Genomic DNA, 202,768 nt, shown 5'->3' on the forward strand with positions numbered 1-202,768 from the left:
AGGCAGAAAATAGGAAAGAGTGGAGAATGCTGTGTTTGCAGTGAAAGACCTGCCATTGGGCAGTACACTGTGACTGAATAAATACTGAAATTGGCACATGTCTACAAGTTTTCAGAATAACTGATTTAATATGCTCATTAAGGATCATTTCGTTAACATAAATTTCCAATTTTTAAGCATATTCTTTTTGACTATTAGTTCCATTTACTCTTTTGTATTCAAATTTTGGTTCTTAGAAATATTATCTGATCTTCCTATTGAGATAATAGTGAACAGTTACTATTGTTCTTTGCTCCCAGTAAATTCGATGCTAGCCCATAAAATATCAATCTGGAACTTCCAGGTAGAAAGGTGAAGGAATGAAAATCCGAATAACGGATTAATTCAAGAGAAGAAAACATACAATGTGAGCTTCTAAGTAATGCTTTATTGCGTGCAGAATGAAGCATAATGCTTCTTTTGCAGTTTAAAGTATTACATGGTTTTTAAATTTAACAAAAATAACAAGATATAAAGATATACAACAAATCCATATTCTTCTACTTTTCACTCATGACTGGTTTGCAACACTTACAAAAAACACTTTAAATGAATGCTTTTCAGCCTTACTATTCCATATAACCCTGTCTACGATAACACTTCTACATATACAGTAATATAATAAAATAACAATAGTTTCCTAGTTTAAGAAACTTAATAACAATTGTAAACTATGTAGCTATTTCCAAATGAATTAAATATTATGGTATTAGATAACATTCTTTGCTGCCGATGGTACAGCCCTAGACTCAAAAAATGACAAATCTCCTGTAGTGTGAATCTAAGTCCACTTCAGGCAACGCCTGGTTCATGCAACTAGGGAAAGATGTTTATTTTGCATATATTTTGAATATGTCCTTGTTATAGATTACTTGTATTACTTGATCTATAAACAGACAGAAAAAACAACAAACAAATAAAACAAAGAGAAAACAGACTGGAGCATAAAAAATTTGTTCAGTTGTAAACCTAAGCTCTCACGAAATCAACCGAAGTTTCCTGAAGGAGACTTAGTGTCATTCAGTCATTTTTTGTCTAAGATGGTACATCAATTGCGCTGTTTCGAACTATAGGAGTGAAAAGGTATCTAAATTGAAAATTGAAGCATTTGGTGGGGGGAAACCATAGTAACCAGCTGCATCGTTAAGAGCAGATCAAAAATGCGTATCTTCCATTATTTTCAGCAAAAATGTGACTATAAAATGAATCTCCGTGATTCAAGTCTGTATAAAGTGAGCATTTAGTATCCTTTCAACAAAATTCAGGATTCTTCCAGCATCTCAATGAATACTGAAGGTACTCTACATACAGACAGACCCCAGCTTACATAGATGCTACATACATACATACACTCTGGACTCAATGTAGTAAAATTTCTGACATACGAAAGAAATGTATGGAATGCTATGGGACAGAGTGGAAACAGAATAACGTAGACTGCGAGAAACATGCGAAATTGTGGTATGCGGAAACTCTAGCCAGCCCACTTTGTCTCTGTTGTCATTGTCATTATTATTATTATTATTATTATTATTATTATTATTATTATTATTATTATTATTATTATTATTATTATTATTATTACAGTGAAACCTGTTCAAATAGGAACCTGAATAATCTGGAATCCTGTCTATTTCGGAACAATTTATTGGTCCCAGCGAAATTTGTATTATGTGTAATTTTTCCTGAATAAAACGAAAACTGTCTGCTACTGTTCAAGACGGAAACAATATTTTGGACATACTATATTTTGTAACTATATTTTGAAACAGCATGTAATTTCAAGGAATATACGAAATATGTAGGTCACTAAGATAAAAACAAGCTTTCTTTGCAAAATTCTAGAGGGTACGAAGGTGTGTTGGCCTGTTGGTCATAAATTTTATTACCCTGTTGACTAGGCAGACGAGTCCCTTCAAAGATTTTCAATGCTTCATACCCGTATACTGTCGTAGCTAAACAGAGCGCAAGCGTAGTGATTTCCAGGTAAAAAAAAAAGTTGCATAAAATGTGGCATTAACATTAAGTGATGAAGTAAAAGTTATCGAGATAAAGGAAAATTAGAAACAAAGTCTATGTGAAATAATATAGAAGTACAGTTGTGGAAAACTCAGGTGTGACACTTTAAAAAATAAAGATCATAATGTGTTAGTGGTGTGCGGCCAATACTGGTGACACAAAAGGAACCAGAAAGCAATTGTTTATGTGAAAATAAATGAACTGTTGTGGGAGTGGTTTCTTCATGACCTTTCAAAGAACAAGCCAATTTCTGGATCTATTCTGCAAAGCAAGCCATTGAACTGGCAAAGAAATTAAATAAACCAGAATTCAAGGCTTCTAATAGATGGCTCCTAGTCCAATTAATTAATAATGTGCAGTGATATGCAGTACAGTATTAGAGTATAGTGTTAGATATTAAATAGAATGAGATTAGTAAACTTTAGTAATGTTTAATGACTAATGAGTTAGTTATGATAATATTTATACAGAAAATGAGATTTTAATCAAGGTGATTCACCAACGTAATGAGCGACAGAAAGCTGATTTAATGTGATGAGTGTTAAATGGAATATTTTGTATTTCTTGCAGTTTGCGGCATGCCATTTTGTTTTTCATGTATATGAATGACAAAATATTCCATTTTAATGTCACACCTGAATAATACGGAAACCTGTCCACAATGGAAAAAAAAATTAGGACCATGTCACTTCCGTCTTGAACAGGTTTCACTGTATTTATACAGTACTGTACATTATAAATATAGCATTAGATATGTATTACAGAAATGCTTGTTCTTTATTCTACCTTGCTTTCTTATTAAGTGTGCCACATGCATAGGTTTTGACGTGAGTAGCATTCTACAGAACTGTCCATCTATTTAAGTTGGGAACTGTCTGTATTTAAAATTTCCCTTGGACGGGACAATATCCTGCACTTGGTGTGTTAGTATGACTTGCAGTTCCTGCAATGTTACGTTATGTGGGGACATTCTGTCATAGTAAGTGATCTGGAAATACCATCCAATATCTTCTTTAAGAGGAGAAACAGAGAGGGCAAATGAGACCGTAGCAATATTTTAAGTGACAGTAGCATATCGGTAAGTTTAAGAATTTGTCCCACAATAACATTTTGGGGCCCTTTGACTCATTAACCAAGTTGACATATCCAAATTTCTCCTTCTTATATCAAGCAGAGTAATATCAGTTTTATAACACAAGAATGTATTCGTTGGAAGTATCTTTGTCAACTAGTCAACGTGGTTTATATATATTTTTATCATATTACAAAAGGCTAGATTGTAAAAAAATTAATTTCAAGCTCAGTAGTTATATACAATAGAAGTAATTTAATACAGTTATATGAACACTTTTTAATGATTGAATAAAATTAATAAAATCGGTTAAAAACCAGACATGTTTCGGAGGAGCATTCTTCTGAAACATGTCTGGTTTTTAACCGATTTTATTAATTTTATTCAATCATTAAAAAGTGTTCATATAACTGTATTAAATCACTTCTATTGTATATAACTATCCCACTCATGAACACTGTTGTATCTGACCTAACTTATGTAATTTATTCAAGCTCAGTGCATATATTGGTGATTTCCCGAATGTAAGAAACTTATACAGGGTGTTTGAAAAATACTCTCCAAGGAGCACAAGATACAGTATGATACAAGGAAAAGAGACATCTAAAATCAGGATAAGAACTTACCTCCTAGTTCACACTTTTACTCAGAAGTCAAATGGTGCAAGTTCTTTTAAGGACATTATCATAGTGATGCAATTAGGCTACAATGTAGGGGAGTACTATAGTATACTTCCCAGAATCGTTGTGAGGTTTTAAGAAGGGAAATATCCTTATGCTATAATAGGCAAGTGATTACATGCATTATAACTGATTGAGGGTTGTTGGTTCTTATTTCTAAATGAATCTGTTCTTGCACAGCATTTTCCGAACACTCTGTATATGGTAAGTACTCATTTTATGGCATTATTTCTTGTAATACAGTGGGCATGCATACATTGGCCTAAATACAATGAAGAATTTGGGCGGCATATTGCCCTTGCCTTTGTTTATGGCAGAAATAGACATGTAAACTCGATATAAATGATGTCTGAAGGAAACATAATGCTTGATTCAAAGAGTCTGTAGTGAATTCTGTGAAGTCAGAATTTGCCCTTCTCTTTTCATATAAAAAAATCATGGTGACTAGTACATAGAACTGTCACTGTCTTGTAATAGGTACTTGGGTAATGATACATTGAATTCATAGCATTGTAGATATTATCACATGGAGTGATTTTGATTTGACTGACTCCTCAGTCTTGAGATAAAAAAAAATGAAGTGATATGTCATCAGATTCATAGACATTCAATAACTAAATGCACATAATACGTGATTTCACACATAACATATTAAACAGTGAACAAATATACTACATAACAAATACTGGAGATAAAGCGGGAGTACATTGGTAAAGCACAGAGTTGCATGGGTATTTCAAATAGTTGACATCTAAATTAAGAGAGAAAACTTATACTACACACTTTTTCAGTTTATAAAAATGATATTAATTAGATTAATAAATTGTCTGACAGGGAAAGATCGTAAATGGGGAATGTAATATTATTCCAAAGTCCTAAGTTATATGCATACACAATCAGAGATTTCAAAAAGTAGCCTACAACATACACATACTCTTATATTCATTCTAGGAGATTCGATCTTAGAACCCTTTGTGTACTAGTCTCTGATGATGGCTACTTGTACGAATAGAAACTGTAGTTAATGCGTAGTCAATAAACTAAATGTTCACATTATTCTTAAAAGTTGATGATGTGTGGTCACATCTAAATGATTGCACTGTTTTATGAAGTTATTTTTTCTTAAAATGTCAGATTGTGTATATCTACAACCTAGGTATGTACGAAAGAAGTCTTTAAACCCTCCAGTTTTGTATGGACTCCATTAAAATATTTGATTTACTGTTTACAAATCCCCTAATCTACAGTACAGTCCAAGCAGGTCAGTTTTTGTCAGCTGCATTTCGAAATGTTCAATGAATCAGGATTTGGAACTGATTTAATAACATCTACTACTTCTCCATGCTAAAGATAATGTAGTGAACGATAATATTTTGAACATCAAGAATTTAAATTATATTAAAAGGAATTTAAGAAAATTAGTTACTGAAAAGACAAACTGTATAACTATCTCGTGAACAAGATTCAGTAATCTGAACATACAAATCACAGATTTACCCTTTGAAGGGCCACGAAATTCAAATAAGTCGAAGTAACAGTAGAAGATATACTCGACATTCTGGAGGAACTAAGCCTAGGGAATGCGTACAAATTCCGTATTATGTGATGCCCCAAAGCAAATTAAGGTTAGAATTTATTATCTTATAATTATAATAGTACAAAAAATCTTACTCTAAGAGGAACTTACGTTGCTGGTGCTTAGGAAGACACGTTGAGAAAACAAAGAGGGTTATACAAGACTGTAATTAATATTTTATATTTTTGGCCAATTGTAATTAATACTACCAAAATCAGGCAACTGAGAAAGGCAAGATATGTGGCATGAATAAAAAATATGTAAAGAGGGAGAAGAAACATGACTAAGGGCGAAACAGAGATGGCAAGATGTATGCTGGATAGATTGGACACAATAAAAAATGTATATGGCAAGAAAAAAATCTTTGGCTTCTGTAAAGAAGCTCGACAAATCGTTAATTTCAGTCTACCCAGTTCAATATGTATAAAAATTTGTGAATAACATTTTTAGTAACCAGGACTCAGATTTTTTTGATCTTACACACACATACACACGCACGCACGCACGCACAGAGAGAGAAAATTTTGCGAACATGAACTGCTTCAATGGTGAAAATCAAGACATTTTTATAAATTTCAAATTTTGCGTATATCCCTCGGAAATATGGATTAAAATGGAAGATATGACAACAATGTAAATATCCTTTACTGATGCTCTTTCCAGGGGTGTAATGCTCTAGCGATGCTGTTATCAGAATTTTGGTCTTTGAGAACAAAATCTCAGAACCAATCACCCCAATTTTTATTTATTTAACAGATCACATATTGCATAAAATTAAAAACGTTCTGAACTAAAAATGTATTATACTTCTCTTGGTTTAATAATAATAATAATAATAATAATAATAATAATAATAATAATAATAATAATAATAATAATAATAATAATAAAATTACATCATGCTTTTCAAAACAGTAATCTTTCATCCAAAGAGCATTACTAGATTATTTTACTTCTTAAAGAAGCATTATAATGAATATTTACAGTGTTACCATATTTCGAATTTTAATCTACCAATATATTTTACAAAGATCTGTAAGATTGGGAATTTACGTAAATAGAAATGCTATTTGGACCCACAAGGATTCGAACCCGGGTTACGAACATGAAAAGCCGAAACTCTAAGATGTTTAAATAAAACATCAATATACTGAAACAGTTGAGCACATCAGGAACGGTCACCACTGAATTTATTTTTATTAAATAATTCTTGTAGTGATGTCTAGTGGTGCAGCACAGGATTGGAAAGTGGTTAGGAAAGTATATACTGCGTTACATATCCCTTCTAGTAAACATGCTGAACATTACAGGCTAACAAAAATTACAAATAAACCATACGTTTTTAAAAATAATTAGTTGTGTATGCTGGTGGGGAATATTATACATTATGCTAGACATCCAAAATGGCAAAAGATATCTGTTAATTACACATTCTTTGCGACCATGAGATATTGAACAGGTAAAAACAACTCGTCTGTAAATCAATAAAAGATGATAATGTCATTCAAATGTGGGCCCTGGTCATAATAATGATTTTAATTATTCGTGTATTCCAAGCATTATCAAACACACATAAACACACATAGAAACGAACATGATGATTGCTTTAAGCAAACTATGATTGTATTCATGCAATTATTGACTATATATATATATATATATATATATATATATATATATATATATATTTATTTATTTATTGCTGAAGGTAATTATCAATCATCATCCTACTGTTACACACATGAGGAATTTTTCTAATATATAATGTCTTTGTCCTGAGTTTGAACCCATGTTTGTGCTTCAAACACTACATTCTGCAACATTCCAGCTATTACAATTTTTCCTGCAACATCCATAATTGAATTTTCAGGAGAAAATTGTAACACACTCGACTCTACATGTAAAGTTAATTTCCTATAAAACATCATGGAACTCTCTAGATTTTATAAAATCACACTACTCTTGTCTCTTGGCACATGGAACATATTTTCTAAACTTTATATTTTTTTCAATATACGACTGCCATCTATGTACTGGCGTTGGTTACAGCAATGTCTCAATTATGTGGCCTAAACTGGATTCAAATATGAGCTGCATAAATTGACACTATTTGATTATTAAAGCTGGCTGTACACAGTACCACAATAATATATGTAATTTGATTGGGGAGAGGGGTAAGAATTTTATCATGTGTAGGGCTATCACATCCTGAAATATGAAAATACTGATACATTTATCTCACCAACGAACTTTTTGTACCAACTTCGTCATTTATATCACTTTTGCAGCTTCTGCATACTTATCACTACACCTAATTTCTTAAAAAAAATCCTTGTTATTATACAAATAGTCATACATACATTTATGAGTAAAATGTCTGAAATTAAATTTCACTAAAACAAGTTTTTCACAGAATCGATTGCGAGTCTAATTCATGGAATTTAATAACTTTTTTTGATAAATCCACTGCTATTTACAGTTAACAAAATGGAGGATGTATCTGGATACACAGCATTTACACATTTAACAATCACATATACGGCAATACACTTTTCACAGCAACACGAGACTAAACGAAACAAAAAGGAATAAATAAGACTTCAGTATGAAAGATGTGGACAAATTAGAGGATTTCCAAAAATGTATGCGGACGGCTATTTCTATTATCGAAAAGCAGACATGTCCACATAAATAGTAATTCTAGTCGTGTGCAGTTTTCATGACAACTTTGTATATGCAGTAACAAACAAGATTTCATTTATGTCGATAATTATCGACTATCGATTGTTACCTAGCCCAGGCAAGTCCATCTGTACCATGAAATGTGCGCAAGCTTATGGAACACAGAAATTATTGTCACTGTATCTTTATTTTATCACATGAAATCAATCAATCTTCTTAATGTATCCAGCTGTTTGCTGACACATAAGGTCCACTATAATCCACTGTAGTCATTTCACGAGAAATGAGGGGTATTTTGATCGGTGTTCATTATAGATGCCTGTTGCTAGTATCCAGAGTTGGGGTTTAGTCAATATATACTGCAGAGCTGTGTCTTCTGCAACTGGTACTGATGATTTTAATTTACTTCTTTTGTGGTATATGGATGGACAGTATAGAAGAATGTGTTCCAGATCTTCATCATGATTATTACACCACAGACAATTACGAGTATCAGAAAGGTGAAATCGGTGTAGGTACGATAATTGTACACAACTATTGTGTGACAATGTAATCTGTTCTGGCTCTTGTTAAAAATGTTTGAACATATTTGGGCAAGTTTTTGTACATTTCCAGGTCATTTGGTTTTTTTTTTTTTGTACAGACTGTAAAATTTTTTCTTTGATCACCATGAAATGTGACAATTGGAAAGTGATTCTGTTATTGTAGTCATATCCAAATTACCCTGCCTTATGGGTATGTGGTTATTACAACGGTCTGAAACAGCAGGAAAGATTACTTATATGCAGGCCTGTATTTATGCATGGGTTACATGGATCCAGACCTAAGGCGGAAAAATTTTGAGAAAAGAAAAAAATCGAGCTGAAACAAAAATTGTTGAGAAATGTACGAATCAGCAGTTATTAGATGTCCCCAAAGTTACAACCAATTTATCTCTAACTGAAATAACTTTACAATAGCTTTTATATATTTTTTCACTTGCCTTACATATATTTTTTATTTTAGATCGAATTCAGCTTATTAAAAATAGAAAACCAGCAGGAGAAATTAGTCTAAAAATTGAGGAAGTCTAGCTCGGTCATAGAAGACTGTTTCAAATACAGTTCTGTTCATCTTTGAAGACAGTACTTCCTTTGTGACACATTACTGTTATCCATTGTGTTGCAGAGAATAATAAATGCTGTACTTGATACTGTTTCCTTCTTTAGATCAATATTATAAATTTCCCTAATATTTGATTTTAGTGTGGATAGGAAGAAGTAAACAAAGAAATAATTTCTACAAAAGTATCTCATGAGTAGACAAAGCAAAAATATGAAATTACATATTCTAAAATTAGAATTTTCACGATTCACAATGTGTAGAATGTAATTAACACCCAAAATATTTTCATATTTCATATTATTTTTGGTAAATCTTTCATATTTCATAAAAATCTCCGTATTTTTTTTTTTTTTTCATTGCACGATTTTTCCCTCTCGATTAATATATAACCACCACGGTCTTTCGAGACATTGTAAGGAGATAATAGAGATATTTTCCAGGGAAAATTTAAAATACCTAGCTACCCATTCCACCAACATTCCTGGATTCTCAAGGACAAATGAAATCTTGAAATTCTCCTTTAGAGTCATTGAACTCGTATTGTCAATGAATTTGAGAAGCCAAAACAAAATAACTAGTTCCTATTCCACCTTTGCTCATTACTTCGAAACCATTGAAAGTCTACAGTGTTGCTATATCTACTTATACTATTGTACCTGTAAATTAATGTTTCAAACTGGTTTCAGCCATCAGTTTTTCTGTCTACTTAATCTCCCCCCCCCCCCCCATCATATGTTGTTGTTGTTATCTACTGCCGGGCTTTGGCAACAAAGCCATTAGCATTCTTGCTCTCCAATATTTCTCTGTGGTGGATCCATCAGGTAGAACTTCACAGGTTATGAGATGATCTTCAGTCATTTCTTCTTCTTCCCCCCCCCCCCCCCATCATATGAAACAATATCAACTAACAGAAGCTGTAATCTTTTACCAGAAAATATAGAGAAGTTACTTATGTTATACTGTAACCAGTGTTGAGTCCAGCTATGTAAGAACTGTATAACCTAGTAGTTGCTATAGCATTGTTAAATAATAAAGTTAAAAAGATAAAAATCTATACTTTTTTTTTGTAGTTACCTGGTTCTTGCATTCAGGTATCGATTTGATGTTGCTGGCAGACTGTTTATTGATGCAGATGTATTGTATTTTATTTGGTAGCATATTGAACATGTAAACAAAACTATTAATCTCTAATGGATTATTTTGCAAATGATGATGTAAACCTCCAAGTGGTTTAGAAACGAAGATATTTAAAGACTGGACATAAAAAAGGCTGTAAGTGCCAATATCTTCAATTTTTTTTTCAAAAAAGAGTATGTCTCTGGCTCAATCCAGTAAGAAAAGAGGATAAGTCCTACTGTAATTTTATTTAGAACCTAGCTTTACCTTCACCTAGCTGAACCTAAATCCTCATAATGTATGATATTACATTACTAGCTGCACAAGAAAGTCCTGTTCTCTAGGGTTTTCTCTTTGGCACTTACAGTCTTTTGTTCTGTCCAGTCTTCTTTTTAGTACTGAAATATTTATTTCATATTTTCATATTCTGCCAAAATAAATGTCATATTTTGGTAAAAATTTTGTTTATATTGTGCCGATTTCTACTCATGAGTTACATACTTAGGAATATTAAAAGCAAGATATTATGCTCTACGTTCATGGATATAATAATAATAATAATAATAATAATAATAATAATGATAATAATAGTAATAGTAATATACTCGGGCTTGTTTGGGCCAGATAATTGAGACTACTGTATACAGGTACTGGCCATGTCAACTCTAATTCTTGCGTATAATATATCTTCCTCTCATTTGAATGAGACTACGTCTGCTTCCACAAAGTGGTTCAAAATGAAATTGCTCTGAAGTCTACTACATGACACGACATACAAGAATGTGTAGACGTGTGCAATAGGGAGCCTAATGCAATGCTTACTCTGTTATAAAATATGGAGGAAGTGCAGTGTTGGACACAGATACATTTTGAGTGGGCTCTTCCTCCCATTGTGAATGCCATATCTTACCCATCTGCCTATCTTCCTGCCTTATATATTAGTATAGTTTGCAATGACTGCCAGTGCTGCCCCCATTGCAGCATCACCTGCTGAGACGAAGTCAGTCGGAAGCTTGTACCAGTCTTGTGTTTCCTTCTGCAGAACTTTATTGCGTGTAAGAGCAGAACCAATACCAATTATCCTGCTGATATTGGAAGCCACAAGCATTTCTCGAGGCATCATGCTGAAAAATAAATTACGGATTATATATATATATATATATATATATATATATATTTTTTTAGTGGGTTATTTTACGACGCTTTATCAACAGCTTAGGTTATTTAGCGTCTGAATGAGATGAAGGTGATAATCCCAGTGAAATGAGTCTGGGGTCCAACACCGAAAGTTACCCAGCATTTGCTCATATTGGATTGAGGGAAAACCCCGGAAAAAACCTCAATCAGGTAACTTGCCCCGATCGGGAATCGAACCCTGGCCACTTGGTTTTGCAGCCAGATGCACTAGCCGTCGGATTATATTAGCTGCTCCATTTTAATGAAGATAGAAACTATATTCTATGGCAAATCTCTTGCATATGAGCGAGAACCAATAGCATATCAGAAATAAATAATTGAAGGAGTAAGAATGATTTGTTGAATACTTTTTATATTATTTTACTAGCAGCTTCCTCATACATGTAAGAATTGAACTCGCACCAAAAATAAAAATATTTTTGTTAAAAATGTGACACTTTGGACTATCTCATTCTCACCCCTTCAATTAATAAAGCTACAAATTGACTAGGAACTAACCTGTGTAAATTTTGTATGATGCCGCGGCATATTGCTCGGAACACTTGACCCAAACCCAGGGTACCCGGATCAATGTTTAATACAGAGGCATTCTGTTCAGGTACTTGGCGCTCTCCCAGCATCGTCGGTATAACCCTGAGGGCCGACACTGCAGATTCCTGCACGCCCAGGTTCATCACTATGTCCCATATCTTAGCTGTAATATAAACTCATGTAAATAAGCAGCAAAAATACGTAAGATGTCATGTTTTATAATCACATGTATTAGGTTGGAAGGAGACTGTTGCTTACAGCTAGGGTTGTCATGTGTCCTGTATTTGACGCCGGAAAATTGGTTTTATGTGGAATCCATATAGGGCACAAGAACTTTCGTATTTACTGACGTGTTATAGATGGCCAACATTTTTTTTATTTTCATTTTATTCTTTTTTTCCCTAATATTTGTACGGATACTATGCAGAAATATCATAGCAAACAGTCACATTTTCATTAACAACAGTGTATTTTGAAGCATGACAACGAAGCATCATCATCATCATCATCATCAAATAGTGAAGGATCTAGACCTAGTGACCTCTTCCTGTGTCATTGTCCATCCAGTGTTCTTCTAATATGGTGACCTTGGCTCAGTTTTTCTCTCGAAAATTAAGTTTGGCAACCTCTCTTTAGACAGTCTTCTTTATTTCTTCATTTATTCCTGTAATGGTGGATTTTGTTAAGAACTGGTTCAACTTTAAGTTCCAATAATTTTTCTATGTTTGTTTGTGATCGTGCCATGTCTTTTGCTGTTTGCCTCATGAATTTCATTTCTGTTGCAGTGATGCGAGTTCATTTTTTTCATAGCCCAGGTTTCATATCCATAAAATAGTGTAGATATTGCCAGAGTATTATATATTTTTAATCTTGTTTGTTTGTGGACTTGGAAGGTTTTAAGATGGGCTATACAGCCTTGATCTTTCATATCAATACTGCCTATTTGTAGCATTTAAATTATTTTAAATAAAATAAATGTCGAAACTTCGGATCTCAACTCATAGTTATTTATAGCTTTGATAATTGTGAACTAAAAGAAAAGGCTCTGTTTCGTATTATTTTGAAAAGAATACTCACACTGAGGCACGTTGAAGCCTAGTTCAAGTGTCCATTGCTGTACCATGCGAACAAATGAAGCCAGGGCATTCCCTCCATTGAGTGAAGCTGCAACTGCCAGATATCTGCCTCCAAAGTAAGGGAAGTGCTCCACGGGTGCCACACCTTGAAAAAAAAAAAATGTAGATTTTACATGCATGCTCGCTGTCTTTCTCACATAGTTGAAGTTTATACTATTTAATTATTGTTTCAATTATAAACCGATTTGCTTGATATGTGTTGGACCTGACTAAACTGACATTACCAAATGTATTTGGACTAAGTTTGCCAATTCTCCCATTTTTTCCGAGATTTCTCGTATTTCATCATATTTTATTATATATTCTCGTATTTCCTGTGTTTCTCCTGTATTCTTTGCACCATGTGAAATCATAATAATTATTAGGTATTATACACACACACAACGCAGAACTGCACACATTGTATTCTTCACCTGACATAATTAGGAACATTAAATCCAGACGTTTGAGATGGGCAGGGCATGTAGCACGTATGGGTGAATCCAGAAATGCATATAGAGTGTTAGTTGGGAGACCGGAGGGAAAAAGACCTTTAGGGAGGCCGAGACGTAGATGGGAGGATAATATTAAAATGGATTTGAGGGAAGTGGGATATGATGGTAGAGACTGGATTAATCTTGCTCAGGATAGGGACCGATGGCGGGCTTATGGGAGGGCGGCAATGAACCTTCGGGTTCCTTAAAAGCCATTTGTAAGTAAGTAAGTAATACACACACACACCTGTTTTAAATGTAAATACAACTCCCTGTGCCCAATTTTTATACAATTGAAATTTTCTTCCTCTTTTCATTTAGTTACTGAATTGTGAAAAATATAGACCGTACATATTTATATCAGAAATTTAGTATCGAAAAAAATCATTATTATTATTATTATTATTATTATTATTATTATTATTATTATTATTATTATTATATGACTGATTAGAATTTACTATTATTTTATTTATGTATCAATCATTGTAAACATTATTTTGTATCTATATTATTGTATTTATTGCATTAGTCTGTTATTGGCCAATCACTGTTGGCTTGCACATTAATATTAATAATAAATTTATTATTATTATTATTATTATTATTATTATTATTATTATGTTACGGTATATTTATTATTATTATTCTTTTATGTTCTAATAGAACATATTCATTACTATCCTTGTAAAATCTTTGAAACGTAATTTTTTCACAGCCATCCAATTTTTAACAAATTTTAACTTATGTTTAATTTGTATAATAAAAAATGTTTGTGTCATTATTACACTTACACAATATATATTTAGTCAACAGTTATTTGTATATGATAAGTAAGAAAGACACTTTACTTTACATAACAGGAAAATCCATGGAAACTATGAAATATATTGAAACTTATGTAATTTTTTTTAAACTTCAAGGGAGGAGGCTCAAACCCGGTAACCTTCCCTTGTGTACACCCCTGAGTTTAACGATTTTCGCAATTATTTAATTTAAATTCATGACTAAACGGTTTAATTTGCAAAAAAAATTTCAAGACACTAACTGTTCAGATTATTTTTACCTATCTGCTTGTATAGCAATCAGCCATTTCTCTCGCAATACAGCGCTGCAAACATTGGACAAAGACCAATTTTTTCCTGCTTAATGGTGCTTCATCGAAGGAAAAGGGTAATAAAAGTGTTTGTTATATTTAACATGTAGAATCACCTCTTAAATTTTGGCGCATCGGTCCCCTTCCACTCTGTATGTGTAATTTTGCCTTTTTTTTTTATAATTAATATATTATTTAATATATCGGATAAAGCATAATAACATTTATTTGTTTTCTGTATATGGGCATTACGGTAATTTTTCGTTTTACATTGCAGACACACACACACACACACACACTACCTACTTGGTTCCTGTGCAGGGCTATATTGTGGAGGCATGACAAATGCAAGCTGTGCTGATGTTGAGAGATTCAAGACAGCATCGTCTGGCTTCTCCAGTGTTGCTAAGACTGAACACTGCAAGTCACCTAATGCTGCTCCTGTGTAACACATGATTATGTTATGTTGGTACTGAACAGAATCCACAAGCAAAATAAATACATTTTGATGTCAGTTTGACATTAGACTTTAGTAATTCAATGAAACAAATATTTTAATAAAAGCAAATATGCTGTACTGGTACCTATTTTCTGGTGCCAACTTATAAAACCTTATTTAAATCTGAAATTTAGTATTCGAGTTTAACCAGAAACATCAATGTCCTCCTTTTGCACATGGTGTTTCCGATATTCTTTAAACAATTATGATGCCACTTGCTACATACTCAATTCAAATTTAAGTTATTCATAATGTTGTTTTGTGATTTTTCTGATTTGCATATTCTATCACATCCAGAAATAAAACACAGAAGACAATAAATATCAAGATACTTTCATTTGCTGGTGGCCAGATCTTACTGTACAAAACAGAATTTGAAGTCCAGACTTAGGAGCAGAGATGATCACAATTTCAAAATATCAAAATAAAATACATGTATATATATATATATATCCGGAAAAATACATCATAGAAGCAAAACTTCGATCTACAACAAATAATACACAAAGTGATGCCATGTGATATAAATATAGATACAAAAGACAAAATCATTAAGCTTAATCATATATGTGACAAAGTAGCAACAGTAATGAAAGACGAGACCAGAAATAGACAAACTCGGATGAAGTCATACCAGTACTGAGTAATGGCCTACCTTCGTATATGACATTGAAATTTCAGTGATTAATAAATGTATAACAACTGCAACAGAAACTGCAGTTTATAATAACTATTACAGGTGGCTTTGGAAATTATAGATTTCATAATAAGGATATAAGACATTAACTAAAAGTTATTGAGATAAGCCAATCATATAGAGAAATGAGTTAGCCACTTACAGAGAATGAAAAATAATAGATTTACAATATCAGTGTATAAATACAAACCTAATAATTGCAAGAGAGATATGGATCCTTCTGGAACATAATGGACTGAAGCTGGAGTAGACTACTGATACATGTGGCTAACGAAAAAAACCGTTAGCCACAACTAATGACGTAATTAGTCAAGACAGTAACAGTTCGTCAGTATACCAAATGCTACATAAGAAGCATTATACATTGGCTCATAGAAGAGAATAACATGCATTATATTAATTTTCAAATAAATATTGATTGTGTTGTATTGAAAAAAGTAATTGTGGGGAAATATTTGAAGGAATAATTTTGTGTAAATGTATATTATTAAATGTATATTATATAAAACAAAAGTCTAAATTTAATTTCTCATATTCCTCAATAAAACGCTTGATCACTACAAAATTTTCTCATTCATACCTACAAGAAATAGAATCAAATGCTAAAGACAAAAAATGGATTAGACTACTTTCCAACCCAGATATAATGCCCCAGAGACCAAGGAAAACAGCAGTTGCAGCCTTCAGACTATTGACAAATCATGACTGTCTAGCAAGTCATCTCTATAGAATAGGTATCTCAGCTTCACCAATATGTGTCCTGTGTAACGATCCAGCAGAAATGAATGAAGACCACTTGCAGACCTGTGAAGCATTAAGATCAGAAGAAACTACAGTTCAAAAGTATTGGAAAGCACGACTGCTAATGGCTTCATTGCCAGATGCAAGGCACTAGACAACAACAACAACATATTATTAACGTTGATAATTCGATAAATAAACAGCTAAATGAAGTAATCCACCACTGCCACACTTTATGATCAGTATCGGCTACCTCTCCACCCCCACTCCTCAAACCTAGACTCAAGTATTGTGGACTGCATTCAACAGTGATTTGGCACTACCTATTACTTTGGACACGCCTGTCCTAGCTTTATACCTTCGCCGTTCTATAGTGATCACAGCAAACTTACCTAGCTCATTCTTCTTGTATGCTATAATGAAGGGAAAATGTTGAAGTTGTATTTTAGTACCTCACAATATGTCAAGTCCACTATAGATGTCAACCAACCCTGCCAGTACAAGTGAATTAGAGGGTGGGGATTAAGAAGTCGAGTTCTACAAGTACAAAATGTACTACATTTGCCGACTGCTGTCCTAGGGTTTAAAATACGATCATATAGTGAAATAAACGAAAAACATATAACTGAAATAAAGTAACATGCAAAATAAAGGAATTTTGCTGGGACTTGAGAAAAAAATGAATAAGTGTGAAACATATAAAAGAAGTTTTACTTACTAATACCACAATACTATCAACACTAGCACCATAGCCTTACCTACTGGAGTGCCACTAGGGATTCCATACCATGGAAGATGCAGAGTTCCAGCAATTGAGCCTGACTTCACAACCTGAGGTAGTAAATGTGTTGGGAATCCAGCTGCTTGCAAGATGTCCACGTTCCATTTCTCTGCACAGGTATCGAAGTAGCCCCAGCTAGCTGCATTCTGAATTGACATGATGGGATTGTCCAAGTTGCAGAGCATTGCCACTGTGAAGTCTTGCACTGTCCCTGCTCGATTGTAGTGGTCCAGTTTATCAGGTCTATGCATGGTAAAATAAAGGATCGTCATATATAATGGTAATGAAATTTTCTTTGTACACAAATTATTTCTATCTAGGTATTTTCACATATCGATGGCAAAGAAGTGGTACCTCGTATCTACAAAAATGGTCATTTAGTTTATTATTACGTCCACAAAATTGGACACTTCACTAATATTTTGTCCTCGAGTAGAAGATCTTGCAAAGCAGAAACATATATAAAACGTCCGTCTATTTTGAGAGAAATTAATTTTTAAAACAGTTTTCTGATTCACCTGCAAATTCACAGATACGATGTATCTCTTCTTAGCCATTGATATGACACATTTCTGTTTATTAAAATTAAAATCTAAAATACTGTTTACAAATTATTTTGTACATATTTATTTTATTTTGCTCCCATCCTTTGTTATTTTTACCAATAATAGTTGGAAGTTGAAATAAGCTTTCTTGTAATTAATTTATAATTACTGTAATTTCATTATATCATCTCGACGGGGCAGTTGAAAAGGAAAATAACTCAAAATGCAAAGTTTTAAGATAACTGCATTTTAAAGTTTCATATTGCAGTGAAAAAATTCAGTTAACAACATTCTAATTGGAACTCATAGTATATATAGGGTTCCATATTTAAAAGGGAAAGTCCGGGACATTTTACTTTTATTTTTAAAACGTGCAAAATGAAGAAGGGGCAAAATACATTAATTTCCTTGCTTTAGATGTTGTAGTAAATATACTGTCAATAACTTAAACTTTGAATAATGGCCTCATGTAGGCTACACTGTTATAAACAAAGAAAAATATATTAAAATTAATTATTAATATACAAATTTAATCGTAGCATATATATTTCTACCTCATAATTTTATATTTTATCAATCAGTATTTCAATTGTTGTTGTTGGTAATCCAATAACAGGACTTGCCAACAAAAATCGTAATAATTTTCTTGACATTGTTATGGACAGCAGTTGTAAAATTAGCAAGAAATTTAGTGAAAGGCAATATTGTTACATACATAGAAGGAACTTCAAATATCAAACTCTGAAGCAAGAAGGAGATAGAACAAAAAGTAATAGTGATTTGTTTCATTTAGTATGAACCTCGTTGAATCATGAACTTAAATCCAAATTTGTGTGTATTCAGGTTCTTAATTTTTTTAGCTGTCATACCCATAAGTTGAAGAGAATAAAATCGTGTGAAAAAGAAAGGGAAAATCAGGACATTTATGCGCCCCAAGAATTATTTTCGGGATGCTGGGGCAAAGATATCCATTCTGATATAGTCCTGGAAAATTTGGGCATATGGCAACCCTAAGTATCTAACAGAAGTATTAACAGAATTTGGGGTAATTTCAATGATCCTTGCATTGTTCACAGCAACATGAAACTTTAAAATGCAGTTATCTCAAAATTTTGCATTTTGAGTTGTTTCCCTTTTGAACTGCCCCATCGATATATCAGTACTGTTAAGTGTGTAAATAAAATTCTAAGTTTCATAAGATAATAAAGCAAAAGATCATATAATTCATCTTCTTCTTTTTTTTTTTTTTTTCTTCTCTCGCTGTTATTTATACTCGCTTTAACATCTCTGGTCATATCACGAGTTAATCTTCTGTGTGAAATCCGAAGGCCTGTGTACTATTGTTGAGACTTGTTCTATTGTTGTGAACTAGATGGCGACTGTGTATGTATTAATGATTTGTTATGAATATGATTTCGGTGATGAATGAGGCCGGTGATATTAAGGGATGTTGTGGCCTGAATTTCCTGCCATTTGTCTTATGGTTGAGGGAAATATAATTAATCTTATCATGCAACAAAACATTTTTATATAATATTATACTCGCCTGTTTTTTGCTATCCAAAATAGAGTTGCACATCCGTAACCTGAACAAGCTGCAAGGTGACAACGAGGAACAGGGAGTTTGTCTAAGAATGAGCGGTCACATCTGGAGTCTTGCCAGGTGTACAGTGCGGACACATTTTCTTTAGGAACTTCGAATCTGCATCCCATATATGTCTCTGTGCAGTCCCAAGCTTTCTTGTCGTTCTTATTGCACCACAACATAATGCCATGCATCTGTCCACAAATGCCTATTTTTCCCACCTGTGACAAAACAAAACGTAAATATAACTAATGTTTAATTTGACGTACATTTCTTGCATTATTCGAGCATTTTTGTCAGTAATTACTAATATAAAAGTCCGTATATTGCTCATAGTTAACTTTTAATCATAGTTTGATTTCTCATCAGAATCAACAAACTTGGGCATACAGTAGCAAGAAATTCCTTATTTCCAATTGTAAGGCTGTTTTCATTCTTGTGTTACAAAACGAGCCGTAGACTGAATCTAATGAAGATTTTAACATTTTATAGTTAAGGGGACTTAATCCTAAAATGTGAAAATCCTAAAATCTGAACCCATCTTTCTGGAAATTTTACCAGATATTAGTAATGGAATTAATACGAGTATATTAATACCAAATTTCAGCTTTCTACCATAAGTATTACCTGTGTTACTGAAATTTTAGTATTCTTTAACATTAGCAGATTAAAATGCTCCAACCATCACAAATTTTGGTTTTGAACGTTCAAATTGTTATAGATGTCATCAAAATATGTATATTACAACTTTTAATATTTGTTTCATTTTACAGAAAATTTCTCAGAAAAAAAAAGTTTACACATTTTACGTGTAAATTATTTATTATTTTTCCATATTTAAATTAACTTAATTTAATTTAATTACAGTCATAAACATAAAACTAGTGCTATGGGCATAGTCAGTATATACAAAAAAACAAAAACACAAGTACAGATTAAGAATCAAATTGAAATTAAAATTTGAAGTGAAGGGTTACTGCTTGTTTAAAATATTCACTCACATTATAAAAAGGATTATCAGAAAGCCATTTCCGTAAAACTTTCAGAATATGGTAGAATAATGACATCCTTCTACGAATGTAATGATAGAGATGGTTGTAGTATATTGTTTGATAAAAGCAGCTTCGATTGAAACAGCTTTATATTCATTGCTCATGAGTTCAGAAAAATGTCATAATACAGTTATTTCAGTATCATAATTTTTTCAGCACTCCTGCAACGATGAAGTATTCATGTAAATATATTAATTTACGTAGATAAATGATTTTACCCAGAAATGAATTTAAAATTTGTGATTCCACTATTAAAGCGATATTTCGGTATGTATTTCTCGAATTTTGTTGAAAATGTCTTGTTTCATACCAAAGGCCTCATTTTATAATACTTTATGGTTTTAATATGCTAATAAATTACGTATCTGAAATACTAATACTCCGAAAAATATTTTGTACATATCGTTAATGCAGAAAAAAAATAGGGCCCCTAATTATTAATACAGTGATCACCATTTGTTCTCGTTACAATTGATAGATAAAGTGATTTTGAATAGGTACGGTAATTTATTTTTCTTTATAACCAAGAGATTTAGAATACTAGATCTGTACAATGGTTCTTTTTCCCTACCTTCTGTTTCTTAATTTATTGTTGTGTTTCTTTTTTTCTTTCTTTCTTAGTAACCTATCAAATGTTTCATATTTCTGTAAGTACTGACAAAATTTTAATATATTGATACAAAAAAAGTTAATTGTTGCCAAAATTATTAAGTTTCATGTGTAAAATTTACCAAGTAATATAGCATCAAAGTATAAAATACGATACATTGCACTAATTTCCATTAGCTCTATATACATGGAAAACGTGTATGGTTGTAATGATACCTCTCCCATTTTTTCTTCTTAAATTGATGTCGTGCACTAAAGATTTCTGAGGAATATTCCCTTTTGTTTCCATAGAGTTCGCTTAGATTTTACATTATACACCCAAAACAAAAAGTTACAGGAAACGAAATTTATGTACCACTGCATGTTGTTGTGCATAACTAGTGTTCAACAGGGTTAGTTTCTTTTGTAACGTACCAAAATTCTGTCCTCAGCCTGCAAATTTTCTAGCTTGACATAAAATTTCAAATCTTTAATAAGTTTAAGTACTGATAACTCAGGAGAGATTCCAGAGGTTAAGAAACAAGAGGATGACACATATTAATTTAATAATTAAAAATTAATAACTTGCTATTTACAGTTCATATCATAAATTCTGTTCACTAACAATTTTATTCTAAATAAGTTTTCTCATAAGATTTTATTTAACTTTACCAGACATGCAGCTGACTGTAAATGATACAGAAGAATACAAATTAAATGACCTTTTGACAGTCTGGAAACAAAACTGTTGAGTAGAGCTTTTACTTTCAGAACAAATTTCCTTACAAGCTATAACTTTTAATAATTGCTATACTCACTTGTACTGTAAGGTAAAGAAGTAATCTCTCACCTGTTTTAAATGATCTTTTGGCAGTCTGGAAACACAACTGTTGAGAGCAGATATGATCTTGGGAACATCTTGTTTGTTGCCTTCAGAACCCATTTCGCTTGGGACATTGGCTTGTGTATCTTTCGCCTGCTTACATATCACTTGCTTGTTGTTTGGATCCACAATGCAGACTTTTACTGATGTTGTTCCAATATCAATACCCAAAACAAAATTTCCTTCGGTAGCAGACATAGTTACGTAAAACAGTTTCCTGCAAGGAGATATAAATAGGTTTTTAAATCTAGCATATCCATGAAATAATTTATCAATGAAAGCTTTATTGGTACTTCACCATTATCATTTTCCTTCGGGGATTCATGGTTGCTAGACTTTTACGACAAAATAGCTAAAAGAAGTTGAAAAATAGCCAGATGTTATAGAAAGTAGAAAGTGTGTGTTTATGAGCACTTTTAGCCTGTATTATATGGGTTAAACATATGGGGTGCTATTCATAGACATTTCGCAGCACGTGCTACGAGCATACTAAGCTAGCCCCGGCTATCCACTGGTTACTTATACAGAATTCAAATCATATGCTTTTAGCCTGTATTATATGGGTTAAACATATGGGTTGCTATTCATAGACATTTCGCAGCACGTGCTACAAGCATACTAAGCTAGCCCCGGCTATCCACTGGTTACTTATACAGAATTCAAATCATATCCTATCGCTAACACTGGTTTGTGAATACGAAAAACGCTGATCATCCACTGAAAGCCCGCGCTAAAAAGTCTATGAATACGGCCTATGGTGTCTACATTAAAACGGTTATTCTTACATAACTCTCCTATATTGGGCACCAAGAGAGTTAATGACTTGATTGCCAAGAACACAAAATTGTATATTATAATTAACAACATATTAAAGGAGTTATTCTCAGAAAACATGACAATTCTTATTCATTATTTTTTAGCATATGAGAAATTATTTATTTTTGTATTAAGAATTACCTACGCATATTTAATTACAAGTTGCCTACACATTTGAAATGTTTGCAATAAATTATTTTAAAGTCTGTGAAAATCATTTTTCTGGCATATCCCAAACCATGTTTTCAAAAACTGTCCCATACCTTACAGTTACATGGGACAGGGAATTAGCTTCTACTGGATGTGTTTAAAATACTAAGTAAGTTTCTAAAAAACTTATTTGTTATGAATAATCGAATTTGATTGTTCCACACTTCATTTAAGTAATGATTTGTGTTTGTTAAATGCATCATTTTTCTCGGCATACTTGACTTAGTCCTCCAAGACTCAAAGGTGACAGATGAGGTCAGTTAACTATCCCATCGGGAAAAGCAGTATTAAAAGTTGTGAAAACATGTTATGAACATAGTCTGTGATTCTTGAATCTCCTATTTCCTTCATCAATTGAAACAATTTGCTGAGTATGTTTTTAAATGTTACTGTAGTTATGCAGTGATATGAAATACTGATTTAAATATGATAAGTTTAAAAGATAAATTTTAGGTTATGTAAAAGTCTTAATAAAAAACTTTAAATGGGAAGATATACCAACTGAACTAATGAATTGTCATCTTCCTGGCATATTGCATAATAATATGTTGATATTCGAGATATATTACCTTATCATACCATCTATATGTCTGTTATCTATAATTAGGTAATACAAAGGTTAATCTGTTTCTCATCTCTCTACTCATATGTCTGAACTGCATTCCATTTTGTAAGGAAAAAGAACAAAGAAAAAAACTGTTAGCCTCTATGACATAATGTTTGCTAAATATGGGATTTTTGGTGTCGTATGAATTTCATGTAAGACAAGATTTTCAGACCTCAAGTACGAGAAATCCTGTACAATATAGGACACCTGGCAACCCTATAAAGGACCATACTTAGAGCAATGGGAAAAGTCTATAATGATAGTAATGGTATAGTACATGGTGGCTCGATATGATTGCCCTAAAGAAGTGGTGTGTACTGACAGCATCCTATGTTCAGGTCCAAGGGCAATTACAGATACTATGTACTCCATGTAAGGGGCACTCAAAAAAAATGTGGGCAACGTTATATTGTCACTGTGATGTACCTATAAATTTAATGATAGATGACAGTGTTCGTACATGGAAACAAATTCATAACAAATAGCACAAATGCAAAGAGAAAAAAAGATAACGTTACTTTGATGTTTCTTGACTTCCCAGTATCATTCATGTGGCGAAGGGTTTTAGAAATAAATGGTTGAATAAGTAAATAATCCTTATTGCCCCAGGAAGGGGACAAATAGGGACATGGAAATACAGAAGAAGGAAGTAGGGAAGAATGAGAATGTTCATTTTCAGTGAAAAGTGACATAAATAAGGTTAGTCTTTCTTTTCTTCTTCTTTAAGTGCCTGACTGGAATAGTTTGTTGGTGATTTGATAGTTACCAGATTGTGGCTTACTGTAACAATTTTATTGCGTTGGATATTGGCGATCAAACAGTGATCAGAGTGTACTAGGAAAATGGATGATAGGCACAGTGGTTTACAGTCTTTTGTTGTAAACTACTAATTATCGTACTTTTGTTGTTAGGCTGATTTAGATTAGGCACGAATTTTGCATTTCTGCTGTATTCTTTCTATTCTTGTAATCCATTTATTTAATTTGAAAAAAAAAATATATATTCTTCATTTATTTAGTAAAGAAATTGTAAAGTTAATCAGTGAAAACCATTTATTTTATTGAAAAACTGTAGGGGGTAAATCACGCCTTGTTAGTTTCTCTAATGATAAGAATAAAAATCAGAATCGTACAGACAGTAACTTATCAAGTAAAACAGTTAATATTTGAGCAGAAAAATTCGCTCCAGCACCGGGGATTGAACCCGGGTCCTTGGTTCTACGTACCAAGCACTCTGACCACTGAACTACGCCGAATTCAATCCACAGCACCGGATTGTTATAAAACTTCTCTCACCAAGAAATAAATTGTTAAAAATCTCTCTTCCATTCTGTATAATACATACCGCGTATTTTTAACTATGACTGTCAACGTAAAAAAATCAATGAAAAAATTTTTACAGCACTAATATAAATTAACTGTATATAATAATCTAATATCTAATGATATTTTAACCTGAATTATATTTCCGATAAAACACTATTATTAAATTATGAAGCAGCCTTTAACAAATGTATTTACTTATAGACTGAGCACTTTCTAATAATTATACATTTTAGTAAGATAAATTAAAATATGTTTTCATAAAACAGTATCAGTATGAAATCTGTATCTTTGTGGTACTGCAATGGAGGGTGGTATAGAAAACAAACGAGATGCAATTTCTTTTCAGTTGTGGCACAAAGTTCGTTAAAAAAGTTAAACCTACTTTTTATCAGTTCGCAAATTTGGAAAATTTGTCAAATTTAAATAATTTTTAAACGAAAGTATTCAAATATAAAATGTATATTCACATTAATTATTTTAAATAATAAAACAGTTTTTGAAAAACTATATAATATACTACATTCTGACTAAAAGTACAGATAACCTATTGAACTCATTCTCTGTCACCTAAAATCATGTTTTTAAGTAATCTATAGTCTTTCGAGAAAAATATATTAGCTTTCTCGTAATTAGAACTAAACCCAGCCAATGTCAGTCATAAATTAGTCTAATATCAAAGCAATATGCGGGAAATTTAATGACAAAAGTAGAACAAGTTCTGCCAAATTGGGGCATTTGACAATCCTATTTTAATCTGGATTCAAATTGCATTCATTTACCACAACACATCATAGAGATGATAAAGTTTGATGATATTTGTCATTAAAAGAGTGTCAGTCTTCTGATTCAGAAGTAGGGATACATTACAGTGCCCTCAATTCTGCAGCTACGAGGTTCAACCAAAGTGTGCATATTTGTATTACGATCAAAGGGGTCTGCAGTAATGTACTTTGTACTCTTACCTTTCTCAGCTTGTCAATAAATCGTCGTTCTGAATGATACGTAATTCATAAATGTCCTTGCAATATAACGTTCTTTGTAGCATTCCAGATATAAAGATGAGGGACACGCTGAACATCTTTATTGCCCTCTGCATAATTCTTTGATCGCCTTCCTTCATTTGGTACTAATATTGTATTAGAATTTTTTGTTATAAACCTTCTCTATCCAAGCCAGCCAGCATGGTATGATTTGATTTTTTTTTTCCTCTAATTAATGCATATGTTTCATTTTTGTATATAGAGGTATTACTGCTGCAACTACTTAAATTCGAGATTAGTTTTTGAAAAAAAATACTTGAGGTTCAAATTTTGAAGGAAAAGAATACTGTAATCCACTAAAATGGATATATCTCAGCCATTTTTAAAGATAATTCAAAATTTCTTTGACTTTTATTCCTAAAAGTACATTATTTAAAATGTCTGTATCATAATTTTGATGTTAGTCTTCAAAATTTTAAGATAAACGATTACATTCTAAGAATGAATTTTAGAGGTACTTTTATAGAAATATGGAGGGATATTTTTTAAACGCAACAAGAAAAGTTTCCTAACAGCCTTATAAAAGTGTGTTTCAAATATCATGCATGTAGCATTAATAGTTTCGAAAATACAGGGTATAACTTTCTGTATAAGATAAAGCAAGAAATTAAAGTTACCGGTACAGGAAATTTCAATCAGAGTCTAGTGTCATTTAAAACGCTTCTGCAGCAGAGCTTCAAAATTGGCGTCACAGCAGCTAAGAAAGCTACAAATGCGCATTAAATTTTATGAAATATATTTTTCATATATCGAAGATCATTTTGAAGCAAAAAAAATTAATTTGGTTTTCCACCTTATTTAACTATAATTTCTCATCGAAACACCTGTGCATCACAGCTTTAAAAATAGCTCAGCAGCAGCTGACAAGGGCATAAATGCTCATTAAATGATATATAATATATTTTTCACTTATCAAAGTGTATTTGAATTTTTTTTTAATTCACTGGTTTTCCACCATATTAAAACCATCCTTGCTCTTAAATAAGAGGCAGAGATAGCATCAATAAGGGATTAGTGCCCACCCTATTTGTCCCCTATTCCACTAAAATATTGAAAGTGCAGCGAAAGTGTTTCAAAACACTTCCAAACAAATATACTGGTACTGATTACTTTCATTATTATTATATAATTAATTCATGATTTTCCCTTAGCAATTACTTCATATCTGTTCATATCGCTGTGCACGAGCTGACAATGTTGATATTTTAATGTGTTAATAAAATTATTCTTTAAATTTTAGCTTCAACTTGTTTATTTTACACAATACTTAATTCAACAAAAGATATGTTTTTCATGTGCTGAAAGGGATACAGGAAGATAAAAAAAACGCATCTTTCTACAATGTAGTGTCTTTATTGTCAGAAATACTTTCTCAGTATGGTCTAATAATCCTTGTAGTCAGTGATGGCTGCAGGAAAGGGGTTCTGGGATGCTGTCCTCCTCATGCAAAAAGTTAAGTAGTTCTCTTGTTTTCACTTGCTGGATGAATTTTATTTCATTACTTGAGTTTTAATATACTAGAATCTTCCAGAAAGCAATATCCATTTGAGTTTTAAAATATTTTGAAAGCAAAAAGTTATCACAATTTTTAATTATAACACACCTTAAGTTACTTTTCTGCATAGTTCTCAGGCTGTGAAGGCTGAGTACTGCATAATATATATAATATAACATAGTATGTAAGTTTTAACCCAGCGAACTGCAGTGAGTTCGCAGATGCAAGTAGTGATGGTAGTTGGAGGGGGAGGAGGGATAGGACCTGCCACTGGATGGACAACAGAAACACTGGGATGTACGGCTTTCGACAAAACCGAAGGGGTAACTAAGGTTCAAGACCTTAGTTTTGTGTTAATCACGGATCTTTATAAGCAATGTTTATAAATGGGGGTTACTTTCTGGATGATTCTCATATATCCAAAATATTTTCATGTGTAGAATATCAATGTCTGCTTGAATGCATCAGACAACATGCAATATGATACCTTTATTTATTCTGAAAGATTCATGGTGACTGTCGAAGTGTTACAGAATAAGCCAGTCTTTCACAAGCATGAGCTAGATATCGATGAAAATGGTGCATTCGATTCTCCAGTGACTGAATCTGAGGCTGGCAGAAAAAATAAAGGAAAATACTTTGTTTCAAGTTGAAAAAAAAAAACTAACAAAAACCGTCTAAATTAAATATAGTCATGGATCTCAAGACTGTTTATTAATCTCAAAAAAGGATGGAGAATAAAGAATACAGTGTCCAAGGAGAAGAAAGATGTTGAGAAATGTATGCAGTTTTTTTAAATGCCAGAAGAAGCAAAAGGATTTTATGAGATGCCCCCAGAGACTGTTAAGATGTTAAAATAGGTGTATACTTGTTAACAACTTAAAAAAAAAAAAACACTTCAGTCACCTTGTATTGTATGAATTTTGGTGTCGATTTATTCACTTTGTATTTATATATATGTTTATTATTTCATTAATGTAATAACATAAAGTTAACTCATAATAAAATATGCTGTCAGAAAGTGATCAGATATCAAATTAAGTGTATATATTTTGTTACTACTTTAATCATTTTGTATTTTTATTCATTAGTTAACTCATAATAAATAGCTGCTGCACTATGGCTCAAAAGAAAGAAAAAATGTTTAAAAAAAGTAAACTCAAAACAATAAATGGAAACGAAACTAATTAATGTAGTGGAAAATTAACATTCATTGACAAAAGTCTATCTTGTAGTCCACATTCTCTATCGACTTTTGAAAAATCTGCAGTTTTTAACTGTGTTAACTGCGCAATATTAAAAAAAAAAAAACTCCCAGATATTTTAATACTGCCTGAAATTGACTTGTGGCAAAGATTTGTATTGCCAAAAAATATAGTTTGTGTAATAAAAGGTTGTGTATTATAATTAAAAAAATCTGTAAAATTGTTTTTTTATCGTCTATCAAGTTTTGAAAAAATGCTCCTCAATTGAGAAGTTTCTTCCAACAAAAATTGTAGTGCATAAAAATTCTAAAAAAAATTCATGCAGCACATCAATGTCTAGTACTGTCTGCGCGCCAGCTCTTAAACTGTGGCAGGAATGCAGCGTGGAAGCGATAAGCGGGTGATGACGTAAGACTGTACTATACTAGGCTAAATATATATAACGCGGCAGGAATGCGGCGCGGCGTGAAACCGATAAGCGAGAGAGTTAATGTTTCTACTACGGAGGGAACATTCATGCACACTCCTTAGCTGGCCTGGCTGAGTCATATGCCCCCTTTCCCCACTTCCTCATACCTCACGGTTTACGAGCTGGCGCGCACACAGTAAGCTATTTATGCATTACAATAAGAGGGAAATGGAGGCTGCTGCTGATCTTTGCTGGTGTAGTTTTGGAAAATTCTGTTTGTGATTTTCCAGCATTCTTTCATGGGGCAAAAGAAAGAAACACCTGTTGCAGGTACTATGACATGCACTACAGTTGGCAATTGTCAGGTGCCTGTTCTCCCTCAGCCCTTCTCTCTACCACATTCAACATTGATCTACAATAAAGAGAAACGGCTAAACTTTAAGATTAGGAAAAAAAAAAAAAAAAAAAAAAAATGTATTAGTAAAATGAAAGATTTATTCATTTATGGTCCCGATACGTCTTCATTCTATAGTACTAAGTGCATAATAACTAAAACCCTTCTCAAAGGGAAATGATGTTTTATTCAGTGATCATTTAAGACACATATCTGTAAAATAGTATGTCCAAGAGCAGCTCTCTTAGCTGATGAATTATAACCAAAAAAAAAAAAATAATAATAATAATAATAATTTGATTCTGTTGATTCTGAGAGGTCTGTGGTAGACAAAGTAGCTGTGGGATAGATGCTCTTTGAGTACTTCGGTCTCTCAATCTCCGAATCGAAACAAGCTTTTAAAACCTACCTTATGGAAGAAGTAGAAGATTTCCTCCTATTCTGATTTTCTCCCCATCATAACACTGTATCATAATATAAACTTTGAATAACCTATGCAAAACTGCCATTAAAGTAAACTGCAAAATAGCCATTTTGTACAATTTTACAAAGTGCTCTGTAAAATTAACACTCTTTGATGCAACGATCAAATACTTTTTGCATGCCCGAATTTTTTTATTTCCAACGTAGTTATGAAAGAGTGTGTGATTGATAAATTCATTAAATGCCATGTTTTCTGTGAATTACAATATATATGAAAAGCACAGAGGAAAAACAATCAAATTCTCAATGCTCATAAGGGTGAGGCCATCATCTCATTCAGTAATTACAGAAAAATGTATGTGTTTTTCTTATCAAAACTGGTAAAGGAGAATTATCACCATGGATACTGTCTTCCTTTCCTACTTTTCATTAGAAACAGCAATATACTGAATTAGATGGTATCATCCTTCAGAGAACTGTGACGTTGTTTTTCCCCTGTACTCTTCATATACAGTATATGTAGTCACTATTTTGTGTCGCCATTATGGTAGACTAAGCCTTTTTATGGTCTCATGTCTCAAGCTTTTTCAGATTCAATATTTAGAAGTGTCACCAGCATAGCTCAGGGTTGAGGAATTGGTTTCCTGATCCAAATCTGCGTTCGGGTGTGGATTCGAATCCCGACTGGGCTGATTACCTGGTTTATTTTTTTCAAGGTTTTCCCCAAATGTAAGACAAATGTCAGGTAATCTAAGACGAATTCTTGACTTCATTTGTGTGATCTGTGGTAACACTGATTGCTACTGATGCTGTTCAAAGAACCATATTGTTGAAGTCCCTCCCTCCCTCCCTTTTTGCAACACATTGCGCTAAATAGGTTATTACTGATTATTAATCATTTTCAATAATCAGATTTATTATAGCTGTTCGATTAATGCATAATATGAAATGACTTATTAATACATTAAACATATTATGTACCAAATGAGTAATTATTTTGAATAATATTCTACTAGGAATCATTACTGACAATTATATATCTCCTTTCAGTTTTCTCAAGTAGGACAAACAGGGTCGTGGCCAAGTCTCTTTGGGTAACCAGATGGAGGACTATAACATCTGAAGCAATTCTGTTTTTCCTGCAGGTCTGGCAGTTCTATCAATGACATTTGTATTTCATAAATTAGCAGTGCAATTGGAACAGATGGATAATGTTCATGACATTCACTTGTGTCTTTTGTCTGAATCACTTGCCACTAATCTATACTTACCAAACCCTATCTAACCTACCACTGATAGAGGGACTATTGTTACGTATTACTCTCATCAAACCCTACCTAACCATATCACTAACAGTGGGACTACTATTTCTTCAAATCCTACCCGAGTCTTATGACTGACCTAGTGAGCCTACTTGTCACTAATCTCTCATCAAATCCTACCTAACCTTGGCACTGATAGGGGGACTACTTGTCAAATGTCACTACGGTTGAGGAGAAGGAAGAGATAGAGAAGGGAATCAAATTTTTCCTGGTAAAAAGGATACAAATGAACGTCAGACCCCATCATCTTTCTGTTCTGTAACATAAAATTCAATTTTCCTCATGCAATAATGAATATCAGTGGAAAAAGTGGATAACTACTGGAACCGCGAAAGTTTACAATTGCCAGATGTTTGTTACATAGACCCTACTGTAAATGTATGATTGCACCCGAAATCTAACCAATTATGCAAGTCTATTATTTATTTTAAATTGTCTACCATAACAAGTGAACATTGAATTTTAGAAAATAGCCTAAAAATAAATTTAATTTAAGTTGGGATTAAAGGAGGGGAATTTAAGATGAGGTAGGGGTATTTGGTAGGGGCACGAATAATGTTTAGGTTACTAGAAGTAGGTACATAGAATGAAGGCGTCTGTAAGAAGTAACATCAAAATGGACGGCAGTTTAACTTAAATTTTAGTATCTTGTACCTGCAGTTAGTACTATATTTAAAAGATAAAGTTGTCTCTAACCCTTCCAACAGCAAATATATATATATATATTAATATGCAGATTATTAGAACTAAACAGTAAAATCCAAATCAGTTACGCAATAAGTTTACGTTTCTATTTTGTTCAAAGTAGCCAACTCGTCAAATCAAATGTCACCAAATAAGTTCAAAAATCACCAGAAAATCACCAAGATATGAATTTTATTAATTTTGCTTATGTGCAGTGGTGATATTCAAGAAGTTTAACCATTTCTCTCATGTGTACCTATGTTAAACATATATGGTATATGTCCATGGTAATTGCAAATATTATCTAGAAATAATTTAACAAACGGTTCGTCTGAACGGTGTGAACCGACCAAATATCACCATTGCTTATGTGGGAACATTTGTATTAAAATATAAATAAAATATACGTACCATTATTCTTGCTTACTTACAAATAGCTTTTAGAGAACCCAAATATTTATTGCCGGCCTCACATAAGCCCGCCATCGATCCCTCTGAGCAAGATTAATCCAGTCCCTAGCATAATATCCCATCTCCCACAAATCCATTTGAATATTATTCTCCCATCTCCCATCTACGTTTCGGCCTCACCAAAGGTCATTTTTCCTCAGGTCCTCCAACTAACACTATATGCATTTCTGGATTCACTTAGATGTGCTACATGCTCTGCTTATCTCAAATGTCTGGATTATTGTTATTCAGGCAACTGCTCGAAGACAGGTTTGAACATCACATGTGATACCAAGAAGACATCACTTATGAGGCAACTAGGCCAGAAGACAATGGGGTAGGGTGGCCAGTTCCTTTCTCCCTCCGTTGCATACATCACCGATTAGCTACATGTTACACTAATCACACTTCAGATGCATACAAACAATTGTTCTTCTTCTAACACATATTGTCAAGTGAGATGTACTGCCTGATATTAGATGTAAAAATCAGCTAGAACCGCAAACAGAGGACGTCTGGATTTAATGTTCCATGGTCCTAATTATGTTAAGTGAAGAATACAGTGTGTGCAGTTTTGTGTTGTGTAACTTTCTCCATTATCCTGCAACTTCATTCTTTTAACCCCAAATATTTTCCTAAGCACCTTATTCTCAAACATCCAAAACCTGTGCTCTGTTCCTCTCTCAAAGTAAGAATTCACAACTATACTTACTTATTTACTAGCTTTTAAGGAACCCGGAGGTTCATTGCCGCCCTCACATAAGCCCGCCATTGGTCCCTATCCTGAGCAAGATTAATTCAGTTTCCATCATCATATCCCACCTCCCTCAAATCTATTTTAATATTATCTTCCCATCTACGTCTCGGCCTCCCCAAAGGTCTTTTTCCCTCCGGCCTCCCAACTAACACTCTATATGCATTTCTGGATTCGCTCATATGTGCTACATGCCCTGCCCATCTCAAACGTCTGGATTTAATGTTCCTAATTATGTCAGGTGAAGAATACAATGTGTGCAGTTCTGTGTTGTGTAACTTTCTCCATTCTCCTGTAACTTCATCTCTCTTAGCCCCAAAAATATTTTCCTAAGCACCTTGTTTCACAACTATACAGAACAATAATTGGTAATATAACTGTTTTATAAATTCTAACTTTCAGTTTTTTTGAAAGCAGACTGGATGACAAAAGCTTCTCAACCGAATAATAGCAGGCATTTTCCGTATTTATTTTGCGTTAGTTTCCTCTCGAGTGTTATTTATATTTGTTACTGTTGTTCCAAGGTATTTTAATTTTTCAATCTTTTCAAAGGATAAATTTTCATTTTTTATATTTTCATTTAATATTATGTTCTAGTCACGACAGACAATCATACTCTTTGTTTTTTTCTGGATTTGTTTCCAAACCTAACTCCTTACGTCTCATTATTCAGAAATTATAGTACTACCTTAAGGCTTAGAGCATTTCCTTTTCTTCCGCCTCTTCAAAGACAACATCCTCGTCTAGAGAAATTGAATCAGTCGAAGCTGAAAGGCATCAAGTCAAATTTTTCTCTTTTTTTTTTAGCATTATGAACTATTTAAGCAAGACCTATTGATCGGTGCAAAGAAGAGTTAAGTCAGCCTTCTCCTTGTATAAGAAATTGTTGCTAATGGTAACGTGAACAGATGAGGAAAGCATTAAGTCATTGACTTCTTGCCTTTCAGCACTGCACCGCACCATGCGAGGTTGACCAAGCAGCCGAGCTGCTGCTTTCCGATTACCGCCAATCCCACGGCCTTGATTTTTTTTACTGGATTATTTTATGACACTGTATCAACATTTCAGGTTATTTAGCATCTGAATGAAATGGTGATAATGCCGGTGAAATGAGTCTGGGGTTCAACACTGATAGTTGCCCAGCATTTGCTCATAATGGGTTCAGGAAAAACCCCGGAAAAAATCTCAACCAGGTAAGTTGCCCTGATCAGAATTCGAACCTGGGCCACCTGATTTCATGGTCAGACGCGCTAACTGTTACTCCACAAGTGTGGATCCACGGTCTTGTGATATCACTGTTTCAGTTTAATACGATTCATAAGTGACTGTGTTTTTTACCCTACTTTAGTCTACTTAGCTTTTATTTTGCTATATCATAAGAAAAGTTATAATTTATAACAATCTCTTCATTGAATGTAGGTGGTATATATGTTACATATAAATATAACTCAAATATCATGTAATTAAATCAATTTTTCTAAATAATTTTTTAATTGTGTATGAAACATTGAATTTATATTTCTATTGTGACACACATAGGCTAGGGAATTATTCTACAGCTTAATATAAACATTCAATAAATTTACTTTGTTTTCTCCATGATATGTTTTTTTTTTCTTTTCCTGAAGTTTTGAATAAAGAAGTGTATATATACCTAGAAAAGGCATTTGTCAGAATGGATTGGAACAAACTGATAGACATTCTGAAGAAAATAAGTGTGGTTTGGAAAGACAGGAGGCTGTTCAGTAACCTATATATGAAACAACGAGTGACAGTCAGGATAGGAGAAGAAATGTCTGAAGGACGTGAAATAGGGAGAGGAGTATGACAAGGATGCCCTTTATCACCTACCCTGTTCAATTCAACATGTACTTAGAGAATTTAGTGAAGAACTGTTTTCAAAACATGGGAGGGGTAAAAGTTGGAGGAAGAAGAATAAAGTGCATAAGATTTGCTGATGATATGGTGTTGTTAGCAGAAGAGGAGCTGATACTAAGGGATATGCTATTAGAGCTAAATGACAACTGTGAGCAGCATGGAATTAAGATAAATGCAAACAAGACGAAGATCGTGGTAATGGAAAGAAAAGTAAAGAAGGTAAACATGCGAATTATAAATAAGGCAGTAGAGCAAAGGAACAGCTTCAAATACTTGGGATATGCTATAAGCAATAACTTGAGCTGCAGCCAGGAAGTCAACGCCAAAGAAAGCTTTTAATAGAGAAAGGAGAACCTTCTGCGACCTCTGGAAAAAGAACTAAGGAAGAGACTAGTGAAGTGCTTTGTGTGGAGTATGGCATTGTATAGGGCAGAAACATGGACATTACAACGAAGGGAAGAGAAACAGAAGCATTTGAAATGTGGATATGGAGAAGAATGGAGTGTGTGTGAAGTGGACAGACAGAATAAGAAATGAAGTTATGTTGGAAAGAGTGGATGAAGAAAGGATGATGCTGAAACTGATCAGAAAGAGAAAAAAGGAATTGGTTGGTTCACTGGCTGAGAAGAAACTGCCTACTGAAGGATACACTGGAAGGAATGGTGAATAGGAGAAGAGTCTGGGGCAGAAGAAGATATCAGATGATAGACGACATTAAGATATGTGGATCATATGAGGAGACTAAGAGGAAGGCAGGAAGTAGGGAAGATTGGAGAATGCTGGGTTTGCAGTGAAAGACCTGTCCATGGACAGAACATTTATTTGTGTTTGTATGTACAGTAAGTATGTAACAGCATGAAGTGTTTCAATTTTCATTCTATTCTCAATGTAGATTTGGTTAAATTCACTACACTGATCATCCATTCAACATCGGTATTTGAGTATAGAAGAGTTAGAAATGATAAAACAAGTGTAGCAAGCTCAATAAATGGATTTTCGCAAATATTAACATTGAACTCCACATTGTACTTCGCTTATGAAATAACCGTAAAAGTATAAAAGGCCGTTGTGTAGAGAAAAGTTCCGGCAATTGATTAACAAAGTGAACTGCTAATGAAACTGAATAACGATGCACTGACTTCTGAACCTCTTCGTTTCTACTTTCTGTCTTTCCTATGCTCATGACCTCGTAACTCCTATTCTGAGAATTGATAGAATCCTAGAATAGAATGTTGGTAGGGAGGGGACTCCCCACGTGGAGATGTTTTACACATTATTTTGAAATGCTAGTGATGCCAACCTTTTTCCAATCAAAATTTGAGATTGTTGCTGTCCGAAGACAGGTCTGAACCTCACAATTGATACCAATATGTTACCACTTAAAAGGCAACTAAACCAGATGATGGAGTAGGGTGGCCAGTTCCTTCCCCCCCCCCCTCCCCCAATTGCATACATCGCCGATTTGCAACATGTTACACTAATCAGACGACTTCAATATTAAATGAAAACCAGAATAAATCAAGTATTAATTTTGTGCGTCCAATACCGCAGAGTTATCACTAGGCTCATTTTTAAAACACCAGAATAAAATTTCGACATGTCGCTGAATTAGATTTTTTGACACCAAATGACTTCCCAAAAACACCAGATCTGATGAGAAAATCACCATATTGGTAACACTGATTTCGTTTCGTTCCCAGCATTCCTTAGATGGCAAGCGGGCTACCGCCATTTGTTGGAACGGAGAACGAAAATACTGGGGTGGTTTCACTGGGATTTATGTTTTGAACATTAGTTGATTTCGCACCATTTGTCTGTGTTCATTATTCATCTTAAAATGGTGGACAAAATTGAAATGAGTCTTGATGATATAATAAAATCAACAAAACAAACTACAGGACGGGCCGGTCGAAGAGGAAGAGGCGGACAAAGAGGCACTGGAATATCACGCAGAGGTGGTAGAGGTGGTCCTCGAGGAAGTTCTGGTGCTCTTAGAAGTCCTCGCCGAGGCAGTATTTCACGTTCTACACCTTATTCGAGGGTAAGTTTTGCTTTTCGAAGGTTGATGTTGATACACTAAATTGTACACTTAGGCTACAGTAGTAGGTTATGTGCCCAGTTAAGATAATAATTAGGCCTAGGCTAATTTGTGCTGTTGATGGTTTCACACGTTTTAGAAAGTTTTTATTGAAGTTTGTTTGGATTGAATTTAGACAGCCATAAGATACTGAAACTTTTTTAACATTTTTACAACATAGTAATGAATACCATTTCACTTACTCCGTATGTAGCATAAAGCTACAGTGCTCAGTGATAATATTCGATGACCTAATGACTAAATTTTGTACAGAAGAATGTTGTAGCACCAATGTGAGACAGGTAAACGCGTCTAGATGATTTGTACATAGACCTATATTCGAATTAGGCCTACTTAAGATCTATCCATGACCATCTTTTGAATTAATTGTAACTAGATATTTATTGCTCCGATGCCTAACGAAAAGTTACCACTCAAAACTTTTTGCTTAAGAGGAAAAGATTTGTTGAGAATTCACACTCGAGACCTACTTGGGCATGCCCCTACTTGAAATTTAAGACTCTAAGTTAAATGCACTAAAAAGGCATAAGAGTTTTAACTGATAATTGGATTTGGGTAGGCCTAATCTTCGTCACAACGGTTACAAATTATGACTACTGCGAAATCGACAATATTAGTTACTATGTATGGTACCTGTTTCTCATTACCGGTACGTTCTTTTTACATTCCAATATGATGTAAATATTGTAGGCTGTATGAACTTACAGATAGGCTATTGAATTATTACAATACATTGTTTTGCATAAGGTGAATCGGGATAAGTGTGATAACTTATGTGAAAAATGTTTAATCTTAAAAGATCTAGAATATTCTATCCAGTGGTGTGTTTTATTTCATATAGGCCTATAGGTATGTTGTGATATTGCAAGTTCTAATTTAATTGATTGGAAAGTTGATATGAAACACTGAATTTTGTGTGTAAGGCCTAATCAAAATAGGTTTAATACGTAGGTAGTCTACAATAAATTGTAAGTTAGTCATTATGGACACCGAAGAAGATAGTTATAGAATTTAGTATTCTATATTTTTAGTAGTGTTTTGGTAAAATGGGGCGTCTGGATAGCTTGGTAGAAGAACTGGCTACGAACTGGAAAGTCCCGAGTTCAGTCGTAGGTGGTAACGGGACGGTCAAGAGATTCACTCAGTCTTCTGTCAAATGGGTATAGATTTTTCTGTGGAATGAAAGGCAGTCAGAGCATGGTGCCAACCACTCCACTTCATTCTAGTGCTGAGGTGAAAAAAGCATGGAGCTCTGCCGCTATGTCCCCAAGGACCTTCATGGCCTGTAAAGGGAATGCCTTTATATTTTACTTTGGTAAAATAAGATGCTTCGAATATGCCAGTTTCGATTGGCTTTTTGTTTATACCAAGTGCTTCATTTTGTAATTTTTTTTTACAACTTTATTTTTTGTGTGTATTATACCAAGATAAGCCTTATATATTGTCCCAAAAAAATTACTGTGCACTGGAATGTAGCGTGAATTTGTCTAAGTCCACTTTGGGCAGCGCCTGGTTCACACTACTAGGGAAGGGATGTTTATTTTGCTCCTAATTTATCCTTTGAATATGTCGTCGGTTTACAAGCAAAAGTCCACACCTGTGGAGTAACGGTCAGCGCGTCTGGCCGCGAAACCAGGTGGCCTCGGTTCGAATCCCGGTCGGGGCAAGTTACCTGGTTGAGGTTTTTTCTGGGGTTTTCCCTCAACCCAATACGAGCAAATGCTGGGTAACTTTCGGTGATGGATCTCATTCAGACGCTAAATAACCTGAAATGTTGATACAGCGTCGTAAAATAACCTAATAAAATAATACAAGCAAAACAGATTAAGTTAAAAGTATTTATTCTGAAAAAAGGTGTAGGCCTACCGGTATATATGTAGGCTATATGTATAAATTTAGAAAGTAGACCTCTCCATTTCGCCTGTGCGTTTTCAGAATGAAACATATACTGACACATAGGCTAGTATGCATTAGTAGAATTTACACTTAGTATGCATTAGTAGAGTTTATTGATATAACTTTTAGCTGCTAATGGTCATGGGAAATGGAGGTACAAATTCGAAGTGTGAACTTCAAAGACTTAAATATATATGAACTTATTTGCTGATTTAGCAGTCTTAATGAACAAAAATGGTGCAGTGGGCAAAGTGGAAGTCACCAGCATTCATAAGGTGATCAAAACAGAACTTTACAGTACACCATGAGCATCTGATGTAGAAATAACCTCCACAAATGTCGCAAAAGTTAACTTCTGGTATGTGAAAAGCGTACTGCTTCACACTTCAAACCATTCAATGGGATCAATGTATCCTGATTTATAAACTGCATATCGAATCATTCTTTGAATTGCGGTGACTTTGATTGTAGAGAAATGAATGCAGAGTGATAATTTGGTATCTCTGTCATGAAGTTTTGGATGAAAATGATCGTCCTTGATTGCATAATTCGAAATAGTTCTCCAGTATGTTTTGTATTGTCTGAAAAAGAATACGTCCAATGGTTGAATCATACCGGTAGTTCCTTTTGGAATTTATTGGACTTCTACTGACTTCCCAGTCGGAGTTGTTGTTTGCACTAGTTCATTATTAAACGATGCCCAGCTATCCACCATAAGTACATTCCTGCTACCTGCATTTGGTCAATAGCAATTAAGGTACCATTCCCGCAACTGTTGTAATCAGTAATCACATTTTACCAGAAGTTGATGCGTTAGTACATGAACATTTGATTTTGCCGTGAATAATGATGATTCATATGATGAATTTTGTTGTTCAAGAGATGCATTAAAATGTGCAGTGTTTATAGGAAGTAATGCTTGCCAGAAATGAGTTTTATTGCTCACACGTTTAAAATCAAACAGTGTTAATGTTATAAATTTGGAAAAAACTGACTAGTTTTGTTCTAGCTGCAGTGTAAGCCTTCGAGTCCCTCCTCCGTACAAGAGAGAGAGAGAGAAAAAAAATGCTCATGCAATAATTGTACAGATGTTCGTAAGATGTGCAAGACACATTTAACCAGATCAAAGCTGAAAACTGCAGTCGACTTCACTTATTAGGCGAGACAAAATCTGTCTCACAATACTCTTAATTTAAGCCTAATTGCCGAAGTGTAGAATAAAGTTGGGTTTTCGTAACAACTAAATAATGTGTCTATTTTCTATGTGAAATTTTGTCGATTCCTTAGTCTCCCGTATTTTCATAAAAAAAGTTGGCAACCCTAAATGTACTGTATGTGATTAGTATAGTAAGTTCCATTTGTGCTGCTTACAGATAACATTTTTTTTTTCTGTGAATATCAATTTCAACCATCAAATAAAAATTCCTTTCCCATAGTAGTAACTGTCAAGAAAAAATCTCCGCAATATTTTGTGCTTAGCTGTTCCGCATAATTACTCAGTTATAATATTTAAATAGAATGTTATAATTATGTTAACTTTTTTTAACTTGACTTCTTTCGAAAATAAAAATGTATAATAGTATGTGATCTCACTATTATGTAGCATAGCATGTCACAAATGTTTCTCCCGACTACATATCGCCTACAAATTTGTCACAAACATCTTCAAAATCCAACTTTTCAACACGATTCTTAAATGGTATGAATTAGTGGCAGGAGAGACAAATGATGTGCACACCAACAATGCATCCTTACTCATTTTAAAAGATCTGTTATTTATTGATTTCAATAACCAACTCACCACGTATCATAACAGATGGTGCTAATAATAATAATAATAATAATAATAATAATAATAATAATAATAATATTTTTGGGTGGGCTCGGGCCCATATAAGTTAGCGCCTCTATGGGAATTAACGTGAAAATATTAGAGTTGTATGCAGATGACATGTGACATAATTATGGTACATTTTACTATGCTTTTCGAATAAATAATTTATTCGTGTGCTATCCTGTAACACACAACAGTTTTTAAGAATGGGAAAATAATGGACGGCATCAAGCAAGCTCATATATATATATATTGTGTGTGTGTGTTTTTTTTTTTTTTTACAACTTACCTCAATGGTACAGTAATACTACTGCAGTAGTAAGATTACTTCAACATACTGTTGTGTGCTTAAGCATCCTCTTGATACAAACACAAACAAAGGTATGCCGTGCAATACATAGTGACAAATGACTGCATTCTGTGTCCTCATTTGTTTCTTGCCAAAGAATTTACAGTGAAAGATATGCTGCTCCTACAGTGAGGGTAAACATTTTGTTCATTTCTCAGAAGGTAATAATTTATAACTCATGCTTGTAGAACTTTTATTTCTTGTTTTGGTGCATACTGCCTACTCTCAACTTTTTACAGAACACTTCGTATATTGATTACACGTATTACAGAAGTTCTGGGTAGAATTTAAGAGTAATAGCAATAAAAACTAAGATAAATTGGTTGCTAGTGCACAAAGCAATATAACTCATGCAGTTCAACATAAGTTTTGCTATATTGTATCTATGACCATGTTGTCAATTTATCACTAGCAGAAGACATTTTGCATGAGGAATCGCAGTGAATTGCTCTGTTCTCCCATATTGTGTTAGCACTGTATTTGCTACCTCTCTGGTCTACAGTCTCATCTCACTCATGTCAGTGTTTCAAAAACCGAATGTTAATAATAAATCCAAGAGAATATCATTTCAGAAGATGAATATAAAGCATTAACTCTGAACTTAGTGCCCATAGTCATTAAAAGTGTCTGAAATTACAGCTTAACTATTTTATGCACTATAGTCCTTGTCAATAAGGAAATGTCTGCCATTCAGTCTTCAGATAATTTTACCTGTAACAGAACTTTGCTAATACAGTAGAACCTCTATTATCCGTGGTAATGAAGGGGGTGGGTTGAACGGTTAATCGAAAATCGGATAATCCGTACCATAAAATATTTCCGTAAATTTATTTAATAATAATCTTACATTCTTGTAATTCTCTTCGTGGTGTTGTGTTTAACATGCTAGATAGTGGATCAGAAGTTGACTAATTTAAGTCTGGTTATCAACGACGGGTTTTTAAGGGGCAAGGGAACTCCTTGTAATGACTGTCTGTGGAAAGATATACTTAGTGGAGGTCTCGTGTTGTAGATATATGTACTTTATACATTCCAATCATATGAGCAAATGCTGGGTAACTTTCGGTGCTGGACCCCGGACTCATTTCACCGGCATTATCACCTTCATCTCATTCAGGCGCTAAATAACCTAAGATGTTGATTAAGCGTCGTAAAATAACCTACTAAAATAAAAATAAATACACTCCAATCTCGTATTATGATCCGAGATGAGCCGCAGCTTCTCTTTCCCCAAACCATTCAATTATTTACAGTTTTTTTCATTCTTAGCACAATGACATTTCTTTTGACACCCGTACAAAACATTAAATTAAATGAAATGTTCATATAGAAGTTATATAGAACGACAATTCGAACAGTAGACCATACTGTGTAAAGGAAAAGGCTTGTAATAACCCTGTCTATAAAAAATAACGTGCTAATTCAATGTGCAGCACAATATTTCTGCAGCAAAAAAAAAACGAGAGAAAGACAGACGGTTAATCCGCCAATCGGTTAATAGGGTGACGGATAATCGGGATTCTACTGTATATTGTTGTAGAATTTGATACATGTTATTATTTTAATGTCACTGTTTCTTATGCACATCAAATTGTGTTTATTTCAGGGTGACATCAACAGCAAGTGGCAACATGACATGTTTGATGGTTCTGGAACAAAGAAAATGGGTCGGATGGGTGGATTTGGAATTGGAGGCTCTCCCAGTGGTCCTGCCAAACTTCTTGTTTCGAACTTGGATTTTGGTGTTTCTGACTCAGACATTCAGGTGAGTATTTGTATTGAAGGCCAATATTACTGGTTATCGTGGTTTCTAAAACTTTCCTCACCACAATATATACTACCATTGTGCCATTAACCTGCTGCCAGGAAGTGAAAAGGAGGATAGCAATGGCAAAAGAAGCTTTTAATAGAAAACAGAGCATCTTCTGCGGATCTCTGAAAGAGAAGTAAGGAAGAGACTAGTGAAGTGCTTTATGTGGACGATGAAGTGAAGAGAAACAACTAGAAGTATTTGAAATGTGGATATGGAGAAGAATGGAGCATGTGAAATGGACAGACAGAATAAGAAATGAAGCTGTGTTGGAAAGAGTGGGTGAAGAAAGAATGATGCTGAAACTGATCAGGAACATTGGGTCACTGACTGAGAAGAAACTGCTTACTGAAGAATGCATTGGAAGGAATGGTGAGTGGGAGAAGTGTTCGAGGCAGAAGAAGATATCAGATCATAGATGACATTAACCTTTATCAATCAGCATCGCCGATGTGCTGGAATTTTGTCCCACAGGAGTCTTTTACATGTCGTAAATCTAGTGACATGAGCCTGTTGCATTTAAGCACATTTAAATGTCATCGACCTGGGCCTGGATCGAACCCGCAACCTCGGCCTTCTTATTGGTGCATCATAAATGATTTCACTTTTGTGCATCTTTTTAGTGATAGTTCAAGAAAATAAATTATAAGTGGGTATGCTGATTGTGTTTCAAATTTAGACATTGGCTTGTGGGTCTTATGCACCAAGTCAAAATAATGTATAGTATATTGCAGAGTTATGTATAAGTATGTGGAACGATTGAAGGAATAAATACATGTAGAGATATAGGCCTATTAAATACCTGTGCTGTGTATTAATAAGAATATTCTTCCCTACAGGAATTATTTGCAGAATTCGGACCACTGAAATCTGCAGCTGTCCACTATGACAGATCAGGTCGTTCATTGGGATCAGCTGATGTTATATTTGAAAGAAAATCTGATGCCATTAAAGCAATGAAACAGTACAATGGAGTGCCTCTTGATGGTATGTACAGTCTTACAACAAGTAGTAGTATGTGGAGTTCTGGTTTCTAGTAGTAGTTGTAGATATTTATAAGTTTTATCAGTCTTTTGTGTTACCAGTTAGTCTCTGCAATGTGGTGGATGTATTGTTGCATTTAATATCTTATTGAAGAAACTACAATGGCCAGTACAAAAAAGCGAAACACTTCAATTCTCTTATTTTTTATGCTATTGGTAACCATACCTACCGAAAACATTTTAGTTACCACAGTAATATACTGACATTCGTTTAGTTAACAATTCAAATGTTTCTACTCACAAACATACAGCCATTTGTTTTATGAATACTTTGAAAAAAAAATTGTGAAGTTTTTCACTTTTGTGCCAGTGAGTGTATCCTCTTCGAATAGTATATTAATGTACAAGGTTGGGAAGTGCTTTCTACAAAATAGAGATTTCGTAATGCATTTCACAAACGTATATTGCATAACATTTTTTGCACGATCATATTTTGCATTGAAAATTTAGAGCAATATTATTCAAAAGCCTTCGCAAAACTAATGATAAAGAATAAGTGCACTGTAATGGGTCTATTTCAGTATAGTTTTATGTATGAAGAATAGTTTCCTTAGCAACAAGTTTGTGTGGGAATTCTAACTTCAAGGCCTAAGCTGTAAATACACAAAAAACGCGATCGTACAAAAAAAGTTGTATATGTTGTCCTTTTATGTAGAATCTAATCTTCCAATTGCACAGCAACCTAAATGCTGTATAGCGGTATATTGCTTATTTTGAACTGCTGTCGTATTTTCTTAATATGAAAACCCTACCTTGATATACATTAAATTTTAGTAATATCTCAAAGACACCATTCTAAATGTACTACACAGACAATATATGTGCTGATGATACAATTCATTTTTTTTTTCTTCCGTACCATAGTTTCAAGCAGTGGGATTGCAGACATTATTTACGAGAATAGTTCTGTTGATTACCATTGAAATTTATAGGCGTTTTTCTAACAACTTAGTACCGGTAATAAAAATAATGTAAATTTTTTTAATGTTAGTTAGGGTAGAAAAATAAGTATTAGACCTACTTGAACCAATGGAGTGCTTGTGAAATTTGCAAATACCGATTGCCACAACAAAAAATAAAAGAAGGCAATAAACAACACAAGTCTCACTTTCATATATTAATTATGGTGGACTTTGGGTACAGGGACAACCAACCTTCATGCGGCAGAGTTTCAGAATATTATTTTTGTTTTGTTCATAGGAAGGGCGATGAACATTCAAATGGCCACATCAGAGATTCCAGCAGTCCTGAGAGGAGGAAGAATTGGGTCTGGTGGTTACTCACAAGGCAGGACGCAAAATAGAGTTGGAGGTGGCAGAGGAAGAGGTGATTATCCACTCCTTTTTACTGTCTTAACACAATACATAACGTGGTTAATTGCTTTGTATTTATTTGTACATGAATGTGGCTAAAACATCCAGAAATATCGTCAGGAATTAAACTTCGTAAACATTCTTTAATAATTCTGTTCTGAATACAGTACAGTGTGCTTTAAAGAATGAAGAATGCTGTGTAAAATGCACATAGCTTCTCATTACACACTTGGAATCAAGCTATGTCAGATATATCTTTCAAATATCAGTTACTTTCTGTGCTCATCACTAGACATGGGATTTATACGCAAATACATGTTTTGTTTGCTCTCATACATAATATGCAATGTGGGACCAAAATATGTTTCACATTCTTCTTAATCTGTATGTGAACTTTTATATTGCATATTGTCAGTTTACAAGCAAGTCAAAAAATATTATCTCTGAGAAAAAAGGCATTTGGAAAGCTCTTGACAAAACTCAATTCTCAAAATATTATTTTTAATTAGTTATTTCTCTTTGTGTATTTCATTTTCCAATTCTAAGTTTATACACCTCTGTTACGTACATTATAAATACCTTTTTCATGCATGTGATGACATTGGCTACAAGCAACCTTTTGTCACAGCAACTCAAGTACAGCCACAGGATGTACTGATGTGGCGAGCCAAAATGTCATTGTATTTTTTTTACCATTATAACCAGCATTGTTTTGTATTGTCGTTGATTTTATGAAACCTCCTATATGACAGTACAGAATAGTAATATGCGTTACAAGAGCGTTATGTTGATGTTTTCATGTTCGAGGAAAAGATTGAAAAAGCGAAACGTAGTTGAGCTTTTTTAATTTCCGAGAACATGAAAACAAACATACCGTTCGTGTATCGTACATTATTTTGTGCGAAGATTATTTATTACATACCTGAAAGAGGAATTTCTAATTAGTTGCAATGAAATCTCCATCTTGGTTTCTGTTCAATGACGGCAACTTTTAAAAACTAAAATATCTATCTTCAACATTGTTGCTATAAAATGTTTTCTGTGTTTACTATATTCCAGCAGGCCGTGATATACGTCTGTCTTTTTTTCCCCCCCCAGTCTATAAATGCGAACTTAAAACAAATGGTAAGGTTATGTAATGATTTATTTTTCATTTTAATATTTTAACAATATTATTTATATAACATATTGCAGTAATAACATCGGCATCTGGAATCTTGTTGATATTTTCACGGCTTCCTTAATGTTACTTGCATTACAAATGCAGTAACTTTTGTGGTGTTGTAGAGTTTACTTAATTTTTGCAAATATTTAAAAACAATAATTAACAGTGCAATTTAGGTGAAATTGCAGTGGTAAGTTTCCAATTTATAATTATTACTATGTTAAACATCTCTAAAAATAATATGTTAAAAGCCTAAAGCAGTAAAATGAATATGGCGCTTAAGCGGTAAGAAGAGAGAAATTGTTATGTATGTTACGTTGGGAATACTGAATGTGGTATTTCACACTTACCGCGTATTGGTTTTGTGCGGAAACCAAGCAAATACGCACGATCTCGCACAAAATAATTTTTCAGAAGCAAGAAAAGATTAATTAAATATCAATAAGCCTACACTGATCCTCGATGTTGTTCGTCATATTCGCCAACGTTTTCTACCGAATTACTTCATATTGTTATGTAGGTGCATTGATTTTTAATTATTTTTTTCTTCCTCCTGAAAAATTATGTTGTGTACCATTACTGTCACATAGGTGGTTTCGTGAAATCAACAACGATATGCCATGACATGGAGCTCCCAGTTTTAATCTTTTTTACAAAGAAAGTCGTGCAAATAGTTCTTATTGTTCCTTGATGGTACTGTAGTTGGTCTGAAAAGTATTTAAGAAATGTTTACCATAATTATTCTTGCAGTTTGACGGAGTAGCTAATTTGTTTTTGAAGGTATGCGTCGAGGAGGCAGGGGAGGTCCCAGGGGACAGCCGAGGAGTGTCCCAACTGCTGAAGAACTGGACGCAGAACTTGACGCATATGTTAACAAAGTAAAGTAAAACAAAATGAAATTTTATTATCGCGATGATGAGAGAACTAATCCAGAGATTGTGAGAATTGGATTGTGTTTTAAAGTCGTGTGTTGTGTGACTGCTAGGATGGACGTGTGAAGTTCAACTGTTTTTACAGACTGCCTGAGTTCAGAACTGCCAACTTTGTTATTTGGTTTTACATCCATTTGGAGTGAAATCAAGACTTACCAAGAACATGTCAACTGTCCAGTTCACCAGTTCAGTTAAAATTCACTAGCTGTTGAGTTTGTAAAAAAGAAAAGAAAAAAATCCTGTAGTCACTAATAAATACTTGTATTTTGTGCAATTTTATTTTGTTTCATAGCTGTTATTTTTTAACTTACTCATACGAAGAAACAGTAGACTGTCTATAGTTCATTGGTTTGAATATTTTTCCAGTTTGTCAGTAAATGATTTAGCACTCTCTTGATGCCTGAAGTATTTGAGTCAGAATCACAAGATAAAGAATTTAATATTTTGGCTGGCATATTATTGTAAAAAGAGCAGCATATGCAATATTCCTTCTTTTTTTTTAAATATTCTCTGCTCTATTTACTTTTAGAATTCTGCAGAATACAGTAATAAGTGTTTTAATTAATTTACTTGTAAGAATTATTGTAATGATTATAAATAAATTATGTAAACATTAGTTCATACAGTTATTCTCAGAGCACCCTGAATAGAGTACTTACCCATAAACATAAATATATAGAAATTATTCCGTAATCTTACTACTGTTAATCACAAATACATGGAATAAATACATAAATTGTAGTGTATTCAACAATTTTAATATAATTACTCACCTTACGTTAAAAAATGCACATGTTACAAAAAATTCAGTATATACCTGCTTGGGTTTCAAAATTGAGCACACGTGGAAAGTTAAAATCATGTCATTGTTGAGTTGGGAATTCCAGCTGTAATCTTGTGTGTAAAGAGCTTAGCTAACTTCACAAGAGCTGAATGAAAAACAGTGTAGAGTGCTCAATCATTTCTTGACGACTGTGCATAGTTTTGTCTAATTTAATTCATGTTGACTGTGGATATTTACAGCGGATGCAAGATATCTCCAAGTCTACCCTACATCACAGAGAAAGAAGGAACAAAGTAATACTGTAGCACAGATTGTTATGCATGTATGTTAAAACAGTAAACGTAGACTACACATTACTCTCTATGTTGCTACTCTAGTCCAGAATCTGACAGTTGTTATTTTTAATTTCAGCAGTGAAGGATTTTTCATGTTGATGTCACCACACTTGACCCTTCCTCCCACAAGTCTACTTCCAAGAATTGAAATCTGTATTGTAATGGCCGTCAGACTTGGAGATATTCTGTGACCACTGTACCCAAATATAAAATGAGTTTTTCTCCTTCCATTTTTTCAGTTTGAAAAATGGGGTTTGTCTTAAATTCGCGTAGCAAAAATAATACACAAGCTGTGTCATTTTTTTATGTTGTACATTACATAAAATAATGCCACAGTTTTAGTCTTTTAACCCACAGTCTGCTTGTTTAAAATAATATCGAATTGTGTGGTATATGACAAATTTCCAAATGTTTACCATACTTCAGCTTCAGCCCTAGAAATTAGTTCTGTACATAGTTCTTTGTAAATACAATATAATATAATATTTAGACTGTTATGGCCTACAGGGATACAAATTTAATTTCACCAAGAGGATCAGTCTATTTTGCAGAAGTAAGTACACTTGAAATTGTATGTATTCTAGAACCATAGTTAATCATGTATTGTCTGTGAATTCATCAACAAAGTACATTTAAAAATTAAGTCCAGCAGAAGCCATTGGGAAACTAGGGATCATTTATATTAGAGTACATTTGGTATTCCCGTATGCAGTGTTGCAAGTTTTATGAGTGATGGATGGTTGTGTGGAGAAGACACTTCAAGTTGTCAACCAGGCTGAGGATGCATCCAAAAATACATTGCATACAAAATGGGCAGTTAGGGGACTGATATATTCCACCTGCATAGAATTGGAATGTATCAGTTCTCTAACTACCCATTGTGCAACTCAAACCAAGAAATGGATTCGGAACACCTCAAAATCTGTGCTTCAGTGGCTGTCCATGATAATAATATCTTTGAAAAATATTGGAGTGGAAGAGGTCAAATGACTTTATTGTCAAACGCTTGGCATTAGAAAACAACAACACATTGCATCCCTTACATAATAATTATTATTTCAGTCTGATAGTGACAGCTGGAATGGTGAAACTTATCTTATTAATCAGTGCTAGATCATGAAGTTAAGTCAAGTAGGGATTTGGTTGGACACAAAATCAAAATGTAATTTTGTTAAATTGGTTTATTTTACAATGCTTTATAAACTAGAATGGCTATGTAGTGTCTGAGTGAAATGAAGGTGATAATGCCAGTGAAATAAATCCAAGGTCCAGTACCAAAAGTTACCCAACATTTGCTCTTAGTGGGTTGGAGGGAAATACCGAAAAAACTCAACCAGAATTTGGACCTTGGCCTACTCATTTCATGGTCCACAAAGAACTCCATCAATTTTAATACTATTTATAGTATGTATTGAAACCATTAGAAACAAGAATCGATTAATATGTTTATTGAAAATTATTGCATTTATTGCTGGGGCTGGAATATATTCCAAATTATTCAGTTTTTATTTGTCTACAGGGAGTCGTCCTCATTTTGATGGAGAAATTGCAGCAATCAACAAGGCATTAACACAAAAATGCTGTTATATTTAGCAACTCAATTTCTGCAATCCAACGTATAGCTTCAATCAATATTCCTACAAATTCTAAAATCGCAGAAATTCAATCATCCGTACACATACTGGCAAAACAAAATAAAAATTTGTATCTTCAATGTATCCCTGCCCATTGTGATATTATGGGCAATGAGATTGCACAGTGTTTGTCAAAGAAAGGAACTAAAATGTTACAAGTACTCTTGAAAAAGATATCTTATCACAGTGCCGAATTGTTCATACAAACACAATTTCAAATCAAAATTTTAAGGAAATTTCAAGAAAACTGTAATAATAAATCTTGGTCAGTATTGCTTACTGAAAAAGAACATAAACCTGATTCTCTTTGACATAATGCAATAGCAAAATTTCGGATGCTAACTGGCCATGACTTTTGCAGCACACCTGTTTAAAATTGGAATTTTTGGTTCACCAAAATGCATCCTGTCTAACCTAGAAGACTCTTTGATGAATCAAGAACATTTACGAAAATGTCTAGCTTTGGCATCAAATCTTTTGGATTCGGACTCTAAATTATACTGGGAAGCTAGAAGGCAAATGAAGAACTTCCAAGAGCCTGAGCAATAGATACTACTACTATATAAGATACTTTTATTAGAATTATAATAATTATAAGGGCATGATCATGAAAAGAAATTGTTCTCAGACGTGCTGTTACTCCACAGTTGTGGGTAAAATGTCATGCAAAAACAGTGGAATTTTAGAATGGCAAATTATGCATAGAGAAAACGTGTAGTTACCATACTTATTCGCGTAATTTTCCCCTTTTTCCTCAAAATTCGAAGGTAAGTTGAAGAGGGGAAAATTAAGCAATGAAAACAAAATATAAAAAATAAAATGGTCATAAATACAGTAGCGTGCAAATTAATCTGCACACGACATATTTTTATATTTTCTGTCATTGTTGGCCTCACAGCTGCTCATACCGCTTTAATTGACATCTGCAGTATGTGTAATTCCATTGTTGAAGGTCTTGTCATTTTTTTTATAATATGCGACATTTTGCCTGTCGTTTTGTACTTATAAGCATTTCACTTGTGTTGAAGACTTAATACTGCAATCCTGTGTACATTCTGTCATCTTCACAAATGGATACAACTCCACGAAAACGGTCTAAAATTATAACATTAGCAGAGCATTCTTCTATGACACAGAGGCAAATTGCTGCAGAATGTCACATCTGTTTGGCTACTGTTAATTCGATCATAAAACGATACAGGGAGACTGGATCCATCACACCCCAGAAAAAAGGAAACTGTGGCCGGAAGAGGAAGACTTCACATGCAGATGATCGTTTAATTGTCAGGAAAAGTAAATTAAATCCTAGACTAACTGCTGTCGACTTAACCTGCGAGTTAATGGCGGCTACCACTGGGGCGAATATTCACGTCACAACAGTGTGGCGTAGGCTTTTGGAAGCTGGATGAAGGGCTCGTAAGCCTATTAAGAAGCAACTGCTAACCCCTGTTATGTGCAAAAAAACGCTTAATGTGGGCAAAATTACATCAACTGGAAGAATGTATGACTGGTGAATGACTGGAAGAATGTACTTTTTTCCGATGAGTCTCATTTCGAGGTCCACGGCCACCGTGTTTCTTACGTACGGAAAGGATCCGAAAAAGTAACAGCAGCTCATCTCCAACAAGCACCCAAATACCCCCCTAAAGTAATGTTTTGGGGTTGTTTTACACATGAAGGGCCTGGAGCATTAATACCTATCAAGGGAATGATGAATTCTGACAAATATATTCACTTATTGGAAACCAGAATCGTACCCCAACTGCAAAAATCATTTCCGGATGGCAGAGGTGTGTTCCAACAAGACCTGGCACCATGCCATACGTCTCGAAAAACTACAGAATTCTTCAACAAGAAGAATATTCAGGTATTCCCCTGGCCAGGCAACTCACTCTACATCAACCCCATTGAGAACGTGTGGTCAATTTGCAAAAGAAGAATGCAAAAAATGGATTGTTCTACAAAGGAGAAGATGATTTCTGCCCTCATTGGTGTATGGTTTCGCGATGAAGAAATGAATATTTGTGGGAAATTAGTGGAAACCATGCCAAATCGTCTCAGAGCTGTTATTAGGAACAAGGGAGGCCACATAGATTACTGAGGTATGTCTTAGATCCTTTTTTTTTATCCCGTTTGAGTGTTTTTGCATAAGTAATTACGTTCGGATTAATTTGCACGCTACTGTAACATGAAACAATTCATGTAACAATCAAAGTAATGATTATTAGAGGAGAAAAATTTGCTCCAGTGCCAGGTATCGAACCTGGGTCCTTGATTCTATGTACCAAGTGCTCTTAACCACTGAGCTACACCAAAGTTCAATCCAGAGCACCGGATCGAATCTCTCTCTAACCCTTTGTGGCCTGACTCCAAGTTCGACATATATGTTGGTATATATTAAGTTGACTGCCATTATATAAGGAGCGCACTCAACTGAGTGACTTGGTGGCCGGGATTCCACAGTAATATGCACTGTTAGGTGAAGAGTCTACGAATTTTTCTCCTCTAATTATTGTTACCATAACATATATTCTGTAAGACCAAAAATTAATCTTTACGTAGAATCAAAGTAATGTTTAATACTAAGTAACTGAAAATGTATGTATGCATACATTATGAATAATTGTGGGTAATTTTGAGGCTTTTTCTTTTTTTATATTGTGTACAGATTATGATGCCGATAGCCGGACCTTGGATCATGGTATTAACTTTCACGCATAAAATGTTTTGTATCAAAATTAACGTATTAATTACGCGAAGAAAATAAACATAGATATACTTCACACTCTTCTGTTTCCATCAGAAAACAAATATAGATCATCGAGAAACACTGTTTCACTCAAAGGCATATTTTTTTTTTTATTAGATTATTTTACGACGCTGTCAAAGGCATATTGCAGTTAAATATTTACAATCATACAAAATTGAATTTAAATTAGAAGATGAACGTACTTCGTCATAGAATAATAATGAATTAATTAACGTTAATACTCCTTTGCAGAACTAAAAGTTACATTTTTTTTTATCAAATTTCTGCACATTTAAAGGATGAAACTAAAATTCTTTCAATAATTTATTATCGTAATACATTGTCCTGTTAAATTGACTGAGCGTACTGTAAATTCAGTCAGTAGCTTTCCCAAAACACACTATGAAATGTTTCATATAAAACCGTTTTTATTACGAAAAGGAAGCAAAAACGAGCAAAATTGAAGTAAACATTTTTGTTTAAAATATCTCAAAGAATAACCCCTTGAAATTAATGGCATTACTTACAGTTCACTTTGTATATCTGAGGCATGTTTTGAGAACTAGTAGGCCTAACTAATCACTGTGTATGACGACATTTGATCATATGGCATCATCCTCAGAAAACCAACTCACGTATTAAATTATTAATATGAAAATGTTTTGTATTCAAATCAATACATCTTTGCAACTTTGAATAAATTATTTCACAATTACAGACAGGTTCTCGTGATGGAAAATAGACATTTTGTAGTCATTTTTCCACACTTCTGTTTTTGATACATTTACTTACATTTAAATACTGTACTATAGGCTCCAATTGAAATTTTTACTGGATACTATAAAAAGTATGGTTAACAAAACTAGAGGCTTTTTTTATTCAGACACTAAATAAATTATTTTCATTTTTTTTACCGACATTCAAGTCGCACATTCAAAATTAAATTATGGCTCTATTGTTAAATTATACGCATGTCAAATATGCTGTACAATTTGTCTTCAGATCTGTAACTTATATTTTGAAATGTACGAAATGGAACTATAAAAATTGGAGATTATCCTTCGAAGAGATGGAAAAATTTTAATATCTTGGAGCAACAGTAACAAATATAAATGACACTCGGGAGGAAATTAAACGCAGAATAAATATGGGAAATGCCTGTTATTATTCGGTTGAGAAGCTTTTGTCATCTAGTCTGCTGTCAAAAAATGTGAAAGAATTTATAAAACAGTTATATTACTGGCTGTTCTATATGGTTGTGAAACTTGGACTTTCACTTTGAGAGAGGAACAGAGATTAAGGGTCTTTGAGAATAAGGTCTTAGGAAAATATTTGGGCCTAAGAGGGATGAAGTTACAGGAGAATGGAGAAAATTACACAATGCAGAACTGCATGCATTGTATTCTTCACCTGACATAATTAGGAACATTAAATCCAGATGTTTGAGATGGGCAGGGCATGTAGCACATATGGGTGAATCCAGAAATGCATATAGAGTGTTAGTTGGGAGGCCGGAGGGAAAAAGACCTTTGGGTAGGCCGGGATGTAGATGGGAGGATAATATTAAAATGGATTTGAGGGAGGTGGGATATGATGGTAGAGACTGGATTAATCTTGCTCAGGATAGGGACTGATGGCGGGCTTATGTGAGGGCGGCAATGAACCTCGGGGTTCCTTGAAAGCCATAAGTAAGTAAATAAGATATATTTTGAAAAAGAAAAATATATAAATAATAACGCAAAAGGTATTAAATTGATACATACTAAGCAGTCATTCACAGAATAGAAGTGGTAAGCACAATAAGCCTCAGGCTACAGTGCAAGCCGTCAGGTCCCCTCTGTTACAAGAGAGAGAAAAAAAATAAAGCTTGGTGACATTAATGCTAATAACCAGGGAACGGATTTATATGGACTAAAAATATATGAAATATGTAAATATATATGTAGTTATTTTTACCAAAATATGGAATTAAATATGGATTTTTACCAAAATATGGAATTAAATATGGACTTAAAATTATAAAAAAATGACTATGTACGTTAAATATTGGTACATTTTAATCAAACTAAACAAAAAATATAATGGACGTACCTTATCTTCCAATGTAGTTTCAACAAAACACAATTTTTATTGTCTGTTACCATAACAATAGGTTACAAACATTTCTTTCAAGTGCTGAAAAGTGAATCTTCTTCTATTGTCTCTGAGGATAGATTTATACTGACTAAAAGAGCGTTCGACGTCACAAGAAGTAACTGGTACATAATTCAATTTCACAATGTCTGCTGGGGATAAGTCCAAGTTAATCTTCACTGTTGATTCACCACTCATCACAGCAACAACCTTTTGTAGTTCTTCATATCCAGGGTTTTTTGAAAGTACAGTGTCCACCTTAGCTCTTACTGCATCTGCAACTTTACCTCTACCACGATTCAGTTGTTCCACAGTACTATTTATAATTTCAAAACTTTCAGATAGTGAAAGGTGCCTATTTTGGAGACTTTTGAGCGTTTTTATGATGCATGAAAATGTATGCTGAATGTGAGCTAAGTCATTCTTCACACTTATGTCACAGGTAACTGTTTTCGCAGTATCAATTGAGACTGCATCTTCAGAGTCCAATGCAAGGAGAACATTGTTAATAGAGTCTATATGTTCGGCATAATATTCAACTGCTTCTAGCCATGTACCCCATCTAGTTAAAATTGGCTTTGGTGGCAATGGAATTTCAGGGTACATTTCTTTCAACACGTTAACTCTACTGGGAGCTTTGAGAAATATTTTTTTCACTGATGAAATCAACAAATCTACTTTAGGGAAATTGTCTCTGACCACTTCTGCCACACGATGAAATGCATGCGCCACACAAGTAAAATGAGTCAATTTAGGATATACAACAGATAATGCTTGTCCAGCTTTGACCATATAAGGGGCAGCATCGCTAATAAAGAATAACACATTATCGTACATAATACCCTTTGGCCACAGGATACCCATAGCTTCGTTGAACAGTTTAACTATAGTTTTGTTATTGCACTTTTCTAGAACATCACAATGTAAAAGAATTCGTTCAGAATATTGTTCACTTAACAAACCGATAACTACATTACCAACAAGTCTACCTTCTTTGTCGGGAGTCTCATCAATGGAAACCCAAATTGAACTATCTTTAATTTCATCTCTTATCTTCTGTATTGTCTCATCGTAGATGGATGGAGCATACGTCTTCCTAAGTGTTGACTCATCCGGGATTGTATGTTGAGTATATTTTTCAAGGAATTCCCTGAAGACCTTATTCTTTAGTTTGTAGAGAGGAATATCAGCAGAGATGAGAGAACGGCACAGGTCGATGTTAAACTCAGATCTTACATTCGATGTTGTTGGTTGTGTTAAAAACAACTGTCTCTGCTTGGAATTTAGTTGTTTGTTGGCCTGATGTTTACTAGTTGTAATGTGTTGTTGCACCAGGAACTTTTGTGTAGATGATACTGCACACTGACACAAATTACAAAATAATATTTTATTGTCAGTTGATAAACCATCTTCTTTAAATTCTGAAATGTAACTTGTTAGTTTTGATTTTAAATTGACTGAATGACGTACTTTTGGCATATTTACCGTCTTTATAGTATGATTTACAAAACTGAACCTATGTGTACTCTGACTGGCATTTAACTGTTGAGCTGCACAACTGAAGTCTGTTAAAAATTTTAAATTAAATTAATACAGTTTTGTAACTTACTTTCCCATTGTTGATAGGACTGCTAATTTTCAAATAACTCTGATGTTAAAGGGATTACTGAACATGTGTTTAAATCTCTATTGTTGAAATGTATTTTTAAAAGTTAATGGAATTTTGTTTTGTTTTATTGTTAAACCTAATATAATATGGACTGTTTTATATGAAATATGGAAAATATATGGAAATTAACGAAAATATGTACTAAACTCTAAAATATGGAAAAATATGGAAAATAAAAGTAGGATTTTTCAACTCTACACATTGTGAAACATAAAGATAATGCAAAATATAAATTATATTAGATTTATAAGTAAATATGTATTTACATATAAATCCTTTCCCTGCTAATAACAAAAAGTTGCTATATTAAAAGATTAACTCTCTAGCTTGAAAAATGTAGGAAATAGAAATTTCACATATTTCATCCCTTAACTACTCTTTGACCCCCAGAAGGGCCGTGGTCCCCTGGTTAAGAATAACTGTTCTACTGTACATCATAGGCCAAAGGGTCGCACTATAGTAAGGCGAGAGAAAGAGGGCGTCATCGTCAAGAGAGTTGAGAAACTCTGTATTAGCGAAAATGGGAATAACTACCAGCATCTACTGTGAAAAAAGCGAGTAGGCTACCAAATTCTATTGTGCAAATCAAGATTTCAGGTATAACTCCCTGTAAAGTTGATTTGAATAATTTCGAGGGAAAAATTGTTCCGGGGCCGGGCATCGAACCTAGGACCTTTGGTTCAACGTACCAACTCTCTACCAACTGAGCTACCCGTTAATAATTATTGAAATTATTCAAATTCTATTGTGTTACATATAGCTAAGTTTTATTTCAGTGAAATGCTGAGAGATCACAACAGCATGCAATAATTTAGTTGTTAACAACGATAAGTCATAATAGCAATTTCGTGCACACCTGTGGAGTAACGGTTAGCGCGTCTGGCCACGAAACCACGTCGCCCGGGTTCGATTTCCGGCCGGGGCAAGTTACCTGGGTGAGGTTTTTTCCGGGGTTTTCCTTCAACTCAATATATGAGCAAATGCTGGGTAACTTTCGGTTCTGGACCCCTACTCATTTCACCGGCATTATCACCTTCATATCATTTAGACCCTAAATAACCTAAGATGTTGATAAAGCGTCGTAAAATAACCCACTAAAATAAAAATAGTAATTTTTATATGTATGTATGATCAGGGTCATTATTCAATTTTGAGTTGATTTGAAGGGAAATTTTACTTCAGTAGGGAAGTTTTGACAAGGAGTACGTAAAATTTCTCGACATAATGTAGCATCGATAAATCATAACCGTGATTAATCAAATGCGAAAGCCATATGCAGAGGACTACATAATTTTAATATTATTATCAAAACAGAATTACCACTACGAGATAAACAACTGTGTATATAATCGATAATTTGTCTTGTTTCTAAATTACTGAACCCAGATTTCAATTTCCCGCGGTGTAGAATATGACGTTTTATAGATGTGCATGATCCAGAAATGTTATGCATTCCACAGGTGGTTGGTGAAGGGTCGGAGAAAGTGTTGGATAGAAATGTAATATGTACGCAGTTTACTTTGATATTCTAGTATGTACAGTATTAGCCCATGAAATAGTGTAAGTATATTTAGCCAACATTTATATTTCATATAATTACTTCGAGAACGTTACGTTATTATATAATTAAATATATGTTTCTAGCTGGTCAGCAGTTACGATACTTCAATATTTAAACCACCCAATATTTTATATCGTACCAGAATATACATTTTTGGATATCATCTTACGGTATGAACTGTAGGAAATTACAATATCCGTACGTATTTAATAATGATACTACTATTTAGGCTAAGTGAGAATATTATTATAGGTACAGAAATATATGATAATGTTAACGAAAGATTGTGACATTACAAATTTGTTTGCAAATTGTTGTGTCAAATTGTCCTTGTTTTCTTAATGTAATTGTAATGTGTATCCTGATTGTAAATCCCTTTAGTTTAAAATGACATTATTTTAAATTGTTATTTATAATCAGGTTAGGTTTAGTACAATACTCGAAATTTGATTTGCTCTCGATAGGCTACTTAACTCTTTCAGATGGTGTCATAGTGGTTATTTTATTGTAGATTTTTGGGTATATACACAAATTTTGGATCTTATATTAGATATTTTAGTTATATGTTTTTTTTATTAAAATCGCAGTAAAAAAGGGATAAATTAACCTATGTTTGTGAAATATAATAATTTTACCAGATTGGGGTCTAAAATCTCCATTGAGTAGTTTTATATAGAAGTATGTGACACGTTTTATATCAGCACTAATATGTCGCATGCTAATGAAATTCACAAGAAATGTAAGTAAACTAACCTTACCGTATCTAACTCCCCCACATTGATCTAATCTACCCTTGTGATCCTTTGCCCTATCTTGCAAAATCTGTTATTCTTTCCAATCTGTGGATATAGCCTTGACCATTAATGTCTGTTATTTTCATCTCTGGGTCATGTTTTTGCATTAAAATGATCTCTTTTCCCGAATATGCCTATGTCTCTCACTACACACAGGCCCGCAATTTATATTATTTATATTCTAATGAAGTGTTCGTTAAATACTTGTGATTAGTAAAGTTGTAAGTTTAGAGTAAAGTAGTTAATTTCCTATGTAGATATATATTCGTTCAGACATGGCTTCTTGTAAATAGTTTTCTCATTCTAACACAAAATATTTCAATATCCGATAATTTCATCACTATAATTTTATTGTCCTAGGTTTAATTTATACTCCAATAAAAAATGTTTCTTTGTCCTTAACTTCTATAATAAATTGTTTGGCGTTTATTAACCAGGTAATGTTTTCGTACTTTGATTTTATTGTAATGTAAATGTAATATTAATTGTAATTATATTCTTAATATTGCAGTTGTAATCCCCTGGTAGAGGGGAAGAGAAGGCCTTATGGCCTTATCTCTATCAGGTTAAATAAATATATATAGTATTATAAAAAAGGTAAAGGTATCCCCGTAACATGCCATGAAGGCACTTGGGGGGCATGGAGGTAGAGCCCCATGCTTTCCATGACCTTGGCACTAGAATGAGGTGGTGTGGTCGGCACCACGCCCTGACTGCCTTTTACCCCCAGGAAAGACCCGGTACTCAATTTTATAGGAGGCTGAGTGAACCTCCGGGCCGTTCTGAAAGTTTGGCAACGAGAAATATATAGTATTATACTACTATAAAATGTATATATATTTTTTTGCATTGGACTATGTTGTATGTTTACGTCTATTTTTCCAGATATTCATTTTCATTATATTTTTGGGTGTTTATTTTTTTCTTTGAGATTTGTTCATTCCCTGTCAATTGTTGTCTGTTGTTTTGGTTTCTTTACAACTTCAATTTCTTTTTTGGGCTAGTAGATGAGTCAGTTTATTTTGAAATAGACCAATATGTAAGGAAATTCATTAATGTTAGGCCTATATTTCTTCCCTGAGATGTGATTTGAAAATGTCTTAGATAAACTTTTACTCGTATAGGCCTGTATGTTCTAAATTTACTTTAGTTATGTTTCCTATTGCTGATTTGGGATCATTTAGTCATACCAGGACCATACCAGTATTTAAAATTCTTGCCGCTCTGAACCATGTCTAAAATTGCCATTGTATCAAATAACGTAATGATTAGAAATTAGGCCTACTACATTTTGAATAATAAACATTTTTCAAAGCTTGATGAGCTGTCAACTATCCCAGTCCGTAGTTTGATTCAGTTCATTAACAAAATCAAACTATTGGACTGATAGGATATTATGACGGGGATGCGTAATAGATCTTTTAGATCACAGTGCTAGAGGTTATAACTCTCCCCCTCTTAAATTCAATTCAATTCAAAGATTCGCTAATACCTTGCAATATTTGTGTTTCATTTTAATACTGAAATTCACAAATAGCAAAGTATTATTAGAATACATTATAATATACTAACAGCTATTTTGTGAGAATTCATGCAGAATAAATTGCACACTTAATTAACTATAAGAACAGACTTAACTTGGAAAATTTATAAATTAAATCTTACTTTTTGGCATTATAAAAATGTCATTCATGTGGACTGTAGAAAGCAAAACTTTATCAAGAAGCATTGCAAATCGATGGCTAAGAAGTGATACCTCATATCTACAAAAATGGTAATTTAGTTTAACTACATTATTTACATTATGATTATCAGGTTTCGACACTTCGGACCCAATAGAGCAGTTCAGTGGGAAATCAGCATAACAGCGTACTGAGTATAGTGGTAAAGCGTACAGTGGGTGGGGTACTGTAGAATGAATGCCAACAAATAGCCTGGTTCTGAAGGTTCTGACGAATAATTTGGTTTTCATACAAACCTATTTTCAAACTGTGTCTGAAACTATTACATGGTTAGAAAAGTCAGCAAGCGATGCCGTTAGCCCTCAAATTAACTGAGGAAATGACACAGAGAATTAATGAGACACCAAGTACACCAGTTACTGAACGTGTAAAACAGAAGTGGAAATCAATTTTATGTAAAAATAACGGATATGGAACATTATGTAACATAAACAGCAAATTAGTGGACATAGAGTTATCCGAGAATAAAGGACTGTCTCTTAGAGACTGCAATGATAAGTTTTTTCGTTTTGCTCCTACCACGTCATGCGACGTAGAGCGCAGCTTTTCACAGTAAAACTTTGTTTGCCAGATAACCGAAAAAGATTTACATTTGAGACACTGAAAATGCATCTTATAGTACAATTCAATTCGGTACTGTAACTGCACTTCCTAAAGACGACCAATAGGATAAATGAAACAATTAAAATTGCTAAATGTTCATTTCCTCCATTAACACTGTGTATAATTAAACACAAATGCTTATAAAAGACAGGAGAATATATGTTTTTCACATTCTTTTGACATTGTCATTGTGTAATGTATATTTACTTTCAGAATGTACATATGTGTGTGTTCCCCCATACTACTGTACTCCATTCTAAATAGCAATGTTGTTACATGAACACTTCTCTACCTTTCACTACTTGCAGCGAGTCAACCTATAGTACATGCACAGTAAACTTATTGTATTGGGTCCCAAGTCTCGAAGCCTGATGATTATGTTCACAGTTTTAAACCAATAATTTGTCGTCAAGTAGAAGATCTTGCAAAGCAACAACATAGCTATATAAAAAGTTTGTCTAGCCTATTTTGAGAAAAATTAACGTTTAAAACATTTTTTTATTCACCTGCAAATTTACAGATATGAGGTACCGGTATCATTTCTAAGCCATTGAAATTATATAACTTAATTCATGTCCTTCTTTTGAATAAGATATATCAAGAAAATAAACAGTAAACGAAAATTTCACTACCAACATGATAAAAAACTGAATAATTGTGAAATCCGTAAAACTTGGACACCAATTTTAGTATTGTGTTTATGTAAAGTGAGGATGCGAGAAATATCATGTGGGAACCCAGACGTGTATAATCGTAATGAAGTGTTGTGCAAAGGATTTCAGTGTCTCCTATGGTGGCTGACAAGTGAGTGGTCAGACCTCCAGCCAGTCAAGCAGTCTGTTTGGGTTCAAGTCCCGGTCAGGCCTGGGATTTTTCATTAAAAATTAACTTAGCATAGTCAGCTGGTGTGGATTTGGGAATGCGCCTAACTTGAGGATTAGCGCAATAGATCGTGAAAGGTCGCAGTGCTGGGTCATAGTGCTACCCTTCGCGATATTCCATTCCATTCCAAGGATTTCAGGACACTTCGTCCAGCACCATATTGGTCCACATAAGCATATGAAGGATACTGCATACTGAAACACTGGAAGTCCATTTCTATTATCATTTTGCAATGTTTGGAATCAAAGCAGTTCACTCATGTGGTACAACAATATATGCAATACAAAGAATAAGAATGTCTCAATACATACCTGCAAGCAATAGCATACAGACTGGAGGTGAATCCTGCTGAAATCAAACCAGCATATGACTATAATGAAGCAAATTACCAGTGAAATGACATTGATATCCATAAATATTCAATAAATCGCCATGCAGTGAATATTGTTCTCTTGTGTTTTATACACAAATTTCCTCCTGGACCAAATGTTATTGGATGATTATGGTTTGGGCATTTTTCTTCTGGACCAAATGTTGGATGATACTATACATAGTCTGAACGAAAATAGTTACGGACGAAAATAACAAGTGGACGAGTGGCCCATGGACCAAAAATGTTGGACAAATTGTACGAAGCACACACTTAACAAAGCTGATCGCAACTAAAGGTAAAGGTATCCCCGTAACATGCCATGAAGGCACTTGGGGGACATGGAGGTAGAGCCCCATGCTTTCCATGACCTCGGCACTAGAATGAGGTGGTGTGGTTGGCACCACGCTCTGACCGCCTCATACCCCCGGAAAAGACCCGGTACTCAATTTTATAGGAGGCTGAGTGAACCTCGGGGCCGTTCTGAAAGTTTGGCAACGAGAAAAAATCCTGTCACCACCTGGAACCGAACCCCGGACCTTCCAGTCCGTAGCCAGCTGCTCTACCAACTGACCTACGGCCTTAGAAATAAGCATTTCTCTTTTGTCGAATGAGTGAATGTACGAATATTTGCTGCAATCACGTTTTGAAATTAAACATACTGTGTTTACATTAGTATTGTATAATGTTTTCCAACTGTTACTAATCTGCTTCCAGTCTGATATTACAGACCAAGCAGTATCTTCCCTCTCCTACATGACGTTATTAATGTCATACCTGCAGCTGTGTCATCAGAAGAAACACTGGTGGTAGTAATTATTAGTCCATAAAAATTGATATCTCATAGTGCACAATGAGAAATGTGAGCTTGCCATTAGTTAGTTCAATGTGTGTGCCTGATAAGTTAGCAACAGAAGTAATTGAAAGGTAACTTAGAGAAACTGTGTGGACTAAGATAAATTCCATGCCTAACTCTAGGTAAGGAGACTACAATTTATTATTTCTTTACCATGTGTGGAAGTGTGGCAGTTTATGTTGTTCTGATGTCTTTGTTAGTACTGAAGAATTAGCCTATAATCCTTAAAATTTCATTCTCAAAATTTAAGGTCTGAATGCTTCTTGTACTTAATGTTGAAGTCTCTCATTCTTGAACTAATACAGGCAAATTATTTCATCCCATCCTTCTGCCTTTATAAAAATACTTCTAGTATTTGATTTAAGACTGACCAAAAGTCAATTTAAACACGTAATAATTTCAGTCATCCAAGATCTATTGTAATTTTATTAATGACATCACTGCGTTAACAGAAAGTGAGATCAGCTTTCTCGAATATAAGCACATAAATGTTTCAGTTGAAAGACTAATAATGGAAACAATTGAAATGCGATTTTTAAGACCAATAGCAGGATATAAAAGAATTGGAAAGCACTAAGTCATGTTGTATATAAAAGATTACCTAATTACAAATTAATATCACACATTCTAACAACAGTAAAGAAATACCAAAATACGTATAAATGGAATGAATACATCAGTAGGCTACAATGGATGACAATATGATACCTAATCAAATGCTTTTCTCCACTCTATGCATTTTTTAAATTGTTTTCCGGACCTATATGGTCACCTGTTATGACAGGCAGATTTTATTATTATTATTATTATTATTTGTTTTGAAATGGAGCCAGAACTAGTCAGTAGGTCCAACCTATAAAGATAAAGATCTCTTCATTTAATCAAAGTACCATTTCTTGTCAAGTCCGCTCATTTTTCAGCTAATAGTTTTGCTCATGAATGAGAACTGCCTGTTACAAGACTTTGTTTCAGGCAACGTGGTATTACAACCAATTTTCAGAGGCCCACTTTATAATTGATTGCTATGTGAAGTCTTAATTTGAAAACATGAATGTATGATGGGTGTTTACTTTGCTTAAAATAGTCCAGCTGGAGCTGTGTTTTATATAATGTAGCACAGTAGTACCTATGTTATTTATTATTTTTTTACTTTGTTATTTAACGATGCTGTATCAACAACTCAGTCATTTAGCATTGGAATTGGTGATAGTGGCATGGTATTTGGCAATATGAGGCCGAGGATTCATCATCGATTACCTGACATTTGCCTTATGGTTGGGGAAAACTTCGGAAAAAACCCAACAAGGTAATCAGACCAAGCAGGAATTGAACCTGCGCCCAAGCACAACTCTGGATCGACAGGAAAGTGCCTTGGCACATATTCAAAGATAAACCACACATGTTGGGCCAATTATACAGTGTTCATAGATTTGATAAGAAACGTAAAAAATTATATATTACAGTTATAGGAACACTATAAATATAATATAATTATTAAAAAATTAGTAAAAGTCAGACATGTTTCAGAGATGCTTCTCCATCCTCAGTGACTTTACCACGATGGCTGGTTCAGGTGATCGAACCGTGTTGTTGCTTGGCGTAAAGGAGACTGACAGTCAGTTATGTAAAGCAATTGGGGGGGGGGGGGGTTGTGTGTGTGTGCGTGCGTGTCCCCCCCCCCCCCAACATGCCCCATTACAAAAGTAATATTACATGTTTTAGTTTTCTTTTAGCTGTATGTTCTATCTTAGCAGAGGTGGTTAAAGTTTATTCACTTTCGAAGTTGGAGGTGATTGTTTTATTTAATGTTGGTAGTGTTTTTTTTTTAATCCTTCTCTAATTTATGGATGTATATTGTTACTTATATATATATATATATATATATATATATATATATATATATATATATATATATATATATGTCTATACTAAAAGCCAGGTTATGAACCGACTAAACCGGAAGCAACGTTCTGTTCTCTTTCTGAGCTCTGTTGCCACATAGTGGTGCGAGATTCAAAGCGTGTTCAGCGTTTGTCACCGATATGTTTAAAATAACTACTGTATATAGTTCTCGATAACACTATCAACAATATTAGTAATTAAAATTACTGTTTTTAAGAAAGCACGAGCTAATGATGCTGGTACGAAATGTGACTCGTAATGCACGTGGTACTGCAAATGAACTGGCTACACTGTCTCCGTGATTCCGTTGCCAGATTTTCGTTAGCAGACGACATTTTCACGCGAGGTCCAATGAAAAGCTCCGTTCTCATTCTCCCCTCCATCCCCCACACTCAACGTGTCATCGCTGTACAGGCTACCCCTCTAACCCGCACTTTCCTCTTGCCCATCCAACTACTTCCTGTTTCGTCGGTTCATAACCTGGCTTTTAGTATAATCTCAAAAAGAAAATAAAAGTAAAATAAAATAAAGTAAATAAAAATAAAAGTAAAACTAAAACATATTTACATCAGTTATCATTTGATATATATACACTGTATAATACTTATATACAAGTGTGATATTGAATTTTTCTTTTATATTGAAATTCTAATTCTGCAGACTTAAAAATATATATGATACATTTGCATCTCATCTGACTTGCGGTATTACTGCAATTTGTCGAAGTCAATCGATTTAATGAATCTTGAGAATGCATTTGTATATCTTGCTGTGAGGTTACTGTAAGTGGTTGGCCAATTCCCTCCACTAGATACAATCTGGTTCTTCAGAATTTTCCTTTGTCTTTCCAATATTTTGCATTCATGGATGAGATGGTGTGTAGTTTGCTCTCCAAGGCTGCAGGGGCACGTGAGTGTGTTCCCCCCCCCCCCCCCCACCATAATCTAGAGCGAACATGGAGCACAAAGCAAATTCTCATCAAAGAAGTATGATGCAGATTGTACAGTTCATCTTCATGGAGAATGTTAAAATAGTTAAAAGGTAATATAAGGCAAAAAATTTTATTATGAAACAAGTTCAGATTACAGTGACATGGATATGGTGTAAGGTCAAATTAACCTGAAGCATTTTTAAACATAAGTTAACCTAATTAATCCAGACTAGTTGCAATGCAGTATAAAAACGTTAATAATGAATTAAGCCAAGTATCCCTACTACTATATTATGTATAATTATTTATTAGGCCTATAGCCCAGTTATTGTAAACATTGTAGTATTTATTACTTTAAAATAAATAAAACTGGACCTAATTGCTCACTGACATATAAACACAAGTAATAATGAATGTTTAGATATGTTGATTCATGTCAACTGTAATAAGTGTACCATTTTTTTATTTTGGGAATCTGGTCACCCTAGCCTACTGTATATCTTAAGTCAAAATTAATTGATTGATTGATAGATTTTGTGAGTGAAATATTCCTGCATTGTCAATAACTGGCGACTCTTCACGACGCTTTTCAGTGTCCTCAGATCAGTAGACAATGAATTTTTGCAAGCCAGTGAAACTTAAAAATATGGCATCATTGAACCGTGGAGAATGGAGTCCTGCCAGAACTTAGGAATGTGGAAGGTGGGGCTACACCGGAAATAATGTTGCTACATAACAATTGATGATGTTTTACCTTTGTGTAGCAAGAAATGAGGATTCATTGTTGTTTCAGGTGGTGCAATGAGTAGTGATAGTAGCAAGATGATATAAATTGTACCTAGAGGACAGGATGTCAGAAGACTTCCAAGGTATACATTTGCGAGTTTTGTACGACTTCGAATATATATCAAAGGATGAAAGGAAAATAAAGATTCAAGAAGGTGAAAGGCTGTTTTTAATTAAGAAAACTAATTCAGATTGGTGGCAAGTGATACGAAGCTCTTCAGAGAGACCGTTCTTCGTTCCAGCTGCTTATGTAGAGGAGTACACATGTGACCAGGATGCTTCAGAGGTATGAATCATTCATTATAATTGTCTGTTATTGTGTGCATAGCTACAAGGATGCCGACAGCTGTTTGTTTATACAGGCTCAGCACAATTTTAACTTTGTGTAGGACAGGGTTCTATAACAAACTTGTTTCATACATTACAATATGTTAGATGGCATTGCAGTAACGATTAACACAGCGTGTAACCAGTTGTGATATTTAAATTTTTTTAACAAGTTCTCTCTGGTACTGACTGCAAATTTTATAATTTTAATATGAAATGCATTAAATAAGGTAATATAGCTCTTACAGATAAAGGAAAACTGCAGTGCAACATGTTACTTGAGAATTATGTCTAGAGTAATTTAAAAACAAATGCTTGCTTACGTCACAGAATAGTCACAGCAGTGAATATCTGACCCAGCTTTGTTGTTAACTATGTGCTTCGTATAATTTGGTGACACTTTGTCCAACATTTTTGGTCCATGGGCCAATTCGTAACGATAGGCAAACTTACTTAGTTTTGTTTTTGTGATAATGTATCAATAATATACAGGGTGAACAATAAATATGGAATATTGCTAATAATTTCTTAAATTTTAGTTTTATAAAAAAAAAATTATACAAAAGTTGTTGCAGATAAACCATACAATATGATACCAGTGTTCCAAAAAAAGTTATTCAGGTATACAGGGTGTGAGAGTAAACTTGATTTTTTTAAATGGCATCCTATATGAAAATTTACATATTCTGAATCTCCATTAAATTGTGTGTATGAATATGTAGAAATTAAATCCATTCACCTGTTTCATGTCTTTTAACTATTTATTAAACTCGTTTCGTGGACTTTAAACTTGAGACAAATAAGTATGTAATAGTACATTATGCAACGAGCCTATAATGATAGTAATTAAGACGTGAGTATGTTTGTTTATGAAACGAGCACAAGCGAGTTTCATAATTTTCATACAAGCGTCTTAATTACCATTATAGGAAAGTTTCATACGACTTTTTATGCTCGACCATATTTCTAACTTGAAATTATTCAGAAGTATTCATTTTATTCGCATCTGACTGAAGAGAGGAAGTGACCTTGTGCATAGCTCGTAAATTGTGAGATGTGCGCAGACGCGAAAGTATTGATTTTTTCAGAGGAACAATAATGTCATTGACCTTGTTATAATCTAGAGAATAACATGAACTAATTTTGATATAACCTGGAAATTGATTTAGAATTGAAAAACGAGATAAACTGAATTTATTTGAATATTATTTACAATTAACGCTAATTATTATAGTAACAGAACATAACCTTCTGCGACAGTATTGGATTTCCAGCCTCAGTGACGTTTCCCTCATTGTCTTTCGATTGCATATCCGAGAATAATCGAAAACCTGAACTTTAATGAATAGGTGTACTTTAATGACATGCATTAAAGGACTGCTACCAGGTGTATAATTACTACATTTCGGCATGGTCGAGCATAAAATCATATTACATATTATTAATTATTATTATAACACCAATTTGATCGTTTACTATAAGAGAAAACAAAAATTCCACTATGTAATTTAGATATTGTAGAAGCAAATTGTATTTGATGATGCCGTAAAAGGCGAAAACGTTTATAATTATATTTAACATGTATTAACAAATGTTAATATTAAATTGATAAGTCATGAGATTGAACATTTTAACATTATTTTTTGTAACATCACGGAAACTGTCTTTCTCACAGTTACATTCGACTGATCTGTTCTATCTCATATTTACAGTAGACTAATTAAATAAACATAAACGAATCACCTCTCACAGGAAGAAACTAATAATAATAATATAATTGTCTCTCCACAAAAGACATGTTCAAAACTAATATATATATATATTTTTTCCCCTCGCTGTTATTTATACTCGCTTTAACATCTTTAGTCATATCGCGAGTTAATCTTTTGGTTGAAATCTGAAGTCCTGTGTTCTATTGTTGTGAACTAGATGGCGACTGTATTTATGTTACTGATTTGTTATGAATATGATTTCGATGATGAATGAGGCCGGTGATTTTCAGGGCTGTTGTGGCCCGAATTTCCAGGCATTTGCCTTACAATTGAGGAAAAACCCTAAAAAACCTCAACCAGGAAATTCAACCCGACCGGGAATCGACCCCGCACCCTCTGCGTAAGAGACCAGCATGCTGACCCCTACACCACAGAGGTGGTCAATAATTATTTTTATTAAAAAATTAATTGTTTATCGATGTGGATAAAATGTGGCTTCATTTGACAACTTTTCAATCTCGTATTGTAATATGAAACGTTAGGACACTAATATCGTAAATAACTATTACTTATTTAATTCAGTTGACCCATTGTCTATTAACGACGTATTTCTGCAAAAATTAAATGTGGTTATACTTTTTTCTCGTGTGTGCTGGAATTTTTTGTAGTTTAGTAATAACGGATATTTTCTTTCTTTCATAGGGTCTTCCACATTGTACCAAAAATAATCTGAAAGAAGATAAGGAGACTGATGCTTTAAATAATAGTAGTGAGCACCCATTGCGCAGGGAACATGCAACTTCCAAGACTCAGACTGAACGTAGAAGTGATCAGGAGATCTTGATGGACAAACGGAAGTCATGGGTTGTGGACGAGTTGGTTACTCAACTAGCAAAGATCAAGTCAGAGAGTAACATTGTTGCCTCGCAAGATGACTGTGCACGTGCAGAGGAGAGGCATGAAAAGAAGGTGGAGGAAAGATACGTCACTTCAAGTACGAAAATTAATTTGGTTAATGCACCTGAAGATGGTGTTACATGCTCAAGCAAACATTCCATAACTGTAGACGAAGATAAAGAAGACAGCTGTGTTGATAAAGTTTCAGGGAGAAAAAATACTAGCGAGGATAATGTACATTCCATAGTTAGCACTCGTCCGCTTGAAGGATTGAAAAACGAATTTACTATTACTGAATCTGTAGATGAAGATCCGCTTGGGGTGCAGCTGGAAGACATGAAGACAGCTGGTTTGCCAAGCAAGCCTTTAGGCGATACTCCTGAAACCAGCAGTATTAAAGCAGAAGACAATAAGAAATTAGATTCCGTGGTTAGTGGTGCAAACAGTAAACTAAATTATTCCAGGAGTTTCAAAACAAAGAAAGAACTGCAAGTTTTGAAACTTAGGCATGGAAATTCGGTATTGTCAACATCGTGGGAAAACGAATTATCAAATCCGGAGCACAAAAAGTCGAGGCACACAGTTCAGTATAAGAGTGCTTTCAGAAATTCGGGGAATTTTTTCAATAGCGTAGGAGCACAGGTGGAATTAAAACACAATCTGCTGAAAGCAAGTCATAGTGGTAGCGAATTGGATGCCTTGGAATTAAGAGATGTCTCTACTGAAAAGTCCATTCAAACCCAGCTCTTACTGCCTCATAAGCCGAAGAATGCTGCACTTCCTTCTGGTAGTGAATCTGAAGAAAATCTGGATGAAAGTGTGGGCCCAGACGAAGGCAGTGTTAGTGGATTATCTGATGATTTGTTCTTTCAAAGTGGCACAAGTAAAGAATCTTGCAGTGACATTAGTGATAGTGCAATTTCTGATGATTTGTTCATAGCTTCATTAGGAGATGAGAGAAAGAAAGGCTTCTGGAATGTACAAAAAAGAAGACAGTTAACCAGTAAGAAAAATAAGGTAAGTGGTTCTGTTACGTATGCTCATATATGTGAAAATCATTGAATCTTTGTTCCCTACACTATTTCTTCTATCTTTTTCCTTCATAACCATTGTCACTTGGGCTAGGATTTTGATGATTCTGCATCTTCTCTTTGGTGAGACATCGATATTGCTCAGTTGGATATGCTTAAGGCGGGAGATGGGTGAAATTTCGATCATTTTTTATCAAAAATCACTTCCGTTTTACTGCAAAAATAAATCTACAGACCCTAATCTATAATTATGTCACCAAAGATCCAGGACTCACACTTGGAACTGTTAGTAATGACATTATATTTAAATGGTTGTGCTCTTTAAACACTCATACTTTGAAATTGATTTTTGACACTTCGATTTTTAGCACATTACTACATAGCCTTATTCAAAATGTAAAGGATTCTACAATTTTTAAGCTACCAAACTGGATTATTTTTTTACATGCTGTATGAAGTATGGTTAATTAAATACGGTATTGGATTTTTTTATATTTTAGTAACTTTTTGAAATAAAAAATTATATACTATACAATAGGCACTAAAAACTCCGAAAATTATGTTTTGAGCAAGTAAATATTTTCTTTCTTTTTCTCAGAACACATTTTTAAAATATGGACACTCAGTGTTATGTTTTATTTAACGACGCTCGCAACTGCAGAGGTTATATCAGCGTCGCCGGATGTGCCGGAATTTTGTCCTGCAGGAGTTCTTTTACATGCCAGTAAATCAACTGACATGAGCCTGTCGCATTTAAGCACACTTAAATACCATCGACCTGGCCTGGGATCGAACCCGCAACCTTGGGCATAGTTCAGTGTTATTCTAAATATGTATATCAGAGGTACTATACACAAATTTGTGAGAAAAAAAAAGTAGTGAGATGACCTAACCTGACCTAACGTAACTTAATCTAACTTAAATTTCGACTTAGGCATCAAAGGACCAAACTATTAAGGTACCGTAAAAGAGATTGATGTGTTTGTCAGATTGATGCCCAAGTCAGAATTTAGGTTAGGTCAGGTTAGATCATCTCGTTGCTTTTTTTTTTATAAGTTCTTTTGAAAAAGGGGGTAAAAATTGAGGGTTCTCAGAAAAAAATTCGATAATCAATTGTGGAGTTGATCTCCACAATTGCCTAAATATCTAACGTTTTGGTGTAACATGAAATTCAGTGAATGTTCATTAGATGCTGCATAATTATTGTCAAAGTGTATGTATATGTGCTGTTATCTGTTGATTGTTACATAATCTACTTGCAAGTAACTAGATGTTATTTAATAAGTAACAGGTGTCATCTGTATATAGGTGGATTTAAGTTATTAATGATTAAAAATAAAATGCAATAAAAATATTAAATAGTGATATAATAAAATACAAAACAATAGACTAAAATTGTGTTCACGTAATCATTGGGTTCTGTTATTTTTTTTATTTGGAATTACAGGTTTCAGTTTCGTTTCTTTTATCAACTAAGCAAATATAGGCCTAAGTTTATACTGATGGATATATTTATTCGCAGTTATTTGTTCAGTATATCATACATAGTTAATATTACTGTAAACAGTATACAGGTACTTAAGGTTAATGTCACTTATCAAGACATATTTAATTCATCAAAATTTAAGTTACTAATTTTTCAAGTCAAATCAAATCACTTAAAAGATTCAGCCTACTTGTAAATCCAGAGGATCATGTAACAATCAACAGATCAAAAATAATAATTGAATAAAATAAAGTAAAATATTATACAAGGTCATTGATAAATCCGTGAAACAGTAAAAAAATCCATTACAAATAAATTACGCAACTTATGATGGTAATGGCATAGTTGCCATAGATTTCTGCTAGGAGATAGTAGGGCAAATATGACTTTCAGTAAAGATGAGCAGTTATTTTGTGAACCTTGTCCTTTATGACTGCAGCAACAATTTCAGGCAGAATTTCAGAAGGCAGCACATACTTTCACCAGTACCAGGGAATTATATGGGTAATTCCGGATTTACTTGAACATGATGGAAAACTGGTCGATTCTACAGCTGAAGGAAGAGAGGAGTAATGATTACATTTTTCAACAAGACGGCTACCTGTCTTATCATCAGAAAGACATGCGAGGGTATCTCAATCAAACCTTGCCACAAAAGTGGAAATGGTAACAGGACAAGAAGATGACGCATTAATGCGGTAGCTACCCCGATCCCCGGATTTATCTCCATGTGACTTTCTGTGGCAGTTTATGAAGGATACTGTCTTTGAGCCTCCACTCCACTCCACTCCACTCTAGTCTCTAGGATCTTCTGCACTGCTGTGACTTCGGTTGATTGTAATATGTTGACATGTACATAGAATGAAAGCCACTACTGTCTCCTAGTGGTAAACTATGGAAACTATACTTGCGGGATTTAAAAAAAAAAAAAACTTAGAGTTTCTCCCTCTATCATCGTAAGAATTACTATCATCTGTTGCGTAGTTTATTTATTGTGAACTTTTAAAATCTTTCACGGACTTATGAATATCCGTATATACAGTATGTATAATTAATAATTGCAAAACATTATAATGAACATCTGTTGCATCAATGGACAGCTACCTTCATGTTATGATTAGTTTTTATTAAAGAAGAGCGAAATACATAAGTTATTATTGTACAAATGATTGTGTAAAATGCCCAAGGAGTCTTTAAGAACTTGTAAGGCCATTTGTAAATGATTGATGTTATACAAACACATGATCTTCGGGACACTACGCAATTTTTACATCTATGTATGTCCTATGTTCCTGCTGTAGGAGGTGAAACATTTCCCGAAATCATAGTTGGCGAGTTGGTCGGAAAACATGCAACATGCATCCTGTAGTTCTTGCAAACTTCATTTCTGCTGCTCTCACTTATTCTCATATGCTTTTTATATTGTCCTTACTTCTCCGCTATCATACCATACGAAACTTGTTGAGGAATTTGTATAGGCCTACTCTTTGTGCGCTTTTGCATGGGAAATAGTTCGAGATCTTTGTGAATTATACTTGTTACTTCAATGAATTGGAGATTTTAATCACCATATATTTTTCTTGAAAGTCTGACATGTTGAAACCCAAATAATTCGGTGTATTTATTTCTTCAATTATTATAGTAATATTAATTCAGGTTTTGATCTAGTTAGTTGACATTTCTTTAAACTAATAACACAATTTTTTCTTGTTATTCTATTCTTTTTTTCAAGTTGGATTTGAAGTCGGGTATTATAATAAGCTTAATTAAGTTTCAAACAAATTTCTGACTTTGTTATTTCAAAACCTTTACCTTCTTTTTAGGTGGAATCGGAGAGAATGGCTAGATACAGTTTACCACCCTCTCCATCACCTGATCATCAACCGGTGAAAATCTTGAAGGAAGACTGGCAGGAGTACCAAACTTCTGCAGGAAGAACATACTACTACAACCTAAAATCCCACGAGAAAAGTTGGAAACCTCCTCGCAGGCAGCAGAAACTTGTAAGTATTATGCCCACTACCATCCCCTCTCATACTACCATCATCGTCATTGTGACTATTTTTGTTAATTATGTGAACTTTATTGTACAGCTATCAAAAGAAAAAGTGACCGCTCTCTAGAAGCAAAGTTCCCTTTGGGTATCTTCACTACAATTTGGAGACAGGCGATGTTACATTTGCTGGACCACGTTGCCTGATATCTACCGTTAGAATTAAAATGTTCTGCATGTTACTGTTGTAGCATAATGGTAGCATTCTAAGTTGATATTCATGAGGTCATGCGTTTGATTACAACCTAGTGCTTTTTATGTTTTTTTTTGTTTTGTTTTTAAGAGAGATAGAAAATATAATTGCTCCTGTCTCTTTTATGATTGTTTTAGTAATTAACATCAGGTTCATGAATGTATTACCATGACTTTATCATTATTTATTATGACATTATGGCTGCAAATGGAAAGAAAGAAAGAAAGATTTTATTCTTAACAAAAAATATCTTTCGTGGCATAAACAAAACAAACTTACTGGTGTCTGCCTTAGAAAATTCAAACAAAAGTTAAAAAAATGAAACAAAAAGCCACTATTCAATATTTAGTCCATCTTCCTCCCATCTCGAACACATCTTGCAGTCGAGTGAGCATGGAATCGACTAGTCTTTTCAAATAGTGACTTTTCTCAGCCATGGCATCCTGGACGAGCTTCCACAAATCATCAGGACGTCTTGGAGGGGATTGGTTCAATTTTTCCGCATATGCTTCTTCACTTGTGCCCCCATAGCTCAGTCAGAAATACGTCGGAATTTAGATGTCAATGTTTGAGGTTCAAATCCTCGTCACTCCTTATCATTTTATTGTGTTTGAGGATAGTATAATGTAATAATATAAGAAGAAACAACTAACATTAGTATTATGCAAATCTAACATTAAATTTATATTATTTATATCACTAAAGAACTATAACTAGTTAAGTGGAAGAGAAGGCCGAATGGCCTTAACTCTGCCAGTTAAAAGAAACTATTACTATTATTATTATTATTATTATTATTATTATTATTATTATTATAACAGAATATAAATGATAACTTGGCTGTTATTTTATATTGCTAAAGAACGATAACAATATAAATGATAACAGAATGTAAATGATGACTTGAATATTATATATATCGATAAAGAATGCTAACTTGAATATTATTTATATTGCTAAAGAACGATAACAAAATAAAATGATAACTTGAACAAGGCTCGAACTCACAACCTTCGAATCATTAAGCAAGCACTCTACTGTTACTCTACGGGATGCAGATATCTAATGCGTCCATAGCTCCGAAACTGCTTCTACAAGCATGAACATTGTGTAACATCAACGTGATGAAGTGGACTTAGAAAATATTCGCTGTTTACAAGTGTGGCCACTTTTTTTGACAGCTGTACAACTAATGTTGTACTAATGTTAGAGCCAAAATATTGTTGCTAGTCAAAGGAACAGATTTTGGAAGACAATGCTAGTGTCCAGTCCAATGGGGATTCACAATAAGCCTTTTAGGCTGAGTTGTAGGAGGCCTTTAAAACTCCTTAAAGACCCACCTAACCTAACAATAGCTGATATGTTTTTATGCCAAGTAAGTTTGCTATCTAAGACTAATCCAAGATAACTGACAGATTCAAATGTTGGTACCATTGGGCCACGTAATGTTACTGGATAATTTACTATGTTTCTCTTATAAGTACGTAAATCTGACTAAATGTGATTTTTGATAATTCATAATTACTCGTCATTGCTTACACCATGTGGAAATTTTTTCATAAAAAATATTCAATTCTGCTCCTGATTCACAAGTAGGCCTACCTTTACTAAGGATAGCAACATCATCAGCAAAATGGGCTATTATTATATTATTATTATTATTATTATTATTATTATTATTATTATTATTATTATTATTATTATTGTCATAATTTCTAACAATGTTTAGAATATCTGACATTCAAATATTTGAGATAAGAAACAAAACATTGTGCAAACAGTGGGGTTTGGTTTGTCTTTGCATAGTATAGTATTAGAAAAAATAAGCAACTTTTAAACGAATATCATCATGGGAATAATTCTTCATTGCAGGAGAGCATAGATTCTCTTGGTTCGAATACGTGTCCTCAAGAAGCAGTTGAGCAGAAGGGAGTCGAATACGTACCGGTACCTGAAGGCTGGCATGAGGCTTACGATGAAGTTTCAGGCCAACTTTGTTACATCAATGATGCTTCTGGTGCAAAGGTAAGTGTTATTTATTTTATTTTAGAATTTGTATGTTGGTTTGTTCAGAGCTGAATACTATTAGCTCTTCTCAACTATTCTCAACTTAATTCCTGCCTTGTAGATGTACAGTGACAAGTATTGTTACACAAACAGATTTTGAATTTATAGCATAAAAATATTTTCTCACACTCTTACCAGGAGTCTCCACAGTTGTTGCCATAGTAATGACATCTGTTACCACGATTTAGAATTTTGACTTTATTCATCTTTGTTAATGAACAAAGCTATCTTTTATAATGTAGTGAATCTACTACTTGGACCTTACTTCCTCATTTGTTGGTTGGAATAATTGTATTGTCATTGGTCAGATGTGATTTTGTTTCATTTAGGTATATAAAGAATCATGATAACTACTAGAACATCTAGGAATAAAAAAAGCTGTAAATACAGCATTGACTAATCTTTTGAATAGATCTCATAATTTAAAAAAAAAACAGTTAAATTCTTATTGACTAGAGCACCTATAGAAGGATTCATATCAAATAATACTGGGAGATTCAATAAAAGCATGCAAAAAATTAAACAGGAAATAGGGTATACTCTACTGAATATTTTGAGTAATTCTTTTAATGTTATGGTGTCATTAGGACTCTCTGAATTCCATATTTCTTCTTCACAGTTTCCATTTATTATGTTCCATAGTTTTGTGTATTCATCTATTTTTTCCTTGAATTTTTAGTTTTTTTTACGTATTTATTTGGCTGCAAAAGGGTATCTGTCGGATATAGGGAGGAGAGCCATTAATCCTTCCCATTGAAGGCTTCAAGGAACCAACCTGGACAAATACCCAATGTCCCATCCCTACCTTCCCGTGGTGCAGCTGTTAGTAAGCATAATTTTACGAGCTGAACTAAAGGGAGGGGCTACTCATCAATTAGCACTGGTCAGCTTGATGAGTTAATGACTGATTTTGGTATAATTTTCCTCTATCCAATACCTAATTCCCTCTTTACCCTTTCCTATCCAGTCCTCTGACTGAACTCTTACTTTCTTCGACCCCGACAGTATTAGAGCATTCGAGGCCTAGGGGTTCATTTCACTTTCCTTCCTACCCTGCCTACTTTTCTGTTCCTAGTGCTGACCTGCTATGGCACTAAAATCGTCCTCCAGTGGCTTAAGGAGGGAAAGCTGGTGATCAACAAGATCTCCCAGCTAGGTCCAATGGACCCGTCGACAACAGCAGGTGTGGTCCTCTAGACATTCTGGGGGTTGTGTGTGAATGAAGTAGCCACCAAAACGTTAAAATATGGTGTTCACTTAAATCGGCTACAACTTGCCAGTTTAATATTTTTGAAAAATATTGGAGTGCAAGAGGTCAAATGACTTTATTGTCATACGCCTGGCATTAGAAAACAACAACAACGTATTTATTTTCAACTTAATATTTTGTAAACTTATGGTTCAGTTTTGTATGCCATGTTCTAAATTTGTAACATATAGTATTTGTCATGGCAACGTTGCCAACTTGCTGCTACTTCTAGGAGCTGATCAATTAGTGAAGTATGATATGTTCGATAATGTGGCAGCATTGCCTGCAAGCTGAGGTGAAGAGAACAGGGAATGTCAAATGGTGATTGATTACATCCAAGGTTAACCATGGTTGCCATGATAACAACCCATAACCCACGTGGTTAGCGACCATAAGACATGCGGCTGATGAGCTGTCAGAAGTCTAAAGTAAAGTTAATTCTGTTGTAGATACCTACGTATGTAAATGAAAGTGTTCCATTAGAGAACTTCGAAACAAAAACAATTTTACAAAATAAGGAGTCATACTTAATAAAATTAATATATTAGCTTTTGATCTAAGAATCTGAATTCATATGTTATGGTATAGATGATGATGATGCTGATTATTATTATTATTATTATTATTATTATTATTATTATTATTATTATGGAGAGATTAAAAGACCAGGAGATTAACATGGTTTTTAAACTGACGTTATAACGGTAATATTATCTATCTACTTCGTTCCAATAGGTGACGCAATAGTAAGCACATTCCTTTCACAGTTGATCTCATGGTTGGAGAACAGTATATGAACATATCTATACATCCGTACATACATTCATCGTCTCTATATACATGCGTACATACATACATAGGCTACAGTCGGCCTCGGTTGCGCAGTTGGTATAGCGCTGGCCTTTGTGCTCGAGGTTGCGGGTTCGATCCCGGCCCAGGCCGATGGTATTTAAGTGTGCTTAAATGCGACAGACTCTTGTCAGTAGATTTACTGGCATGTAAAAGAACTCCTGCGGGAGAAAAATTCCGGCATATCGGCGACGCTGATATAACCTCGGCAGTTGCGAGCGTCGTTAAGTGAAGTATAATTTAAATTTTACATACATACACGTTCGATCCCAGGGGTGACAGAATTTTTTCTCGTTGCCAAACTTTCAGAACGGCCCCGAGGTTCACTCAGCCTTCTATAAAATTGAGTACCGGGTCTTTCCTGGGGGTAAAAGGCGGTCAGAGCGTGGTGCCGACCACACCACCTCATTCTAGTGCCGAGGTCATAGAAAGCATGGGGCTCTACCTCCATGCTCCCCAAGTGCCTTCATGGCATGTTACGGGGATACCTTTAGGCCTTTATTACTATTATTATTATTATTATTATTATTATTATGATAGTGTAGATAGCACGTTCTTGAAGTATATTGTCAGGCTTACATCAAAGTCTGGTATGTTAGAATTAAGTAATAAAAGAATTATTTTTTTTCTGATGAGTTTTTCTTTTTTTTGATCCCAAAGTATGTTGCAAAATCTCGGAAGTGAACGACCAATCAAAACAAGTGTTTGAAGACAATTCAGAAACCTCGCATTTCATTGACTGCATTTTGTGACCATCAAATCTTCGTTTTGAAGTGTGTGTTGATTGCAGTTATTTTTCTGTACCTCACTTTGAGTGTTTAAAACAGCTACATATATTAACACCAGGTAAGAAGCCATGTTTTTTTGTGATAATCACATACGAATATATGTAATAGATGCATATGCTATCTGTAAATTATGAGTTACAATCTGTATTATTGTCAACTGTTACTGGCGTTAACAATGTGATATTGTTAAATGTTATAAAGGTATGCACTCACTAACTGGGACAGATTCATTTAGCTTATTTGATTTTTATTATATAGTTCCGATGCTGTTATTTCCAGCTTGACTCCGCCCCTTTGCTTACGTCTTAGAAAGTAAAGTCTCTATGAAGTCTAAGTAGGTAGTATCGTTCGCCATTTTTGTTCTCACATTGCTGAGGTACCATACGAGGAATCTATTTGCCGCACTGTTAAACAATATCATGTCGTAGCTCCTATGATAATAAATCAAACGCAATGTAATTTAGCAAATAATTGAGCGTCGTGTGTTTTCTGCGAACGCCAAAAAAAGAGCTAAAATGGTGGGCAATTATATTAAGTATTTATCGAGCCTTAAGAAATGAATCAGCGAATCACAAGACGCACACGTTTAAATGTAGGCGACCTGCAACGCGATTGGCTGCCGGAAATTAGAGCAATGGGACTATAGTATCGCTCACTTGTCTGCCTTTTCGAATTGACCATTTAATAGTGTTTCTATTTACTGCTAGATGAACATTTCTTTCTTGTAATGTTCTGGACTAAACATTTGCTACAGTGCCCAGCAATAAAGAAAATAGGTGCTGATTTACCATTGCAGCTCACCAAATACTACTGGGATGCCTGCAGGAGAATGGAAGAAATCCAAGATCCGTAGCATTAGTCAACAACAGCAACAAACCTGGAAATAAAAGGAGTAGCTCTGAAGAGGATGTATTTTTAGTTGTGTTAGCTTTGAAAGTAAAAGAAAGAAAAACAAGGTAAACTTAGTCTCAACCATTTCATTTGTGCCTTCAATATTACTACAATTGGAGGCCTTGCAATTGTAAATTGTCAGACTTTCTTTATTTTGATCTTGACCCATATGGAAATTCATCTAGAATCCTCTGGACAGCATCCAGTCATCAGACAGAGGCGATACATACGACCAAGTGAGCACTGCTCAACTTAAAATAGTACAAAGAATAAAAATCCAAACACACTGAATGAATTTGTTCTGGTTAGTGAGTGTATGCCTTAAGAATGTACATATTTAACTGTAAGAACTGAAGTTAAATGTTTATCATTAATATCTACATTATTCTGATAATATAAACGTTAATTTTGAATTCATGTAGGCTATCTTACTCTCCATCAAAATACGACATTTTAAATCATTGTTCATATTTTCAGGTCAGGGGCAAGATGGCAGTGGAAATGGTGCTTGGTTGGAAAGAAAGAAGTACTGTGAATCCTATGAATGCAACGAAATTTGCCAGTCATGCAGGAGTAGTTGAAAGGAACTAGTTGTGAAGATAATGCAATAGTTCCAGATTTTTTATTATTTTGAGACCCATCTGAATAATTCTCTAGATTGCTCTGGCTTCAGCTACTCAAGTAATGTACAAGGAAGGAAACCAAAATGGATGAAAAGCAGTCAGATGTATTTCTACATCACTACAACCCTCAACAACAGCAGCAGCAGAAACAACAACATAAACAGATTGTACTGTACTCTTAATCTTGTAATACAAGGAGAACGTATTAGCAAAATAGACAACAAAAGAAGGAAAGATAGCGTGAAAGTCTTGCAGATTCTGAATCCTGACAAAAAAGTAAATAAAAGAATGCCTGCAGGCTTGAGGAAAGCTAATTTTAGGAATAGAAGAGATTTTGCAGTCAGGAAAATATTCTCAAAATGTAAGAATGGAAAAAAAAAAAAAAAAAAAAAAAAAAAAAGTGGCAGATGAAACTGTAAGTGCATTGAAAAAAACAAGAAATTTTATTGCCACAAATTCTCTCTTGAAGAGAGACTTACTATTCGATGATTTTTTTTTTTTTAATATGGATTGGATTGGAACCGGCAAGAAGTTTAAGTAACTTCACTTATCAAGAGCAATGCCCATGGGACTAGAAGAAAAGATTGTCGTCACAAGAGTATTCTCATCATGAAGAATAATTTCCAACTGTTACAAATTTGTAAGCTAATATTCCTGAGTAATAATAATAATAATAATATTATTATTAATAATAATAATAATAATAATAATAATAATAATAATGATAATGATAATTTATTTATTCTGGTGATGAGTACTGTAGGAGGAAGCTGAAAACAATTTGTATGAATCAAATCACACAATCCAGTATAAAGATCTGATGAATGCTGAATGATTTCATTTTCTAGAAGAGCAAAGTAGGGTTGCCAACTTTTTTTGAAGAAAATACGGGAGACTAAGGAGTCGACAAAATTTCACATAGAATATAAACGAATTATTCGGTTCAGTTACTAAAAACAACTTCATTCTACACTTCGGCAGCTAGGCTTAAATTAAGAGTATTTTGAAACAGATTTCGTCTTGCTTAATAGTTGAAGTCGACTGCAGGTTTCAGCTCTGATGTGTCATGCTCATGTTTCGAACATCTGTCCAATTATTATTCATGAGATGAAACACCCTCTTTGTAAGAGCATTACTATTTGGTATGCTTACAACAAAAGTGGTCGGTTTTTCCAAATTTATAGCATTAACATGATTTGATTTTAAACTTGTGAGCACTAAAACCCATTTCTGACAAGCATCACTTTCTGTAAACACTGCACATTTTAATGCATCTCTTGAACAACAAAATTCATCATATGAATCATCAATCACGGCAAAATTCATCATATGAATCATCAATCACGGCAAAATTAAATGTTTAGAATAAAAAATTTTACATTATGCAAAAATAAGAGAGAGAAATGCTTGAAGAGAAGAATAATACGGGAGTCCGGAGACTGTTAAAAATTAGGGGCAAATATGGAAGATCCTGGGAAATACAGAAGAGTTGGCAACCCTATCTGTAAGCCTTCTTTTCATACAAAACTTCATTATTACTCAGGAATTACATTCCCTTGGGAAAGTTTGAACATTTGCATATACAGTATATATATATATATCTGAATTTGTCTAAATGTGTACAGAACTATTAATTTAATAATATATACTGATGTATGTTGTGACTTTCATGTAACTGTTTTCTTAATGGGCACCAGTTGTTACAATGTGGCAGTTATATCACCCGACGTAAACTCCCATTATGCAAGGGGGACCGCACCTGTCGTTGGTCAATGGGTCCTTCAGACCTAGCCAGGAGGACTAAATAGATGTTATTTAGATCCACCGACCTTTCCCTCATGTGCCGCTTAGGGACCACAGAAAACCTTACTGGAGCTGGAGTTACATGTACACATTTTTCCTTTTATCATTCTGTTGGCAGAGGCACAACAAATTATGATAGTGAAATAGAGGCTATACACATTGCTCTCCGACAATTATTAAATCTTCCCTTAAATAAATATAACAAGACAGTAATTCTCTCAGATTCTAAAGCTGCAATTCAGGGAATATGTTCAAATGCTACAAAGAAGTCAACAAAAATAAGAGAATGCTACAAAATGTTAACACAACTCCAAAAAGTTAATAAGATTGTCTGTCTCCAATGGATTCCAGCACACTGTGGAGTCATGGGGAATGAAACCGCAGACACACTTGCCAAGAAAGGCACAACAATAAAATAAAAGTCTAAATTTAATTTTTCATATTCCTCAATAAAACGCTTGATCACTACAAAATTTTCTCATTCATACCTACAAGAAATAGAATCAAATGCTAAAGACAAAAAATGGATTAGACTACTTTCCAACCCAGATATAATCCCCCAGAGACCAAGGAAAACAGCAGTTGCAGCCTTCAGACTATTGACAAATCATGACTGTCTAGCAAGTCATCTCTGCAGAATAGGTATCTCAGCTTCACCCATATGTGTCCTGTGTAACGATCCAGCAGAAATGAATGAAGACCACTTGCAGACCTGTGAAGCATTAAGATCAGAAGAAACTACAGTTCAAAAGTATTGGAAAGCACGACTGCTAATGGCTTCATTGCCAAATGCAAGGCACTAGATAACAACAACAATATAATATGTACTGAATTGAATCTGAATTACATACTAACAACACACAATACTATAATCTGTCCTTAAAGTCCCAACATTAGCCGTCATTATAATGTTTTTTTTTAAACATGTGACCATTGTTCCAAGGATAGTCTAAGTTTTCCATTAAAATAAACATTTCCACTTTGTTGAGATGCAGACTATTTCACTTTTCATTGATTAAGTTTTCAGTTTTGGATAACAGTCTTTCCAAGGGAACTGAAGATCCCAGTGAATACAGATACTTTCTTATCAAATTACTTAGTTGTGGGTGAATAGTATATGATAAAAGGAACAGATAAGTGAAAACAAAATAGGTACTGGATTTGCTTAGTTAAATATGAAAAAAAAATGCATGCTTTCCTGAAATTTGCATAACAGTTAAATATGGATTTAATGTAAAAATTGTACTTGATAGTAAGTTTGAATTTATAAATTATAATTGAGAATAACTATCTTCCATAATTTTGTACATTAATAGCGGTCATGAAAACTGGTTCCAGCAATCAGAGACCATCCAATGTCTCAACTCTCATTATGAAGGGACTGTATCCTTCCTGGACCTACTCTGCCATCCATGCAAGATATGTAGAACACTTTTATTCTACACAGGAGTGCAAAATGAAGAATCGTCGTTCGTTTACGATTCAAAAGAATACTTGGAATCATAGACTGGGTTGAGTTCTGAACAAACTGTGAATGAATCATTACAAACAATTCATAAAAGAATCGTGTTGCCCAGCTGCAGTTTGAAACCCTTATAATATTATGAATGATCTTCCCAATTTTCGATACTATCGATAGTCACCAGTACAATCGACTATTGTCCATCACTACTAGGAAGAAAGTAGCAAGTTTTAGGCTAAAGATGGGCTATGATTGTCTTGCACAGCTAACGCTGATAGATGTCTACCAGTCCAGTGGATGCACCATCTGCCACAAAGCAAATTTAATCATGGATGGAAATCATTTGCTCCAATGCATTGGCATGGGCCGACATCATCAACAAAGCTGCATTGGGACACCAGAGAGAAAATGGGTTAATTGCTGAAATTTCCATAGAAACAATAATAACTAGTTTCGTGCATATCAAAAACAAAATGGAATGCAACATAATGGATCGTTGACATGTTCGTTGATTAAATGCAACCTCCTCTTTATTGTAGTTGTAAATAAACAAACAAACCAACCAACTCCTTTTTGAGGTTGTAATATGGGTATCATTACTTTTTAAGTAATGTGTAATTTCAAGCGCTGTGATATTTGATACTGTTACAACCTAGAAATATAGAAATTTGAAATTCAGTGTAAAAGTATATACATCTGAGACTGGAAAATATTGAGAAGCCAGGGTCAAGGTGTTGAATCAGATGGACAATTGATGTTTTATTTATTTATTTTTTTGGTTAATGCTCCATGCCATTAGAGAACTAAATATAAAGGTGTAATTTATAGTACGTAATTAAATCTCCGTAAATGAGAAGAATTTTGTACTATTTAGGTTAATTGTTTAATTTATCTGTAATGATATTTATAGTACTGGTATTTAATAAAAACCTTATGAAAAAATTACTTGAACTTTTCTAAGTAATAAACAGCTTTTTTTGTACTCCAGAAAACTAACCATTTTCACCATATGAAGTTTTAATAGAATGTCAATAGTACCTTATATTAAATTAACATTTAAAGATTTTTTTTATTGTGTAAAAATTGTGAAAAGTGGGTTTAATTTTGTTAGTTTACTATAGAGTCATCGAAAAGAATGTCCTGATTTAAACAAAAATTATAACTTCCAGAACTAATGAATGTATAGAAATGGTATTAGTGTGAAAATATTCAGGAAAATTGTATTTTTTTTTTCATACAGTACCTTAATTTGTTCTCTATTTGTGATTTTGCAGATATTAAAAAAATATTCAGTCTTCACCATATCTAGACAGCCAAAAGATAGGTATAAAAATTGAAACTAAATATCCCTTCCTTTTGTCAACTATCAACCTATTCTTCCATCCACATAGGCTAGTTTGAATGAGAATACCTGAACTTTAGAGGTATCCAATGGTGGAATTACACTAACATTGTTTCTTTTCATTTTTTGTAAGTGTAAAATGAGCTTAAAGGTCTCTTTGGAGACTAGAACTCTATAAATAAACTGTATCACCCGAAATTGCACATCGTTTTCATTATAATATTTTCACAGTCGATTCACCATTAATTAAATATTTAGAACATCAATTTAAGATGCTATAGACCTGGCTTAAAATCTCAGCAAGTCCAAATAAATTTGTGATTATGAAGAACTACCGGTATATTCCATGGCATGCATTTGTGGGATAGTCTCATTTCTTATGTCGACCTTCTATCATTGTTTCGTTAATAATAATAATAATAATAATAATAATAATAATAATAATAATTTCTTATTGTGCCATTTATAAAATCATATTTATGCATTGAAGTCATGGCATTTTCGGGAGAGAATCCAATTCCAAGGAAGATCATGATAAATAATACTTTAATTGAACGTGTTAATTAATTTAACTATTTAGGTTATAACCTCTCTTACATCACTGATGAAGATATGTCAAACAAAATATCTAAATTTATAAAAATCACTGGTGTAATTAACACCGTCTTCAAATCATCCCATGTTCAGAAACATACAAGGCTAAAGGTATATAAGACACTAGCTCGACCGGTCCTCACTTACGGTAGCGAGGCATGGACAATCAGAAAAGTTGATGAGCAAAGGCTGACGACAGCGGAAATGAGGTTCATGAGACGAACAGCGGGATGCTCTTTGCTGGAACACCGTAAAAATGTGGACATATTGCAGGAACTAAAAATGGATCCTATAGTTAATTTTGTTCAACAATATCGACTTCAGTGGAAAAAACATGTCGACAGGATGGATCGCACTAGATGGCCTAAACAGATTCTTACTTATGTACCACGAGGAAAGAGGGAATTGGGAAGACCACGAAAGTGCTGGCATGAGACCGTAACAGATCCTGTAGGGTTTAATACGTAACGGATATGATGATGATGATGATGATGATGATGATGATGATATTTATGCATCGGGTTGGTGCACAGTGAACTGCCACCATTTTAAATTTTGAAAAAAAATATATATATAGATCATCATATCCCTCACGTATTAGACCCTACATGCCAGCGCTTTCGTGGTCTTCCCAATTCCCTCTTTCCTCGTGGTACATAAGTAAGAATCTGTTTAGGCCATCTAGTGCGATCCATCCTTTCGACATGTTTTTTCCACTGAAGTCGATATTGTTGAACAAAATTAACTATAGGATCCATTTTTAGTTCCTGCAATATGTCCACATTTTTACGGTGTTCCAGCAAAGAGCATCCCGCTGTTCATCGCATGAACCTCATTTCAGCTGTCGTCAGCCTTTGCTCATCAACTTTTCTGATTGTCCATGCCTTGCTACCGTAAGTGAGGACCGGTCGAGCTAGTGTTTTATATACCTTTAGCCTTGTATGTTTCTGAACATGGGATGATTTGAAGACGGTGTTAATTACACCAGTGATTTTTATAAATTTAGATATTTTGTTTGACATATCTTCATCAGTGATGTAAGAGAGGTTATAACCTAAATAGTTAAATGAATTAACACGTTCAATTAAAGTATTATTTATCATGATCTTACTTGGAATTGGGTTCTCTCCCGAAAATGCCATGACTTTTGTTTTCTCTTTTGAGATTTCCATATTGAAATCTGAGGCGATTATTTGCAAATTATAAGTGGCTCTTTGTAAAGCATCCTCTGTTTTAGCGATAATAATCTGATCGTCGGCAAACATTAGTGTATCGAGAACTGTGTTTCGATTAATTTGAATTCCAGCATGATGACTTTGCCTCCAAAGGTATAAAATATGGTTCATATATATAATAAACAACAGAGGGGAAAGACCGCACCCTTGTCTAACACCTTGGTTGATGGAAGTCCAGCTAGTAGTTCCGCGTTCAGAACTGGATTACCACTGGACTACTGTGCGACAGCCTTGTAACCTATCCACAGGAACTCTATATTACATTCAAGTCTCATATATATATATTTTTTTTAAATCATAAAATTTTTTTTTTCATATAGCAGAAGGACATTTAAATCACACATGTAATGTCAGTCTCCTTTAAGCCACGCTACATCGCGGTCGAACACCTGAACCAGCCGTTGTGGTAATGTTACTGAGGATGGAGGGGGCAGCCTCCGAAACATGTCTGAATTTTATCAGTTTTAATAATCATCATTTTTAAAGTGTTCATACAACTGTGATATATTGTATGTTTCTTATCAGAAGGACATTGTTTTACACATACCAATTTTCATTATTGTATAAGGTACAGTAATGGAGGAAAAAATGTTCAATATTTCCAAAATTTTACTTCTGTAAGCTGTACCTGACGCCTTAATTCCAATTCAACCAGACCAATGGTTAGCTCCAAAAGCTGCCATTTCTAAATTTTCAATTTAAATAACTGAAGAAGGATTCAAATACTATTATTAACAGTAATACCCATAAGAAAGATTTTTTTTTGCCGTAATTCATATGAAAAGGCAGAATATTTTGCCTCTACTGAAAAATATTCAAACAAGGAGGTGGCCGGTTTCGGAACTTTGACATGCAAATAGATAGACCAACAAATAATTAATTGTGATAATAGCCACAGAATAAAGAAATGTGTCAGTGAAAATCCCACAGTCTAATTTTAATATTCTTCAAGTTATTATTCTGTGAATTTGTTAAAGACCTAGCCCAAGTAATGAAAGTTAGACAACCTCTGAAAGGATATGTGTTATTTGCAGGAAAGACATTTCCGATGTTTTACTTCTTTCCGCTCAAATGGTTTCCACTTTTTAGTAAGTAACCTATCTCAAAGTGACTAGGCAGTGTACGGAGAGCTGTTCTCGGATTCCTGGGCAAGGTATTTAACAGCTCGATGCCAAGTAGTACACAAATATATGATGTACACCAACACACTGCCTAATCACAAATCATGTTTGATACCTTAAGAACTGTTTGAGTTAAAGATTGAAAACTTTCACTTTTGTGTTCTTCTAAATTAAAGAATATTCCAGAAAATTTTGTCGGTTTATTTTTGAGACGCCCTGTATTATAATCGAATATTTCCTACAGTTTTCTCGATTTGTGTTATATACGTTTTCATAGTCTCTCGTCAATAATTCTCATTCTTCAATTATAGCTAAAGAAAAATAAATTATAAACAGTACATATTTTTATTGGCAACTTGATAAAAGAACTGAATTTTTACGAAATGTATAAAACTTACGAGAAAGTATGTTCCATCTTCTTGACGTTTTTCTTTCCTGTGTTCCTAAATTCGTATTAGGCAGTAGGTTATAAGAGAGAGGCGACTTGAATGTGCGTATTTGTAATCAAGGATCTTCAGTAATTATGACACTGGTTGATGAGAATACGTGAATAGCTGTTAGCCGAGAAAAAGTAATAATTCTTCTGGGATTCGAAATTAGAAACTTCTCACGCAGGATAGCGCATGCGTTGATTGAGAAAAGTACACGCGTACTCGTGTTTGATATAATGTTGTTTCAGAATATGTGTATGGAGCATTTTTTTTTTTCAGAGAATTGTTTTTAATGTAGCGAAACGTCATGTTTGAAGTTGACTGCCCTGACCTTGTGGTAATTGGCTTCATTACTACCAATGAGCCGAACGAGCTCCTCACATTCCCGCGCCACCAAACGCAATTACTCTAAAACGTGCCAGCTGGCCTGCCACCCATGCGACCGAGCAATTGTGAGGACTTCGTGAAGCAATCGTCGGCTCACGGATTTGAGTTACGAGAATTTTATATTGTTCAGGCTTCCGGAAGAAAGAACTGTAGATAGAGTGAAAGAATAAAGATATAAGAATATGTGAAAAATGGAACAAAAAGTAAACTAAAACGAAAAGAAGGGAGACGAAAGTAAGAGCGGCAAACTTTTCAGCAGAAGTGAAATTCTTAAGTACAAAGATTTAATCTGTATAAACTATTCTGGAAGAAAGACGAGATAAGGCGGAAGATAAAAGAACAACGTTCAAGAAAAAAAGCGAATATTGAACGGAAGGTAAAAGAACAGGAGACGAAAAATGAAGTACATAGTAGAAGTGCGGTACCCTAACGAAAATTGAACGGAAGGTAGAATAGAAGAAAGAGTGAAAGAAATAAACTTAGGCTGTAGTAGAAGGTAGAAAATAAAAAAAGAACGAGAGAAAGAATCTAAGATAGAATAGAAGGCAGAAAGGAAACAAGATCGAAGGTTGGTCAAAAAGGAATATACAGTATGTAGAAGAAAAAAGAAATGGAAGATAATAGAAAGACATAAGAAGATAAAGAACGGAGATAAGTTAAGGAAATAATGGAAGCTAATACAAATGAGAAAAATACGAAAGATAATATAAAGAAGGAACGACTGGAAGATAACATAGAGAAGGAAAGGGCGGAAGTAAATGTAAATAAGAAAAAACTGAATACAGTAGAAGTAAGGAAAAACGGAGGTTAATATAAACAAGAGAAGAACGAAAGGTAATAGAAAGAAAGAAACGGCGGAAGATAGAGAGAGACGGAAAGAACGAAAGACAGAAGGAAAAAGGAGAGATCAAAGGTACTGAAGAGGAAGAAAGAAACGCATATAGGACGGATGGAAAAAGAAAATTGCAAGACGTAGTTGAATAACTGCTCAAATTAAAAGAGAAAGAAAAAAGTATATAAAAATAATAATACGTGGCGCTACAGCCCACGAAGGGCCAAGACCAACCAGCCGACTGCTGGCCTCACGGTCACATGCCGAAGCAGAGGTGGACGATCATCCAACCAGAATGGAGGTATCGTATGGTTAGCACGATGAGCCCCCAGCCGTTATAGCAGGTTTGCGTACGTAACCGGATTTCGCTACCTATCGTAGTCCCCAAGTGCATTACACTGACCGAAATTTCATGAGAAAATTTCTTCTCCCGTGAGGATTCGAACCAGCGCGCATCCCGTGACGCGAGTTCCAGGCAGGATGCCTTAGACCAGTAGTGTCAGAGTTGTAAGCTTCAAAACCTGTTGTGGAGCTAGAGACGTCTAATCGGAGCGTGAACTTGCTTATATCTGTGGAAGCACCGGAGCACGCAACGAGTTATAGTGGAGCGCTCCGCTCCGTTCAGGCTGTGTCTGACAACGCTGCCTTAGACCATTACGCCACGGCGCGGGACAAAAAAAAATATATATATACAGGTTGGAAGTGAAATAACGTTTTAGTTTTAGCAGTCCGGAAACATCGTCGCTAACGCATACTACTCGTTATTCAGATGTGAGAGGTCAACGAACTCGGTGTGTCTAGGTAGGTGAGCTGCTCTGTGCCAGGACGTTGCCACTTGGTCGCATTGTGCAGTGGCTTGAATTTAGAGGTTTTTAGAATTAAATTTACACGGAAACTGTGCACGCTATTGGAATACGCCAGAGGAATAAATGATTCTTTATTAGATTTCCTGTCGATATGGACAAAAATCACGATCCTACTTGCAATAGTTACCGAGTAAGAGATTGTTAAACATTTGGGATTTTTTTTTTCTGAAAAAAAAAACTGAACTTTCCACCAATATGATGATATAGTTTTTTGTTACATACAACATGAGCTATTCGTTCTGGAAATCTAAGGTTATTTCTCTTCCACCCTGTATATATGTAAAAAGAAAAAAAAAACTTGTTCAAATTTGTCTTCTGATGGAATGTTGAGACTATACATTTTTTTTTTTTTTTTCGTAGAGTATAGTTCAGTTTTGTATCAAAAGAATGCTTCGAGCTTATAAAATATGATCTTAATTTTTTATAACATTTGCAGCCTCGTATTAATGCAAAGTAAGTTTCTCGTTTGTGATCGCCATGAAAACAAATGCGGCAAATCTCATTGAACTTCAAACTGATATTACTGTGTATGTGTGGAACACAGAGTTCAGATCTGAGAAGCTACTTTCTGAAAAACGGGCACATTTATCACATTAATTATTATTTTTTTACTTTATAGCGACTGAATATTTCTTTTATCATGTTCAATGTTGTTTCTAAATACAAAATAAATGTTGTTTAACAAAGCTTTTTTTTTCTTTTGTAAATCATCTCGCGATCCTCTCAATTTTTTCAGAGAGTCGCGACCCACACTTCGAGAACCATTGATTTAGTGTATATTTGCGACTTTATAGCGACTGAATATTTCTTTTATCATGTTCAATGTTGTTTCTAAATACAAAATAAATGTTGTTTAACAAAGCTTTTTTTTCTTTTGTAAATCATCTCGCGACCCTCTCAATTTTTTCAGAGAGTCGCGATCCACACTTCGAGAACCATTGATTTAGTGCATATTTGCGACTTTATAGCGACTGAATATTTCTTTTATCATGTTCAATGTTGTTTCTAAATACAAAATAAATGTTGTTTAACAAAGCTTTTTTTTTTCTTTTGTAAATCATCTCGCGACCCTCTCAATTTTTTCAGAGTCGCGACCCACACTTAGAGAACCATTGATTTAGTGCATATTTGCGACTTTATAGCGACTGAATATTTCTTTTATCATGTTCAATGTTGTTTCTAAATACAAAATAAATGTTGTTTAACAAAGCTTTTTTTTTTCTTTTGTAAATCATCTCGCGACCCTCTCAATTTTTTCAGAGAGTCGCGACCCACACTTCGAGAACCATTGATTTAGTGCATATTTGCGGCATGTTAAATCTATACTAATAATAAATCTGTAGCCGAATTTTTTCTGGTAATTTTCGATTTTCCAAAAATAATTGGTCCTAACATATATAGTTAACCACCCTGAAACCGAAAATCGCTTTTTTGAAATTTTTGTCTGTCTGTCTGTATGTTTGTTACCTTTTCACGCGATAATGGCTGAACGGATTTCGATGAAAATTGGAATATAAATTAAGTTCGTTGTAACTTAGATTTTAGGCTATATGGCATTCAAAATACATTTAAAAGGGGGGGTTATAACGGGGCCTGAATTAAATAAATCGAAATATCTCGCTTATTATAGATTTTTGTGAAAAATGTTACATAACAAAAGTTTCTTTAAAAATAATTTGCGATAAGTTTTATTCCTTGAAAAATTTTGACAGGACTGATATTTAATGAGATAAATGAGTTTTAAAACTAAAATAACTGTCATCTAAGGACGTGTAATGAATTAAAAAACAAATGCCTTCGTCTATAAGGGGCCTTGGACAGCAACAATCGAAAGCTATGAAAGATAGCCTACAGAGAATGTTTCTGTGTTTGTATGAAGTAATATCGGAAGCTAAATTAACCGATTTGTATAATTAATTATTTCACCATTGGAAAGTTAGTTTCTCTAGATGGACATAATGCTATAATGTTATTACAGTAACTTTTGATATAATATAATATAATATAATATAATATAATATAATATAATATAATATAATATAATTTAAGTTATTTGAAGGGTTCAGAACCATAGTGGGCCAAGCGCCATTTACTGAATACGTAGAAAACAAGGGTTAAAATTAAGTTATTACCATAATTCAATGGAAACCTATAACAAGTAAAATAAAATATACACATTAAATCTAAATGATGTCAATCTTCATTAAACTATGGTTGCATGTAATAAAAATTAAGAAACATGTTAAAGGAATTGTCATTGCACCAAATGAGTGTCTCTGGACCAAAATGATCGCATTTTAATTATTTGGATGCAATTTAAATTAAGTAACATATTAAACGATTTATCCTTCTATCAAACACGAATGTTCCCTGGATCAAATGTCCTATTTTAATTATGTAATTACTTTATATTTATTTATAACGGGTGCAGCGGAACGCACGGGTACGGCTAGTAGCAGTAGCTACATTAGCAGTAATTCTGTCTGTCTCAGAATGAACATGTTGCAGACAGAATTACTGCTAATGTCTCGTCCACGTCGAAATCCGACCTCTCATCCCATTATCAGAGTAAACTGATTCAGTTTGGCACGTACTCGCACCCTAGAATGTACCTTGTGAGCCTTGTCTTCATTTGGAAGTAACCTACAGACATTGCCCTTCATTACTGCTCTTCAAGCACGTGACGTGGCGAGTGCTTGCACTATATACCCATTCAAAAAAATGAACTGCATGTACAGAACACTCTCATATACTGCACTATATTACACAACGCATACGTTTATACAACATATAAATCTTCACACACTCGGTACGTCATAAATGTAAACATTACATCACAGCTGCTCGTGGGCTTTATTCGGTTCCCAGCTATAATGTTGAGGCCGCATGTACTCGTAGTTTATTATTTTTAAATAAACAATTTAAATTACAAACTTACAAATACAGTCGTACGAATATTACATATCTTTCTCAAGCCTTTCATAGATTACGCAACATTTGAGTTAGCCTATTCATCATGTTACCAGTATTATTCCAGTTTGTAGTTTATTTTCTTGACATATGTGCATACAGACATTAAATAATATTATGCACTTAAATTTGGGAATGATACGTCTTTTTCTTTTTTTTTTTCATTGTATACAAAAGACATTTTTAGGCAGCAGTTTCTAAAATTTGTGTACCATTTTTCTCGAACAAAAATAGTAATTTTTAAAAGTTGCCTGTCATTGTTTCAATCGCTTTATTGATTGGTTGCAATTGCTGCCTTGTCACTTCTGGTGGGAAACAATTGACAATGAACGCAAACAGTTGAATGTCAGTGGTTTTTTATTGGTTTATTTTACGACGCTTTATCAAGTGTTATGGTTACATCTAGCGTCGGAATGAGATGGTGATAATGTCGGCGAAATAAGTCGAGAGTCCAGCGCCGAAAGTTACCTAGCATTTTGCTCCTAATAGATCGAGGGAAAACCCAAGAGAAAAATTGGACCTGAACTCGATTGTTTCACGGTTAAACATCCTAACCGTTACTCCACTCAGAGAAATTCAGAGTTAAAAATGTTTTTTTTTTTTTTTGCACTCCCACTTGTAGAATTTAACTTGTGTATTCCCCAGGAGAACAAAACTCCATTTGCACAAAAAAGCGACTTATACCCCTTTACCCGAACACCACAAAATTAACAGTTAGTAACGGTTTTGTCTGTTTAGACAGCTTTACCATGAAAATAATTGTGCGAAAACCTTCGCGTAGTGGCGAGGATTACTTAGCAGTAATCAGTGGAAAGTTAGTAATATCCGACAAATGATTAACGTTGAAATAGTATCGCTCAAGTAAGGCATTGCATTAAGAAAAGCATTTGCAGCTTTCTACGTTATTTTAAACATAAGAGAAATACGTCCATAACCGAATAGCTTCCATAATTCGAAATGTGTGGTTAAAACTAATACTGTAACTAATGTTGATAATTACTCGTACATGGATTAAAAAGAACTGAAATACTCATACAAGTACGCACTTACTTTATGCATTAGAAATTAAAGATCCGAAATATTCTGGTATAGATAGTAGCATAAACAGAGCACTGTCCGTATAATGGAAAATGTTCGAATTATATAATATAGGATTTCGAAAAGAAAGAGAATTGAACCCGGGCCACCTGGTTTCGCGGCCAGGCGCGCTAACCGTTACTCCACAGGTGTGAACCCAGTTCCTTTCTCCCTCCCTGACTAGTAACATATTATATTAATCAGACTTCAGTTATATACAAACAATTGTTCTTCCTCTGACACATATCGTCAGGTGAGATGTACTGCCTGATAATACTGTAGATGTACATACGTATCAGCCAAATACTGTGACATAATAGTAATAAGTAGTGGGCAGTGGCATACGCAGAATTTGTTCGAGAGGGGTGTTATTAAAATTGTTTACAATTTACGTTATTGATATTTTAAATGTTGTGTGTTATTATTATTATTATTATTATTATTATTATTATTATTATCATTATCATTATCATTATGGGCGGCCGGGTAGCTCAGTTGGTAGAGCAGCTGGCTACGGACTGGAAGGTCCGGTGTTCGATCCCAGGTGGTGACAGGATTTTTTCTCGTTGCCAAACTTTCAGAACGGTCCCGAGGTTCCCTCAGCCTCCTATAAAATTGAGTACCGGGTATTTCCCTGGGGTAAAAGGCGGTCAGAGCGTGGTGCCGAGGTCATGGGAAGCATGAGGCTCTACCTCGATGCCCCCCAAGTGCCTTCATGGCATGTTACGGGGATACCTTTTCCTTTTTATTATTATTATTATTATTATTATTATTATTATTATTATTATTATGTTACAGTATATTTATTAAATTCATGTAAAATCTTTGAAACTTAATTTTTCACAATGATCCAATTTTTAACAAACAAGTTAGATTTCATATTGTGTCGACTTCATTTTATTACAAGGTAGATCTATCTAATAAAGATAGCATTGTTATAATTTGAACGTACCACAGCACCAAGCACTGGGATAATATTGAAGGAGGGGTAGAAGGACTGTGTCTTATATCGATGTAGATATTGTTACTCTCACAATGAAGAATTAGAGAAGGGAAAACGATTATGGATTAAAAAATACTCAAATCTATGTTCAAGGGGAAGGGTTCAAACCCGGTATCCCCTTGTGTACGCCCCTGGTAGTGATAGTTTTAATAATAGTAATAGTAATAATAATAGTAAATAAGTAAATATTGGATTGGTGCATAAGTTCGTAGCGTTTTTCTGTACTTTCATTCATCTGCTGTCCATGTTTCCATAGCAACCAAGTATTTATTTACGCTACGATAGAGAGATACGACATCCACTAATTTTCTGTGTCTGTCTCATCTAATATTGATTCGCATTCCTCAAAAGCGAGGGCATTCGGTTTAATTTTTGGGCGGCAGTTAATTTCTGGACATTACTTCACAGATAGCCTACGCATTGTTGCACGTTTAGTTGTTGGTAGTACTAGCAAATCAAGTTGCATCTCGAAGGTTTAGTACCTCGGTACGATTTGTGACATTTCCAACATAACGACATTTTGTGCCGTCCTCAGCTTGATGCTATGAATGCAGCGCTCTGTGTACCGAATGACAAAGAAGTGCTTGATTAACGTGACGATGACCTCAGAGTGACTGAGTAATGGTATCAGAAATGCCATCACTACGATATGGCGTCTGGCAGCGACTCCCACTTAAAGGACGGCCAGTTGCAACGCAGATGTAATTAATAATGGTGCACAGAGAGGAAATACACATGAGGTCAGACCGGCAGTCAGGAACGGGCAGACCCGCTGTAAAGGAGCGCTAGCCAAACCACAAACAACACAAATTATTATTAGTACTGTTGTTGTCATTCATGTTGTCATCAATAGTGTAAGAGTTTTTATACCCCTGTGGGGTTTACGTGGAACCCACTTTTTGCTCCTACAATAGATGGAAATACTGTACAGGCTTCCGGAACGTGGGGTCATCTTGACACTAGTTAAGCGTGTTTTATCTAATTAAATATTAAGTTATATTAGTTCTAAGGCATTACAAAATATACACTTAATACTCGTAACGCTGTTGAGCAAGCAGATACGTCAACGATGCTGTCGTAAGTGGCGGGCATTTAATTGAAACGACATTCACGAAAATGTAGAACTCTCAGGTTTCAAGAATTCGAAACGGACCGCCTTATCGTGTTTGTGGTGTGCCGTAACTGATACCAGATGCTTTAAACAGTGATTCATTCAAGAGGAAGAGCTCATTTCCGGTTTATTTACTCTTTCTTTCCTCGTTCAGAAACTCCATGATTCGGTCTTGTAAGTGTATTAGTGTTTGAGCTTGATGCCGGGTAACTCCTTCCACGTCTCTGTTTGTCGTGTTTTAAAATAGATTATCGTTGTTTACAAGTTTCAAGGTTTACATTCACATTGAAGTGTAATGTAATTCAACCTCCGGCCTAACGCACGAACAGTTTTACATCTGAAGTTCCAGCGAAAGTGAACGGGACTTCCCGCAAGATGCAAAGTCCACAGCAAAGGCTGACCGTGCACGAAGTTGCGTTTCGCGAACATCTGCAAGAACGCCACTGCCTATGGCTTCCAGTGACGGTTCCCGTCGAAAGCGTTCCCATTCCTATGGACGTGGCTTTGTGGTTGTTCGAACTGCGACATTCCAGTGATTGTAGCGATATTCCGAACGGTTTGACACGCGCGGAGTACAGTCAATTGTCTGCTGACGTCATGCTTCTCGCAGACGGCGAGACATTTGCCAACAATGAAGACTTCGAGGAATCGATTTGCGAAGTAAAAGGCAATGCTTGTTCTCCTTGTTTAGACGATTACATCGAAACAGCGTTGATTCCTAGTAAAGAAGACAATTCACAGAGCAATATTAAAGAATCTCCAGTGAATGTTTGTGATAATGTATCGCCTATAAGTGAAACAAGAAGCAAAGATGATTGCAGTGCAAATGTTGTTTGTGAAAGAGTAACATGCGTATGTGAACCCGTTCGCAATCAGCCGCAGAAATCTTCTAACATCCTGTGGGAGACCAATCCCCTCTATTGCAGAGTGGGAGATGAGACGGTAAAGAGTAGGGGGGAATTCAGGAAATTGTGTCATACCACTATAATGGAGTTAGGCAACAGTGCGTCTACAGGCGGGATACCCCAGACACATGAAACCATTTATGCAAATGACATTGAAGAAGTGCATCAATCTGAAGTAGCGTTGCCACGTCTACAAACTCCTCACACTTGCGGATTAAGCGAAGATAAGCAGCCATTGAGAATAAATAGTAAGTTTGAAGATAATCAGAATGTAGCGAATACAGAAATAATAAACAGAGCTTCTAGTCTTCCAAATATACATAAATTAGATTCTGGAGTTTTAAGTCAGACTTCTATAGGAAGCCTACAGTGTTGTCACGGAGTGGAAACAGAGTTTCAAAAAAATGTTCATAGATTATCTGATATCGATGGGATTCGGCATGGATATTCTTCCTCGTTGCTTCTTCAAGACCACCAATCACAATATTTGGAAGAAAAAGTCGGATTAACTGATGATTTCGGATCAACTGTTTCTTTCAGCAAACAATGTGATGAAGTTTTGCAAAACTTGGAAACTGTTATCCACAGTCTCGAAAGTGCAAATAACATTGTGCCAGCTGCTTATGAGATGGAACCTGATAGTGAGTTCTTAAAATTGTGTCTGGAGGCAGATAGTTACGCGAATGAAGCCCTGGAGCAATGTCCGTGTTCATCTTCTAGTCCGAAGAAATCCCGAAATTTTACTGAGAGTTCAGATGCCTCAGATGATGTGTTCGTCAATTCCCCGTCGGCAGAAGAATGTGTAGCACCGTTTCCGGTGCAGTTACAAGTCCATGCTCACAATTCGGATATTAATGCCATATTTGATAACGGCAAGAACCCCCCTGTACCTCCAGCTCGGAAAAAAAGGAGCAAGGACAGATACAAGACCACGTGCCACATTGAGTGTGTAAATATGAGTGAAAGTAAAGCTTCCACCTCTGTAGAATCTGTAAAATCAGACTGTATTATGGATGAAAGTGTTGCAGTTAAGTCAAATGAAATGACCGATGCAGAATACAAAAATAATCCTCTTGAAGTTGAAAAGATGAGCAGTGAATCAGAATCTAAGGACAGTGCTAAACAGGAAACTGAAACGATATGTAATGGATCAGAAAAGGACAGTACTAAAGAGCAAGCAGAAAAGAGAAGTAGTGAATCAGAACTGAAGAAAACAGAAATTATAGGCGATAAATCAGAACCGAGGGACAGTATTAAACAGCAAACCGAAAAGATATGTAGTGAATCAAAACCGAACAGTAATAACCAGCAAACAAAAAATACAGGCAATGAATCAGAACCGAAGGACAGTGCTAAACCGCAAACAGAAAATACAAGCAGTGTATCAGAACCGAAGGACAGTGCTAAACCGCAAACAGAAAATACAGGCAGTGTATCAGAACCGAAGGACAGTGCTAAACCGCAAACAGAAAATACAGGCAGTGTATCAGAACCGAAGGACAGTGCTAAACCGCAAACAGAAAATACAGGCAGTGTATCAGAACCGAAGGACAGTGCTAAACCGCAAACAAAAAATACAGGCAATGAATCAGAACCGAAGGACAGTGCTAAACCGCAAACAGAAAATACAAGCAGTGTATCAGAACCGAAGGACAGTGCTAAACCGCAAACAGAAAATACAGGCAGTGTATCAGAACCGAAGGACAGTGCTAAACCGCAAACAGAAAATACAGGCAGTGTATCAGAACCGAAGGACAGTGCTAAACCGCAAACAGAAAATACAGGCAGTGTATCAGAACCGAAGGACAGTGCTAAGCCGCAAGCAAAAAATACAGGCAGTGTATCAGAACCGAAGGACAGTGCTAAACCGCAAACAGAAAATACAGGCAATGAATCAGTACCGAAGGACAGTGCTAAACCTCAAACAGAAAATACAGACAATGAATCAGAACTGAAGGACAGTGCTAAACCGCAAGCAAAAAATACAGACAGTGTATCAGAACCGAAGGACAAAATCAATCAGAAAACTGAAACTGTAACATTATCGCGTAATAGTTGTTTTCCAGATTTGTGTAGTGAATCGCATAAGAGTATAACTTCTGTTGAACATAGTGACATCAATGCAGGTGACCGTGTGGATGATAGTGTTCAGAAATCATCCAGTGAAGAGTTCGGTGATTGCGTGAACGTTGTTTTGACCCCGGCTCGACCTATATTCTCGACAGAATTTCCTCCCTCGGAAAACAGAGTGCAAGATATTTGTGAAAGCGGACAACTTGGTGTATCGAATAATACCTTATCAGAGGACGAGAGTGACTCTTCGTTTATTTGTGAGAGTGTAGTGCGAAGACGCAAGGGAAGTACGTCCAGCGATATCACTGCCTGGAAGCAGGAACTCCAGCAGTCCGGACTTGGCTACCTGGATGATGAGTGGGAGGCAGACTGCATGTTGCAGCCAGATGAGGTACTGTACATGATTTAGACCGAGGATTTGCATGAAAATACATATCTTTATTGTACGTCATATTTAACAAGTACAGATGAGGAGGCTAGACCTGGCATGTGAGCTGTGCGAGAGGGAAAGAGTGAGCTAACAAAGAGAGAGTTTGTTTTATAGTACCGGTATTTAATATTATACGAATCTACCGACATGTTAGGGTACGTACACGTTGGAGCGAGACGATAAACGATAAAAGAAGCAGCGATGCTATATCAGAGAGAATTGAAGCATGCATTGTTATTGAGGTGTGCATATTGGAGTAACGATAAAAGCGACGAAAAAGCAAAGTTCCATTTTCTTCGCTCTTGTCGTTCATATGATCTCTGATTAAGATAATATTAATATGTATAAATACCGGTGATTATCAATATATCCGAATATTAATCGATTTATTATTATTTTGGCTTATTAAATTATTTATTGTAGATATTGACAAATTGATCAGTTGTGTATTTATTCGTCCTATGTGATCACAAGAACCAATCACAACACAACGAATTTATACTATATTTGGGATGAGAAACGGGTTTAATTTTGTACGTACAAGTTATATTAACCTTGAACTTGGCATTGATACTTTCTATATATCTTCTCTCATTAAGTGGATGCATAGAATATCTTCTACTGATAAATCAAAATGTTCGCTTCCCGCGTTCTCGTTGCTCCGATATGAACACTTGATTCTTTGATAATACCAAAGCGTCGCTAGATCATTTCTCTTATCGTTTATCGTTGCTCCAACGTGTACGTACCTTTAGACTAAAATCGATCTTCCCCTTTTGGTGATATAGCTACGGTACATGATAAGGTCACAGGACAGGTCTTGACTTCTGTACTGTACTAATATAATCGAATAGGACCATTCTTTTTATTTATATTCAGAGTGCGAATTAAAGGGGGAGAGGGGATGAGGGGGTTAGCAGAATGTTAGTCCATTACGTTTTCGTCCACTCGTAATTTGGTCCTAATTTTACGTTTGTCTAGTTATATGTTTGCCCTGCATCAAATTTTGTCCACAAATCTTTCGTCCATGTCATTTTAATATTATGTGAAATTTCGTTCTATATATATATATATATATATATATATATATATATATATATATAATATCCTTACCTGATTTAATCCAAATTTATTTACTTGAAATTATCGTAGCTGTGTTTATTACAAAAAAGAATCACTGAAATAAAACAGATTTATTTTCAGTTATTTCAAAGAACAAAGATCATGCATTCATTGCAGCTATTTCTTAGAAAGTGTAATTACCTTCTTCAATTTTCATCTTCGGGGTTCTGCGGGTTGCTGTGTAATTTCATTACAAGTTCTCACATCGCCATATATCCTGGTTCGATCCTTATTATAGACTAAGAGTAGTGTTGATAACAGTAGCCGTCTTTTATGAGCAGTGGTTTGGTCCTTTTTGAAGTAATTACTTTGGGATCCATACCTGATAATTTTAAGTAAAACTAATGTATGCATATCCCTAGCAACACCTGTCCATTTTTGAGTTCTCCATTATTTGGTATTATATTGTTGACATCTGTTTAAAATGTGCTTCTAGTATCTGAATATCCAAAATCAATCACGATTGGACAATATGTATATTGGACTAAATTTTTGTGGACTAAAAAATTTCTGGACGAAATTTAGTCTTGGACGAAAATGCTATGGACTTATTCCACTGGACTTAAATGTGTTGGTCATAGAAATTTGGACGAAATGTGTTGGACGAAAATGTTTGGACAAATATTCCTAAAAGCGATGAGGGAGATTTCCTCCCTTTTGGAAGGTTATTCCCCTTTCATAAATTCATATTAACAACTCTGCCAGGGATAACTTCTGCCCCCCTCACAAAAAATAAGTCTCCATTTACGCAGCAGTTGAATAGTACAAATCCGCTTTTGATGGCGAAGTTGAAGCAAAAAGAATATGACTACAAGGAAGTTACTTCCACAAACATTGAAAACACAGTCTTATTTATAGACTCATAATCTGCCATCCAAACAATAGCAAATGTAGATCTCTTCACTACAGTAGAAATCGACGAATCGTAATACTTCGTAGTAGTTAACACCAAAAAAATAAATTAATTTAATTAATTGAAGTTTAGTTGATATTACACCGTATTATGAAGATACTGTGCTATTACTGTGTGTACTAGAAGAAAATCTGTTGTTTGCCTGACTTGACTGGAGTTTCCGCTGTTGCGAAATTGTCGGACTTTTTTTTAGTTTTTTTTTTATAGACTCTTTAACATCTTAGGGTCGACCGCTGTAGAATAACGGTTAGCATGTCTGACTGTGAAATGAGTGGACCTGGATTCAGATCCCAGTTGGGACAAGCTACTTGATTGAGGCTTTTTCCTTGGTTTTCCCCAACCTATTAAGAGGAAATTCTGAATAACTTTTGGCGCCGGACATTGGGCTTAATTTCGCTAGCATTATCAGCTTCATCTCATTGAGACTATACTTAGCCATCGCAGTTAATAAAACGTCGTAAAATAGACCAATTAAAACATTGTATGTCATATCGCGTGTATAGAATTTCGGATAGGCCTTGATTCTGTGATTCTGTTTCTCTTGTTATTTTTTTTATAAATGGCTTATACTAATTTTTACACCTGTAATCATAGTTATATTACCGGTTGTTCTTTATGGTTGTGAAACTTGGACTCTCACTTTGAGAGAGGAACATAGGTTAAGGGTGTTTGAGAATAAGGTGCTTAGGAAAATATTTGGGGCTAAGAGGGATGAAGTTACAGGAGAATGGAGAAAGTTACACAACACAGAACTGCACGCATTGTATTCTTCACCTGACATAATTAGGAACATTAAATCCAGACGTATGAGATGGGCAGGGCATGTAGCACGTATGGGCGAATCCAGAAATGCATATAGAGTGTTAGTTGGGAGGCCGGAGGGAAAAAGACCTTTACGGAGACCGAGACGTAGGTGGGAAGGTAATATTAAAATGGATTTGAGGGAGGTGGGATATGATGATAGAGACTGGATTAATCTTGCTCAGGATAGGGACCAATGGCGGGTTTATGTGAGGGCGGCAATGAATCTCCGGGTTCCTTAAAAGCCAGTAAGTATGTAAGTAATCATATTATTGTTATTCATTAAATTGTTTCTGGCTTTTTCTCAGAAACGGGCTGATTTTTTTTAGTAGACAGGTAAGAATTTGCCATCCCCTTTAAAATGATGTGTCTGAAGATAGGGGTGCAGTTTGATATTCAAAAGCGGGGGTGGGTGGGAATGAAAGGGTGGAACAGAAAACTCATTCAGCAGTGGTTTTGAACTTCCCCCTTGAAAACTAACTCGCCGTGTTTCTCCAGAAAATCGTGTCCTCTGCACGTCTAAAACTATTCAAGGTGGGAAGTTTTGAAATGAATAAACACGGTAGGTATATAATTAGTAATTTGAATGGTGTGGTATGTTGCCGTTGTGTATGAATGAAATAACATACTTATAGATATGATATTCGAATGCAGGCTTATGACTAACTTATTTCTTGAATTATGTACCATTTCGAAGTAGTGTTAGTAAGGAAACATCCTGGAAACTTCTGCGGATCTCAAGAAGCAGATTCATGAACAGATAAGAATAATAAATAAGCACATCTTATCGCTATGTAAATATCACAAACAACGAACAACCTGTAGGCTCCGTTGTATTTCACTCAAACACGGAAGAATTTCGCACTTCGGACATACACAGGCTTGTCTACCAAGAACAGGCAGTCTCTACAAACACTTGCTAATCTGTGTAAATATCGAACAATTGAATTTTTTAGTTGGTTATTGAACGACGCTGTATCAACTACGATGGAATTATGATAGTGGTACGGTATTTCGTGAGATGAGGGCTACGTTTTTCCATAGATAACCGTCGACCTGGTTGGCGAGTTGGTATAGCGCTGGCCTTCTATGCCTAAGTTTGCGGGTTCGATCCCGGGCCAGGTCGATGGGATTTAAGTGTGCTTAAATGCGACAGGCTCATGTCAGTAGATTTACTGGCATGTAAAAGAACGCGTGCGGGACCAAATTCCGGCACATCCGGCGACGCTGATATAACCTCTGCAGTTGCGAGCGTCGTTAAATAAAACATAACATTTTAACATAGATAACCTGACATTCGCTTTACAGTTGAGGAAAACGTCGGGAAAAGGAATTACCTCAAGCTGTTAATACATTTAGGCCTACTCAACCAACTGAAGAAACATGCTGAAACTGCTCGCTCTGTTATAAACATTCGTCACATATAGGAGGCATACTGTATACACCTTCAGAATTCGAAAAAGTTTTTTTATTTTTTTTTTTTATTTTTGTTGAATGAACTTTCCGCAATAGTGTGTTAAAAAAATCTCTAATACTTTTAGAGTTACGACCTAAAACGTGAGATTGTCAATCGACTTGGTCATTTAAATATGGACAGAACTGCTCATCGTCAGTATGTTTGTTGCTCATTTCCCGTAAATTTTCCAACTCAAGTTTCCCACACATTTTTCAGATTAATTCATGAAATTTTGGATGCAAGTTATTTTATACTGAAGAACAAACCCTGTCCTTTGCACTGTTTCATCATTTCAAGTTTTTTTTTTCATTAATATTTTTTACGCAAAAGAATTAAATTTTACATTTCGCAGGAGAAAAAATTCACAAAAAAATATTTGTATATTGAATTGATAAAGACAGGATTTGTTAACACACACATACAATTAATACAACAGAGAAGAAAGCATTAAATAATTCTAAAAATGGTTTATTAATCTGGAAGTATTTTCTAATGACTATACTAAATTCTAGCAGAAAATTAATTCAGGATATGCAGAAATTAAGTTTTGAATTTTACTAAATTTATACCAGCGAAAAATGCGAGTCAAAGAAAGAAAATCTGCGACAACACATACAGTGGAATGTTCTATGGACGAACTTTATACAATATCCAAAGATAGAATAATCAGTAAAAATATATGGCCCTTTCGATTCTCCGATCTAACCCGTGTGACTTTTAAGTTACATAGTAACACACTGTATAATAATTCAACGTGCCCTTTATGCCTTATATGGCTACGTTTTCAAGTTCTTAGCGAATACAATCTCATAAATGATTGAGAGAAACATTTTCAAGTAAAATTGAAATTGCCGTTATGTGTGGAGAAGGAATCATTTTATTCTGAAATTTATTCTGACTGGTTCAACATACAGTTGCCATGGGAACTAGACCCCTCTTTCCTTTTACCCGTCATCTGATGAATATAATGAGAGCTCTATCTATAGATCTCGTGGAATGCAGCCTTCATAATATAACTAAGACCTTGTTCGTCCACAACTATGCGATATTTAACGTTTCAGGCTCTTTTTGCCCAGCTAACATGCTACTGTTGCTATTACTACAGTAGAATAACAATGTTTCTCAACCTTTGCTTAACGTATCTCCTAAGGCTTCCAATATTAGTTGAATACACCCCCATGTAAGTATCATATAATAAAAAAGGTTAATTTTAATATGTTACCTAAAACCATTATGAAAATTAGTTATAAACTTATTACACAATCATTAATGTACTCGTGTTATTATTATTATTATTATTATTATTATTATTATTATTATTATTATTATTATTATTATTATTATTCAGGGATCAACACAATGAATACTATTATGTTGAAATGTGAAATTGGCCAAGTAATTTTAGGCTATTTATAAAAATATAGGGAAAACGATGTAGTAGTTATTATTTTTATTTAAAAATTACGTAAAATTAAATTTTGATCCTTGCTGATACACAGTACAGTGTTAAAAATTAATCGAGGCATTAAGAAAATGTAGGCATGGTTATGAAATAAGTTTAGGCCTACTTAATGTAAAATCGGAGACGTTTTCGTGAAATGATGTGAGCTATTCATAGCTTAACTGTACTTATGGCTATATTAGGCCCTAATTAAATCACTTACAGGCTTAAACATTTTCGTACGTCACTTTTAATTTCAGTTAATGTGAAAAACTAGACTCATATATAGAGGCAAAAGCAAAAGTTCCGTCTAAACGACGCAATGGCAACACAAAGTATTATTCCCTAATAAGTAGACCTATATTAGCCAACGGCGTAGCTCAGTCGGCTAATACGCTTGCCTGCCAATTCGGAATTGCTCTCTGGCGCGGGTTCGGTCCCCGCTTGGACTGTTTACCTGGCTGGGTTTTTTTTCGAGGTTTTTCACAGCCGTAAGACGATTGTCAGGTAATCTGTGGCGAATGCTCGGCCTAATCTCACCAAATATCTCGCTATCACTACTTATATCGATGCTAAATACCTAGTAGTTGATGTAGCGTCGTTAAATAACCAAGTAAAAAAATAAGTACGTACCGGTATATTATAATATCATAGGAAAAAATATTGCGCCCCATCAGCCAGTGCATAAACATATGACATCATGCATCTTGTCTAGCAATTTTGAAATAATCTCAGCGGTGTTTTTTTAATTGGTAGGCTATTTTACGACGCTTTAACAACTGCAATTGTTATCTGGCGTCTGTGTAAGATGAAGGTGATAATGCCAGCGAAATGAGTACAGGGTCCAGCGGTGAAAGTTACCCAGCATTTGCTCTTGAAAGGTTGAGGAAAAACTCATTAAATACCTCAACCAAGATTTGAACCCAGGCCTTCTTGTTTCACAATCAGGAATGCCAACCTGTAGTCCACAGCGGTGGACTAAGATGTATCTTTTTTCCATAGTTATCTTCTTCTTCTTTTTCTTCTTCTTCTATCCCTTGTGCCTTGCAGCGTCGGGCCATAGTTATCAGCAGTATATAACAAAATAAAGAGAATGGGAAAGGTAAAGTTTATGAGAGAAGTTCATTACTTCCAATTACTAGGCTTGCGTCAAACTTCTTTATTTCCTTGCATGGTGTATTCACACTAATTTAGCATAGTCAAACAGACCTTAAGTCTCGATAATAATAATCATATTAAATATGTAAATGCGCAAACCTTTTCATTGTTAATTTCTCAGTATTATAAGACTAATTTTCTGTTTTCTCAACGTGTTCTCAACACAATATTAACCTTCTCGCAGTTTGCTTCCATGCATTCTTATAAAAGTAAAAATCACCACACGTCACGTACCTACCTTAATATTGACTTCGATAACTTAAGATGATGGTAATTATCTCTTCTTTAAGAAACGTTATAAAATGTTTATAAAACAACTCTCACACACTATTTATTAGTACAGAGTGATTTATATAGAACTGACACAATTTCTTTCATTAATTGTTTCAAAACGAATTGTGCTAGCGACAACTTATTATACCTAAAATATAGAGGAATTTTGGGAGATTATTTACCTCTATAGCAAATGTCGAAAATGTCCTCCATCCTGCATAAGGCACAACTCAACATGTCGTTCCATGTTACTGGCCACTCGTTGGAGGACTCTGTTGTCAATAGCTTGAATCTCCTGTGTGATGTTGTGCTTCAGATCGTCCAATGTCTGGGGACGTGTGGCGTAAACCCTGTCTTTTAAGTAACCCCATAGAAAGAAGTCCGGCGTTGTCAAATCCGGAGATCTCGGTGGCCACAGGTTCCTGGAAATTATTCGGTCGTCAAAGAAACTTGCAATTAGTTCCACGGATTCATTTGATGTATGGCATGTAGCGCCATCTTGCTGAAAATATCCTTGACTCAGCTCTACATCGTCCAGTTGCTCAACAAACTCCATGAAAATCAGTCGGTACTCTGCAGTGTTCACAGTCTGGTTAAACAAATTGGCCCCACTATTCTCTGTGCGGATATTGCGCACCAAACTCCAATTTTAACCGGGTGCATAGGTGCTTCATGGATGACATGTGGAACACCAAATTCTCTCTGGTATGACCTTAGAGTAGCTGTAATTGAATTCGTAATCCAGCATTGCTTCACAAGGAAGAGTCGTTGATTTAATGTGTACTGCATTTTCACGTTGACACAAAATGTCGAAAACAGCTGCCAACAATAGGAATAAAACATAAACATCTGCGCATCTAGTGCTGCCAACAATAGGAATAAAACATAAACGTCTGCGCATCTAGTGACAAGGAATCGAAACTCCAGAACATTCTGCTTAATTTGGTGCTAAAATTGGGTCAGTGCTGCCAACAATAGGAATAAAACATAAACATCTGCGCATCTAGTGACAAGGAATCGAAACTCCAGAACATACTGCTTAATTTGGTGCTAAAATTGGGTCATTGAATGAATTTCCAACGGAATAATTGAAGAAAGAAATGCTGCAGTTCTATATAAATCACTCTGTAGAATAAATGCGACTTCCACAATTTTATTTCCATTCATATTTCAATAGCCCAAGAGTTATGATGTCATTCATTGTAGCGAAGATTCTCTCTGGCTTTATGTTCTAGGGGACATTGTTCAGCCCATTCCAAGTAACTTGCCTCTAGATGTATGAAAAAAGGGCTTCAATTATCGTTAATTTCGTCCACAAAACTGTTACGGTTATCGGAACGACAATAATCTAATCATAAACGCATGTTTTAAGAACAATTTGACAGCAGAAAGTCACACCTTCCATTTAGCTTATGTCTTTGAACAATACCACGTATAATGTATTACAAGAAATACCATCCTTCAACTCAATCTCATCGATTTTATTGAACAAGAAAATATTAAATCTGTTAAGGTGCATCTACACGGTTCAACTTTTCTTTCAACTTTACATGTTCAAGCAATGCATGCAAGATTTATATTTAATATTATTAATAATTACTGTATGTACATAGTGAAGATGACGTTAAAACGACACACCATGTACTGTAGGTACAAAATCTTCATGCATCTTAATTGAACGCGCGCTTTAAACTTGATTCTTTCATATTTTTCTCAGATTGCATGCCTACGCGCATGGAAAATTGTACCGTGTAGGTGTAGATGCAGCTTTACGTTTTTATAGGATTGAAACAGAAGATCTTTTTTGATGGGATATCTTGTTTATCGACCTTGACACCGAAAACTGACAGCTGACAGCTGACACGCTCTTAGACGCACGCTACATTAGGTTTGCAGAATATTACCGTCACGTATTCAAGCAAAACTCGTAAAACTCGCATCCTAAAATAAACATTAGCAATAAAACTAATGTACAGACCCAGAAAAAAATGGGCTGCCTAATTTTACTATGTTCCAGGTACAACGCATGGCGTATGTGCAGTAAACAAGAGCGCCTAAATATATGCTACATGTGGATAGTGTTGCGAAGCTTGTTGCCTACATTCAGGAAGACTCCTACCAAGATTCGGTCCATATATTTTTATTTCCGTATCTGTACAACAATCATGGTTGTAAACTGTCACATCAACTGATGGACGTCTTAAAATGTTTCTTTGACGCATTCTTTCTTTAGTTGAAATATTCAAAACAAAAACTTTTATACTGTCCATTATTTATTTTAAATATCGACAATGCAATTATTGAAGTTAGAAGTTTGAAAATTTGGAGGTGTAACATGCCATTTTTCTTCTTGGCGGACTTCAGTATGAGCGGCAGCTGAAGGAAATTCTTGAATTGCTTGTTGATTATTTCTCTTTCTCGACTGAATGTTCTATCTTGCCTAGAATCAGATTTGCAATCGGGTTCGAAGCATCGAATAGGTACTCCATAAAATTGAAGGCTCACACTTGTAAGATATCTCTGAGAAATATCTCAAAGCAACTTTTTCTGTAGGCTAATAGTAGATATATTCTTTTTCTCATACCAACTTCCAAACTTTTCGCAAGTTTTCTTGTACCCATTTTCTCTATCGGATTTTCAGGTTCCTTCATTTTAAACCGATTTCTTGATAACTTTTCTTGCAACAACCTTCGTTTTGGATAAGGTGTGTGGTGTGTAATACGTGGCTAAAGAGAAAGACAGGCTTCGACACGAATTGGAGTCACGTGATTATCATGGTCTAGTCATGGCCATCTTGACATTCGCCTATGTTCAGAGTTCTAAAAAACAAAGGAATAGCTATATTAAACTCATGTTAAATGTGCATTTATATATAAATTTGTTCAATGTTGGCCATGTTATGACTAAGAATGTGACGTCGCGCCCTGGCCTGCCAATAGGCTACTAATGACGTTCAACATAACAGTGGAGTTGTAAACAACTGCATAGTAACCAGTATTCATTTGAAACATTACTTTTTCTACGACGTCTGAACAATAAAATCAATTAATTTTTCCTTCGCTGAAATAATCATTTTCACGCGGCTGACCAAAAAATCTTATATGCAATGCGTGCGAAAAGTGCCTTAAGCACTCGACATATCTACCGACGTCTCGTGCGTAAATTATTCCCTTTTCGCTAATTATTACTTGAATAGCTATTTTGCGTTTATAGCTAATTTATTACCAAAAAACACGGCTTGCAGATAAGATAATAAAAATAGCCCCTGCCCCTCATATGTTGTAAGCTCTAAACTACATAATATTTAATTTGTGTATGGTTGTGTTATTGCAACTGATCGCGTCATGAATGTTGTAGTCCGGAAAAGGGATATAACGGGTGAAACTGTTCTTTGCGCTACTGCAACTCGTATTCTGTGTCTAGCTGTCTTTTTAAAAGTGCCTTAGAAGGGCTGCATCCGAAACAACTTTCAGCCTTCACACTGTTGTAATCGTACTGCGCACCAAAAATAACCTCAGAAGATTCTTATAAACTCAGAATGACATGTTGAAAAGAAATAAATAAAGACGAACCAGACTGGTCTAAAACTCGAGATTTCTTCATTAAAATTCCATAGTTACTATTCGGGCTACTACAGCTCTTGCCACCAGCTTAGTCTCAGGCAGCGAGTTGGATTCCTTATCCAGGCTGCGCAGGGCGTGGGTTCGAATCCGTCTTGGGCCGATTACTGCTTGCTTTCAGACATTTTCCTCGACTGTAAGGAAAATGTCAGGTAATTTCATGGATTGACCTCGGACTCATTTTGTCAAAACATAATTTATGTGTTATTCCATCGACGCTGGAAACCAAGCAGTTGGTGCAGCTTCATTAAATGAACGATTAAAAAACTGGAGCTCGTTGATAGTAGTAGAAAGAAGATGGACAACTAAAAGTTGGCAGTCCTCAACTTTCGCTATACTCAGCAATCCTTAATAGTTAATTAATTTGATTTCGTTATATCTCGTTTTACATGATCAACTATCCCTTTCCAGTCTTGAGTTCTTGGCTGTATTGTGTTTTATGGTGGAATGTTGTGCGAGACATTCATTTGCTTGTGTGAAGTCATCTCACCAAGCACACTTCTGAATCATTAATAAACAGTAATATGTTCAATTGCTTTCTTATTGTGCGAAATACAAAGGAGAATTGTTATGATACCGGTACCACAAAATATCGATTTAGAGATTTTGGCGGGAATATATGTTTTCTATATCTCTGATATCGGCAAAGTGATTTTGGGCATGTTAACTCTTCACACAGATTTCTTGTAAACTGTTAGTAATAATTAATAATATTTTATCCATAGCTGGTATCTAAACCGGTCTTAATTTTACGTCCTTATAACGTATCTCATATGCCTAAATGTGTTGACATTTTTCTTGTTTTTATGTAAAAGAAATTGGTTGTGTATAATGTATGTATATTGTAACATTTTTCTGACAGGAATTTCTTCTCGGTTATTTAAATTTCTGTGGCAAAGGATTTGTTTCGTGTCAGCAATTTCCTTATCTTCATGCTTTTTCTCTTTCTTTTTTCGCTGTAAGAAATTGTATTAGTTAATGGAAATTTGATTATTTGATTTGGAAGTTTTGATTTATTATTGATAAATGTGCCAGCATCCATGGTTTCTAGTTCCCTGTCAGCTTTTTAATTGCTATTCATTGAATTTGAATATATGTATCTTTGTGTAGATATGTATAAATAAATAATGACATTTTAGTGACGTGCTTTCTGTGATAAGAGATCGCTAATCCAAGATTACAGATATTCTTTCTTCTGACATGTCTGTCCGTGTAAGAGGTATTTTGTTGTACTGAATTTTGAACGAACTTGCATCTGAAAATTTAAAACATACTTGTATGTGTGCATAGCAGTTGCATTGTTCGAATGTAATGTCAATATGTTAATTTTTTTCAGTGGTTCTCATCAAATGATTCAGAGGGCCGTGTTTACTTTTTTGAAGAAAATAGTCATGAGTCAACATGGGCCTTACCGGAACTCACCATTACTGTGTGTGATGTAAGTATTACATGTGTCTTAAATCCTGTTCTTTAAGTTCTCTTATGTTCACATTTATGTTGACCTTCATGGTATGATGCACTATATTATTGCTTTTGCTCTTTTTAATTAAATACATTTTATTGTACAGGAATACGTACTTGATAGTTGTGATTGCTTTTTGTGTGTAGTTTTATTTAAATTTATTCACATACCTAGGTTTTTTTTATAAGTTACTGGGTATCAAATACGTATACATATTCTACTAGTATATTTTTGTTAAGACTTAGATGTTATTGTGTTAATGTACAAAGAACTTTATATACATACTGAAATGAAGAAGTGTCAAGATATTAAAAAATAGGCTGAAAACTATTACTGTAGGCAGTAGTGTACATTAAGAAATGACACAAATACGGATAGTGACTTGAGCTATTGTGACAGCAAAGTGTGTTGTGGCAGTCAAATTGTAATGTTATAGTGGCAATGAAAAGTTTTTGATGTGACAGTGAAAAGAGTTATAGTGACACTGAAAAGTGTCAGTGCAGTGAGGTGAGGGTAAAATGAGTGTGATGAATGATTATCTGTTCTAAAATATACGTGTGCATGTATGGCTATGTATATTATGTACTAAAATCAACCAAGTGTGATAGCCCTGGAGACCAAGTGCCTTGATATCAGGAGGTCAGGCGTTCGATCTCCCAAGACCGGCAATCCTAACAGAAATTTTTCGTTGTCTTCCTCAGTCACACCAGACAAATGCTGGAATTGTTCCTTAAAATATGGGCCACGACAGGAAAGTTTTCTATTTAGATTTCCTGAGTATTTACATTTGTACACACAAGTATTTATATATTTACCGATAAGTCTTCAGATTTATACCCTATTTTTATTCTTACATTAATTAATTTGTTTTGTTATCTGTTATACAAAGTGGGTCAAAAGTCACTTTCCCCAATATTCGTTCTTAGGTTTCATACTTGTACACATATACAGATGTCATAACTTGAACAAATGAATAGCTGATGTAATAAGTGGTGGGTTGACAACCATATTCGTGCATCAACTGTTTTTCCAATGTCATGTCTTGTTATTGTTTTGTTTTGTGTTTATTGTGTTCGGTTGCATCTGTACGCAATAACTGCTAGTTTCTTGCATTCTACATGAAACCAATCCTGACTTTTGGAAAACAATTCTATGGATTGATGAAGCCACATTTAAACTAAATGGCAAAGTGAACCGGGGCAATTGTGTTTGCTGGGCCAGTGAAAATCCACTTGAAATTATCTCAAAAGAATTAAACACTCCAGTGTGACTGTTTGGGGTGGCATTTAAAGTGAGTTATGTTCTGCCATCTGTAAATCAGTGTCTAAACATTGTGAATTGTGTATCGAGAAACAGGGCCTCCATTTTGAACAAAATCTGTAAAGGAATGTGTAGTCAAATGTAAATTAAATGTAAGGAAGTGTTTGGGGAAAGCGACTTTTGACCCACCCTGTATATATCTGGTGAAAACTCATTCGTAGTTAATAAATATTAATTCGTTCATAGGATAACTCTGTGATAAATTTCCCCCTGGAAATCAAATTTCTCCCTTCCTGAGATTTCAGTTTTAATGTGTGAGAGTAGTGGCAAATACATTTTTGCTGATCTTTCTCTCTCTCTCTCTCTCTGATTCAGCTTTATGTAGAATTATTTACTTGCTATGAATCTACAGTACCAGACCTCTGCTTTACTTCACTTACAGAGAAAGTCAGCTACCCTTCTTCTTCTTCATCACAATATATAGATTTGTGCTTGCAGATGTGGGGTTTCGTAACAGTCATGGCAACTATTCGATCACCAAGAATAATGTGTGTTTATTTTAAGAATGAAGCTATGTGGAAGCAATGTTCCTAATTGTTAGATATTCTTAAACATTTTGGAACGTAATGGGAATTTAACATGCCTTCAGCATATGTAATAATTTTCTTTTCATTGCTTGTTGAAGAGTCCATCTACTGCTAAACCACCACCTATTGAACCACCCACAAGCAAGAAGAAACCAGAACCAAATGAAAAGCAGCTCGAATCGGTACAATTACGCGCAGAGCATCTGGCTGCTGAGCTTGAAAACAAGACTCAGTTCCGCATGGCCAAGGCTCATTCCATGGTCCTGGTCGATTCCAGGTAAATTACAAGTTTTAAAGTCTTCATTTGTTTATGTATGTCTCATATTCAATATTTTCATGTACTTTGCTTTACTCGATTTGGAACTTTCAATATAATTTTTTCGTTACAACGTTAGTTTACTCGTATAATGTATTTTGATCAAATTTATCATTCAATAGAATATGTATTACTTTATGTTTATCCATTATTCCAGTGAGATTTTAAATATAAATGCTTTGTATACTATATGATTTTAAGGAAAATCTGTATGTGAATCTGAATAAATAAATAGTAATAATTTAGTTGATGAAAGAGTAATGGAACGGAGAAAAATTCTCTCCGGCGCCGGGATTTGAACCCGGGTTTTCAGCTCTACGTGCTGACGCTTTATCCACTAAGCCACACCGGATACCACCCCAGCGTCGGACAGAATCGTCTCAGATTCAGCTCCAACTCTTGGGTTCCCTCTAGTGGCCGCCCTCTGCACTACGCCATAGATGTCTATGAACGTAGGACTGAAGTCCACACATGTGCTGAGGTGCATTCGTTATGAGTGACTAGTTGGCCGGGATCCGACGGAATAAGCGCCGTCTTAAATCACGAAGTGATTTACGCATATCATATATATTATTTTAATGTACCGAAGTACATATGATATTTCCATGCAGATATTCTGCGTCATCATACGATGAAAGAGTAATGGAATGGTACATTAAAATAATATATATGATAAGCGTAAATCACTTCGTGATTTAAGACGGCGCTTATTCCGTCGGATCTCGGCCAACTAGTCACTCATAATGAGTGCACCTCAGCACATGTGTGGACTTTAGTCCTACATTCATAGACATCTATGACGTAGTGCAGAGAGCGGCCACTAGAGGGAACCCAAGAGTTGGAACTTAAATTGAGATGATTCTGTCCGACGCCGGGGTGGGTATCTGGTGTGGCTTAGTGGATAAAGCGTCAGCACGTAGAGCTGAAAACCCGGGTTCAAATCCCGGCGCCGGAGAGAATTTTTCTCCGTTCCATTACTCTTTCATCGTATGATGACTCAGAATATCTGCATGGAAATATCATATGTACTTCGGTACATTAAAATAATATATATAAATAATTTAGTTGTCAACTGACTTTTGGGATACTCTGTATTAGTTAAATAAAGTAGGAGATTGTGGACATCCCTGTCTAGCATCTTGAATAATCCTTCTTGTTTTTCTTAATTAAATATTAGTATCTTTATTTCAATAAACTTGCAGTGTGCAATTTAATATTTAAGTAAACACTGGTCTCATCTTATAATTGACAGGGGATCGCAGGCTTCAAGCAAATCATCTTCAATTCCTAGAAATTGGCCACAATTATGGGATGGAGATCTGGTAAGCAATTTGAAATATCTCTTTAGACATCCATATACATCCATATTTGTATGCTAAAAGTTAGTTGTGAGATTTCTTGACTGTTAATGTCCATAAAACCGGACATATCAAAAAAATTTCACTGACATGTTTAAAGATTTCATAATCAAATCGATGTGGCATAAAATAGATCTGTTATTTCAGAAACTTGGCAATAGAACTTGTTAACGTTTAACTTTGATTATCATCATCTTAGTGATGTGTTTTGATCCATTTTGTAACACGTTTTTATCCAATCATATCTCTTTATTAATTTTTTTGACAGTGGATGTAATTTCTACTGTGTGTTTTTCTGGCGTCGAACATGGGAATGTAACATTGCCATAGGAAACCTGTGTATAAAAACAATGAAGACATAACTTAATAAGTGGGGCCATATTTAGAAATATAATCGCACTAGTGATGCTCAGCTAGCATGTTGTCATAGCCCTATTAACATACAGTTTTCTTACTGTATGACTATCTGTACTGTGCTTTGACTAATCAATCATAAAGTATGTTCTCTTGTTTTAGAAATTGTCAAAGTCTGCTAATTTCTAACCACGGCCCACTATTTAAGTTACTTCAGCATTGTTTTGTGGCAATGTTAAACCTTTATGTCCTATATAGTCCTATACCAAGAAAAACACACAGTATAATAATTTCTGTAGAATTTAATTTATTTTGTGATCTAGCAAAGTATTCTTCTGTTCTTTTTTTTTTTTACTTGGTTGTTTAATGATGCTGTATAAAAAACTCGGTTATTTAGTGGCATTGGGATTGGTGATAGCGAGATGGTATTTGACGAGATGAGGCCGAGGATTCGCCATAGATTATCTGACATTTGCCTTACGATTGGGAAAAACCTCGGAAAAAACTCAACCAGGTAATCAGCTTAAGCGGGGATCGAACCCGTGCCAGAGCGCAACTTCGGATCGGCAGGCAAGCACCTTAGCCGACTGAGCTACACCAGTGGTTTTCATCTGTTCTTAGATATTTCTGTGTATTTAAATGAAATGCAGGGTTAGTAGTAGCACTAATTATTTTTGTGGAAATGTCAAGAATTCCAATAAAAGGAAGGTAAAATAGCAGAGAAGACAATGCAGCACGAGACGGAAGGATGTAATGAAAGGATGTCAGTGAGGAAGTGGAGGGAAGGAAATGGTCTTTTGGTTCCTGGGACGTAATCACGTAGATTGTCGCACTTGTGATATCACTCGTTGACTGAATAGAGATTGTAAATAAAAATGTGATTTTAAGGTCAATATTCTTAGTAGTAACAAAATGCAGCTTTTGAACAGTGGCCCAGAAGTGGCTTCACCCAGCTGTAGTACATCCATATCAGAAATTACAGCTAGTACTTTTACGAGTTGTGAAGGGAAACAAGGCCATTATACCAGTGATAATGTACAAACAGGAATTTTTCTTCTGAAAAGTATTTTGGAATTATGTGTGAATTTTTTTTTCAAAAAATCTAAAAATAATGGCCCTAGGGAGCTGTTAAAAATAGCAGTAATGTTAAATAAAACATCGCAACAAATTAGAAGTATATATGATCTAGAATATCAGTTTAAATAATCGTGTGAATGTAGGAACGTACTGGTATTTTCAGACGAGTAAGTAAATTTCAACAAGTATCATGAACGTTAAATCAAATATTCAAGCCTCAGAAACTTAGGAAAGCTTCAAAATGTAATATACTAGGGCATTCGATAAGTAATGTAAATCAGTGTTCCTAGTGGTAACCATTGAAATCTTGTACTGTGTAATAGAGCAGCAATTGTTTCATAAATTTACAATATTGAAAGTCTCGAAATAGCCATATTTTGTAAATACAGTGGCTGTTTCTGATTTATAGTAAACAATACAGCCCTAAAGATACGAACAAAGGTGGAAGAGAAAAACGTGCAACTAATTGCTTTAGGGCATTACAAGAAGCCTGTGGGAGCGGGGTCCTACCATACTGAACTATTGCAAGTTGGGTGGAAGCAAGGCATTTGCTTTCAATCAAGAGTTGATATCTGAAGAGCTTTAGATTGACAAGTGAGAGAGATATCCAGAAATGCTGCTGCAGATGGAGTCCGCCATCTTCCAAGAATTTGGCAACGTGTTGTTGACATGGCAGGAGACTATTATGTAATGTCAAAAGTAACCTAAATAAATTTAGTGTGAAATTTATGTTGCCATTACCCTAGTATATAACAGTTTACAATTCTAACATTAACTTATGGTAGTTAAGTTAGACTACTTCAGAAAGAAGACTTATCAAGATTAAATTTCTTTCAAGAACAGCTAAGGTAGTTACGTTTTGATAGATAAAAAAAGAGAAAACTCTAAAGGAACTAGATCATGCCCCTTCCCGATAAAATAAATAAGTGGGTATTGGATGTAACATATTACAAGAATAAACTAATACAGATAATAATACTGCTGATCCAGAGAGAGAATGTTTTAGTCAGCGATGAGGATAAAATTATACTTGTCACTGTTTCTGGAAAAGGCGATATTTCTAGGAAATGATAAGAATGTTTTCAGCAGAAGTTACGTTTAGTAGTTTTTCAGAATATACATTTAATTATTTAGGAATATAAGTATAACAGCTATCATGTGTTAAACCTAGTTTTCATTTTAACACATGAAGGTTGTTGTTACAAATGTATCCCTAAGTAATACAAAGTGTTACAAGTGTGTATAGTGGAACACAGACTTCTGAAGTGTTCAAGGTCGTACGTAGTTTCGGTCGCTTACCCACCCTCCTCACGAACTTTTCCCTTTGCAAGTTACACTGCAAAAAATAATCTCGTCAGTCTCCTTGTGTTCATCTCGTCCATTCATTCTTGATCATCTCAGTTCCTTTTAGGCCTATAGGTCGTTTATAATTTACTAGTGAGCGTCTCGTCAATTGTGAAAGAAGGCTTATGAAATAGTGTTGTAGTAACACGAGATAATCAGGAGAAAGTAACTGATAAGACGATCAGGAGTGATTAAATGATTGGGGCGAAAGTGACAAGAGATGATAAAAAAAGATTTAAGACAATGGGAAGGAAAATAAAATCCGGAACTATTAGGGTAGAACGACTGACGAGACGGCGTGAAATAACAGATTGCTGAGAACGTTTTAATAGGGACATAGCTGAAAGGACAATCAGAACTGAATTAATTTGATCAGAAAAAAATTACTGAAGAAACAACTGTAAGTGAAATGAAGGGAAGAAAAAAAAGATTGACGAGATTAATAATAGGCCTAGTAAACTGATTGAAGGAACGATCAAGAGGAAAATTAGATGATGGACGAGACTATGAAACGGAAAATGAATCATGAGATGGTTAGGAGAACGGAAAGGTGGGCATGGATCATTTTGTAGGGACTCAATCGCGTCAATACAAACATTTCTTAAAATGTTTAAACTAACACCAAAAGCTGTTGCCATAACTCTGAGTTTTATTGGAAGAAATAGCTGATGACTCACTGCTAGAAAGATATTAAAAATATTTGTAAACATAAAAAATGATCTATTTAGTCTGGCTACGCATATTTAGACTGTGAAGCATACTCGAACAATAATAGTATTTATTAAACACAAGTTATACAACTTTCAGACTTTTTTTTATTTGTTCTGGACACCTGGCTTAGGATCTCACAGAGTGACTGTGATTATGGAACATTGGTGGAATGACAATGATGAGGGGAAATGGGAGAACTCCGATAAAAAACCCTCGCGCCCACTTTGTTCACCATCCAGACAGGGATCGAACTCGGGTCGCCACGGTGCAAGGCAGAGAGACTAATCACTCGGCCACAAGTTATTGAATGCTTGAAAAAGTGTCTACATATATAAAATAGAATAACACAGCTATACGAGTACACATAACACAGAAGAGCACAGCACAAGCTTAGACAGGATACTGAATTTCGGTTTTGTCTTTGCAGTGTAGGAAGTTCAGATTTTTACAGTAGATCCGGTCCACAACCCATTAGGGTGGTAGGAGGGTGAGTAAGTTTGCAGTAAGAAGAAGGGAAAATGTGTGACCTTGGCAACCATAAATGCTTGTGGACGACTATAATCAAGATGTATGTATAAAATTATTATTTTCATGTGCTTCAATTACAGTGCGTGTTAAAAGAGGGGACACTGAACAGGACGAAAATAACGGAAAATGGCAAGAAATTGCGCAAGAACTGGGCTCCAGCGCATGTTGTACTCACAGAACTCTTTCTGCTCTTCTTCAAGGATGCTAAAACGTTTGCCTCCATGGTAAGTTAGTAAAATTAGCTTTTATTTTATCATTATATGTAATGAAGTGTAGTGGCAATATCGTGCTGTACCAGTGGTCTATGTATAACAATTCTTCAATCGCAAATTTGGTAATTAAATGAAGACTAAAGAAAATGTATACAATCTGTTCATAATACTTCTTGTAATAAGAGAATTAAAGTGCTAAGTTGAAACACAGGAGTAGCACTGTATTTACTGCTATTCCGTAGTATTTGGTCAAGATTAGACATAAGAGAGGAACTGACCGTGTATGGCACTGCTTATTGATAACAGATTTTAATAATTTGAAGGAAAAATTGTTCCAGGGCCGGGAATCGAACCCAGGACCTTTGGCTGAGCACCCCAATGCTCTACTGACTGAGCTACCCAGGAACTATACCAGACACTGGCTCATTTTTCCCCTTTATATCCACATACCTTAAGTGGGCTGACAAGACGTCAAAGACCCAACATTGAGTGCACACAAACTCTGTGCGACTTGAATTGTGGTTTTCTGTTAATGAACATTGACGTATATTATATAAATCTGGCTTTCAGGTATAGCTCCCTGTGAAGTTGACTTCAATAATTTCAAGGGAAAAATTGTTCTGGGGCCGGGTATCTAACCCGGGACCTTTGGCTGAGTGTGCCAACACTCTACTGACTGAGCTACCCAGGAACTGTTTTTCCTTTCATATCCACATACCTCAAGGGGGCTAACAAGATGTCAAAGACTCAACATTGAGTGCACACAAACTGTGTGACTTGAATTGTGGCTTTATGTTTAAGCCTCCCCCCCCCCCATTTTTATTAATCAAGTTAACCCCAGAAGTGAATTATACCCCAGTTTACACTATGGAAAATAGTTCATTTCAGAGGATATAAGGAAGGAATATGCCACGTGATATACTCTATAAGGTTCTTTTAAAGAATCTTACCCACCTCTCCTCGAGAAAAAAAAACTGAAATGACGCCCCTGGTTATGCAAATTGGTGATCCTGAAAGCTATCACTGCTGCTTGTCAGGTTGTTACTTGATATGTGCACAAATATATTGTAGCTTGTTGGATTTTCACAGAAAAACAGTCAAGGGAAGAGTGCGTCGAGTGCAGCCCATCCTGAGTTTTCTGTAGACTTGAATGGTGCATTGTTGGAGCATGGTGAGAAGGCGTCAAGTCGTCGCAACGTGTTTCTGGTGTCAACAGTCCTCGGTTTGCAAGTACTTCTTCAGTGTGAGAATGCTCAGCAGGAAGAAGAATGGTATCAGTCTATCAAGAAAGCCATAGAGAATCTGGTGAGTGAAACCTTACAGTAAGACATCTCCATATAGAAAGTTGGCATTTAGTCTGAAATCAAATTGCTTTATGTACATTGAGTGTTGAGAAATACTACCAGTTCTACTATAATGACTACCAGTACCACTGTTGATACTACTACTGGCAGTAGCTTGTATGCAGGAGGAAGTATAACGGTAATACTTACACATGTGCCACTTATCATGTCAGCAGATGTAGATGCCACAGGATGTTGCACCAGCACACTTTACTCTTACTGTATGGCACTTCCTACATCTTGCATATCCCAGGTGATGGATCGGAAGAGGATGTCTGGTTGAATGACCAGCCTGCTCCCCAGATTTGATACCTCTTGATTACATTTTTGGAGACATATCAAAAGCCTCTTTTACGAGACACCAGCAAAATAACTATAAACACTTTTAGCCATGTTATTTGCATCACTTGATTGATCTAAATATGGTGGTCGCCAGTTCGAGTAACTTTTGATGCGATACAAAATTACTTGTTAAGTTCATGTAAACTTTTCCTACTTAAATTTTGAGACAAATTGCTATTACTTCATTAGTATATCACTGTTGTTGAATAGTAATCTCGTATGTCAAAATACACAATTCTATTTTATTGGGGAGAAAAAAAAAATTAATATCTTGATAACGAACAAATATCTGACATAAGAGGGTATTTAAATATCTTCTTATAAAGTATTTATCCATGCCTGAACATAAGATAATATTAGGTACCCTCCACAAAACTGGCTTCATTTATACACCGACGGATCCTTGATCTCCAGAGAACAAGGTGCCGGTGCAGGTGTTACGTGCTTTCTCTTCTCACTTTATAGATCTCTTGGATATGGAACAACAAGTTTTGATGGTGAAATCATTGCAATAAGTGAATGTCTCAGGAATCTTCTATGCCACATCAATAAATTTAGGAATGCAGTTATATTGTCAGACTCCAAAGCTGCTATTCTATCAATCGTCTCTAAACACACACCTTCATCTCAAACAGCAGAAATAACTAAAATGCTCTCTCAATTAATATCACTCAATAAAAGAATTGTATTCCAATGGATTCCATCCCATTGTGGAATCCTGGGAAACGAGAATGTGGATGCTTTAGCAAAGAAGGGCAGCACTGCTACTTACAGACCTGTTACTAAATCTACGTATTACTCTGTGAAGAGATTTATTAAGTCTACATACTTAGACTTCAACAAACAAAATTTGATAACACAATCCCAAGGGAAAAAATTGAACTCTGTGCATCAAAATCCACAGTTAATTCCCGATTTACCACGAAAATCGTGTGTAGCTGCATTTAGATTGGCAACAGGCCATGACTGTTTGGCCAAACACCTGCATAGAATTGGAATTTATCAGTCCCCTAACTGCCCATTGTGCAACTGAAACCAAGAAATGGATTCGGAACACCTCAAAATCTGTGCTTCAGTGGCTGACCATGACAATATCTTTGAAAAATATTGGAGTGCAAGAGGTCAAATGACTTTATTGTCAAACGCTTGGTATTAGAAAACAACAACAACATAAGATGTGTTTGCAGAAAATTCGAAAAGACTTCTTTTATAGAGATAATCTCGCTTTTTTTTTTTTTTTTTTTTTTTTTTTTTACACACGAGTTGTTGCTGTTGAACACCATCGATATTGCCTATCATGTAGTTCCTGACATTCAGAAGCTTATACTGACCAGATTTTGTTATAAAATTGTTACATTCCAACCCCTCTGTAAGCTCATTTAGTTTAAAGACGACCTTTTGAGTCATCCTATATATTGTTCGCTTTGTTATATGCATTCTGCAGAGATTTGTGGTTAAAAGTAGAGTACAAATGTTGAATTAGAAAGCTATACTGAGAAGCATCACCAAAACAAACGGTGGAATCGACTGGTATGAGAATAAACTGAAGTTTATGTACATTGTTCTGAAATTATTATATCATAAAAAACTTTGTTAAAATTCTAGGTTTTTTCCTCTCATTTTCAGACCATCAAAATCCATTCCAGATATCTACAGTAGTTGTGGATGTATTCGTTGTCATTGTTTTAGAACTTTGTAGCTCCCCATCTGCCTTTTAACTTCTATTGTCATGAAACATTATATTTTTATGTGATGACCTGTAGTATTACAAGATGAAATACTTAGTGTGATGTTTGTATTGCAGCCATCTCCTTATGTGAGCACCCCAAGAAGCAAGGCCGTGAAGATGACTCCCCAGCACTTGAGCTGCAGCTCTCCTGAGGAAACTAAAAGGTCTTCACGTATAGGACGCTCAAGATCTGTCAAAGGTATTATTGTATAATTCATTTTCAACTGGTTTAAGTTGAAATACTACGCATATTTGGTTAGCATTTCTGTAAATGCTTGTTCCACACTGATTATCGTCCAGATTCAATAATAATAATAATAATAATAATAATAATAATAATAATAATAATAATCATGATGATGATGATGATGATGATGATAATTTATTTATTTATTTATTTAGAATATTAACGTGCAAAACAACAGCACAAGGCCAATTAAAGTTTAGCACGATACAAAAACAGAACAAAACAACAAATGATGATGAGAATGAATGATAGAAAATGGCAATGAGATGAAATACAAACAATATAATAGTCTACATCAATCATAGATCAAATAAAAATTATAAAATCATAAATTAGTACAATAAGATAATTGACCAAATGCAAGAGAAAAAAAAAATGGACAAATAATTATTAAAATTAGATCAGTGAGAAAAAAAAACTCAAATATACTACACATTAAATGGATCCAAGTTGAATCCATGCAAATTAGCATATTTAATGCATCTGCAGACCGGAGAGAGAGATTTAGGATTTTTATTATAAAACAATTTATGAAATCTTAGACCATTAGCTGGAATACGAAGACTGATATTGCTTATGAAAGATTCACAATCAATATCACCCTTAATGACTTTACAAAAAAATAAATAATCAAGATCCTGACGTCTGGTGAACAAACTACCGCAATTGAAATATTTGCATTTAATCTCATAGTTATAATCGGAATTTGGTAAAAATCTATAAGAACACAAGGAAATAAATTTTCTTTGAATATTCTCCAATTTAGCCGAGTCAGTGGAAGTAATGGAGTTCCATACAACAGATGCATATTCAAGCTTGGATCTAACCAATGTATAGTATAAAATTAATAAACACATAGGAGTGGAAAAAGAATAAGTTATAGACCTAATTAGACCAAGCATTCTTAACGAATGGGTATAAATATATTGCACATGATCATGGAAATATAATTTTGAATCAAGTAGGACACCAAGATCTCTAATACAATCTTTCCTAGTAATTACGACATTACTGAGAGAATAGTTAAATTTTAGGGAGATAGTTTTCCGTGAAAAGGAAATAACAAAAGTTTTGGATTGATTAATTTTCATTCCATTTTCAACAGACCATTGTGAAATTGAATTAATGTCATTTTGAAGAATTTGACAATCAACCAAACTATTAATTTTGCGAAAGATTTTGAGATCATCCGCAAATAAAAGGCAGCTAGAACTTATTCTTTTACTTATATTATTTATAAATAATAAAAATAAGAGAGGTCCCAATGTAGACCCTTGAGGAACACTGCATAAACTATTAAATGGAACCGAGAGAGAATTACCTAGTCGAACACAAGACTGTCTATCTGTTAAATAATTTTCAAACCAATTAACGTAGTTAGTGGAGAGACCAAAATTACTTAATTTATTTAATAACATTTTGTGAGGAACAACATCAAATGCTTTGCTAAAATCAAAATAAATTGAGTCAATTTGACCTTGATTTTCAACTATAGGCATTATGAGATTAAGATAGGAAACTAAATTAAGATAGGAAATAATAATAATAATAATAATAATAATAATAATCTTTATGTTGTTGTTGTTGAATAGAAAAAAATATATGTTGATAAAATATTATTGAATATGAATGATATCTAATAAATTACGCCAAATACATTACCTGTTATGATGTTCTTCTTCTGACACATAATATCAAGTGAGATGTACTGCCTGATAATAGATGTACATATCAGCCAGAACCTCAATCAGAGGTACATAGACATTTCATTCATTCATTGTTCTGCCCAAGGGCAGGTCTTTCACTGCAAATCCAGCTTTCTCCAATCTTTCCCATTTTCTGTCTTCCTCTTTGTCTCCTCATATGATCTGTTTATCTTAATGTCGTCTATCATCTAATATCTTCTTCTGCCCCGAACTCTTCTCCCGATCAACATTCCTTCCAGTATATCCTTCAGTTTCAGTAGCAGGTTTCTTCTCAGCCAGTGATACAATCAATTCCTTTTCCTCTTCCTGATCAGTTTCAGCATCATTCTTTCTTCACCCACTCTTTCCAACACAGCTTCATTTCTTACTCTGTCTGGCCACTTCACACACTCCATTCTTCTCCGTATCCACATTACAAATGCTTCTATTCGCTTCTCTTCACTTCATCGCAATGTCCATGTTTCTGCCTCACATAATGCTACACTTCATACAAAACATTTCACTAGTCCCTTCCTTAGTTCCTTTTCCAGAGGTCTGCGGAAGATGGCCTTTTTTATACTAAAAGCTTTCTTGGTCATTGCTGTTCTCCTTTTGACTTCTTGGGAACAGCTCATGTTACTGCTTATAGTACACCCCAAGTATTTGAAGCTGTCCACTTGCTCTACCACCTCATTTAGAATTCGCACAGCTGTCATTTAGCTCCAGTAGCATATCCCTTAGTATCGTCTCCTCTTTTGCTAACAACGCCATATCATCAGCAGATCTTATGCACTTTATTCTTCTTTCTCCAACTGTCACTCCTCACATGTTCTGAAAACAGTTTTTCACTAAATCCTCCAAGTAGATGTTGAACAGGGTACGTGATAAAGGGCATCCTTGACGTACTCCTCTTCCAGTTTTACTTTCTTCTGACATTTCTTCTCTAATCCACACCTATTTTCATAGACATTTATGATGTCGAAATGTATTATTTATCTCTTAGACTTGAAATAAAATAATTTGCAAGAAAATTATTAATATACATACGAAAGCAAAATGAGTAAAAAGAGGAAAAATCGAATTCTACAGATGACACAGAATATGGAATGTTGTTGTTGTTGTTGTTGTTTTCTAATGCCAGGCGTTTGACAATAAAGTCATTTGACCTCTTGCACTCCAGTGTTTTTCAAAGATATCATCATGGCCAGCTACTGAAGCACAGATTTTGAGGTGTTCCGAATCCATATCTTGGTTTGAGTTGCATAATGGGCAGTTAGGGGACTGATATATTCCAATTCTATGCAGGTGTTTGGCCAAACAATCATGGCCTGTTGCCAATCTAAATACAGCTACAGACGATTTTCGTGGGAAATCGGGAATTAACTGTGGATTTTGATGCAGGGAGTTCCACTTTCTCCCTTGGGATTGAGTTATCAAATTTTGTTTGTTGAAGTCTAAGTATGTAGATTTAATAAATCTTTTCACAGAATAATACGTAGATTTAGTAACAGGTTTGTAAGTAGCAGTGCTGCCCTTCTTTGCTACAGCATCCGCATTCTCGTTTCCCAGAATTCCACAATGGGATGGTATCCATTGGAATACAATTCTTTTATTGAGTGATATTAATTGAGAGAGCATTTTATTTATTTCTGCTGTTTGAGATGAAGGTGTGTGTTTAGAGACTATTGATAGAATAGCTGCTTTGGAGTCTGACAATATAACTGCATTCCTGGATTCCTAAATTTATTGATGTGGCATAGAAGATTCCTGAGACATTCACTTATTGCAATGATTTCACCATCAAAACTTGTTGTTCCATATCCAAGAGATCTATAAAGTGAGAAGAGACAGCACGTAACACCTGTACCGGCACCTTGTTCTCTGGAGATCAAGGATCCGTTGGTGTATAAATGAAGCCAGTTTTGTGGAGGGTATCTAATATTAATTGTCTCTAAAGACAATTGTTTTAGTATTTCAGTGTTTACTTCTGATTTCAGTATTTCTTCTTTTAAATTTAGATTATATTCCATATTTAATAGAGTTAAAGGGTTTGGTTTAATTTGTAGGTTTTCTTTTAAATTCGGGATATTGATTTTGTGTTTTAATTCTTGAACAATGGATATGAAACTTTTTTGAGTTTTCAATCTACAGAGAGGACTGTATGAATGCCAATTGTTTCCTGGTAATCTAATAAGTTTTTCATATTGAATCGGTGCTTTTTCTTCAATTGTCATTTTGATGCTGTTAATATTAGTGAGGAATCTCATAGAATCTATTGGAGTTGTTTTGATTCCACCAGTAATGAGTCTGAGAGCTTGGTTTTGAACATATTCTATGTCGTTTATGAAAGGTGAAGTAATTAAAATTTCTCCGCAGTATGTCAGCACTGGCTGTATAAACATTTTGTATGTAGTGTTCAAAATATTCCTAGAGCATCCCCATTTCTTTCCTGCTAGTCTTTTTAGAAGGGAGAATCTTTTACGAGCTTTTTCAGAAATGTATTTCAAATGGTTGCTTCATGTTAACTTACTATCGAAAATAACTCCAAGATATTTGGATTCATAAGTCCTAGGAAGGTGTTGGCCATTGTATTGGATATTGAATTCTCTTTCTTTTTTACCGAGTGAATGGAATATGGAATGTAGGTTCATGTAAATGCATGATAATGAATACAGAACAAAGGAAAGGATTATGTTTAATTGTCATGTTAAACTAAATCTCTATTTACTGTTGATATAAAATGTTAAACTCAAATCAGTTGCATTAGTTACTGAATATCAGTGTAATTGGTGTGATTATCTTTTAAGCAGTGAAACCAAGCACGAGCCAGGAGGATTTGACTGCTAGTCCTGATGAGAACCAAACGAAGATACGCAACCGCCTCAAGAAGTTCTTCCACCGTAGACCACCAAAAGAAGTTCTAGTTAAAAAAGGAATCTACAAAGGTAGTTATATTTCTTATAAATTTTGTTCATTGAAAGTAACTTCTTCAATGTATACAGTTTTTACAGCTATGTTGAAACATTGTAAATAAATTATGAAAAGAAATACAGTAAAACATCATTTATATGTTTTATGGAGGTCTGAAGAAAAACGCATAAGTAATAAAAACGTTTAACTGAAATAGTATTTTAATAACATGCGATTATTTTACAAAAAATGTAGTCTATTTTGGACTTCTTGCTTTTGTTTGCTCCTAAGAAATAAACCATACCATCAAATTTTGATAACTCTTCCATAATTTTTTCAGGTACATCAAAATATTTTCTATTTGGAGGGGTATTAGGATAGTTGTATTCAGTGTGGTCATGCCTTTGACGCTGGATCCTCGTTTAAAATATTCCACTCTTTCCCTCTGCGCAACGAGTCATGAAGTGAGAGTTCACTAACATACTTCTCTCCCCTCTCTGAACGGATTCTCCCAATCATGCATAACTGGTTTATTGAAACTAGCACATGCCAGGACAAGCATGAGAAGCTTCAAATTTCCACGAATTTCGAAGTGGGCTGCATCTTGACAATGAACATATACTTTATTTTCGCATTTTTACAGAAAACCTAATTTCAAGCAAAATTGATTTTGGACTTACAAATGAAGTTTTATCTCTCCAAGGGTTTAAAATACGATTATATAAGTATAAAAAACGAAGAAACAAAAAACGTACGTTTTTATGGTCAGTCCAACAGTCCAAAACTGTTGAAACATAAGTGACACCAATAAGGCATCACTCATGAGACAATTAAGTCAGAAGATAATGGGGTAAGGTGGTCAGTTCCTTTGCATACATTGCTGACTAGTAAAATAGAAAAATGTATATCAGAAACAAATGAACAAGAAAAGTGTAGGAATTTTGCTCGGACATGGGAGAGGGGAAAGAGTAAGTGTGAAAAAACACGTAAGTGCAAAACTTACAAAAGAAGTTTTACTTCAGTAATTTTTTTTTTATTTGCAACAGTATCTGTCCATAGCTAAGTGTCAATGGTTCTTTTCCTATCTCTGTTATTTTAACTATACAAGAAACACATAAACCAAACTTTGTCCATCACATCACCCTGTAGGGAAAAAAAACGCAGGGTGTGATGTCCGGTGACCTTGGGGACCACCACAGAAGTTGTTGATCACAGCTGCACATTCTATCCATGAATGTGTTGGTGGTTCTTTATGAAATCGTGTACGAATTGATGTTGCACACTCACCACTGACCTAGTCACATGAAATTGTAAGACACAAAATTATTTCTTCTCACCATTGGTAACCATTCTCACAACTATTCCGCTTGCCACCTGGTAGTAGAATTTTGAACTACTGGACCTGTTTAGGAATAAACTTTAGAATGTTTTGCATTGTTTTTGACCGGAAAACTGATCACTGGTAATTTTGTATTCCAGATGAATGTTTTTTATTGTTATGATTGTTTTGAAATGCCCTGTACAATTTGTGAGTGTTTACCCAACCACAGTATGAAATGTGTTGCACTCGTGAGCTAATGAACTGCGAACATGTGAAGAAATTCTGTGCTCAGTATGAATAGCAAGAAAAAGGAAAGCTGAAGAATAATGCTAGCAGGCCAAAAGCAATGTGTCGTGTAAATAACCCACGAGTTTGTACATGTGTTGCAGATGAACCAGTCTTTGGCTGCCATCTGCCAGACGTTTGCAAGGGAGAATCTCCTCGTGTCCCTGCGTTTGTTCAGCGCTGCGTTGCTGCCATCGAGAGTAAGGAGGAGAACATGAAGACTGATGGTCTGTACCGTGCTTCTGGGAACCTGTCCCAAGTTCAGAAGATCAGATTGCAGGTGCTGCACATGCGAATTATGTATTGTACCCATAGTCAGTGTACGGACTGATATATTCTTTCATTTGTGTGAAACCACAAAACACACCAGACGATGTTCGGAAAATTTATTGTCCCAACAGTAGTCTTTGTTGAACTCTTTTGTTCAACACTCAACCTTCACTGCAATAAAGAAGAACTGATTTTGATATGATATGGATTATGAAGACGTAATACGTTTCGGTTAGCATTTCTTTACCAGTATGTTGCTTAATCATTTCGGTTATTTTGTTTTATTTCTGTAATTTTATGGTTTTGTCTCTTTCGTCATTTGATATTAGTTACCTTAGTTTCTCTCACTTTGAGAGAGGAACAGAGATTAAGGGTGTTTGAGAATAAGGTTCTTAGGAAAATATTTGGGGCTAAAAGGGATGAAGTTACAGGAGAATGGAGAAAGTTACACAACGCAGAGTTGCACGCATTGTATACTTCACCTGACATAATTAGGAACATAAAATCCAGACGTTTGAGATGGGCAGGACATGTAGCACGTATGGGCGAATCCAGAAATGCATATAGAGTGTTAGTTGGGAGGCCGGAGGGAAAAAGACCTTTGGGGAGGCCGAGACGTAGATGGGAAGATAATATTAAAATGGATTTGAGGGAGGTGGGATATGATGGTAGAAACTGGATTAATCTTGCTCAGGATAGGGACCAATGGCGGGCTTATGTGAGGGCGGCAATGAACCTACGGGTTCCTTAAAAGCCAGTAAGTAAGTAAGGGATATGATGGTAGAGACTGGATTAATCTTGCTCAGGATAGGGATAATTGGCGGGCTTATGTGAGGGCGGCAATGAACCTCCGGGTTCCTTAAAAGCCAATAAGTAAGTAAGTAAGTTTCTCGGAATAATTTTCGCAAATATTTTTGACTGGAATGGAATTCTTATATCACAAGACTTTTGAACATTTTGATGTTACTTTTATATTCTTAAACATAGTTATTTTCTTTGTAGGTAGATCAGAATAATCTAGATACCTTGGAACAGGAAGAAGACGTGCATGTACTGACAGGAGCACTGAAGCTCTTCTTTCGAGAACTTCAGAAACCACTCATTCCATTTGAACATTTTCATAAAGCATTGCGAGCGAGTAGTAAGTATGGATTTCATTGTATTCCCATGTTTGTTGCTTACTGTAGTAGTCCTTCAGTTGCAAATATAATAATATTAATTCTTTATCATCATTTTTGTAACCTTTATTCCTTGAATTAAAGGGTTTCAACCAGACATGACTAACCCACTTGAAATAGTTTAAGTTCAACTGCAAATGCTTAAATCCATGAGCTGCCAAACTTCATTTCACAATTTGCAGCATTCAGGAGTTAAGAAAACAGTTATCCCTGCATACCACGAAGTAGATTATGATAAGTAGTTGTAATTAAGATGAGGAACTTAGGGCGGAATTCATATTCGCCACTTATAAATGAGTGAACCCTTAAGTGGTTACTTATACTCATTTCTAATTCATAGTTATCCCTCATTCACATAATGAGTGATTACTTAAGTGAGCTGATCTGTACCCTTAAGTGACCACTCATTTTCAAAATGGATACTGAGAATGATTTTGAGGATTTTGTTGAATGAAATGAGGAAAATATACGTGTCCCAAAAAGGTATATTAGAGACATGGAGAATCCTCTGGAAATGTATAGTGAACTGGAATTTAAGAAGCGATATCGTTTTCAGATCAATTCGAAGTTATTGCTCTAGCCAAATTGATCGTTATTTATTTACTTACTTACCGGTATTTATTTATTTATTTATTCATTCATTCATTCATTTCTATAACAGGGAAAAGCCCCAATTACAATAGACAGTGCAGATATTTGTTAAAGAAACATAGAATTGCATATAACATGAAAAAAGAGATAAAAAGATACAAGTGTAATTACAAATTACAAATTTAAAATAAAAAAAAAACAAACAGATACTATCTAAATAAAAAACACAGATCTAGATATAAATGAAAAATACCAAATAAAAATATTTTAAAAAGAGTTAAGTATAGATATCATAGCCAAAAATGTAAAATGTAGCTATAATTGGCAAATTACAGAGTAAATATAACATTATGTTAATAAATTCAATATACAGTGTTATATAGTAGGCCTAATAGGCTTAATTTATTTATTTAAGAAATTAACTACTACAGAACACGTGTTCCAATTAGTAGGATATCTGATTATAACTATAACTAACATGCAACTAGAATTTAAAATATCATGAAACTATTGCTGTATATAACTTATTCAGTACAATAATATTGATAACTCGTTGTTATAGCAACTCCACATGTAGAGCTGCTTTCGATTAGTTCAATGAGAGTCAGCTTTTGTTATGACGTCATGTCCGGCAGCTGTAAGTGAGCACTCATTACGTGAAAATAAGTGTTGTCTATGAATTCGGAATTGACTTAAGGGTTCCCTTATTATAAGCAAACACTTATTACTTAAGGGTTCACTCATTTTATAAGTGACGACTATGAATTCCACCCTTAATTTGTGTAATACTGTGGGATAGTCATGTCTAGTTTAAGACCCTTCTATTATAGTTGTGTTGCTCGTATTTCTGGCAGCCAATAACATTGCAGGTCGGCTACATTTAAACGTCTGTGTCTTGTCATTCGCTGCTGATGACGTTATGCTTTTCCTAAGGCTCTATAAGTACTAGGTATAATCGTCCGCCATTTTGGTTCTTTTGTTGTCATTTGCAGCAAGCAGATGAAAACTATCTTAGGAGAAAGGATGGACGGTTGCTTATTATAGAAATTCTCGCGCTGCTTTCAGTGTTTACAAAATCGTGGACTGAGAGAGTCAAGATTCTATTGGACATTTTTAGTGAAAATGAGTTTGTTTTATCGAAATGAATTATACTTTTCATGTACCTTTAACAAACAGAATATTTGTTATTTTTGTTCCTTTTAATATTTTGCCAGAATTTTCACGTTATTTGAGAAATACAAGGTTCCATTTTATTCTTTCTTTCCTTAGACATTTATCTATAAATCCTAAAAATTATAGTGCGATTGATTGACTATCATAGAAACTACGATGTGATAATGTTTAACAGTGCTGCAAATAGCGTCGTCTGCTAACAGCAACTGGCAACAAAAGAACTAAAATGGCGAACTGTTATACCTACCTAGTCTTTATAGAGCCTACACTTCCTAGGATGTAAGCAACGAGGAGGAGCCATGTCGGAAATAACAGCAACAGAAATTGTTGATATTTTGTGTCATCTCGATATTGTAAACCATAGTAAGCATTCATGTGTTCCTTTAGGTCAGTTTGTAATAGACTTTTAAATTGTTTGCAACGATTTATTTCTTACAGTGAATCCCAACAAAAAAGAGAAGCTGCAGCAATTCAGAGACATTGTGAAGGCCCTACCTTTGCCAAATAGAGACACCCTAGAATTCTTGCTCAGACATTTACTCAGGTCAGTTTCTGTAAATGGTACTTAAGTTTACATTATCTTCACTCACGTAATTTATCTCGAGTTTTCTGTCTTGTTCATTGTCTCTTCCTCTTCCCCATCCTTCGCTCTTCTGTGCTCTTTCTCCATCTTTCCTCTTTATTTTCTGTACATACTTGATTTATGAATTCGAAAAATTCAATAATTACTGTTATTTTGGGGCAAACAATTTTCAACTCAAAATTTAAAAATTACCTGTGTGTGTGTGTGTGTGTTATTAAACTTTTTTGTTTGAAATATCTCAAAGAATAACCCCCTGAAATTAATGACTTTAAATAGCCTGTTCACAATAGTAAAGCTCTTAACTAACTTCAAATATTACTTTACTATGCAGATTTCATTAACAATGACATTTTGTCGAGTCAGAGACTGAAAATGGATGTAGTGAGGAAATAATAAGTAAATTTTGGGGTGCAAGATGACAAATGTGATTTGCAAGCTGTCTTCTGATGTCCCTTGATAGTCTGCTCTGTTTTAAATAACTTATTTACGTTTCTCTGTTCATAGAGTGACGGAGCATAAAGAGTCAAATCGCATGCATATCCCAAACCTCGCCATAGTGTTTGGTCCAACACTGATGTGGTCAGAGGGTGAATCTCTAAACATGGCATTGGACCTGATGCAGCAGAACCTGGTGATCGAGTGCTTCCTGCAGGAGTTCAGCAACATCTTCAAGTGCTGAGGAGCCGGTAGATTTCAAGAAATCCTCATTACATTGTAGTATCCACTAGACTCATTTGTTAAGTGAGATCTTCCTCCTCATTATCAGTGCTGGATTTTGATGACGTGTAAAGTATTTGGTATTTCACAAACATTGCTGAGTTACATCTGATCATGGCAGTGTGATTGAAAAAATGTGTAATGATTGCAAAAACATATAATTCTTTTTTTAGACATTGCTAAGTTACATCTTTTGATCATGGCAGTGTGATAGCAAAAATGTATAATGATTGCAAAAACATATAATTCTTTTTTTTAGACATTGCTAAGTTACATCTTTTGATCATGGCAGTGTGATAAGAAAAATGTATGATTGCAAAAATGTATAATTCTTTTTGTTAGACATTGCTAAGTTACACCTGATTGTGGCAGTGTGTGATCACAAAAATGTATAATTTTTTTTTTTAGACATTACTAACTTACACCTTCTGATTGTGGCAGTGTGATTGCAAAATTTTTTTTTTTTTTTTTTTTTTTTTTTTTTTGGCGTTATTAGTAGTTTGGTCCAATTTTGTATAACTATTTGCACTTTATGTATAATTCGGAGTTCACTTTGAAGTCTTGTTGAGTTACAGTTTACAGCATATCGATGGCCCAGTTCAAAATGGGAAACAACTTAGAATTTGAAGTTTTAAGAAACCTGAATTTTAAAGCTTCATGTTGCTGTGAAAAATCCAATTAACAAAACTATAATTTGAAACATATATATAATGAAACTGTGTTGGAAAGAATGGGTGAAGAAAGAATGATGTTAAAACTGATCAGGAAGAGGAAAAGGAATTGGTTGGGTCACTGGCTGAGAAGAAACTTGCTCCTGAAACTGAAGGATGTACTGGAAGGAATAGTGAACGGGAGAAGAGTTTGGGTTAGAAGAAATCAGATGATAGATGACATTAAGATATATGGATCATATGAGGAGACAAAGAGGAAGGCAGGAAATAGGAAAGATTGGAGAAAGCTGGGTTTGCGGTGAAAGACCTGTCCTTGGGCAGAACACTAAATGAATGAATTATAAAACATCATTAACAGAATTTGGAGTAATTTCAATGATCCTTGGATTTTTCACAGCAACATAAAGCTTTAAAATGCAGTTTTATCAAAACTTTAAATTTTGAGTTGTTTCTCTTTTGAAGGACGACGACGACCCGGACGTCCACAGAAACGTCTATTGGATCCTGTATAGCTGGAACCGAAACAGGCCAACAATGGCCTAATTTCGTGTCTGGAATATGATGATGATGATTCTCTTTTGAACTGAGCGATCGATATGTTTATTAAGCTTAGTACGCACTTGGAAACACTGTTTAGAAACTTTGTGTTGTAGCTGCTTATAAACTGTTGTGTTACATAATACGATTTCAAATTGTGTTATTATATGATGGGGGGGGGGGGAGAATATCATGGATAAGCATCGAGTTTAAGGTGCATTTCCACCATCAGTTAGATTAGCTATGTCCGTTTTCTTGTCACTGGGAGTTCTTATATGCAATCTTGATCTATGCATTCAAGATATCTGAAATGTCTACATCTAAAATCATCGCAAAAGTGTGTCAAACCATCGTAGTAAATGTATTTACAGGATATGTGAAACTAGCACATCACACTTCCCTAGTTCTTCAAGCATCTTGACAAGTACATACTTGCAATTGTTTCATTGTGTTTCACATGAGAGTGGAGAGAAGAAACGCCTATTTTTGTAGTGAAACATTTGAGATACTGCTGCAAAACAGATCAGAAACATTGTATCACAACTGCATTGGAACAGTTTATGAATAATTTTGCTACAGTGTTTATATACATGTTTTCTAAGTACGTACTAAGCTTTGTAAGAAAAGTGTAACAAAACATGTACTACAATAGAAGAGATTTAACTTTGTCTTTTTCCATTGTTGGTGAAGTATGCAGAGACTTTCAGCATTTCGAATGTTGGATCACCTTCGTCTTAAGATGAGAAGGGTATCCTACTAGTAGGGGTGACCACAAATGGCTAGACCCAAGACTGATTACAATGAGTAGGATATTATTTTGTCCACCTGTAGACGAATGTGAGTCCAATCTTCAAAACCTTATGAACTTCATGTTGTCTTTATATTTTTTTCACTAGCAGTGGAAAAAGTACAATCTAAACCTCTTCTGAAGAATCTGAAATGTGGCAGGAAGTCCGAGATCAATGACAGGTACAATATCACATATACTCCTTATAAATTCCCTTGTCTCTCTTTGAAAGAATTCCTATCAAAGATTCAAAAAGTGAGATCAATTGTTATAAAAGTAACTTGCTGTGTATCATGTTTTGAAATGAATGAGAAGGGATTTTTTTTATTTTTCTAAAGATAATTTTTTTTAGTTATTTGTGACTCATCAAAATCCAAGCCCTGATCATGATAATAATCATCATCATCATCATCATTATCATCCAAGTATTGGGCCTTTTGTGGGTTTTTCCAGTCTTGTGTTGTCCCTCCATCTCGTCATTGGACGTCCCACCAGATCTTCCTTGAAATAAAATAATAGTCTTAATTGTTAGTAGCTTTTCTCCAGATGTAACATAAGGAGTAAGTTTGTATGGTGATTTTTTTTTAGGATTGATGGATAACTTGGACAATGTTAAACCATATCTATATCTGCTATTCGTTTCATTTTGCAATGTTACAGTTGTATAACTTCATGTCAAGAAGTAAGTCTGGATTGAAACATTCCACCCGATAACCTTGCATATACTCAAACTACAGAGAGAGCTGCATAAAGAGATGTATCTTATACAAACAGAGAAAGAGGAAGAGAAATGACAGTGATATATGATGTTTGTAACTTATACGGGTGGCAGACATTGCAGTGACAGGCCTTAGGAATGCGTCCCAAAAGTTAAATACCCTTGCTCGAAACGAAGAGATTAAAAAAGTATTACTGTTAAAAATGGAAGCATTTGAGGATGTACAAATATGGCATAGGTTGAAAGGTATGATAAAATTTAAATATTTCTTGTTAAGAAAAGGGCATATAAAAGTCCTACTGGATATGAAAGCTTGTGTGTATGTGCATAAGAGAGAGAGAGAGAGAGTAAATTAAGAAATTGACAGTATCTGTTGCTGTAATAAATCCTTTTTCTGTTACATTTCAGTTCATTTTTTTAATTAACATCAGCATCTTTTTCTGATGAACTTTTATACAGGATGTTTTAAGTAATTTTTGCAAATTAATACAAGTAGTAATGTGTTCCAAAAAGAGGATATTGAGATAGAAATCCAACATTACACTATTACGTAAAGCCAGCAAGTAAGTATAGTTGCCTTGGTGAATTAATATCCAACCACTGACATAGCAGATGCCTTCTTTAAAGAGATATGAATTTGTTTATTGATCAGGCCTTTTCAGATATCGCTATCACAAGAAGCAGTAAAACATGTCTACCAGTGATGCATTTATATTTTCAAATAACTTATGCATGTCAACTCTACGTGGAGTATAAAACAACATTGTGATAACTCTAGTTGATTGATGACAGTTAAAACAGTTAGTAATTTTAATTTCAGTTTTAATTAAAAATCCTGTTACAGCTTAAAATTTATTCACTGTGGATGTGGTGGTGGTAGAAATTACGGTATTGTTATTGGTAATTGTAACTAGGGATAATCTTTACAACGAAAACGTGGCAACACTGCTTCACATAACAAGTATTGATGCGTGTAAAGGAGTTATGTCCAACACAAAGCTTGCTTCTAGGGAACTTGTTCACCATGGCGACTGTACCTTTTCTTACACTTTTTTGAGACATTTCCGTGCATGATGTGATGTCCATGTCAGATTTTATGCAGTGAAATCTTAATTATTGTTATTAATTTGTCCACAAAATTGCAACTGTTATTGAAACAACTATAATCAAATCATTTAAACTCATATCATCGTTATGAAATACGCTGCAGATTAGACCATTAGGTCTCTTCGATCCCACGTAATGACTTACAATGAAGCTTTGATTATCATCGTCTTCGATTATTGTCGTTTCTGCGAACAGTGTTTGTTATTTAATGCCATTAAATTCGATTATCGTCAAAATTCTAATAATCTTGTTTTTTCCCATATCAGTGTAATGAGTATGTTATAGGAAAATCGTACGAAATCAGCAAAGTTTGTAGCAAAAGAGAGAGCACATTTCCAAATTGTGCGAGTGTAGAAAGGAGCATTGTCTTTTTAGGCACTTTTTTATGGTACACCATACCAAATGCACATTTCCGGCCATGGGTTCCTTACCTGAAGGTTCTCTCTTCAGCATCCACAACCACCTGTACAGTTCATGCCAGCTACATTGAATGATCCTAACTGTTATTGTAAATGGTAACAGAGTTCCTGATTCTTTATCTCTGCACACATTGTAACTGATTCTGAAATCTTATATTTTTCGTATAGACAACAATAGTACATTATGGATGGAATAATAATGTGGTATGGAAGAAGTCAGGGTATGTACTGGAATTATCTTTAATTTATGTTAGTATCAGATATGGGGTCTAAATTGAAGAAGTTAATGAAAATACAGTAAAATCCCTCATAATCGACACCCAATTAACCAGCAATATGGCACTTTTGGCTGGGCCAAAAAAAAAAGTTTAAATCTTATGTGTCACCACAGTCTGAGTCATCAGTGTTTCCACATTAGGAACTTCACAAGAATTTCGTGTTCATTGAATATTCGAACCTAAAATTAGTGTATTATTTGTGTTGTGTTTTAATAAAGAAAATCCACACAGTTTTTATGTTATTTAGTTATGCTCAAGTGACTGAGAAATAAATTTCATATGGCTGCAGTTTCAACAGTTGGCATCATGAAATACGAACAGATAATTTTTTTTATATTCAATCTTGTATACGGAACTAGCCTGCTCCCTTTAGTGCTGGTTAAGAGGAATTCTACTGTATACTGTGCTTTAAGATACAAGATCATTTCTGGATTTGTTGTACATGACTTTCCAAGCTACATCGACAATTCAGAGTCATACCTGATCTCATTTTTGAATTAAAATACATCATGATGTGAACCAGATGTGACAAGCAAACATTCTCATGGGGGCAGATAAAAATGTTCCCCCCCCCCCCCAAATCATGTTTATAATGTTGAAACAAGTGCTTATATAAATTTTGGACACTCGAGCACAACTAGAAGGCCATAAAAAATCATTTTTCCAGGAACTGTTTAAAGAAATAAAACATAATTTCATTGGAAAAAATTATTGGAACAGATACAGCAATTGCTGAGCTTTTTTCAACATATTCTCCACCGAAATTGAGACATTTGTAAGTTTTGAGGTCACTGATAAATTTACGAGCAATGTTGGTTGTGAGTGAATTTGTCTAGGGGAACTCAAAACTTCGAGTGGAATTTATTTACATTATTTGACGGATAAAATAAAATTAAAATAAAAACCATAAAATGCGCTAATAATACATAAATATTAATTAATTACAGCCTGCCAGTAACTCTAATCTTTGGGCGTTGTATAATTTGGAATCAGTGATCCTAAAAATGTATTCTGTCTTCGTAAGTTGGAGGAGGGAGGGTGGGAGAGGGAAAAGAATATAATGGTTAGATATGATTTTTCTATTGTGACATACTGCAGTTGTAAAAAATAATGGTTCAGTATTGTGGATATGTTGGGCTAAACAGTTCTGTCTAATGTATAATCTACATTGTATCACAGTTGCTTTTTAAGAAAGCTGTGAAATTAGATTTAATTTGTGTTTACTCTTTCCAACCACATTGTCTTTTGGGTCTATGATTATTGTTTTTTCATGGTTATGTTTTATTTCTCAACTCTTAATAATTGTAGCCAAGTTCATAGGCACTGACTTTTTTTAAATATTGAAAGGGAAGAACTCTGCGCAAAAGTCGAAGAAAACTTTAATTGATTTTCTAAAAAAATGTCTTAAATATTTTACAGAAAATTATATCAGTCTGATTTTTCAAATAATACCCGTGGAAACTGCTTAACCAAAGATGATTGAAAACTACTGCTCTTCATCTTTTCCCTTTCACTGCCACTACTACAACTCGTTTTATCATTCTGTTCCTGTTCACTGCAATTTTATTTTGGGCAGTTTTCGTTATTAACAATTTATCCATCCCAATCGCTGATCATTTAACAAGCACACATCACAAGAAACTATTACTACAATTGAACGTTGATAATTGTTACTTTTAAATTTCGAAACAAATTTAATTGTGTATGAAAAAATGTTCAACATTATTAATAATTTGTTAACTGATAATAGGCAAAAATACAGTCCAATAACTGTTAAATATTAATTCCATTTATTATTTCTACTTGGTAATATTTATGACTGTTACTGTTCGATCACACTAGTTGATAGATTTGAACTGAACAGAAAAAATGTGGATCATAGACAAAGAAGTGGAGTCACTGTTGCCCCCCCCCCCCCTAAATCTCCTCTGAAAAAAGGCTTAGAAAGAAAACATTTTTCTCTGTGTAGAAACTCGAAGAAGTCAGAAAGGGGATCCAGGGGAGGGGGAAAGGAAGGCTTGAAAGCTATTGAACAGGACTTTTTTTTAGAGGAAAGCATCATGTGTGGAGATCCACTGATCTCAAATGTTGGAGGAAAGAAAGGGAGGAACATTGTGAGTTGGGTCACTAACATGATGATTGCGACAGCTAATTCTGTCTATGAATTTGAAATAACTATTTTTGGCATATGTCCTAGTTCATCTTTCAAACAATTTTTTTTTAACATGAGTTCTTTTTTCGAGTTATTTGGAGAGGGTCTATTTTATTGGGTGGGTAACGCCCCTGGCTTTATAAGTTTGAGGGTCAGAAAGTCCTTTGCTGCCCAAAGATCGTGCCTATGGCCACGATAACGATTATGAAGACATTCGGTGAATTCAAAATCTCACTAGTCCACAGTCTTCTTTGAGTAATGGTACCTGCGGACATACCACTATGGTGTGCTCAAATTGAAAATGGATATTGAACGAAACAGAAACCTGTGAAAAGAACTAGTAACTTTATGAAGTGTTCGGATTGGAAACTAACGAACCATCAGCCATATTGCTTTAATTTTGTTGTGATGAACCTTTGCACATACTCAGATGGTAGAGCCTGGTTCTGGTTTTACAGAGAGGAAGGGGATGGGACTTTGGGGACAAGGAGAGAGAGAGGACTGTTCATATTGCATCTTGTCCCCCAGTTTTTTAACTCAACGCACAAATGTTAATTCAGGCACTTTAGTACACAGGTTTTGTGAGAAAAAGTAGGGAGAATGCAGCATTGTAATGGAATTATCTAAGACTGAGTCGATTGTGTTGGTGATATACACAGAAGTTTGATGCTCAGATTTGAAGAAAACTGATATGCTTAGATGAACAACTAATGAAAACTTCAAAACTTTCTTCTATTTAATATCATTTGACACTATCTGTAGAAATAGCATTTAATCATAGTTAATGAATATAGAGGATTTCTACCTGAAAATTTTAATGACTTTTATGGTAAAGGTTGGTCACTTAAAAGCAGAATAGTACATTATGCAACGAGCCTATAATGATAATAATTAAGATGCGAGGATGTTTGTTTATGAAACAAGCGCGAGTTTCATAATTTTCATACAAGCGTCTTAATTACCATTATAAGCAAGTTTCATACGACTTTTTATGCTCGACCATATTTCTAACTTGAAATTATTCAGAAGTATTCATTTTATTTGTATCTGACAGAAGATCGGAAGTGACCTTGTGCAATACCTCGTAAATTGTGAGATGTGCGCAGACGCGAAAGTATTGATTTTTTCCGAGGAACAATAATGTCATTGACCTTGATGTAATGTAACATGAACTAATTTTGATATAACCTGGAAATTGATTTAGAATTGAAAAACGAGATGACAAATTGAATTTATTTGAATATTATTTACAATTAACGCTAATTATTATAGTAACAGAACATAACCTTCTGCGACAGTATTGGATTTCCAGCCTCCGTGACGTTTCCCTCGTCTTTCGATTGCATATCCGAGAATATTCGAAAACCTGAACTTTAATGAATAGGTGTACTTTAATGACATGCATTAAAGGACTGCTACCAGGTGTATAATTACTACATTTCGGCATGGTCGAGCATAAACAATATTAAAACATATAAATGATATGATTCTTAAAAATAATTGATTAAGAATTATTTCTGATTGTGATGATAAATGTTACAATTATTTAACTTTCCTCTGAACGATCAGTTAATAAATCTGATTAGGAACGACTCTAGAATACAGATAAGTAGTTAAAAACCATGCCATAATATTGCGAGAACTTTACAGAGAAATTTGTGAAGTAATCATTCCAGGGAAAATAACTGACCTTTCACTTGCTGATATCCTCCCCTTTTATTTTTTTTGCAAGGAAAAGTACAAAATAATCGTCTTTATTCGTTCATCAAACACATTACTCATTGTAACTTGATATTTTGCAATACAATAACTAAGCTAGCCAAAATCTTTGGTCCAGGGATAATTATTCGGTATACATTGCATAGCCATCTTTACTGATCTTCAATTATTTTTCCTCTCGTTTGGGTTGATGCTCGACACAGCATAATCAGTAATGCTGGAACAGTTTGCTTAGCTGTATTCTAGAGTTTAGCATTTGATTAAGCTTGCCCTCATTACAGAAATGAGCATTTTTATATAAGATAAATGGAAACAGTTTACACACATTCATTCATTCAGAAATCTAATTCACACCTAGATAATTTTACTTAAAATAATAAATTAAAATAATGTTATCGTATAACCTTATCTCAGATTTCAGGGATTCTTTCAGGCTTTATATGAATTGAAATAAAATTTACAACCCTTAAAATAGAGGATACTCTTGCTAGGTGTAGTGGAGAGATAGCTAAATCTACAGAACTTATGTAAATACATATATTCATATTGTAACATGTAAATATACTAGAAAAAGGTGCATCTAGGCCTACGCCTTTTTGTTGTTGATTTTATTTCTTTCTGTTGTAATGGATGAAGACTGTAGGAGAAATGTTTCGTTATAGTTGCCAAACATTACCTAAAAGTGGTCGGGGACTGTAAATAGAACTCCGCATCCAGGCCCTCCATGCCTTTATATGGTCCTGATCAAGAACAAACGAATGCACATTGTCCTTTTAGAGCCATAAAAATAATGTTATGAACGTTGATGTTGAAGGTTCGCATTATTTATTTCAGTTGAATCATTTCTCAAAGCTGATGATATTTGTATATGTTGTGTACATGCTGCAGGACTCAACAGTATTTTGCAAAGTACAGTATATTGTATATTCATAGTTTGTTATGTTTATGGAAAGCCTTTAAAATGTATGAAATGAAATGGACAGTATTTTATTATATATATATAATTGAGGACAGATTGTCAATGTGTTATTTATTTATGTTACTATTTGGCAGATGTACCCAGCTACTCATACGTTGCAATAAAAATATATTTAAAAATGTGCGTTTTATTCACACTAATACAAATTTATAAAATTACAATCAATCAATCTTCCTAATGTATCCAGCTGTTTGCTGACAACATAAAGTCCACTATAGTCTATTCAGTTGTTTTTCACGAGAAGTGAGGGGTATTTTGCGATCGGTGTTCATTATAGATGCCTGTTGCTAGTAGCCAGAGTTGGGGTGTAGTCAGTATATACTGCAGGGCTGTGTCTTCTGCAACTGGTACTGATGATTTAAATTTACTTTTGTCGTTTATGGATGGACAGTATAGAAGAATGTGTTCCAGATCTTCGTCATGCCACAGACAAGTAGGATTATCAGAAATGTTGTTGTTGTTTTCCAATGCCAGGCGTTTGACAATAAAGTCATTTGACCTCTTGCACTCCAATATTTTTCAAAGATATTATCATGACTAGCCACTGAAGCACAGATTTTGAGGTGTTCCGAATCCATTTCTTGGTTTGAGTTGCACAATGGGCAGTTAGGGGACTGATATATTCCAATTATCAGAAATGTGAAATAGGTGTAGGTACAATTGAGTGACAATGTGACCTGTTCTGGCTCTTGTTAAAAATGTTTGAAAGTTTTTGTACATTTCGAGGTCATTTGGTTTCTTTTGTACAGACTAAAATTTTTCCTTCGTCAGAAGAGAGCCAATTGTTGATCTATAGGTTTATAAAATGAGACTTTACTGAAGCAAAAGCACTGGATAGAGATATCACTTGAAGAGGTCTTGGTTGCAAATATGTTGCCTGTTTTGCAATATTATCGACTTTCTCATTTACAGGTATACCACAATGACTAGGTATCCATTGAAATGTTATTTTCTTTTGGAGTTTTTTTAGTTTACTTAGTTATTTTGAATTGGAGAAATTCTATGTGCTTATAGATTTGGTACATATTTAATTATATTAAATATAGCCCCCTTGGAGTCGGTAATTGTGCAAATAGATTTTTCAGAAATTTGAGTAACACACTGAAGAGCAGCTCAACAGCTAGCAATTCAGTGTCAAGACCGGAGGATAAAATTTAAAACTGATAAAATTATTATTATTACCACCATCATCATCATCATTGTAAGTATTTTAGCCTTTTTTGCCTGTTATTGGATGGAAAAGTGTGGAAACATTTCACGGATCATATGTGTAATCATTAGGAAGTTCATGCATTTGCAGATTTTTCTCAAAGAGTCTTATTGATATGCTGATTATTTGTGCGAATCACACATTTTAGTGTTTTAGATCATTTTATTTTGCATATAAATGCATATTTTTGCACTTTCAAATAACTAAATCATATTTTTATGAATGTATTCTAATATAATAAGATATTTTAACATTGCCCTCACAAAAATAATTAAAGCATTTTTAAAATAGTTGAAAATTAACTATTTTTGTTAAATTGCATTCCTAATGCATTTCTGGTACAATTTTACCAATAGCATTCATTTAATGTAGCTTCTTGCTTTCCATTGCTTTTGGGAAACAATAGTTTTCCTACAGTAGATGAATTAATATCCAAGGTAAATGAAATCTTTATGGATTTTGCATGTAGGATTCAGTTGTTTAAAACTGTGATACCTAATACTTCACTACCTCCTGAACCTACAGTATTTTAACTCATTGGAAGTCATGCTTAATAGTTACTTTTTATTATGCTAAAAAAAAAACCTACAATCAGTCTGAGATGTAATGCATTCATTGGACTCAAGGAATGCTGTTTCAATTGAAATATTGTCAAAATGAAGAACTTGAAGGAAATTTTAGCATTATATTGGCATATGTCCTCTTTGCCTGCAGGCCTTACCTTGTGTCATTCATTAAATGTTTTTGATGCTATTGATCACTTTCACGTCCATTATGGATAGTTGTTGTACCTGGAGTATTGCTTCTTTCTGTGGAGCAATATTGTCTTTTAACTACATACCAATAAAATGCTGCGACATCGAGAAGGGTTTTTCTCCTTACACAAGTATCTTGAGACAGCAAGCATGTTTACCTGGAGAGTATCCAAAACACAGCAGTTATGAACTGCAATTCACTTCACATTTTCGATGCGGAGAACAGCATATGAACTTTTTAATACATTTTTCAGTAGAGTCAATGCTACATTTTAAGAATTTCTAGAGCATGTTTTTGTGCATATATTTCATATGTAAGGACATAGTTATATTCATATTAGAGGTAGTTTTCACAGCAAGAACTAGGCAACCTAACCCCAGCAATGCTCATCCCAATGTACCAATACAAAGTGTGTTAATTAGAGGTTAGTATGTTCCTATAGTCTACTGTTAGCTTATTTTTAACTTCATTAATTAGTTCCTTTCTGCATATTTAAAATGTTTTTCGAAACTATTACTGCAGATTATTCAAATCTCCATTTAATACAAAGAAAAGCAATTTATTATGCAATTTAAATTCGAAAATAAGGAAACTTATAACAAAGGACAAAGTAACTTAATTTGGTAATTATGTAGTAAGCACTGGCCAACTATCTTCCAGAAATAGAGATCCAAGGCACATATACTATTACAAATATATCGTATTGTGTGATTAGCGCAATGAGCTCCGCAGCCATTACAGCTGGCTTTCGTAACCAGATTTTGCTAACTATTGTAGCTCCCCAAGTGCATCACGATGCTGGGTGGGCACCAGTCCCATACACTGGCAGAAATTTCATGAGGAAAAATTCTTCCCCCATCAGGACTCAAACCAGCGCTCATTCTATAATGGGAGTCTTAGTGAGGATGTTTTAGACCATGGCACGGGACACTATTATAGGCCTATTATATTTAATTTTCAACATTTTCTTATGATTGACATATTGTCAGTCTCTTCACACTCAAATGAGAAAGTCTCTATCACGGAAAGATGGCAGCCTAGCAGATACTATAATTACTCTTCATTTTATAATTATTACTTTTAATGAAATAAACGGACTTATACAGTGAATACCAAAAGCATTTTATTTTGAACAATGAGATTAATCTCCAATTTTAACTGCAAGAATAAACAGAGTGTAGTCTACAGAGAGAATAAATTCCCTTACATCTCAAAACTACAAATTAAGTGTAGCATTTATTTCAATTTCTTGCAGCACATGTTATAAAATTTCTGGTTTGCAATTTAAATGCAAAAAATTAATTTGGTTGAATTATGCAACTCAGTTGTTGAAATGTTACAATGGTTTTGATTGCTTGGCTAACAAATTACAATAAAAAAACAAATTAGCTAATAATTAATACAAATAGTAACAAATATTACTGGTGATTAACGAATTAGTTAAATAGACCTGAATAAAGCTTTCAGTGAGCAGTGAAAAAAGTCATTAGACCAGTCCATTATGGTATGATTACAAAAACACGAGCAACTGAATTCAAATTATTCTTTCATAGACTCTTCCGTTGGGGCTGCAGGTTTGGCCTCTCCTTCCTTGTCCTTCTTCTTGGAGCCAGACACGATGTCGTCGATTCTCAGCAGTAGAATGGCCGTTTCAACAGCTGTCTTATAGGTCTGAAGTTTGACAGACAGTGGCTCCCAAATGCCGAGGACTCTCATATCTGCCAGCTCGCCGGTCTCCCCGTTGATGCCCCAGGTGTTTCCTCCAGTTGCGTGTTTCGCACGCAATGCAGTCAGGGTACGAATCGTATTTGCGCCGCAGTTCTGAGCAAGGGTACGAGGAATGATCTCCAAGGCTTCTGCGACGGCACGATACGGCCACTGTCCAACTCCTTGCACACTCTTCCCCTTCTCGGCCAACATTTGAGACACAGCCATCTCGACAGCACCCCCGCCAGGCACGAGTTTGGGTTCGACCAGAATGTTACGGGCAACATGCAGGGCATCCTGAAGATTTCTTTCGGTTTCGTTCAACACATCCTTGCTGGCTCCGCGCAGTAGTATCGTACAGGCTTTCGGATCCTTGCACTCCGTGATGAAGCAAAAGTAGTCGTCACCAAGCTTCTTTATTTCGAACAGTCCGGCCCCAGTCCCCACATCTTCCTCCTTCAGCTCCTCGGTACGGTTCACGATTATGGCGCCACAGGCACGAGCAATGCGATTGTTGTCCGATTTACGTACCCGTCGAACAGCAGTAATCCCAGCTTTCAAGAGAAAATGTTGTGCTAGATCTGAAATGCCTTTCTCCGTGAAGACTACGTCGGGTTTTACTGCAATTATATCTTCACAAATTTTCATAACATGCTCTTCTTCTAATTGCAAAATGCGAGTGAAGTCAGACTCTTTCATTATTTCCACATTTGTCTGACTTTCTCCTTTCTTATATTCCAACGTACAATCTAGAAGTACAATTCGTGGATTTTCAATGTATCTTCTCATCTTCGGATGCGTTACATCCTTATTCACCATCACACCACGAAGCACACATGATTCTTCAATACTGCCACCTGGAATCTTCTCTATTTTCGCGTACCTTTTAATGTCTATTTCACGCCTACCATTTTCCTCCAACATTACTGTCTGCACAGCATCCAGGGCAATGGAACAAGCCAAATCAGACCATCTTCCAATAAACTTTGTTCCAACGCAAGATTTGATTACTTCCAGTAACTTATTTCGGTCATTACGATCCAATGAAATACTGATATGGTCTTGTAATAAACCAACTGCGTCTTCTAATGCTTGACGGTAGGCTCTGATGATAACAGTAGGATGCATTTGTTGAGCCAAAAATTGCTCTGCTACGCCCAACATTTCACCAGCCAACACTATTACCGATGTTGTTCCATCTCCAACTTCTTCGTCCTGTGTGCGAGCTATTTCGATCATTGACTTACCCGCTGGATGCTGCACAGTAATTTCACGCAGGATTGCGTTTCCATCATTTGTCATCACAATACCACCCATAGGATCCATCAACATCTTCAACATTGCTTGTGGACCAAGGCACGTTCTTATTACATCGGCGATAGCTTTACCAGCGCCAATATTCTCCAGCTGAACTTTTTTACCTGCATCTCGCTTAGTATTTTGACTAAGAACTAATATAGGTGCTGCACCACCACCAAACATTGTTAAATACTGCTGTTATACTTTGTGAAAAGACAAGATAGCACGTTGTTTCACGCCTTCTGAAAACACGATCCTAGTCACTCTTTCAAAGTAGCCAACATTAACATTCAAATTACTGTTCAAAGGAAACGCAATATGAAATTTATCTTTAAAATGTTATTTTTTAATAAAATGTTTTCAAATATTGATTGGTTCTATAACTTAATTATTACCAGAAAGTTTATTTTAATAACAATATTACAAGTAATCATATCTATTTAAAATACTTCAAGGCACATTTCTATTATAATCTTTGAAGGCAGCATGGGTGTGAATTGTAAAGATAACTTATAAGAAAACAATGGCACAGGAAATCATTATGAGTTTGTCAATTTCCAGTTTTGTAAAGAAAAATAAGTTATATAGTCCTCTTTACACAATATGTATACTTTTTATTCGAAAAATAGAATACAGATGTCTTGTTAGATGTTCTTTGGTTTCATGTGTTCTAAAAGCCCAAAAGAGAAATTCTGTTTCTCGTGATTCTTGATTTGTAACGATTAGCAGCACTGTATCGTTGTGGAATATGGCAGAAATGTGTTTTAGGGATAAAACTAAGTGAACGTTTTGTATTATATGTATACTTGTTGACATTTTTATGCATAAACGATAAAAGACAATAATGCCCAATTTTTACAAAATTGAAATCAACAGAACGGAATGGGAAGTTCCAGAACGATATCAGATGCTAACTCCAGTTGGGTCTGGAGCGTACGGGCAAGTGTGGTGAGTGGTTTCCCATAATCTTAACCTTTAAACTTTGTTATTGAAATATACAGTGTAGTTGCACTATATATGTGATATTTTAGCTCTAATTTTTTTCTTGTTTCTCATAATGAATTTTGAAACAAGGAATGTCGCGTTTTAAAAAGCATTTAAGTACGTATTTGGGCCCGCATATTTATTTGGAACCACATTTATATTTTGATCTTCTAATCAATTTTATGCAATGGCTGGTGAGGAGTAGAGGTTATGTAAAGTTGGATTAATTCTAGAGGAAAACCTCTCCATGGATTTTAGAAGTTCTGAACATGTATAATTATTCTATATTAAATTTTCATCATTTGGGTAGATTGTTTGGGACGAACTATGGTTTTACATGTTTTATATTTTTAAGTTTACATAGTTTGGGGGTTAGGTTAGCTTAGTTTTGCGTGGGTTACTTTAGGTTATGTTAGGTTACAGTCGAATTTTACGTGTTTCCGAAATACCATTTTTTTTATATTACCTTTCGAAAATCGACCACAAAATCTTCGCTAGTGAAAAAAAAGTTGGAAAATCGTGGAGTGGTCGTCGTCCAGAATTACCAAAATTGAGAAGATTGATGGGGTTTTCGTCACGTCGAACGTGTTTGGGGGATTGTGAAGGACGTGCCATCCAAATACTTGCTGCTTACTAGGGTTAGGTTAGTTATGTTAGCATAAGTAGCTTACACTCTAAAATACTATTCAAACCTCCAACTCACCTGTTTCACGGGTTTTTATGGTATTTGCATCACCAGGTTTCATGCAATATTTCAACATTTTCCGGTAAGTTTGTCAATATCATTTCATTATTTTTATAATCATTTCTCATATGTAGGCCTACTTCTATTCATAAAAAACATCATTTTTTTGACAATTTTTCTCTCTTTTAAAATCGAGAGTTACGCATCGTTCACAATTCCTCCTACCCCGTATTTGTTTATGTAGTTGCATGTCAAGATCATCAGAGAATGTTTTTCACATGGGACGGATTTCCAGAAAATGACGATTACGAAATTGTAATACGTTGGGTATTGTATGAGGAAATGTAGAATGAGATGTTAACATAAGACTATAAGAAGTAAATTATTCGGAAAATCATAATGCCTTGGGTATCCATTGTGCAGCTTTTGACACCTTGCAGGTGGCCTATAGTAGCATAGCAGGTTTTGTTTCACTTGAATGAAGCAGTTTATGGGTTTGCTGTGAGGAGAATTATTTACCAGTACTTTGAATATTAAAATGACAATATGAGAGCATTTGAGACGGTCAGAAGCGAAGGGGTGTAAGTGCACTTAATTTACTTTCGAGAAAATGTGATTAAAAGTTACGGGCGCGCTTCCGTACAGGGACAGTGGCATTTCCTCTAAGGTTAGAGCCCAGTTTAGGTGTGTGTGTGTATGAATCGAAAATTAGGGACTAGAAAATATTGAGAATAAGACTCATGTTTATATGACATTTTTTTCGATTAATACACACACCTAAACTGGGCTCTAACCTTAGAAGAAATTCCACTGCCCCTATATGGAAGCGCGCCCGTCACTTACACTTCTTTGCTTCTAAGAGCCTCATTTATTGTATAATTATTACGAAACCTATAGTCTAATTTAAATGTACGTACATAAGCCTAATGATTTCTTAATTAAGTTATGTATCTTCTAAATTGTGAATAAGTTGCAGTAAATTTTAAGTAGGTAGGCCCTACTGATAAATAATGGATTAGAAACAGAATATAATAACGCGACTAGTTGTGCACGGCTTCCACTATACCTGGTGTAAAACTAAAAAGTTCGACTGTCCAGATGATTTGTGTGTATGTGAACTTCGCGAAAATAAATGTGAACAGTATTATATTGAACACCGTAAGAGGAGAACCAAGTCTATCTCCCAGTACACAAGCAAAGAATAAGATAGTCAAAATAGTTACTCCATACATATACGTGCGCATTTCAGTGTTCATCATCAAATAATTTTTTTTTTTTGTTGATAACTCTATCTTCTTCTTCTTCTTATTTGGTATTACAGCCCAGGTGGGCCTTAACCTCCTCTATGGCTCTCTTCCATCCTTCTCTATCCATCGCCAACTCCCTCCAATTCCTTATTCCTAATCTATTCACATCCACTCGTACACAGTTCCACCATCTTGTTCTCGGTCTTCCTCTTAATCTGGTTCCATCTGGGTTGTTATTGAAGACAATCTTCACTTTCCTTGTTGTTTCCATCCTTGTGACGTGTCCCAACCATCTCAGTCTTTGACATCTTATGTGCGCCTCCAAATCCGATTCCTTGTACAGTTCGTATATCTCATTATTATATCTGGCTCTCCATCCATCCACTGTTTCAATTGCTCCGAATGTTGATAACTCTATAGCATCTATTAATTAGTGCTTTATGGTTGTGGTAACTGATGGAGTTAATTACTTGTCAACAATGTGATGCTGAAACTTGTGTTCAGGTTACTGCCCAGCGACAGTCCTGATATATTGTATTTTATATTTTTGAAGATTGGCTAATTAATATTAACCCAGCACACTCACAATGACACAAATGTCCAGACTCTAGATACCCAGACAAAATTCACCGAGACCTCTAGATCTGGAAGCCAGCATGCTGACCAACAGATCATGGAGGCAGTTATCATCAAACAATGGATTAAAAAAGCATGTTGTTCGTGTATAATGTTAGACAGTATGAAAACTGCGAATTGTGATCATCTTGTGCCAAAAGACTCAGTGTTCTATTACATCAAGGATAATGTAATTTAGGCCTGGAGAAAGGTGATATCAAGATTTGTTTGCTGTTTGCTCCAGAAAAGTAAAAGATTTAATAATTGTTGTTCATTTTTGTTCGCTTTAGTTCTGCTGTGGATACCCATACACATGTTAAAGTGGCTATCAAGAAGCTTGCCCGGCCCTTCCAGTCTGCTGTTCATGCCAAACGTACGTACAGGGAGTTGCGTATGTTGAAGCACATGAACCACGAAAATGTAAGTTGCTCTTAATAGTTTCTGTTTATTTGCTGTTTGTGACGATGTTCTTACTAATTATGTCTTATTAACAACTCTTTTACTTATCATCTATGTAAGGTCGAGGACATATACAGTATTTACTCGCATAATTTTCCTTCTCATGTAATTTGCCCCCTTACATTAAAGAAATGGATACACCTCGTAAAGATTCAAAGTATAGGCCTATAACGTAAAAATGCGTATGGAAAACCCAAGGTCATTATTAAGTTCTTGTACAGTGAAAAACGCCAATGATTTCTCTTGTCATGATTTCTTCTCTTATTAAAATAGTAGAGTGCAAAATATATATCATCAACTTAGAGTATAAACCTGCAAACTATCACAAAGAAAATTTTACAAGGAAAGCAAAATACTGAGTTTAAATTAAGTGTGAAACTTCAGGAACAAATCCAAAGTACAGGTACAAATACTATACTTTGGATCTGGTCTTAAAGTTTCAAACTTAATTTAAACTCAGTATTTTGCTTTCCTTGGCGGCCGGGTAGCTCAGTTGGTAGAGCAGCTGGCTATGGACTGGAACATCCGGGGTTCGATCCCAGGTGGTGACAGGATTTTTTCTCGTTGCCAAACTTTCAGAACAGCCCCGAGGTTCACTCAGCCTCCTATAAAATTGAGTACTGGGTCTTTCCCGGGGGTAAAAGGTGGTCAGAGCGTGGTGCCGACCACACCACCTCATTCTAGTGCCGAGGTCATGGAAAGCATGGGGCTCTACCTCCATGCCCCCAAGTGCCTTCATGGCATGTTATGGGGCTACCTTTACCTTTACCTTTTATTTTGCTTTCCTTGTAAAATTTTCTTTCTGGTAACTAGTAGGTTTAACTCTAAGCTGATGATATGCATGTTTATTAATCATTTTCATACGATATTTTACATGCGAAGTTTAACACCATGATCCAAGCTTCACCCCCCTCCCCCTTCCAGAGGAGGGCTCAAAAGCTCAGCTGTGGTGCTGAGGCTTATTGTGCAACCTCCTTATTATGGGATGATTGTTGAAGTCCATGAACCTGCATTCCTGTCAATATGTGATTTACTGCTTGGTGCCTTTTTATCGATTCAGCTGTGACATCCAGGTCTGGCAGAGTCCACATGGACAGGAACACCCCTCTGTCTCCCTGTTGTTATTCTGCAGCCTCCTCAGGTCGATAATTTGTTTGCAATTCACGTACTACGTCCTGTTGCATCCTATATTGACATGAAGATTGCAGCACCATAGATACTGCGATTCACCTTCTGTCTTCTGCTTCAAGTGGTTGAGGGAATACCTCGGAAAAAATCCCAACCAGAATTTGAACCCGGGTCCGCTCATTTCATGGACAGGCAGGATTGGATTGTCCACATTTCACTGACATATTTAATAACTGGTTTTGACACTATATTGTTTATTGTATAATCACTGTCTGTGTCATGCCTCTTCTTATACCTGTACCAAAATTTCTGTTAATACAGCTATTTAATTTATTGCAATTGGAATTGTAAGAATTAACTTGTCTATTTAAAAATTGTTTTATTTTACTTCTTTTTTTCTTCCAGGTTATCGGCCTACTTGATGTGTTCCATCCATCAACATCACTAGATGATTTTCAACAAGTGTAAGTAAATGTTGTCATCTTGAATAGACTCGAATTTGTACATTTCTTGATGCTTTAATTATTATTATTATTATTATTATTATTATTATTATTATTATTATTATTATTATTAGTTTTATCACTTAATATTCTGCCTTTTTAACTCAGTGTTTCATAGTAATTGTTGTAGGGAGTTATTATAAAAGTGTGTGTGTGTGTGTGTGTGTGTGTGCGTGTGCGCGTGCGCGTATGTGGTTTTTTTGTTTTTTTTTTTTTACAGTATATATTTCAACATGCCTCATTACATAGGTTGTAATATTACATGTTTTGACATTTCTAGATAATTACATTTTTAAGATTTCAAATTTACCAGTTGCGTAATCAATAAATATCTGTGTGATAAGATATACGGTGAGAATAAAATTATAGTTAAATACCATTCCAAATTATGAATCCTTACACCTTCCTACTTACAAACTTACAAAGTACATTAGCATTATTAATTCAAGATTATAATTAATAATGCTAATGTAATTTGTAAGTTTGTAAGTAGGAAGGTGTAAGGATTCATAATTTGGAGTGTTTTTGTGTGTGCGTGCGTGCTGAAACATCGGGTTTTTGCGATGTATAAAAGCACTACAATGTATACCAAAATGCTTAAAGGATTATTTTGTTCTGTCCCTTGTTCTCTGTACAAAGAAATATTTTGACTTAAGTTTCCTGTAGTCAGATTACCTTTATATATAACTATTGTGTATACTGCTATGTTTTTAAGGAAATTACATTTTAATAAATGAATGATTACTACTGTAATAAGCAAATGACAGTTTTGTGTTTTTCCCTCCAACAGATATCTTGTAACACATTTGATGGGTGCAGATCTGAACAATATAGTCAGGACACAGAAGTTGTCAGATGACCATGTTCAGTTCCTCATATATCAGATACTTCGAGGACTGAAATATATCCACTCTGCAGGAATAATACATCGGGTGAGCGAAACATTGCTGGCATTAGTAATAATAGTAGTAGTAGTTAGTGATATCACAAATAATAGTATTGGTGGTAACTGTTAAATGGTAACATCGAAATTTTTTGGAAAATAGATAATGAATTGGACAAAACAAGGAAAGATGTTAGTATATGCATTTAAAAATGCAAAATAAAAATATGTAAGCATTTAAATGGGAAAACCCTAGAAATATGCATTTATGCAAAATAAAGTTCGCTTCATTCGAACGTAAAACCCATGATCGACAAAGGTCCACTTATACTTTTTCATGTCTGCACCTGTGGAGTAACGGTCAGCACGTCTGGCCGCGAAACCAGGTCGCCCGGGTTCAAATCCCAGTCGGGGCAAGTTACCTGGTTGAGGTTTTTTCCGGGGTTTTCCCTCAACCCAATACGAGCAAATGCTGGGTAACTTTCGGTACTGGACCCCGGACTCATTTCACCGGCATTATCACCTTCATTTCATTCAGACGCTAAATAACCTAGATGCTGATACAGCGTCGTAAAATAACCCAATAAAATAAATTTACTTCTTCATTATGCCAAATCTGTAAAAACATGCAATTGCATGAAGTTCCGTGCTCTATTAATCACAAATATGCTTTGGATTGAACCTGAGGGTGCATAATGACAAGCACAGAGGTATCAGAGGAGCAAGTAAAATAACGTTTTTAGAGGACCAACTTTTTTGTTAGAGCTAATATTATAAGCTTAAATCTCATTATTGCAGGACTTGAAACCATCAAACATTGCTGTGAATGAAGATTGTGAATTAAAGATTCTCGATTTTGGTTTAGCAAGACCAACAGAGAACGAGATGACGGGATATGTTGCAACACGGTGGTACAGAGCACCAGAAATCATGCTTAACTGGATGCATTATAATCAGACAGGTAAAAGGCCTTTTGTTCTTCCTACATGGACATTATCAGTTACTCTTACACATTAATGATAAAGTGAGTATTGTTTTCTTGCACGTCACTTTTGTCTTTTAATGCTTTAATTTTTTACTTTTTCACATAAATTTATTTATTTACTTATTTATTTTACAAGTCCCAGCAAAATTACTATACCTTTCTTGTTAATGTACGAGGGGGATCCAGGAAATAACGACCGTTTTGTTGTAATAATTAAAAAAAAAATATTTATTTGAAAAAACAAAGTCTGTTACATAACTGAAGCTTCCTTTACTTCTCTACATAATCACCACCTACATTTAAACATTTGTCGTATCTGTTCACTAGCTTTAGAATTCCCGTGTTATACTCCTCTGCCTCCAGTTCATTAAGCCAGGAGTTCACTGTCTTCTTCAACTCTTCATCACTTCCAAAATGCGTACCACCCAGAAAGTCTTTCAGCTTAGTGAAAAGGTGAAAATTGCTAGGAGTAAGGTCTGGACTATAGGGCAGATGATCAAAGATTTCCCAACCGAATTGATCCAGCAATTCTTGAGTTGAAGCAGCAGTGTGCAGGCGGGCGTTGTCGTGAAGAAGCACAACTCCTCTTGAAAGCAGGAATGCCTCTTGTTTTGGATGGCTCGCCGTAGTTTTCGTAAAGTCTCACAATAACGATTTGCATTGATCGTAGTGCCTTTTGGCATGAAATCCAGCAAAAGAACACCTTTGCGATCCCAAAAGACAGTAGCCATGACTTTTTGTGTTGAGAGAGTCTGTTTGAATTTTCTCGGTTTCTTGGGTGATGAGGGATGATGCCACTGACGTGATTGACGCTTGGTCTCTGGGGTGTTGTGAGACACGCAGGTCTCATCACCAGTCACAATTTGATCAAGAAAGGCGTCTCCATCTGTGTGATATCGCATCAAGAATGTCAATACTGAGGCCATTCTCTGAGTTTTGTGTTGGTCACTCAGTTGCAGTGGAACCCATCGTGCACAGATTTTGTGGTAGCCAAGATGTTGCGACACAATTTCACCAAGCAAAGAACGAGAAATGTCAGGAAAGGCAATATGCAATTCGTCAAGTGATGTGCGCCTGTCTTGCAAGATTCTGTCGTTCACTTTAGTCTTCAGGTCTTCTGTGATGAGTGATGGGCGTCCGGGTCGAGTTTCATCGTGGACATTTGTTCACCCATTGTTGAACATTTCGCACCATTTTCTCACATTTCTTTCATTCATTACAGTATCACCATACACTTCTTTCAATTGCCGGTAAATTTCTGCAGGTTTCAAATGTCGGGCATTCAAAAATCGAATCACACTCCTCACCTCACAGTCGGCGGGGTTATCAATCGTGTCGTTCATTTTGAAGTAACACAAAATGCACAATGGCGACTTGTTGCAACCAGTACTCACAACATTATGAGAACACATGTTAAGGAAGCCAGTTGACCTTCAAACAAGGAAGGGGAGTCAGCTGCACGGCGGGTATGCGTGAACAGTCGTTATTTCCTGGATTCCCCCCCTATATTTTATTTCAGATATTTGTTTTTCGTTTATTCGTTTATTCGTTTTTTTTTTTTTTTTTTTTACGTGTTTGTACTTTAAACCAATCCTAGATTGGGGAGGGCCTTACTAGTCGGAAGCCCCTCCATTATTCAGTAAATATTTAAAAATTATATTAAATTTAAAGCATGAATAAACAATCTACTTTGGAATAGCAAATACAAAGTGAAAGAAAAATGTTCCTACCAACAATGACCAATATCCTTTATTTTTCTGCTGACAACTTGTTTGAAAATGGCCAAAATCCTCTATAAATATTACAAATTATTATCCTTTTTCATACAAAATTATTTGAATGTGCTTTGTGCTTTTGATGTTTGTTGAGTTCCATTGAATAGAGTGATATTTTTATCCATGCAGTGGACATCTGGTCTGTGGGCTGCATCATGGCGGAATTGCTCACCGGGAGGACATTGTTTCCAGGCACTGATCGTATCCTTTACACAGATTGTTATTTCTGTCACCTAGCAGACTCCAGTGTATATTTACTGGTAGTAAAGTGTCATAAGATTTAAGGTAACGTATAAGCACATTCATGTTATGTGATTGTCTTTCAGAAATCATTTATATTCTCTGCTTACACGAATTAGAAATTTTTGTTGTTTTCATCTCAGACTTCTGCTTTGTGTACATACAGTTTACACCACACCTACCAACACTACACGCACTTCTCAAGCTTAGTTTTTTATAAACTTGTTGAATCACACTATGTCCACTTGTTTACACGTTTTTATATTTCATTGCTTTGAGCTACATTAGATATTGCTGGTCAGTCAACTGCTAGAAGACAGATTTGAATCTCATTAGATGATGTGAAAAAATAATTAATATAAATTCGCTATAATTAGTTATGAAGTAGTATTATGGGATTCTAGGAACAGTTCTTGATATTTCTGCAAAGTGTTGCCAACAAGCACCAGTCAGCTCCATGCAAGAGGTGTAGAATTCAGCCTCTGAAAAATAAATAATTATTTTCATAAATAAACCTGTGAAAAAAATGATTGCTTACTATATGCTTTAAATGATTCTTGAATTGCTTTATATCGTCATAAAGTTTCATTTAAATACCTTCAGTAGTATTGAAATACAGAGGTTTAAAATACAGCAATTTACAAGCACTGTAAACTGTCCTTAAAGTTAGCCTCAAAGAGATGGCTGCCTTGATTAACCAACTGCTCAGTTAACCTGATTCTACTGTAATTAAATACAAGTGTAGAAAAAATTGTTTTGCGAAACATTTTTTTCCCTAGTTTGTATTAGTCATGAGCAGGGGCAGGTATTTATGGAGATTAACTTTATCATTTGTGTTTTTTTATATTGGTGTCGACAAAGATTGTTGGAGATTGATTTGTATTCTTGGCGGAGATTAATGGAAATTTTGGAAAATACAATTATATTGGAATTGGAGTATTAATTCAGTATGAATATTACTTTCCAAATAATTAACATTAAAGATTTGTTAGATTCTGGTAAAGGTGCTGTATGACCAATAGACAATATCTGTTGGATTGAGACTGTATGTATTTAACACACATTAATTAAAAACGGGGGGGGGGGGGGGAAACTTGCAGTCCTCAAATAAACACTTTCTAATTATCAGTGAAATGTTGAATGTTCCGTTTTTTGAGTTCACTGATGTAATCAGAACACCTGGAATACCACTTAATGTAGCCTACTTGGATTTATAACAAATTCAAGTGAAAAGAAAAATCCGAAAAAACTCAGAATATGAAATTCGCTATAAAATGACGCAATAGTAATAATTCGCGAATGTGTTCATATTTCGCTATTAGAACTCTATTTCGCGATTTGTGGCGATTGTTTTATCTGCATATTATTAATCAGAGTCACTTAATTCATAAAGATTAGTAAACATCTATTGTTTCGAATTATACTGTACCTAAAATAATACATCAGTTGTAAAATATACGTAACTGGTAGTAAGAATGTAAATAACGAATCGATAATTGATGATAAATTGATATAGACAATCCATTTTCCTCATCTTTGGATTCCTTGCTACAGAGCTACAATTCACATAGTCGGCTGGAAAGATGTTTTGGATTTTGATTACTGCAAACGAGTAGACATGAAACAATTCCTGGCTGCCTCTCCCTGCTTGGAACAAACAAAACGTTTGTCTGCATAGTGTGTTCGTGTGACAAGCTCTAACGTGCTTATCATGGACTAGTTGTTGTAGCGAATCATCAGAGTCAGTTTCATTTCAGTTAGTATGACACTGATTTGTTTCATGTTCAGCCCTTAAAGCAAAGTGAAACAAATAATAATAGTGGAAATGCACACAAGTGTGCAAAGTCGAATTTTGTACTTATATTCTTCACTATATTCCAAGATGGATTTTGTTCTTTCTTGGTATATATCACATTTGCTGTTGCAGAGTTTACACACACAATTTTCGCCCAGTGTATGGAACTTTCTTTCTGAATACAGTTAATGGTGGTATCTAGTTTGGTGATTGTGTGGTTCATCCTTTGGTTTGTTTGGGTCCAGCTTCTATCTGTCATGATGCTTGTAGCATAGAACTTGTTCTGTATTTCATTCCTCTTTCTATTTCACTTCCCTAGAAGTTCCTCATAAGCTCTGGTAGGTGGCAGTAGTAGTATGTTGAATTGTAGTTCCTCTATCAAGAATGATTCTCTCACAAGTACTAACCTGGAGGGTGTGTACTTTGATATGCATAGAGTTCTTTTGATGTATGTGGCTTTTACGTTTTTCCAGATTTTGAGATGTCTTTTCTTCATGTACTGCCACACAACCTGGATTTCATACGTTAATATCGGAATGGCATCAACATTATATTCTAGTACTGTACTTCAATGTCGTGATAGTATTACATTCTGGTTGAAATGAATGCCTCTCTTTGCCAATTCCATAAGAAATGGGAAAGAAAGAAATGTACTTGGATGATACAGTAAAACTTCTTTTATATGTTTCTTCTGAGATCCAAGCAAAATTCCTATACTTTCCATGATAATTTGTTTTGGTTATATGTACCTCGTTTTTTATTTGTTTTTCATACTGTTCAGATCATATTTTAAACCCTAAAAAATGTAAAACGTCATTTATACATTCTAAATCAATTTGCTCATCATTACATTTTCTGTGAAAAAACTAAGAACGCGGACAGCTATCACAATTTGAGGACATGGTTTATTCCTTAGGAACAAACAAAAGTAAGCATTGCGTATCTTTTTCTTCCATGTGATCTTAACTTAAAATAACATGCGATTATTTTACAAAAAAATTATTTTAGACTGCTTTCTCACGAGAAAAATTTAGAACTTCATACAGTAATTAAGCTGTTTGTGATAAATCAGACTAAAAAAAAAATGATTAAAAGTTAAGGAATCTTTCATTTTCAGTTGCATACAGAGCAGCATAAACAACTTTGCCTTTCTCCATAGATAACAATCTCTCTACTTTAAGAGTTATGTTAACATAAACTGTACATGACAGTATTATTGTACATAGTTTAATATTTTGAAACTAATAATGAAATTATCTACCCTTAGAAAAGCATGCTGTATCCATCAAGTACATATACATACAATTATTATGATGATGAGGCCTAATGGAAGTGTAAGTATTACCATAGGTAATATCGAAAGAGGTTTTAATTTTGTTAATAAATTCACGAGCTTTGCGAATATAATAATAAATAAATAATAAATTAAGTTAAAAGATACTATTTACCTACATCATTTCATAATAAAATTTTAATTCGCTTTTGTAAAGAAAGAATGAAAATACTTATTCACAAATATGACTAGAGCCATCTAGTGTTAACATGACAGAAACAACAGAATGATAGTTTTATTAAATTTGCAATTATGGAAATGATATTTTGTGACATGATGGTGAGGAAATTGATATTGATTGATTAATACTAAGTTTATTGATAATTAGGTTATAGTGTTGCTCATTGGTTTATGGGAACAATTGTGTATCATCAGTGACAAGACAAAAATGACAGTATGAAATGGCAATATTGCAATGATAGATGCTTCTGATTGGTTGAAATTGAACGGATTCTTACATTTCATTTGTGAATTGTTATACAAGTGAAAATAGTCGTAAAAATACCCTTTTGATTTTTAACTCTTTCCATTCTACCAACTTCCCCACCATTTCATTTTTATCCCCTTAGTCAGAAATCATCACTGCTCCAGCAGGTAGTCCCTTCGTGAAAAGTTGTATCAAAATTTCATTCACAGTCAGAGATGTTGAAAGATGACTGGATATTGAACAAATATGTTAACATATTAGGCTCATAGTTAGATTAAATTTGTGAACTGGAAAGACAGTAATTCACATTGGTTCATTATTCATGAGACCAGAACAAGCTTTATAAGCTTAAACTCTGATTGATATTGATAATATTTTTTAGACTGAGTTGTATTTATGATATAAATTTTTGTAAAATGATCATCATCATTGTTACTGTATTTCATGAGATACTATATATGCTAAATTAGTTACACTGTTGAATATTTAAACTACCATTTGCATAAGCTCATGTTCGTTTTCAGTTTGGCTTAATCTACAGTAGTTTATATGTACATGTCTAAGAACAGTGAATGTATAGACAAAGTCAAGATAAAGAACACAATAATTCAAAAGGATTTGTACAATTAAAAAATTCATCAAAGTTATAGAACGACATTGAAATTAACCAACCAGCGATTCATGCTTCTACTTAATTTAAAGATGTGAGAAGGAAATTTATTTGCAACCTGTAAAATCATTTGTTGAAAGTTATGTGATTTGGTAAATCTAAAAGCTGGAATGTTAAAATCATTTGTCTTGTATCTTGAGAATGAATATCATTTCTGAATGTTAAAGCTGAAAGATTATCTTTAACATATAGAATTAGTTCAAGAATATATAAATTTATTACAGTTATGATTTTGTTTTTCACGAACAAGGTTTTACAATGATTATTAAAAGTTGCATTTGATATAATTCTTATAGCCTTTTTTTGCAGCAAAAGTACCCTATTTATGAAAGTACTGTAACCCCATAGTAATATTCCATACATAAGAGTGTTTTGAAAATAGGAAAAATAAGTATCATGAATATAGTTTTCAGGTACAATAGTTTTTAATCCCTTAAGGAGAAATCATGTTCTTGAAAGTTTGCTAGAAATATGATTAATATGATTTTCCCATGCCAACTTAGAGTCAGCAATAATACCTAACATATTAAGTACTCTCTATTTCATGATTAGTGTTCTTTGAAGTAAAAAAACCTTAAGTTCAGTTTTTAACTGAATTTAACAAAAACCATTAGCATTAAACCAAGTTTAGCATCATTTAAATTTTGTTGAACAGAATGTTTAAAAAAAATTAATATTATTATGGTTAATTAAAAGGGTAGTATCATCCACATACAGTACTATATGAGTCTTTACGTTATAAGCTAGGTCATTAGTAGGTAACAGAAACAAAATTGGTCCTAATACTGAGCCTTGAGGAACTCCATAGTAATCATTCATAACATCAAGTTTTTTTTATCATTGAACGAAATGTTTTATTTATGATTTGATAAATAAGATGCAAAAACCATTAATTCCTTGTCTCTAATCCCTCAATAACTTGATTTAGTTAAAGAATACCATGATCAATACAATTAAAAAAGCCTTGCTTAGGTCACAAAAGGTTGTATAATTTTTTTTTTCAAGGCAACTAACTGCACCTATAGTATTGAATTTAGATCTAAAACCAAATTGTTGGTAATGTATCAAATTATTAGATTCTAAATAGAATACAAATTGTTTCTTAATTATCTGTTCAAACTGTTCAGGAAAACTGAAACAGGCATTGGGTGTTATGTGCTTTAGATAGTTATTGAGTACAAAACAAAGCCATATTAGTGAAAGGGAAAGAAGATATGAAATTATGCCTGCAAAAATTGTCCATCTCTTACGAAAATTCTGTGAACATCAGAATACGATAAAACTAAACCATATGTACCTTGTTTATCCTTGTTTCCATCCTGCTCCAATTCATTGCATTCTGCAGTTTAGTATCTGTACTTTCAGGTGGCGGGTTATTCCAGAGTTAATTTTTGTTTTCTCCTTTTGAAAGAAGGCCAAACCCTTAGCACTGACATTAGATATCCACCAGCTAAATCTTATCATGGAGATCTTGGGAACCCCCCGTGACGAGTTCATGCAGAAAATATCCAGTGAGTCTGTAAGTAGCCAGTAATGGTTCTATACTGATGAATAACATATGAATTCTCCTCTGTATTTCAGAGGAGGAAAGGACTCTAACTGAATATTCATTATGGGAATTTACAATCAGAGACCAGTTTCGTACACTACAACAATTAATGCTAGTAGTTGATCTTAAAATATGTTAATGTAGAAAGAGAAAAAAAGTGTCTTGTACTGTAATTGCTTTATTACTAGATTGTGTCCACTAGTTTATGAAATCTCTTTTGATTGTATATTCCTGTTTTGTTTATCGTTTCTCATATAGTCAGGGGTTGTGCTTAGAAAAATAATAATTGCTCTAGTTTTTTGTTTTAATAAGCAGATTTGTTTTTTTTTTTCGAATAATACTTCCCAACATTGTCAGAACTATAGAGGTACAAGAGAAGTTGATTGGTGAATAGTAGTTCTGTATTGGAAATAAATTTAATTATAATAATTATTTATTATTTATCACTTTATGTTTGGTTTTCACTTTGTCGTCTTCATTTCGTCAAGCCTCAAAGATGTCCAGATGTTTACTGTGCTAATGCATGTTGCACTGGCTTATGAAAACATGAACGATGATTTTATGGAAATGTGATTGTCCAAAAGTATCCTTGACTAGATGCTTATCGTAGTTCTGTTTCTTCCTGAAGTGCTTTAGCTGTAAAGTGATTATTTTTTATTGCTGTTCGTTGTACAGTATGAATTTAAAGCATTGCAATCAATTTCTATGAAGTAGTAGCTTTATCAAAAGTGTAAATGTACATGATTCGGAGTAAACCTGTCGCTTAATCTTGCTGGACATTGCAGGTCATGCTACTGTATCTCCACATAGCTATATCAGTAATGTTGTCTGTGTTTTGATCATACGGCTGTAATAATGCATTCTGCTAGCAATGGCATATCAACAAATTCAGAGAAGAATATTTAAAAAGTCACATAATTTTTTTATTCCTTAATTTCTTTCATTTTCTTCCTTTTTTCTTTCTTTCTTGCATTATCTTTCTGTTTTGTTACTCCATGCTCCCTCCATTCTATTCGCCTCTTACATGTTTCTTTTCTTATATCTTCCTCATCTTCTTACTTCTGTCGCTTGTTTTTTCTTCCCAAGTTTCCTTCATTCTAATTATATTTTCATTTTGCTTTCTTTCTTTCTCTCTCTCTCTCTCTTTTTATTCCAAATTGTTTCATCGTCTCTTACTTCACGTTTTCTTATTCATTTCCTTTTCTTCTTCACTTTTCTTAATCGTTTTTCTAATTTTTTACCTATATTTTCATCCCTTTTTCTTATTTTCCTTCCTTCTTTTCTTTCATTTCTTCTTTCTTCCTGTGTTTTTCTTTTTTCTCCTCCCTTTTTTTTGCTTGTAATGTTTTTCTTTCACATTCTCTCTCCATTTTCTTTCCTCTTTCACAATTTCTCGTATTATCTTCTAGTGCCAGATTCGATCCCAGGCCAGGTTGATGGCATTTAAGTGTGCTTAAATGTGACAGGCTCATGTCATTAGATTTACTGGCATGTAAAAGAACTCCTGCAGGACAAAATTCTGACACATCGGTGACGCTGATATAACCTAGGCAGTTGCGAGCGTCATTAATTAATCTTCTAGCATAAATAGTGTCATCTTATTACGGGATTATTTGTTTGCGTTTTATTTAATGGCAGAATCATACATTGTCATTAAAATGATTGAATTAAAAATGATTATATGCTGAATGGAAGTGAATTTGCCCTCCTCTTCCAGTATTAGCATTTGCACATGGAGGAGCAAAGGAGGATATTTATTATTTATTATACGTAAAAAAAAAAAAAAGAAAAACAGGATTAGGGTCGTTGTCTCCTAGGGAATGTAATTAAAATGGGTTAGTCTCAGTCCCAAAAGGAATAGGAAATGCAGTCGATAAGTTATTAGTATATTTTTTTTTTTATACAATCTGTAAATCTGTATTTAATTGAGTGTGTGTTGTCTTGTCTAGCCTGGACGTAGTGCTTTTTACAGTGACTAGTTTCGTTTTGTTTTATATGTTGTCTTCACATAGTTTTTTCTGGTAACTATGTAGTTTTCGTTGTATATTGTGGATGAAAGTAGATTTTAGGTGTTTGTATTAACATAGTATGCAATAGAAGTTTTACTCTTTTATTTTGTAAGTGTAATTTCCTGCCTGAACATCTATGTCTGTTTCCATAATGCAGGATAAGAAGAAGTTCTTGTACAATTTGGAAAGTGAAACGTCGAAATGTTAAAAGGATGTATGCTACTGTATATTTTTATACTTTTCGACTGGCACTATGGTCAGGAGATTGTGTTCAGCAGTTATTACTTTGCTTTCATTTGAAATTTTTAGATGTGCAAGGAGTTGTAATACATAGTGTGTATCATCTGTAGCATTAGCTACTGTAACAGATGGCATACAGATTATTTACACTCATTCTTATGGGTCTAGTGGCTGGAATGCTGGACTTATCCTGTGGACCCCGGTTTGACTACCTAGTACCAGCAATATATACAGACGTAGACAAATTATTAACAAAATTTATGGTTTTTATGATAATTCTGTTTACAAAATTTGACTTTTCAATTTAGACTACAGTTGAGAATTTTGCATTTTTCTATCATTACAGTAGATAGAAATAGGCCTATGCAAAAATGTCAACTGTAGTCTAAATTGAAGAATCGAATTTTGAAAAAAATATGTAATGAAAATATTCAATGTTGTTAATAATTTGTAAATGTGCAAAAATGTCAACTGCAGTCTAAATTGAAGAATCAAATTTTGTAAAAATATACAATAAAAATCTTCAATTTTGCTAATAACTTGTAAGTATGCAAAAATGTCAGTGCAATCTAAATTGAAGAGTCAAATTTAGTAAAAATATATTATAAAAATCTTCAGTTTGCTGATAATTTGGAAATATCCGAAATATCAACTGCAGTCCAAATTAAAGAGTCAAATTTTGAAAATATACAATACAAATCTTCATTTTTTTAATATGTAAATACGCAAAAATGTCAACTGTATTCTGAATTGAAGAGTCATATTTTGTAAAAATATATAATAAAAATCTTCAATTTTGCTAATAATTTGTCCATGTCTGTAATTTGTGTTGGATAAGCCCAGAGTTCAGGTAACACAGGGGTTTTCTCTGGAAGTTTCGGTTCCCCTGTGACATCCCAACAACTCTCCATCATCATCATCTCATCTCATTGTGAATGTAGCGTAGACCAATCTGAGCACATCCTGGGCAATGTCTGTGTCGGTAAATTGATCTCTACAACTGGCTGAATATGGGTGAATGACGAACAGTCAAGTACCCACTGTTAGTAAAAAAAAAAAAAAAAAAAAAACACTCATTCATACTGTCTGTAAGTAGTTTATAAAATTATAAAAACTCCACCAAATTAAAACATTGAGGAAGATTCATACATAATCATTTTGTGCGAGATCGTGCGTATTTGCTTGGTTTCCACACAAAACCAATCCGCGGAAAGTCTAAAATTCCACATTCAGTATTCCCAACCTAACACACATAACAATTTCCCTCTTCTTACTGCTTAAGTGACATATTGATTTTACTGCTTTAGGCTTTTAACATATTATTTTTAGAGACGTACAATATAGTAACAATTATAAATTGGAAACTTACCACTGCAGTTTCACCTAAATTGCACTGTTAATTATTGTTTTTAAATATTTGCAAAAATTAAGTAAACTCTACAACTCCACTAAAGCTACTGCATTCGTGATGCAAGTAACATTAAGGAAGCCGTGAAAAAATCAACAAGATTCCAGACTCATCATAGACTGGGGGAAAAAAAAGACAGACGTATATCACGGCCTGCTGGAGTATAGTAAACACAGAAAACATTTTAAAGGAACAATGATGAAGATAGATATTTTTGTTTTGCAAATTTGCCGTCATTGAACAGAAACCATGATGGAGATTTCATTGCAACTAATTCTCGGAAATTAAAAAAGCTCAACTACGTTTCGCTTTTTCAAACTTTTCCTCGAACATGAAAACTTCAACATACCGCTCTTGTAATGCTTATTACTATTATACCACTTAAGCAATTTTAAAGATGATATATGTAAGTCTTACATTACCGAGATTCTGTTTAATTACCTAGTGCCCTTACATAATTTTCCTATATACTAAATCCTTTACTTACAAGTATGTTTTGTGAAGAAGTGTGGTCACTTTTCTCTGTACTTAAGGCTTAATTTTTGTTTTTATGTTCATTCATGCTTTTCTGTAAACAGATAATCATCTGTAGTGGAGCTATAGAATACTTTTGAAAGAAATCTCAGTTCTTGGCAACAGTTCTACATATCAATAAATTGCATTGTTCAAGCCATATCCTTTGTTATTTTAATATTTCTAAACATTATAGGTAGTCACTTGGGAACAGCATGCTAAAATTCGTCAGAATCTGTATATGTAGACCTATAGAACTACTTGCTATCTGACCATTTCTAAACATTGTAGATTTCAGTCTTCTTCTTCTTCTTCTTTTATGCCTGGCATGGCCTTTTTCGTGTCTATTCCAAGACTTTCAAGATCTATTCAAATAATATCCGAACTTTATTATTTTTTTTTAAATTTGGGCTTACCTAATGTTATTGAACCTTGTCTCCCTCGAAGTATTCTTACCCTCAATTGATGCACCTCTCCCAACAGCATTTCCACTTCTGGAATACGCATTTTTCTCGATTCCACTCAGCTGTCTCAGCGAATTTTCTTTTATGCCTTCAACTGTCTCAAATTTCTGTCCTTTCAAAGGGGATTTAAACTTAGGAAAGAGGAAAAAGTCTGCAGATACTAGTCAGGAGAGTATGGAGGATAGGAAAGAACAGTCACCTTATTTTTTTGTGCAGCGGTTCCAAATCAGTAGTGGTGCATGAGCAGGTGCATTGTCCTGGTGCAGAAACCATGAGTTGTCCCAGCTACTTTCTATTTGACCATTCCTAAACATTGTATATTCCAGTCTTTTTCTTCTGGTTTTCTGCCAGGCATACTTTTCTCATGTCTTTATTCCAAGACTTTCTTGGTCTGTCCCTTTTATGCACATCTGTTACCACAAATAAACTCGTTCATTACCTTCTCTTTCATTGTTACAGCATGTCCACTCTGTCTCATAATTTTCCCGTACCTCTTTTCAGTTATGGACATTTTGAACACATAATTGCTTGCAATCATCTTCCATCCGTTGCGGTTTCATTCCTTCTCAAAGCTGGACGTTCTTTAGATCTCCTTCATATAGCGAGATGCTGCAGAATTTCTTCCATCCATTATGTTGACATGTTCTCTAGTACTAGTCAGTGCTCACTTCTGTAAGCTAATATAGGCTGGGCTGATGTTTTATTTTTTGTCATAGCTGCTGAACTTGAGCAAAATTATAAACTACTAATGGATAGATGTATTCATTCATACATGACTCTTCTGAGTACTGAATGCCACGTATATTTTCAGCATGTAGTATGTACTTGAAATAAATTCTTCCTCTGTAGACACATACTTGGAAAGGTTATCATCCAATATCCTAAGAAGTTATGTTTCTGCCTGATTCTAAAAGAAGAAACTGAGTTTATATTATTCTTCATGTGAAGCTCCTGTCAGAGATGTGAATATATTTGACCTTATTTTCTGAACATCAATTGATTTGTATAATTATTGATTGTGACAGTTTTGAATTTGTAACTTTAAAAACATAAGGCTGAAATGTTAAATAGTGTAAATGAAAATAATGTTGATGTTATAAGAAACATGAGTACATTAAATAAAGTACTTGTATTATTTACATTCAGTACTCGTTTATAATATTCTTGAATACTTCTGAGTTTATCTAACACCTTATGTTTTTAAAAAATTAACACTGCAAAATCGTGTTCAGTTATTAGTATTCAGTGTATTTAGATTACTTATTAAGTATTAATAAATTTCAAGTGCGACATTTAGACAACTCTTTGAAATACTCGAACTACCATTTGAGTTGGAATTGTGTTCACATGAGAGTTTACATAATTTATATTAATAATTTCTAAATAATTATACTGAAATTGATCCTTATGGCATATAGCTTCTGTGGCTGTTTTTAATTTATTTTGGGACCAATTTTTGGATTAAAAATTTACAGCATTGGGACATATGAAGTTTGTTCAGAATCAGTTCTTGATTATAGAAGTCAATAGAGGAAGTCACAGAAACACACACAGATGGTCGTCCGAAAAGATTACCTTTTTATAAACTGGTCTGAAAAATGGACGTTTTATTTTTTATATCTCCACAGTTTTCAAAAGACTGTGATGCCCTAGATTCGGATTTTAGATCAGATATATAATTGTTTTTTCTGCAGGCTGATAATGTTGAACATTCTTTTATTTTTCGATATTATCATTTAATTTCCACATAAATTTTGTATTGAAATTCAAGTTAAGTTTTAAAATCAATTGATAATGTCTCCACAGAGACAATCCATTACATTGTTACAAAAACAAAAGATTTTATCATAACCAAAACTTCTTACACAATGTAGGCCTATATTTATTTTATTATAGTCCATTATAGGAAATGTACATCCAACAGCACTAGCTTCAATTTCGTCTTGCAGTATTGTTTAAGAAGAGGGTGTATATGAGTAAGTGTCTGTAGAAAGGATCTCAGTTATGAAACAACATTCAAATCCTTCTCCCTGCCTACTCAAAATAATAAAATGTCTGCTGTTTTCTGCTTGCTTTAAAATCATTATTGATTATTATTAAAGAACTTTATAAATAGTATTCACGTCTATAAAAATTACAAAATGTATTGTCTGTGTTCTTATGACTATATTCTGGGATTTTCGTTAATTTTCAGCTTTTTAAAATGAATTTTAATAAATGTGTATTTCTTGTTTATATTTCGAAATTAAATTATCAGAAATTTAAAAGAATGATTATTATTTGTTTAAATGTCCTGTTCTGTTAAATATAACCCATAAATTACCATGTTTGTGAGCAAAACAAGTAAAGATTTCTTCTAATATCGCGTCTATTACGTGGGTTTCAATGGATTCGTTTTGACTTATGCCCCTGCCAGAATTGATGTGGTAGTTTTTGTTGGCTGAATAAGGGGAAACGTGTTTGACAGTTGCTTGTACTGCTACAATGATATGGCTGGTCAAAAGATTTACTTTTTATCTTTTGGTTTACTTCTCTTTTGTAGAGGATGGGAAAAGAGTGAAATTTCTACTGCTGTAACATTACGAAATTGAGAATATCGAATATCATGTCATTATTTATTTAAAAAATTTAAATATTTAACCATGCAGTGTTGTTATTTGCGCCTAATATGTTTTGAGTAAGGACATATTTTATAAATTGAATTTAGTTTACCATTGAACGTTACAACTACCAAGACAGTCTGTATTTCACCTGACTAAGGCCTCTTTATTGCAATACACACTGATCGTAAATATTTTGATCCTTTTATATATTTTTATGAGGCTCTTTCTGCAGAGACTGATTCAGATGGCATCTCACTATTCTGATATTGATTTCTTTCGTATATTTTCACATCCTTTATTCAGGTATGGTTTACCAGATGTAACAAGTATATCTTATTTTTCTATTCATTAAACATTATTGCACGTATATTTTTAATTTTTTTAAATTTAATATAATACTTAACATTCTTCTTTCGTTCTTACACATAAGAGTCATTGTAAGTATGTATTTACTACTTTAACATGTACAAATCAGCTTTTCCTCAAGATATTATAAACATTAAACGCAGAGTGTGTATAAAGCAGTGAGAATCAACATGCAGTAACATATGCTTATTGTTTAATTGGTGCAGTAGAGTGCGCTCCTTAACATGTTGTTTTGCTCAGACATAGACCACCTAACCCGCATTCTTGTGCTCTGTGGTACTCCATCTCAGGAGACAATTGCCAAAATAACAAGTGAAGAGGTAATGGCTTTGTGTGTTGTGATTTCCTTAATATAAATATAACTAACAAGGGATGGTTCGGAAGGAATTAGACATATACCAAATTACAGGGCTTGAAGAATAGAATTATAAATATGAAGGTTAAAGGTGTACACAGATGGTAATTAAAAATATGCATGAGATTTCCATTCATCCTAATGATAGTGGCATTCGAGAAGGCAGTGGTCAATATTTCCTATTGTTGCAGCCTGAATATTGGGAATAATTTCCAAAGATTACTAGTAAAATAAATAATTATTCATTAATATTTAGGCCGGTATTAAACTATAAAAACACCAGAACTGACAAGACTCTTCCTTAATTCCAATAAATAAATGTTAATTTCTTCTGTACATACGCACTGTCTGTCTTTTGTTTCTCTACGTCCTCATAAAACAGGTATATTTCATGCATATTTTTAATGACTCTCTGTGTGCTTATCTAGTCCTTTTTCAAAAAATTAATTTTTATAAAGATGCTGTCATTAGATTACTTGGCTAGTATCAGTTGTATTTTGTGTGTCAAAAACAGCTGTGATTGCATTGTTAACATCATAACTAAGTATGCATTATGATCTTAGGTTAGAATCTTCTTACTTTCACTTCGCCTTCCTTCTTATTTTTAATTGTAATTTTTCTTAATCATCTTCATGCCATAACTGATGTTTTGACCATCTCTGTGGTGTAGGGGTCAGCATGCTGGTCTCTTACACAGAGGGCCCGGATTCGATTCCCGGTTGGGTTGAAATTCCTGGTTGAGGTTATTCAGGGTTTTTCCTCAACCGTAAGGCAAATGCCAGGAAATTCAGGCCGCAACATCCCTGAATATCACCGGCCTCATTCATCACCGAAATCATATTCATAACAAATCAGTAATACATAATTATGCAGTTGTCATCTAGTTCACAACAATAGAACCAGTGTCAACAATAGTACACAGGCCTTCGAATTTCAACCACAGATTAACTCGTGATATAACCAAAGATGTTAAAGCGAGTATAAATAACAGCAAGAAAAAAGAAGCTGATATTTTACTATTTTTAGTGTTTTATGAATACACTTAGCTTTATTGTGTTTAAACACATTTTCTGCATATACCGAAATATAAAATTTGTCTTTACTGTTTTAAGATTAGTCACTTATCAAATCTCTGAATTTTAAATACATTTATAATTTTTGCTATTTTAGTTTATCCACATAACATATTAGGATGGATTTTAGTGTACTTAAAATTGAACAATAAAAACAGATTTAAAACAAAAGGAAAAAAAAGTGACAGTAGAAATGTCCAAAGTCAAGGAATCTAATGATAGCTTCTTTGTAAGTCTATGGTTGACTGTCTATGCATAAAACCTTTGTATTTTTAATCTAATCTTCAAACTCTTATAATTTAATATAGATTATCTAAAATATCACATTTCACTGTAGTATCGTCTCCTCATAAGGACTCTTTAAGATAAGTACTATATTCTTTTAACATATATTAGATTTAATTTTAGTTAAATGGTTAAATCTGCAAGCTAAGTATTAAGTAAATAGATGCATTGCCACATGTTTATCTTCATTATTGGAAAGGTCAGTGCTCTTATATGAGGAGGGTCATTTAAATATTAGGTCAGCAGCTTAAACATTGTTTTGTTGTGGTTTTGACATGCTTCCTGGATCACGAAAATTAAGTTTCAGTAATAGAAACGTCGAGTTGTATTGAATATAAAGCAATTAACTGTATTTGAATAACTTTTCTTTATGATGTATGAATTAGGCATGATAATATGTTTGTAGTTAATTGGTTTTGCCATGCCCTTTGCATCTGTTGCCTTATATACTCTGAATGGCTGCTGATTCGCAGGCCTTCTGATCAGTAAAGAATAGCATAATGCATAACTTTGTAGCATACAGCATGTTACAACAAATTAATATTGCTACATACTTTTGTGAAGTAAATAATACGAATTACTGAAGATGTGTTTTATGTCTGTCTTGAAATACATGTTGACAGTCAATTGTTATTAGTAAATTCATACCTTGTGATTAAGAAGTGAAAATAATTTCCCCCTTATTTATGTGCAGCATTTGATTAAAAAAAGAAGTCAACTTATGTCAATGGTATTTTAATTGGAATTCATATCTCTGCTTTGTCTTTATTATTGAACTACACTGTGATAAACACGATTGTTTTGTTTTTTATTATTATTATTTACAATGCATTTTTTATGCTGGGGAGAGGAAGAGAGAGGGACAGGTATAGTGGAAAGAAGAAGAGAGGGGAAACTTTTTCCTCTTGGGGGAAAAAACTAGATCGAAGATTGTACATACTGTAAAATATCTTATGAAATGTAACCCACACAACTCTTTGTGAAATACATAGTTAAGTAGTCTCTTCACCTTGCCTTTATTCCATCTAAAATCTTCTTTCTGTGTTTAATTTTAAATGAAATGACTGTTTACAGAAAATTGTATCAAAGAATGTACGTACATCATATAAGTAGGGCTGTGATTTTATGGTGATTATTTTATCCTGATTTTGGTGATTAAAATGATTTGATTTCGGCGAATATTTCGATACTTAAAAAATAATAAAACGACAGTTTTTTGTAATTATTATTGAAACAATCCCTTTGAAACTAACAGAAAATTGTTTGCATCATTAATTAAATTCATAATTCAATTTCATTTGACTGTGAGGGAATGACGGCATTGCCTTCTTGATCACACAAAGACAGTTGTTGTGGGAAAGAGAAATGACCTTCGTCTGCTTGCTATGCTCCCTGGAAGTAGTTCCTGAAACTGTGTACATCATTGCCAGATATGACATGTAATGCTGAATGATCGAATTTGTAGAAATGTTGATGCATGTTTTATAAAGAAGAAAATATTCAATTTTTATTTCAAAGAAAAATTCATTTTTCGTGCGAATTTTTCATGAAACCTATTTTATTTTTTTATTTATTTATTTTTTTTTTTTTGTTGAAAATATCGTGAATTTATATCAATTTCGCCAAAACTCGCTGATATATTTCTCTTAATTTTGGACTTTCATTAAGGAATTTGTATTTTCTATGCATAAAATTAAGTTTTTAACACATTTCACATAGCCTATATTGTTATACCAAAGAATCACATCCCTACATATAAAATATAGATTGGATATATGTTTTGTGGGAACTAGCTTGCATTAACATAACTGTTAAATGCTATAATTTAGGTCTGTCCTGAGGCTGAAATGTAGCAACCCTATTACTACAGTCTCGTCGTTCTTATTTCTGGCTTGGCCCCACCTATCACATAGGTTTTGGCACGAATTCTCTCCACATTGTTGGAAGTTGAAATTCTCAAAGTCTAGTCTGATGGAAAATTCATTATTGAATGTTACATGGTCGTCAATTTGTATTATAACTTGTATTGCGTTGTATTATAAGTGTTACAGCATAGGGTTGTAAGGTTATAGGGTCAGAAAACTATTGGTTCTCAAGGCAGGGAATTTAATGTTAATATCAGAGTATGTTTTTAAAAGAAACTTGTAAATTCTGCCCTTTTATTGTCCATCGGTGTGTAGTACAAATGCCGATTGCTTATTGTATAAAGAAGTGCACAGTTTCTCATGTAATCATAAAAAAGTTAAATGGGTTGAGCAGTATTCCTACATTTCGCAAGATTGCACCACTTTCCACAAGTTTCATGGCTTCTAATTTAACCTTTATGGATACAACAACATGCTTTCTTTTGCTTAACATCGCACTCAGTTAACTAAAAAAAATAAGACGTACCAATACAGCAATAACTGCAACACAATTAAAATGAATGAGAAATTGGAAACTTACCTCAAATGCATACAACCATAATCCTGTAATTCTCGGGTAGGTGGGAGGCGAAAAGATCGTCTCACTTAATGGGACTGGCAGCTCCTGGTTACTATACAAAACAAGTGTTTGGAGGATGGAGGTGGAAAACAGATGTAACATTGCTGTAAGGATATTGATACTAAAATTTGTAGCCATGCTATAGGGGATGAACAAAATATTACATGGATAAACAAAACACTGGCTTTTTTATTTATTTATTTATTTTTTTGCGGCACTATTTCGGTTAATCGAAATTCGGTTAAGAGGGGTTTTACTGTAATTTGATCATGGTTCTGTTCCCCTACAAAATAAACTATAAATTTATTTATAGAAAGATATATATGATAAATCGGGTTATAAAATGACAACTTTGTGAATTTCTGTGTTTCAGGCTCGTAACTATATTCAGTCATTACCTCCACTTAAGAAGAAAGACTTCAAGGATGTGTTTAAAGGAGCTAATCCACTTGGTATGTGATTAGAATTCTGGCCTTGCTTTGCTTGATTTAATAGTTTACTAACACAAAATTTGTGTTGATAGGTCATCTAATCACGGTGCAAATAACTGCTTGTGGATTATGATGTAAATGCCATGAAGTGATAATTATTAGGAACAAAAAAAAAAGTTAACGTAAACAGATACATAGATGACATTCTAATTCTATACAAAGGAAATAAAAGACCAGATTGAAAACCTACATCGACAGATAAACAAAATACACTCAAAAGTACACTGCACACTAGAAATTGAGAACAAGAAATTATTATATTCCGTAAACTGGGGTTACTTTGAACACAGAGGAAACTTTGACCATTTTTTCAGAAAATCATATTTAGGTTTCTACATGCTGCATTTGTTATAGATGGAGGTAAATTATCATAAAATCATTCTCATACCAAATTTACCTCCATCTATAAAAAGTGCAGCATGTAGAAACCTAAATATGATTTTCTGAAAAAAAAAAATGGTCAAAGTTTCCTCTGTGTTCAATGTAACCCCAGTTTACGGTTCTATGTGCATCAGTTCCCAGATAAATTGACTGTAGATTGTGAATGTGAACAGAATCCAGTTAATAGTTTAGAAGAAATTATTGTATGTATGTAGGGGAGGGGAGGGCAGAAGGTTCACTCAGGTGGATATAGCTGTTTGTAACGACCTCTGTGAGTAGGATTCCCTTTTCACATCCACAAGGCATTCTCAAGTATTACTACGAATTCAAGAATCCGATACACCAGCCCCAGAACAAAGAAATGGATCCAGGGACCATTGTTACCAATTTGGTAGGTCTTGAGACAAAAGACTAAAATTGGTGTGTGAAAAGTTAAAAACGGACATGTGCTGACCATTTGAGGGATATCTGTGTAAATTGCTTGTAAATAACTAGATATTGTAAAGACATGTCTGCAGAAAGCATTCAGGAATAAAGACTTTTGAAGGATAATCCAGTGAAAATAGGACACTAGCTATTCGGGTATTATTGTATAGAAAGATATTCACAAGAAAGCAAGGATTATAAACGTGTTTCCAGTGTTAATTTTGTAGGTAAATGTAGAAAGTATTTGAAATTTACACATAATTGTCTATTAATAAATTAACTAATTCTGTTTCAAAACTATTTTTACATTTATTTATAAATAAACTGTGTGTACTCCATAATAATACATTTATCTAACCATTCATATTGAAAGGAATGTTCAAATTCATTCTCTAAAGGAAGAATATAACTTGGGTGATAGCTGTGCCCCACGTGACTGAATACATTATGGAAAAGTACTCGAGTATTAAAGGGTTAAACATGAATTCCTCTACTGAAGCTCTCCTGGTGATGTGATAATTCGAAATTTTTTCGGGCTTCCAGCCAGGTCATAAGTTGGTGATCCACCGACGTTTCGAGGATGTTCATCTTCCTCATCTTCAGGGTTAAATGATATCTGAGAGTACCCAGCTCCTTAATTTATAGTGCCAGAGGAAGTCAGCCGAGGAGCTGTGCACCGATTGGCTGTTATTAGTGCGGACCGCGGCGAGAACGCGGCCGACATGTCGTCTTGCTTTGTGCTTTCCGGCTGAATGACCTTGGGTCTCACGGTGGGCTCGGTGGACGAGTTCTCATGTGTCCTCCGCTGATGACGGCCCGTCGTCCGGGCGGTGAGAAATTTAATAGCCGGTGCCCATCCCATGCTTAGTTGGAGACACGAGTCTGCTGGGTACCCTCAGATATCATTTAACCCTGAAGATGAGGAAGATGAACATCCTCGAAACGTCGGTGGATCACCAACTTATGACCTGGCTGGAAGCCCGAGAAAATTTCGAATTATGAATTCCTCTATTCATAATCAGGAATGAAAAAAGTTCACTAAACTCTTATTGCTTTGCTCTTCATTCGGTAAGAACTACATTGAATCACTGCTCAATCCTTCATACACTAGAGAGAAATATCTACTTATTAATATTTATGTCCTTCCTGGTTGTGCAGCAATCGACCTATTGGAGAAAATGCTGGAACTAGATGCAGATAAACGTATAACTGCAGAAGAGGCCCTCGCACACAAGTACCTAGCACAGTATGCTGACCCATCTGACGAGCCTACCTCTGCGCCATATGATCAGAGCTTTGAAGACATGGATTTGCCGGTAGAAAAGTGGAAAGGTTAGTCTTCATCACATTTAGTAAAAATTTCAGTTTTTTTAAACCAGATCAGAGTTATTTTATTTAAGTCTGATTATTTTATTAATGCTTTTTACTTATATCAGTTTACTTTATTTTTCATTTTAGTTCATTAAGCCTATATTATATGTCCAAATATTATCTTAACATGATTCTTTTAAAAGAATTGACAGTGTTGGTTAAAAATATTTATGACATTTTTGTAAAACAATTGATATATGACAATAATATAGACTGTGTTAATAAAATAGTATTTTGTAGTTGTTACAAGCTCACATCATAGCAAATAGCAGTAGAAAGTGTGATCACTCTACTAGTACCAGTGATCTGCCATTAGACTGAGCTGTTTAACCTCTTACTCTTACTGTTCTTGTCCAATGCAGTTCTTAATGTGGACACAGGAAAATTTTATAAGGAAACTTTGTGTGATATTTCAGTTTTCTCTCCAGTTTTAGAGTTGATGACCATATTGACAGACCATTTCAAAGGGGAATCTGAATTTTAAAGCTTCATGTTGCTGTGAAAAATCAAATTAACACACTCTAATTTGAAACTTATAGTATACTAGTGGCTTGTGCAGCAAATGCTGCAAACTAAGTTCATTAGACGTCCAAGTAAATATTTTTCAGATTTATTTTCAATGAAGAATACCAGACATTCTGAAAGTTATTTGCTTCCATAATAATGAAACATACTCCCTCTGAAAGGCTTTTTTATACCAAATACTTTTTCTTAAACCTATACACCTTTAGTTTTTTAGTTTGAACGCGAAAACGCAAATAACAATGTCAGGACGATCAGTCGGTTTTTCATGTGGGAGTAAAGCAATAGCTATTTCAGGTCATTGCAGATTGTAGGTGAAAGTTAAAAAAAAATGTCAGGTTTGCTATGCTTTCGAACAATAGACATAGCATCTTGGTATAGCTGCTGCATGTTTCGTAAACTCCCTTGAAATGTAGAGGGTAAAATCATTTTATCTTGCTAAGAGATCTTGCTGAAATGATCGGGAGACTACAAAATCTTGTAGGCCTTTATTTTATCAGTAAGTAATACCTTTTTGTCTTTTCGTAGGAACTCTAATTTTTGTACTCTCTCGAGCCAATACTGAAGAGAATCACGCATATAAATATCTACACCACACCTCCATTAAATACATGAAAAAGACCCAACCCCACTTGATTAATAACTATAAAAAATATTTGATTTTTAATAACTATTATTATCTTACGTAAGTGTTGTAGTTTATATACAGCCGACACTCGGTAAATTATAGAAATGAAGATCTAATTTAAGATATTGTGTACATCTACTTATATAACCCCAAAATGTTTCACTGTAATATAATCAATAAAGCATTAATATGTATAATTAATGAAAAATAGTCACAGCATGGCATTAACTATAATACTATTTAATTTCTAATGGTAATAATGTCATCAAACCACCTCAAGTTTTGTAGTTTTTAATGTCCAATACACAGCTGTAAATTATTTTTAGCAAATCTTAAAGTTTTTAATAACCAATTTAATTTGAGCTCTAATATGTCAGCATTCTTGCAGATGTAATATTGTTTACTATAGTGTGTGTTTTGTTTTATTCAGAAATGCAATTAATAGTGACGACAGATGGATTTTAGAAAATAGGAAAATTATGTTGAAAAATTGACATTTCACTGAAAACTACTATTTTTCTGAAAAACTTTGGGTTTCAAGCTTCAAAATGAAGGGTCATTTATTAAAATCCATTCAGCCATTTTCCCGTAATTTCCATTACCAGTTCAAATTATATATATATATAGATGTAAATCATCATTAACAGAATTTGAAGTAATTTCAACAATCCTTTGATTTTTCACAGCAACATAAAGCTTTAAATTGCAGATTTCTCAAAGCTCTAAATTTTTAGTTTTTTCCGTTTTGAACTGGGTCATTGATATTTTAAACATATATTTATCCTACTACTTCTCTTACAGCAGACATGATGTCATTCTGATGATTCTGCTTTCAATACCAGTCATGTCACATTACATAACATATTTCTCATATGCTGTATGTTTTCAATCTGTTTTTGATTTCTGTATTCAACTTCATTTGAAGGGAAGGCTATCAAGCCTGTTCTGGTCCCCAGAATCATATCTTTACAAGCCACAAAGCAAATTCACAGATAATAATTTAAGGGAAGTTCCTTCTTATTGTATGCAAAATAATTGTAAAATTAGGCTATATTAAGTAGTCATAAATATAATACTATTTATCGGAGCTCTTTCATTTTTTTAGTGATGTGTGTATACACATTAAGCTTTGAAATACAAAGATAATGGGTACTCTAGAGTAAATCTTTCCCCTTAAAATATTTTTTGAATTCAAATATATTTTTTTTTGTAAATTCACTACATGCCTGTGATTAGGTGCACTCTATTCACTTACTATAGCACACATTGAATTAAAATTTTAGCCACTTACTCCTAATAGAGACTAAAACATACCCTACCGAAATTATTAATATATCTGCAGTATTATGGTCATAGGACTTATACCAAACATCACCATGAAAAATGTTACTATTTTTTTTTTTTACTAAAAACATGTCCACACCTGTGGAGTAACGGTCAGCGCGTCTGGCTGCGAAACCAGGTGGCCCGGGTTCGAATCCCGGTCGGGGCAAGTTACCTGGTTGAGGTTTTTTCCGGGGTTTTTCCTCAACCCAATAGGAGCAAATGCTGGGTAACTTTCGGTGCTGTACCCCGGACTCATTTCACCGGCATTATCACCTTCATATCATTCAGACGCTAAATAACCTAGATGTTGATACAGCATCGTAAAATAACCCAATAAAAAAAACTAAAAACATTCACGTTATTGTTGAATCACATGTACTGATACATTTGATTACTGAAGTCGATATTATCTGACTACTGGACTAGTCTGCAGAAAGATTGTTAGTCTAGGCCTAAAAAAAAGGTATTTAAACATTTGTAAACAACCACCACTCACAACCAACAATTGTACTGATCTGAAGCCATTTATGGCCATTGGCATGGTGCTAACATCTTGCACCTCCACTCCATTCACCTTCATCAGCAGTCATTACTGTTTCTCGTACATTCGAATTTGAGTGAGAAGGTACTTTGTATTGCAGTGGCGGCACTTACTTACTTACTTACTGACTTTTAAGGAACCCGGAGGTTCATTGCTGCCCTCACATAAGCCCGCCGTTGGTCCCTATCCGGAGCAAGATTAATCCAGTCTCTATCATCATATCCCACTTCCCTCAAATCCATTTTAATATTATCTTCCCATCTACGTCTTGGCCTCCCCAAAGGTCTTTTTCCCTCCGGCCTCCCAACTAACACTCTATATGCATTTCTGGATTCGCCCATACGTGCTACATGCCCTGCCCATCTCAAACGTCTGGATTTAATGTTCCTAATTATGTCAGGTGAAGTATACAATGCGTGCAGTTGTGCGTTGTGTAACTTTCTCCATTCTCCTGTAACTTCATCCCTCTTAGCCCCAAATATTTTCCTAAGCACCTTATTCTCAAACACCCTTAATCTCTGTTCCTCTCTCAAAGTGAGAGCCCAAGTTTCACAACCATACAGAACAACCGGTAATATAACTGTTTTATAAATTCTAACGTTCAGATTTTTTGACAGCAGACTAGATGACAAAAGCTTCTCAACTGAATAATAACAGGCATTTCCTATATTTATTATGCGTTTAATTTCCTCCCGAGTGTTTTTTATATTTGTTTTGCAGTGGCGGCACGTTATTTTTAAATAATTCTAGATCGTGATAAACAGAAATATGCATGCAACGATTGCACAATGAAATTTTGAGGTCCTGATCAGTTTGTCTATAAATAAGGGTGCAATAATTACGGGATGAAATGCTTTATATGTCACTCAATTTTAAAATTATAATACAAATAAATTATTTAAGTTAAAAGTTCTTATAAGGTTACTATACATAAAAAATAATATATAATGTGGTATTGCAGTACAATCAACAAAATTTGAAGTGGTTCTAACTTCAGTTAGTTTGTTTTTCTCAATAATTTATCTTCTACAAACTGCTGAGGTTCACCCATTGCCTTCTCCATCTTGTCAGCAATGTATTGTTCCTTTCAGAACTTGTCTACACTGAAGTCATCGGATTCGTGCCTCAGACTCTACCTCAAGCGACACAAGAATCTTAGTCACGTGCCATGCATCATCATTGTTGGTTTGTTCAGCTAGCAGCAGCTTGTCTTCTTTTCACAGATTCATGTGTTTGTCCGTGATTGTATTCTTTAAAAGTTTCAATCGTAATTATTCTTGCTTTCAAAATCTTCACTAATGTGATAGAGCTTATAACCAGTTTTAATTCTTACTGTTTTTTTGTTTTTCGTAAAAGTGTATATATGGCAGACTATTCTTATCCAGTGTGCGTGATGATCAGTATTAAGTTATGAATGGCGGGCCAACCAGCTGTCGAAGATTGTGCAGGTTCAGCACATTCATTTCTTACACTTCTGTTCAGTATGGTGCAGAATGCTGAAAATTGTTAATGATGAAATATTTACATTTCTAATGCGTATATATTTTTATATCTAATATTTTGATCTCTACGTCGTCATTGCAACACAATTGACATTAATGTATTGTAAGTTTTTGCACCTCCTTGCAATATACACTTAATTCACATTTGTGTACGTCCTTCAATATGCAGTGAAATCCTTATTTAAGGAATCTCTTCAATAGTAACAATAGTAAATAATGAATTAATATTTGTTTATACAGGGTGTTCTGAAAAAAAAGTTCCAATATTTAGAGAGGAAGTAGTATGCATCAAAGCAAGAAATAAAAGTCCTACAATATCTTCTGAGAAATTAGCAAATGTTTATCATCAACCATTTGTTACTGTGTATTACACAGCATACCTTTGTTTGTGTTTGTATGAAGAGGACACTTAAGCAGACGACAATACATTACGTAGAGTTCGTAATCATCCTACTGCAGTAATATTATTGTACCAATCGGGTAAGTTAGTTTTGTATGTGTTGAATAGAAGAATGTTTTGTTTCTTGCCCAAGAGCTCACAGCACGTAAAAAATAAGCTGCTCTTAAGTGAAGGTAACATGCTCCTATTCAACAGATACGAAACTTACTTACCTGACTGGTACAGTAATATTACTGCAGTAATATTCTAATATACTGCCATCTGTTTAAGCATTCTCTTGATGCAATCACAAAGAAAGGTGTGCTGTGTAATACGTAGTGACAAACGGTTGCATTCTGTTTCCTCTTGCCAAAGAGCTCACAGTGGAAGATATGCTGCTCTTACAGTGATGGTAAACATTTCTCAGAAGATATCAATTTGTAAGACTTTTATTTCTTGTTTTTATGCATACTATCACCTTTCTAAATACTGGAACTTTTTTCAGAACACTCTGTATATTGCAAGGAAACAAATAATCTAATTGCGGGATTTAAGCTCGTGGTTCATGAGTTACCTTTATCAGAAGAACTATAGAAATTAATATTAAAGGAATTAGCAATATATAGCACATTTCAAGTTGTAAAAACTAAAGAAACAAATTACTGGGTAACTTGTAACAGGAAAAAGAAAATTCACCACTCTAGTCAGTGGAGGCTATACCAAAAGACACAGTAATACTTTGTAGCAAAGATTGTACATAAGAATCTAGCTGAGGCAACTGAATTCTACATGAAGGAAATCCCATATTACATAGAAGAACTCCTCAGGATGCAACAATAAAATCATTATTCTAATAATATTTAGTACTATAATACTTTGGAATTTTATACAGCTTCTTTTATACCAGATCCATAAGAAGTATGAAACACAGTTTGTAGCTTTCCTATTTTTAATTTCATGAAGAAAAACTATATACAGAAGTTTATAGGAGGAGCAGGGGGGAAAAGGGAAATATTTTGAACATGTTTTCAAAAATTATATTTTTTATTTATAAAGAGTATCATTTGTTATTAATGGGCGGCCGGGTAGCTCAGTTGGTAGAGCAGCTGGCTACGGACTGGAAGGTCCGGGGTTCGATCCCCGGTGGTGACAGGATTTTTTCTCGTTGCCAAACTTTCAGAATGGCCCCGAGGTTCACTCAGCCTCCTACAAAATTGAGTACCGGGTCTTTCCCGGGGGTAAAAGGCGGTCAGAGCGTGGTGCCGACCACACCACCTCATTCTAGTGCCGAGGTCATGGAAAGCATGGGGCTCTACCTCCATGCCCCCCAAGTGCCTTCATGGCATGTTACGGGGATACCTTTACCTTTTTACCTTTACCTTTATCATTTGTTATTAATATGCGGTGGGTTGAACTTTGGCATAGCTCAGTGGTTAGAGCATAGAACTGGGGGTCCGAGGTTCGATCCTGGACTCAGGAGCGAATTTTCTCCATTAATAACAAATGGTAACCATCATAGACTATTCTGTAGGACCAAAAAATTAATCTTTACATGGATTATTCACCTAACAGTGCATATGCTGTAGAAGTTCTGGCCACCAAGTCACTGAAATGAGTGAGCTCCTTGTGTGATGACTTTTGACTTAATATAATATATATTTTATATATATATATTATATAGGCCTATTTTAATATATAAGTCGAACATGGAGTAAGGCCACTAAGGGAAAATAACCAAAGGAGAAAGATTCGATTCAGTGCGGTGGGTTGAACTTCGATGTAGCTCAGTGGTTAGAGCACCCAGTGCAGGATCGAATCCAGGCCCCCCGCCTGGATTCGATCCTCAGCACCAAAGCGAACTTTTCTCCATTAATAACAAATGGTAACCATCACAGACTATTCTGTATGACCAAAAAATTAATCTTTACATATAAAGAGTATGCCAAGGAGTGTTTTTTTTTTTTAATGGAACAGTGTACTTCTTTTTCAATTTTTAGATTCTTCAGGTCTCAAAATGTACAAAATCAGTTTTTTTTTGCCATATTTATAAATTGTTATTTTGTAAAAATTGCCTCAAATTTATGAACTCTATGTATGTGTACATAACAAAGAGAATCTTATTCAATTCATGGCCCCCTTATTCTCCATAGTAATAAATTGATGTATTGTACTAAAGCATTTCTCTTTGTTATAGACACATACATTGAAGTCATAAATTTGAGGCAATTGTTACAAAATAATAGTTTATAAATGGTGAAAAAGTGATTTTATGCGCTTTAAGACCTGAAGAATCCGAAAATAGAAAAATAAATACATGGTGTTTTATAAAAAAAAAACTCCTTGGCCATTCTTTATAAATGAAAAATAATACTTTTTTGATGAGGTAACTATTATATTGTACTTACTCACATTGTTTACATGCATCGTGATTAATGAATACCATATCTTTTCTGGTTGCTATGCAAACAAAAGAAAATGCAATGCTGTTATAGTTAAATAAGCACACGTGCTATAAATGAAACTATTATAAAGCCCACTTTCATTTTAGCAACGCAACTTTTTTTTTTCTCTCTCCTCCAAAAGTGCTGTAGTTTTTTGGTATTGCCAGTTACGAGAGGTTTTACTGTAAATAGTTATATAGTCGAACTTTTGAAATGAAAGTCTGGTGTGTGTGTATATATTGGGTATCTTTCATTCAAATGCCCACTATTTTGAAAATCACATTAAAGTTTTGTAATAATGGGTGGAAATCATACACTACTAAACATTTATTACACAATTCAAATTTCCTATGATTCCTATTTTCTTTTCTGTTTGTTCGCAGAAAGTGACGCAATTTCACTCTGTATGAGAGGTCACTACTCAGAGTTTGTAATCAGTATGTGAATTAGTAGCATATACAAATAAATACTGGTTGACATTTCAACCATTAACATTGTGTAATCAGCATACAGATGCTCCTTATAGCAAATAATATAGCTTACTTTCGAATTCAAAATTCATCAAGTTCTTGGATCAGGATGTGTTGTGTACGTAAAATATCACCCAGAACAGAGAGAAATACAAAATGATTACATGATAAGGATTTCACTGTACTTATTTAAGGCATGAAAGATAATACGAAGAAGTACTAAAACTTTTAATCAGTAATCAATTAACAATTATATACATTTGTCTTTACAACAGAATATATTAATTTCGCACAATTTTAAAGTGTACATACACGAAGAAGAATGTTCATCCTTTTACTCTAGTTCTTTGTATTCGATAATGATGGAAATGTGAATTTTATTTTATAATTTTCAAAATTTTTGTAGTTTGTGTTAAATGTGAAATTAAGAATCCTGTCTCTCAGGTTTACTTTCTCATGTATGATTTCTTTAAATTGTCAGACTTCACACTGTTGTCTTATGAAGAAAATATTTTGCTGAATTAGAATATAAAAGAGAAGAAAATTTGAAAGGTTTCATTTAATGCAGATCCTAACATTGAATGATGAAAAAATTTTGAGCTCAGGGATATTATTGTGTTTTGTGTTCATAAAAGATCAGAACATTTTGTCGAACTGCTGGTTTTGATTGAATAATCTGCCATAAGAGGAATAATGTTTTACATGGAACACCTTCACAACAAAAAACAACCTTAGATAGTGCAACTGCCCTTGTATTCACATGTTCATTTTCATGTAATAGATTTATTTACTCTTCTTCTTCTACTTACTGACTTTTCAGTAACAGAGGTTATTCTTTGTCATTATACAATGATTTCATTATGAAAATATTGTTCGTGGCCTAATTTAATTTTATCTGATAGTTGCTCAGAGAAGCAAACAAAACAACGAAAACCATAAATCAAAAGACCTAAATGCAAAGCCAGCATTTTTTACTCTGTAGCTATACTGAAACATATAATCTTTGAGAGACAAAGTAGAAAGTAAACAAAGGTCAACACAAGTTTCGAGGAATTGTATTGCTAACTATGGTAAAACAAACTGACCATTGAAATGATCACTACACAGTTAATTATAATATGAACTGTATGATACTAACATTAGATCTATACATTCAAGTGCAATTATCTCAAATATTGAAGTAATAACTTACAGTTTACAAATAAAATTATTGTTAAGTATTATTCTGTTCTAAAAAGATATACCGTGTGTTTTTCTAGGTTTAGGACATAGGAATTTAACATTGCCATAAGAATCCTATATGTGTATAGAAACAATGAAGAAATAAATGTCATGTTTAGAAATTAGCAAGCTTTGGACAATTTGCAAAACAAGACAACATCAGGCTTTGACTTAGTAACTATAAATGATGTTCTCTTGTTTTACAAATTGTCAAAGCCATTAATTTCTGAGCATTGCCTACTGAGTAAGTTATTTCTTCAACTGTGGCCGGGAGGAAAAAGGTCTTAAGTCAATTTTTTGTGAAAATGAGAATTTTATATATTCTGAAAGCAGAAACAATTCTCTACAATCTGGTAAAACGGTTAAAGTCAACACTCCTGACTGGATTTATAGAGTGTTACCAAATGTCTGAGTACTTTTTGAATCAAATAAAGAACTTAAGAATATTTATTTTAATACTTTATTTCTTTTTATATTATAAAAATCTCATTTTCACAAAAAATTGACTTAAGACCTTTCTCCTCCCGGCCACAGGTTTTGTACAAGAGTTTCGTATGGCAGTGTTAAATTTCTATGTCCTATACCCAGAGAGACACATGGTATATGCCTTGCAAATGAAAGCAAATAATATTTCCGTACTCATTATTAGATAGTAGTTATGAGTAATGTAATAAACAATTAAAAGTAAGCATTTTGTGGAGTGTGTATGATGAATAAGAAAACGTTTTAGTTTATAATTGAAGCGTCGGCTGGAACAACGTTATAAGTTATATTTGGTAAAATTTACAGGAGCGGCAAAAATGTGTGCACGTACAATGTTGTTCTTATAGGGTAGCAAACTTTTGAGTGGACAAATTTCACGTACTGCATTGATGGACAGTTGCAAGCAAAAGAGTATAGCAAGGTAACATGACATACAACATTATTACACGGAAACATGCCGAATGAAAATTTTGTAACTTACAACGTTGTTCCACCTGACACTTCAATTGAAGGGCTTGGAGCAACATAGTGACAAGCCACACTCAAATTTTACAGGAAAACAACCCTTAAGTCTTAAATGTTTAAGAGCTGTTTTCCTGTAAAATTTGAGGGTGGCTTGTCACTACTATATTGCCCCAAGCCCTTCAATTGATGTCTAACTGACAATGTTTTGTTTCTGTTTGTGCAGTACGGTGTGTCAACTTTTACTTTATTTTATGTAAAAGTTGCTTGATTTCTGCTGAACTTAACCTAAAATGCCCAAATAATGTCAAAATAAGTTAATTACACAGTATTTCTTTATCATCACTTATGCCATTAATATTGCTAGATGACATGATATTACTAGATTTAAATCATCTTTGTAAGATGTTTCATTACTAACATGTTTATGCAGTAGAACAACGAAAGCGTCATTTATTAGTAATAACTATGGTAATAAGGTACAAGTGTACAAAAAAATCGGATTTGTATTAGTGCTAAGCAAATTCACTTGTAAATTATTACTTCATATCTTTATAAAATAAGTCTCTGCTGTCCAGCTCCAATTTCTCACTAATGTTATGTTTACTTTGTCTCTCAAACACTGTGATTTTCAGTATAGCATATTAGCTGCAAGCATTCTCTTTTTGATATGGCTTGTGTTCAGTGCATGACGTGTGGTGTAGCCTATTGTAAAGGATGCTTGAAACATGTTAACCTATATGGAGAATTTTTACATGTATAAGTGTTGACATGTTTTTAAGCATCATGGTGACGTGATATTCACATCTTAACATAGCCACAATATCTCATTGTCCATTAACATGAGTCCTTAAGGTCACAGTATATTGAGTTTTATCCTCCTTAGAGAAAAGTGACCATTACTGTTATAGAATAAGTTATTGTGAGTAATTTGCACCCAAATATATTGGGTTCAATTCCAGCTGGGGTCAGTAGATTTGTAAGTGAATAAAATCGTAAGTGTGACTTCCATGAAATGAGAATATAAGGCTATGGGTCATGAATAAACGTGAAGATAAAGGCAAAGGTATCCCATTAGAGACCTGAACGCTAAATTCCATGTCTCAACTCTTGTTAACATATCTCATCTTGATAATGTATGTGGATATTTCTGATGAAAAAGAATAAGAGAATTTCGATTGAAAATCTCACTGTTCCACAATCTTCCTTGTGTAAAAATACCTGTGAACATATATAGAGGGTGCATACATTAAAAGTTGAGCTGAGATCTGTTGAGAAGAACCCAACAGAGCACTTACAGATTATGCCCATAGTGACATTATCGTTTGTTTGGCTTTGGTAACCTCTGAAATCAATGTTTTGGATTTTGGATTTGTTATGGTGACATGATTTACTTAAAATTCATTAATTTTGGTTAAAAGTTTTGATTGTGCTCCAATATCTCAAAATCATATATTGTCACTAACCAAAACAGAATTGGTTGTTGTAGTATTTATTTTGTTTTAAGCTCAGTGGTCCCATTTTCACATACTCCTCATATATTCTCATCAAGGCCCCCTATTTAGTGGCCTAAAATTCAACAAACAAGAAAAGAAAAAAAAAGTGCCATAGATTGACAACAAAAGAAGTTATGCTATGATTTTATCAACTATACAATTTCATTCATTTGGATTCTTTATATACTACATAAAGCACCAATCACATGGCCTCCATAAAAATCATTATTGGTTAAAAAAACGTTTCAGATGGCCTTGCACACAAGGAGCCTTAAAGATGATAAGCTATAGGAAGAATGTACATACAACTAGCAAATCTTTATAGCCATTTCTTACGTCTCAAATGTTGCTGTTTCTTGTAATCAGGTAAAATCTCAATCATTTGGCCCTATCTGGCATTTTTTTTTATTTTATTTTTAATACTTTCGGCTTTGGAAAGGAGAACCGAAAGCAATATTCTAATTATTATGTGACAGAAATAACTGAGCATTTGCTCATTGTTGCAGCAGATATCGTTGGCTAAAAATGAAAACCTCGTATCTCAATTTAAGAAAAAAAAGCTTTTCTGGCAAGTTTGGTTTTTCTGAGAAACGAGGTTTTCATTCTTAGCTGACGATATTATGTTTTAAGTTCAACTTCTCTAAATTTTCTTTATGTTTATCGAATTGTGGTTAAGTATACAGAACATAACTGTTGAACAAAAACAAAAATAAATCATGCTTTCAGCGAAGTTAAAGTAAAGGAATTGATGCTGGAATATGAGCGATTAAAGGCGTATGTATAACACTTAAGTTCAGAAAATCTAATTTCAAAAATGGTCCTCGATTATCCAGCAGTTTCTGTTATCCAGCTTCTCTACTTCTGTCCCATTCAGGTCGAGTAATTAGGATTCTGCTGTGTTTAATAAATTGTTTGTGTTAAGATCATTCAGGTAACGTCCATTTTATTCTGTTAAAATAGACAGTAGTAACCTATGTTTGTTCATTGTATGTGAGACAGTATGTGCAATATTTCATACCATGTATGTTTTACTGGAGCAAGGATGTTAAAAACTCACCAGGGCCCTGGTTATTTGCTTTTACTTCAAGTATTTTTGTAATGTACAAAATTATAGTAGTTAAGGAATAATTATACCTTTAATAGAATTTCAAGAGTTAAATTCAGACATTTACAAATTTATATGACAAGAAAAAGTGTCTCCTTTGTTTTCCCAAAGATGCATTTATGCAAGAATGTTCTGACATAATCCGTGTGTAATCCGAAAACTAACCTGTATAATTAATATTTAAGAAAAGAAAATTGTTCCAGAACTGTAATATGATTTTTCTAGGGAGCATAGTACAACAAATGCCACCATGTGATGACCCAGTGGCTAGAGTCCTGGACTCATAATCCTGTGAACTGGGTTTAATTCCTGGAATACCACACATTTATAACTTGTGTTGGGCAAGCCCGTAGTCCAGATAACACAGGGGTATCTCCGGGAGCTGGAGTTCCCCTTTGACATCCCAACAAATCTCTATCAGCTCATCTCATTGCTGGTGTAGTGTAGATCAGCCTCCTATGGCATACCTTGGACAATGACTCTGTTGGTAAATTGGTCTGCACAACTGGCTTCACATGGGTGAATGAAGAACAATAAAGTAGCCACCATTAGAAAAAGAAATAAATAAAATAATACAAAAATGTGGCAAGCTGTACTGACCTAATTTTTGCGTGTTATTTACAAACAAAAATTTTAAGAAAACTAGAAAGTATACTGTTGCACGAAATAATAATTACAGTAGAACCCTGTTTGTCCAAAATAAAGAGGGTGGAGCCATTTTGGATAACGTGATTTTTCGGATAATCAGTGAGAAATATTTTCGGTAAAAGTGGGAAGGAAAAGAGATATTTAAGCATTTAAATTACTGTATAAACAAAAATTAAGTGAATTTAATATTGCAATTGCAATCAATTTTACATCCAGTAATCATTTTATTCGATGTCACATTCACGTAACTAAAAAATAAGACACACCAATAACGCAATAACTGCAACACAACTAAAATGAATGAGAAATTGGAATCTTACCTTGAATTCATACACCATACCCCTGTAATTCCAGGGTAGGTGGTAGGAGGGAGGGTGTAAAGAACGTCTCACTTAACAGGACTGACAGCTCCCGGTTATTATACAAAACGAGTGTTTGGGGGGATGGAAGTGGAAAACAGATGTAGCATTGCTGTGAGGACATTGACACTTAAATTTGTAGCCTGCTATAGGGGATGAACAAAATATTGCAGGAATAAACGGAACATTGGCCTTTTTTTTTGGGCAACATTTCGGATAAGCAGGATTTTGGTTAAGAGGGGTTTTACTGTATGTGATATCCCCTATTTTTAAAATAGGCTTTCATAATACTGTAATTAAATTTAAAATTTTCTTCTCATTCGTTTGATAATAATAATAATCATAAAATAAGTGTTTTTATATATGGTGATGGAGTGGAGTAGATTTTTTGCATTGCTGGTGATAAAATATAAAATATAGTTTCACGATGTTTAATGGAGAAGTAGGGATATTTACCCCTTATTGCTTTCTTTTCGTTCTTGTCTTCTTTCCCACCATCTCACTCCCTTACCTTCCTTCTTCCTTTCAAGGTGAAATTCAAGAGTCTGTTGGTAGACAGCTACATATGCTGAGCAGTAACACATTAACTGATAAATATGATTTCTATCATGAGCTTCCTTTTTGACAAGGGCTCTGGTGGGATGAGGTTGTGCCTTAAAATGTCTCTACACCAATTTTATGAAACTACATAATTAATTACCAATTGTGAATTGTTCACATTTTCATCCACTTTATTACACCCAAACTCCTTGTGATCTCGTCTTGATATACTTACATGAAAATATTTTTCTGTATCTTGTAAAATGACATTGACTTTTTGATAATTTGTTTTTTTGTTTCATTTATGTAAGATAATCATATCATTTTCATAAATTTATTTGTAAAAATCATGGTTTCTAATAAGAAGTTGTCTTTCAAGTGTACAGGATGTAGAAAAATGACTGGGAAATTTCTAGAGATTGTAGAGGGGACTATACGTGTTTTCACAACAGATATAGGATTGCCAGGGAATAGTTACAGTACTACAGATTGTTGAAATATCTGTAAATTACCTGATGGTTAGGTTGTCCCAGCAGCACCTTACATTTACCTCGTGTGTTAATGGCAGCCATGGGCAGAGGATAATTCGACCACAGCCCAGGATCTTTGTTCATGTCAGACATTACAGATTATAGTAGAAAAACTTTCAGCATTTACTCTGATTTGTATCTCTTCCTTGACTGATATGTAAGGAACTAGAGTCAAATAGGGCTATTATGATACTCGTACAAAATAATCAATCTTTTGCTGGAATTTTTCTATCAAAGCATATACAAATTTGAAAAAAAAAATTGAGTCTTGTACTACTTTATACATATATGAAAGATTTGAAGTTAAATTTATTTTTTATTGTAATAATGCAGTGGTTCCCAAACTTTTTTGATTGTGGATCCCTTTCGACTCAAAAAAAGATTTACAGATCCTCAAATTAAATTAAATTAATCGCTAGATTAATATAGATATACACTTAAGGTAAGCATTCACTATATCTTATTGCACTCATCGGACGAATCGCACGGATTGGAAAAAGACTATCTTTGCTGTAATTGTTATGTAACCATGTTCACTAGATCGTATCAGACGCATCGCCTCTCGGCAAATCCGTCCATGTTTCTCGGATGTGTAACTTTTCCAATGCGTGCGATCATGGCCTCCTTTAATAAATCAATTTTAATTGCTCAACTGTTACTATTATGTTGTGCCATGTTCAGTGTCGCGCCAAAATGGCAGACGGAAAACTTATTTCGCTTGTAGAAAACTGTGAAGAATTATATAATTTGAGGCGTTCCCATTACAGTAATCAAGTCATTTCTTGCAAATATATTATGTAACCAATATTTCTTTCGTTTCTTCCTCTTCAATTAAGACGCATGAAGCAATTACAAATTCTTATTCGCTAACAGACGTAATTAATAGATCTAACCTCAACTCCTCTGCTTTCAGTAATGCCAATATCGTACAACGTAATGTTTTAAACAGCTGATAGGGGAATCCGATGAGGTGAAGCCGTTACAGTGAACGCACTGCACTTAAAATATCCGTTGCGTGCGATTCGTACGAGGAGTGCGATATGATGTAGTGAACGCTTACCTTTAACATGCCTCCATTTTTATATTCTGTACATATTTAACATCGACAATATATCTAAAACTACGTTAATTACCATGCATAGTCATGAGTTCATAAATATGCAGTAATATTTATAAACTGAGTGTATTTTTTTACATGCATAATTTAAAAAAAATTACCGTCAAATTGCTAATATGAAGAATGATGCTGTTTCCTCATCTCACAAATTTCTTTCAAGTTGGGGGAGATGGAAGAAAGTTGAATTCTCATATCTGATGTGGCATCCAGGCAATGACAGACTTTTGATATGTTACTTAACACTTTATTACACAGCACACAAAGGGCATCCAGAGCAATTTCATTGCCTCTGTATATACATCCAAGAGCCAAATATGATTCATCATATTTTCGTCCTTTGTTTAAATCACCCATTTTAAAATTAGCAGTACTGGGATGTGATACATGACAAGGTGATCGACTGGTTTCTGAATTTGTGTAACTGAAATTTTTATTATATTTTATTAGCCACCCAATCCATTGAGATAAAACTTATTCTAACTTTATTCATTCTACAGCAATAACAAAACTAAGGCCCAGTTTCTTCAATCTTTGTTAAAATGCACGTAACATAGCGCTAATTAATTGTAAGTTAAAAGTATGAATTGCTGTTAAAAATATTGCGTTTCTTCAACTTTACATTTCACATTTTAACATTCTGTTTGTTAACTTTCTGTTAGGACCAGAGATTCTAGAGTTTAACCATAACCTATAACCACATATAGGCCCACTTCTATTTTCTGAACTCTGACAATTGCGATTCTCGCTTGTTTCCGTTGTTTGATTCAGAGAGGATAGAAGTCTTTCTATTCTCTCAGGTTTGATTTCTGTTTCTTTCCTCGTCTGTATCACACAATAGCGTGGAGCGGCATATTGGTATTGCTGTTATGAAATAGAAAACACTGGAACAAATAGAAATCGTGGGACTAATTTCTCTTCTTTCAAAAGAAACCTTCTGCTGGAAATTATTTCGCAGTATAAACCAATTAATGAGAATAACCAAACAAACGGATCTAAGTTGAAAGCGAAAAGTGAGGCTTGGCAGAAAATAGCCCATACCTTTGTATGAACTTCTGGCCTGTCAAATCACAGAAATCATCCCCTCTGTTTATGTATTCATGGATATCATTTTCTAAATAATCCAGATATATAAGTTCAGCATCTAACGTACCAGCCATATTGGATACTTCTATGCTAACAGAGAGTTAAATGATTTAACTGCATGAAATTGGGCAGTTAAATTAACATAGGTTTTAACAGCCTGTTAGTACTAACAGTAGTTGAAGAAATGCTTCAACTGTTAAGTTTACAGTTAAAATGGAATAACACACTGTTATAATTTAACAAAGGTTGAAGAAACCGGGCCTAAGTGTATATAACATCAAAGTTTTTTCAAACCTGCCTTTCCTTTTAATACACTTATGAGGCTGATAATGATTTTTTTACAGTTTTGTTCAACATTGCTTCTTAAAAAATATAAAATGTATTTCAATAATCACAGTTTTAAACATGTTCAGACTGAGCCTTTGATACATTTTAAAATCTGTATCAAATTAGCCCAATTTGATCCTATATAAAAAATTCCATTAAAGTAATTTTATGAATGTAATTGATATATTTTCCATCTCTACGAACAAAACATTTAATTCGGTTGTCATGCTGTTTGGAAATTTAACAGACAGTACTGCAAATGTTAGCAAATTGGGTTATGTCATCTGGATTACGTAACTTACACAAGTACTTGGAAGCTTCACAGGATTGTACTGTAACTAGGTGTTGGTAATTCTGTATTTGTCTGTGCATGTGGACTCCCTGTACCATATGTAGTAATTTGTCAGTCAAATTTTTCCACAACCTGTATGCAATTCGTTTTATATGAAGTAAACTTCAAACACAAAATGAAGATTAAATATTAAATATTGTGCGACATGTTAAGAACTGTGCATAGTACATGTAACTTTTATTATGGATGTTTATTTAATTTTTATTTCGTTACGTTTTGTATGTATAAAGTAATATGTTGTTATGAAATCACTTGGGATTATGACAAATACGTCGATTGCCTATATTCGTGTAAATGTACAATGAAGAAATGTGCCAACACGGTTTATTTTAGAAACAAAATTTTGCAGTTTGATTGATTTGTCACTTATTTCATTAATGTATACATAATATATAATTAATGTATAATAAGTGATACTTGGATTGTTGCAGCTGTATAATCCACATAACCTTTTACTTTGTATTTTGTTTTTTATTTTTTATTTTTTGTATGTTTATTACGAATTAAAATTATTTTTTAATCTAATAATTAGACATTATAGTATTGTTACTAATTTCTGCATATAGTCCATTCTTTGTTATAGAATATTCAAAATTATTTCTTGTAGGAAGTAAATCAAGGCAAATGGTAATGGCAGAAAAAATGAGAAACTGTGAGTTTCAAATAATTTTAGGCTGCCTGTGAATATTTTTTTTTAAATAAAATCAACCGTGTAATTATAATTGATGTATTTGCCAGCCTATAAGACACATGGGTATTTAGAAAGTATGCTTTTTCCTGGGTAATTTCTTGGGAAAATACAATTAATTAATATTATTATTACATGTGATTATACATAATAAAAGAGATCAGATGAGGTGTGGACAGGAACGATGGGGTTTTCACTGTGCTCTGCTGACATACTTGTGGCAGGGAATGGCAGTGATACAACCATATAAGTTTCTGTAACTATTTTAAAAAGTGTTTTGCGTACCAACTTTATTGTTGGAGGTTCTGAAACTGGCCACCTTTGTTGTCCACACATTTTTGGCACCTCTTTATGAAATGTCGTCTGAGGAAAATATTAAATGTGGGTCTGTGAATTCACTATGAATATTATTCAGGATCCACTCACAAAATGCTTGCTTAAGAGCAGGATCACCAGGTTGAAGAATATGTGTCTTAGTTAGTTTATGCAGCTGTAACTTCAACAATTTAGTAGCTTTTTACCCAGAGTCATAAGAAATTCGTACTTGTAGTGAAAGGCATCGAGGTGATTTTCTAGGAGACTGTTCCAATGGAGACCAGTGTCATCTAATGTTTCTTCTGTGAGAACCTTATGCTGTCTGTTCTGTTTCTTAGGCTGAACACTTCCCATTGCCTGAAATTTATTATGTTGTTGTTGTTTTCTAATGCCAGGCATTTGACAATGAAGTCATTTGACCTCTTGCACTCCAATATTTTTCAAAGATATTGGAGTGAAAATGGCAAATTGTAGCCGATTTAAGTGAACACCATATTTTAATGTTTTGGTGGCTACTTCATTCACACACAGCCCCCAGAATGTCTGGAGGACCACACCTGCTGTTGGTTGACGGGTCCACTGGACCTAGTTGGGAGATCTTGTTGATCACCAGCTTTCCCTCCTTAAGCCACTGGAGGACGATTTTAGTGCCATAGCAGGTCAGCACTAGGAACAGAAAAGTAGGCAGGGTAGGAAGGAAAGTGAAATGAACCCCTAAGCCTCGAATGCTCTAATACTGTCGGGGTTGAAGAAAGTAAGAGTTCAGTCAGAGGACTGGATAGGAAAGGGTAAAGAGGGAATTAGGTATTGAATAGAGGAAAATTATACCAAATTCGGCCAGTGCTAATTGATGAGTAGCCCCTCCCTTTAGTTCAGCTTGTAAAATTATGCTTACTAACAGCTGCACCACGGGAAGGTAGGGATGGGACATTGGGTATTTGTCCAGGTTGGTTCCTCAAAGCCTTCAATGGGAAGGATTAATGGCTCTCCCCCCTGTATTCGACAAATACCGTTTTGCAGCCAGAAATGTATTATAAAGATTATGGATTGTTGTATGTGATGACATTTTTACACCAGGGAATCGTGTTTCAAACCGCCTTTGTATTTGGCTGGCAAACTGGGTTAACACATATGAATCATAAGTATATACTCGTTAGTTGAAGACATTTGATTAGCCTTTATGCAGTTTACACTTATTCACACTTACACTTTAAATGCACACGAAAATGCTGTATAATATATCGTAGTATGTGCTATGTCACTCGTCAGTCATTTGGAGACTGATTCATTAACCTTGACACGAGCCAGGATGAACAAATGCTTGCATCATCGCCTCTGCCAGCCCCCCATCACTCCTGTCCACACTTCATCTGATCACTATGTAGTAGACAGACTTGGCCAACAAAAATTTTACCTTTCAGAATATGATAGACACATCTCGTTTTTTTTAGACATTTCTTAAAGAAAAGAATGTGTCTTGTAGTTCAGCAAATACTGTACCTTCTGAATCAAGTAAAATAATTTAATAATATTTACTTGTTTTCATCAGTACTGAGTATGTTTTAGAAGAGGAGTGCTTCGTAACTCTTTTTTGAGAAAATCAGAACATTCCTCATACCTCCTCTGACACCATTATGTAAATACAACACTTCTGTTCAAGAAGCTACCAGTGTATTTTAATTTCGTTCATTGTTCCTTACGTAAAGTGTTTAGCACTTTGTATTAGGCCATATTATATATGCTTATACAAGAATGTAAAAATAGATATTCATATTTGATAACTTGATTATTCTGTACTCAGTGTATGTAGTATGGAAAGTGTAAAAGTAGATAGATATTGCCGTATTTACGCGATTATAATATGCACTTTTTTGTTGCACATAATCTCATCAACTGAGATGCATATTATATTAAGCACACAAATGTCCAGACTCGAACAAATTTAAATTTACGCTTAATTTAAACTGCTGACAGAAATGACAATTGCAAGTTCGTGTTTTCTCATTTTTTTGTGCACTTTTCATTCGTAATTTTATGTCCATTTTTGAAACAGTTATTATTGATAGAAATACAAGTTTTAAGTATGTTAATGATTTAATGACACTTTTTTTCTTTTATTTTGAGAATTTGTGTATACAAATTTTAACAATCACGCGTCTTTAAATAAACGAAAAGAATTAACCAACAATTATTGATGAAAGAGTGGCATGGTGTTAGTCATTGTCGGTCAATGTTACGACATCAAACCAGATCTATTGACCGGAAGTTACAGTCCTGATACTGCAAGTGAAGATGAAGATTTAACATCATTTACATATTTAATTATGTATTTTTTTGTCTTTTCTTTTATTGAAAATATTTTTACCTTCCCTTTCATGACAGTCTGTAAATTCAGGAGTTTGTTTGCCAAGAAAAATTATATAGTTAGAGATAAGATTGTTTTATAACCTGTCTTGATGATGTCATTTTAATCTTGAGTGATTTTTAGCACAGGTGGTGCCAGTAATTTTTTTTTTTAGGATAAAAATTTGGGGTGCATATTATATTTCATGGTATATTATATTCGAGTAAATACGGTAGTTTAACATTTCACTTGATTCGAAATAAGGGTATATTACTGTATATATGCAACTATACCGCACATATTTTTTTTCTTGAATTTAGCAAAGAAAAACTGGGGTGTGTGCATTATTTGAAATAAGTTTAGTACCGCTCCGTCTCAAATACTTTTTTAATTTTCTCTCGTAAAATTAGGGTGTGTGGAGTTTACGCGTATATACGGTATATTAAACACTTTGGGACCTTTGGGAAGACATAATTTCTTTTTTGAACAGGACTATGAAGTTTTGTTCACTAGGCTGTGTTTGTGTATATCTTTATGAAAAAGCTTTCTGTCAAATTTTACAGAGAAATTATTTTTCCTGTAAAAGAAAAAGAAATCATGTTATTTTGAGAACAGTTATCACTTTAGTCTTATTTGTGTAGACTGTACTTTCCTGCAGTCACTGAGAAAAAATTGAATTGGCCGATTTATAACCTGGAATTTTGAGAGTTCTCTGATACCCTTTTTTCTTTTTAATTGTATATACAAACTATTGATATGATTAGCTGTATCCACTATTTCTCCTTTTTTCTGCTCATTAACATATTTCCATTTCTAAGCACAGAAACTATTTCTTGATGTTCTCTTCGTATTTCTGCTGATGTTTTCTAGAGATTTGGATTCAGATTTTGGTAAAACCTGTTCGTTAGTTTGTCTCTGAGAGTACACTGGGGTAAAGATGAAAGTGGCAAAATTATAAACAGTTTTGGTGCAGTACTCCATGAAGGAGATACTTGCATTAAAGAATCACAGTACCTGCTGTTAAGAAATAAAATTTGTTCGTAATGGAATGTCCAGTATAACTTACAATTCTGCGCAGAGGAAGTATGATGGTATGAAAGATATATTAAACAACAATTTCTAGAAACAGGGTGAATCTATAAGGTTAGAGTTTGGTTAGTTTGACAAACTTTGTAAAGTGGACCATTTGTTATGTGACATTTGTGAAGATGGGATTCTACTGTCCCTCTCTTGTAGTCACTGTCTTGAAGTGCAGGTTTCTAGAGGAATATTTCTGTATTTAATGAGGCTAATTATAAATAAATTTGCATAATAGGTGGTCTCCTTGATTATAATTACAGTGTGCAATTTTAGGCAATTTTCTTTTGTGTTTTATTGATCCTTTGCTTCATAAAATTGTCAGGAAGTTACTAATCTCAGACATATTATGTTGCACTATTTAATGCTAGCCCATATTGGTCCTTTAAAACAATGCTGTTATAAGGAAGACATTTTAATTAAATTTTACCAAATTAATTTCTCACTGTAGTTCAAGCTAGGAAAAAAATATGGGTGCTCAGAGCAAAACGAGAGTTCAAGCAGATATCTGCATAAAAAGCAATACGACAGGGTTTTTCACAATTCCTTCCTTATTCTCCTTTCATCATAATGTTATTGCAGAAGCTTCCTACTCGTTTAGTCTTAACTATGTCTAATTCTCCCCGCCTCTGGTATGTTTCTTGTCCTCATTTTCTAATCATGTCGTATTTAAACTGTAAAACGACAGTCAGACATCTTGTTTTGAAAGAAATTACAAAATATTTTATCACATAATCAAATATATTGTATTTGTTGATTATTATATTTTTAGAATGCTTAGTTTTAGTCTTTCTTAAGGTTATTGTAAATAGTTGCAACTCTGTTATATGCAAATAATATGTGAAAGATAGAAAGAAGTTCACTGTTTCCAGTTATGAATTGGTAATATAATGTATTACTGCTTTTTTCGTTAATAGACTATTAACTGAAAGTTGTCTAGTTATTTAATACCCTCAAAAGCTTCTGTAGTGCACTTTTGAGAGATTTATTATTTTCTTGTAATATTGTAAATAAATTCTTTTATGTTGATCCAACTTTCATTAGCACAGTGTAAGTTTATTTCGACTAATTTGTCCTCTGTACCTTATCTCAGTCGATTTAATTACGTTGATTGTTTATGCAACACTTACAATTGAATCGGGTATTATAAAAAGTGTTCTAAATACCATTTGGGTAATTTTTAATTAATTGCATATTTGTAATCCTTGAGGATAGCTCTATGTTTCGGAATTAAAAGTCAGTGACTTAGGTACTGTTTTACATTTCTTGTTGCCCA

At 34.4% G+C, this 202,768-nt stretch overlaps 5 protein-coding genes and 1 long non-coding RNA gene across 13 annotated transcripts; 3 read left to right on the forward strand and 3 right to left on the reverse strand.

The window, feature by feature from the left end:
• Positions 1 to 10,029: 10,029 nt before the first annotated feature.
• LOC138691138 (sedoheptulokinase-like) lies at positions 10,030 to 32,361 on the reverse strand. Of its 3 annotated transcripts, none has more exons than XM_069812879.1 (8): positions 32,035 to 32,361; positions 22,060 to 22,309; positions 19,531 to 19,790; positions 17,417 to 17,682; positions 15,028 to 15,162; positions 13,094 to 13,237; positions 11,984 to 12,179; positions 10,030 to 11,412 (listed from the first exon to the last, which is right to left on the reverse strand). In XM_069812879.1, the coding sequence occupies exons 2-8, from the start codon at positions 22,288 to 22,290 to the stop codon at positions 11,220 to 11,222; spliced, it is 1,425 nt and encodes a 474-aa protein (XP_069668980.1). In that variant the 5' UTR covers positions 22,291 to 22,309; positions 32,035 to 32,361; the 3' UTR covers positions 10,030 to 11,219. The 3 variants fall into 3 exon arrangements, with proteins under 3 accessions (XP_069668980.1, XP_069668981.1, XP_069668979.1); XM_069812880.1 differs by lacking the exon at positions 32,035 to 32,361 and adding an exon at positions 23,336 to 23,455; XM_069812878.1 differs by having other exon boundaries at positions 10,031 to 11,412; positions 31,993 to 32,360.
• Positions 32,362 to 36,807: 4,446 nt separating this feature from the next.
• Positions 36,808 to 47,823, forward strand: Ref1 (RNA and export factor binding protein 1). Its single transcript, XM_069812600.1, has 5 exons — positions 36,808 to 37,145; positions 42,888 to 43,046; positions 43,931 to 44,078; positions 45,335 to 45,460; positions 47,393 to 47,823. Exons 1-5 carry the CDS (start codon positions 36,942 to 36,944, stop codon positions 47,497 to 47,499), a joined length of 744 nt encoding a protein of 247 aa, XP_069668701.1. The 5' UTR covers positions 36,808 to 36,941; the 3' UTR covers positions 47,500 to 47,823.
• Positions 47,824 to 57,864: 10,041 nt separating this feature from the next.
• On the forward strand, positions 57,865 to 144,936 carry LOC138691274 (rho GTPase-activating protein 12-like). 5 transcript variants are annotated; one of them, XM_069813110.1, is made up of 17 exons: positions 57,865 to 58,408; positions 58,493 to 58,607; positions 67,283 to 67,561; positions 70,017 to 71,228; positions 74,552 to 74,731; positions 76,847 to 76,999; positions 113,204 to 113,305; positions 115,275 to 115,453; positions 116,745 to 116,814; positions 120,945 to 121,088; positions 122,166 to 122,381; positions 124,566 to 124,689; positions 129,230 to 129,367; positions 131,043 to 131,218; positions 132,211 to 132,349; positions 134,589 to 134,694; positions 135,238 to 144,936. In XM_069813110.1, the coding sequence occupies exons 3-17, from the start codon at positions 67,340 to 67,342 to the stop codon at positions 135,410 to 135,412; spliced, it is 3,336 nt and encodes a 1,111-aa protein (XP_069669211.1). In that variant the 5' UTR covers positions 57,865 to 58,408; positions 58,493 to 58,607; positions 67,283 to 67,339; the 3' UTR covers positions 135,413 to 144,936. The 5 variants fall into 5 exon arrangements, with proteins under 5 accessions (XP_069669211.1, XP_069669210.1, XP_069669209.1 ...); XM_069813109.1 differs by lacking the exon at positions 58,493 to 58,607 and having other exon boundaries at positions 57,867 to 58,408; XM_069813107.1 differs by lacking the exons at positions 57,865 to 58,408; positions 58,493 to 58,607; positions 67,283 to 67,561; ... (1 more) ...; positions 74,552 to 74,731; positions 76,847 to 76,999 and adding an exon at positions 97,310 to 101,044 and having other exon boundaries at positions 135,238 to 135,419; positions 138,106 to 144,936.
• Positions 58,642 to 89,625, reverse strand: LOC138691276 (uncharacterized). Its single transcript, XR_011329790.1, has 4 exons — positions 89,397 to 89,625; positions 80,716 to 80,804; positions 62,742 to 62,778; positions 58,642 to 62,624 (listed from the first exon to the last, which is right to left on the reverse strand). It is a non-coding gene; the product is annotated as an uncharacterized lncRNA (long non-coding RNA).
• A 2,945-nt stretch (positions 144,937 to 147,881) lies between the features above and the next one.
• Positions 147,882 to 150,062, reverse strand: CCT3 (chaperonin containing TCP1 subunit 3). Its single transcript, XM_069813111.1, has one exon. The coding sequence runs from the start codon at positions 149,970 to 149,972 to the stop codon at positions 148,323 to 148,325; it is 1,650 nt and encodes a 549-aa protein (XP_069669212.1). The 5' UTR covers positions 149,973 to 150,062; the 3' UTR covers positions 147,882 to 148,322.
• A 458-nt stretch (positions 150,063 to 150,520) lies between these two features.
• On the forward strand, positions 150,521 to 202,526 carry LOC138690930 (mitogen-activated protein kinase p38b-like). 2 transcript variants are annotated; one of them, XM_069812495.1, is made up of 10 exons: positions 150,521 to 150,737; positions 153,611 to 153,740; positions 155,313 to 155,371; positions 156,201 to 156,342; positions 157,092 to 157,254; positions 159,183 to 159,254; positions 164,958 to 165,037; positions 177,241 to 177,319; positions 179,324 to 179,497; positions 183,645 to 202,526. In XM_069812495.1, exons 1-10 carry the CDS (start codon positions 150,634 to 150,636, stop codon positions 183,710 to 183,712), a joined length of 1,071 nt encoding a protein of 356 aa, XP_069668596.1. In that variant the 5' UTR covers positions 150,521 to 150,633; the 3' UTR covers positions 183,713 to 202,526. The 2 variants fall into 2 exon arrangements, with proteins under 2 accessions (XP_069668596.1, XP_069668597.1); XM_069812496.1 differs by lacking the exon at positions 164,958 to 165,037 and adding an exon at positions 172,911 to 172,990.
• The last annotated feature ends 242 nt before the right edge of the window (positions 202,527 to 202,768 follow it).

Source organism: Periplaneta americana, chromosome 16 (assembly GCF_040183065.1).
Source record: "Periplaneta americana isolate PAMFEO1 chromosome 16, P.americana_PAMFEO1_priV1, whole genome shotgun sequence".
Taxonomy (NCBI): Eukaryota; Metazoa; Arthropoda; class Insecta; order Blattodea; family Blattidae; genus Periplaneta; species Periplaneta americana.

Coding starts and splice junctions, on each gene's coding strand:
- LOC138691138 (XM_069812879.1), bottom strand. CDS start 22,290: ATGTCTGCTACCGAAGGAAATTTTGTTTTGGGTATTGATATTGGAACA. Junction 19,791..22,059: donor CAAAAGATCATTTAAAACAG/GTGAGAGATTAC, acceptor GTTTTGTCACAG/GTGGGAAAAATAGGCATTTG. Junction 15,163..17,416: donor CCCTAGTGGCACTCCAGTAG/GTAAGGCTATGG, acceptor TGTGTTACACAG/GAGCAGCATTAGGTGACTTG.
- Ref1 (XM_069812600.1), top strand. CDS start 36,942: ATGGTGGACAAAATTGAAATGAGTCTTGATGATATAATAAAATCAACA. Junction 37,146..42,887: donor GTTCTACACCTTATTCGAGG/GTAAGTTTTGCT, acceptor TGTTTATTTCAG/GGTGACATCAACAGCAAGTG. Junction 43,047..43,930: donor TTTCTGACTCAGACATTCAG/GTGAGTATTTGT, acceptor TCTTCCCTACAG/GAATTATTTGCAGAATTCGG.
- LOC138691274 (XM_069813106.1), top strand. CDS start 98,051: ATGCAAAGTCCACAGCAAAGGCTGACCGTGCACGAAGTTGCGTTTCGC. Junction 115,454..116,744: donor ATGGTCCTGGTCGATTCCAG/GTAAATTACAAG, acceptor TATAATTGACAG/GGGATCGCAGGCTTCAAGCA. Junction 134,695..135,237: donor TTGCTCAGACATTTACTCAG/GTCAGTTTCTGT, acceptor CTCTGTTCATAG/AGTGACGGAGCATAAAGAGT.
- CCT3 (XM_069813111.1), bottom strand. CDS start 149,972: ATGTTTGGTGGTGGTGCAGCACCTATATTAGTTCTTAGTCAAAATACT.
- LOC138690930 (XM_069812495.1), top strand. CDS start 150,634: ATGCCCAATTTTTACAAAATTGAAATCAACAGAACGGAATGGGAAGTT. Junction 153,741..155,312: donor AGCACATGAACCACGAAAAT/GTAAGTTGCTCT, acceptor TTTTTCTTCCAG/GTTATCGGCCTACTTGATGT. Junction 159,255..164,957: donor ATTGTTTCCAGGCACTGATC/GTATCCTTTACA, acceptor CACTGACATTAG/ATATCCACCAGCTAAATCTT.